The following is a 288,358-nucleotide window of genomic DNA, read 5'->3' on the forward strand; positions in this document are numbered from 1 at the left end:
AGAACTGTGTTTGGAATGTATATAGAGCGATAGGAATTGGGTCTCATAGACTCAGATGAAGGTAGAGCAGGTGACAGACTACGGTTTATTGGCAGCATGTTATAATATGGAATCAGTCTATATAGGGGATAGCTTGCAAATCACTCATGTGGCCCATCCTGGAATAATGCTGAAGTGTTTGGTGCCATATCGAATAGTATTAACAGACGACCTTGAACGTATACAGGAGACTGTAGCAGGAATGGAATACGTTTGTCTGGTCCGTGGGAGAGTGTGACAGGGAGGCAGAAGAAACTGAACTCGTAGACACCCTAAGATAGACACATATCATTCCGAGAAAGTCTGTTTACCGAGTTTCAGGAACCAGGCCCAGATAATGAATCTAGGAAAATAACTATAAACCCCTGCGTATCAGTCTCATTGGGATCGCGAGCACAAACTTAGAGTAACTACAGCGCGCTCTGGGGCGTTTAAACAATCATTCTCCCCGCGGTCCATACGTAAATGGAACGGGAAAAAGGCATAGCAATAATGGGAAGTAGGCTCTGCCATGTACTACACTTTGCAGAGCATGGCTGTAGGTGTAGATATGATTTGTGTAGTACGTCTTTGTGACGACTTACTAAAAGCTTTTCCTATATTGCTAGGATAACATCGTGGGAACAATGGTAATTGCGGCAACAAATAGGATAAATCCTGTAACTCTTCAGGCTTTCCCGGCGATCTAATGACATCTTGGGTTGTCGGGTGTTCTGCCGGATATCAGCGTCGTACTTGCACGATATTTCGGCCACGTAGCTCGAGACCTTCATCAGGCGCGACCTGAGACTGCTCCTCGAGTGGACCTGGTTCAGTATTTATGCCTATGGCCTTCCCCCTCCACCAACGGCTGCAGGCGCTTCCTCTGTGGTCCGCGCCCATTCCCTGTGACCTGCTGGAGCGTTGCTGCTCCGTTTTCCGTCCGCTGCGGTTCTAGGTGTTTCCTCTGCGGTCCGCGCCCACCAAACCCGCTCCTGGGGGTTTCATCTACGGTCTGGGGTACCAGGCGTCCCCCCTGCGGTCCGCGCCCGCTCACCACGACCTGTTGGAGGAGGAGATGTATCACAATATCAAGAAGCTGGACAAGCTACGGCAGAAGAAAGGGAAGATGCTCAGTTCTCTCAGTTTTTTGCTGAGGTGTCGAGATGGAGAAGTGGTACCAGTATTTGCCAGAATTAAACATCACATCAACTCCAGAGCGGTGAGCAAGATAAAACGCAGAGCTAGCATGGCACTGGTGAGAGAGAGGATTCGAGATATGCGCCACAGGTTAGATGTTGTGGCCAGGGAGCTGTTACACATTCATCTGTACATGGCAGCCTTCTCAACAAGAGAAGATTGGGATTGGGTAGACCGTGCCTCCTGGTCTTTAGCTGAGTGTGCTAGAAGGAATGCCTCATCTTGCCAATCTGCAAAGTTTGACCACATGAGCAAGAAAGCACAGCAGATGGAAGAGACACGCACGGTGACGAATCTGAGTGGCATACAGTTTGATGATACAACCTTAAAGGTACTCAGCAGGGGTCTCAACTTTGCTACGACCCCTAGAAACGTACCCATTTCAGGTTTCATCAGTGCAGTAGAGCAAGTTGCAGCCACACTTCCACCTAACGTGGCAGAGGAAGTCCGCCGAGAGACCTGCAGGGCCCTCACCAAGGCCAGGCCGCCGAAATCGAACATCACAACCGAGGAGAGGCTTGCACTCAAGAAACTACGGGAAGACAACAGCATTGTGGTACTGCCAGCAGACAAAGGGAACTCCACTGTCATCTTGCAGCGAGTGGATTATGATGAGAAAGTACGCCAACTTCTGGAGGACCCTGCATACAGAATTCTGGAGTGTGACCCCACGGACAAGGTGGCCAAGAAGACTAGTGCTCTCCTGAAGGAAACAGGGATGCCCGATAAGATCATCAGACAACTACGGGAAAAAGCGCCAGTGCCACCTAGACTGTATGGTCTGCCTAAAATACACAAGGAGGGTGTGCCCCTACATCCTATTGTCAGTAATATTGGGGCACCTACGTACACAACAGCCAAGTACCTGAAAGGTCTCCTGGCTCCATATGTGGGGAAATGTATTCACCACATCCGCAACTCAGAAGATTTCCTGCAACGCCTCAAGCAACTGCACATCACAGATTCGGACATCATGGTTAGTTTTGATGTGGTATCGCTGTTCACCAGGGTCCCACTGAAGGACTCACTAGAACTGATTGCAGAGAAATTTGATGGTGCTCTGTTAGACCTGTTCAGTCATACACTGACATCCACGTATTTCCTGTACAGAAACCAATATTACGAGCAAACTGAAGGTGTAGCTATGGGCAGCCCACTGTCCCCTGTGGTTGCCAACATGTTTATGGAGAGTTTTGAGGAGAGGGCTTTGGAGACAGCCACATTTAAACCCACATGCTTCTTTAGGTATGTGGATGACACCTTCGTGATCTGGCCACATGGGATGGATAGGCTCAATGAGTTTCTTGAACATCTTAACTCATGCCACCCTAATATCAAGTTCACCATGGAACTGGAGAAGAATGGCCAGCTGTCATTTCTGGATGTACTAGTCCAGAGGAAAGCTGATGGATCAATTGGCCACAGTGTGTACCGAAAACCTACACACACTGATTTATATCTGCAGGCCAGCAGTTGTCACCACCCTGCACAGAAGAATGGGGTTCTGAAGACTTTAGTCCACAGAGCACGTGCCCTATCAGACCAAGAGAATCTACCCATAGAGATAGAACGTCTCAAAACAGTTTTCTCCAAGAATGGATAGATGGACAGACAAATTGAGAGGGCACTCCAACCAGCCACTATACCACAGGTTCCTGAAGAAGACCAAGATGAAGCAAGGAAGGTGGCATATCTGCCCTATGCTGGCTCTATTTCTGCCAGAATCAGTAGGATCCTGCATAAACACAATATCAAGTGTGTTTTCTGTCCATCCAACAAGATCGGGGGACTGCTGGGGAGTGTCAAAGACGACCTGGGGTTACGAAAACCAGGGATTTACAATATACCTTGTCAATGTGGCATGTCCTCCATTGGCCAGACGACAAGAACTGTGGAGATCAGGTGCAAAGAACATCAGAGGCACACTAGATTAAGACAGGTGACTAAGTCAGCCATTGCTGAACACTGTCTAGAACTAGATCATGCCATGAAGTATGAGGATACCAAGATTCTAGCACAAACACCCAGATTTTGGGACAGTGTTATAAGAGAATCGATTGAGATTAAAATGGCTGACGATCTTATGAATCGTGACACAGGGTACCAGCTAAGCAGAGCCTGGGATCCGGCTCTGGAATTGTTAAAGGAGCAATGGGGCCAGCTGCAACACTACACAAACAGTAGAACCAGAGACATGGAGATGGTAAACGAGCCCCTGACGGACTGCCAGGAGCACCAGACCGAAGATGGAACACCCAGAAGTGGGACTGGTGGGCGCGGACCGCAGAGGGAACATCCAGAGCCCCAGCAGACGAAAAACGGAGCGGCAACGCTCCAACAGGTCGTGGTGAGCGGGCGCGGACCGCAGGGGGAACGCCTGGTACCCCAGACCGTAGATGAAACCCCCAGGAGCGGGTTTGGTGGGCGCGGACCGCAGAGGGAACACCTAGAACCGCAGCGGACGGAAAACGGAGCAGCAACGCTCCAGCAGGTCACAGGGAATGGGCGCGGACCACAGAGGAAGCGCCTGCAGCCGTTGGTGGAGGGGGAAGGCCATAGGCATAAATACTGGACCAGGTCCACTCGAGGAGCAGTCTCAGGTCGCACCTGATGAAGGTCTCGAGCTACGTGACCGAAATATCGTGCAAGTACGACGCTGATATCCGGCAGAACACCCGACAACCCAAGATGTCAGGATAAATAAGTGTAATACAAAAGGAAATACCTTATCCTGCAAGGTGTCACCGGGTACATCATTGCGTTAGCTACCAGTATACTTCACAAACATTACTGTGCGCATACTTTCGATCCACAGGATCGAAAGTCTTCTGATGAAGGTAACCAATTAATCACAGAAAACCATCATACGCCCAGAACAGTATGCTGTAGTGTGAGACAGGATGTAGGTTTGGGCATAGAATTTCAGTTAGAATTAGGAAATAGTGTTTGTGTCTGCGAAGATCACAAAGTGCAGTTCAGTCATTAAGACGTAGCCAACGTGTATTTGTCGGGGAAATAAGATCAAAGCATGGTCGTAAAGGGTGCTGAATGACGTACATTTTAATATATGAGTGAGCACAGTAGCTGAATAATTTCAGTTTTGGATAGTCTGGACTACGTTTAGGCCGTTGAGGAGCTGTGGTCCTGAAGCGTTAAGGAGCGGCGCCATGTAAGGGCCCTACCGCACTGGGGTGCCACGGCCCCTCTGCTGACAGTGCCGCTGAGAAGCACTTAGGTCTTGTAGTGCAAGACGCCAGCAGAGGCGCCGGAGGAATTCCTTCAGCCTTCTGCCCTCAGGAGAAGAACTAGTCACTACACGTGGTACTTCAGAATAAAAAAGGGAATACTGATCGTGGCATAAAGGGTTTATTTCACACACTCTACAGTGATACAAGGAATTGCAATATTAAATTTTCAGTTTTGTGATGAAGTCAATACGTTCATTTGAGGAATTAGTCAAGATCTTCTAAGATGAAATTAAGAAAAAAGATAGTATTATAAGGAACTTAATCTCGTCATAAGAAAAGATTTTTGTAATCTGTCTGATGATTAGTGAGTTATTTGTTACCTACAAACATATTTACAGTTTCAGTTGTAACTGTAATAGAAAAGTATGCATAGAAGTGATCTTTAAGTTTTCGTTCGAAAAGTACGTTATCGTAAATCAAATTCAACATTTTAGGCAAGAATTAGGTAACCTGAATCATTTGTTTGTCAAAATAATTGTAAAACATCTGAGGTATCGCACCCACTAGCATGTATTGCTGCAGCGTGAGATGCAGCTGTGCTACAATGAACTATCAAAAAGTTTCCAATTGTGAACTTTGCTTAGCATGTAAGCAAGGAAGCGTGACTCTGATAGAGGTATATAAGCACCGACATGTAGGCGTGTGTCATGTGGCATTCGTGTCTTTCAGAAGTGCGTGCGGTAAATGTGGAAACATGAAATGGGTGACGTTGTTACTAAATGCGACAAAATGAACCAATTTGCTGTTAATCGTTTCTTGGCTGTCGAAGGAAAAGCACCTGCAGACATCCGTCGAAGAATGAAGTATGTACGGTATAGCATGTTGCCTAGAAACGGAAGCTTTTTCATCGCCCCCTTATAGGGTGTCCTTGGTCTAGGTTTTGAGGAAAGCTTGCATGTCGCGGATAGTAATGCGCTTTATCTGTGGTATAAAGTTCTTGTGATTGGAATGTAGCATCATTCACAGGCTGTAAGAAAATTGAGAATCAATTATTTCTACGTTCTCCAGCCGGCCTGTGTCCGGAAACTGCGTTATTATAACCAATTTGAATGGTGATTGTAGCTTTATAGGGTTCGTTCTTTGTTCTGGGCTTCAATTGTGATGCTCATGATTTAGATCACGCTTTTCTTCAGTTCACAGTTTGAATATTTCTAAGGTGGAGTGTTCAAAATTTCTGATCTCACTAGAACCTCACAGATAAAACAGTCCATGTCATAGCATCCAGAGCACTTTGATTGGCGAACAAAACTACATGTGAGTGAGCAGCAGATAGTGCTTTTCAGGTCGGTGGCTTGCTGGTGCGGGAGCTGCCATAACACTACGACCACTCGTGCGCTTTCTCCAGCGGCATCTGAGCTGGAAAAAAAGGGGCAGAAAGGGAAATGCATCATCTAAGTAAGGGTGGCTACACAGCGCTGGAATCCACGCGGCCGATGCGCAGGCGTGGAGCGTTTCCAAGGTCGCACGCAGGAAAATACACCGCCGTTCGTCTTCTTTCCCTCCAGGTATTTCAGCCACCTAAGTGGCCACTCCAGTAGTTTTTACGCAGTGGCCCCCGCTCCCGACTAGACCTTCAGACTGATTTCCATTCAGTGTTCAGTTGTTCGTAGTTTCATGACATCTTTGCTGAGCGTATCCCATGTAGCCACGCTCGTATCACAAATAGTTCGTGCATTCGAAGAAGAACCAGATAGAAACTCTAAGTCAACAGAATGAGTTTCCTTATCCTAGATACCTGGAAATAATTTCAAAATTATGGTCCGGAGATTATAATGTTCATAAATTTTATTTTATGTAAGGAAATACAGGGAAGTTCGAAAATCGTGAAGGACAGTTATCTGAGAACGTTGAAACTGCAGGAAGGCAGAAGTAGAGATACAGCGAAGAATAAGAAGCGTTACCTGTATATGAAAGTAACGTCCTTCCTGCGGCCTTCTTTCCAATTAAAAGAGACAGTTACTGAGACATATTAAAGTTTTATATTGACTGTTCCATTAGTATCAATTATCGCAGTACAGAAAAGAATACAGCATGACAACAGGAAGCAGCTGCACTATTGGCAGCGCCTGTTTCAAGGTCTCAGACAAGAAAAAGGATATACGCTCCAGACTCATCAGAACAGTATATTCTCAGTACAATTAAAATTACACCGACGTAAAGAAACGCAATACCAAAAGTAATAACAAAATAAAATTTCGGTAATACATTTGTCTAGGTAACATATTGATATGATTAACATTGCAAGATCACAGGTTAATGTACGTGCAAGATAAGCCACATCAAATGTGAAATGCTGGTACCGATGGAATCGCCAGAATGTTGAATGCAAGCATGCAAACGTGTGTGCATTGTATAGGCGCCAGATGTCAGTTTGTGGAATTGAGTTCCATACTGTCGCACTTGGTCGCTCGATGCAAGGGCGGTTAACGCTGTTTATGGATGACGCTGGAGTTTTCGTCCAATGTTCTCCATTGGAGACATATGTGGTGATCGAGAAGGCAAAGGCAACATGTCGACACTTTGTAGAGCACGTAGGGTCACAACAGCTGTCTGTGGAGCACCGTTATCCAGTTGGAAAACACCCCTCGGTTGCTGTTCATGAATGGCATCACAACAGGTCGAACCACCAGATAGACGTATATATTTGCAGGCAGCTCCTGCTGTCATACGAATTCGCCCTCCAGACCCTAACTCCACCTATAGGTCAGTGTGTCTAGCATGCAGACAGGTTGGTTCCACGCCATCAACTGGCCTCTTTCCAACCAACACACGGCCATCATTGGCACCGAAGTCGAACCAGCTTTCATCAGAAAACACAACGGACACCCACCCTGCCGTCCAATGAGCTCTCGCTTGACACCACTGAAGTCATAAATGGCGGTGGTTTGGGGTCAGTGGAACGGACGGTACAAGGGGTCTGGATCAGAGCTGTCCTTGAGATAATCGATTTGTGATAGTTCGTGGTGTCACTGTGGTTCCAATTGTTCTTCAAATTGCTGCTGCAGATGCAGTACGATGTGTCAGGGCGATTCGCTTAACACGATGGTCGTCCCTCTCAGTAGTGTTACATGGTCGCCTGGAGTCTGGTCTCATTTCTACCGCACATTCTCGTGACAGCTGTTGCCAGTAAACATGTACAGTGGCTCCATTCCTGGCAAGTGTTTCTGCAGTATAGCAGAAGGTTCAAAATGGTTCAAATGGCTCTGAGCACTATGGGACTTAGCTTCTGAGGTCATCAGTCCCGTAGAACTTAGAACTACTTAAACCTAATTAACCTAAGGACATCACACACTCCATGCCCGAGGTAGGATTTGAATCTGCGACCGTAGCGGTCGCGCGAGTCCAGACTGTAGCGCCTAGATCCGCTCGGCCACCCCGGCCAGCTATAGCAGAAAGAACATCCAACTTCTCATAGCTGTATTACGCGACCTCGTTCAAACTCAGTGAAGTGCTGATAATGACTTCTTCGTCGTCTTAAGCCATTCTTGATTAGCATCAACTCATCAAGTTCAGTCTCTAAGGCAATTAACGCTCACGAGCGTTACAGTGTGTATTTAAAGCAAACCTGAGTTGCATCCTTATAGTGGTTCTACTAGCACTACTCCCGAGCGACTGGCGCGAAACTTGAGTAGACATCTTTCGTTTATGTTGCCCAGCTCCTTCTTGGTGCTTCAGTCTTTTCTTCCGTCAGTGTAATTTAGGACGACCTCCCCAGAACACAGATCCTGATGAAATATTTTTACCGTCCGAGATTCCAATGATCAAGAAATTCAGACCAACAGACAGACTTGATTTTCAAGTGAATTTTTTTCCAATTAGTGCCGTCTTATTCAGGAAAGACAATACATCCGCCAGCGCAAGACTCCACGACAGTGTTTTAGAGATGTCATTTACCACGAATGAGATAGTTTCTAGAACCGATTAACTGGCATTCGATAACACTCTAAAAATTCATCTGAATATTCCTCTAATTCCTAAAGTACGGGAACAAACTTTCCCTTTTTTGACATGTCACTTAGAACAGAGTGGATCCACCATTTCCTCTGCTGACTTTCAATTCGACGACTACGACGGCGACGACGACTTCGACGATGTCGACTAATAAAGTGCGACAGAATTGTTATCCAATGATACACTGCCCAGTATAGTTCTCGCGGCGTTGCTTCTCCTGCTCGTGTAATTGAAAGTTGAATGCCACTACTCGGCAGTTTTTTCTGCTCTGTGGTCGCCACAGTTGCTGGAATTCCTACCACGTTTTCTCCAGCTCAAACCCCGCTGAAAAAAATGCACGTGGAGCCGTAGCCTAAGCCGTCATGCATTCCACTACCACCACTGCCAGGCGTGTAGAGCTGCTAGCAGAACCTCTCGGCAGTGGGTCTGCTAGTAGAGCTGCCACGTTCAGATTGGTGCGAGGCGTGGCTGGCTCTATGGTGCCCCATGTTTGTGTCTGGTGTCTCTGGCTGCAGAGCTGTTTTCCTTCTGGGTGGCATCAAGGATGAGACATTTGTTAATTTTCGAGTGGATGTCAGTTTACGACTTTTTAGTAGTTTAACACTTTTTGATGTACGATGTAGCGAGGACTTACAAAACAAGAAAAACATCATTCTGACGCTGAAAATTGCACATGCTTCTCAACGTGTGACTGAAGTGAGAGGGATATGTCACTTCCAGTGTCCTAATTCTGTATAAGTAGTGACCTTCTTGCTATTTATCTACGTTTTGCATGTGTAAACTATGACGTCACATCCATAATGTCTTTGGCTAATTCATTTAATTATTATCAGAGCATGTCGCCACTTCAACTGCTGGCCACCTCACATGCTACTTGAAGAAATCGCCAACGCATGCCACTAAGAATAGCTGTGTAAAAGATGCCTCCCTCCTGATCATAATGGATAACCATCGAAACGCATTGATGATTAAATAACTTTAATCACAATTTTTCATTCTACTTAAGCGCCACAGTTCTCAAAATACAGTCCATAATAGATGTAACTGCTGTCTATTTTGTACTGATAATGTATAGTCACGTAAAACATTTTTACGAACCACAGCTGCATTTGTATCCCACTATCCCAAGCTACCTCATCATTCATCATCAACGCTATTTCACAAACTATCTTATATTCTGGTCATCTGCAGCTGTTGAAAGGCATGATTTTATGAAGAATTCTGCTAACAGCTGGCAAAATTGTTTTCTATTAAAACACAACCGGTTTCGTGGTCTAAAACCGCATCATCAGATTCAGCCTACACGATAGAAGGCAAAATACAGTCTCACCACATTTTGTGGACGCTAAAATTGATAACGGAATGTCTAAAATACACTCACAAATTTACCCATCGCTCCTAGCTAAAATTTAGTACTCTGTGAACATTGTTAATACTGAGTAGTAAATTTTCACTAGGAGCGATGGGTGTGACGAACTTTTTACGCTGGGAGTATACTTTAGATATTCCTTCATTAAATTTAACACCCATAAAATGTAGTGACACTGTACTTTGCTTTTTAACATGTGGGCTGCACCTGATGAAGCGGCTTTAGGCAGCGAGACGGTTGTCTTTTAATAGACAACAATTTCACCAACTGTTAGAGGAATTGTTCTTAACATCAACACTATTTGTCTCAGTTCCCATTAAGTTATAGAATTCTTGACCGAGAGAAAGCCTGCCAACACTCGTTTACTGCATTTTCTTTGCCTTCAGTTTTCAATATTTACTTGCTAAGGGTCGTCGGATTATACTTCAACCAATCTGTGCTTTTTCTTTTCTTCTTTGTACTGATTTTTATTCCTGTAGCGTACTCAGCTTTGTGGAGGGAGGAACTTCATGCACAGCATCGAGCAGCAGGTGTGAATGTCGCTCCCGTATGAGGTCACGACGAAAATAGCTATTCCGCTAGAGCAGGGCGTTGTTGCGCGTCCTGTCTGTATTCCGCACCTGTAACCCTATTCTCCGCGGCTCCATTTCTGATGACATTGGATTCTGGATTTCCTGGAACTGGCTTCAAACGTATTACATTTTACATAGACGCTGTTCACACAACTACACAACCAAATCGTACTGCTAGATTAGGGGTGTATTTTCGAGTACGTTAGACAAACTGTTTAGATGTTTTCCACGCCAGCATTAACGACAAACTGTTTAGATGTTTTCCACGCCAGCATTAACATTCGTAGAACGTAAAAGGAGAGGTGTAGTTCTGACAGTATTCAGCGCGCTCATTCTGACAATGTTTCTACAGCGTAGCTATTTCATTGCATTTACTATTGTAAAAGTTATCTTTGACACAGGTAATGCCGAAAGACATCTACATTTCAGTGAATATACTTCAGCACTCATTGGTCTTCTTTTGTTTAAGCACTGATATATTCTATTCTGAACAGTTATTTATTTTTTTTGTAAGTTCCCATTAAACAGCGCAGAAAGCAAACAAGATCCTGTGGAAGCACTTTCCGTGGTCTGTGGGAACTAGTTCCTAAATACATTGGTTCAAATGGCTCTGAGCACTATGGGACTCAACTTCTGAGGTCATTAGTCCCCTAGAACTTAGAACTAGTTAAACCTAACTAACCGAAGGACATCACACACATCCATACCCGAGGCAGGATTCGAACCTGCGACCGTAGCGGTCTCGCGGTTCCAGGCTGCAGCGCCTAGAACCGCACGGCCACTTCGGCCGGCTGGCCTAAATACATTAAAACGTGACTTTAGTATACAGAGAGTCTTTCAAAAACATTCAAAAGATTCGTTTATACATCACAAGACTATATCTCTTACATAAACGGAAATACAAACTTGGAATGAATTTTAACTTGGGCGTAGGAAAACAAAGTTTGTTTTTTCGAAAGAACCAAGCAATTATAGAAGGATACATCTTTTACATGTATGTATATACAACCCCTGGCTACTTCTTACAATTACGTCTTATATCAAAGTTTTCATTTAACCGTTCAGAAGCGTTCAGTGTTTCCTCAACACGATGCACTACAAGCATCCAGACCACTGGTAAGTAACCGGCTATTCGCTGGCTGGATCCTGTCCGCGACTGATTTCAATCAGACCCGAGGATAAATTTCGTGGGAGAGAAGGCGTAACAGAAAATGTTTGCCAAAGCGAGGATACAATTCGGTTGAAGCTAGTTTTATAATTAACAGAAAGAAGGCCAAATTGATAAAGACTTTTGCTGGAGGTGAGTTCGTGAATGAATGGCTCTTGGGCACTGCAGAAGTACTATATGCCGATAAAGAGTCCGAACAAAGAAGTTTATCGGGAAGAACAGTTGTTAGGCGAATTAATGTGATGGTTGACGAAATTAACAAATATTCTCTTCAATAATGCTATGTGTATATTTTGTATTGGTATGTTGGCTTCTAAAAGTCGAGGGCCGCAAATTGATATTCGTGGCATGGTTGGCTCTGAGCACTATGGGACTCAACTTCTGAGGTCATCAGTCCCCTAGATCTTAGAACTACTTAAACCTAACTAACCTAAGGACAGCACACACATCAATGTCCGAGGCAGGATTCGAACCTGCGACCGTAGCGGTCGCGCGGTTCCAGACTGTAGCGCCTAGAATCACTCGGCCACCCCGGCCGGCATTCGTGGCATGCACTACACATTATTTAAGTAACGACTAATTTATTGTGGGGGCTTAAACCATTTTAACCCTTATCTGTAAAGATGGTCCAAGACTGAAACCGGTTAATATTTGGGTTTAAAAAAAAAGCAGCTGATGGTTCAAATATGCATTTTATACATTGCAAGAAGTTGTGTGATCGTGCTTCCATATTTGAAGCATTTGCGATCGCCTTGAATGAGAGCACTGATTTGTCAGACACAGCAAAATTAATAATTTTTGTTCGTTGTGTGAATATAGCAGATACAACAGAAGAATTATTAGCATTATGGCCGTTAAAAGGAAACACTACTGGTGAAGGTACTGTTGAAGTAAAAATATCACCTGAACCTTCAATCTGGGGTGGTGTTAACGAGCTGGAATTAGTTCTGAAGGAACACTTACTACGGTCGGTTAACGAAAAGATTTTATTGGCGTACTACATAAAAAATCTAATGAAATAAGAATTGAAGAGTCAGTTTACAGTTCTTCACTGCATTATTAACCAAAGAGGTGTATATGCGACCCGTCAACTTAAGTATGCGGAACAGATCCACGGGCCAGGAAAGGTTTCTCACGCCTTATCTACACTTCTGCTTGTGTTTCTGGAGCTACTTCATCTTGTTTTCTACGCAGCGGCGCAGTTTATCCAAAGTTGTTGTAAATGGAGGCACACAGGCAGAGTCTTTCACAAATCTTCACAAGAAAGAAATCACGTACCGCGAAATCAGGCCACCTTGGAGACGACTGGAGCAGTGCGGGGTCCGAATGGCTGGAGGAGGTCCTGTGGGTGTGTCCTCAACGTAAATCACGCAGAACCCTGGTAACTAAGTTGCCTCTAATGAAACGGAGAAGGTGAAACTCCAGCCACATGGATAGTAGGCGTGCGAGCCGCGGACCTGTCTGCTCTAGATAGAACCTGCCAAAAATCACATGAATTCATAACTTCCAACAGGCACCAAGTTTGACAATTCTTGATCAGAAAAGACAGCCTCCAGTGTTTACTGTTTTCCGCACTTTCTAACTCATGAGCTTTTTATTATCATATTTTGTGCCCAGTAATCGACGTCTGAAATGAGGATAGACTTTGGCCAGTCGTGAAGGACAGTCTGGAACACGTTATTTGGCGAGGAGAGTTTCGGTCAGTTAGGACAGCACAGGCTTGAGGCAGTAATGCATGGACAGCTTTCAGACAGGACACAGGTCGACTACAGAGAAACAGGAGAAGAAAGAGAGAGAGAGAGAGAGAGGGGGGGGGGTGAGATATAGACTTTCTGGTGGTTCCTGTTCAGCTCTGGATTCATGACTCTGTGCAGCTCTGTGCTGACATGTTCATCGTGAAGATTAACGTGGAAACTTGGCATGAGATTACTTGAAGCTACTCTAGTTGCGTGATACCAGTTACGGAGAGGTAAAGCCCAACGCTGCGCAGCTTAGCGTTTCAAACCAGTGTAACAGTTGTTGGGATTCAACATGCTTTGTACTGTGACATATTCAGTCTTCATTCACGTTGGCCATAAATGTGTTTCTTAATAACACCTTCAAATCGTAGGCAAAATGAATAAATCACATTCTCATTCATTCAAATATGTTTGATAATTTCGAAGGATTCTTCAACAATTTATGGGTAAATTCTTTATTATGTGCTGGCTTAGAATGCCACGTGGTTCATGTACAAGTTATTGTATTCTTCCTTGTACAGGATGGGCAAAAAAAGGGGCCCGGAGAACAGAGTTACAGGGTATAAAGAAACACAGCAGAGGAAAGGAAATACAGTACGAACCGGATTATAGCAGATGTTGAAGGTGACCACCATTCTCATCTCTTGGCACACTTTTGGACCCTGGTCAGCTAGCTGTTGGAGGCGAATCTAATCTTGAGTACTGGAATGTTCTGCTGCAGTTCTTCAAGACTATTACGGTTATTTTGATACACAAAGTAATCGCAGACTGACAGATCAGGAGACCCACTTGGCCAGCTATGACCGCAACCAGACTAACGGCTGCTAACAATTTCCGCGATGCATGAAAATTGTGTAAATATGCTTCAAGGTTCGGCTATCTCTATGGGCAGTTACTTCATAATGTTGGAAGTAGCTGTAGCTCTTTTCCTCCTCCGGTCTCTTGCGACAGGTGGTGGTGGTGGTTAGTGTTTAACGTCCCGTCGACAACGAGGTCATTAGAGACGGAGCGCAAGCTCGGGTTAGGGAAGGATTGGGAAGGAAATCGGCCGTGCCCTTTCAAAGGAACCATCCCGACGTTTGCCTGAAACGATTTAGGAAATCACGGAAAACCTAAATCAGGATGGCCGGAGACGGGATTGAACCGTCGTCCTCCCGAATGCGAGTCCAGTGTGCTAACCACTGCGCCACCTCGCTCGGTTCTTGCGACAGGAATCGTGTTGATTTGGTAGGACTGAAGCATTTTCTGGTGAACTGCAGCCACATTTTCTGTTGTGCTGGTAAAATTCAGTTTGTTTCTTGACTTGTTCAAAACAGATCCTGTCTGAGCCATTTTAGGACTAAGCGTTGCATGGCACTCTTTTCTGTAACTATGACACCATTAATCTTCTCAGTAAACATTTGACTACACCGTTTCTACGACTTTGTTGTCACGGAACTTCCGACAACGATTACCCACTGCTCCAACATGAGTACCACCCTTCCCTTTGAACTGCTCCGCTCACACTGACACATCCCGTACTATGTTCTGAACGGGTGTGGATCACGTGACGGGCTTTCACGCGGTGTGCGTGTCACGGGGTGTGATTATAGGCATACGTTCACGTCTGAGCGTATTCACTCGTCCGGGATACTTTTATTTGGCCCAACCTGTACTATGAGTTGTGTCCGAAGTTGAAATAATCTTTAATACAATCTCTCCGCACTTATTTAGCTTTCTTTGCCACTTTTAAATTCGTTGTTGAAACGTAATGATTCTACGTAACATGACATACAGTTGTGTACCTTGCAGTTAAGCTGAAGTAGAGATTGTTCTTCGATCATCTGCTTTCAAGTAAAATTGTGTATTCCTATGGTGGTGGTGGTTAGTGTTTAACGTCCCGTCGACAACGAGGTCATTAGAGACGGAGCGCAAGCTCGGGTGAGGGAAGGATTGGGAAGGAAATCGGCCGTGCCCTTTTAAAGGAACCATCCCGGCATTTGCCTGAAACGATTTAGGGAAATCACGGAAAACCTAAATCAGGATGGCCGGAGACGGGATTGAACCGTCGTCCTCCCGAATGCGAGTCCAGTGTGCTAACCTACTGCGTCACCTCGCTCGGTGTATTCCTATGAGACGCTTTCAGAGTCAGCATTATTTCGTTGAGCAGCAAAACTACTTCCAGCTTATCTGCGAGAAACTTCTCTGCGGGATCCTCATCTTCGTAGTAGTCGACGATATCTCAGGCTCTAATAATTGTGTTATTATTGTACTACATTTAAATTCAAGATTTGTGTGGAAAAATGCTAAGACTCCAGTCTGAAATGATGAAAACACTGCCCTAACTAAGACTTCTCTACGAATATCCTCTTGAAATACATTCAGACAGCATTTAATTAAAATTTCGTGGGTCAATAACTATCATGTGATAATAGTGTATTTCAAATAGGGCACTGTTCTGTAGACAATGTTCTATGCAATCATCATTACGAAGACAGGGGAACCTTATAACATTAACTTTTAGTTTCGATGCCTAAGCTGAAATCCACCCAACTTCATAATTTCGTTAAAGTAGATGGTACAATTTTATGAAATCAGGTGAAGATTTTTGAAAAATACCGTTTTAAATTATGGCTTGGCTGCTTGTCAGATGTAGTATCGGAGCGGTGATAAATTTTCATACTGATTTTGATTGTGATACTAGTGCCATCATACGACGTCTTTGCATAATCGAAGAACGTTGATGTTTGAATAGAACCTTCCTCATTCTAAGGCGCATCTGAGTATGGATAAAAGCTACAAGACATTCACTGCTATTCCAGAAAACATTTGCCACACTTTCAGTTTGAAATATTGCTTCGCAGCTCTCAGTGAATGCCATCAGGTCAACTCTCATCATCCGACTTTTTCGATAAGAAAGATTCAAAAAATAAGTTAAACATTGTTTTGGCTTCCAAGATAACTGTTATAGAATGATGCACCACACATCAAAGCGACGCAGATACATTACACACCACTGGCCATTAAAATTGCTACACCACGAAGATGACGTGCTACAGACGCGAACTTTAACCAACAGGATGAAGATGCTGTGATATGCGAATGATAAGATTTTCAGAGGATTCACAAAAGATTGGAGCCGGTGGCGACACCTATAACGTGCTGATATGAGGGAAATTTATAACAGATTTCTCATACACAAACAGCAGTTGACCGGCGTTGCCTGGTTAAACCTTGTTGTCATGACTCGTGTAAGGAGGAGAAATGCGTACCATCACGTTTCCGACTTTGATAAAAATCGGATTGTAGCCTATCGCTATTGCGGTTTATTGTATCGCGACATTGCTGCTCGCGTTAGTCGAGATCCAATGACTGTTAGCAGAATATGGGATCGGTGGGTTCAGGAGGGTAATACGAAACGTCGTGCTGGATCCCAACGGCCTCGTATCACTAGCAGTCGAGATGACAGGCATCTTACCCGCCTGGCTGTAACGGATTGTGCAGCCACGTCTCGAACCCTGAGTCAACAGATGGGGACGTTTGCAAGACAACAACCATCTGCACGAACAGTTCGATGACGTTTGCAGTAGCATGGACTATCAGCTCGGACACCAAGGCTGCGGTTACCCTTGACGCTGCATCACGGACAGCAGCGCCTGCGATGGTGTACTCAACGACGAACTTGGGTGCACGAATGGCAAGACGTCATTTTTTCGGATGAATCCAGGTACTGTTTACAGTATCATGATGGTCGCATCCGTGTTTGGCGACATCGCGGTGAACGCACATTGCAAGCATGTATTCGTCATCGCCATACTGGCGTATCACTCAGCGTGATGGTATGGTGTGCCACTGTTTACACATCTCTGTCTCCTCTTGTTCGCATTGACGACACTTTGAACAGTGGACGTTAGATTTCAGATGTGTTACGACCTGTGGCTCTGCCCTTCATTTGATCCCTGCGAAATCCTACATTTCAGCAGGGTAATGCACGACCTCATGTTGGAGGTCGTGTACGGGCCTTTCTGGATACAGAAAATGTTCGACTGCTGCCCTGGCCAGCACATTATCCAGATCTCTCACCAATTGAAAATTGTGGCCGCGCAATTGGCCCGTCACAATACGCCAGTCACTGTGGTATCGTGTTGAAGGTGCATGGGCAGCTGTACCTGTACACGTCATCCAAGCTCTGTTTGACTAAATGCCCAGGCGTATCAATGCCGTTATTACGGCCAGAGGTGGTTGTTCTGGGTACTGATTTCTCAGGATCTATGCACCCAAATTGCGTGAGAATGTAATCACATGTCAGTTCTATTATAATATATCTGTCCAATGAATACCCGTTTATCATCTGCATTTTTTCTTGGTGTAGCAATTTTAATGGCCAGTTGTGTTGTTTTTTCAACGTAGTCTTTGTAAACAACCATCTGAACGTTCTAGTGATCGTTAAGTTCTTCGAGGATAGAAATCCACTCCTTGGTCACGGAGCCATTTCGGAGCCTCTCTGTGAACATCCGCATTGTCAGAAGTCCTGTGACTGTTGCGAAACAGTTCAGCAGTTGCCTGCTCATTGAAGTCTGTGACAGATGACGGTGGTCTTCCCTCACGATCAGCATGACTAACATCTGAGCGTCTTACGTCAAATCAAGGTCACTATTTTACTACAACTGGACGCGGCATTGCATTTGGTCCATATCCTACCAGAATTCACGTAAATACGTGCGAAATTTAGACATTTATTCCACAAACATTGCACTGTACCGTGCACGGATTTGGGCTACGTTTCTCTCCGACACTGTGACCGATCTGTTATACATACCACAGCAGAACTGAATCCGCAGGAAACCCGGAACCTGTGAGCGAACTGACAATACACCACTCTTGTTGCCTAATGGACTTAGTGTGGCATAACGTGTGTAGCTTACTTCTTGAAGTCATTTCGTGCAGTACAATATCAACAATCTTGAATTATGGACTACGTTCGAAGGCAACAGTATTTTATAAATACGCTCTACGAGAAAATGATTAACAAATCAATTAAAAATATACGACGCTTCACGAAGGAATTACATCGAAGTGACAGGAATTACACGAAAGGGATGGTACTCGCCAGATGTGACGCACATGCTGAGACAAACAAATGATTACAATGCATGTACAGACAAACTAATCATTAAACTGAAATGTAGACTTTCACGGCCGGAAATGTCATGTCCATTATAATTATCCGGCTGTTATGCCGTGGTCGGTTGATGAATTCTATGTCAATTCCCAGCAATTGACATAGAATTCATCAACCGACGACGCCATAACAGCCCGGATAATTATAATGCACAAACTAATCATTATAGTTTGCGAAAAAATGAGTGATTTATTCAAGAGAAAGAGCTTCACATATTGAGCAAGTCAATAAACGTTGGTCCACCTCTGGCCCTTACGCAAGCAGTTATTCGGCTTGGCATTAATTGATCGAGTTGTTGTATGTCCTCCTAACAGGATATCGTGCCAAATTCTGTCCAGTTGGTGCGTTAGACCGCCAAACGCTCGAGTTGGTTGGAGGGCCCTGCCCATAATGCTCCAAATGTTCTTAACTGGGAAGAGATTTGGTGAACCTGTTGCCAAGGTGGGGTTTGACAAGCTCGAAGACAAACAGTAGAAAGCCTCACTGTATGTGACCGGCATTATCTTGCTGAAGTGTAATCTCAGGATAGTTTGTCCTGAGGAGCAACAAAACGGAGTGCAGAATATCGCCGACATACCGTTATGCTGTGAGGGCGCCGCGGATAACAACCAAAGCAGTACTGCTACGAAATGAAATGGCGCCCCATGAGTCTTGGCTGTCGGGCTGTATGACTGTCCTCAGTCATATTGATATTCCACCACTGTTCGGGGCGTCGCGAGACACTTATTCGTTGGTCACATCAGTCAGGAACGTCACTGACTGGAGCGTAATTGTCTTCAGTAGTGAGTCCCGCTTCAAATTGAGTCCCAATGAGAAGACCCCTTTGGTTGTCATTCGTGGCAACCTAAGTGCACAGCGGTACGACGACGACCTTCTACGCTCTTTTTTGCAGCCCTTCAACGTAACCCATTCTGGGCTTACATTTCAGCAACAAAATGGCCAACCGCACGCAGGGAGCGTTTGTACTGCTTGTCTTCGTGTTTGTCAAACATTACCTTGGCCAGCAAGGTCACCGGATTTATCTGCAATTGAGAACATTTCGAGCATTGTGTGCAGAGCGTTCCCACAGGCTCGGGATGTTGAGTATGTAACGCGCTAATTGGACAGAATTTGGCACCATAACCTTCAGGAGGGTACCCAACAATTCTATCAATCAGTGCCAAGCCGACGAACTGCTTTCATAAGTGTCTGAGACGCGCTGTTGACTTGCTTAGTTTGTGAAGTTTTCTCACTTTAATAAACTGTCAGTTTTTTTCCTGAAACTGTAATTATTATTTGGCTAAACATGCACATCATGTCTATCAATTTCCTGCCCATTCTGATAATTCCTTGCAGGGAACGGCCTTGTCGCAGTGGATACACCGGTTCCCGTCAGATCACCGAAGTTAAGCACTGTCGGGCGTGGCCGGCACTTGGTTGGGTGACCATCCGGTCCGTCACGAGCTGTTGCCATTTTCCGGGGTGCTCTCAGTCTCGTAATGCCAATTGAGGAGCTACTCGACCGAATAGTAGCGGCTCCGGTCAAAGAAAACCATCATAACGACCGGGAGAGCGGTGTGCTGACCCCACGCCCCTCCTATCCCCATCCTCAGCTGAAGATGACACGGCCGTCGGATGGTCCCGATGGGTGGCTTGTGGCCTAAAGACGGAGTGCTCTGATAAATCCTTCGTGGTGCGTTCTTCTTTTTCTTACTGTGTATTTAACAACTAAATAGTGAACAGGAAAGCGTGCCCAGATCGGTAAATAGATTAACGACATACTCGAGAAGAGACGAATATGAGACTGAATTCCGAAAGAGTAAGAAACAGACGGCAGCGCGTACCTTGAATACTTCCCAGGCGGCGCTGAAGGGCAGCACGGCGACTCCGACCAGGAGGTCAGCGACGGCGAGCGAGACGATGAAGAGGTTGGTGACGGAACGCAGCTTGTGCGACAGGAACACGGCGGCCACCACCAGGCAGTTTCCCGCCACCACCATGACGTCGATGATGGCGAGCACGCCCAGCGTGGCCACATTGCGGCCCTCGGTCCACGCGATCTCGGGCTCCTCAGGACACCACTGGGTCTCTAGTGAGCCGTTGCCGGACTCGGCGCCACCGCTGACAGAGTCCATCGCAGATGTGGCCCTCCTCCGCTACAGGTGCTCAAGTCAGAAGCGATGTTCTGGCGTGCAGAACCGAAAGGATCTGTCGAATTCCACACGGCGACCACTCTAGATCACTTTGGGAATCTGTTTGTGGCCAATAGGTCGTCAGAAAGGTCTTGTTTTGTACCACAGGTGCTTTTGTTCTAATCCTAAGTCGGCTTCTGTAATCACTCAAGTCACACCTCACCTGAATGAACACCTAGCAGGTTACCTAGCTATCATGTAGCAATTATACACGTAACATGTTCAGCGAAAATATTACTTGAGTGTAGAAATAGTTTTGGATTCTGTCCAAGTGACCTTTGATAAGGAATCAGAGCAGGCTATGTTTCTCAGACATGTTATAATCTTCTTTGGCCTTTATTTAGCACACATAATTAACTAACTACAAAGGTTCAACTGCAGAAACGCATACATCACAAAAGGAGAAACAACACGAGGTAATAAGAAAACACCTACAATATAGCTAAACGAAAACTGTAAACCTTGTCAGTGTACGGTGAAGTAACTATGAGATTTGTACGGTGATAGTTGAATACCATGACATTTCCTTCCTGAAAGTACTCCTAGTTTACTTGATCGCAACGTTCTGGTCAACCAACTGTACCACAACACATTCACGTTGGTGCTACATATTCGCGTCGATCCATCAATGCAAAGAACAAGCATCAGACACAGAAGTACGGTTTCCGTTTGAACTCCAGACTGAAGGGAAGATTCCATTTTTGAGTATCATCTAGTTGCTGTCAGAAGCAGGAACGGTCATCACTGATAAATCTGAAACTAACAGACGATGAAAGTGTTTGCGAGAAAGTTTCAGGTGAGGCGAGTCGTCCAGTGTAATAGAGCAGCACACGATAGCCTCAGCAAGTTTTTTCATTCATCGACTCAGCCGACTCAGCCGATCGTCATGTTTCTTCCTTGGCTGAGCTTCTGACCCAACGATGGGAAATCTGTATTTACCGTAACTTCTGATGCACCAAAAATAAATAGCTCACAGATGCTGCAGTTTGGAAAACAGAAGTAAACGGTTAAAACCAGAATTCGAACGTTCGTAGCAGTGTGACACTTGTTACGGCGTAGAAATCTCACTGGATGGTTGCCAGACTACTTCCTACGATGGATTGGTGGATCAGTGTAGAATGGTCGCTCTTGGCCCGATGATTGTCTGCGCGTGGTCGTCACGTTACCAAGCTGCCCCGGCCGCTCCGGTACCTGGAACAAGGTACCACAGGTATCAGCCTAGTATATACACTCAGGTATATAGACACATAGAAAAGTTTAAAAATGAAATAATGAGCGGGGCTGAAGGATGAATTATAGTACTTCCATGAGAAAAATATGTTAAACTTTCAAGAATTAAAAGATAAACACCACTGGCTCAAGGAAATACCTGAAGAACTGAAAAAAGACTCCAGGACTTATTACATGTAAAACATTTAAAGTGTAAGGTGAAATCTACACGATAACAATTGTTTGTCCTGAAAAATCTCTTCGTATAACTGTTAATTTGTTTGTCCTCCTTATGCGTCAACTAATTGTAGAAATTTTTCTACATACCAAGCATTTCATCGCTTCAAACACAGTGTATTGAGTAATGTATACATTTATTTGCACTTTCAGTAACGTAAAAATTGAAAGTAAAGCAAAAGTTTTGACTTAAGGTCTCGATACCAGGATCCCCACAGTACCGTTCTGGAATGTTTCCATTTTGCTATCCGCTATCTGGAATCTACGTTAAAACTGGTTCATGGCTCGCCCGCTCGCTCCAAAAGTGCCAATTTTTCTAAACGCTTGACCGACTGGGGCTTCCATTTCTGTCACTCTCATTTCTGGTCAAGCCTTGCATGTATCATAAAAAGCCGCTGGGTGGTAGGCTCGTTGTCTTTGTGAGCTGTCTAAGTTGCTAAACACGGGTGCTTCACAGTGCCACTTCCTTAGAACAGAACTCAACAGAACACTGAGAAGCACTCATTTTTGGAAAACGCCTTTTCGGCAGCGGAAGTAGTCAAAAATGGCTCAAATGGCTCTCAGTCCAATGGGACTTAACATCTGAGGCAATCAGTCCCTTAGACTTAGAACTACTTAAACCTAACTAACCTATGGACATCACACACATCCATGCCTGAGGCAGGATTGGAACCTGCGACCGTAGCAGCAGCGCGGTTCCGGACTGAAGCACCTTGAACAACTCGGCCACAGCGGCCGACGGGAAGTAGTCATTAGCCGTTAATGACGTATGTTGCCCACCATCTTCTTCCCTATGTAATAAAGCTTGGTAGCTTGTCAAATGAGAACAAAATTTACAGCTCCAAAATGACGTTGTTTGCCTGTAAGTATTGTCATTTCCTTCGACAACAATGTCATAAACGTCAAGTCAGTCCATTATACACTGAAGAGCCAAAGGAACTGGTACATCTGCCTGATGTCGTGTAGGGCCCCTGCAACCACGCAAAAGTGTCACAACACGACGTGGCATGGACTCGACTAATGTCTGCAGTAGTGCTGAAGGGAATTTACACTATGAATCCTGCAGGGCTGTCCATAACTCCGTAAGAGTACGAGGCGTTGGAGATCTCTTCTGAACAGCATGTTGTAAGGCACTCCAGATAGGCCCAATAAAGTTCATGTCTGGGGAGTTTGGTGGCCAGCGGAGGTGTTTAAACTCTGAAGAATGTTCCTGAAGCCCCTCTGAAGCAATTTTGGAGGCGTGAGCTATCGCATTGTCATGCTGGAATTGCCTAAATCCGTCGGAATGCACAATGAATGTGAATTGATGCAGGGGATCAGACAGGACGCTTACGTATGTGTCACCTATCACAGTCATATCTAGATGTATCAGGGGTCCCAAATCACTCCAATTCCAAACGCCGCACACCATTACAGAGTCTTCACCAGCTTCAACGGTCTCCTGCTCACATGCAGGGTCTATAGATTTATATGGTTGTCTCCATACCAGTACACGTCCATCTGCTCGATACAATTTGAAGTGAGACTCGTCCGACCAGGCAACATGTTTCCAGTCATCAACAGAACAATTTTGACGGGTCCAGGCGAGGCGTAAAGGTTTGTGTCATGCAGTCATCAAGGGTACACGAGTGGGCCTTCAGCTACGAAGGCCCATATCGATGATGTTACGAGTAGTAGCAATTGCAAGATGGATTCTTAAACAGTTAGCCGGCCGCTGTGGCCGAGCAGTTCTAGGCGCTTCAGTCCGGAACCGCGTTGCTGCTACTGTCGCAGGTTCGAATCCTGCCTCGGGCACGGATGTGTGTGATGTCCTTAGGTTAGTTGGGTTTAAGTAGTTCTAAGTCTAGGGGACTGATGACCGCAGATGTTAAGTCCAATATTGTTTCGAGCCATTTTAAACAGTCGCAAGTGATATCAGGACGAACTGAATACGGATATCAGAAAGAGGTCCACATCGGAAAATGCTCTGTAGGAGGAAAGTTTTGCCTGCGCGATTTCGTGCTGTGTCAGACGAGGAATTGTCTCACGGCAGGTATTGTTTCATAGTTGCTATTCCTGAACACTCCGCATATTGTAAACATAAAGATGAAGTTGCTTTTGAAAAACGTTGCGAGGCGTTTCTCTTTGCCTCTGCAGATCTCAGGAGCTTGACGAATGGACTTCGCTAAATTCCGGCGAATGTTCTCCATCTGCTGCTTGGAAAAGCGTTTCCTCTCTACACCGTAACCTTGCAGGACTTTTCCCGAGGATATAAACCACTAGGTCATCCGTAAGTGGTCTGCCTTTAAGCTACCACATTATTCAATGGGACCTCGAAATTTTGAAACGATTTGCACTTTTTGTTAAAGAAAGGAAGGAAGATCAGGTCTAAGCATACCGATGACAGGGACATCATTTGAGGCTTGCACAAACTCGGGTTTGACAAGGATAGGACACATGATTGGTCTTGCTATTTCCAACCAACCGCCCCGACGTTCACCGAAAGTGATTTGCGAAGCCACTAAGAGCCGAAATCTAGATGGCCCCACAAGGATTTTAATTCCGAGGTTTTCTTGTTTCTGTGGTAACAGTGAGGTTACAACAAAAAACATGTAGGTGAGGCCATCACTGAATTGTCTACTGTAATTGGGACCAGTCATGTCGTATGTACATGAGGGAGCAAAATATCTTCGGCATATGAAATGTAGGTTACCTAAATTGAGACGTGAATATATAATTTTTGGATTTATTACTGGGCTCTTTGGAAACTACTTTTTTGAAACCAAAGATATAGTTCACCCACACAGAACTGCCTAAGTGTCTGGAAACAAATCACTTGGAATTCGCAAGCATGAGTACACAATACTTCAAGAAGTTAGTCGTTGGCTAAACATAGATAAATTCTCCATGAAGGTTGAAACATCAGAAGTGGCGACCGCTCCAGAAAAGAGGCCTCGTGAAAATCTACTCACATGATCTCATAATCTGCTTTTATGGGAAACTTTCAAAATATTTTCGCTGCGCTAAGACTTTACGAGTAAATCTCGAGCTTTGATATTAACAAGAAAAAATTATGTTGTTCCTTTGTACTGAAATTTTCAATTTTGTGTAGGTAATAATAGTTCTTATTAAGATTTACTTGAATGATATCTATTTTTAGTGCAAATATCCAGTCCTAGCATGCAAAGAAAAGCTACGGTACCGGCAAGACAAAAGCTAAAAGAGTAACACGGTTTCCTACGGTGAGGAGTGGAATGTCTAGTGATCTAGTTTTGTGATCCATCAACACGAGTCAAATGCAGACGTATCCTGTTGATAAGTTGTTACAAAGCCAGACAGTGAATGTACGAAGAAGGTAAGATAATATTGAAAGAGAAGAGCCCTTATGGAATCACATAACTGCCTCTTGTCTCTCATCATCCTGACGAAAAAGGAAGATAAAGTGCACTCGATTTCCTTTCCGTGTTAAAGTGGCAAAGTTTTAAGCGGCATCCTCCTAAAAGCCCCGAGAACGAGAAAAGTTTTTATTGCGAGATCTTTCATTCCGTGATGACGTCGGAAATGGAGGGCGAAGGTTTCGTCATGTCCGTGTTCTTGGGTAGCAGGTGTTTCAATCTTCAGAAAAAGCAGAAGACCAGTGGAGCGTGTGCGAGGAGTCATCAACTGCCCGTAATTTCCATTTTTGGTAATAGTTATAGTTACTGATTCTACACTATGCGATGAATTTTCAGCTAAATTAAGATTCTATAGTGAAACGCAATGGATTTATATGATAAAAAATTAAGTTTGGTGCAAAGTTTCGTTTAAAGCACACAGGGCCACGTGCTCTGCTGTTAGTGGAAATCACATTCCTCTAAAAGTTAGGGAGTAAGGTAATTCTATTTAAAGTGCTCTATCACGAAAAATGAGAAAATTAGATTTTATTAACACACACCAGATACCGCAAAAAATATTGAAATGACAGAATATTCTGGTGCGCAGTTTTTAAGAAAACTCACAAGCGCACGAAGCAACTGGAAAAAACAGAGCAGTCCGTACGAGAAATTAATGTATAGTTTGTGCAAAACGTACTGAACGAGTGCTCCATAGTTCTGATTCCACAGAAGCCAGTAGCAGTCGGTCGACTTCTGTCACGTGTGTTTTGTTCAAAATGTTCAAATGTGTCTGAATTCCTAAGGGACCAAACTGCTGAGGTCATCGGTCCCTAGACTTACGCACTAGTTGAAGTAACTTAAGTCTGAGGATAACACTCACACCCTTGCCCGAGGGCGGACTCGAACCATCTGCGGGAGAGGCCGCACGGTTAGTGACATGGCGCCTCTAACCGCACGGCCAATCCGCGCGACCACGTGTGTTTTGTATCCAGCCGCTGCCAACATTGGCAATCTAACAATACAGAACCGTAACTACAATCGTAGTTCCGTACTTTACCAAACCATTAAGCAACGTGTAGCGCCCGAAATGGGTGAGGAAAGCGCAGATTGTTCCACCTGCACCCCAAATCTGCCCCCAGCTCTCACTGTGCTGGGCTTCGGCAGACGAAACTTGCATGTTCCAATCCCCACACCTCGTGAAAACTCTGTCAGGTCGCCCTGAACGAACTATACTGTAAGCCGGCCGAAGTGGCCGTGCGGTTAAAGGCACTGCAGTCTGGAACCGCAAGACTGCTACGGTCGCAGGTTCGAATCCTGCCTCGGGCATGGATGTTTGTGATGTCCTTAGGTTAGTTAGGTTTAACTAGTTCTAAGTTCTAGGGGACTAATGACCTCAGCAGTTGAGTCCCATAGTGCTCAGAGCCATTTGAACCATTTTTGAACTATACTGTAAGCACAGTAAATCTGCACAAAATTATCCCAAGCAAATCATCGTCACTGCGTTTCGCTTCTATCATCTTTACTGGACGCTTTAGAACATGTTCGAAAGAACAGTCACTGCGCATTCATATAACTGATTCACTTCAATGGGCAATGAATACATAATCTTCAGGGCGGATGCACATTTACTTTCGACCTTCTATGGGAATCTAATATTAGCGTGCATGAAGGAGATGGACGATTACGAATAGTTGGCACAAGGTGGCTGGGAAAGTGCAGAGATAGTCTAAGCATTTTCCATTAACACCATACCCGGGTGGCCCATTGGTTATAGCAACTTCTAGTAAGCCGGAGATTCTGAGTTCGAGTCCGGGTCTGGCACACATTTTCGCTCCTCACCGCTGATTCCGCACGAAGTCCCGATGCACCTGATATGGGCTGTTCCTTCTCTTTCCTTTCCTTTCCTTCCTCCCCCACCCTCCATCTCCGTCTGAAAACAGAACTGCCACTTCTGCAGTCATCGGAAAGGCTACACCACTCATTACTATGCTCAGTGTGTGATGAGCTATCCCAGCAATCAATCCCATGAATACAACTGACTGCTCGGTACAGGAGAAATATTTGTAGTAAAATGCCAACATGAACGCATTAATAAAAGATCATTTTCGCCACGGGTAAGTCCCAGTTTATCTTGAAAAGTTAGAGCCGCGTGTTTTAACTTTGTAGGAAAGCGGAGTCCGCTATCGTCAGTCGACCGCCCGAGGATAGAGTGCAATCGGAAAGAGCAATCCTGTGCGGTCCGTTTACTGACTTCTCGCGGACGCACAGATCCAAAGGGTGATTCATGTACAAACTCTAGGGACTGATCGATGAGAGGATATGGACCAAAAAAGTGTCTATTTAACTTAAGTCCGGAAATGCATGGTTTTCATGCTAGAGACCATTTATTCAAATGTTAAAATGTATATGAATTCCTAAGGGACCAAACTGCTGAGGTCATCGGGCCTAGACGTACATACTACATAAACTAACTTACGCTAAGAAGAACACACACATCCATGCCCGAGGGGGGACTCGAACCTCTGGCGGGAGCGGCCGCTCAATCCGTGACATGGTGCCTCTAACCGCACAATTACTCCGCGTGGCGACCATTTATTCAATCACACTCTATTAGAGAGACTGCTGTGTAATGCGCGCTGCACCATGCAGTCACAGTATGCGTGGTTTTCTCCTAGAGGGTGGTACGTCATGCTTTAGCGCCCACTCCTGCCATAGTAATTCACTTCTCTTGCCCACTCACCTTGTAGTGGATGAGATACAACGTCGTAAACAATGGTTCCGTATTCTAATGGAGAGCTTGCCGACATGTTGTCTACTTACGGAAAGGAAAAGTTTGGAAATTTGTGGTAAGTTCTATGGGACAAAACTGCTGAGGTCATCTGTCCCTAGGCTTACACACTACTTAATCTAACCTAAACTAACTTACGCTAAGGATAACACACACACACACACACACCGCAAGGGAGGACTCGAACCTCCGACGGGGGCAGCCGCGCGAACCGTGGCAAGGCGGCCTAGACCACACGGCTATCCACGCGGCTTACGGAAAGGTAAGTTGCAACGGGTGGAGGTCAGCAAGGCTGTTTCAGAATCATACCCACCGACAACAACCACAGGATTCAATGTTTGCAACAGTGTTCCTCCGTTTGTCTGAGACAGGTTCGTTTCAGAAAGCAGGAAATCTTGAAATACGTACCCGAAATGTTCGGACTCCATGCTTGTAAGAAAATGTGATTAACACTACGGAAGACGACAGCCGTGTCAGTACTAGGCAGTTGGCTCGCCAGTACGGGGTAAGACAGACTACCCTCATCACTTACAGCCTCTGCCGAGTTTACTAGCGACAGACTTTCCACATTGGCTCAAAAATGATTCAAATGGCTCTGAGCACTATGGGACATAACTTCTGAGGTCATCAGTCCCCTAGAACTTAGAACTACTTAAACCTAACTAACCTAAGGACATCACACACATCCAAGCCCGAGGCAGGATTCGAACCTGCGACCGTAGCAGTCCAGACTGAAGCGCCTAGAACCGCTCGGCCACACCGGCCGGCACTTTCCACATTGGGAGCAGTTTTGTCACTGGTTTCTTTATCAGGCAGTCACGATTCAGAGATTTGTGTCGTCTATCCTATTCACAGATAAGGCCACCTTTACACTCAGTGGTATCTTCAGCTTTCATAGATGTCATCTTTCGGATAATATGCAGAACCAACATGGTATGTGGACAGCGAATCCTCAGCATCGGTGCAACCGGAAAGTGTGGGCCGGGATAATTGTCGACCGTATTTTGGGACCATTCTTCCTTTCAGGTCAGCCAACAGGCTGGAACTCTCGGCGTTTCTTGCGAATGACTTTGCCTCCCCTGCTGGAAGAAGTGCCATTGATGGTTCGAAGAGTAATGCGACTGCTGTATGATGGTGCTCGAGTCCACTTTTCCGTTAATGTACAGACGCATCTCTTGTCAGTTGTTCTTCCCTGGTCGATGGACCGGAGGTCCAGTTATATGGCCTGCTCGTTCACAAGGTCTCAACCCGTGCGATTTCTGGTTGTAGGGCCAACTCAGAAGGATAGTGTACGCAGGTCCCGTTCCAGATGTGAAAACACTGGAGCAGCTTATTCATGCTGCCTTTGACACTGTTCGGATGCAGCCTGGCCGACGTGAACGTCTGAGGCAGAACATGCTATGGCGCGTACACGAAGGGGTTGAGGCGCATGGAAACCATTTTCAGCACATACTGTATCTGTGGCTTCATGGAACATTGCGTATTAGACCGCAGTTTATGTAACAATGTACTATTGAACGAATGAAGTCTCGCATGGAAACCACGCATTTCCAAACATAAATTCATTGGACCTTTTTCTGTTCCGTATCCTCCCATCGATCAATCGCTTGAGTTAAAACACGGTAGAGGAAAACGTACAGTAAAAGAATTTTCATGTGGAGCTGCGATGGCGCAGCGTAATAGACACGAAAGTAATCAGAGAAGCCAGGAAACTTGAATAGGAATCTTGACAGAAAAGCGAGGATACTTACTTGCGAAATAGTTTTGGGTATATTTCGAGATCTTGGATCCGAGAAATAGCACACGATAACTTGACTGGGGTTTCGTGAAAGTAAGATCAGAGGGATTAGAAAGAAGATGGAAGCGTGCGGACAGTGGTCGCTAAGTGAACGGAACAACTAAAAAATTCTGCACACTGAGCCGTGTGTCGGCTCTCAACATATATCGCGCTGTAAAGATTTTTCTGCGTCCTTCCATTCCATCGTTAATTGATTCTTTCATATTTATAGTTATGCTGCGTACGATTCTGTTGAGATTCCCCTCTGGCGGCGTGTCTGGTCTTATCGATCCTCGAGTCGTTGATTCCTGTTATCCTTGTGTAAGGGAATAAGATCTTTGGGGGATGGCCGGCTGATTGCCAAGCGGTGATGAGTCGGTCGGTCGGTTTTTCAAATCGGGAATAACTGAATGTCGGACGATGAGACCGCGGCGTGGCATGGCGGTGGTGAGTTGGCTGTTGTTCCGGGAAGCCGTGTGGTCTATCCTGGCGGTGCGAGACGTGTGGGACGAGTTGATGGCACAAGGCTGTAAGCTCTTGCTGTGAGCACCCGGGGGCCACGGCTGTGGTTCCGAGTCACTACTTGATGGGAGCGGCCACGGATGTCTTTAAATTTTCCGTCTGAAGGTGGGAATGATGGACTAGTAACTCGCCTAACCTGAAGAGTTGTATTTCGCCGCCGTGGGTGCAGAGAAGACGAGGGCTCCAGTGACAGAGCGCGTGGCTGCCTGACTGTGCCCAGTTGGGTACGCTGGCGACGTGTACACGGTCGGGTGTGAGGAACCTCTGCATTGGAGTTCACCTGCTGTTTATCTGATAAACTACAAGTAAAGTTGGCTAAAGGTTTAGATGTTAATTGAAGAATTTTGGTTTGTGCAACCGGCGTCTTTTCTGCCTTGTGGCCTCCTGCGTTCAGGTTTCCTGTCCCTGTCGCCGGTGTATTTATAGGCAGTGATCTTTTCCACTTCTCATTAGTACTGCCCGGTAGGAAGTGTACTTTTGGGCAGTGATTATTGTTTCAGATTGCATTTTTTCTGCCTTGTGGCCTCCTGCGTCCGGATTTCCTGTCCTGTCGACCGTGTAATTATAGACAGTGATCTTTTGGCTTTTTATTAGTACTGCCTGGGACGAAGTGTATTTTTGGGCAGGGATTATGGTTCCTGATTTGATTCCTCCTCCTCCCCTGGCCTCGCATGAGGTCGATGTGATTGCTGAATATGAGGAGTTGTGGGTCTGTTAGTCCGCTTCTAGCCTGAGCATCCCTCGGGAGACAATTGTGGCCGACCTTACACCCGGTCGGTTAGTTATTTCTATCCCAGGACATTTTGGTGGCAGGACATGGTACTAAAGTTGTTAGTTATTGTAAAATGTTAACTGGTTGTATTTTACTCTGTTTTTTGGCACTGTTTGCCTTTCATTGGTGGGTTTTTAAAATTACGCGGCTTAAAAATTGTTATTGTAAAAGGTGAATGACTGTATCTTTACTTTGATTGTTTTAATCTACTTGGCATCCTTTGAAAATGGTAGTTCTGCCTCCCTATTAGAGAGCCCTTGTAATTTAATATCTTGTTGTGCCAAAGTTTACAAGAAGTTGGCTCCCTAGATGTTCGGTAACGAAATTGTATGCAAACCGGTGTTTTTTTTTTGTTTCATTACTTGGAAAGCTTTAATTTTGATATGAAATGCTTTATCAAAGTCTGTTTTAAGTAAAATGGCTTGGCTATTAACGGTAAAGTTCTTAATTTCATTACTTGGAAAATTTTGATTTGTTATCAAATGTTTTATCAAAGTCGGTTTTAAGTAAAACGGCTTGGCCGTTAACTGTAAAGTAAATTGTTTTGAAAAGGCACTCATGCCTACTAGCTTTTTTGGATCTGTTCCTGGTCAAGTTATAAAGAAATGACTTTTAATGGTTGAAGTAAACAATAGAGAAATTGTGAATTGCAACTCGACAGTAACCAACTACTTTTGGCCACGTTTCCCAACTGGGGTTTTTCTTGATTAATCGTAACACCCGTTTCAACACTTTCATATCAACGCTCTAGCATACACTGTATCAGATATTTCAGAGGAAATAAGAAATATTTTAGGAGGTGATTGTATATACTAATTGGAGCAATACGTTTCATGTGCCATGTGCCCAGTTTTTATTACTTACAGAGGGCAGCTCTTACAGTGTAACTCACACAAATACTTACAGAAAGTATTAGGCAAAGACAAATGATTATGCTCAAAGTTTAGTTTCATAAATTCTACCTTCGAGTTCAGTGTACTGTCGAAATCTCTTGAGAATACTAAGAGTAGCTCTTCTGGGTTCGTCTTGGAGTTCTCCTGTGAATGCAGCGCTATTCACAATGCGATTAATTCCTCTCTTGTGTTTACTCTTTGTAAACTTCACCATTCAACCATCCCTACAGGCAGGAGATTCGTGGCCAAGAAACGTGACCATTTGTGTTCTTCCATCTTCTGGGGAATGCTAGGTGTAGTTTGTGATTCACCTGACGATTAGAAACAGCAAGAGCCCCGTCATGCGGGATATATCACACAAAGTTTTAGCCGAAGGAACTCTTCCAATAAAACTGGAAGTGTGTTTTCAAGAAATCTAGACATCTGGGATGTGAAAGTCGACGTAGTGCTGCATACACCAAGAATATTGAAAAGTACTTTGACGTCACTGGTGGTATTAATGAGAATCAACTTTGAACTTAGCCATAGGCCTTTGCTTAACACTTTTCGCCAATATTTGTTTGGGTTACATTCAAACAGCTACGACTCTGTCACCATTCAAAATTGGACGCGAGTTACATGGAAATTCGAAAGTGTATGGAAGCGAGCTCTCGATGCAGAGAAGAGCCATAGATATTCGTCGCAACGTTTACGCCACGGCGGATGTGTTGGCGCCACCAGGGGATATGTTGACACCATCTGCGACAGCATTACGTAACTACCGACCAATCTGAAGCCGTATTTGGACTATATAAGGCCACCATAGCAGCAGGTTTTACAGTCAGTTACTCCTGATGATGACGACTGTGGAAATTGTTGAAAGCTCGAGGTTTCACCTTGAATTGACGTGGCAAGAAGTTCGAGATTGGTTTGTATTTTCGGAAGTTAATGTCAATGACAGAATTAAGTAGCGCAATGTCATTCTTGTGGTTACAAACTAAATTCGAATTTAGTTGTCTAGGATATCTAGAATTACTGATTTCGTTTTGCGTATTAAAAACCTAACGACATTGCTTTGCTTCTTTCGACATGTTTAATCTACAGTTTTTACTACGAAAAACGATTTTATTAAGTTAGGTGCGTGATTTTGGTGCTTACTCTCCTGCTTTGATGGTATGTCCGTCTAGTGCCCCTGAGGGCGAGTGCACACATATGTGGAACAAAGCAACAGTCTGCAATGAATACCCACATGGACGAAACCACTCGCGCAGAACTGATTTTACTTTGGTTTCTCTAAGTCGTGTCTTTTCGAATACCACAATCGGATAGAATTCACAATCCAGCTTCATACCCACAACGTCACATTTGTTTAAACTGTAGGTAAGAATATGTAGCACTAATTGTTACCAACTGCTACGCTCGCATATCAGTTGTTTTGTTACAATTGATGATGGCGAGTAAGCAAGCTAGTAATTTTACGAGATATCTGTGTATATGGTGACGTATGGACATGTATATATAAATATATATGTAGTGCCGGTGTGAAGGTACATAATGAATCTATTATTTCGCTGCACGATGTTCCTGAAAGCATGCATTATATTTTCTAATTATATTTTAAAAACGCCTCAATTCACTACATTCGTGCAGAAGTAGAGGTTTAGAATTTACCCTGGCTCACATAGTACTGGATGTGATGTTTGCCACCAGAGCAACACACACCACCCGTTTCTTCCTTCTATTTTAATTCATTACAGTGCCTATATTTTTTATCCATCCGCATAGTGACCAATGTAAGTCAGTAGATAGATCAATCGAATGCAGCCCCACCAATGTCTCCCACTTTCCGTACGTGGAGGTACGACTCTGTTTGTAGTACAGCCCTTAAATGATGCCGTCGTTTTGGTTCTTCAAGCTTCTTGGAAGCTATAAGAGACGCATGACGCTCAGCGTCTAAAATGAGAAGGGCTTGTGTCTGTTCTAGTGTGTTCGCAGCTCGTAAGGCTGCCCAACGCTATGCATCAAAGTTGCGGCAGACATGAGATTGCTCTGAGGGTTATGCTGGATTAGAGTAACTTCAGCACGTTGAGCTCTCTTAGAACTATGCGCTAAATCAGAATTACGTTTGCGAGACTTATTACAATAGTTTTAAATATGATTCTCGACTCACTGTCCGATTTTATTGTTATATATTCACCAAAATTCTCCAGCCTTGCCAGATGGAGTAACAAATCAGTGTCATAAACCACACTGACAGTAACATTGCATTTCCACTGTCGCTGAGTGATCTAAGAGTATAAACACTGAGTCGCCGACCAGCGCGTCGGGGTCGCCTACATCCCATTCACACATATATTTAAAAACACGTATATCACATTTGAAAATGTTAATAATACTCAAAACCATGAAACTTTCTAAAGTAGCCCGCGCTCTTTCTCAGGGTTCAAGCTATCTCTTTACCAAATTTAACCCGAAACGTAATAGACATTTATTTTCGCAATTAATAATACCGGCATTAGTTCGGAACTGTAGATTAAACATGTTGAACATTGAATAAGCCCTGTGCTGATTGCATTGAATCATGTAGAACATGTCCACCACCAAAAGCATTTTCACAAATATGATGTTCAAAAATAAGAGTAAATAGCTTTTTCAGAGAGTAAAGAGTCTTCAAATCAACAAATATCTTGTAATGCGCATTTTGGAAAGTAGCCTACCTTCTTCCTTAGGATTCAAGCTATCTAATCCCAGATTTCATGGAGATCGTTTCAGCCGTTTGGTCGTGAAAACCTAACAGACAAGAGTTACCATCGAATTTATAATATTAGTATGAAAGTATGTACTGGCATGGATGAAACACGTTGCAGATTGTATAATAATTGTATTGTAGCTGTTACGCACGGCTGCGCTCGCATATCAGTAAAATGAAATGACATGTGCGTATGGCTTTACTGGCCGAGAGACTCCAGTCGTGATGTTCGGGAGCTTGGTGGCAGTCTTTTTATTTGACGCCGCTTCTATGTCTTGCACATCGATGACGATGAAATGATGACGAGGACGGCACATGTATCCAGACCGGAGCAGAAAAGAAAACCGACGCGTATGTGAGTCAAACCCAGCAACTCACCAGCGAGGAACAACTACGCTAACCACATGACTACGACAGAGGCGCTAGACGCTCAGCGGCTAGAATGTGGTAGGCTTCTGACCGATATAGTGAGGAAGTATGGACTAAGCATATAGAGGATTGTACAAGTGTCATACTCATTACGTTGAATCGGGTTATGTAGAACATATCAACCAATAAAAGCATTTTCACATTTAATATGGTACAGTTCAAAAGTCGAAGAGCAAATAACTTTTTTGGAACAATTATTATTGTTCCATAGTTCGCGTCATATTCTTCAAATCAATAAATATGTTACATACACACTTTCTTAAGCAGCCTATGTTCTTCCTGAGAGGTCAAGTTAACTCCATACCTAATTTTATCAAAATGGGTTCAGCAGTTTAGTCGTCAAAGCATAACAAAGTGTCTTTTGCATTTGTAATATTAATATAGATTAGTATGGGTTATTTCCAAATAGTTGGCTGCTGCTATTATGAATGTGCGTAGTAAACTCAGTAAATGTAACAAACAAAAATGGTATTCGATATATCTAAGAGTTCATTCCTACCAGGAGCCAAGCCTTAATAACAAATTTTATAAATTGGTTACTGACACACTTGTATTTAGTAATTCTACATCTACACAAATACTCCTCAAATCGCAGAGAAGTGTGTGACCGAAGGAACACTTTGCATTATGAACAACTGTCTGTTCCACACCACTCTCGTAAAGACTGAGGGAAATATTCCACGTAGACTATACTCTTATATTATTCTTGTGGTCCCTAGGCGATTGCGGTGGAAGCAGTGCACTTCCGGCAGTAGGTCCTACCATCCAGTTACGTTCCAAGCAAAGCGTCCCTGAACCTTGTCGTTGTCTGTTGTCGTGTCAATTTCGTAGGGACTCTCAACACTGGAGCCGTAGCCTGGAATTCGTATTTCTAGCTTCACGTATAAGGGGCAGCCATATGAAAACCGAACACCACCCACAACGGGACCGTGCAATTGTTCCGTTCTAAATTGATCTCCATACGCGTTATGACATTTATCCCATTCGAAGAACACACTAAGTTGAAAATTACAATCCGTATCAACAACTCCATTACGGTGAAACTGTTCAAATTAATGGATTAACATCTGGACCAACAAAACTGAAACTGTCGTAGTAATATCTAAAATAAGTGAATTTTTTTTTCTATTAAGAAGAACGTACAATACGCTTAAGAGAGTCTTTGACCGAAGACACGCGAAGAAATGAGTTGTGAAGAAAACTTCCAAACATCTCAGACACAATGCGCAAAATAAATCCTACGGTCCACGTGAAAAGAAAGTAGAACAAAAGTAACTCAACTAATATTCCAGTTTTACAACATCGGATATTTAAAATCCAAAAAAGTGATGAACGACGAAACCTAAAAATACGAAAGGCATTGACACAACCGGTGAAGCTATCGTAAAAAAGAATGATATTTAGAAGTAGAGGATTGGGGTAGTTACTTAATGCTTTCTTTTTTTTAGAAAGAAGGTAAGAGGCTACATATTTTCAAATGTGTAGTAACTTTTTGCTGTATAGAGGTGTCCCTATCTTCACTTTCTCTTCTTATGGCACAGATTATCTTATATGTGAACAACACAAGAATCCAGGCGATGTAGTTTTCACCCTTGTATTGAATGCAAACGTATGTGTATGATCTTAAAACAAATCCTGCATATTTATTTAAATTCGCACATGTAATTACCTTTTCTTTTCCGAAGAGGAGCTGGGTACCAGTTTATTAGAAAACTGAAGGTGTGAATATTGCGACATCGACATCAAGCAACTGTGTAAGAGTGAAATGTCTTCAGTATAGTAACGAATCTTGGATTAACACCGTCTTCCTCAAGTTACCAAGGTCTGAGAGACCGGGTGTAATTTCAGGCCCCACTGAATACGTAATGAGAGATAAAATCAGTTATGAATAGCACCATTATCGGATTGGCGATCCATTAGATAACCAGGACAAATAAATTTTCCGCTGAAACGTCCTCCACCGGTACGATAAAAAACGGTACCCAGCATTCCCAGTCTATCAACAGTAAACTGTGTGGTGAATTGCGTGTCTCACCAGCACAACGAATTTACCCGTAAGAGACACTTTTTACAGAAGGAAACATTGACATAGTATTGCACACTATAAATGTACTATGGGAATAATGATTACTCTAATAGATCATACCTATGGCTGCATTGTATGCACATCGACTGTATTTCTTTATTTTTAAGTGACAGTACTTATTCAATTAATTAATGAAACCGCTTGAAAGACTGCTTCCATTTACTAACAACAGATTCTAAAACAACGATCATAGGGTGTACTTGTCATACTTTTTACATGTGATGTAGTACAAACCACGAACAGAGAGTACCAACTTAATCCTCCGCATCTCCCTATGCCTTTCACTGCAGTAACACAAAGCCCCTCACTAAATGAAATATTATAGCGTCAAAAACCTGAGTCTATTTGTTAGAGGACTGGGTCCGTTCAGAAAATAAAAGATCGGCGTGTTAACTAGGACAGGAATAGTTCAACAGACACTCTAGGCGTGCGTGATGTTGATACCTTAAATTAATGACAAGGCAGGTAATGCAAATTATAGGTGGTACTCCTTCCTAGGAACGAGGAGTTCCAGAAATTAATTGCTCAAAAATTACTTTAGCAACGTTTCTGTTTGGTGCAGAAGCATGCAAGTGGCAAATGGCGCACTAGATTAAACGTAAAAGTAGACTACATTCAGACAGCCATGTTCCTCCTGGTACATGAGTTTTCGAGATTGAGACAGGACCAGTCTCCAGAGATCGAAACCCCCTTGATGGTGTTTAGCTTTTCCTCAGTACTTAGGAGCCGAGATGAGATATTGTGCCTACGGACTTGTAAAACCACCAATGCTTGGCACTGTCGACTAAGATCCTATACAGTGCTGGCAGACACCACAGTAGTGCTTAAGTCACAGGTTGTCATTATTCTTTCGAATGGGAACTGTCTGAGACACTATACTTTGCCCCTCACCACGTCAGCGAAGGCGTTCACGGTGCATATCAGTAAGTCAGGGGTTCGCGTTTTGTGGAGAATGAGGTCTCACACCATAGGATGCCATCTGTCCACCCCGCAACTCGTCCACATCCGTTGCGGCACCGAAGTGACGATTCTACGCTGTGGAAGAATTTATATAGTCCGTATGGCTAGGCGCGTAATTTGATAGTCATCCCTTGCTTTTTCGACATTACGTAGTCAACGACCTTCTAGTCACTGTATACCAATATATTATATCAATGTTTGCATTCACACTTCTTTATCATAATATCATATCCCTTATAAGCAGGAGTGGCAGCATATGACAGATCTATTCCCCGGGGACCGATCATACTATTATGTTTCCAACTCATAAACTTATTTACACGACGAACATCCACAAAGTTTTAATCACCACCTAGAAAAAAGTTTCGAAATTTATTTATTTTTCATTTGCAGAAACAGGTCTGCAGCCATCGTATACAATGAAATCCCCGCTACGTATTACTGTAGCACTCTGCTCGAGGAGCTAAAGCGAGATGATGCGGTCCATTGACAACGTGGAGTTTCAAAAATTTGTGTGAAATCTTATGGGACTTAACTGCTAAGGCCATCAGTCCCTAAGCTTACACACTACTTAACCTAAATTATCCTAAGGACAGAGACACACACCCATGCCCGAGGGAGGACTTGAACCTTCGCCGGGATCAGAATGTGGAGTTTCGTGCAGTACTTTTTTTTCTGCATTTGAAGGATAACAACGTGACAACTGTCCTCACCACGATGGCGGAGGAGCGGAAACGTACGCCAACGATCACATGACAATGCCGGCCGAAGTGGCCGTGCGGTTAAAGGCGCTGCAGTCTGGAACCGCAAGACCGCTACGGTCGCAGGTTCGAATCCTGCCTCGGGCATGGATGTTTGTGATGTCCTTAGGTTAGTTAGGTTTAAGTAGTTCTAAGTTCTAGGGGACTAATGACCTCAGCAGTTGAGTCCCATAGTGCTCAGAGCCATTTGAACCACATGACAATGATTCGATGGTGCATACGTATCCAGTCCAGTCAAAGAAACAAGCCGTGTGTTACCCCTGTTCACCTAATTTGGACTGCCTTAACAGACATGACATAATACTGGTCTAACAACTTTCAGCCTTGTGTTTGATACTGGCATAAAACCCGAAATCCTGATAGGGCGGAAGATAAATGTAATAATACAGTCAAACACTGGTTTACTTTTTCAAAAAGTATTGTGTAACTGTGACTCCACGTCATAAAAAATAAACGTGAATGATGCAGAACAGGAAATCACAAGAGGAGGCCGGCATACAACAATCGAGGCGATAGTGGCTAAAGCTAAAATCAGTCACGGATCAGTTTCCAATTCGTACGAATTCTGAACGTGACAGAGGCCGACGCCCAATGCACTTCGTGACTGTTCACCCTCATTCAGAAACTGTGTCATGCCAAGCCTAAGGTCTTCTTCAGCAGTCTTATAACGATGGTCGAGACTGAGGTGCAAACGAAGTGTATGTCGACAGAGGTTTCGTCGTCTAAATATAAGATAGTTGGTCCTGTTATATGCAATAAATTAATTAGTCACTTTCCAAAAATCATAGATTAGGAATTCAATGACAACTAAATGAAACAAGGATCACCATTAATTCAGTTTATTACATTAAAGTAACACATAAATCGTCAGACAAGAAGTTTGTTCTCAAGTAAAACTTTAGCACATCTAGTTTAAGAGTCTGGTTCAAGATTGTAACGATCGCACATCAGAAATGAGAGTAAAATTCGCTAAGTTTTACCGTAATTGTCGTTACACTAGTGTACAAGGGTCACAGTGCTAGAGACAGCAATGCATTGTATCTGTGTCTGGAGCTGACAGCGTAACGGTTATACGAATCTGAAAGCAAGTCTTCAGATCGATGATTGAATGTATTGAAATTCTATAAAAATGACCTTACTATCCCTAACGATCAACTCATGTCGCAGTTCCAGCTCTGTATGTGGAAGCCGAAGCGCCTGCAGAATCAGTCATTGGCAGAGAGCCAATGGCACCGGCGAGTACGTTGAAGACAGCTCGAAATCTTTCTATGTCCAGAGATTGACCTGGCGTGTATGAAGACCGGCAGAGGAGAAGTCTAATAGCGAAGACTCCCTATGGTGAATACTCCTAGAGGTGAAATGAATTTGAACCAACGATTACTAAGAGGAAAACTCATTTCTGCATTTTCCGTTATTTATTTTGTTAGGATTGGCCGGGCTTCAGGTAGTCTGAGTGCTGAGCAGTGAAAAAATTCCTTAATAGATGCTGGTCCTCTTCCCTGAGTTTTGCTTCAGCCAGTTAGCCAGTAATACACTTTGTAGCATTTCCGCTGGAAAAGAGTATCTCGCTCTCTTTCTGTCTGTACCAATGATGTGGGGTCTTATCAGCAACATTGAGTTTCTCTCTCTGCCTTCCAAGATATTAACATTAGCCTATCCTGACAGTTCTTGCATTGCATGAACATTTAATTTGTGGGGTCCCTACGTTAAGCGTGTCCCACTCTTGCAAAGATGTCCCAAGCAGTGTGCTCTTATTCCTGTTCTAGATGTTACCTATGGCATGTGTTATGTTGAAAAGAAACACAGTTTTCTATGTTTTGTTCACAGTAGTGCCTTCCCAGACCCAAAAAAGGATATCTCCTCTTTCCATCCTCCAGTGACAAAATCAGTCACTGCTACAGGTATCGCATCACAGGAAATCGTGTCTATTTTGCCTATAGGGCACCTGATGTCCAACTGCGAAACCTGAAAGGAAAGTCTGGTCAGCCGTCTGGCACTGACCTGCGCATCTTTCCGAGAATTCCACTATGGGTGGTCCCCCGTATGGCTACGTGACCTTGCTACTCACCTGAACGCTTTCAGCTCATTCTAATGGGGTTCCAAAGAGCCCTTATACATACACAAAACATGCAGGTCTGAATAAAAAATGTAAATTACGTTAATTAACAATCGCTAGTAATATATGCATTTCATTTTGATTAATTGTTTAGATCTGTTTATATTCAGATTTTATATTAGCTAGAAGGCATTTTAGGAAAAATGGTCAAATAGCACAAGCAGTAAAAGAATACAAATTCACCACCACTGAAAACGTCGGGACGTAGCCATCATAGCTCCACATTACGCAGCGTTTTTTTGACTGCCATGGCGAGGTGCTAACAGATTATGTCCATAAGCTCCAATCGGTCATAGGAGCATACTACCAAAATCTCCTGACAGGGCTACAAGAGGTTGCTGTGGTGTGACAGCTTGTCCAAGGGGTTATTTTTGGTTTACCTCATTTTCTACTGGACAGACACAGGCTGCTTCTATCTTTGGGAAAATGTGTTGAACTCAAAGGTAAATATGTAGAGGACGACTAACACGTGGACTTCCTTGGTGGAAGCTTGGGTTTTACAAAGTGATGGTACCTTTCGTTTTGTCCCTTCGCATCGACAAGCCGTGTAGGAACATACTTTTAGGTTTTGACTTGCTTGATGACTCTACACTGCCAGACTTGGTGTGGCGGGAGATAGGGGACACTGACGTTTAGGAAGACGTAAGAGAGAGCAGTGCTGGATCTGATAGCTGTAGTCAGTCATAGTTGGCGCATGATGATAGAACCCTTAAAGTTCTGAATTCATTTGGAATGTTTTTTCTAGGACTGCAATTTTCACAAACATTTGTGTGTTTACAAACGTGCTGTAGAACTTCAGCGTGTTATTGTAATAAAAACAAATTAAATACATTATAGACACTGTTTTAAGGAACAAATCGAGGATGGACACCCATAGAGAGGTGTACTTTTGAAATTCTGAGAGAGTACGTTCCAGGAAGACTTGGACAACATGTTACACCCTCCCACATCAGCCTGGCGAAACGAACATGACTATAAAATCAGATATATTAGTGCTAATACTCAGCTTTGCCGACGGTCCGACAATCAATCTTCCCACTCTTCATTCCTGAGTGAAACAAGGAAGGGGGACACATATAGTGGTATCGAATGTTTCCTGTGCCATATACCTTAAGTGGGCTGCAGAGTGTAACTGTAGATATAGATATCTAAATTAGTCCCCAAATGCCGACGAAGAACGCCCGAGTTACTGTGTTTGGTGCCTGTCTCTTGGCCTCCCCTTCGACAAAAGTCTGAGTTTAGAATGTTACCCGACATTCTGAGGTCTGTTGGGCTCCTTGTAGAAAGCTATGCATGTGGTCCGTCAGTGTGGATACATCAACCCATGGTACAATTGCCTATTGGTTGGCTCTAGCCTTTATAAGACTGACGCCCCGTCGTCCCGCTAAATGATGCTCCCTCTTTATACGGCATGTTGCAGACAGTTTTACAAAATGAATTTTCAGTTTGCAATGGAGTATCCACTGAGATGAAACTTTGTGGAAGATTAAAACTGTGTGCCAGACCGCGACTCGAACATGGGACTTTTGTCTGTAGCGGACAAGTGCTCTACCAACTGATCTACTTGCGCATGATCCATTACCCGCAACCCACCCTCACAACTTTAGGTGCACCAGTATCTCGTCCCATACTCCCCAAAATTCACAGAATTTCTCTTGTGGAACTTAAGGGGGTAGCACTACCGGAAGAAAGGATATTGCGGTGACATTGTTTGGTCACATCCCGGTGGGTTATTTGCAGCTCTGTAGCGGAGTTTGCGCTGATATGAAACTTACTGGCAGATGAAAACTGTATGCCGGACTATGGTACATTTGCCTTTCGTCGGTTTAACTAACCAAGCACGACTAACAGTCTGCCCAGAAAGCTTTACTTACGCTAGTACATCATTTTCTACTTAAAATTTCACAGAAGCTCTCCAGACAAACTTTCAGGACCAGCGCTCCTGGAAGAAACGATACTGCAGAGATGCGAGGAGTCTTTGCAGTGGAGTTTTGCAGGAGAACGTCTATGAAGTTAGCAAAGTAGGAGATGGAGTACTGGCGGAAGTAGAGCTGTGAGGACAGCTCGACAGTCGCTGTCGGGTAGCTCAGTAAGATACTGTGGGGCAGTATGGTAAGTCCCAGCCACTCCGTGTCGCGTTTCCTGGTCTGTTATTGTTTATCGTGCCACCGTGCTAGTGTTGAGTGTCATCGTTACGTTCTTGACATCCGATGGCTCTTTCATGTCGGAAATCAACGATCAAGCTGCAGTTCGACACAACATACTCTAGACCCAAGGTCCACGAAGTACAAAGATTTTTACAGGGCGTGATAGATGTTGACCAACAAAAAGTGCTTGATATCTACTTGTCTATCATCTGCAGCTTTGTATATCTTAAGTTAACCTACGATGAGGACTGTGCCAAATTTCTCATACGTTCGATGGAAGAATACAGATTCTGCCACTTCGATGGAAACGTGGATGTGGGAACAGCTGAACGTACTGGACTGGGAATACAAAATGTTGGCGTGTTTGAGCTACCATTTGATGTTCCAGTGGGTTTAGTCATCCTTGCTTTTCGACCCTATTGCGCAGTCCTCGTCTATACGGCAGGAAATTCAAAGGCCTCCGAAACTTACCATGTCCTTAACGGCGTGCGACTGGTCCGTATTGAACCACACCACCATGTAGTATCGTATCTCACGATCGTCTTTTGCTAGGCGATAATTATTTACGTCAACCGAGGACCTGCTCAATATGTGGACAAAAAAAAAATGGCTCTGAGCACTGTGGGACTTAACATCTGAGGTCATCAGTCCCCTAGAACTTAGAACTACTTAAACCTAACTAACCTAAGGACATCACACACATGGAAGCCCGAGGCAGGATTCGAATCTGCGACCGTAGCGATCAGATTCGACCGTCGATAGTGACGTCAGTGCCACTGAAATTTGTAGCGATGGCGAGACGGGAGACGCCAGCTGCCTATGATGACTCTTCTATGTTGATACAAGTCTTGGAGGCCCCTGTAACTGAGAGCCCCCCGTCTCTTCTAGCGCCGATGGATCTATTACCCTCTCGTGGAGCCTAAGCAGAACGCATGCATCACTGCAATGACAAGACGATGTTGCGGTGGAAGTTGTAGAACAGGACGCATCCACCTGTTGCCCTGCACCGGACACAGAGGCGAGACAGCGTAAACAGATATCGGCCAGGTGACATAAGAAACGTCGCAGAACGACCAAGGCATTAGATTGGCCCGAGGAAGCAACGATGGATGATGAGGTGCGTCAGCTGATACGCTGATCTGACGCGGCAGACCCTGACGTACCACATGGTTCGATGTGTTCCCTCGTTGCTGGCGGGACCGCGCAGTGTGTGTCACCAAGACCCCGCCGCCGGCCGAAGTGGCCGTGCGGTTAAAGGCGCTACAGTCTGAAACCGCAAGACCGCTACCGTCGCAGGTTCGAATCCTGCCTCGGGCATGGATGTTTGTGATGTCCTTAGGTTAGTTAGGTTTAACTAGTTCTAAGTTCTAGGGGACTAATGACCTCCGCAGTTGAGTCCCATAGTGCTCAGAGACAAGACCCCGCCCACCCCCGCCCATCCCCCCTCCCCGCAGGGATGCACCCACGGCTACGCCCGCCTCTCGAGATCCAGCATCATCGACCGTTCTGGGAGACTGGGTGGAGGGGATGGAGATGCTGAATGTGTTTCATGCCCCTGACGATACACCGATGCCGTTGACTGCGTCAACATTAAAGGCGACAGATGCTTCGGTCAGCACGACCTACCCCCACCACTTCCTATCTCTTCGTCCTGAAGACGCTTCACACTGCGACTACTGCCCAACTGTAATACCGAGACAAACCCCAACGACTCGATGGAACAGGCATAGCACTTCGCCACAATCAATGTCAATGGCACTACTTCTGCTCTCAACACATAGCTGCGAAATACATAATGAGCTGTGGATCTGGATGTTGTTTTCTTTCAAGAAGTCCAACCAGGACTCTGCCTCGATACCTACAGATATGACGCTTACGCCACGCCTTCAGATATGGGTGGAGGAGGTACGGCTATTCTGCTCAGAGAATGGATTATGGCAACTGATGCATTCTATTTACAGTCAGCCGGTGGGGTCGAACTCGCGGTTGGTACTGCTCGTCTGGTGAACCTGTACGCTCCTTCCGATACGACAGAAGGAGAGAATAACACGCATTTTATGCCAAAGACACTCTTCCAGGGCAATGCCGACCACTTGGGAGTAGGCGGAGATTTTGATTGTGTGCTCATACCATCCGACCAGATTAGCATTATACCACCTGCCCAGCACTTCAGGAACTTGCAAAGGTCTTGATTTGGAGGCACGGGTCATACAACACGGCGGTCGACAAGCATATACCTACAATACTAGCCATTTCAGGAGCAGTTTTGATCGAGTTGACGTCACACGCGATCTGCGATAGACAGTTGTCGACGCTGATATGTGGCTGGCAGCGTTTACGGACCACCTAGCATTCGTGTGCACTCTCACCCTCTCCCGTCAACACGTCCGACGAAATAGGTGTCCGTGGAGCCTCAATGTGGCCCTTCTTGGTGAGGTAAACAACGGACGCTGAGTTTACATGGAGCAGATGCTAACGATGATTACCCTCTCAGGGTTCCACACTTCAGCAGTGGTTACGGTGTTTCAAACCCACCTTATACCGGACATTAGCCAGTTATGGATGAGATAGAGCACCATGGTATATCGTGACCACTGATTTCTACTAACTGCACTCCGCGGACTGTCTTCGCAGCCGCCGTCGTCAGAACTACAATCAGCAGAACTTCACGTCACAATTACTACATATCAGCAGCATATTTCTCGCGAGTGTGCTGGTGCGGACGAGGACAACTGATGGTCACTCAAGACAGGAGAAGGCGCTAGAGACAACTCATTAAATAGGTTGAGATGGAGGATGGACGACGAGCCGACACACAAATGGATATCGCTCGAGCGTGCACACAGTCTTATACACTTTTCTATGAGCGAGAGTAGATCATGGACATAGGAGTCAGGGAAGTCCTGTCCGACCTACCCAGCTCTTGGAACCCATAAGATGATGCTACGCTTTTGTCGGAGGTGACTTTGGAAGAGCTACGAGACGCTATGTTGCGCGGCACCCCCAACAAAATGACAAGCCCAGAAGGAATCCCTGTTGAACTTTTGATATTAAGGGTCCATCGTGAGTCAGGATGTAAAGAGAACTCCTGAACCGTGATTTTCAAGTACCATCTTATTTCACTGAGGGCCCCTTGATTCCTCTGCCCGAACCCGGCGGAGGCTGTTGCCCACTCGATTTTCGCCCAGTGACTATGCTAATCCTCCGTTAGAGGCTCAAATCTGCGGCAATTGCGTCCATTCGCTCTGACTCAAACATGCCGTCTCCACGGCGCTCTTCTTGCGTTGGATTTTGCCTGTGCTTTCGATTGCGTCAAACGTGGTTTCCTGTGTAGAGCTATGGAACATATCGGTATGCTGCGCGTGACGACGTTTGTTGTGCTTCGTTTGATCCATGGGGCGGTCACAAGGATTATGGTAAACGGCTATCAGTCCGCCGCCGCCCTTGTCAACAGGTCCGTCAGACAGGGCTATCCTCTTTCTGTCATGTTATGGGGCATTGGCCTCGAACCCACTCTTCAAGGACTGCGGCGACGTTTGGAAGATCTTAGCCTCTGCTCCGTGACCTTTCGATGTTGCGCGTACCCTGATGTGATTTTCTTAGCACGGACTGGTGACGAAATACGCACGGCGCTTTCCTGACTCCAACAGTGTGGGGCCGTGGCAGGCAGTAAGATCAGCTTAGGATATCACGCTACACGGAGGTGGGACGAGGCATGCCTGCAGAACTGGATGTACCCCTGACAAGGGTCTCGATGCAACGTACAGTGGCCTTTATGTATCATAAGGTCTTATAACGACTCCGCAGAAAGGCTCGCCTCAACAAATTTTGACCGTTGGACATTCTGCAGCGAGCTCAGAACGTCAGTATGTACATGGCTTCTAAACTTAACTATTACGCATGCTTATTGCCGAAGACAGATTCGAGGGCTTTCAGGCAGTGTTCAGATATGTGGTGAATGCTTGTGCAGATACATAGATCCGTTTTGTTACTCTCACTTTACCCTTCCATGATGGAGATGTTAGACTTACGTCAAGCATAGAGCACTGGTGCTGTACCTTCAGTCCATGCGGCCACTCTGGCTATCACCAACAGACAATCTTCCTGGCATCCTGGTAGGAAAGGTGGACCTACACACACTGTCCACACCCGTACTGGTTCGACATTTATCGCCATCGTCATCTCATATTAGGTTTTACGTGAAATACAGCTGTATTTTGGGAGTTATAACGGAGACACGGAATCCGACAACAAAGATTTATTATAGTGTTCTCCCATGCTGGCATCCGGCTAGCGACATTATTCGACGACACCCCACAGTCGACAGGATGTGTGTTTGGCTAGCCACCCACGCACCTTTCCTGTCCACTTCAGTGCAGTCGACGTGGTATGTGGTCACTAATGATAAATTTCCGTCCCGACGAAGAGTACGCCGGCCAGTGTGGTCGAACGGATCTAGGCGCTTCAGTCTGGAGCCGCGCGACCACTACGGTCGCAGGTTCGAATCCTGCCTCGGGCATGGATGTATGTGATGTCCTTAGGTTAGTTAGGTTTAAGCAGTTCTAAGTTCTAGGGGACTGATGACCTCAGATGTTAAGTCCCATAGTGCTGAGAGCCATTTGAACCATTTTTTTGACGAAGGGTACATGCCATTGATCTAACTAACTATCCCATGTGTCCGTGTTGCGCGATGGTAGATATGGATGAACACAGACTGAACTGTGGCCCCGCACGCGATTTTTCATTCCAACGCCGTCTATTTCCCGACGACCCGGATGAATGCTGTCGCCTGCGTAAAAGAAATGGCGGTACATTACATGTACCGCGACGGTGGAAAGAAAGTCCTCAGTTTGTGGTAGTACGTGATGGACGAGTTTATGGTCTTAACGAAAAGGACGCAATATCGGAACCGTTTTGCTAACTATTTTGGGTCGTCGTTCATGGACCCACCGCCCAGTCGGGATGTGCCTGGTGTGAGAAGAAGCTGAATTACAGATGTGATGTTTGCACGAACCCCATACAGTACCAGAACAGTCTCTGACTGTGTGCAGCGGCTCCGGACACCTCAAGAGTTGACGGATGGTGATGTCTGTTGAACGACGGCAGCCTCTTACTGGCCGCCCGGTTCGATGTGATCCCAGAGGGCAATAGGGCTCTTTCTCGGTCATATGATCGTTATAATTTTTGGAGTATGGCTCCCTTGTATTTGTTGCTTTAAAAAAATTTCGAAGCTGCACTTCGTTGGTGGGAGGGGTGAGATATCATGGCCAGGTCTCTGAATTTGACCCTTGCCCGCCTTTCCTCCTCTATCCTGCCGCTGACTGTGCTTCTCAGAAAAAAAAGACTTGTTAAACTGTGGCCTCGTGGAGTATCGACGCCGCATGTGGAGAGTTCTAGAAGAGTTCTTTGTACTTCTTGTACCTTCCGTATTCAGTAATGAAAACAAAATTAGCTAACGCACCAAAAAAGAAATAAAATAAAAAGTGGAAGTCTAAAAAGAAGTTGGTGGAGCACTTGTCCGCGAAAGACAAGGGTTCTAATTCAGAGCCTTGGTTCTGTACACTGTTTCTATCTGCCAGAAAGTTTCAAGGTGTTTGCCTCTGTAGCTTGAAAATTTATTTAGGTAGGTACATGTAAGAAGAGGTGCTCCTTCTGGTGAGTTATGACTGTAGAGGTAATGTTGCTGCAACTCTCCACCAATAAATGAACTATGTGCACATCGAGGAAAAGCGTCGCTCCTTGAGACCGGCAAGTTTGTGTACAGAATGTTTTATCCTCCCCTAAGATTTTGAACGTCTGATTTAAACCGATTTATAATTAATTGTATTCAACGCATCAGCGACATGGGCGAAAAAAATATTGTTAAAAAATATAACTCGTTACCGGAACTCTCGAAAATAACTAAACTTAGAAGGGAATGACCCAAACCGACAAGTCTAAATCTATCTAGAAATTTTTCACGCAGGAGGAATACACCGCAAGCAATCCACTGTTAAAATTTTTGCTGCCAAGGCGCACTCCAAGTGCTTTTTCAAAAAAGTGGATGTTACTCGTTTTTGCCGCACGGAGAACCGCTTATAGAAGTCGTTTTTACAGTCCCAGCACGCGAATCGGCGAATAAGCAGACGCAGTCGCGACAAGACACGTAGCGCCGCGTAGCACGAAATCCGAAGTGCACAGACGTAAAAGTTAAGCAGGTAAACCGTACTAGAAATGAGTTTCTTTTATTTCCGCTAATTATCACAAGAACTTTGGTCTTTAGACTACCAGTTTCGGTCATCAGTGACCATCTTCAGCCATAGTGGCATCGTCACAACATATACCCAATATCAGCATAGCATATTTTTGATTTTGTTATGACCAGTAGCGATAGAGACAGTATGACTGCCAGAACTGTGTGAAATATGTGCGACAATGCTATGCTGATTTGGTATTTTTTGACGAGGTACCGTGGCTTTACTACCTCAGGAGATGTTATAAAACGGATCTGAATATGGTGATTGGTGACCAAAACCGGTAGTCTAAGAGCAAAAGGCTTGCGAAAATTGTCAGAAATATAAGAACTTCATTCCATGCTTTTTGGATCACGGCCTTAATCCGCGATCATGTCGCAACTTCTGAAACTCGTACCAGAAATACATGAAATCATAATTTTTTTGAATAACTTACAGTTCATATCGACAGCAAAACTGCTGTATAAGGGTCGTTTTTCTTGGGCAATTTCCTTAAAAACTGCGGTGTTTGTTGTGGGATGCCTTGAAATAATCCCACTTCAGGCCCTATAGTTTTATAGTTTCATGAAGTTCCTACAGGTGGTGTCGCCATACGTAACCTTCAAAGTGGAATCCGTAACGGAAGGGCGTTTCAAGTGAAGACTTGTCATTGAGTTTCTTTTAGTAAAAAACTAGATCATCGCAGATATTCATAGGTTTTTGCAGGATGTCTACGAAGATCAGGCAGTGGTCGAATGCACGGTGAGCCGTTGTTCGAGACGTCTGTCATCGTCTCAGCAAGGTCTCAAACCTCTCCGATCTCTCGCGTGCAGGCCTGTCGCACACCGCTGTGACTTCCGTACTGTTGGAACGTGCAGACACTCTCACTCGAGGTGATCGATGGATGACAATCAAACACCCCATGGCTCAATTGGACGTATTTGTTGGTGGTAGTGCTGACACTCGGCCACCAGTCGGGGAACTCAAAGGTGTGTGCCCATGGATATGGTCGCCGCCTAAAAGAAGACCATAAAGAGCAAAGAAAGATCACCTGTACGGAATTTCTGGCGGCCTAAATGTCCGATCATGAAAATTTTTTATGGAACATCGCCACAGGCGATGAACACGGGTTCATCAGTTGGAACTGGAAACAAAACGGCAATAGATAAAGTGGCACCACAACACATTTTCTCCGAAGGGAAAATTCAGAGCTGTATCCTTAGTAGCTAAAGCCATTTTTTTGTGCGGAGATCATGTGGAATCTGAAGAGGTTAGCCCGTTTGATGTCCTCCCTTTTGGAGCAACGACTGTGGGAGAACAAGAACCTTCTTCTTCACGTCAGCTACAAATTTCTCTATACCGTTACCCATGAATGACATCTCCTCTATACGTTTAACAGAGGAAACTTCGTAACTTTACTATTCCTTTTTTCGTATAATTTTCCCAATCTGTTTAACCAGGTCGCCGAAACCTGGAAATCAATAACGCTCATCTCCCTTGCAAATCAAAACACCCCATTTCGTAGATCTCTCCCAATAACGCTTCACTGACACATGAGTGGATCTAGATCCTGCAAATAGTTTTTCTTTCGCACTTTTGCGTTTTTATTTGGCGCATCTATCGTATTTCGTGTAAACCTTCCCTCTATTTACACAATTCATGTTCAGTTTTTACGAAACGGTAAATGCTTCGCACACTGCTTAGGCTCAAGCGTTTTTTCCTTCCTTCGTTTAGTAAAAAAAAATTGCAGCCTTCTCTTTCTCACAGCACGCTATTGTTGTACATGTTTCCTCAGAGCTTGGAAAGCTTTATTGTTATGGACTGTAGTTAGCACCACAATCATCATTCGAATGATAACTCACGAATCGTCGGAGTTATTTCCTTTTTCTTCTAATGTTTCCATAATTTCTAGTGAAATATCTACATCGATGGAATTAATGTCAAAGAAATTAAGTAGTAAGTAACTCATATGTAGGTCTACAGGAGATGTGGATGATTTCGATGACATACCACGTTCTTGGCATTTCGTCTTCGCAAGTTTTAAAACATTAATTTAATTCCACATTACTGTGAATCTGCACGAAAGCAGTTGCTGTTAGCAATCATTTACGAAGAAATCACAAGTTATTCATTTTTGTCTCCGTTGTTGACAATTAGCGACACTTTAAAAGCAAAAGTTCATTATTATGAATATTAAGAGACTAGGAAATTTGAGCGAATAGTAACTGTGAGTAACTACGAACGGAAGCTGAAATGTAATTTAAAAATTACAATCGCGTTGAGCTGTGTCATCTGTTAACCGATGTGCCGTGAACCAAGGACATATGCCCACCGTGTTACGGACGTGCTGTATGCTACAGCAGGAGTATACATTCTTTCAGCTGCCTGGTGAAATACAAATTTGGCAAATTTTAACATTTTTTAAATACTTGTAGCGTATCTTAGCAGCTAAAATTTAGGCATGGTGTTCCTTCCGATAAATTCTTCCTGTATGCTAAATTTCAGGACGGGTTTCGACATGTCGAAGCGCACAGCTCCGTTGTTAGAGGACCGTTTCTTACGTTTACCTATGTAAATACATATTGTTTTCACTTAATATATATAATTTGCACCTTATATTCAACAATAAACACGATGCCCACACCCGCTGCAGCAGTGTAAGTTTGTATGACAACTAGCACTGCAGATGATGATAAGATTGAGATGAAAGAATTTAGTTAGGGGAGACGAAAATTTAATTGTGATAGGGGACTGGATTTCGGTAGTAGGAAAAGGGAGAGAACAAACATTGTAGATAAATATGGACTGGGGAGAAATGAATGAGAGGAATCCGCCTGGTAGAATTTGCTACAGAACATAATTTAATCGTCTCTAACCATTAAGGAATGTTGTGTATGTGGAAGAGACCTGGAGACACTAGAAAGTTTCAGATTAATTATATAATGGTAAGGCAGAGATTTCGGAACCATATTTTAAATTGTAAGCTATTTCCAGGGGCAGATGTGAACTCTGACCAAAATTTATTGGTTATGAAGTGTAACTTAAGGAACTGCCAAAAGATAGGAAAGTAAGGAGGTGGAACATGATACGCTGAAAGAACCCGAGACTGTTGCGAGTTTCGTAGAGAACATGGGGCATCGATTGGCTAGAAGAGGCGAAAGTATTACAGTTGAAGACGAATGGTTCGCTTTCGGAGATGAAATAGTGAAACCAGTTTAGTATCAAACACGTAAAAAGACAGGCCTGATAGAAATCCTTGGAAAACACAGGAGAAACTGAATTTAATTGATAAAAGGAGTAGATGACATTTCGAAGTAGACGTTATTCCGTCAGACCTCCTGATGGCCTTGGGAGCCCCAGCCATGAGAAAGATCCTTCGTCTCGGTGTGGAGGATATATAAGACAGGCGAAATACTCTCAGACTCTAAGAAGAATTTAGTAATTCCAATTAAAAAGGAAGCAAGTACTGACAGGTATGAATATTATTGAACTATCAATTTAATAAGGCATGGCTGCAAAATACTGGTACGAATTCCTTACAGAAGAATGCGAGAAAACGGTAGAATGCGACTTCGGGAAAGATCAATCTCAATTTCGGAGAAATGTATGAACACGCGAGGCAATACTGACCCTACGACTTATCTTAGAAGACAGGTTAAGGAAAAGAAAAGTTACGTTTGTAGCATTTGTAGACTTAGAAAAAGTTTGAGAATGACATTTTCACTCTGCAGTGGAATGTGCGCTGATATGAAACTTCCTGGCAGATTAAAATTTTAATTTGCCAGAAAGTTTCTAGAAAAAGTTTTTGACAATGTTGACTGGACTGTTGTTGTTGTTGTTGTTGTTGTTGTGGTCTTCAGTCCTGAGACTGGTTTGATGCAGCTCTCCATGCTAATCTATCCTGTGCAGGCTCCTTCATCTCCCAGTACCTACTGCAACCTACATCCTTTTGAATCTGCTTAGTGTATTCATCTCTTGGTCTCCATCTACGATTTTTGCCCTCCACACTGCCATCCAGTGCTAAACTTGTGATCCCTTGATGCCTCAGGACATGTCCTACCAACCGGTCCCTTCTTCTAGTCAAGTTGTGCCACAAACTTCTCTTCTCCCCAATCCTATTCAATACCTCCTCATTAGTTACGTGATCTACCCACCTAATCTTCAACATTCTTCTGTAGCACCACATTTCGAAAGCTTCTATTCTCTTCTTGTCCAAACTGTTTATCGTCCATGTTTCACTTCCATACATGGCTACACTTCATACAAATACTTTCGGAAACGACTTCCTTACCCTTAAATCTATACTCGACGTTAACAAATTTCTCTTCTTCAGAAACGCTTTCCTTGCCATTGCCAGTCTACATTTTATATCCTCTCTACTTCGACAATCATCAGTTATTTTGCTCCCCAAATAGCAAAACTCCTTTACTACTTTAAATGTCTCATTTCCTAATCTAATTCCCTCAGCATCACCCGACTTAATTCGACAACATTCCATTATCCTCGTTTTGCTTTTGTTGATGTTCATCTTATATCCTCCTTTCAAGACACTGTCCATTCCATTCAACTGCCCTTCCACGTCCTTTGCTGTCTCTGACATACACTCCTGGAAATTGAAATAAGAACACCGTGAATTCATTGTCCCAGGAAGGGGAAACTTTATTAACACATTCCTGGGGTCAGATACATCACATGATCACATTGACAGAACCACAGGCACATAGACACAGGCAACAGAGCATGCACAATGTCGGCACTAGTACAGTGTATATCCACCTTTCGCAGCAATGCAGGCTGCTATTCTCCCATGGAGACGATCGTAGAGATGCTGGATGTAGTCCTGTGGAACGGCTTGCCATGCCATTTCCACCTGGCGCCTCAGTTGGACCAGCGTTCGTGCTGGACGTGCAGACCGCGTGAGACGACGCTTCATCCAGTCCCAAACATGCTCAATGGGGGATAGATCCGGAGATCTTGCTGGCCAGGGTAGTTGACTTACACCTTCTAGAGCACGTTGGGTGGCACGGGATACATGCGGACGTGCATTGTCCTGTTGGAACAGCAAGTTCCCTTGCCGGTCTAGGAATGGTAGAACGATGGGTTCGATGACGGTTTGGATGTACCGTGCACTATTCAGTGTCCCCTCGACGATCACCAGTGGTGTACGGCCAGTGTAGGAGATCGTTCCCCACACCATGATGCCGGGTGTTGGCCCTGTGTGCCTCGGTCGTATGCAGTCCTGATTGTGGCGCTCACCTGCACGGCGCCAAACACGCATACGACCATCATTGGCACCAAGGCAGAAGCGACTCTCATCGCTGAAGACGACACGTCTCCATTCGTCCCCCCATTCACGCCTGTCGCGACACCACTGGAGGCGGGCTGCACGATGTTGGGGCGTGAGCGGAAGACGGCCTAACGGTGTGCGGGACCGTAGCCCAGCTTCATGGAGACGGTTGCGAATGGTCCTCGCCGATACCCCAGGAGCAACAGTGTCCCTAATTTGCTGGGAAGTGGCGGTGCGGTCCCCTACGGCACTGCGTAGGATCCTACGGTCTTGGCGTGCATCCGTGCGTCGCTGCGGTCCGGTCCCAGGTCGACGGGCACGTGCACCTTCCGCCGACCACTGGCGACAACATCGATGTACTCTGGAGACCTCACGCCCCACGTGTTGAGCAATTCGGCGGTACGTCCACCCGGCCTCCCGCATTCCCACTATACGCTCTCGCTCAAAGTCCGTCAACTGCACATACGGTTCACGTCCATGCTGTCGCGGCATGCTACCAGTGTTAAAGACTGCGACGGAGCTCCGTATGCCACGGCAAACTGGCTGACACTGACGGCGGCGGTGCACAAATGCTGCGCAGCTAGCGCCATTCGACGGCCAACACCGCGGTTCCTGGTGTGTCTGCTGTGCCGTGCGTGTGATCATTGCTTGTACAGCCCTCTCGCAGTGTCCGGAGCAAGTATGGTGGGTCTGACACACCGGTGTCAATGTGTTCTATTTTCCATTTCCAGGAGTGTAATTACAATGTCATCGGCAAACCTCAAAGTTTTTATTTCTTCTCCCTGGATTTTAATACGTACTCCTAATTTTTCTTTTGTTTCCTTTACCGCTTGCTCAATATACAGATTGAATAACATCGGGGAGAGGCTACAACCCTGTCTCACTCCCTTCCCAACCACTGCTTCCCTTTCATGCCCCTCGACTCTTATAACTGCCATCTGGTTTCTGTACCAACTGTAAATAGCCTTTCGCTCCCTGTATTTTACCCCTGCCACCTATAGAATTTGAAAGAGAGTATTCCAGTCAACATTGTCAAAATCTTTCTCTAAGTCTACAAATGCTAGAAACGTAGGTTTGCCATTCCTTAATCTTGCTTCTAAGATAAGTCGTAAGGTCAGTATTGCCTCACGTGTTCCAACATTTCTACGGAATCCAAACTGATCTTCCCCGAGGTCAGCTTCTACCAGTTTTTCCATTCGTCTGTAAAGAATTCGAGTTAGTATTTAGCAGCTGTGACTTTTTAAACTGATAGTTCGGTAATTTTCTCATCTGTCAACCCCTGCTTTCCTTGGGATTAGAATTATTATATTCTTCTTGAAGTCTGAGGGTATTTCGCCTGTCTCATACATCTTGCTCACCAGATGGTAGAGTTTTGTCAGGACTGGCTCTCCCAAGGCCGCCAGTAATTCTAATGGAATGTTGTCTACTCCCGAGGCCTTGTTTCGACTCAGCTCTTTCAGTGTTTTTCAAACTGTTCACGCAGTATCGTATCTCCCATTTCATCTTCATCTACATCCTCTTCCATTTCCATAATATTGTCCTCAAATACATCGCCCTTGTATAGACCCTCTATATACTCCTTCAACCTTTCTGCTCTCCCTTCTTTGCTTAGAACTGGGTTTCCATCTGAGCTCTTGATATTCATACAAGTGGCTCTCTTATCTCCAAAGGTCTCTTTAATTTTCATGTAGGCAGTATCTGTCTTACCCCTAGTGAAATAAGCCTCTACATCCTCACATTTGTCCTCTATCCATCCCGGCTTAGCCACTTTGCACATCCTGTCGATATCATTTTTGAGACGTTTGTATTCCTTTTTGCCTGCTTCATTTACTGCATTTTTATATTTTCTCCTTTCATCAAATAAATTCAATATTTCTTCTGTTACCCATGGATTTCTACTAGCCCTCGTCTTTTTACCTACTTGATCCTCTGCTGTCTTCACTACTTTATCCCTCAAAGCTACCCATTCGTCTTCTATTGTATTTCTTTCCCATATTCCTGTGAATTGTTCCCTTATGCTCTCCCTGCAACTCTGTACAACCTCTGGTTTAGTCAGTTTATCCAGGTCCCATCTCCTTAAATTTGCACCTTTTTGCAATTTCTTCAGTTTTAATCTACAGTTCAGATTGTGGTCCACATCTGCCCCTGGAAATGTCCTACAATTTAAAACATGGTTCCTAAATCTCTGTCTTACCATTATATAACCTATCTGATACCTTTTAGTATCTCCAGGATTCTTCCATATATACAACCTTTTTTTATGATTCTTGAACCAAGTGTTAGCTATGATTAAGTTATGCTCTGTGCAAAATTCTACCAGACGGCTTCCTCTTTCATTTCTTAGCCCCAATCCATATTCACCTACTAAGTTTCCTTCTCTCCCTTTTCCTACTGTCGAATTCCAGTCACCCATGACTATTAAATTTTCGTCTCCCTTCACTTCCTGAATAATTTCTTTTATCTCATCATACATTTCTTCAATTTCTTCGTCATCTGCAGAGCTAGTTGGCATATAAACCTGTACTACTTTAGTAGGCATGGGCTTCGTGTCTATCTTGACCACTATAATACGTTCACTATGCTGTTTGTAGTAGCTTACCCGCACTCCTATTTTTTTTATTTATTATTAAACCTACTCCTGCATTACCCCTATTTGATTTTGTATTTATAACCCCGTATTAACCTGACCAGAAGTCTTGTTCCTCCTGCCACCGAACTTTGCTAATTCCCACTATATCTAACTTTAACCTATCTATTTCCCTTTTTAAATTTTCTAACCTACCTGCCCGATTAAGGGATCTGACATTTCACGCTCCGATCCGTAGAATGCCAGTTTTCTTTCTCCTGATAACGACGTTCTCCTGTGTAGTCCCCGCCCGGAGATCCGAATGGGGGACTATTTTACCTCCGGAATATTTTATCCAAGAGGACGCCATCATCATTTAACCATACAGTAAAGCTGCATGCCCTCGGGAAAAATTACGGCTGTAGTTTCCCCTTGCTTTCAGCCGTTCGCAGTACCACGACAGCAAGGCCGTTTTGGTTAATGTTACAAGGCCAGGTTAGTCCATCACCCAGACTGTTGCCCCTGCAACTACCGAAAAGGCTGCTGCCCCTCTTCAGGAACCACACGTTTGTCTGGCCTCTCAACAGATACCCCTCCGTTGTGGTTGCACCTGCGGTACGGCTATCTGTATCGTTGAGGCACGCAAGCCTCCCCACCAACGGCAAGGTCCATGGTTCATTGGGGGGGGGGGGGGGGTTGACTGGACTACTCTCTTTGAAATTCTGAAGATAGCAGCGGTAAAATACAGGATGCGGGAGGCTATTTACGACTTATAAACAGACCAGACGGCAGTTATAAGAGTCGAGAGGAATGAAAAGGAAGCAGTGATTGAGAAGGGAGTGAGACAGGGTTGAACACCGTCCCCGATGTTATGCAATCTGCACATTGAGCAAGCAGTAAAGGGAACCAAAGAAAAATTTGGAGTAGGAATTAAATTTCAGACAGAAGAATTAAAAACTTTGAGGTTTGCCGATGGCATTGTAATTCTGTCAATGACAGTAAAATACTTGGAAAAGCATTTAAACGGATTGGGCAGCGTCTTGAAAGGAGGATTTAAGATGAAAATCAATAGAATTGAACCGTGCACGGCTCGCATTCATGGCATTTATTGTTTGTCATCTTCGAATACGGTACTGCCTCCTCGTTCCATTTACTGGCGTCACTAACTTCTTGCTTTACTTGACCGTGAGTGGCAGCAGCAGCGCGTATCGATAGTACACTGTCGTACCATATCTGGAGCGACCGATTGTGTTTCCTGGTCGTCGGGTGTCGGGAAGTGAATGGCGGACGGACCAGCAGTGGAGTCAACTGGAGACGGACCAGCAGCGCAGTCGGGCACGGAACAGCAGACGGGGACGAAGGAGCGTCGGAGACGTAGCGCCAGTGAGGTGCGGACGGCCAGTACTTGCCGACTACTGGCGACGCATGCACTATCCGGCGGAAGGAGACTTCCAACCGTTGGTTGGTCGTTCAGTCGGTCGCCTGATCGGGCGAAGTGTATTTGGTCTTCTGACCGCTTCTGGGCCCCTTCAATTGGTTATCTTGTGGGATATAGGTCGGTTCCTTCCTGGTGCAGGGATGTCGGTTAGCCACAGGGCGTGTTCCCTCTGCATGGTTGGGTCCGAGCCAGTGTCTTCGAGTCGTCGTGTGATTGGAGTTGGTCGGGCACGGAGCAGCAGTCGGGGATGGAGCAGTGGTCGGCGACGAAGGAGCGTCGGGCACGGGGCCCCAGTGAGGTGAGGACAGCAAGTACTTACCGACCGCTGCCGACAGACATGGAATGTCCGACTGAAGGAGACTGGAGCGGGAACTGCCGTTTGGTCGTCCGGTCGGTCGTCTCATCGGCTGACGTGTATTTGATCTTTTGGCCGTTTCCGGGTGTAGGTCTCTGCGGCGTGTAATGAGGCCGGAGCCGCTGGCGGCGTGCATGCGCGGTCGGAGTTGTGCGGCACTAGCTGCGAGAAATGCTAAGTTCGTCGCCCACCGCACCTGCACACTGGAGTTGAGTAATCAGTGAACCTTTGTTGTTCTCCTTTTTTCCTGAGTGTAAATTGTGCCTTGGCTGTTTCATACGCCAATTATTAAGACATAATCCTGCTGTGATCCTCGTCTTCACTGGTGCTTTGGTTGTCGTGCTGCTGGTCGGGTGGAACGGAATTGATTAGGTGGCTGGTTGGTTCGTCAGCCGTCCGTAGGTTATGCTGCAACGCGGTTGTCTATTGTTACGCTTGGCTGTCAGTCTCACCTGAACTGTGGTTAGAGTTATCTCCCCAGGCCTATCCTTGAAACCTTCTGAGCGCCGCTACTTGTGTTTTACATAGTGATTTCCTTTTAAAACTTAAGTACTCTGTGTGGCCTTTAGCCAAGTTTTAGCTTATTAAAACTGCAGCCTTAGCCCTTAAGCCGTAAATTGGTTTCAAGTTGGCATGTGGCCTTCAGCCGAGTTTTCCAACTTAAATAAAAACCGGATATTTCTTTGTCTGGGCCTTAAGCCGTGAGACTGATTGCGTTTTATAGGTGGCCTTCAGCTGAGTTTTAATACCTCTAAAATAAAAATTCAAAATCCTTGTCTTGCCTTAGGACATAAGATTGTTATCCTTTAGTATGAGGTCTTCAGCCGAGTTTTACACGAAATATTTTAAGATAAGGCCTGCAGATTTTTCAAATTGAAAGCTCTTCTTCCTTTTTTTTTCATCTGTCTACTGACTGGTTTGATGCGGCCCGCCACGAGTTCCTTTCCTGTGCTAACCTCTTCATCTCAGAGTAGCACTTGCAACCTACGTCCTCAATTATTTGCTTGACGTATTCCAATCTCTGTCTTCCTATACAGTTTTTGCCCTCTACAGCTCCCTCTAGTACCATGGAAGTCATTCCCTCATGTCTTAGCAGATGTCCTATCATCCTGTCCTTTCTCTGTATCAGTGTTTTCCACATATTCCTTTCCTCTCCAATTCTGCGTAGAACCTCCTCATTCCTTACCTTATCAGTCCACCTAATTTTCAACATTCGTCTATAGCACCACATCTCAAATGCTCCGATTCTCTTCTGTTCCGGTTTTCCCACAGTCCATGTTTCACTACCATACAATGCTGTACTCCAGACGTACATCATCAGAAATTTCTTCCTCAAATTAAGGCCGGTATTTGATATTAGTAGACTTCTCTTGGCCAGAAATGCCTTTTTTGCCATAGCGAGTCTGCTTTTGATGTGCTCCTTGCTCCGTCCGTTATTGGTTATTTTACTGCCTAGGTAGGAGAATTCCTTAACTTCATTGACTTCGTCCAGTCAATCCTGATGTTAAGTTTCTCGCTGTTCTCATTTCTACTACTTCTCATTACCTTCGTCTTTCTCCGAGTTACTCTCAAACCATGCTGTGTACTCATTAGACTGTTCATTCCGTTCAGCAGATCATTTAATTCTTCTTCACTTTCACTCAGGATAGCAATGTCATCAGCGAATCGTATCATTAATATCCTTTCACCTTGTATTTTAATTCCACTCCTGAACCTTTCTTTTACTTCCATCATTGCTTCCTCGATGTACAGATTGAAGAGTAGGGGCGAAAGGCTACAGCCTTGTCTTACACCCTTCTTAATACGAGCACTTCGTTCTTGATCGTCCACTCTTATTATTCCCTCTTGGTTGTTTTACATATTGTATATGACCCGTATCTCCCTATAGCTTACCCCTACTTTTTTCAGAATCTCGAACAGCTTGCACCATTTTATATTGTCGACAAATCCTATGAAAGTGTCTTGATTTTTCTTTAGCCTTGCTTCCATTATTAGCCGCAACGTCAGAATTGCCTCTCTCGTCCCTTTACTTTTCCTAAAGCCAAACTGGTCATCACCCAGCTCATTCTCAATTTTCTTTTCCATTCTTCTGTATATTATTCCTGTAAGCAGCGTCGATGAGTGAGCTGTTAAGCTGATTGTGCGATAATTCTCGCACTTGTCAGCTCTTGCCGTCTTCGGAATTGTGTGGATGATACTTTTCAGAAAGTCAGATGGTATATCGCCAGACTCATATATTCTACACACCAACGTGAATAGTCGTTTTGCTGCCACTTCCCCCAATGATTTTCGAAATTCTGATGGAATGTTGCCTATCCCTTCTGCCTTATTTGACCGTAAGTCCTCCAAAGCTCTTTTAAATTCCGATTCTAATACTGGATCCCCTATCTCTTCTAAATCGACTCCTGTTTCTTCTTCTATCACATCAGACAAATCTACACCCTCATAGAGGCTTTCAATGTATTCCTTCCACCTCTCTGCTCTCTCCTCTGCATTTAACAGTGAAATTCCCGTTGCACTCTTAATGTTACAACCTTTGCTTTTAATGTCACCAAAGGTTGTTTTGACTTTCCTGTATGCTGAGTCTGTCCTTCCGACAATCATATCTTTTTTCGATGTCTTCACATTTTTCCTGCAGCCATTTCGTCTTAGCTTCCTTGCACTTTCTATTTATTTCATTCCCCAGCGACTTGTATTTCTGTATTCCTGATTATCCCGAAACATGTTTGTACCTCCTCCTTTCATCAATCAACTGAAGTATTTCTTCTGTTACCCATGGTTTCTTCGCAGCTACCTTCTTTGTACTTAAGTTTTCCTTCGCAACTTTTGTGATGGCCCTTTATAGAGATATCCATTCCTCTTCAACTGTACTGCCTACTGCTCTATTCCTTAATGCTGTATCTATAGCGTTAGAGAACTTCAAACGTATCTCGTCATTCCTTAGTACTTCCGTATCCCACTTCTTTGCGTATTGATTCTTCCTGACTAATGTCTTGAACTTCAGCCTACTCTTCATCATTACTACATTGTGACCTGAGTCTATATCTGCTCCTGGGTACGCCTTACAATCCAGTATCTGATTTCGGAATCTGTGTCTGACCATGATGTAATCTAATTGAAATCTTCCCGTATCTCCCGGCCTTTCCGAAGTATACCTCCTCCTCTTGTGATTCTTGAACAGGGTATTCGCTATTACTAGCTGAAACTTGTTACAGAACTCAATTAGTCTTACTCCTCTTTCATTCCTAATCCCAAGCCCATATTCTCCTGTAACCTTTTCTTCTAGTCCTTCCCCTACAACTGCATTCCAGTCGCCCATGACTATTAGATTTTCGTCCCTCTTTACATACTGCATTACCCTTTCAATATCCTCATACGCTTTCTCTATCTGTTCATCTTCAGCTTGCGACGTCGGCATGTATACCTGAACTATCGTTGTCGGTGTTGGTTTGCTGTCGATTCTGATTAGAACAACCCGGTCACTGAACTGTTCACAGTAACACACCCTCTGCCCTACCTTCCTATTCATAACGAATCCTACACGTGTTATACTTTTTTCTGCTGCTGTTGATATTACCCGATACTCATCTGACCAGAAATCCTTGTCTTCCTTCCACTTCACTTCACTGACCCCTACTATATCTAGTTTGAGCCTTTGCATTTCCCTTTTCAGATTTTCTAGTTTCCCTACCACGTTCAAGCTTCTGACATTGCACGCCCCGACTCGTAGAACGTTATCCTTTCGTTGATTATTCAATCTTTTTTCTCATGATAACCTCCCTCTTAGCAGTCCCCTCCCGGAGATCCGAATGGGGGACTGTTCCGGAATCTTTTGCCAATGGAGAGATCATCATGACACTTCTTCAATTACAGGCCACATGTCCTGTGGATACACGTTACGTGTCTTTAATGCAGTGGTTTCCATTGCCTTCTGCATGCTCATGTCGTTGATCATTGCTGATTCTTCCGCCTTTTTGGGGCAATTTACCACCCCTAGGACAAGAGAGTGCCCTGAAAAAAAAATTCTAAAGAAGTGAAACGTCTAGAAGAACTCCTGAACCTCAATTCCCTGCTTAGGCCCTGTGCTTTGGATTTTCGATGTGGCCTACAGCCGATCTAAATTAAATCAAAGGAGGTCTTTCATTAAAACCTTGACAGTTTTGATTCTTGCTTGTGTGATTGTGTGTTTTAAGAAATGAACTTTATATGTTGAGTGAAACTGACAGTAACTTATTTTGACCCCGTTCCACAGATTTAACCACTTGCGCTCTGTCCTTCTAGCCCAGGGATTTCAAGAAGAAAAACAAGGTTAATGGAATTTAATCTAATTAAATCAGGTGACGCTCAGGGAACTGCATTAGGAAATGAGACACTTGAAGTAGTAGATGAGTTTCGCGATTTGGACAGTAAAGTAATTGATGATGGCAGAAGTAGAAAGGACATAAAATCTAGACTAACAATGGTAAGAAAAGCATTTCTGAAGAAGGGAAATTTGTTAACATCGAATATAGATTTAAGTGTTACCACGTCTTTTTGCAAAGTGTTTGTGTGGAGTGTAGTCATGTATCGAATCGAAACATGGACGATAAAAGATTTAGACAAGAAGAGAACAGAAGCTTTTGAAATGGGCTGCTTCAGAACATTGCTGAAGGTTAGGTGGGTACATCACGTAACTAATGGAGTGGTATTGAACAGAACTGGTGAGAAAAGAAGTTTGTGGCACAACCTGACAGTCAAGGACACTTTCTGAGAAATCAATGAATCACCACTTTAGTAGTGTTGGCAATGAGGGGTAAAGATCGTAGAGGCAGACCAAGAGATAAATACACTAAGTTGTTTCAGAAGGATGTAAGTTTCTGTAGTTAATCGGAGATGAGTCTTTCACAGGATAGATAGCATGGAAAGCTGCATGAAACCAGTCTTAGGACTGAATGCGACAATAACAACATACAATAACCTATACGTAAAATTCAAAGCTACTTAGACTGAATGTTTTCAAATACTGGTTATTTTTTCATAAGGATTTAATTTGAAAGTCTCGTCACCACAAAATAGAAAAAGTACAATAATGACCTGGTGTATATGAATATAGGGCACATATGATATTAGATATACACTAATATATTAATCAGTTACAGGTACAAGTATGTCGTCATTCGATATGGCGTGAAAGAAACTCCGGACTGGCAGTCATACTAAAATGTTCTTCGACTACCTCTAAAAAGATACTCGCCGAGTTTCAAGATTTCGCCTCCAATGAGGAATTCGGAGTGAGCCGATGTATCTTAGACAAAATGTTAACGTAATTCGCAAAGAAGAGATTATTAGTTGTCCTTGAAGAGAGAACTGCGAATGGTTCTTGTCACAACCATTTGTGAACAAACAGTGAAGAAAAAGTCATCGAGCAATTCCTAATATCCCAGTCGCTGATTTTAAAAGTAAATTCTGTAGCACAGCAGAAGATTTAGTTTTACACAAACAGCGCTGCAAATAGACTGCAAATCCTGCCCCGCAACCGCTGCGCTGAGTGAGAAGACAAAGGCTGCAAAATGAACAGCACGTGTTATTTTTATAAGCCTTGGTTTGCTGCGTCCGAAGATATCTCCTTTGCTACGAAAACGAAGCAGGTAGCCGTCGAACAAGATATAAAAGTTCGTGACCTTTAAACTTTGTAAAGACGTTACGCCGCTCGGTGAAAGGAACGTGCCCTGATACGAAATTGCCGCCTCCGTTCTGAAGGGAACGTTGCACGAAAAAGTCCAAGGGAAGAGTGGTGACGACCGCGGAAGGTAGCAGAGAAGACAAGCCCAGTACTAATCAGCAGGTTATGCGAAAAGTTTCTAACAGAAATAAAAAACCTTTTTTTACAATATATATAATACAACTTTAAAAAATGTGTCCGTGACCACTTACTGTTTTATCCATCCTTTGCAACCACCTCGAAAATGTCTCAGTTTGAGATTCTTGGGGATAATCATTTAGATCACCGTTGTCTGCTGCGATAGACTGTTCATGCGATGAAAAATGCTCCCCACGATATTTTTAATTAGTCTTTAGGAACAGGAAGAAGCCACACGCGGCTCGGTCACGTGATTATGGTGGGTGCCGTAATACACACACTTTTTCCTTTTCCTATAAATTCACCGTTCTACCAGCCGTATGTGCCGAGCTATTGTCATGATGCTGATGACGGTTCCCTCTATTCGATTTCGGATGCTATGACCCACGTGGTGACGACTTTCGGCAGACATTCAGTCACATAACCCACAGCACTGACTGCGTCCTGTGTGTAAGACCAAAGAGAAGAAATGGCCCATCTCGCTGAAGAAGGTGACAACCGTCTTCTTTCCACAGCTTCTACTTCGAAATTTCGTGGATGGTTCCTCACCTGAAAAGGACTTCGTTTCGGGGTCATATTGGTAGATCCGTGTTTCGTGGCCTATATTGGTACTGTCTCTTCGTACCGCAGGAAACGACACCAGTCTATTCCTATGTTTTTTTCCTTGTGTGTTTTGGGTTTCTATCAGGGGATGTGGCTCCCGATTGGTACACCTGTTTGTTAGGCCTAAATGATACTGACCAAAGGTCTGTGCCGTAGTCGATCCATTGTTTTGAGGGCAATCTCTCAAAATTTGAAATGAGGTCCGATTTGGATAATTTTCTCACAGAGTCAACGTATTCTTTGGTTACTGCCGATGCTGAAACGTGAACGGCTGGGACGTGACACATCTTAAAGAGATTTCTGACTCACTTGAAAGTTCACGAAACCAGTTTCCAACGGTTGCCCCCGAAGGGGACTCATTAGAAATGCATAACAGAGGAGAGTGGAATTCTTAAGCATTTAACTTCTTTTTGTAGTATAACATATCATTGCACGAAAATGGCGGCTCGACAGATCCTTCTTGCAATATGTCTGACTCAGCAATGACTGCGCCTGCACTCACACTTCGCAGTGTGGTTTTAAATCTAGCGGTGAGAGATCTGCGACGCCTTTTTAAACTGAAATAATCACATTTCGGTCAGACTTCTCGCTTAAAAGCTGCTAACCTGCCAGGACGTAGCCTATTGCGGCGTACATAGCCCTAGAAAGTGGGAGATACGACGAAAAATCTAATACGTGTGCGTTGTTGGCGTGTTAAACGTGCACGATTATTTTGAGGCCATTTTCTGAAGATATATTTTGTTTTGCTGAGTGTGTTCGCCCCATCGCTGACGCAGCGTCTGTTAACAAGATTGTTCTCGTTATGCGCGTTACGTCGTGCACGAGAGGTGACTTTGCGGCGCAAACTAGCCTGCGTTGCGCAGGGTGCAGATTGGCAAAATCCATCGCTAAAAACCGTCGTCATAGCGCAACTCCAACCGAACATGCGATCCGCTAGAGACTCTGAGATGCTAATTTTCTTGTAACCGCGAAGACCTGTCAGTTTTTAAAATATCCAGCAGTTTACATAACTTTTATAATGGTTTCTCGTCAGTGGGTGTAAACTCTGTTTTACTGCAGCTAAAATTTTCTGTTACTGTTTTTGCATGAAGTCATTTTTCTCATGCTGGACAAATTTAGCACTCTGACTATTACATATTGGAGTCGACGGAGTTTCTGTTTATAATTTCTCAGTAAGTTCAGAAAACGGAATGATTTTCGAACAAAGTGGAACAGACGCTGCCTTACAAAGTTTGACCCAGGACTCCCTCTTACAAAAACTACTCAACAAATGATACATGTTTACTGCCATGTCACCTTATACACAACTCCAATAATTAAAAAATAGATTTACATTATTATAAATAAAATTTTTATAAAGGTACGATGAAAAAATAAAAGACATGTGGAAAATATTCATGACATAAAGTGCTGTAATTTGTAAAGTGTTCTAATCAGTAATAATATAACATACCGTATTAAAAGTTTCGTATGACACTACACTGAAATACTGTCGTTACCAATATATTTGATTTTTACGTAAATTACTTTACAGTTATAACGTGTATTTTTTCATAAAATAAATTGCGTATCTTTGTATAAATCGTGATTATCTGTATAGATGTCTTTGGTGCGGAAAAAACATTAAGTCTCAGTGGCATTGCCATAGATATGACGATGATGCATAATTTTATTAAATGCATTGATTCTAACAACAGTAGTATAACGTTTTGAGAATAACATCAATATGAAGTAAAATTAAAGTTCAAATAATATTCATATTTATATAAATATATCGGTAAAGACGTACAAGGTGTGTACCAGTATGATTACGCTACTCTAGCTAGTATCGAGTACTCTAGTTGGAAGCGAATCAATAAATTCATTAAGTGTTAGCCTATTCAGCACGTTAGAAGTTCTTACAGTGGGGGTAAAAAGTATTCGTCTTGCTGCCTATTTTTTTTAAGAAAGTAAGTCTGTGACACGTCACAAGACACAAATGCAAAATCTGAAGAGCCAATCGTGTGGAACGTAACCCAGGAAACAATTTTTATAGAAATCAAGGAACAAAGTACATTCATAACGATAACAAGGTTAACAAAACAGAAAATTTCATACAAAATTTACTTCATAAACTGTAAGTCCACCATCTGAATATACATAAAATTCGCGCGCAGAGACGAAACATTAATGCTAACCCTCAGCGCACATCAGCGTCAACCGTCCGCAACCAGTCAGGCGGTCCCTCAATGGGACCATTGACTCATAATAGGCTACGTCCTGGCAGGTTAGCAGCTTTTAAGCGAGAAATCTGACAGAAATGTGATTATTTCAGTTTATAAAGGCGTCGCAGATCTCTCACCACTAGAGTTAAAACCAGACTGCGAAGTGTGAGTGCCTCACCTCCGACAACTGCACGTTATCGTGCTTTGCTAGTGCTTACGCAGGGCCTAAGTTTCACAATGTGCACCGCTGAACTAAATCACAACTGTGATACACTCACTGGTAACGCCCCAGAGTAAATCTCAGCTTTGCACGAGTAGTCCTGTGTTGGTTTTGCAGTTACTTATTGACTACTGTCATTTGTAATTTTAATCGAGAGAAAAGTACGCCTCTGTTATCTGGAAAGATGTGGTTTTTTTTATCTTTCGTAAATGATAAATGAGTTTACGTCACCTGTCATTCCCTAAAAGACCTCTCTGGTTGTAATTTGTCGAATATTGGTGTGGTGAATCTGCGCCTGTTTGAAAATGTACCTCAATTCTTACATAACGCGAAAGTTTTGACGGTGACAACAGTTTTACGCTATTTAAAAAACTAATATGTATTTGACTCAGCCAGGACTCAGCATATAAATTTTTGATAGAATATCTTAGAGGATATTACCGGTGACTTGTTAATTTCACTTTACAATAATTACTTGATGACAAATCCGGGCCGGCCGTTTTGGCCGAGCGGTTCTAGGAGCTTCAGTCCGGAACCGCGCTGCTGCTACGGTCGCAGGTTCGAATCCTGCCTCGGGCATGGATGTATGTGATGTCCTTATGTTAGTTAGGGTTAAGTAGTTTCTAAGTCTAGGGGACTGATGACCTCAGATGTTAAGTCCCATAGTGCTTAGAGCCATTTGAACCATTTGAACAAATCTCATTCCCGGGTGAATATTTTGCTAATTTTGTGTTACAAACAGAAATAAAAGAACCAACTCTGCTTATAGTATGATACTGAAAAACTTTCGTTGCCATGTATTCCTAGAGCGCTTTTGAATTCATGCAGTAGACTCTGTGTGACATGATCCAAGACCGTTTCTCTATCCTGGGCGTATCTGTTTCTTTAGGGTAACGCCCTTAGGGTAACGCTTCATTAAAGCACTGTTTTCCCCTAGCAGTTTGCGGTTGGGAGTAGAAAGCTGTCGCGAGCACTGCCAGGCGTCAAGGATTTCCTGAAGTTGACTGAACTGTAGGGTTATCCTATTGCGAAAGAATAAATGTATTAAAACTCCATGCGTGCTGCAGCATTTTTTCAATCGTCTCAGTGTTTGTAACGTATTTCATGAACTACACTATGTGATGAAAGGTATCCGGACACCTGGATGAAAATGACTTACAAGTTCGTGGCGCCCTCCATAGATAATGCTGGAATTCAATATGGTGTTAGCCCACCCTTAGCCTTGATGACACCTTCCATTCTCGCAGGAATACGTTCAGACAGGTGCTGGAAGGTTTCTAGGGGAATGGCAGACCGTTCTTCAAGGAGTGCTTCACTGAGGAGAGGTATCGATGTCGGTCGGTGAGGCCTGGCAAGAAGTCGGATTTCCAAAACATCCCAAAGGTGTTCTATAGGATAGAGGTGAGGACTCTGTTCAGGCCAGTCCATTACAGGGATGTTACTGTCGTATAACCACTCCACCATAGGCCGTGCATTAAGAACAGGCGCTCTTTCGTGTCGAAAGATGCAGACGCCATCCCGGAATTGCTCTTCAACATTGGAGAGCATGAATGTGCTTAAAACATCAATGTAGGCCTGTGCTGTGATAGTGCCACACAAAACAACAAGGGGTGCAAGCCCCCTCCGTGAAAAACACGACCACACCATAACATCACCGCCTCCGAATTTTACTGTTGGAACTACAAACGCTGGCAGATGACGTTCACCGGGTAGTCGCCATACCCACACAGTGCCGTCAGATCGCCACATTGTGTACCGTGATTCGTCATTCCACGCAACGTTTTTCCACTGTTCAATTGTCCAATGTTTACGCTCCTTACAGCAAGCGAGGCGTCGTTTAGCATTTACCGGCAAGGTGTGTGGCTTTTCAGCAGCCGCTCGACCATGAAATCCAAGTTTTCTCACCTCCCGCCTAACTTTCTTAGTACTTTCTGTAGATCCCGATGCTGTTTGGAATTCCTGTGTGAAGGTCTGGATAGATGTCTGCCTATTACCCATTACGACCCTCTTCAACTGTCGCCAGTCTCTGTCAGTCAACACACGAGGTCGGCCTGTAGGCTTTTGTGTTGTACTTGTCCCTTCACGTTTCCACTTCACTATCACATCGGAAACAGTGACACCCGATCACCTGACAACGTTCGAAGTCCGTGAGTTCCGCGGAGCGCCCATTCTGCTCTACCACGATGTCTAATGGCTACTGAGGTCGCTGTTACGGAGTACCTGGCAGTAGGTGGCAGCACAATGCACCTAATTTGAAAAAGTTATGTTTTTGGATGTGTCCGGATACTTTTCATCACATAGCGTATGTGCTGTACACTAATATATTTCTGCAGGTACATTCAGCGACATACGCGGATAATGTCTGCCAAATACGTTGAGAATAAACTTGGTCGCAAAAAAGTAATAAATTTAGACGTCTTGCACGATGCAGCATTTTTCACGCATCGAAGTCCTCATGACGCCTTTCTCATGAACTATGGTAGGTATGTGGTTCTCATCCGCACAGTAATAGTTGCCTGATAGTAAGGTATTTCTGTACCAACTTTGTTGAAATCGGTCCTGTTGTTAAGGAGATGTGGAACATAATAAACACGCTCATACATACATCTGTTTTTATAATGTGTGTAGATTGACGAGGATTTCATTCGTGTTTCAATTAGTTTAAATGATTTGCCAACCACTTGATTTAACTTTTTCGACCATAAATCTTTGGAAAAATGATGACTGTCTGTGTTTAATTATAGTTCAAAGTCTCAAGTACGTCTTCAAACAGAGTGAGCGATCATTTTTACATGGTTCTTGTAGAAAGCACTGTGGACAGTGTTTGTGTAATAGCTCGTACCATTCTCAAGTGCACTTGTACCATCCTCAAGAGCAAAATATTGCTATTTATCTTCACTGGACTTCTTTCCCTGGCCGTCACTGCGCTGAGGTGACAGAAGACACGGGATACCACCTAATACTTCCTTTTGCGCGGCTTAGTGATTGGATTCAACATGTCATTGGAAGTCCGCTGTAGAAATGTTGAGACATGCTATCCCTATAGCCGTCCAAAATTGCGGAAGTGTTGGCGGTTCAGGATTTTGTGCAGAAACTCAGCTCTCAGTTATGTCCACCACATGTTCGATGAGATACATGTCGGGCGATCTGTCAGGCTAAATCATCCGCTCGAGCTGACAAAGCGTTCTCCAAACCAATCGCGAACAACTGTGGCCCTGTGACATGGTGCACTGTCATCCATAAAATTTCCATTGTTGTTTCGGAACATTAGGAACACGAATGACAGCAAATGCTCTCCAGTTAGCCGAACATAACCGTTTCCAGTTATTGATCGGTTCAGTTGGCCTAGAGGACCCAATCAGTTGCATGTAATATTTATGGAGTCACCTCCAGCTTGCACAATACCCTGTCTACAACTTGGGTGCATGGCTCCTTAGTGCCTGTGCCAGATTCGGGCCCCATCATGAGCTCTTACTAACTGAAATCGGGGCACATCTGACAAGGCTACAATTTTCTACTCCTCTACGGTCCAATCGACATGGTCACGGGTCCAAGAAAGGCACTGCAGACAATGTCGAACTCTTAGCAAAGGCACTCGCGTCGGTCGTCTGCTGCCATTGTCCGTTAACGCCAGATTTCGCCACACAGTCCTGAGAGATACGTCCTTCGTACGTCCCACATTGATTTTTGAGGTTATTTCAAGCAGTGTTGTTCGTCTGTCAGCACTGACAACTCTACGCAAATTTCGTTTCTCTTTGTCGTTAGGTAAAGGTCACCGGCTATTGCGCGATACGTGGTGAGAGACAATACTTAAAATGTGGTATTCTCGGCACACTGTTAACACTGCGGTTCTCGGACTATTGGATTCCCTAACGATTTCCAAAATGAAATGTCCCTTGCGTCTAGCTCGAGTTACCATTCTGCGTTCAGAGTCTGTTAATTCACGGGCCCCTGCTCCCGACTCTTCTGTTTGCTCCGTTCCGGAGGCAAACGCCAATCGGAAAAGTGATACTGTTTCCGCCAATATCGTGAAAAGTTACCACGTTTGATAAATTCCCGCCACAGAATGTCTCCACACACGGGCGAATCCAAGCACATCTTCCACGACAGTTTGATCTAGAAATTCCCGTCTGACGTCAGTTGTTTGTACACTTCAGAATTTCTACAAGTCTGACAAACTGTGCGAGGCTTCCCCTCCCACCGCACAGGCGCAGACATTCCAAGACTTATAATTATTACCTCGCAGTCATCACTTGAATCTACGCCCGAAAGCCTTCTGCAAAACCAAACCGTACCAAATACCACGAACCTCGTCTTAGCTTGATTGAGAGTGTAGTTCGGTGAGCCCTCTAAGGTTCCTCCCTGAAGCCGTAAAAAAGCCTCTGAATGCTGTATGGTCTCCCATGTCGTTCTCAAAGTTCTTTACTAACTGAGCGGTACTCGCGCTTTCTTAGAATGGAATTACAAGCCTCGATCTGCAATCAATGCAGTTTAATAAAATGCATTCCATAGCGTTAATAACATCAGAGACTTTTAGCATGGTGAAACTAAAGTGTGCTGCCAATCACCAGTCGTAAGGGGCAGATGAAATTCGCATCTAAATGGAAGGAGGCAAGCCAGATAGCTTGTAAACCTTCAGTGTTGAAATCAAACTTTTGTTGTCCCTGGAAGCCGTTAGGAAGGCAAGCTGCAACGGAGACCGAGTACCACGCACCGCCAACAATAAACAGGGTCAGTCGTTAATTCATATACGAAATTTATACCTGCATGGGGGTTTCTGGTCAGGGTACTAAATAGTAGCGTGCGACATGTCACCGAAGTGATGCAATCACACGACTGTGTATCAGAGATTTAGTTATGTATAAACAAAGACAGGCAGTCTATTAAGTAAATTATGTTATCGGGAGCAGGGATGTGGAAGATGAAAGGTCGATTGTTTACGACGTCGAGACGGTGGATGAGATTTCACGGTGTCTGAGTACTGACTAGCGAGATTACAGTTCTTCACATGCAACTACACACGGCCGACTTGCCACCACAGAAGACGTGTGATAATATGCATCAGCAACGGCGAAAGCTGGGAGTTGATCAAACTCCCTGGCAGTTTAAAACTGTGTGCCGGACCGAAACTCGAACGTGGGACCTTTTCCTTTTGCGGGCAAGTGCTCTACCATCTGAGCTACCCAAGCACGACTCAGGCCCCGTCCTCACAGCTTCACTTCCGCCAGTACCTCGTCTCCTACCTTCCAAACTTTACAGAAGCTCTCCTGCGAACCTTGCAGAACTAGCACTCGTAGAGGAAAGGATATTGCGGGGACATGGCTTAGCCACAGCCTGGGGGTTGTTTCCAGAATGAGATTTTCACTCCGCTGCAATGTGAAAATCTCATTCTGGTGGGAGTTGATGTTTGCAAAAGGGACGTAGCATTGCCAGGCCAAGAGGCAAAATGGAAATGTATGAAATGAGAACGTCAGCCTCGGAGGAAAAATTCAGAGTAGGTTTCCCGGTAAGGAGGTAGCAATGCGACGGGATAGGCAACACGCTAGCACTGTGTTTGCTACAACATTCACAAAGGAACGTGGCCATGTGACTAAACAGTTCGTTCTCCGTGACAGAAAAGTTACACTGTTGCTCGATCAGGCACATTGTTCCGCTTTTAACTAGCAAATATCTAGCCGCCGATTCAGCAGATCTTGCTTACTTTTGTTATACCTCGCTTTAAACGGAACATATTTTGAAGCACAGAAAGTTCTGTAGTACCAATCGTGTCATTCGCAGAAATGCTACCAAAGGGCTGTACAAACTGTAGTTGAATTTCCCCAACTAGCAATGCACCGTTAAACAAAATTAGTTTTGATTAGTAGTTCCAAGCGACATTACAAGATTTAACATAAGGGTAGATTATCATCAGACCGGGACTAGCCTCTTGCGGAGGATGCTCTTACCACTAGATTTTTTTCTTTCTTTTTGCAGCACTTAATATAGAATATGTATTTTCCTAAATAAGAATTTTACCAAATTGAGAATTTTGCAAGAATGTCAACATGCAATATTTCTGTTAATGATGCGAATTATTTGTTAGAATTCCACAAATTTAGATATGAAATAGAAAACACATTAAGTTCAATATATCACTTAACAATACTTCCGTCTGCGTCGCATTGTCAGGTGTAGTATCAAAACAGTCTGAATTCTGAGTCTATTTCAACATGTTTTTACTATGCCGTTTTCTTGTCTGTCTGTCTGTTCGATACAGCTTTTACGATATATTTTAAACTAACTTCTTGATGAGCTGAGGTCTTCAGTCTTTCAACATAGCTGAGAACTGGATAAAAATTTAATATTATCTTGCTTTCTTGTGTAACTTTGCAGTTTCACCCTTCTCCTGTTCCTGTCGCGAATGTTTCGTGGCACGAACGACTGCTGGTAAGCCTCCGAGTTGCCTCGAATCTCAATAATCTCTACCTTCGCGTTCTTATCGCGATATAACGGGCGATGAAAAGTCAGTATAAATTTGAAAACTTAATAAACCACGGAATACTGTAGATAGAGAGGAAAAAATTGACACACATGCTTGGAATGACATGGGGTTTTATTAGAACCTAAAAAAAACACCCCAAATTGCTAGAAGCGTGAAAGATCTCTTGAGCGCGTCGTTTGGTGATGATCGTGTGCTCAGCCGCCACTTTCGTCATGCTTGGCCTCCCAGGTCCCCAGACATCAGTCCGTGCGATTATTGGCTTTGGGGTTACCTGACGTCGCAAGTGTATCATGATCGACCGACATCTCTAGGGATGCTGAAAGACAACATCCGACGCCAATGCCTCACCATAACTCCGGACATGCTTTACGGTGCTGTTCACAACATTATTGCTCGACTACAGCTATTGTTGAGGAATGATGGTGGACATATTGAGCATTTACTGTAAAGAACATCATCTTTGCTTTGTCTTACTTTGTTATGCTAATTATTGCTACTCTGATCAGATGAAGCGCTATCTGTCGGACATTTTTTGAATTTTTGTCTTATTTTGGTTCTAATAAAACCGCATGTCATTCCAAGCATGTGTGTCAATTAGTACCTCTCTATCTACATTATAATGTGATTTATTCAGTTTTCAAATTTATAATGACTTTTTGATCAGCCGGTATCAGTTGGAGGAAGTAATATATTGTCAGCATAGGTCGTATTTATGCAGTCAGCTTTGAAATCTTCAGTGAGTGTCCCCAATTTTTACTCAGAAATCGTATTACCCGTAAAAGATAAACTGCGTTTGTATGGAATAGTTTTACTCATGCGTGAGGTATGACACTGTAATCGACACAAATTCAAATGGGTTAAAAACTGTTGAGGCCGGCCGAAGTGGCCGTGCGGTTAAAGGCACTGCAGTCTGGAACCGCAAGCCCGCTACGGTCGCAGGTTCGAATCCTGCCTCGGGCATGGATGTTTGTGATGTCCTTAGGTTAGTTAGGTTTAAGTAGTTCTAAGTTCTAGGGGACTAATGACCTCAGCAGTTGAGTCCCATAGTGCTCAGAGCCATTTGAACCATTTAAAAACTGTTGAAAAGTGATAGGGGAATGTTCGATACGTTAATCATAGTTGCGATACATTTTGTGCCATTCAAGTACCAGTATGATGTACGGACGGCGAACATGCGTGGAAACCCGTGGGCAGACTCTCGTTGTACGGCCAACACCTGTAGGTGCAATGATGCAGTTCCACCGCGTCGAGCGCGACTGATGCCGTGTCGCAAACGACGAACAATGAAACGGTGGCGGGAAGCGGTCGCGGTTCACTTAACTGCAACCATTCAAACCGAAAACATCTCATCCATTGTGTTCAATGATGACGACGGCTGCATAGAGGGTAGATACTGCTTCGTACTTTACGTCAAATAGGCGTGTAGGAGAAGCTCATCGACGACATGCGAACGTGTTCCCTGAGACTAAAGTTCCTTCAACAACGAGCCTTTGCACTATTATCCAGCTGCTTACTGGAGCTGGAAGTACTCAACCCACACGAGGAATCAGACCACGGCCTGCGATGAACGAAAATGCCGCTATGGATGTTTTACCTGTAACTGCTGCATATCCTCACATTGGTTCGCGGCAAATCTTATGAGGTGCAGAAATTTCGCTACGACGTTTGCTGCGCATAATGGTTCAAATGGCTCTGAGCACTATGGGGCTTAACATCTGAGGTCATCAGTCCCCTAGAACTTAGAACTACTTAAACCTAACTGAGCTAAGGACATCACACACATTCAGGCCCGAGGCAGGATTCGAACCTGCGAGCTTAGCGGTCGCGCGGTGCCAGACTGAAGCGCCTACAACCGCTCAGCCACAGCGGCCGGCTGCGCATAATGCCTGAAGCAAAATATCATCTACACCACTTGTCGGTGCATCAAGCCCTACGTGAGGGCGACTTTCAAAGCCGCTTGCACTTTTGCAATTCGATACAACAACAACTAGCATCCAATCATGATTTTCATTCATGGGTACTTGTCTTTGGGGAAGCAACGTTTATGAATCACTGTCATGTGAATCGACATAATATGCATTACTGGGCAATGAGGAACGTTCACTGATTAAGGTACAGGATGTTTCAAAAATGACCGGTATATTTGAAACGGCAATAAAAACTAAACGAGCAGCGATAGAAATACACCGTTGTTGCAATATGCTTGGGACAACAGTACATTTTCAGGCGGACAAACTTTCGAAATTACAGTAGTTACAATTTTCAACAACAGATGGCGCTGCAAGTGATGTGAAAGATATAGAAGACAATGCAGTCTGTGGGTGCGCCATTCTGTACGTCGTCTTTCTGCTGTAAGCGTGTGCTGTTCACAATGTGCAAGTGTGCTGTAGACAACATGGTTTATTCCTTAGAACAGAGGATTTTTCTGGTGTTGGAATTCCACCGCCTAGAACACAGTGTTGTTGCAACAAGACCAAGTTTTCAACGGAGGTTTAATGTAACCAAAGGACCGAAAAGCGATACAATAAAGGATTTGTTTGAAAAATTTCAACGGACTGGGAACGTGACGGATGAACGTGCTGGAAAGGTAGGGCGACCGCGTACGGCAACCACAGAGGGCAACGCGCAGCTAGTGCAGCAGGTGATTCAACAGCGGCCTCGGGTTTCCGTTCGCCGTGTTGCAGCTGCGGTCCAAATGACGCCAACGTCCACGTATCGTCTCATGCGCCAGAGTTTACACCTCTATCCACACAAAATTCAAACGCGGCAATCCCTCAGCGCCGCTACCATTGCTGCACGAGAGACATTCGCTAACGATATAGTGCACAGGATTGATGACGGCGATTTGCATGTGGGCAGCATTTGGTTTACTGACGAAGCTTATTTTTACCTGGACGGCTTCGTCAATAAACAGAACTGGCGCATATGGGGAACCGAAAAGCCCCATGTTGCAGTCCCATCGTCCCTGCATCCTCAAAAAGTACTGGTCTGGGCCGCCATTTCTTCCAAAGGAATCATTGGCCCGTTTTTCAGATCCGAAACGATTACTGCATCAAGCTATCTGGACATTCTTCGTGAATTTGTGGCGGTACAAACTGCCTTAGACGACACTGCGAACACCTCGTGGTTTATGCAAGATGGTGCCCGGCCACATCGCACGGCCGACGTCTTTAATTTCCTGAATGAATATTTCGATGATCGTGTGATTGCTTTGGGCTATCCGAAACATACAGGAGGCGACGTGGATTGGCCTCCCTATTCGCCAGACATGAACCCCTGTGACTTCTCCCTGTGGGGACACTTAAAAGACCAGGTGTACCGCCAGAATCCAGAAACAATTGAACAGCTGAAGCAGTACATCTCATCTGCATGTGAAGCCATTCCGCCAGACACGTTGTCAAAGGTTTCGGGTAATTTCATTCAGAGACTACGCCATATTATTGCTACGCATGGTGGATATGTGGAAAATATCGTACTATAGAGTTTCCCAGACCGCAGCGCCATCTGTTGTTGAAAATTGTAACTACTGTAATTTCGAAAGTTTGTCTGCCTGAAAATGTACTGTTGTCGCAAGCATATTGCAACAAACGGTGTATTTCTATCGCTGCTCGTTTAGTTTTTATTGCCGTTTCAAATATACCGGTCATTTTTGAAACACCCTGTAAATCGAGCTTCAACGCCCCTGGCATCTCAGTGTTAGGTGCAATGTGGTAGGTACCCAGATAACTGAACCATATTTCATAGACGATAAAATGAATGATCAAATGTGTGGCGACTTTTTAGATTATATTTTGCCAATGCTACAGGAAGATGTTCCACTTGCAACAGGAATGGATATGTTTTTCCAACACGATGGCTGTCCAGTGAATTATTCATTGGATATGTCGAGAACTGAATCGACACTATCCTAGCCGATGGCTTGGACGAGGCGGTCCTCATGTGAGACCTGCGCGTTCACCCGATTTGGTGCCTCTAGATTATTTATTGTGGGTAACACCAAAAGGAAAATTCAATCCCAGCAAAAATGGGGCAGTGAATTATCACTGAGGGTGATAGCGCACAGACACTTAGAGACGTAGAGACGTTTTTCAGAAATAGGATTGCATGTTTACTGTAGGAAACGCACACCGTTTCGAACATTTGTTTCAGTAAAACAAGAAGATTCGTGAGTGGCAAGAACACACACCCAAGACAAGCACGCCGATGGTGAGAGACAAGGGAACTCACCTAAGGAAGCACTCCGCCATTAAGAAAGCATGCCAGAGGGAACAAAACACTACTCTGCCACCATCGTTGTCCCTGGGTATCGCTACATGTAGTTGTTACCGGTACTGCACTGATAAACAAAAACCAACTACCTGTTCCAACCGCTTTCCATTTATGCGAAATCTGTGAAGTTAATCACGCCAATAATCTGGACACGGTAACGTTTTGTGTTGTTGTTTGGTTATTGGTTTGCTATAAGACGTCGGTATCGCGTTATAAAATGTAAGAATACCGCCCTTCTGTCCCACTGGCATCCTAATCCGTTCGGTAATTTCCTGAGATACTATCAAGTTTCAAGAGATTGTAATCCATTTTGATTTGTGTCGATTAAAGCGCCATTTATCCAGCAACGGTAACATTGTTCCATACAAAAGTTACGTGTCCAAGGTACAATGTATGTATGTATGAATTATTCGCAGGCAACTATAAATCGGCACTGTAGTCGAAATAGACGTTTCGCAAACCAGTAAAGCACTAAATACTTAAAAGATAGCAGCTACTTGCATTTCTCCACTTTTAATGTTTCTGCAAGAGATACTTCGCGAAGCGGGCCTTCAAGAATACAAAAATTTTATGATGATACGCTCTCTCTGCAATGCACTTTAAAGCAACGATATTAATTCAAAACAAAAATGTAACTATCAGATATATGATTAGATGTATGTGATTAGATGTTTCTAATGACGAAATTACTCTTGTATCAGACAGCAACTGAAACACGCAGCGTTGCCTTACTCACAAGGGAACCTCCCCATCGCCCCCCCTCAGATTTAGTTATAACTTGGCACAGTGGATAGGCCTTGATAAACCGAACACAGATCAATTGAGAAAACAGGAAGAAGTTGTGTGAAACTGTGAAAAAATAAGCAAAATATACAAACTGAATAGTCCATGGGCCACATAGGCAACATCAAGGAGCTAGTAAGCTCAGGAACGCCGTGGTCTCGTGGTAGCGTGAGCAGCTGCTGCAGGAGAGGTCCTTGGTTCAAGTCTTCGCACAAGTGAAAATTTTACTTTCTTTATTTTTGCATAGTTATATCTGTCCGTTCGTTCATTGACGTCTCTGTTCACTGTAATAAGTTTAGTGTCTGTGTTTTGCGACCGCATCGCAAAACCGTGCGATTAGTAGACGAAAGGACGTGCTTCTCCAATCGGAACCGAAAACATTTGATCGAAAGGTCATAGGTCAACCGATTCCTCCACAGGAAAACACATCTGATATATTCTATACGACACTGGTGACGGCATGTGCGTCACATGTCAGGAATATGTTGTCGACCCACCTAACTTGTACACTTGGCGAATGGGTAAAAAAGATTCTTCTACCTTGCCCGATTTAGGTTTTCTTGTGGATGTGATAATCACTCCCAAAAAAGTGATGAAAACATAAGAGTTTGTCACATAAACTGAAAATAAAAAATTAAAGTTTTCACTCGATGCAAGATTTGAACCCAGGACCTTTCGTCCCGCAGCTGCTCACGTTACCACGAGATCACGCCGCTCCTGCAATCCTAGTGTCCTTGATGTTGTCTATCTTCCCATAAACTACTCAATTTGTATATTTTGCTCATTTTTTCACAGTTCCACACAACTTCTTCCTGTTTTCTCAATTGATCTGTGTTCAGTTTTTCAAGGCCTATCCAATGTGCCAACTTATAACTAAATCTGAGGGGGCTGCGATGGGGAGGTTCCCTTGTCAGTAGCTGGCCCAGGGTACGGCGTGTTTTGACTGTGGCGCTAAGGTAGCGCGGAATGCATCTCGGCCACCTGGCGCGGACTCGGGTAAAGCCGCGGCAGCTCTTCCGGAAGAGGTCACGTGGCGCGTTGCTGATGAGGGAACAGCTCCTCCCCTCCCCCCGCCCCCCTCTCCTCCACCGCTGCCACCGACGAGTAACCACTCTGCGCATTCCTCACGCAACGCTTCTTTAATTACGCGACGTACAGCGGCTGTAGCAGCACTCTGTGGCTCTGGCTGCAGTTCAGATCTGCACGACAGTCTGCGAACCACCTGACCTCCTGACATATCCCTCATTCAGCGACACAATACAATGAATGCATTTTCGTCTGTCTCGTCCTGATAGAAAAGTGAAGGTGTAATGATGTTACTCGTACAGAAAAGAATTCTGATTTGTTACATCAGGTCGTTTTCCCAAACGTTATCTTAAACAATGAAAATAAAACACCTCCCAGCTGTGAAGGGTAACTGCATTCCAAAGGATACAATCGTAGATCTGTTCATTTTCATGTAGCTGATTAACTACTCATCACATTTCGATCATTACCTTGGAAGTGTTGCTGCATAGTCTTGGTAGAAATGGCTCTGAGCATTATGGTACTTAACATCTGAGGTCATCAGTCCCCTAGAACTTAGAACTACTTAAACTTAACTAACCTAAAGACATCACACACACCCATGCCCGAGGGAGGATTCAAACCTGCGACCGTAGCAGTCGCGCGGTTCCGGAATGAAGCGCCTAGAACCGCTAGGCCACCGCGGCCGGCCGTACATCGAAGAGTTGAATCAGAAAGATAATTAGTAAATACTAAAAACAATAAAATTCTGGAGGTAATGCCAATAGTGGGGCATAAAGCCATTCGAGCTGTGGAAAGAGAAAAGGTGCCTGCAATTAGTTGGGTTCCATTACATGTATTTAAAGCTTCGGAAAAATATGTAAGGAAAGGAACTTGCAAGGCAATTTATAAAAGTTTGTGGAGGAAAAATTATTCCGAAAGCTATCACGAAGCTGCAAGAAAATAAAACAGAGTTGACGTAGCATTCTATATATGTGTCACCATCTTTTCCGTAATGTGTAACATATCCACCGTAATTATCACTAGCCACATAAAAAAGGAAGGCAAAGAAACAAGCTAAGTCTTGAAGTAGTTATGATATTAAAGGCCACTTGCAAGTTGAGAAAGAAATTATGCGATGGTCATAAAAGTACGAACTACTAACTTGCCTTGATTTATTTTTATTTTTTATTATTATTTATTTTAGAAAGGACGTGACAGAGTTAAAGAAATGTTTATACTAACAGCCGCGAGAAAAGTCATTCACTTAACCAATATACTGAAGAAACAGATTTCGCTTTGTGAAACAGATTGCGCTTGATCCGTCAGGTTAGCCGAGAGCGCTAATGCTCTGCTTCCTGGACTCGGGTAGGCGTGCCGGCCTCGGATTGAATCCTCCCGGTAGATTAACGACGATGGCCGGTGTGCCAGCCAGCCTGGCAGTGGTTTTTAGGCGGTTGTCCACATCCCAGTAGGTGTGGATTACCCTGCTGGTCCCTAAGTCCCACCTCCGTAACAGGACTCGCAGACATATGAAAACGTTCGCACTATTTCATGGCTTACATTAGACGCAGACACTACTTCCGTTCCAGAAGGTACGGGATGGCGACAGGAAGGACTTCCGGCCACCCTTTGATACGTACATTGCCAAATCCGTAGTAACAGAGTCGACCCCACATTTCAGTGCGACAAAGGCCCCAGAAAATGATGTTGATGAAACAGATTACGCTTGAGGGGTCAGTAACAATCAGCTGTTTTAGAAGGAGCCTTCAGATCTCAAAACCAGGAAAAGGATGGATGACACCAGTATTAGTCATTTCTTCTGATGATATTGCACTGTTCACTCAAAATGTAACTACGGATTGATAAACTAAATGTAGCTAAATTGCTATCATATCAGAAGTAAAATGACGTGCCTCGGAGTAGAATAGCAAAGAAACAGATGAGGTGCAACAGCTTGAATTACTGTTGGTAAACTAAATGGAAGGCTCTAAACCACAGTCATAGTGTTTCCAAAGCGCAAATCTGCACTCAGGCTGTACGACAAGTTATGAATTCTGGCAGTGAGACGTTTAGTTTTAACGCTAAAACCATTCCACAACTAAGCGACTAATGAAGATATGTACGCTATAAAGACCTAGGACAGATAGAAAAACAAGCTAAGGGATGAATGAAGTCGAGGTGGGTAGGACACGTAAACAGGTAAGCGTACTGTGAATGGATACATGAGATTTTGTTATGTTTTGCGCGACATATGAAAAGACAGGGAAGACAACATTGAAGGAATCACCCTACTTCACTCACACTACGTCACGTAATTTCACTTACACACGCATTGTTCCTCTCGGCCAAGAGGGCTTTAAAATGTTTCTAGATGCCCGACTGTCTGAATTAAAACAGAGAAGGAGCAGCAGATATTTCCATTGTATGAAATACATAGTTAAACACATCACGCTTATTCGCGAACAAAGTGTCAGCAATTGTCAGAGTGAGTAATTTATGCTATAGATATATAGTCAAAGCTGTGGCGTACAATCTAAAGAACATTTTTACGGATGAGTATGTCTGAAGACAGCAGGGATCGATATATATATATATATATATATATATATATATATATATATATATATATATATATATATACACGTGTGTGTATGTGGTGATAATGATAATGGTGACTACGATAATGATGAATGACGAGTATTACTGTCGTAAAGTCAGACAAAATATGGAAGAGACAGAACAGCAGATTGGACGTCTCTAGTTGTAATCGATCGTTATTCCTCGTATGTGTTTCCCCGGTATTTCAAGAGGGCAATGCTAATTCACATTATTATCAAAAGAGTTTAAAAAGTCGTCATTACAGTTTGTAGATCAATCGGGAAAATTATAAAAAATAAAAGGTACTACATGTGTGAGGCCACACAGAGAAGAGAAAAAACTGTATGTTGGCCGTATAAATTTAGTTTTGTCCGTGAAGGAATTTTGTTTTTTCATTGGAAAAGTAGCCCAGTAACACGACTCAATTTCGATATGTGAGTTTCTTCAATTATGTTATGGAGAAACCATTATGAGCACTCTATAACACGGAAATTCAGCAATACAGTAGCAGCAAGAGATACAGCCATAAGCAATACCACTTAAATCAAGATTTATCCTGTAAGGGACTGAGATACGAGTCCAAAAAACTGTATTATGAGCTGCCACACCTGCAAATCTTGTATGTCTCTGACGTTCTTAAATACAGTTGCAGCAGGAAAAAATCTATTACTTTGGTGTTTCAAATCAGTGACATTATGGAATTAAATACGCCGCTTTAAAACTTTGTGATGAGCAATTTAAGCAAATGAAATATGTAGCAGACTGCCAAACCAAGATGACAAACGGATTAAAATTGTTTCCCGTTTTGTATTGCATATGAAAATGATGAGTCTAAAGGACGAATCAGAACGTGGGCTACAGAGATATGACACTGCTAATACACAGGGCTGTGTCTTGCATGAAGAGTATCGACCAGGTATCAGCCCGTGCGCTTTCATCCTGATCATTTCAATTCACGATGACGACTATGGACCAACGATTATCTACATACTCATGACGGATTAGACTATGTGCCGCTACGAGAGTCGCATTTTGACCTTTGTGTTTTGCAGGCAATGACCTTAAAAGTTCAGACTGGCAGGTATAGCTCGTCTCCAAAGTTTGTTCCGCTATTATGCGTCTCTCGAGCTCTCCAAAGCCACCAAGGTGATGACAATGGTGTAACTCCCAGTAACGTCTAGACGCAGGAACGGCATCTATCGACCGTAGGGATAATAATACAACTTTTATGTTGTTTTTAGTCAAATCTGGTAACTGAATACAAATAACTGCGATTCATGGTTCTTTCCATCCAAACTTTTAGTGATGGCACATTTAGGAACGTAGTTTTACTCCGTCACAAATTTTCAGTTGAGTTCACACTTAAATGTAGATGAAAGATTTGTCTGACAATGATTATTTTTCCGGTAAGAGGTAAAAAAGAAAGATAGGAACATAAGTCATTCGCAAACCTGACACTTACTGTACTGCATAATATTCAAGAGATAATAGATTTAGACAGTTGTATAAGTACCTTAATGGACAAAATTATTGATCAGTTACTGAGTTAACCTAATTACTCCGCACAGTAGTAGTAGTTCTATTTGCGTTATCTATATTTGCTGTATGTCTGACTATACAGGACTTCATGACTTTTTACAGGGAGGCGATAAATGTCATGGTTCAAGAATGGTTGATATGGTTCTGAGCACTATGGGACTTAACAACTGAGGTCATCAGTCCCATTGAACGTAGAACTACTTAAACCTAACTACATCTACATTTACATTTATACTCCGCAAGCCACCCAACGGTGTGTGGTGGAGGGCACTTAACGTGCCACTGTCATCACCTCCCTTTCCTGTTCCAGTCGCTTATGGTTTGCGGGAAGAACGACTGCCGGAGACCCTCCATGCGTGCTCGAATCTCTCTAATTTTACATTCGTGATCTCCTCGGGAGGTATAAGTAGGGGGAAACAATGTATTCGATACCTCATCCAGAAACGCACCCTATCAAAACCTGGACAGCAAGCTACACCACGATGCAGAGCGGCTCTCTTGCAGGGTGTGCCACTTGAGTTTCCTAAACATATCCGTGACGCTATGACGCTTACCAAATAACCCTGTGACGAAACGCGCCGCTCTTCTTTGGGTCTTCTCTATCTCCTCTGTCAACCCGACCTGGTACGGATCCCACACTGATGAGCGATACTCAAGTATAAGTCGAATGAGTGTTCTGTAAGCCACCTCATTTGTTGATGGACTACATTTTCTAAGGACTCTCCCAATAAATATCAACCTGTCATTCGCCTTACCAACAGTTAATTTTATATGATCATTCCACTTCAAATCGTTCCGTACGCATACTCCCAGATATTTTACAGCAGTAACTGCTACCAGTGTTTGTTCCGCTATCATATAATCATACAGTGGACGCTCCTTCTTTCTATGTATTCGCAATACATTACATTTGTCTCTGTTAAGGGTCAGTTGCCACTCCCTGCACCAAGTGCCTATCCGCTGCAGATCTTCCTGCATTTCGCTGCAATTTTCTAATGCTGCAACTTCTCTGTATACTACAGCATGAACCACGAAAAGCCGCATGGAACTTCCGACACTATCTACTAGGTCACTTATATATATTGTGAAAAGCAATGATCCCATAACACTCCCCTGTGGCACGCCAGAGGTTACTTTAACGTTTCTAAACGTCTGTCCATCGAGAACAACACGCTGTGTTCTGTTTGCTAAAAACTCTTTAATCCAGCCACACAGGTGGTCTGATATTCCGTAGGCTCTTACTTTGTTCATCAGGCGACAGTGCGGAACTGTATCGAACGCCTTCCGGAACTCAAGGAAACCAAAGGACATCACACACATCCATGCGGAGGCAGGATTCGAAACTGCGACCGTAGAGGACGCGCGGTTCCAGACTGAAGCGCCTAGGAACGCTCGGCCACACCGGCTGGCGATATATGTCATGGGATAGCGATATTCACACATACTCATTTCGGTAGTGTCGTGTACATAACGTATAAAAGGGCACTCCATAGACGGAACTGTCGTTTGTACTCAGCTGATTCATGTGGAAAGGTTTCCGAAGTGATTAACACTCTTGGTTTGGATCTGGAAGATGAAAGGTCTCTGGGTTTAGGACTAACTTTAGCCGGTGGATCAGATTCCACGGTGCCGGAGTCCTGGGGAGCGATGTTCTCGTTCTTCACATGCAACCACGCACGGCCGACTTACCGCCACAGCTGATGGGTGAGAACATTCATCAGCTCCGGCGAAGGGTGGGAGCTGATGTTTGCAAAAGGGGCGTAGCTTTGCCACAGTAACCTTAATCTCGGTCCCAATTATAATATCGTTTTCATTTGTTATTCCATTAACCACCGGAGTATTTAAAACATTTGGTGGGTTACATTCGTATTAGTGACTGAATGTGCAGCTAGGATACGGCAGTTCCCCCCGCAACTACTGCATACTTTATTGCAATCATTTTTCCTAATAGTCATTTCACCAAGTCTTACGATATGTCAATCTTTTTAATATAGTGAAGCGTCAATTTACCTCCCTTTATATTTACAATAATTGAAAGTAACTTGTAGTTTCTTTCAGTTCATTATTATTATTATTATTATTTTTATTTTTCGATTGTATAAAAACAGTCATTCAGTAGAATTTATAGTAATTCCCCACCTTATAATTCCTTGTTAGATTTCAGAGGTAGCGATTCCATTGGGCGATTAAAATTTAACATCGAGTCTTAAGGGCTTTGTGAAGGAGTGTGAGCAGTTCCATGATTCGTGTACGAAATCACATCGATACACCAAGAGGTTTTGCAACATTTCATATAATTATTGACCAAATGTTAAAATTTAAATGTTGTGATAGTTTGCTCATTAAAGGTGTACTCTTAAGTTAAAGGTTTGACACAGTAACTGGTATTACAGTTACAAATAGTGCATATGCCTACAGGCAGCGAAACGCACAGAGTGCAAATTACCCAGACTATATTCATCCTTCCAGAGCACTTAGCGACTTTCATCAAACTTTAAACATACTTTCAAACCTTTTCTTAATTTTTCGTCACTTACGTGCTTAACGTCAAATATTTAACATCTGAACTAATTTGTGATATAATCAGAAGACCAGCTCTTTTATACATGGAATCCCGTTTTTTTTAAGGTATTGGGCGTTTGCTCGGAATGGAACGAATAAAATGAGAGTAGCAGCGAAGGTGAATTGCAGCTTTTCACTAAAATCTATAAAATTTATTTGACAAAATATGTTCATCGGCAAAGTAATTACAGGAGCCGAGATAATTAATTGAAAATATTTAAAATTCTCATTTCAGTATGAACTAAACCTGTTGGCGATTTTCTTTTATTATTGGCTTTGTAAGGACGCTTTCTTCAAGGGCGGAAGATACGGTCTTGTACGTGATAATGAGATCAACTAATATTCATGAACCATTCCGAGTTTATCCGCCCGTTTTAATTCCCTCTCTATAATTAAGGCTGCCAGCGTCAGTCGTTATATTTCGGATGAACGGATATTACTGTGATTAAGTGGACAATTCTGTTCACCAATCAGATAATTAAACATTCATTTTGTTCTTTTTGATGTGACTCTTAATCTTGAAATGTTTCTAAAACTATATCGCTAATCTCTTTTCTTGATTACATAAATACGATTCTCTTTGGACGGGCGTTGGATAATCGAGTGAGTTGGCAGAAAAAAAGTGGTCTTAGGAAGCTTGTCCCCTTCATTCAGGTGTCACTTTATCAATGTGAAAATCTCGAAAGTATGATCCGTGCATTAAGAAGCGTATAAAGTTACGAAAAGACCGACTCAGAGTAAAAAGAAATCGATACCATGTATAGCATGGTATTTTGCATTTCTTACCTATTCAGATTTATACGGTTGTTCATAAATATGAAAGGAAAACCCTCTGAACTCACTGAGAGGACAGTGATTGTGAGAAGCAAACAAAATGCTATGCTAAGCAACACTTGTATATGTTATTCTCTACGTTTCCTGTGGGTGCACTTAATTGTATATGAGCATGATCTTTTCCAAATAATTCATTACGCAACTTAATTTTCGTTGTACAGCGTAAGTCCGGTATAGTTCCTCGAATCTTACACATCATTGGATTTCTACTCTTTGCAGCAGTCGTTTTATTTTACTGATCCATGAACAACTGAATGATATTTATCATTCAGTTGTTCATGGATCAGTAAAATAAAACGACTGCTGCAAAGAGTAGAAATCCAATGATGTGTAAGATTCGAGGAACTATACCCGACTTACGCTGTACAACGAAAATTAAGTTGCGTAATGAATTATTTGGAAAAGATCATGCTCATATACAATTAAGTGCACCCACAGGAAACGTAGAGAATAAGACCATCGTAAGAGAATAAGAAAAACAGTTATAAACACTATGTTTTCAATAGAAAGAGACGATAATGACAATGAAAATGTTCAGATTATTCATGTATCATGAGAAATAAGTGAAACGTAGTTCTGCTACAGCCTATAGTCACATAACCGCTATATATGTAGTAGAGTTATCCAGTTAACCAAAGACAAACATAAGCATCCTTAGGCATTTTGGGTGATTCTAGAAACACGCAGGCCGACACGCAGGCCGACACGCAGGCCGACACGCACGGACACAGAGACACTCACAGACACACGAACACGTACACGTACGGGCGCACATACAGAATGTGAAAGAAACGCGCTATTCACCTGAGGATAAAACTTCAAAACGAATCGTAGGCGAATAATGAAATGCAAAAAAGTGAGTAGTTGCAGTATTTATTGTTTATTGAGATAATATTGCCATCATTTTTCACATGTCCCAAATTACAGCAAAATATGATTAGTCATGTACTTTGTGAGTAAAATTTCTTCGCCCGTGCCATCTGAGGTGTTCGTAACACAGGTGAGAAGTCGTACTTGAGAGGACGAATTCTGGGCCTGTTAAAGCGGGTGCCTGAACACCGAAAGGGCGCGGGGTCGAATCCCGGTGGGACCATGGATACAATATCTCATCAATAGTATCCTGACCCCTATTAGCAAATCTAATTCCGGGGTCAGCCGACTCTTGCCTTTCTGATGACCTGAGCTCTGCTGGGGTAAGTTTCAATGAGTGTTTCCTCCGGTGCCGAAACAAGAGACGGTTTTAACTTTGAACGCAGAGATCTGGAGCGAACTTGACGTTATAAGGCATCCGAAAGTTGTTCCATAAGGTTCAGGTGGGGACTCTGGGCAGACTAATCCATTTAAGTAATGTTGTTGTCCACTGAACCGTGGCCACATCGACGCTGCTTTACGAAAAGGTACATGGTCATTCTGATACAGTCAGTCGTCGTCTCTGAAATGTTTCCTGATGTATGCAGTACACAAGGCAATAACATGGGTTCACATGCTAATATGTGAACACGATTCGGTAATTATACGACATGTGTAACCTAATGTTGCTTAATTTTCAGGAAAGCCATGTAATCCGAAGAATTAGGTACCAACAGAATGCGAACAAGTGTGCAACTGAAAGTTATTATGCCAAGAAAACACACTGCGCTACTAACGACCAAAAGTAGAAAAACGTATAATTGTATTAACACATGTTTAGCTGTATAATTATCGAAAATGTTATTGATTTTAACTGAAAATTAGCAAAACTGAAATAATTTGATGATATCGTGTTTGAGCAGAAGTTATGAAACTGTTGATGCTGGGTAAAAATATGAATTTACTGAAAATTACTTAGACAGTATCGAACAATGCACGCGTGAGAGGTCGGATGGAAATGCAATATTACGCTGATCACTTTATAATAATTTGAAACGAAAGTCATTAACTAATGGTGACACGTAAGGCGATAGTGAACGAGAAACGGTACTCTCGGTTGGCAAGTGTCACTAATCATTTCTTTTCAGTAAACCCAACTCATAAAAATCACAATAAATGAACACTGACAATCAGCAGCAATGGAAACAGGCAACGCTGAAAGTACTTTTAAGCCAAGATTCCCACAACATACAGATAAATACATGAAGCAACATACCACTATTGAACTAAATTGTGTGTTATACTCTAGCCAGAAAAAATCATTTAAATGATTATCAAGCCTTTTTCTCAAAAAGTTAATCGACACCGACGTCAAACTGTCGAGTTTCACTTTTCACTGAATGAGTTACAAAAGCTGAGGTGTGGTGTTATCTTTTTCGTAAATCTAAATCGCATGTCTTTTCATTTTTGTGACACTGTATTAATTTAATGATAGGAAATGATACTGCTGTTGGTAATGACAATTATTGACTTTGACTAAATCTGAAGTTAACTAAATATGTATGGTGTTCGGATGCTAATTCTAAAGTTCTAAAATGGCAGTCTTACTTTGAAGTGAAGTCGCTGTAGGCGTGGCGTGATGATTTGATGACGAGAATTATTAGGCAACATCATTTGCGAGATGAATTGCATACATCTGGCCACACAATCCTCTTCTTCCATTATTACTTTTGAAATTGTTCCAAAATAATTATTTTACTGTGGCTCACACTCTTGCTCGTTATCTTCACAAAGCATTGTCCTCAAGTTTATCACCACGAAGTTCACACACTAAGTTTTACGAACACTTTCGCATTTGCTGTCTTCCTGTCTCTCCGACTATCGACTTGCAACTTTGTGTGTGAGCGCTAGCGTACCAACGATGTTACGAGTAGTACCATAACCGCATCATCTTTGGTTAGAGATCGTTGTTATTCACAGCAAAATCACTGACTTTGCCTACGTATCTACAACTTTCAGTACAACATTATTTTTAAATGGTTTGCAATAAATTTACGGTACCGTATTTCAGATAATTACTACTGAATACAAAATGACAAAATGCGTTAACCTATAATCAGAAATTACTGGCAAAATTATCAACAGACAAAACGTGAAAACTGTGGAGTACATTGTTGCATTGTTGTAATATCCTTCCGCATTTAGCGTTTTCTTAAGCGCAATAAGAGACCACACTGATGACACTGCACATGTTTGCAGATAACGTCCTGCGGTCATTTGCGAAATACAAACCCTTCCATAGGATTCCCACTGGGTATAAAAGGTGTGTATGAATGGTTCGGTGAATGGAGTCTGAAAATAAAGGAAACAGGAATTACAAATGTCATACCTTCACTGGCCTTCAAAGTAATCACCTTTAGCTAAAACACATTTCTGATCTCGCTAGTAGAGCTACCGGAAGCTGTCAGAAAACGCTTCATGTGGATTCCCTCGAGGCACGTGGTCACGCGTTTTTGGATATCCGCATGATTTCAGCATTTCAGGAGATGGGACGTGGTGCTGTGAATTCGATCCGGCAACAGAGCGACAGTCAGTGGTATAGTGTGAATATCAGGTTGTGGATAGTACATTTTACTGTTGTTCACTGAATGACAAATGTAAAAAGAACGATGTGGCTCACAAGCTTTTCAGACTAATGTGTAAGTAAACGTTTCATGTCTAGAGAACTGCAGATGAAGTAGAATAATTTCAACGTAGATCCCTAGAGACATTTAATAAACACGGAAATGCTCGTAACCTTATGCGGTACAACGAAAATTAAGTTGCGTAATAATTTATTTGGAAAAGATCGTGCTCATATACAATTAAATGCACCCACAGGAAACGTAGAGAATATCACCATCGTAAGGGAATAAGAAAAACAGTTATAAACGCTATGTTTTCAATAAAAAGGGACAATAATGACAGTGAAAATGTTCCGTTTATTCACATATCATGAGATATAAGTGAAACGTAGTTCTGCTACAGTCTATAGTCACACAACCGCTATATGTGTAGTAAAGTTATCCAGTTAACCAAAGACAAACGTAAGTATCCTTAGGCATTTAGGTGATTCTAGCGTGCGCGCGCGCTCGCACACACACACACACACACACACACACACACACGCACAAACACGTTAGGGTGCACGTACCGAATGTGAAATAAACGCGCTATTCACCTGGCGATAAAACTTGAAAACGAATCGTAGGTGAATAATGAAATGCAAAAAAGTGAATAGTTGCAGTATTGTTTATTGAGATAATAACATTGCCATCATTTTTCATATGTCCCAAATTACAGCAAAACATGCATAGCGATGTAGTTCGTGAGTACAATACCTTCGCCCGTGCCATCTGAGGTGTGCGTAGTGAGAAGTCGTACTTGGGAGTACGAATTCTGTAGCTGGTAAAGCGGGTGCCTGAACACCGAAAGGACGCGGGGTCGAATCCCGGTGGGACCATGGAATACACTATCTCATGAAAAGTATCCTAACCTTTGTTAGTAAATCTTATTACGGCGTCTGCCGACTCTTGCCTTTCTGACGACCTGAACTCTGTTGGGGGAACTTACAATGAATGTTTCCTTAGGAGCCGCAACAAGAGATGGTTGTAACGTTGAACGCAGAGGTCTGGAGCGAACTCGACGTTATAAGTCACCCGAAAGTTGTTGCATAAGGTTCAGGTGGAGACCCTGGGCAGACTAGTCCATTTCTGTAATGTTGTTGTCCACAGACCATGGCCACATCGACTCTGCTTAACGACAGGGTACATGGTCATTCTGATACAGTCTCTCGTCGTCTCTTAACGCAGTACACAGGGCAATATAATGCGTTCACACTGTAACATGTGAACTCTCTTCGGTAATTATACGACACTTGTAACCTAATGTTACTTAACTTTTAGTAAAACCGTGTAATCCGAAGAATTAGGTACAAATAGAATGCGAATAAGTGTGAAACTGAAAGTTATTATGCCAAGAAAACACATTGCGCTACTAACGACCGAAAGTAGAAAAATGTATAATGTTTAGATGTTTAATTATCGAGAATGTTGTTGATTTTAACTGAAATTTAGCAAAACTTAATTTATTTAATGATATTGTGTTTGAGCAAATGTTATAAAACTGTTAATGCTGAGTAAAAATATGAATGTACCTAATATTTACTTAAAATTTACTTAGACAGTAACGAACAATGCATTGCATTCAATAAATGTGACTTCATACAAGATTCTCGGGGCATAATTTTCGCTAGGTACAGTATATGTCCCCGAGAGCGTTCATACATGGAGTGGAATGGACGAACTGTGAATAGTGGAGTAATTTCAACGGTATGTTTTCTGCAGAACACAAAACAGTCGCTTGTGTGCCTAACATTATGGGCAGATGTTACGGAGAATCCATAAAAGTATATAAGCCAATTAGCTTCGCGCAGAAGAGAACCGTGGCAAAGTTGGTTGTGCAGCTCCGTGGGTGGCAGAAAGTATCGAGCAATGTGTCGGCAGTTAATTAGAACTGCCTCTAATTATACCCGCGGGAGAGTCCTGTGGCGACGGCGTCAGCGCGAAATAAGGAAAGCAGGGGTGGGGCGCAGAAACTGTGTGGCAGGTATAACCAGCGTGCCCGCCGGGAAACTGTGTTGCTCTGCATCAGCATTCTGGCAAAGCTGTCAGGGCTTTATTGAGGCACAGTCCGCATCCAGGATTGGAGAAAAAAAGAGGGTGCTTTGTAGTTTCGACGCCGGGGTGGAATGGATGATAAAGTTCGAGAAACTTTTCGTTTGACCTGGGTGGTGCAATCAAGTGGAATGAGCTCGGCTGAAGAACTGTACAAGGAGAATGCGCATGTCGTATTCGGAAAGCCTAGAACATGTGTCCACAATAGGTCACTAAATTTTCTGAGGCAAGGAATGTTGCGGTTAACTGTCAAGAGTTTCGAATCCTGCAAGAAGGAAGTAAAATCAGGGTTTTAATTCAAAGTAGAGGAGTGCACGACTTGATCTTCTGTATGCAAGTCTAGTACGTTATTGTCTCACGTTATTTTCTAAATGTCCCCACAATCCCTTAAAATCCCCCCAGGGGGTCCACAACTCTTTTGTAGATACGTGCGTAGCGAGCACGGGACCTCGAGCTAATGTGGCCTTCCTTCCTTTCCGGGCTGCATACCTTCCCTTTCTGCATCCTTTCCCATCCCCCATCTTCCCCCCCCCCTCACCTCCGCCTCTTTCCATCCCTTTCTCCCCCTCTGGGAGTATGTTTTATGCCTACGTCCGGAGACGGACGCTTGAAACACTAACAAATTCTTTGCTTTCTCCGCTTGCACGTCTTCGTCCTTCCTTTGTCCTTCTCTTTTCCTTACCTCTTCTCTTTGCCCTTTTCTCCGCTGCGGCGTTTGAGACCTCTCTTCTCTCCTTTCCCTTTCTCTTTTTTCCTCCCTGTGCGTGTCTGAAGGCCGACCCACGCATTTCCATGCATAGCCAGTGACGGGGTAACGCGTAATTCCCTGCCCCGTGAAGACAGGTAGGATACGTACGTACCTCCTGCTAATGGCCAGGCCCAAGGAGGGATGATTACCCGAGCTGATACCTTCCAAATGTGCCGATTGGTCCCTCTGTCCGTTTGTCGGGAGGTGTGACCCGAGGTGTAAACAATCACCTAAGGCGGGAGTGCCCTCAGAGAGGGCCCCCACAAGGAAGAAGCGGGCCATCGGAGACGCCGGTAATCATGGGGGATACTTTCGCAATGGTTTCCTCATCTTCTACTATGTCAGCTCACAAACGTAAGTTCAATGAGTCTCAGCCACAGACAGTCCTTCCATTGTTGCCACAGTTCCTTGTTGTTTCTCGGTCTGACGAAGGTCACGACTTCTCCACGGTCAACCCTTTCATTATTCAGAAAGGTGTCGACGCAATTGGAGGTCCTGTAAAGTCTTGTTCCAGATTACGAAATGGCACCTTGTTGTTAGAAACAATCAGTGCCCTCCATGCACAAAAATTGCTGTGTAATTCACTACTACACACCTTCCCTGTCCGGGTGGAACCGCACCATACTTTAAATTCATCACGTGGGGTCGTTTATACACACTCTCTCGATGGATTGTCCGCCGAGGAAATTCAACACTACCTGTCTGACCAGGGCGTAACGGCTGTTCATAGAGTCATGAAAAGGGTTGACACGAACATCATTCCAACCCGTACTGTCTTCGTGATATTTGACAAAGTTCAACTCCCATCGAAAATCAAAGCAGGCTATAATTTCCGTTTGTCCTTACATCCCAAACCCTACGCATTGCTATCGGTGTCAGCGGTTCAATCACACCAGCCAAATGTGTTACGTGTGGCAAGGATGCCCATAAGGGTGCTTGTCCACCTCCATCCCCTCATTACATCAACTGTATGGGTGACCACGCTGCTTCCTCTTGAGATTGCCCCATTTTTAAAGACGAGAAGCTCATTCAGGAAATCAGAGTGAAGGAAAAGGTGTCGACCTTTTCTGCTCGAAAATTATTCGCCAGTCGACAGCCCACCGTTCCTCAGACAGGAAATACAGCACTGTCCTTGCCTCTCCTCGGCCAACAAAGGAGGCGGCCACGCAGACTTGCGACCTCACCTTTAGTGCCACGGTCGTCAGATCGGCCAGCGCAAAGATCGCCCATTCAAACTCCCCACTTTCGCCTGCCCACTCTATGGCTCACCCTTCATTGGGTTCTGCTAAATCTCGAGCCTTAAAGTCAGACACCAAGACTTCGAAAAAAGAGCATACTCGTGAAGATTTTTTACATACCCCAACTTCACAACCACCGGTTCCTCCTTCATCTAAACATCATGTTCCCAAGAAGGCTAGTAAGAAACCCAGTTCATCTCCTTCTCCGCCAAGGCGTGTCTCATCTACAGCATCACCTGGCGGTAATCGCCCTCGGCCGTCTTCTGTGTCGCCGAGGTGCACTGCTGGCGGCCGATCAACTGGCCGATCGCTGGTGGCAGGAGCTGCTCCTGAACAACCTATGGATCAAGATCTTCTGCCTTCGGCTGAATGCCATTCCATGCTGTCGGTCGCAAGCTCTGAGCAGTCGCTGAGTTGATGGCAACCTTGGTCACATTCCTCCATTTTCTGTTCACCCTATGTCCATTATCCACTGGAATATCCGCGGCCTTCGAGCCAATCGGGAAGAATTGTCGATCCTCTTACGATCCTACTCGCTGGTCATCTTCTGTCTTCAGGAAACAAAGCTGTGTCCCCATGACCACTTTGTTCTCCCCCATTTTCAGTCTGTCCGATTTGATCTCCCCTCTGTTGAAGGCACTCCAGCACATGGAGGACTCATGATTCTTCTCCATGATACTCTCCATTATCACCCAATCCCCTTAAACACTTCCTTCCAAGCTGTCGCTGTCCGTCTTTCCCTTTCTGGATATACCTTTTCTCTTTGTACTCTATACATTCCATCATCCACACCAATGGCACGAGCTGATCTCCTTCATTTTCTTGGTCAGCTTCCACCCCCCTATTTGCTGGTTGGGGACTTCAACGCCCACCACCCTCTTATGGGATCTCCACAACCTTGTCTGCGTGGCTCACCATTGCTAGACGTCTTCCACCAAGCGGATCTAGTTTGCCTCAACACTGGGGACCCTACATTTTTGTCTGCCTCCACAACAAATTTCTCTCATTTGGACCTTTCGATTGGTACTGTTCCACTAGCTCGGCGCTTCGAATGGTTCGCCCTTGATGATACACACTCGAGTGACCACTTTCCATGTGTCCTTAGACTGCAGCCTCAACAGCCATATATGCGCCCGCGACGCTGGAAGTTTGACGAAGCTGATTGGACACTTTTTTCGTCTCTAGCGTCATTCGATGACCGTCACTTTCCTAGTGTCGATGATGAGGTCACACATATTACAGACCCCCCCAAGGGGTCCACAACTCTTTTGTGGATATGTGCGTGGCGAGCACGGGGCCCCGAGCCATTGCAGCCTTCTTTCTCTCCCGGGCTGCATTTCCTTTCCCTTCCCCTCCTTTCCCCTCCATGCTCCTTTCCCCTCGCCCTCTCCTCTACCTCTATTGGTGTCCTTGCTTATGTTGGCCCCCGCTATCCTCCTGGTTCTGTTGGTTTTACACTCCGGCTTTGTTGCATAATCATCTCCTCCTTTTGGCATTCCTTGGTCCCCCTCTGGGGTTTGACTTCCATTACAAAATTTCTCCTCCGTAGTGTGAGCCATTTGGGGAAGAGCACCTTACCTAGTGTCTTCGACGTGCGCCCTCCTAGTACATTCCACCTTTTCGTTCATGTCGTTGTCTGATGCTAGGGTGCATAGCAAGCACGGTAGCCAGCCCTTGTGGCGGGGTCGCTATGTACCCTTTTGGTTGAGCCCCCTGAACACACAGGGATCACACTTCTGATACCTGAGCTGTGACCTCCTCATGCATGCCTTGGAGTGGTTGCTCGTCATCCTGGAGCATCGGAACTCCCAGCAATGGCCGCCGTGCCAGACGGCCCTTGCTGTGGCTGGGTGGCGCCCTTGAGGGGAGCTCCTGATCGGAGTGGGTGGTATCAGGGTGGACGCTATGCAGATGAAATGCATGTGGGTTCAAAACTCTGGCCGTTCTTCTGCGGCCGTCTCTCTGCGTGGAACTGTTTCCTCAAGTGCTCTTGCCCCTTTGGCCTTCCCTTCCATGGCTACCCCCTGGGAAGAGGGTCAGGCCCGTCGTCTAGGGGCAAAATCTTTCCCTCGTTATCTAGTTTGCACCAGGACTGATGGAGATACTTTCACCAGTGTCAAACCTTTTTTCTTTGTGGAACACATTGAAGACAAGTTTGGCGAAGTGGACTCCCTGAGCAAGATGCGGTCGGGTTCATTGCTGATAAAAACTGCTTCAGCTGCCCAATCTGTGGCCCTTCGTGCCTGTACCCATCTTGGCACAATTCCTGTGTCCATTACGCCTCACCAGTCTCTAAATATGGTACAAGGTGTGATTTTTCACAGGGACCTCATCCTTCAAACTGATGAGGAACTTCGGGACAATCTCGGACGGCGGGGTGTTCACTTTGTTCGGCGTGTTCAGAAGGGTCCTAAAGATAATCGTATTGATACTGGTGCCGTTATCCTGGCCTTTGAAGGGGATACCGTCCCTGAGAAAGTTAAGATCATGGTCTATCGCTATGATGTGAAGCCGTACATCCCACCTCCTATGAGGTGTTTTAAGTGCTTGCGTTTTGGCCACATGTCTTCTCGCTGTTCCCAGGCCCCTCTCTGTGGTGACTGTGGACGTCCACTCCATGAGGGGAGTCCCTGTGTTCCCCCTCCTGTATGTGTAAATTGTCGTGGTAGTCATTCTGCACGGTCACCAGATTGCCCAGTAAATAAGAAAGAAAAAACGAGACAGGAGTATAAGTCCCTCGATCGTTTAACCTATACAGAGGCCCATAAGAAATATGCACGACTGCACCCTGTGTCCATGACGCCTTGGTTACATCTTCACCCCTTCCTCCCCCTTTCTTACCTTCTTCCCAGACCCCTTTCCTCCCCCCTCCCATTCGGCTCCCACACCTTCTCCTATGGGCGCTGCTCCCCCTCTCCAGCCGGAGAAGTGTCCCACTCCTTCGGCGTCTGCCGGTCAAGGGCGCCTCTCCCGGGATGCCCCTTCCCGGCACCTTCCAGGTCAAAGGTCTGGTGCCGCGCGACGACCGCGAGAGCCGCGGTCTGTCGGCCCCCAGGTCGCCAGGTCTCTATCTGTTCCTGATCTTGCTGCAGCTGGCGCCTTTATGCCACACAGCCCTCCTCGATCTCAGCCTGAAAAGAAGAAGAAACACAAGTCCCGGGACAAAGAGCCTCTGGTGTCACCGGAGGTCCCTTCCCCGACTTCACAACCGGATTCTGAGCTGTCGTTCATGGATGTCGCCCCCTCCTTGTCGGTGATGGGTGGGGACCCAGCAGTATGACTGGATTTAGCGTGTTCAGCCCTCATTTAAACCATCGTTCTGTGGTTCTCCAATGGAATTGTAATGGATACTACCGTCACCTTCTGGAATTGAAATCCCATCTTTAGTCCTATGCTGCAGCTTGTGTGGTTCTCCAGGAATCTCATTTTACTGATGCTCACTCACCGATCCTCCGTGGGTTCCGTGTTTTCTGTCGAAATTGGGTCGGACCCTTGCGGGCTTCTGGTGGCGTTTGTACGTTGGTCCGTACAGACATTGCTAGCACATGGATTCCTCTCCAAACTACATTGGAAGCGGTTGCTGTTAGGGTCCACTTAGACTCTGCAGTCACAGTTTGCAATCTTTATCTCCCTCCTGACAGGACTCTTACACCTGCTGCCCTAACCACCCTTCTTCAGCAACTTCCTCCTCCCTTCCTCCTGCTTGAGGATTTTAATGCTCACCATCCTTTGTGAGGCAGTGCCTTTCCATCTAGACGAGGTCTTCTTATAGACCAATTTATTGCAGACCACGACCTGTGCCTTCTTAATGATGGCTCCCCTACTCATTTCAGTGCTGGTCATGGTACCTTTTCTGCCATTGATCTTTCTCTTTCTTCTCCCTCTCTCCTCCCTTCATTACACTGGTCGCCACACGACGACCTTTGTGATAGTGACCATTTCCCGTTGATTATCACGCTCCCTTCCCGCTTCCTGATGGACAGGTTACCTCGCTGGTCTTTCCACAGCGCCGATTGGCCTCTATACACTGCACAGGTCGAGTTTTCTCCCTCTTTGTCGGGTTGTATTGATGACGTCCTACGTGACGTGTCTGACGCGATTGTTCGAGCTGCTAGCCTTGCTGTCCCACGCTCATCTGGACCATTTCGTCGCCGGCAAGTCCCGTGGTGGAGTACGGCCATTGCCATTGCCATCCGTGATCGCAGTCGAGCTTTGCAACACTTTAAGAGGCACCCATCTGTAGCCAGCCTTACTACCTTTAAACGCCTCCGTGCTAATGCCCGTTATTTAATCAAACAGGGTAAGCGGATATGTTGGGAACGATTCGTTTCTTCCCTTGGTTCTACTGTCCCTCTGACACGGGTATGGGCTACAGTTCGTTCTCTCCAAGGTTGCCATCGGCAGTCCACCCTCCCAGGCCTTCACCTCCCAGATGGCATTTGTACGGACCCATTAGTTCTTGCAGAACATCTTGCGACCCATTTTGCAGTGGTGTCAGCGTCAGCCTCCTATCCAGCTGCTTTCCTTCATCAAAAACAGCTGACTGAAGCTTCCACCTTATGTTTCACCCCTTGTGAGTCAGAATCTTACAACGAACCTTTTACTGAATGGGAATTTCTTTCTGCTCTATCTTCTTCTCATGATATGGCCCCTGGCCCAGATTCCATTCATAACCAACTGCTTCAACATCTCAGTGCTCCACAATGGCAACATCTTCTTCAGGTGTTTAACCGTATCTGGCTCCAGGGTGACTTCCCTTCTCAGTGGAGGGATAGCATTGTGGTTCCTGTCCTTAAGCCTGGTAAGAACCCCCATCTGTTGACAGCTATCGGCCAATTAGTATGACCAATGTTGTTTGTAAGTTACTTGAACGGATGGTAGCCCGTCGGCTCAATTGGGTCCTCGAATCTCGGGATCTATTGTCGCCTTACCAGTGTGGCTTTCGAGAGGGACGGTCTTCAATCGATCATTTACTTCGCTTGGAATCCGCAGTTCGGCAGGCTTTTTCCCAGCGCCGCCATTTGGTTGCAGAGTTTTTTGACCTTCGCAAGGCCTATGACACGGCCTGGCGCCTTCACATCTTACTTACCCTTCATCAGTGGGGTCTTCGGGGCCCACTCCCGATTTTTATCCGCCAGTTCCTGATCCATCGGTCATTCAGAGTTCGAGTTGGTACTGCTTTTAGTTCTCCACGGACCCAGGAGACGGGCATCCCACAGGGTTCTGTCTTGAGTGTCCTTCTTTTCCTCATTGCTATCGATGGACTTGTGGCCTCTGTCGGTCCCTTGGTCGCCGCTGCCCTGTATGTGGATGATTTCTGCATTTGAGTTAGTTCCTCCTCGATGGCATCTGCAGAGCGGCAGCTCCAGGTAGCTATACGGCGTGCCTCTGCATGGACCCTCTCACATGGGTTTCAATTCTCTCCTTTCAAATCGCGAGTGGTCCACTTCTGTCGCCGTACTACGATCCACCCTGATCCAGAGCTCTATCTCGCTACACAACGATTGCCTGTGGTCCAACAGTTTCGTTTCCTGGATCTTCTTTTCGACAACACGCTCACTTGGCTGCCCCATATCAGACTCCTGAAGGTAGGATGTGTCCGTAAACTCAATGTCCTTCGCTTTCTTGCCCACTCCTCTTGGGGTGCGGACCATTCCCTCCTCCTCCGTCTTTATCGTGCTCTAGTTCTGTCTCGCTTGGACTATGGTTGTCAAGTTTATGGTTCAGCTGCTCCTTCCACACTGCACGTGCTGGATCCAGTCCACCATCGTCGTATCCGTTTGGCCACCGGTGCCTTCCCTACTAGCCCTGTTTATAGCCTCCTGGTTGAAGCTGGGATCCCCCCCCCCCCCTTTCTGTTCGGCGGTCCCAGCTTCTGGTGTCTTATGCACTCACTATCCGTTCCTCTCCCACTCATCCTTCCTATTCTATCCTGTTCCCAGACCATGGACGCCGCCCACCCGACTTCCGCCCTCGGGCGGGTTTACCGGTTGGGCTGCGCCTTGCGTCTCTTTCCCGTGATTTTCAGCTTCCTTCTTTGTCCTGTCTTCCTCGCTCTCTCCCCTCCACCCCTCCTTGGTTAGATCCTCGGCCTCGACTTCGGATGGCTCTTCGCCGCGGTCCGAAAGATTCCATCCCCCCGGTGGTGTTCCGTTCCTTTTTCCGCCAAGTTTTATGGGAGTTGCGGGATGCTGTTGTTTTTTACACTGATGGCTCTAAATCTGCTGATCGTGTTGGGTATGCCTTCACGTCCTCTGTTGGAACGGAAAGTCATCTGCTGCCACCTACATGTGGGGTGTTTACTGCGGAATTGATGGCAATTTCCCAGGCCCTTATCTTTATTAAACAGTCCCAACACAACCGCGTTTTGTTATGCACGGACTCGATGAGTGGCCTTCTTGCTATTGACCGGTGTTTTTCGCGCCATCCCTTGGTCTCTGCCATCCATGACCATCTCGCTGATATTCACCGTGCTGCTTGTTCTATTGACTTCCTTTGGGTCCCTGGCCATGTGGGTATCCCGGGTAATGAGCTCGCTGATCGTTTGGCTGGGGGAGCAGTTACTTACCCCCCGTTTTCTGTAGCCCCTCCTGCAGCGGATTTACGGCTTCACATCAAATCACACTTCGCACAGTCATGGGCCAATTCTTGGGAGGCTACTCCCCTGTCTAATAAACTTCGTGCAATTAAGGTGACACCAGACCCGTGGCGTTCTCGACCACACTGTATCGTCTCCGCATTGGCCATACTCGGTTGACCCATGGTTTTCTTTTGCGTGATGAGCCACCCCCACTATGTGGTTGTGGAGCCTTCCAGTCAGTAGCCCACATTTTGGTTGAATGCCCCCTTCGTTTGGCTCTGCGTGCTAAGTACAGGCTCCCCCACACTCTACCTTTGATGTTGGCTGACGATTCCCGGATGGTCTCTCTGGTTCTAGGTTTCCTCCGGGAAAGTGGTTTTTATTCTCAGTTTTAAGGTTTTTAATCTCTCTCTGGTGTTGGGGCAGGGCGGTGAGTGTTTGGGTGTCTCCCACTGTAAGCAGTGTTCGGAGATTCCTGATTCACCTCCCTGACCGAATTCCTCTTTTCTTCCCCTTTTACTCTGTTTTTACCCTTTTTTTTTTTTAAGGCTTGGTTAGTCTTTCTATTCCCATACGTACTTTCTACATTATAGCAGTTGTACCTTTTAAGACACAGGTGGTCTTGCCTATGCTGCTTCAGCATAGTGTTGGGTTCGTTCTCTTGCCGACTTCCCTCATTTTTTTTTTTTACCAATGACAACATGACTGCCTTTTTACGTTTTTTCCCTTTTTCCGTTTTATTGTTCTGACTTTACTGAGTTGTCCCATTAGCGGAATGGCGCATATTTGAAACAAGAGACTGATGACCTTGCTGTTTGGTCCCTTAAACCTCAACCAGCCAACCAACCAACCAATCATATTACAGACGTTATTCTTACAGCTGCGGAACGTTCAATACCACGCACCTCCGCACTGCCCCGGCTCCCCCCAGTTCCTTGGTGGAACGCGGCATGCCGTGACGCAATACGTGAGCAGTGACGTGCTCTTCGCGTTTTCCGCCACCATCCTACTTTGGACAACTGTTTCCGCTATAACCAGTTCCGAGCGCGATGCCGTCGCGTCATTCGCGATAGCGAGAAGGAAAGCTGGAAATTCTTTACTAGCTCATTTAACACCTTCACTCCCTCCTCGGAAGTTTGGAGTCGGATTCGACAGTTCTCAGGCGCGCCTAGTTTCTCCCCGGTCTCTGGGCTCACTGTCGCGCATGATACATTAGTGGACCCCGTCGCAATTTCTAACTCATTGGGTCAACACTTTGCTGAGATTTCGAGCTCTTCAAATTACCCGCCAGCATTTCTTCCGAAGAAACGTGCAGCGGAAGTGCGACCTCTTGCTTTCTCCTCTCAAAATCGCGAAAGCTACAATACTGTTTTCTCCATGCGGGAACTCCAACATGCACTCTCTTCTTCTCGCTCCTCCGCCCCAGGACCAGATGGTATCCACATCCAAATGTTGCTGCATTTATCATACCATAGTCTGCGTTACCTCCATCGGCTTTATAATCGAACTTGGATCAACAGTACTTTTTCCAGACGATGGCGGGAAGCTATCGTCGTTCCTATTCCGAAACCTGGAAAGGACAAACATCTCCCCTCTAGCTATCGCCCCATTTCTCTCACGAGTAGTGTACGTAAGGTTTTGGAACGTATGGTGAATTGCCGTTTAGCTTGGTGGCTGGAGTCCCGCAGTCTTTTAACACCTGCCCAATGGGGTTTCTGAAAGCATCATTCTGCAGTTGACCATCTTGTTGCTCTCTCCACTTATATCATGAACAATTTTCTCCGGAAACGTCAAACAGCAGCAATATTTTTTGATCTGGAGAGAGCATACGATACCTGTTGGAGGACAGGCATCCTCCGCACACTGTTCTCTTGGGGCTTTCGAGGTCGGGTGCCCATTTTTCTTCACGAATTTATGGCAGAGCGCACATTTAGAGCCTCCACTCTCGGAGCATCGAAACCGAACTTCCGTTTTTCTCCCAGTAAGACCGTTTGTGTTAATTTTTGGCGACTTAAGGAGTTTCTTCCACCCTCCTTACATCTAGGACCTGTCAACCTTCCGTTTTCGGACGTCGCTAAATTCTTGGGTCTTATGTTTGACAGAAAACTGTGCTGGTCCTCCCACGTTCCCTATCTTTCGGCTCGCTGTCTGCTATCCCTCAACACCCTCCGTGTCCTGAATGGTACCTCCCGGGGAGCGGACCGAGTGGTCCTTCTCCGCCTCTATCGCGCCTTAGTGCGCTCGAAATTGGACTATGGAAGCATAGTTTACTCCTCTGCTCGGCCTTCTATTCTTCGGCGTCTCGACTCTATCCACCACCGTGGATTACGTTTAGTTCAAATGGTTCAAATGGCTCTGAGCACTATGGGACTTAACACCTGTGGTCATCGGTCCCCTAGAACTTAGAACTACTTAAACCTAACTAACCTAAGGACATCACACACATCCATGCTCGAGGCAGGATTCGAACCTGCGACCGTAGCAGTCGCGCGGCTCCGGACTGAGCGCCTAGAACCGATTTCGTTTAGTGTCTGGAGCTTTTTACACCAGCCCTGTGGAAAGCCTTTATGCTGAGACATCTGAACCTCCGCTGTCCAATCGGCGAGCTGTCCTTCTGAGTCGTTATGCTAGCCATCTGTCTTCCATGCCTGCTAATCTGGCCCATGACATTTTTTTCGACGCCTCCTTGGATGTAGGGTATGCAGGCCGCCTTTCCTCCTTACCACCACCGGGAGTCCGCTTCCGTCAACTGCTCCATTCTCTTTCCTTCCGCTTTCCTAAAACCACCTTGACAACTTGGGGTACAGCACCGCCTTGGCTCCGTCCCCGGATCTGCCTGCTCCGTGACCTTTGTCAATTTCCCAAGGATGGTACCCCTTCACCTTTTAATTGAGTGCCCCTATTTTACTCCGTTACGCGCCCGTCTACAGCTGTCGCCTGATATATCGTCCATTTTAGCAGATGACACGCGCTCGGCCGATCGCGTTCTCGAGTTTATTAGTGCCAGTGAGATGACGTCAGTCATTTGAAGCTCTTTTTGGGGACAACCATCCCCTTTCTATAGTGGATTTTTAAGCTTTCCTTCTGCTTTTAGTTTCTCCAATTTTTTGAGTTTCGTTCCCATTGCTGCTGCTTTCCATTTTCGTTTTTTACCGTTTCTTAAGTCACAGACCGGGCGCTAATGACAGCAGTTTGCGCCCTAAAACCAAAACAAAACAAAAAAATCCTTCAAAATAATGATAGTCGACAATTGTGTGGCTGATGCACCAACTGGTAGGTGACATTATGGTAGGAGGTATCTATCGGGCTCTTAAGAGGGAACTGCAACAGAGTCCTGATAGTGAGGTGCGATATAAATTTTCGTAGAATAGTACAGAACTTCTTCTTTGACTCCTTACGAGAAGGTAACTTCAAGATTCTGACTTGTCCTCTGATTCTGAGCCTTACTTCACGCATGTCATTAGCAAGTAGGAAACTTTGTTTACTGGCCATATCATGGGGAAGTATAGCATATTTTCGTGAAGAATATGTCTTGCCGTTATCAGAGATCAACAGCAGCGTTTGTATTGGTACTTCTGGAACGTAACGACATCACGAGTTATTAAAGTAGGTGAGGCAGAGCCGCCGGTGCATTCAAGTGAAATAACCAAAAGATAATATCAACTGCACGGCTACTCTGACCCCTGTGACAGAGCGCAAGTGTTACAGCGTCCACCCACTCTGCCACATTAGGAGCAACTGGAGACAATGAAATACGTCACTAGCATGCTTCAAACGACTAAAAACATAATGAAATCATTCATCTGCAGTGATTTACTAGCGAAAGAGAATCTAGTTTCTAATTGTGAGACGAACGTCAACAGATGTCCTCTGACACTTTCATTTCTACCTGAAAACGTTCAGCGTGTCACTCACCACATGAAGTTTCAGTTTTACATCGTTTCACCTATAAAAAAGCAATTACTCTTGAAAGCTTATGAAGGATTTTTGCAGACTTACATTCTGTTACGAGATTCTCCCTTATAGATGCAGCTGCAAAATCTGTTGATGATCTGCAGCCACAGGTGTCAAAGATTCGCTATAACAATGCAATACACACAAGCAGACGAAAATTTTCTGGCTATCTCAGTGTAGAGCCACACAGAAGTTAGTGAGTTACTTTGTTCAAAACAGTGGAACTGAACATGTGGAGCGATATTTGATGCAATTTCAACTTGAATAATGTAATGCGGAACGACAAGAACACATTGCACTCTGGTTGCGTATTCCTTAGAGCCCAAAGAAGTAGTTTGCAGCACACTCGTGTGTCTTGCTGATTGCTCGTTTGTCGCAGACTGTTATGAAAGTGATGGCAGTGAAAAACCTGAAACACGTAAGAGGTCGTCCTGAAAAGTAACGGCTACGAATTTTTATGGGAATACTCGCAAAGCTTTTTAAATAAACCAAACGTTACTAATGTTCTACACCTTTATTATTCATGTCTACATATTTACAGACCTCTGCCATTAGAGGGCTCCTAAGTGTCGAGTGTAATATGGCAGAGTGTAATGTAAATACGTCGATGTCAACGCGTGAGAAATAGTGTGCTGTAACCGAGTCTCGATTTCGACAGATTTTTGCACACATGGGGTATCCTCTCCTTTAGCATGACTGTGTCCGACTACGGACGAGCGCTGCCACAATCCTACGCGTTGATTTCCGTGCCATCGATCATCCCCCCTATAGTGCCGACTTGGCCCCACCTCACTGCCAGTTGCTTCCAAAACACAAAAACAACAACACTGTCGTTAGGTTGACTTTGTCAGTGACGAAGAAGTGCAAGCTAGAGATGAGACTATGGCTTCATTAACCAACTCAAACACTCAACAAACTGGTCTCTCGTTGGGATAACTGCGTTCCTCGCCAGCGTGACTAAATTGAGAAATAAATATTGTGAGCTTGTGGGTGCTGTTCTGTCATTCTGCGCAACGGATTAATCTGAGATGTACCCGTTACCATGTGGCTCCTGCAATATGCAGTTTCCACCCCCACACTACTACAGAAGTCAGACGGACGCTCCTAACGTTCTAAAGAGAAATGCCTGAAAAACTTTCAGCAATAAATATCTTCTGGAGTTGTCCGCTGTTAGGAAAGGACACAAAAATTTACAAAATTTCTTACGTAACTATTAGTGGGTTACTTGCGTACTGGAGTAGTGCTAGTTAGTGTAATAAAAACATGAAACTAACGAAAATTATTATTTATTTTCCAAAAATTCTGAGAATTCACAATGGCACTTTTAGTTGTGACCTGAACAAGTTATTTCCAGGTTCTTTTCGGAATGTGAAGTTACCTCTTAAGGATGAGATTCGCTAATGAAATTTCTATAAGAAATTTAAGATTGTTATTGACTTGGTAGAATGGCTGAGAGCCGCGCCTACTCAACTTGAATAATTATCCATTAGAAGGTTGCTAGGTATGGTCGAGGCTGTCGCGTGTGTAATGCAGTGAAGTGTATTGTTGTGGAGGAAATATGGGGCTTGCAAGAGCTGTAGCGCACAATACCTTAAGCTGCAATGACTGCTGTCTGCGCCGCTCGCTGCTGACAAATAAGATAACTCTCGTTCTATCTGGATTGACCTTCGCCAATCAAACTCTCCCTATGCATTGATGAAGTCAAGGACTCCTATTTGCCCCTAGTCTAACTGTTGGTGTGGTACACCGGTCAGATAACCAGTCCACCATGATGCCACTCAAAAATTCGCTCAAAGGCCTTTAACTATAACTCTGTCTGTTCACACCGCACAATAAGTGTGGCGGCCAACATAGTGAACAACGCTTAATCGCAAGGACTCAGTATAGAGTCGCACTCTGTTTCACTCTTGACAGAGGTGCTCTCCCAGTGAAGTACTGAGGAGAGACTTGTTCCTCGCTCTTTGAGTACACGTACAAGCGAACACGCTAGCTTTACGTGTTCTCGCTCCAAGAGCGACAACGGAACCGCCCCTCTCCACGCCAGATGGAAAGTGGAATATCTTTTGCTCTCTTCCATTACTTCTGAGGCTCAAGGCATCAGGATTATCATTTACCAATCACTATTTCTCTTCTAAAATGGGAGAATTACCTTTAATTTAAGACGACCAACCCGGAAATCTGTAGCATCGGCATTTGACGTTTGCTGTCTCCCTGTGAAAACCTCTGAAACTGTGTGCTATGTTTGTAAAGAATGCATAGGCTTTTAAGCCGAACATGGGGTCATTCTTCTTTTCACTCAGGCAAACGCTGTCTGCTCTACAGGCGGTCGCCGGCCGACGTAGATAAGCTGACTTGTCCTCTGAAGGGACCGGCCTCCCGGCATGCGGTTTGCCTCTCCCGAACTAAAATCTCCTGTGTCCGTCGTGTCTGGAATGTTTGTGTATACAACAGCCTCGAGTATTTCAATCTCGGTGCGCACTTGCGATTTACTAGTTATTTGCGTATTGTTTACATGAATTCATACAACATTGACTTTATCTTATCGAGTTTGGGTTCGAATGAAGCGTCTAGATGTGCGGAATGTGATTGAGAGGGCGGAATATGTAAGCAATGAAGCTCAGGAGACCACGACGTCTTACATACCTTCCTCCTTCTGACAAGATTTTTGTCTGGGGTTTGTCAACGCCAAGGAAAACACTGACATTGTCAGACAAAAACTGTTCTTTTAGATTTTCCAATAAACATTTCTCAGCCATTCTTAACAATTTTTTTCTAATGATTTCTTTGTAGCTGTTGTTTCTATTTTTTAAATTGTCCAGTTAATGTTTTGTTGTTAGGCAAATATAGACTTTACAAACGTTGTTATTCTTTGTCGTTGCCAGTACATGTCTCTGTTTTTCTTCTTCATTTCCAAAAATTGTTTTTAAAATATTAATTTTTCTAAACTCGTTAGTGTGCAGTGTATCATGTTTTAGTGTGGTTATATCTTTTCTTTAGTTAAGCTTCATGTGAATGTCCGCAAAAGCTCTGTTGTGTGATTTTGTTTTATTTATTTAGGCATTATTTTTTTGTCTCTGTTTTGAGAGTGAAGAAGTGTTTTTTTCTTTATTCTATCCTCTGTCAACCTATGATTAACCAAAATCTTTTTTATATAAGAAACTAACTTTACTTTACAGGGATTTTTGAGATCTTATAGTAATTTATTTCCTTTACATAATTTTTTAAGGTCTCTATCGCATTATGGGCTTTACATATATGATAGAATAATTACTTTTTCAAAAAAGGAAAAAAATAATTTTACAAGTATATCATTTTCTTAACTCTACATTTGTATTTTATCAGTTTTTCGTTTTGTGCTGCGTCAGTTTCTGTGCTCGACGATCCCCACTGAAATACTGGAAGGCGTCGACTCATTTGTATGGGTGTCACAAATCATGAGAGAAGCTTATGAGAGAACCCTATATTTTCATCGGATATCTCATACTTCATATTCGGACGCTAAACATTTTTCAAACCCAGGTTTACAATAGTCGGTATATTACAGCACAGCCGTGCGGTGTAACCGCTTGGTCTTGGGCTCCCTGCCACGGTTCGGGTAGATCCCCCCGTCGGAGGTTCGAGTCCTCCCTCGGTCGTGGGTGTGTGTGTTGTCCTTAGCGTAAGTTAAAGTTAGATTCAGTAGTGCGTAAGTCTAGAGACCGATGATCTCAGCAATTCAGTCCCATGGGAACTTACCACAAATTTCCAATTACGCCATAGAATTTCGAAGTACGACACTGGTGGTATTGCTGTTGCAATAAGCACCCTAAGAGAAGTGAGTGAAAGAGTTGGGGATAAGGCTAAACTCCCTAGTGGTCTTGTAATAGCCTGTAAGGTAAAGAGAGTAAATTACAGATAACGATGAAGAGTGAAATATGATTTTTTAAGATTAAATGGGCAAAGTATAGTGTCGCTGCATTGCTTGCTGGCGCTCAATTGTGATGTGTCTGAAAAACGGAAAGTTTCAGTGGACTTTTTTCTTTATTTTTAGCGAAGTATCTCAAAACAGGCGTTGACCTAAGAGGAAATTATTTCCTGTTGAAGGTAAATTTTGTGCGTAACTACGCTGAAAGTAATTATTTCATAGACAAAGAACGATAAATTGAGAGTAAATGCATTTACGTGTACCAGTTTCACCACAGAATGGTAGAAAGAGAAACCAACTGCTAAGTCGCAACCGGTGTTCTGTGCAGAGTGCCCGGCCACGGATTGATTCAAATTCGACCCAGCTGCTGTACTAAGCATATCACGCTCACTTTTTAAGAAACGTACTGCAGACTAGACGATGCCGATGGTCAGAGTGTGCTAGGCGTGGCATCGGCCACCTGCCGTTCCTCCATTGCTACCACTTCTGGCGAGGCAGGGTCTCCCAGCGTATTAAAGGTGATTCAATGAATCCTCCGCCAGACACTTGATTGTGAATTAGAGGGTTATCATGTAGATGTAAATGTAAATTCTTCAGAAGATAGTAAGTAAAGTTTTCTGTTCACAAGTCTTGCGGTCAGAGGTTATAGATCTACCACTCCTTCAGCATTACAGTAATTAATCACTTGGCAGACTAGAATTTCTTGTAAAAGACATTATTTGTGTAGAAGAATGTAGTAATTAAGAATCGAGTTTCAGTTTGTGCATTACAGTTTTGTCAAAGGTTTGTCTCCACTTACTTTGCGACTTCCAATTCCGTCACCGACCTCCCACGAAAGAATTGTCACATTTTCTGGTTATGTGTGTCGTCGCATTGCAGCACGCCCTTTGATTGCTCTGCACAAAGCGTTTTGGTTTCCCACTTAGCATGCTTGCTGTTGCGCTCCATATTTTATGTTCATCACATCAAGCAATACTAAGTTTCCGTTGCCACGGTAAGCCATACAAAAATTTGTTAGGGTCAGTTAGAGTACAGCAAAGACAGAACCAAATCACTAATAGTTAGGTGCTGATTTTCAATATTATTGTCAGTTTCAATATAGGTACAATTTAGTTAGGATTGCATTTATTGTCAGGCCGTTATTCTCACAGTGCAGTGTTACATTTGTCTTTGTGTGTGTGTGTGTGTGTGTTTCTCAGTGTTATAAATCAGTTAGCAGTTTCAAGTACGCTAATTTACAGTGAATTTATAAAAAATTTTTGGTGGTTCATTATTTCAAAATTTGATTAGTACTTTCACAGAGAATTTTTCACTGTCTTAGCCTTGTCTGTTGGAACGGCAAGTCACGTGTTGTGACGTCGCACATTGTAGCACCGTTCACTTCTGCACAATATGTAGTTTCGCGGGATAGCTTATTTAGTTTACAGTTTTGATTTTCCAATTACTTTGGCAAAGTTAATTCAGAACCACAATTATACAGTTTCTATTTCATCGACTCAGTTATCGTATAGCGTTTCCGTAATTACACCAGTTGTCTTGTTCAGCATCACTACACCAACATATACGAATGAGAACAGCAGCTCAGTTTACTCGAGGCTCATATCACAAAATTTAAAATTATTGATAGAAAAGTTACAGACTTCAATGTACAGGCATGGTTCAAGACATCATACACTTCATTACCCGAAGGCCGATTCATTTTGAAAAAACGTAGTAGCTACGCTCTGCAGGCACGTATAGGGCCTCACGTACCACAATTGAAAATGTATATTAGTAGTTGACTAGACCACTACGCTAAAAGTGTATTTGGGCAGCTGGTCTGGTGAATAGCGTTATAACGAAGAAGAAATTAAGCCGCAACCTTAACTGGTCGTAAAACCTGCAGTTTGTTTTTCGCTTCGTAATGGGTTGTTGATATTTCGTGAAATTGTAGTAAGTTATTACTACCAGAACTATTTCCGAATTGATATACAGTACTCTTTACCACAAAAACCAAATGCAGAACGATAAATATCGCTTGGATGGAGTGGGCGACAATTAGTGGCATTTCCAATATAGAGTAAAAACTCCGCTACATCAGACTCATAACAATTCAGCGATACTGTCGGAACTAAAATAGAGTGCCGTCATTATTTAAAGCCCTTGCATCAGCTGCGGCAGTCATAAAAAACTCCAGTGTGGAGTCGTAAAACGCTTTCACGTTATGGAAGAGTTAATACAACTCAACTCATAAAAAACTAGCGCCGTTTACAACTTTGGAATGTGGAAACTATGGCCAGTGTCCCACACAGCGATCTTTAATAAGAAAATGAGGGCAACCGAGGATCACGAGCGTAATCATAAGCAAACAAAAGTACGACTACAGAAAATTCAATTACATAGTTCAGTCCTCCACTCTCGTCAGAATATGCCCGCCGTGAGACTACTTTTCCATCATTTCGGTCTTTATGTTACTCCAGGACGTTCATATCCATCACTTACTTTCGAAAATAGCTTTCAGCACTTCAGCGTACGAGGATTACATAACGCGGAACGTGTCTTACGGTTAGCAGCGGACTGCGCGCATTTACGAAGGTTAAAATTGTATGTTGGACCGGCATCGAATGCAGAGAATTAATTCGGGAAGGCAAACTTATCCGGTGACTCAATCAGACATAACCTACCATCATGCTCGAATATATAACGCACTACTTCTTCTCTACTTTAGGACGAGCATCGTAGATGCTATTCTCCATAGCCTGCTGGATTAGTATTACGGACCTACATAGTCCAGTCTGTTAACGAGCTTCAGAATTTCAGAATATCAGTTACGCTGAACGAAAAATATGCTGATAATATTAAGTAAATAACCTCTGGCAGACGAAAAAGTAATCTCATAGATGAAGATCATAGTGAATACGGTTGACGCAGTCATCTTAGAATGTGAGAAATATCACTGTCAGATTTCAACGCGTTCTAATGTTGCAGATTTTTTTATTACGGCCGGGTACTGAGTGAAAGGCACAAGTCAGCCTTAGCAAACTATTAAAGTATTTAATTTTACCCTCATCATTACAGCTATCGGACGCTGAATATTACGTCTTCGTAGAAACAGTCGAATGAACAATATGTAACATAATCATGTCAAAAGCTATTCTGGATAAGTGCTTTTCAGCATTTCGCTTCATAGAGAAACAGCAATACTTTCGTATTTTTTGACCACGTAAATTGCAGAGCCTATGATAGGTATTTCAGATTGTAGAGATTTGAGAAAACTACCTGCTCTCTGTATTTCCGGTGGTACATAATTCAGATATTTACACAGAGTGTTTCCTTATCACCAGGACGTATGAGTCCCACGACAGGTTATCAGGGAATTTGCTTTATGTTATTGCTATGTATCAGTATCAAAAGGAAGTCTACTAATGGTTAACGGAATACTTATATACACAGATTGTACCTATAGGTTGTGCTGTCCTCAAGTTTCATCGTTAACTCTCGTCTTCGGTTGCCACATCGAATTGGTTCACACCTGCAGGTACACAGCTCAGTTACCAGATTCTCAGAGGGGACTGCCTTCGAGCCTTTACGGAAACGCCCTGCACCCCCAAAGTGACGCTTGCCACATTACAAACGAGGTCCGTCTTAAGCACCAGTAATATGAGTTACGAACTTGGGGAGAAGCTCTGTTCACTGATATGGGTCTGTTTTCAGTATATACTATAGATTTTGCGCAGTCGACTTCTGAAGCCTTGGAAGTACTTACGAATTATGCAGTATATCCTTGCCACCCCCCCCCCCCCCTCCCCCGTGCCACAACTCATGTTGTAATTCCTTAATAAGACATTAGTTATAATAACTATGCATTAATGTGTTGAACATATGAAGGTAGTAAAGGGGTTAAGACTGTGTAAAATTTATATTTAAAAAAAAGAAGTATGCAGTGAAACAACTGGTCAGAAAGGGTTGTACTGTATTCCATTGTATGTCAACTGGTGGCCTAGAAGCGACGGAGAGGCTCCGTCCCCGCCGCAGCCACAGTGGTCCACAACCCCACGACGACTACCGCAGTCCACTTCACCCCTCCACCGCCCCACACCGAACCGCTCTTTCAGGTTTATTAAGCGGTTCGAGCCCCGGTGGATTCCCCCCCCCCCCCCCCCCCCCAGGGAACGTCTCAAATCGGACGAGTGTAACCCCTATGTTTGCATGATAGAGTAATTGTGGTGTACGTGGAGAACTTCTTTGCACAGCAATCTCCGACATAGTGTAGTTGAGGCGGAATAAGGGGAACCAGCCCGAAATCGCCGAGGCAAATGGAAAACCGCCTAAAAACTCTCCACAGACTTGCCGGCTCACCGGACCTCGACACAAGTCCGCCTGGCGGATTCGTGCTGGGAACCAGGCGCTCCTTCCCAATCCGGAAAGCCGTGCGTTAGGCCGCACAGGTCAGGAAGTATACTCGTATATTCGTTGTGAGAATATTGAAACAGACATCGATAAGTCAATATAATAACGATCCCTACACACTCAATTTCAGTACCCAGACTGAAAAACAATCGCAACATGAAAAAAATTATTGTTGTATAGTTATGAAATTTCGGGAATACATTTGTCTAGGTAACATATTTAAGCGATTAACATTGCGAGATCACAAGTTAACGCGAGGGCGATATATGCCATTGAAAATGTGAAATGTTGGTACTTTAATAACCGGTGTAACACCTAGAATGATGAATGCAAGCATGCAAACTTGCATGCAATGTGTTGTACAGGTACCGGACGTCAATTTGTGGCATGAAGTTCCTTGACTGTTGCACTAAGCCGGTCAATACAGGGATTGTTAATGCTGTTTGTGGATGACGCTAGAGTTCTCGCACGATGACGTCCCGTATGTGCTCGATCGGAGACAGATCTGATGATCGAGCAGGCCTAGGCAGCATGTCGAACTCTCTGTAGAACGTATTGGGCGAGCTTATTCTTTTGTAAAACAGCCCGTGGAATGCTGTTCATGAATGGCAGCACAATATGTCGAATCACCATACTGACGTACAAATTTGCAGGCAGCGTGCGTGGGATAACCGCGGAAGTGCTCCTGCTGTCATACGAAATCGCACCCCAGACGGTAACTTCAAGTGTAGGACCGGTGTGTCTAGCTGGCAGATAGGTTGGCTGGACGCCCTCAAATGGCCTCCTTCCAAACAACACACGGCCATCACTGTCGGCGAGGCAGAACCGGCTTCCATCAGAAAACACAATTGGTCTCCACCCTGAACTCCGCCGGCCGATGTGGCTGACCGGTTCTAGGTGCTTCCGTCCGGAACCGCGCTGCTGCCACGGTCACAGGTTCGAATCATTCCTCGGGCATGGATGTGTGTGATGTCCTTAGGTTAGTTAGGTTTAAGTAGTTCTAATTTCTAGGAGACTGATGACCTCGGATGTTGAGTACCATAGTGCTTCGAGCTATTTGAACCACCTGCCCTCCAACGAGCTTTCGCATAACATCAATGATGTCGCACTTGGCGTTTGTTTGGTGGCAGTTCATAATGGTTCAAATGGCTCTGAGCACTATGGGCCTTAATATCTGGGGTCATCAGTCCCGTAGAACTTTTTTTTTTATTTTTTTATTTTTTTTATTTTGTCATCAGTCTACTGACTGGTTTGATGCGGCCCGCCACGAATTCCTCCCCTGTGCTAACTTCTTCATCTCAGAGTAGCACTTGCAACATACGTACTCAATTATTTGCTTGACGTATTCCAATCTCTGTCTTCCTCTATAGTTTTTGCCCTCTACAGCTCCCTCTAGTACCATGGAAGTCATTCCCTCATGTCTTAGCTGATGTCCCATCATCCTGTCCCTTCTCCTTATTAGTGTTTTCCACATATTCCTTTCCTCTCCGATTCTGCGTAGAACCTCCTCATTCCTTACCTTATCAGTCCACCTAATTTTCAACATTCGTCTATAACACCACATCTCAAATGCTTCGATTCTCTTCTGTTCCGGTTTTCCCACAGTCCATGTTTCACTACCATACAATGCTGAACTAGAGACGTACATCCTCAGAAATTTCTTCCTCAAATTAAGGCCGGTATTTGATATTAGTAAACTTCTCTTGGCCAGAAATGCCTTTTTTGCCATAGCGAGTCTGCTTTTGATGTGCTCCTTGCTCCGTCCGTCATTGGTTATTTTACTGCCTAGGTAGCAAAATTCCTTAACTTCATTGACTTCGTGACCATCAATCCTGATGTTAAGTTTCTCGCTATTCTCATTTCTACTACTTCTCATTACCTTCGTCTTTCTCCGATTTACTCTCAAACCATACTGTGTACTCATTAGACTGTTCATTCCGTTCAGCAGATCGTTTAATTCTTCTTCACTTTCACTCAGGATAGCAATGTCATCAGCGAATCGTATCATTGATATCCTTTCACCTTGTGTTTTGATTCCACTCCTGAACCTTTCTTTTATTTCCATCCTTGCTTCCTCGATGTACAGATTGAAGAGTAGGGGCGAAAGTTTACAGCCTTGTCTTACACCCTTCTTAATACGAGCACTTCGTTCTTGATCGTCCACTCTTATTACTCCCTCTTGGTTGTTGTACATATTGTATATGATCCGTCTCTCCCTATAGCTTACCCCTACTTTTTTCAGAATCTCGAACAGCTTGCACCATTTTATATTGTCGAACGCTTTTTCCAAGTCGACAAATCCTATGAAAGTGTCTTGATTTTTCTTTAGCCTTGCTTCCATTATTAGCCGTAACGTCAGAATTGCCTCTCTCGTCCCTTTACTTTTCCTAAAGCCAAACTAATCGTCACCTAGCGCATTCTCAATTTTCTTTTCCATTCTTCTGTATATTAATCTTGTAAGCAGCTTCGATGCATGAGCTGTTAAGCTGATTGTGCGATGATTCTCGCACTTGTCAGCTCTTGCCGTCTTCGGATTTTCAGAAAGTCAGATGGTATATCGCCAGACTCATATATTCTACACACTAACGTGAATAGTCGTTTTGTTGCCACTTCCCCCAATGATTTTAGAAATTCTGACCGTAAGTCCTCCAAAGCTCTTTTACATTCCGATTCTAATACTGGATCCCTTATCTCTTCTAAATTGACTCCTGTTTCTTCTTCTATCACATCAGACCAATCTTCACCCTCATAGAGGCTTTCAATGTATTCTTTCCACCTATCTGCTCTCTCCTCTGCATTTAACAGTGGAATTCCCATTGCACTCTTAATGTTACCACCGTTGCTTTTAATGTCACCAAGGGTTGTTTTGACTTTCCTGTATGCTGAGTCCGTCCTTCCGACAATCATATCTTTTTCGATGTCTTCACATTTTTCCTGCAGCCATTTCGTCTTAGCTTCCCTGCACTTCCTATTTATTTCATTCCTCAGCGACTTGTATTTCTGTATTCCTGATTTTCCCGGAACATGTTTGTACTTCCTCCTTTCATCAATCAACTGAAGTATTTCTTCTGTTACTCATGGTTTCTTTGCAGCTACCTTCTTTGTACCTATGTTTTCCTTCCGAACTTCTGTGATGGCCCCTTTTAGAGATGTCCATTCCTCTTCAACTGTACTGCCTACTGCGCTATTCCTTACTGCTGTTTCTAAATCGTTAGAGAACTTCAAACGTATCTCGTCATTCCTTAGTACTTCCGTATCCCATTTCTTTGCGTATTGATTCTTCCTGACTAATGTCTTGAACTTCAGCCTACTCTTCATCACTACTATATTGTGATCTGAGTCTATATCTGCTCCTGGGTACGCCTTACAATCCAGTATCTGATTTCGGAATCTGTGTCTGACCATGATGTAATCTAAATGAAATCTTCCCGTATCTCCCGGCCTTTCCCAAGTATACTTCCTCCTCTAGTGATTCTTGAACAGGGTATTCGCTATTACTAGCTGAAACTTGTTACAGAACTCAATTAGTCTTTCTCCTCTTTCATTTCTTGTCCCAAGCCCATATTCTCCTGTAACCTTTGCTTCTGCTCCTCCCCTTATAACTGCATTCCAGTCGCCCATGACTATTAGATTTTCGTCCCCCTTTACATACTGCATTACCCTTTCAATATCCTCATACACTTTCTCTATCTGTTCATCTTCTGCGGTCGACTCTGATTAGAACAACCCGGTCACGGAACTGTTCACAGTAACACACCCTCTGCCCTACCTTCCTATTCATAACGAATCCTACACCTGTTATACCATTTTCTGCTGCTGTTGATATTACCCGACACTCATCTGACCAGAAATCCTTGTCTTCCTTCCACTTCACTTCACTGTCCCCTACTATATCTAGATTGAGCCTTTGCATTTCCATTTTCAGATTTTCTAGTTTCCCTACCACGTTCAAGCTTCTGACATTGCACGCCCCGACTCGTAGAACGTTATCCTTTCGTTGATTATTGAATCTTTTTCTCATGGTAACCTTCCCTTTGGCAGTTCCCTCCCGGAGATCCGAATGGGGGACTATTCCGGAATCTTTTGCCAATGGAGAGATCATCATGACACTTCTTCAATTACAGGCCACATGTCCTGTGGATACACGTTACGTGTCTTTAATGCAGTGGTTTCCATTGCCTTCTGCATGCTCATTTCGTTGATCATTGCTGATTCTTCCGCCTTTAGGGGCAATTTCCCACCCCTAGGACAAGAGAGTGCCCTGAACCTCTATCCGCTCCTCCGCCCTCTTTGACGAGGCCGTTGGCAGAATGAGGCTGACTTCTTATGCCGGAAGTCTTCGGCCACCAATGCTCCTTAGAACTACTTAAACCTACCTAACCTTAGGGCATCACACACATCCATTACCGAGGCAGCATTCGAACCTGCGACCGTAGCGGTCGCGAGGTTCCAGACTGAAGCGCCTTAACCAGCCCCCTAGAACTTTGAACTACTTAAACCTAACAAACCTAAGGACATCGCACACATCCATTACCGAGGCATGATTCGAATCTGCGACCGTAGTGGTCGCGCGGTTCCAGACTGAAGCGCCTAGAACCACTCGGCCACATCGGCCGGCTAAATGGCAGTAGAATGCTCGCTACAGGCAATCTGTCTCGGAGCTGCCCTTAAAGTAACCGATTTGTACCAGCACGTTGTGTGATTCTGATGCCAACTGCTGCCCGAATTCCTCCGGTAGATGCAGAGCGACGCGCCAGAGCCATACGTTGAACTCGATGGTCATCCGTCTCGGTCGTGTCACATGGCCTTCCAGAGCTCGATCATCTTGCGACCGCACATTTTCGTGACCACCGCTGCCTGTATTCATTGACTGCATTCCTGACAAGTATTTCTGCGATGTCCTAGAAAGGGCATCCAGCTTCTCGTAGCCCTATTAGACAACTCAATGAGGAGTTGATAATGGGGCTTTGTCGCCTGAAAGGCAGCCTTGCCTGACATTAGGTCACCACGACCAGTCTCAGAAGTGCTAACGCTTTCTATCGTAACAACTTGTACTTAAAAGCAAACAAGATATTTATCCTGAAAATTGCGTTCTAGCGCCATTCATAACCGACTGGCCCGAAATTTGAGTAGGCGTCATATTTCAGGTATAAATACACGCCTACTAACTTTCGTTTATGTCAAGAAACTCTGTTGTGTGTGTGTGTGTGTGTGTGTGTGTGTGTGTGTGTGTGTGTGTGTGTGAGAGAGAGAGAGAGAGAGAGAGAGAGAGAGAGAGAGAGAGAAAATACAAGATTCACTTCTGAAGTCAGGGAGAGATGCCCATGAGAATTTAACTACTCGATTAGTATTAAACGTTTCTTTCAGCAGTGGTGATTTATTCGTTATCTGGGTGATCAAACGTAGCGTATGCAATAGTAAGCACCGTAATACGCATCCGCTCGCACCGTTTTACTGTTTACATAGCTATATGGCCTTAAAAAAGAAAGGAACGCAAAGGAAATTGTCGGACTTTAGTGGTATTTTCTGTTGCAGTAGACGGCGCTCGCAGTGTATTAGTGTTGTTCGGGTTTAGTGTTGTTATTTAGTCTTATATATAATATAAAGGCCATGAACGGCGCTACATGTTGAGTGATCGCTGTGAAGGACACGGAGATGCCACATACCCGAGTGAGACAGAGTTATCAGCAGCTGACGGGTTTTGAAAGAGGCCTAATGGTGGGTCTCGTTTTGGCCGAACGGTCTAATCGTGCAATACTCAGATTTGGAGGCATTCGGAAGTGACGTGCTGGACTGCATGGGAACGTGAGGGCTGCCAAACTAGTGGCTTTCCGGTTGTCTAAGCCTGACCATCAGTATGGATGACGCCCGTATTGTGAACCAAACACAACGTAACCCCTACGTGTACTGAAATCTCTGCAACATTCTGTGGAATTCCGCACAGTTGTCGTTCAGTAGTAGCAGCTGGATCGAGGTATTACCGACCCTTGCGTAGGCTTCCATTGACGCCGAAAAATAAATGGCTCAGCGTGGAGTGGTGGCGTGAGCAAGAGGCATGGACTGCTGACAGTTTATGTCGTATATTTCTCAGTGACGAATCGTAGTTCTGTACAACCCAGATGATCGTAGTCGAAGAGAAAGGTGGTGATCGACGACTGTGGCGACGATCTGGAAGAGGTCCCATTCTTCCCCTATTATGAAGATCCAAACCGATCTTACTCCTGGAGTCATTGCGTGGGTAGCCCTCGAGTGTAAATTAGCCCACGACTGGTAGTAACGGAGAGAACGCCCTTTCACCACGAGAGTACGTCACGGACATGCTATATCTTCAGGTGTTACCTCTTAGGCGACTGTATCGTGGTGCCTTTTTCAGCAGGACAATACCCGTCCGCGCTTGGCTTATGTCTCTTTGAATTGTGTGCTTGATGTTGTGGTACTCCCAAGGGGTGGCGGTAGAAAGGGCATCCAGTCACCCTGTACAACTAACGTTGCAGAAGTCAGTAAATAACATTCCGGGATAAGCCTAGAAGAAAAAAAGAACTGGTTAACACAATACCGAGTCTGACACGTTTTCCTTCCGTTGTTTGTGACTGTGGAAAGCATTAAAAAACATTTTCGGCCAGTGTAGCAAATCAACGGGTTCTCAAATTACCAAGAGCTTACAGTTAGTCCAATGCTGAATTACCGTGCGTACCAGTAACGTTATGATACTGGAATAAAATACATATTCTGTGAGGACACTGAGTTACATTAAGATAATTCGACGCATCATCGTTCACTATTAAAGTTCTTTTGGCAGTACACCGTACGCTACAATTTCTCTGCCAAATTCAATGTTGTTAGAAACGAAGAAAGGAAGAAACATGAGGGTGTAACGCCGTGTCAAAATAGAGGTCATCATAGACGGAGCAAAAGCCCGCGTTTTAAAGTAACCATCTGGGAATTTGTTTTGTGCAATTTAGGACAATCGTGGAATGTGAGTCCAGCGGGCTCACCACCTTGCTCGTTTTGCCAGATTTCGTTCTTAGCTGTTAGTACCGAGCGACGTTTGGTTGACTACGTCTCCCATACAGTCAAAGGCGCAGATACACAGCGAATAGGGAGCAAAGGTAGACCGCAACTGATGCTCGCAGAAGCTCGAAATTTATCTAGAACTTCAATGCCAGTTGCTTTCAATACTTTCTACAGCGAAACTCCGTCTCCAAATCTGGCAGAAAATCCAAAGAGACTCTGGTCATATGTGAAGGAATACCAGCTGCAAGAAACAGTCAATATCCACACCGCGCGATACCTATGGTAAAGTTACGATGACAGTGCCACTGAAGTGGAGTTACAAAACGTTCTTTTCTGAAATTCTTTCACCAAAGAATACCAAGTAAACATTCCAGTATTCATATCAGGAACAGGTGCCAATATGAGTAACTTATAGCTTGATGTAGCAAAAGATCTTAAATCACTCAAAAAATGCAAGTTCTCCAGCCCAGATTGTTCCCCAATTTAGATTATGTTGACCTAATATCTCTGTACCTCAGATTAGTACTCAAGAAAGGAAGTAGGAGTAATCATTTGACCTACAGACTCATATCACTGACGTTCATTTCCCGTAGGATTTTCGAAAATTTACTGTCTTGGAACTTTATTTCCACGAGGAAAACGATTTATATAAAACATCATGGATTCAGTGAAACACAACCACCTCCCTATTCTCACAAAGTAATGAGAGCTATCGACTTTGAAATGGAATCTGTATTTCTAGCTTACAAAAGGCTTACGATACCATTCCTCACAAGAAACTTCTAATCAAATTGTGTGCATATGGAATATAGTCTCAGTTGTGGAATTGGATGCAGGATTTTCTGTCAGCACAATTCGTAGTAACTGACGGAAGTCTCCGAATGAAGCAGAAGTAATATCTGCCTTTCCCTCGGTTGTCCCTCATCTGCATAAACTATTTGGGAGACAATCTGAGCAGCCCTATTACATTATTTGCAGATGAAGCTGTCATTTACCGTCTAGGAAAGTCATCGTAATATAAAAACCACCTGCAAAATGATTTAGGAACGATATGTGTATGATGTGACAAGTGACAGTTGACCTTAATTTATGAAAAATGAGGTAATCCATATGAGTATTAAAGGAAATACACTAAATTTCGTTTACACTATGAATCACACAAATCTAAAGTATGCAAACTCAACTAAATACGTAGGATTTGCAGTTGCGAATAACTTACATTGGAACGATCACATAGATAATGTTGTGGAGAAAGCAAACGAAAGGCAACAATTTGTTGGTAGAACACATAGAAAATATAATAGCTCTACTAAACAGGCTACTGACACTACGCTTGTCCGCCCTCTTCTGGAGTATTACTGTGCTATGTCGGATCCGCATCTGAAGGCACTGCCGGAGAATATCGGAAAAGTTCAGAAAAGGTTAACTCGTTTTGTAGTGTCAAGAAATAGAGCAGTGAGTGTCACGTATATGATACGCGAGTTGGGGTGGCAGTCATTAACACAGGAAATTTCAATCTCCAACGCTCTCTTCTGAGTGCGAAAATATTTTGTTGACAACGCCTGCATAGAAAGAAATTATCATTTTTATAAAACAGAAAATATGAGGTATCGCACGGAAAGACTGAAGTGTTCGTTATGCCCACATGCTGTTCGATAGTGTAACAATAAAGAAATAGCTTGAAAGTGGTTCAATGAACTCTTTGCCGGGCCCTTGATTGTGAATTATAGAGCAGTCTTTTAGATGTAATGATAGCATTTTCCGTCCAAGAAGTGTTGAGTCTTATCCTGTCAGAAAATAGAGCCAAGGTCCACGATTGTAGCGTCTTTGCCTACTGGAGGTGCAGCTATTGCACGTACTGACATCTCACAATCGCTACAATATCTTACCATAGCAAATAATGTTGCACACTATCTACAAGTTTTATAAACTGAAGGTTACTATCAAGACCATCGTAGTCTTGAGGATGACATAGATTGCTTTAATTTGAAAATATTTGATTCTTAATACTTATTGATACCATCCATAGCTCAGTATGTTCGATCTGTTAAATGTAACTTTTTACTGAGTATGCTTGTAATGATAGCGTAATGATGACATAAAAGAAATTATTCAGGTAGTGAAGGGAGACGAAAATTTGATAGTCATGCGTGAGTGGAATTCAAGAGTAGGAAAAGGGAGAGAAGGAAACATAGTAGGTGAATATGGATTGGGGCTAAGAAATGAAAGAGGAAGCCGCCTGGTAGAATTTTGCGCAGAGCATAACTTAATCATAGCTAACACTTGGTTTAAGAATCATGAAAGAAGGTTGTATACATGGAAGAACCCTGGAGATACTCTAAGGTTTCAGATAGATTATATAATGGTAAGACAGAGATTTAGGAACCAGGTTTTAAATTGTAAGACATTTCCAGGGGCAGATGTGGACTCTGACCACAATCTACTGGTTATGAACTGCAGATTAAAACTGAAGAAACTGCAAAAAGGTGGGAATTTAAGGAGATGGGACCTGGATAAGCTGACCAAACCAGAGGTTATACAGAGTTTCGGGGAGAGCGTAAGGGAACAAATGGCAGGAATAGGGGAAAGAAATACAGTAGAAGAAGAATGGGTTGCTTTGAGGGATGAAGTAGTGAAGGCAGCAGAGGATCAAGTAGGTAAAAAGACGAGGGCTAGTAGAAATCCTTGGGTGACAGAAGAAATATTGAATTTAATTGATGAAAGGAGAAAATATAAAAACGCAGTAAATGAAGCAGGCGAAAAGGAATACAAGCGTCTCAAAAATTAGATCGACAGGAAGTGCAAAATGGCTAAGCAGGGATGGCTAGAGGATAAATGTAAGGATTTAGAGGCTTATCTCACTAGGGGTAAGATAGATACTGCCTACTGGAAAATTAAAGAGACCTTTGGAGAACCCAGAACCACTTGTATAAATATCAAGAGCTCAGATGGAAACCCAGTTCTAAGCAAAGAAGGGAAAGCAGAAAGGTGGAAGGAGTATATAAAGGGATTATACATAGACGATTTACTTGAGGGCAATATTATAGAAATGGAAGAGGATGTAGATGAAGATGAAATGGTAAATATGATACAGCGTGAAGAGTTTGATAGAGCACTGAAAGACCTAAGTCGAAACAAGGCCCCGGGAGTAGACAACATTCCATTAAAACTACTGACAGCCTTGGGAGAACCAGCTCTGACAAAACTCTACCATTTGGTGAGCAAGATGTATGAGACAGGCGAAATACCCTCAGACTTCAAGAAGAATATAATAATAAGAAAGCAGGCGTTGACAGATGTGAAAATTACAGAATTATCAGTTTAAAAAGTCACGGCTGCAAAATACTAACGCGAATTCTTTACAGACGAATGGAAAAACTGGTAGAAACTGACCTAGGGGAAGATCAGTTTGGATTCCGTAGAAATATGGGAACACGTGAGGCAATACTGCCGGCCGAAGTGGCCGTGCGGTTAAAGGCGCTACAGTCTGGAACCGCAAGACCTCTACGGTCGCAGGTTCAAATCCTGCCTCGGGCATGGATGTTTGTGATGTCCTTAGGTTAGTTAGGTTTAACTAGTTCTAGGGGACTAATGACCTCAGCAGTTGAGTCCCATAGTGCTCAGAGCCATTTTTTTGAGGCAGTACTGACTCTACGACTTATTTTAGAAGCTAGATTAAGAAAAGGCAAACATACGTTTCTAGCATTTGTAGACTTAGAGAAAGCTTTTGACAATGTTGACTGAAATAGTCTCCTTAAAATTCTGAAGGTGGCAGGGATAAAATACAGAGAGCGAAAGGCTATTTACAATTTGTACAGAATGCAGATGGCTGTTATAAGGGGCGAGGGCCATGAAAGGGAAGCAGTGGTTGGGAAGGGAGTGAGACAGGGTTGTAGCCTCTCCCCGATGTTGTTCAATCTGTATATTGAGCAAGCAGTAAAGGAAACAAAAGAAAAATTTGGAGTAGGTATTAAAATCCATGGAGAAAAAATATAAAATTTAAGGTTTGCCGATGACATTGTAATTCTGTCGGAGACAGCAAAGGACTTGGAAGAGCAGTTGAACTGAATGGACAATGTCTTGAAAGGAGGATATAAGATGAACATCAACAAAAGCAAAACAAGGATAATGGAATGTAGTCAGATTAAATCAGGTGATGCTGAGGGAATTCGATTAGGAAATGAGACACTTAAAGTAGTAAAGGAGTTTTCCTCTTTGGGGAGCAAAATAACTGAAGATGGTCGAAGTAGAGAGGGTATAAAATGTAGACTGGCAATGGCAAGGAAAGCGTTTCTGAAGAAGAGAAATTTGTTAACATCGAGCATAGATTTAAGTGTCAGGAAGTCGTTTCTGAAAGTTTTTGTATGGAGTGTGGCCTGGTATGGAAGTGAAACATGGACGATAAATAGTTTGGACAAGAAGAGAGTAGAAGGTTTTGAAATGTGGTGCTACAGAATAATGCTGGAGATTAAATGGGTAGAACACATAACTAATGATGAGGTACTGAATAGGATTGGGGAGAAGAGGAGTTTGTGGCACAACTTGACTAGAAGAAGGGATCCGTTGGTAGGACATTTTCCGAGGCGTCAAGGGATCACCAATTTAGTATTGGAGGGCAGCGTGGAGGGTAAAAATCGTAGAGGGAGACAAAGAGATGAATACACTAAGCAGATTCAGAGGGATGTCGGCTGCGGTAGGTACTGGGAGATGAAGAAGCTTGCACCGGATAGAGTAGCATGGAGAGCTGCATCAAACCAGTCTCAGGACTGAACACCACGACAACAACATGCTTGTAATGCCGACAAATGGTAAAATAAGGTTGTGTTCGCGTTTCTGATGACAGTTTCAGAAATTAGAGCACGAAACTGTAGCCCGGTAATAGCGCACATCTCAGTATTTCAATACTGCAGTGTACTGATTGCTTCAAATAACTCTGAACACTATGGGACTTAACATCTGAGGTCATCAGTCCCTCAGTCCCCCAGAACTTAGAACTACTTAAACCTAACTAACCTAAGGACATCACACACTTCCATGCTTGAGGCAGGATTTGAACCTGCGACCGTAGCAATCGCGCGGTTCCAGACTGAAGCGCCTAGAACCTCTCGGCCACACCGGCCGGCCAGTGTACTGACTTTAACGTTTTATCCTAATGGTATGGGTTACAGGGTGTCAAGCTGCCACTGCGTAAGGCCCTGTACAGAGGTATGGGACATTACTGAAACATCTGCAGTATATCCGGATTTATCTAATCGTGCCGACGTGCAAATAACACTAAATATAGAAGTGACGAACATCATAGGGACAGAAATGACGGCAAGTGGTTATCTGCAATTGAAATAAGAATTAAGACGGTTTTCACAAACACAATTTTCGTCTAATTCTGTTGTCTATAGAATAACTCATATATTTTTGTGTACTGGTGATTTGTTGAAAATTAGTTGCCTCAAGCGTGCTCAACATACAGTAGTTTAGGTCGCGGCATAGGTAATTCCATGTCAGTGTATTGTTTACCTGTACTGCGTACGGCACATACGCTCCGCACAGTAGTACAGAAATGAGTGATAACTGTCCGAAGTGCACTTTACTCTGAAAAAAGTGCCGAGTGCAACGACAACTGCATTACCCGCTGTCGAGAATGGATTCTCTCTCTCTCTCTCTCTCTCTCTCTCTCTCTCTCTCTCTCTCTCCGTCTCTCTCCCTCTCTCTCTCTCTCTCTCTCTCCCTCACACACACACTCACACATACACACATACACACAGGCGCGCGCGCGCGTACGTAATTTTTACATCACTAACACGGTCAATTCCGACTGATGATATTAGTTACCTAGCTGACGTTTCTAGCTACTTCATTGGTAACTTACTGGCACGTTAACTGGCTTTTTCGTAACAAGACAGAGAACAATTTCTATTGCCGGTAACGTTTCATGATGATATTTCCACCAAAATCTGTACAATCAGAGAAGTTATAATTACCAATGACAGCTTTTATTCATGGATAAAATCTACCAGTCCCAGACTTGTACCTATGGTAGAGGCACGAAATAACCTTCCGAAATTACACAGAAATGTATGGAACAGAAAGAAGAGACTGAGAATTTTTTTAAAAATGAATTACGTCCAGACATGAATCACTTCCATAATCTAATGGACCTCTACGTGATCAACCCAAGGCAACTGCGCTAGGCGTTCTTATCAGTGGCGGATATAGAAAATATAAATGCAAGAGAGGCAAATCTAAACACATGACAACCTGATAGGATCGTTTCATATAAATAAAAATTCTCATGTCCATGCATCTACATCCACACATACTTCGTAAGCCACCATACGGTTCATGGCGGAGGGTACCACGTGCCATTGCTGTTCCACTCGCAAATAGAGCAAGGAAAAACGACTGTCTGTAAGCCTCAGTACGAGCCCTAATTTCTCTAATCTTATCTTTGTGGTCCTTATGCTAAGCTTACGTTGGCGGGGTAGAATCATTCTGCAACCGGCCTCACATGACTGTTCTCCGTATTTTCGCCTTAGTGCCTCTCGAAGACAGCGTCGTCGTTTTTTCATGGATTCCCATCTGTGTTCACGAAGCATTTACGTATTGCTTGCATGGTGATCGAGCCTATCAGAATACATCTTGCAGCACGCTTCTGCATTGTTTCGATGGCTTCCTTTAATCCGACCTGATGGGCATCCCAAACACTCGAGCTGTACTCAAGAATGGGTTGCTCTAATGGTCTATACTCGTCCTTAATCTCAAATGTAAACATTTTATGTAGCCTATCAACAGCAGAGCTCCAGTCGTAGACTAGGAACGAGCTCAGTAGGAGCAGCTAACGCTCTGTGTAAGTGTTTTAGTTTAGCAATATTCTCATGTGTTTTTGGCTGGAAGTGAAGACTGACAGTTTACATCTTTATGACAGTGGTACTTATTTCGTTGTGAGAGTTTGGGTATTGTTTATTATTAATGTAGAGTGAATTAATTACCTTTGTAATGTAGTTTTCCGTTGACATAAACGCTAATGTTCATTTTCCTCATTTTGCCTACAAAATTCACTGCTATGAAAGTTGTGGCTGTTATCACCATGTTCATAAGAAACCTCCATTAAGAACATTGTTAGATGGGGATTTCTACGCACAAATGTATGGTGGATAAGTTTTATGTGATTACAGTTTTTCAAATAGGTGGCCTGAAAATGGCCAAGTGTTCGAAATCAGGTAGCACCAAAGCATGAAATAAGGTTTTTGTGTCAAGAAAAAAAAGCTGGCAATGCAGGAAGATGACTTCCCTCAAAAAATACTCAGCAGCTATGAACCTACACTATGTGATCAAAAGTCTCCAGACACCTGGCTGAAAATGACTTACAAGTTCGTGGCGCCCTCCATAGGTGTTGCTGGAATTCAATATGGTGTTGCCCCACCCTTAGCCTTGATGACAGCTTCCACTCTCGCATGCATACGTTCAATCAGGTGCTGGAAGGTTTCTTGGGGAATGGCAGCCTATTCTTCACGGAGTGCTTCATTGAGAAGAGGTGTCGATGTCGGTCGGGGAGGCCTGCCACGAATTCTGCGTTAGAAAACATCCCAAAGGTGTTCTGTAGGATTCAGGTGAGGACTCTGAGCAGGCCAGTCCATTACAGGGAAGTTATTGTCGTGTAACCACTCCGCCACTGGCCGTGCATTATGAACAGGTGCTTGATCGAGTTGAAAGATGAATCACCATCCCCGAATTGCTTTTCAACAGTGGGAAGCAAGAAGGTGCTTAATACATCAATGTAGGCCTATGGTGTGATAGTACCACGCAAAACAACAAGGGGTGCAAGACGCTCCAGGAATAACACAACCCCACCATAGCACCACCGCCTCCGAATTTTACTTTTGGCACTACAGACGCAAGCAGATGACGTTCACTAGGCATTCGCCATACCCAGACCCTGCCGTCGTATCGCCACATTGCGTACAGTGATTCGTCACTCGACACAACGTTTTTCCACTGTTCAATCCCGCGTGGTCTATAGCGTCTTGAGACAGTCCGCCCGGCTCCCCTGTCGGAGGTTCGACTCCTCCGTCGGGCATGGGTGTGCGCGTTGTCCTTAGCGTAAGTTAATTTAAGTTAGATTAATTAGGGCGTAAGTTTAGGGACCGATGACCTCAGCAGCTTGGTCCCATAAGACCTTAACACAAATTCCCGTTGTTCAATCGTCCAATGTTTACTTTTCTTACACCAAGCGAGGCTTCGTTTGGCATTTACTGGCACGATGTGTGCTTATGAGCAGCCGCTCGACCATGAAATCCAAGTTTTCTCACCTCCTGCCTAACTGTCATAGTACTTGTAGTGGATCCTGAGGCAGTTTGGAGTTCCTGTGTGATGGTCTGGATAGATGTCTACCTATTACATACTACGACCCTCTTCAACTGTCGGTGTACGCTTTTGTGCTGTACGTGTCCCTTCACGTTTACACTTCATTATCACATCGGAAACAGTGGACCTAGTGAGTGTGGAAATCTCGCTTACAGACGTATGACACAAGTGGCATCCAATCACCTGACCACAATAGAAAGACCTGAGTTCCGCGGCGCGCCCCATTCTACTCTCTCACGATGCCTAATGACTACTGAGGTACCCGGCAGTAGGTGTCAGCACGATGCACATAATATGAAAAACGTATGTTTTTGTGGGTGTCCGGATACTTTTGATCACATAGTGTATGTAGACAAGACATCCACGGTTCCTTTAGGCAGCTGGCTGGGTTGGTGAAGGATGCTAGCATCTCTCGCAGAGTACACGCATGACTCACTTTTTGCACCATCGTACTCAGAGTCGATCGCGATCATTTCGTTTGGAACCGAGTGGAAGATCTAATTCAGAGGCTCAGACCTGTGGAAATCCCGGTTGCGTACTTTATGACCTCCGCCACCGTATACAAAACCGCAGGGCCTGCCTTAATTGATCAGGAGCCTTCCCTAGCCAGCCAAATCCGCTGATGAAATTTTGTTGCACCACGAGAAATGGAACTGCTGAGTCTGGATCGAGCATCATGTTAATGGCGTAAGGTAGTGACTTAGGTTACTTAGGCAAAGAGAAATTAACATTTACTGTCTGCTTATAAGAGAAAGTAAACACATGAATATTATTCAACTCTTTAAGTTACCTTCCAGTTTTATTTTACAATATATAAATGTATTAAATGAAAAATGTTCTTAATTTCGTATGAAACATGATTTTATAGCACTGTAGAAGGCAACTTAATAACAATGAGATTCGCATCTATAAAGACTGAGTATGAGGTAGTTTATAATTCGCATTTTTAATCTTACATACTCTGACTCTTCCGGTGTAAAATTAAATAATCAAAAAACAGTCTAACATTACATAATAAAATAATAGAAACTACAAAAAATCAATGTCATACACCGTCTCGATAAATGTAAAAACATTTCATTACCCTAAATATAGATTAGTTGGGGCCTCGGGAACCGCAGTTTCGTCTGTAAAAGCTTCCGACAGTTCCACGGCGATGATTATAAACATGCCGGAAAAGCTGGAAATAAAGTAGGACAGCACAGTTGTTCTCTTTTCCATTATCTACGACTTCTCTGTAACGGATTCGCTCACTACCGATGATCTGTGTCGGTTCCGTGTTCTTCCACTCCTGTCAGTGTTGAACTGCAATAAAGCACCCGGCCTGCATGATCATAAGTACTGAGATGATATTTATAATGAAGAGCAGAAACTGGCAATGTTTTTAGTGTTTTTATTTGTGTAAGGGTTTTGAGCTTACAAGGCCATCGCCTATATCACTAAACGACTAGCTAGGTGTACGATCTCCCGGCACCAAATGAAGGATGCCTATCTTCCACCTTCCAGGGCAAGAGACATTCCGTTGTCAATATTTCATATACCAGTACTTATTGTGAGAAACTGAAAATTTAAAAATCTCTTTTAATTCACTAATTAATAGTTACAATTTTATGTTAAAGATTTAAGGTAGTAAGACAAGGCAGTTATAAACTGCGTGTATGGCTTGAAGCAAAGGAACCCACGACGAGCAAATATTATATTCATGCAGTATTTGAGAATAAGAGAACTTAGAAGGAACCTGCAACGAACTTTGCACGTGATTACAAATCCATTCCAAACGTTTTCTCACTTACGAGCTGGACGTCAAACACTTAACACATTAACTCATTTGTAAAGTAATCTGAAGTCTGAAGCTGTTTCATATACAAGAGTTCGATCTTTACGGAATTGTGCGTTTGTTGGTCAGACTCTGTGTGACTATCGTCAAGCACTTAACTAAATAAATTAATAGTGTAGGACATCTTCAGTTCATTTATTTCATTTCGGATATATAGAGGTTCTATGGAAGAGCAGCGGAAGAATAATAAACATTGTATAAGACGATACAAGTGGCATTACGAAACGAAATGGATGAGAACATGTGGAAAATAAAACGGTTAAAGTAAGAATAGCAAAGAGCAACAGAGAAAGGAAGTTAAGAGCTTATCATCTATCAGTAATACAATGCCTAACTCTCATAACTTTCCTGAGTCAGAACGTATACTAAATTCCTAAAGGAATTCAAATTTGAAACACCGGTTTCCCCAAGATATCAAAGTGTTGCACATACTGATCGTCACGAAAATATCCTTTATCCTCACACTGTAAAGCATAGTGGAGGGGTTTGGAACGATCGAACGACCTGGATCTGTACTCTACAATCACACTTCTCTCTTCACCCACCAAATATGCCCAGTAAAATAATTATTTAGTACCCGGGTTCCTGCTCACTACTCGCATGGGCGAGCTGTTTCGTGATCGGTAATAAGTCAATAAGCCGGGTGCAAACAAGATGCATTTAAAATGACAATGCGCGCCTTTTATCACAATTATTCCCCAATAACTATTAAATAATTTCCCATATTGATACTCGGTTGTCAAACAGTACTCCTGTTAGAACTTATGACGTACGGTCGGGGTAGACGCCATGATGTACCCATTGGACTGTAGTACATTGTCTGTTGTTGCTGAGACTTATCGGACGGACCATACTCCGGAAAAACCAAACAAAAACGCAACGTCGTTGCCGTATCTTTTACAGATACACAACGTCGTTATTTAATGGAGGTCAGCGTATGGTTGCAAGACTTGCTTAGAGGATAGCCCTTGTCCCTGTTAATAAGATTATCAGCCAGACTGATTCCAAAGGATTCTTGTGGAAGACAGTCACAGCAACGTGATGTGGCAGCTGTGTGTCACTACATTCCAATTCCACTGCTTATTCCTCGGCTAAGCAACGTTCCTCCCCCGTGAATTTCTCCGGTCCGTGTAGCTTTGTGTGGCGACGATATTCTACACACCTGTCTCCAACAGTACGAATGTTTATCTATTAAATTATACAGCATTTTTCAATGTGTGAAAATTCATTTCCAGTTGACTTATATGTAGAAATGGTAAACTCATTGTGGTGCTCTTCGAACCACGCACTTACACTACGAGCTGTGTGATACGTTGTTTGTGCTGCTGGTAGACGCCATCGGGCCTAGGGCCAACAAAGCACATGTAGAGGTAGAAATGGTCCCGAAGGAAGGATGCACATTTGGGTTGACCCATTCTGCCTTCCAGAATGACGAGAGCACATAGGAAATGCGATGAAAACATTCCCCAGACTGTAAGGCTCCGTCTTCCGGCCTGGACTCTTGAGAAGATCATTGTAGGGTGTTTCCTCCCAGATGCTCACGTGGGTCAGCGTAAAACGTGAGACATTTCAAAAGGCCTCCTTTCACCACTCTGTGGACTTCCAGTTGTGGTATTCGCGTGCAAGTTCCATCCTTCGTAGTGGATGGGTGGATGAACCAGACGCCTGTTGCGGAGCCCAGTACACAGAAACCTTCGCTGAACGGTCTTTGAGAAGACCCATTTACCGTGCACGCTATATATAAACTATGGCACCCGTTTCTCAAATGATTCCACCATTGTCTCGGAAGCAAAGGTCATGCCCATTTGCAGTCAATCAAACTTCTCCGTTTCCGCATTTCGCGTTACGACCACGATTGTAGTGTGTTGCGTGTGTCTACATTCTCCACCCCCGACTCCCAAACATTCCTTGTATACCCATTAAGGCAATTATTCACGTATTATAAAGAAGTAATATGCAAAGGTTGTTTCTAAGGGGAGGTTTCAAGGTGTGCACTAAATGGGGAATTTGACTCCAGTGTTCATCGTTTCCAGTATTCAAATTACGTACTAAGATAACAGATACAACATGTGAGTTGCATAGTGTACTCATATCAACTACGTTGTATTCTGTACTCTTACCGTTAAATTTGATTGTTTTTCAGCAATTGGTAAGGTCACATACAACTTTATTTTTGGATCATCAGTCTTCTGTTTTGATGTGCGCCGCGGAGAATTCATCTCCTGTGCCAACCTTTTCATCTTAGAGTAGCACTTGCAACTTATGTCCTCGATTATTTGCTGGATGTCTTCCAATCTCTGTCTTGCTCTACAGTTTTTGGCTCCTGAAGCTCCCTCTAGTACCGAGGAAGTTAGTCCCTGATGTCTTAACAGACGTCTATCACCCTGTCTCTTCTCCTTGTCAATGTTTTCCATATATTCCTTTCCTCTCCGATTCTGCACAGAAGTTCCTCATTCCGTATCTTATCAGTCTACCTGATTTTCAACATTCGTCTGTAGGGGCACATCTCAAATGCTTCGCTTCACATCTGCTTCGGTTTTCCTACAGTCTACACTACCGCACGATGCTGGGCTCCAAAAGCAAAATCTCAGAAATTTCTTCCTGACATTAGGTCCTGTATTTGTTACTATTAGACTTTTCTTAGCCAGGAATGACCATTTTGCCAGTGCTAGTCGGCTTGTTGATGTCCTCTTCTTTTCGTCCGTCACTGGTATTTTGCTGCTAGGTACTAGAATTCCTTCACTTCATCTATTTCATGACCCTTAACCCTAATGTTGAGTTTCTCGCTGTTCTCATTTCTGCTACTTCCCATTATTTTCGTCTTTCTTCGATTTACTCTCAGTCCATATTCTGTACTCATTAGAATGTTGTTCCATTCAGCAGATCATATAATTCTTGTTCGCTTTCACTCAGGATAGCAATTTCATCAGCGAAACATATCATTGATATCCTGTCACCGTGAATTTTAGTTCCACTCCTGAACCTTTCTTTTATTTCGATCATTGCTTTCTAGATGTACAGAGTGGACAAAAGTCTCACACCCTTCTTAATCCGAGCGCTTCGCACTTGGCCGTCCACTCTTATTATTCCCTCTTGGCTCTTGTACATATTGCGTATTACCCGTCTCTCGCTATCTTACCCAGTTTATCTCAGAATTTCGTATGCATTGCCCCATTTTACATTGTCGAACGATTTTTCCAGACAGACAAATTCTAAGAAATTGTCTTGCTTTTTCTTTAGTCTTGCTTCCATTATCAACCGCAACGTCAGAATTGCCTCTCTGGTACCTTTACCTTTCCTAAAGGCAAACTGACCGTCATCTAGTATATCCTCAATTTTCTTTTCCATATATATATTTTCTATATATTGTTCTTGTGGTTCAAATGGCTCTGAGCTCTACGGGACTTAACATTTGAGGTCATCAGTCCCCTAGAACTTAGAACTACTTAAACCTAACTAACCTAAGGACATCACACACATCCATGCCCAAGGCAGGATTCGAACCTGCTACTGTAGCAGTCGCGCGGTTCCGGACTGAAGCGCCTAGAACTGCTCGGCCACCGCGGCCTGCTATTATTCTTGTCAGCAACATGAATGTATGAGCTGTTAAGCTGGTTGTCCGATAATTCTAGCATTTGTCTGCTGTTGTCGTCTTCGAAATTGTGTAGAGATCCTTTTCCGAAAGTCAGTTGGTATGTCACTAGACTCATACATTCTACACACCAACGTGAATAGTCGTTTTGTTGCCACTTCCACAATAATTTTAGAAATTCAGATAGTGTTATCCGTCCCTTGTGTCTCATTTGATCTTAAGTCCTTCTAAGCTCTTTGAAATTTTCTAATACTGGATCCCCTATCTCTTATAGACTCCTGTTTCTTCTTCTATAACATCAAATAAATCTTTACCTTCATAGAGACCTTCAGTGAACACTATCCACCTTTCTGCCCTCTCCTCTGCATTTAACAGTGGAATTCCCGTTGCACACTTAATGTTACTACCCTCCCTTTTAATTTCACCGACGGTTGTTTTGAGTTTCCTGTATGCTGAGTCAGGCCTTCCGACAATAATATCTCTTTCGATTTCTTCTCATTCTTATGCAGCCATTTCATCTTAGCTTCTTGCAATTACTATTTATTCCATTTCTCAAGGACTTGTATTTCTGGTTCCAGAATTTCGTAGGACATTTTTGTACTTCCTTCTTTCATGGATCAACTGAATTATTTCTTCTGATATCCATGGTTTCTAAGCAGTTACTTTCTTAGTATCTATGTTTTACTACCTAGTTTTCGTGACTGCCCTCTTTAGAGACGTCCATTCCTCTTCAGCTATACTGCCTACTGAGCTACTCCTTATTGCTGTATCTCTAGCCTTAGAGAACTTCAAGCGTATCTCGTTATTTCTTAGCACATCTGTATCCAACTTCTTTGCTTATTGATTTTTCCTGACTGATCTCTTAAACTTCAGCCTACTACATTGTGATTTGAGTCTATATCTGCTCCTGTCTGTGCCTTACAATCCAGTATCTGATTTCGAAATCTCTGTCTGACCTTGATGTAATTTTGCTGAAATCTTCCTGTACCACCCGGCCTTTTCCTCCTTTGTCCTCTCTCACTCCTTGCCGCAAGCCCATATTCTCCTGTAACCTTTTCTTCTACTCCTTCTCCTACAACTGCATTCCAGCCACCCTTGACTATTAAGATTTTCCTATACCTTATGTACCGTATTACGCATTCAGTAACCTCATACAGTTTCTCTATCTCTTCATCCTCAGCTAGCGACGTTGGCGTGTATACCTGACCTATCGTTGTCGGTGTTGGTTTGCTGTCGATTCTGACAGGAACAGCCTTATCACAGAATTGTCCACTGTAGCACACTTTTAGCCGTAGCTTTCTAATCATAACGAATCCTACTCCCATTATACCATTTTCTGCTGCTGTTGATATTACCCTATACTCATCTGACCAGAAATCATTGCTTTCTTTCCACGTAACTTCACTGACACCTACTATATCTAGATTCAGCCTTTGCATTTCCCTTTCCAGATTTTGTAGCTTCCCTTAACATTCAAGCTTCTGATATTTCATGCCCGGACTCATACAACGCTACCCTTTCGTTAACTATTCAATCTTTTTCTCATGGTCACCTCCCTTGGCAGTCCTCTCCCGCAGATCCGAATGGGGGATTGTTCTGGAATGTTTTGCCAGTAGAGAGATCATCATGACACTTTCACAATGACAGGTCACATGTCCTGTTGATACACGTTATGTGTCTTTAAAACAGTGGTTCCATTACCTTCTGCATCCTCATCCCGTTGATTATCGCATATTCTTCTTAGTTTATGAGCAGCTTCCCACCCCAAGGGCAAAAAAGTGCCGTGAACCTCTGTCCGCTGCTCCGCCCTCTTAGACAAGTCCGTTTTTCAGAATTAGGGTGACTTCTTGTACTGGAAGTTTTCGACAGCCAATGCCGATTATTAATCAAAATATAAGTGGTGGGGATTTCAAACCCGGGACCGAGGACGCTTTCATTAACAATCAAAGACGCTACCCCTACACCACGGGTACAACTTAACGTCGTCAATAAGGTTCAACGTTCCACCAACGACGAGGTCATTCGAGATATATCATAGCTCGGACTGGGGAAAATAGTCGACTGTCCTTTCAGATGAACGATCCTGGTATTGGCCACAGGCAACCCAGGGAAACCATGACAAACCTAAATGTGGACGACCAAGAGAAGATCTGAACTACCTTCTTTGTCGAATGAAAGTCCAATCTGAGGAATCTTGGGTTGTGGGACACTTTAACGATGACTCTACCCGCGGCGATGTTGTGGGAATAGTTCTGGTGCAGTGGAACCTATACTGTGCAAATATTGCAAATATTAATTTATTTCTTGATTTTTCATGAATATTTCAGTAGACAAAAAATTCGATTATTTTTACCAGCATCACAGCTGCAGTGACTACCTTCCTTCTGACTAAAACAAAGCTCTTGTTAACGTCTGCCATCAAAGGGCACGCTTTCATTGACTTCAGAACTAGATAATGGAACAATAACTATTATGTACCAACAGGTTTCAGCTTCTATCCCTCTCATGCGATATATTTCGGGAAAGCACCACGGCCTCATTGATAAACTACAGATAACCAATCCAAATTGACGTTTTTGTAGAGTTCCGCAGTCAGGCGGCATTAACGGGTGAGAATAACAATGCACGAAAGGAAACACGATTGCGAATGTTCGTGTTTACACTGAGAGGAGCGAGGCGTCAGAACGCAATAGAAAGAAAGATTTTCCTCCAATGGAAAATTAGCTACCGTATTGTAAGAGAAACAAACTATCTATTCTTTTCCACACGTCAAGGGATTATGAGACTGCCTGCTATAAAGGCAGCTTGTGAATGTAAACTTATCAGAGCACAAGCGATCTAAGCGACGTAATAAATGGTTGACAGCAGAACAGGGGAGTTGCACGAGATCCATGCATTTCAGTTAAGTCTGGAACGTAGTTGCAGTTACTACCAAGGGAGCGTTGATCTTACAAAACAACATGCCGACATGAACCGCGATCCCATTTACAAAGGAAAATACTGACGGTTTCCCGGAGCCACATGGACATACATTACATCATCAGAAATCATTTGATCTGTCAGTAGTTCATAAATAAAATTCCTATCCTGAAGTTAAATACTTAATTGAGAAACAATGCTTGTGACTCAGCTCAGTGGAAGACATGTTACAACTAAAGATGCTTCAGTTTACCAGCGCAATGGCTGTCGAGGCGTCTTTCGAATTGTCCGCTGATTGCACCAGACCACTTATGTTTTATACGTCTATTTAGGTGACTCCACCTCAGAGCCTTTAACTACGAGCTATTTCATCTACGTCACTGCTAACCGTTTTTCCGCTGCTTTTGCCAAAACTTTTAATTTTTGAGTACAAGGGCTGTTTGGTACGTATGAACATTAGCAGCCCCCGGTGTTAGTGGTCCATCTCAATATCGTCAATAGTTTCCTCTTACGAATGAGGCCAGGGCACTCTTTTGTCTTTGGGGCGACAAATCGCCCCTAAATGTGGATGAAACAGCGCATCGTCGTCTACGTTGTAGAACTGAGAAAGTCACGAGAAACCGCTCCATAAAGATCTCAAGGCCATCTGAAGTAGAATTAACGGTACGATGGAAAAATTAACGAGACACTGAAACCCATATAAAATTTCATGACGCGAATATCAAGGGCAACAGTTTTATCATCTCGGTAGCATAACCATGCTTTATGGAAGTGAAGAGAAAGTTTGCATTGGCAAAAGCGGCATTTATGACTAAGGGAACATTTCAGCCAGCGAATATATCAATACAGATATCAGGAAATTCCTCGCAAATTCATTTGCATAGACTTCATTGCACAATGGAAGCGAAAGTTGGACTCCCGGTAAAAATGGAAAGGAGTCGACTTGAAGCTGCTGAAAAGTGCATACGGAGGAAAATGAAGATAAAGTGTTGCATGGAAAGGAAAACAAACCTTCAAGTCTTGAAGTAAACGTTAAGGAAGATTATTAAATGAAATGGTACGGACAAAAATAAAATTTATTGGACATGTCGTCAGACAGAACTTAATCATTAATACTCTTGAAGGAAAAGTGCTCGGGAAGGTATGAAGAGGACAGTTTAGTATTAACTATTTAGATGACATCGAGAAGAGGATAGGATACGAAAACTATATGTAACTGAAGCGAACAGCCTATGGCAAAACAGACAAGTGACATCGACAACGCATCAGAGTTTAGAATGCGTATGTATGAACATAGGTTTTCAGAATCGGAATCTGAGTGAACAAAATTATTTTGGTAGTGTGATCACGCCGTACTGTAAATAAGACCAGCGTGCTGGTTGCAGTCGTGATTTGCCTTCATCACGAAGACCTTAAGGGGGTGTTCTAGCAGCTGTATTTGTACTGCATTTTCTGGTCCTCTCCCACCACACATATAAGAGGGCGTTTTAATATTCAATATATTGACTCGGTAATAAATCGTACCGTTAATTCTACTTCAGATGGCCTTGAGATCTTTATGGAGCGGTTTCTCGTGACTTTCTCAGTTCTACAACGTAGACGACGATGCGCTGTTTCATCCACATTTAGGGGCGATTTGTCGCCCCAAGGACAAAAGAGTGCCCTGGCCTCATTCGTAAGAGGAAACTATTGACGATATTGAGATGGACCACTAACACCGGGGGCTGCTAATGTTCATACGTACCAAACAGCCCTTGTACTCAAAAATTAAAAGTTTTGGCAAAAGCAGCGGAATAACGGTTAGCAGTGACGTAGATGAAATAGCTCGTAGTTAAAGGCTCTGAGGTGGAGTCACCTAAATAGACGTATAAAACATAAGTGGTCTGGTGCAATCAGCGGACAATTCGAAAGACGCCTCGACAGCCATTGCGCTGGTAAACTGAAGCATCTTTAGTTGTAACATGTCTTCCACTGAGTTGTGTCACAAGCATTGTTTCACAATTAAGTATTTAACTTCAGGATAGGAATTTTATTTATGAACAAACGGCAGCCAGTCACTGTTAACCGATTTTTTCTACGTATTATAAGAAACTGGCCGCAACTGTTTGTTCACAACTAAATGCAGCCTATTACGTTAGGTTGAACACCAATTTTAGCATTTCATTGTTTAGTGTTCCAAATTTTAGAACTGAAATTTATTTCTAATCACTTGACTTTTCCGGTATGTGGTATATAACATTATTACCCTTTTATGCTATAAGCAGTATGCGGATTCGGATGAAACCTGAAATTTGACTGTGTGGTGTCCGCTCCCGGTAGCGGAGCGGTCAGCGTAATAGTATGTCAGTCTTAAGGGCCCGGGTTCGATTCCCGGCTGTGTCGGAGATTTTCTCCGCTCACGGACTGGGTGTTGTGTTGTCCTAATCATCATCATTTCATCCCCATCGACGCACAAGTCACCGAGGTGGCTTCAAATCGAAAGGATTGCACCCGGCAAACGGTTTACCCGATGGGAGGCCCTAGTCAGACGACACGACCATGTGGTATTCTCACCAATATCAGAGCTATTACTATTATATGACACGAAAAAAGTCTCATTTCCACAAGTAATGTCAAAAATATCAGCTAAAAGAAACTAAAATCGCTGCTGTGACTGAATGTTCCAAATACAAAGCATCCAAACATATCCACATCCCGGAGTGTCAAATCGAAACATCTTTCACGCGTCTAAATTTAAAATTGTTATATTACGGAACAATCAGTTTCGGCGATATCTGACATGTAGGAAGATTCCCACCTCTGGTCCAGGCAAAACAGGAGTCAGCATACAATGACATGTCCGTAGAGTTTTGACACAGCGATGATTGTCACTTGCCGATAAGTCATAATCGAAGGGATCGCTGTGTCAAAAATCTGCAAGTACCAATCACTGAGTGCTGGCCGTTATTTTGCCTGGACCAAATGTGGGAATCTTCCTATATGTCAGTGAGGTGGTCTGAAGATGGCGTAATATATCACTGAAATTGGTTCCTCAATAAAATAAATATCTAGACTACTGAAAGATGTTTTGATTCGACATTCTGTACTGGCCAGCCAACATCCCGCAACCATCTGTATAAAGATGGACATACGGAGGCTATCCACATACCTGTGAAAGGTAATGTTGATTCATTTCCGAATTTATTCGTGCAATTAAATGATGCGCAACTTTTCTTCATTGTTCCTGACGTCCACTGTACAGAACAGTTGGGACTAAGAAATACTGTATGCACGCACAATAAACGTACAACGTTCGATCTGCGTCCTTAGAAGCCACAGTCCAGTTGAGATTACCTGCCTCTTGCCACCATAATGGAGTAGAGCCGAATATTCAAGATATAATGCGTCTGCAGCGCCGTTGAGTAGTTTAGGTTTTACAAGGTCTAGAGGCAATAAGAACGCGAAATATGTCTGGTTATTTCATTTGCTAACGGGTTCCTTGCTTTAGAGGTTTTATTATGTGAGACAGCTTTTACTCCTGCTACTTGGGGAGCATTTTACTGTTTTTCCGTAGTGTGCATTAGGGAGAACTCCCAAAAACGCTTGTTTTGAGACATGGTTCAAGAAGGGAAAAAAATTCGGTAGAGTTCTCCCTCACTCGAGAATCTGCCCACACTGTTTACAGATTCGCAACCTTCCTCAGTGTGGAAACCACGAGATAGTCCTGGTCATATTATTAGTAGATACTGTGGGGTAACGGGCAAGTTGTGGCGCCCTGGAAATACTATATGTTCGGAGTTGGGGCGGGACACGCCGGGAGTGCCAAAGATGGCGGACATTGTGAAACCTTAACGGCAGACATTTCACAGTTTGTATAGAAATTAATAGTGCCAGATCAATCATGATACCTCAAAAAGAAACATATACATTACCATTATTTGCACGACGATTCTGATGGTGTAATCAGATTTTCAATATATTTACTAGTTTGAAGTTTAGTATCTGACGATAAATTATACAAGTAACACACAGCAATGAATATCCAAAATCTAAACCGTTCATCCGATTTTGTCGATCTACGTGTCTTTAGAAAGCTATTAGTGTAAACATAAATTGGTATAAATTACAGGCATGCAACGTGAATAGTACATGAGTTATTGGAGGTCAAAGTGGCCGGTTACTATCGGTGGCGTCAGGTCGTAAGTACTCCACGGTTACACGAAAAAACGGTAGCAGCATGCTTATAAGTATTTTTATTTCATCTATGTCTTTGTTTATATCCGTTATATACTATTCATGAAGAAATTGGTTAAACATTTACTGTGTTACAGAAAGCACAGAGACATTAAGCTACTGACCTACCTTTTGTTCCATTCCTTTGATATATGTTTATTTAATTGTTTATGTATCTAATAATGTGTGTTAGAGCGTGTTTATGGTCCAGCCGTAGGAAATTTTTTTATATAATTTCAAGTTATTTACATGTAAATCCAGTACTTGGAATGTGTTTCATTATGTTTGTGTGGGTGCGTTGGCATGAAGACATGGCGCGAGCGCTCTAGCCAATCACAGCGCTCGTGAATGGGGAGACTGGATGTAAGCGACTTCGGGTGAAGAGTTCTGGACAGTACGGACAGGACACGGGAAGTGCCGGAACGGTACGGCGCGAGAGACGCACAGTCGCGAGAGAGACTTGGAGGGTAGAGCGGTTTGCGCGTGGTCGCGGCAGATAGAAATACTTCGGAGTGCGGACTTGTGAACTTGTGAGATTTCTGAGGTTCTTGAAGTGAAGACGTAGTGTCCGTTTTGAAGTGAATATCTCGCGAGCTATGTTGTTGTTCATAACTAACTACGTGCAGTAGGAATCTATTGTTTCCCTGTTATTCAGCTTAACCCTTTCGTGGGCAAAATTATTGAGCAGTTTTTTTAATGAATGGAGAGCAGATAGTAGTTAACAGATAGGTATATTTATCATACAGAATATCAAATTTGCTCCAACTGTGAAAGTGAGATCACACAACAAGGTGGGAAGTATTCTTCCCACTGCCCTTCCATGGAGTTAAATGACAAAAACACCTTTATCAATATATGTCATATTTATTTGATAAATTTACTTCTCTTGTTACAATGATTGTTCACAATTACTTGCCATGAAATTTTCTGAAACATGGGTCTATGCATAGTGGTATTTGACAATATGTACAAACACAGAGAGTGCTCTTTTCCGCAGCTTTGCTACTACAATGACGGCACGTCTAGTAGGTTTCTCCTAAAATGTGTTGATGCTCCCCTACAGCCACATGACGAAAATCTTCAGCTACTTTACCCCTTCTTGCCAGAAAGACAGGTTTTTGTCCACTCCGTTTTTTGGATGAGAAGCCAGCGATCAATTGTCTGGCTAGATGGATCCTGTATGTGAGCTGATCATCCTGTCCAGTTTCTCTTTTACTTATTTTCCACAGGATAAAACTGTTCATTGCAGCAACGTCCACCAGGAAATAAAATATTCTGTACCACCATTTTACAGAACGTCTGCCAATAGCATACCTTTCTCGTACTTGATCAAACTTATCGACACCACCCATTATTTTGTTGTATTCTGCCACAACTTCAGGACAAGAAATCTCTTTTTCCTTTTCACTGTGGCTGTTTCTCATGGGTCATGAATTGAGGACAGGAAAGTGACTGGACGGTAATCCATCCATTTTACTGCAGAAATGGCTCCTTTTGTTTCAAACTGGAATTCTCTTCGTTCCAATTTTACGTTTTACTTCATAAATTTGGGTAAATCAGATGCATTTACCTTATACTATAGCTTTGAGGAAATATCACAAAACGTCACGCAAACAGCACTGAAAGGCTCCTCTACAGAGCAACACTCAGGTATACAATGCCTCTGCGCGAAGGTTCAGCAAAAACGGCGGGAACTTCCGATTGGAAGTACTACCCTATACTGTTCACTCGGTGGTAGCACCGTACAGAGGTGGGAACTGTGAATCCCGAGGGACGAGTTCATTGTAGTGGAAGCATGTTTCCCACGGCTCACGAAAGGGTTAAATTTTATGTAATTGCTGGACCATCGAGACCAATAGGTGTTTTGCCGAAATATACCGCATTCTCAAAAGTACTTCTACTATCGTACTCATCATTTAAAGTCGTTTAGTTAGTATCTGCAGATTTTATTTAATTGCAATCTTTCAATTGTAAACGTTTATGTTACGTTCAAAATTCGCAATGACCGAGTGATAGGAACTTCCACCATTCGATTCGTGTGTATACTCATATTGTATACTGCAGACTCAGCAGTATTTGGTCTGTAATGCGGCAACTACGTATCCCAGCACGTAGACAACGAAACCAGCCAAACCTTTTAATATTGCAACGCTGAGATTGAGGGTGCATAGTTCAGGGCCATCACACCTCATCGCTTCAATTTATTATTTGAAAGCCCGCAATACAAAGTCATTGGTGACCAAACTGGTCATAGAGATGACACTTTTGGTCGTTGTTGTGGTCTTCAGTCCTGAGACTGGTTTGATGCAGCTCTCCATGCTACTCTATCCTGTGCAAGCTTCTTCATCTCCCATTACGTACTGCAGCGTACATCTTTCTGAATCTGCTTAGTATATTCATCTCTTAGTCTCCCTCTACGATATTTACCCTCCATGCTGCCATCCATTACTAAATTGGTGGTCACTCGATGTCTCAGAACATGTCCTATCAACCCATCCCTTCTTCTAGTTAAGTTGTGCCACAAGCTCCTCTTCTCCCCAATTCTATTCAACACCTCCTCATCAGTTATGTGATCTACCCATATAATCTTCAGCATTCTTCTGTACCACCACATTTCGAAAGCTTCTATTCCCTAATTGTCTAAACTATTTATCGTCCACGTTTCACTTCCATACATGGCTACACTCCATACAAATACTTTCAGATACAACTTCCTGACATTTAAATCTATACTCGATGTTAACAAATTTTTCTTCTTCAGAAACGATTTCCTCGCCATTGCCAGTCTATATTTTATATCCTCTCTACTTCGACCATCATCAGCTATTTTGCTCCCCAAATAGTAAAACTCCTTTACTGCTTTAAGTGTCTCATTTCCTGATCTAATTCCCTCAGCATCACCCGACTTAATTCGATTACATTCCATTATACTCGTTTTGCTTTTGTTGATGTTCATCTTGTACCCTCCTCTCAAGACACTGCCCATTCCGTTCAACTGCTCTTCCAAGTCCTTTGCTGTCTGTGACAGAATTACAATGTCGTCGGCGAACCTTAAAGTTTTTATTTCTTCTCCATGGATTTTAATACCTACTCCGAAGTTTTCTTTCGTTTCCTTTATTTCCTTTGGTCGTAGGTCTGTCATATATTCAGAAGCCCGCAACGGGCGCGACACAGAACCACGCGCACTTCTACTTTAACGGCAAGTAACTGGAGAGGGGGCGGGTACCAGTGAGGACTGCCGCAGCACAAAGCTCTCCGAAACCCAGTGCTCTAACCAGGCGGTCTTGACTCACCGCGGAAATAACGCGATTCCTCGCGGGGACGCGCCCCTGCAGCGCGGGCAGCCGGCCAAATGCAGAGTGCTGGGCCGATGACACACAGAGGCTCGCGTCAAAGGCGTGGCGCACTTCCGCGTGTATCAGCGAGTCACAAAAGTCGGGCAACAGCTGTGTGTGTGTGCAGCTCGGCTCCCGGAACACGACGTGGGTCGTTCACATTTATTCCACTCGATGGTACTAAGGTTCATGTAACGTGGATCATTGCGCAACAGATAGTAATGACGTGGAACGAGTTGTTTTACAAATTACTTCGTAAATATGAGTACATGCTAAAAATTTGTAAGTATTACTTAATATACGGATCTGAGTTATTAATTCCTAATCTCAACCTCTTACGCATTACAACAATAAAAATTCCTCTATGGAATAGAAAGAGTTGTCAAGGAGAGACTTTTAAAGCTTGTTCCAAATTTTACTTTTTTCATTGTACCCCATTTAATATCACCGTGTAAGTGTTCAAAAATTTTAGTTCTTGCTTTGTGCACTCCTTTTTGTGCTAAATTCAACGATAATCTGTCATTTTCCTTCTGGCATTGTAATTTTTCCCTTGGAACTGTAGCGGATTATTCCAACAAGCATCATGAGGGAATAAATATACCGTAAAGCAGTAGTTAACATGCACAACTCCTTACACAAGGTGATGGTTGAGCACAACATAATATGTTTATAGTATATTCTGATCAACGAAGACATTCTTTCTTAAAGATGGGTTGCTCTCTCTCTCTCTCTCTCTCTCTCTCTCTCTCTCTCTCTCTCTCTCTCTCTCTCTCCCCCTCCCCCCTCCCCCCCAGACCTGTCTCTAAGACCACCAAAGATTCTAAACGCAAATGTGGCGGAACTAAGTTGTTTTATCATCACTTTCTCAGTTTTTCGTCGTTCCTTACTGCCTTGAAAATCCATGGAGACGTGTTCCGTTTGTGTTTTGCCATACGCATTTTGTTTCTTTTATTTGTGAAGCATCTTCCGCGGCCTTTAATACGTTTTTTATATGTATAATAAATGCATTGTGTAATAATAAGTGTGTTACGTTTTTTATGTTTATCTCTTATTTTTCGGGTTGGAAACAACTTTTGCAGCAGAAGTTTCGTGAAGTTCAATTATCGTTTGGTGTTACTAACGATTTCCGATGTTGCTATTCCATGTTTGTGGTCCTGGAGCTGCGTTTACTCGGCCTCATACTCCATATACACCGATTCCGGCGTTTTTTCACAAATATTTATCACAACACTTTATTTGCACTTTTCGTCGTGTGCTCAACGTGTGTGTGTTTACATTGTGTTGTGTTGCCAACTGCCGCTGTATGTTTATCTTTCATCTTTCGTTTGTATCGTATGTGTGATTTGAGGTTTGTTCACTTGTTTTGTGTAGGTGTGCGTGTGTGTGACTCTTTTGTTATGTGTGGATGGGTTACTCTTTTTTAGAGTGGAATTTTTTTTGAGGGGTTGTGCGAATATATAAAATGTGATTGTCAGCCAATTAGTTGCACACATTTATTTAAAAAAATACATTAACCATGTTTCGGTAGTTCTGATGAAGATAGGCTTAAAACTATTGAAACCTGGTTAATGTGATATTTTTAAAAATCGTATGCAACCGGTTGGCTGACCATTGCATTTTGTATAACTGCATACACGGTTGCTCAGCTCACAGCCACAAAATTTTTAAAACTGTGTGAATATGTGGGATGGTTACTATCATTTTGCGTGTTGTGTGTGTGTGTGTGTGTGTGTGTGTGTGTGTGTGTGTGTGTGTGTGTGTAAGAAACAGAGGGGGCGAGAAATATAGAAAGAGAGCGAGAGACTGAGAAAGACAGAGAGAAGAGGGAAGGGTGATAGAGGAGAATTCATTAATTACGTATTCTGATTATGTATTATATTTCTGTTTGTTAGTGTTTTAGTGGCTAACATGCTCAATGAGTTATTGCTTATATTGATCTGGTCATTAATTAATTTCTTTTCCGTTGCAAGGGCTCTTTGTATATGAAAGTTATCCTGTTACTGTCAGGAGAATTTTGTCGTAACTGTTCACTCTAATAATTTTCATGTCCTGTTGGATATTGACGGTCATCATCCACGCTATATCAGGTATTCAGCAAAGATACAATGGCCATTTTCATACTTACAGCCTCATAAGTTCTTTATATCTAAATTCCTGCAAATCAGCCCGAATATACGGTCTTGCGGTTCTGGGCGCTGCAGTCCGGATCCGTGAGACTGCTACGGTCGCAGGTTCGAATCCTGCCCCGGGCATGGATGTGTGTGGTGTCCTTAGGTTAGTTAGGTTTAAGTAGTTCTAAGTTCTAGGGGACTGATGACCACAGATGTTAAGTCCCATAGTGCTCAGAGCCAACCTGCCCGAATATACTGATACACTTTCTTGGTATTGTAACTGGTATATATCATCTGCTTCTTGATATTTGTCTAATTTGTCTATTATTGTTCATAAATGGGACTGGTGTGTGTCCCTTTTTCTGTAAGCAATGTGTCATCCTCATTTCTTTAGTATATTTGCCATTTTGTGGGTTGATTTGTGTTTGTATGGTAAAGTGTACAATTTCTTTCGGTAAGGCATGTCGTAAGTGTTACTGTTTGTTTCTCTGTGTACTGTCGTGTCTGTATCGATTGTGAGTTCTGTGGTGTTTGTGTTCTGTTTGTTTTCATCTTCAGTTAGTTGTGTTATGAATTGTGGTTGAGTTCTTGTACTATAAGGGCGTTATAATCATTGTTTGCGGCTGTGAGTTGTAATGCTTGCAAGTCTTTTGCATAGCTTTCTTTGCTGATGGGGATGTTATTTACTCTGCGTAACATGTGTCGCAGGACGACAATTATTTTATTTTTTGGGTGGTTAAATGTAGCATGCATAATTGTTTCCGTGGCTGATGGCTTTTTGAAGATGTCGAATGTCTATTTTATTGTTATATCCAAGAAATGTATTTGCATTTATGTTTCTTTTTCCTTGGTTAATTGGATGATTTTATACATACTGTTTATATCTGTAATTAGTTTATTTATTTTCTTTTTTGGTTCACCTACTATACAGATTATATCATCCTCATATTTGTGATGACTGTATCAAAGATTGTGTTTTCTTTGTGGTTGATAAATATGTTTGCCAGTGGTTCTGTTATTAGAGGTCCCACTGGAAGGCAATCATTTTGAAGGTGAAATACCTTCTCAAATTGGAGGTAATTTTGGAATGTGACTGGCCTAAGGGTTTTGGTTATTTCTCTTAACACACACATCAAGAAAAGTTTTGCATCACCTCGTTTCCTAGAGTTCCGGAACGTGTACAAAATATTGGAATAGACATCAACATAAACATAATTTCCGCCCTCTTTATTGCCCATGAAAACCACAAATTTCATGTTGTACCCCCATACACCGAGACCTTCAGAGGTGGTGGTCCAGACTGCTGTACACACCGGTGCCTCTAATACCCGGTATCACGACCTGTTGCATTGATGCACGCCTGTATTCGTCATGGCGTACTATCCACACTGGCAAGGCACTGTAGGTCCAGATTGTCGCACTCCTCAACGGCGATACGGCGTAGATCCCTCAGAGTGGTTGCTGGATCACGTCGTCGTTAAACAGTCTTTTTCAATCCATCCGAGGCTTGTCCGATAGGGTTCATGTCTGGATAACATGCTGGCCACTCTAGTCGAGCGATGACATTATCCTGAAGGAAGTAATTCACAACATGTGCAGGATTGGGGCGCGAATTGTCGTCCATGAAGACGAATGCCTCACCAATGTGCTGCCGATATGGTTGCACTATCGGTCGGAGGATAGTATTCACGTATCGTACAGCCGTTACGGCGACTTGCATGACCACCAGCGGCGTACGTCGGCCCCACATAGTGCCCCCCCAAAACAGCAGGGAACCTCCACCTTGCTGCACTAGCTGGACGGTGTGCCTAAGGCGTTCAGCCTGACCTAGTCTCCTCCAAACACGTCTGTGACGGTTGTATGGTTGAAGACATATGCGACACTCATCGGTGAAGAGAACGTGACGCCAATTCTGAGCGGTCCATTCGGCATGATGTTGGGTCCATCTGTACCGCGCTGCATGGTGCAGTGGTTTGCAAAGATGGTCCTCTCCATGGACTTCAGAAGTGGAGCATCATGCACCCTATTGCGCACAGTCTGAGGCATAACGCGACGTCCTCTGGCTACACGAAAAGCCTGATGCACCATTGTGGCGTTGCTGTCAGAGTTCCTCCGAGCCATAATGCGTAGGTAACGGTCATCCACTACAGTAGTAGCCCTTGGGCGGCCTGATGGAGGCATGTCATCGACAGTTCCTGTCTCTTTGCATCTCCTCCATTTCCCAACAACAGTGCCTTGGATACTTCCCTTGTTGAGAGCCCTTCCTGGCACAAAGTATCAACGTGGGCGCGATCTAACCACGGTATTGACCGTCTGCGCATGGCTGAACTATAGACAAGACGATCCGTGTACCTTGTGGAACGATTCGAACTGATAAGCTGTCGGACGCCCTCAGTCTAATAGGCGCTGCTCATTCATGGTTGTTTACATCTTTGGGCGGATATAGTGACATCTCTGAACAGTCAAAGGGACTGTGTTTGTGATACCATATACACAATCAACGTCTATCTTCAGGAGTTCTGAGAACCTGGGTGATGGAAAACTTTTTTGATGTGTGAATTATCTCCAGGTAGTTTATTGTGTGTAAGTAGATTTTCTTCAGTTAGTTGTATACTGTCTGCAGTGGGTATCGGGATGTACACATTCTCTATGCCGAAAGACGATGAGTTATCTGGTTTTGATATATGAAAGTCTATTATTTGTGTTATGAGTTTTTGTTTTTCACTTTTCTATAGTTCTCAATTTCACAGTATTGCACTAAGATATTTTGCCACATTGTATGATGGTGCATTCACGAAATTAAGAACTGGCCGTAGTGGAATATGGCGTTTGTGAACTATAGGTTGGTTCTGAATGTTGGTGCCTTGGCCTTCTTCTGTGAGATGTGTTGTTTTGTTTGCCTGTGAGTATATATTCGATGTCTTAGAGGTTGTTCTTTTATATGTGTCTGGATGCATGCCATTGGATCAGACTCCAGTCCTGTGATATTTTTAGAGGAGATGAAATCGGTTTTTTCTAAATATTATATGTCTTTGGTAAGTACTGTACTGTTCCCTTTATCAGCCCTTACGACTATGATGTTAATAGAGTGTAGTTCTCTTATAATTTCTTAATGGTGTTGCTTTCTGTTTGACGTTTCCTGTTTTGTGTTTTCTTTGATATGGTGACTGTGTTCTTATTTCTTTCTTCAACTGTTCTCATGTTATCCCATTAATTACAGTGCTGTTTTCTTTTTTCTCTTCCTCTTTCAGGATGCTTTCTGTTTGTACACTCAGAATTTCTATGTCATCGTTATCTATTTTTACACTGATCCCGTCTTTGAGCCACTTTATCTTATAGCTGCGTGTTTTATCTGTTAATTTCGTATCTGTGACATTATGAGTTTTGGGTTGAGTTTGTGGTGGTTAGTGTGATGTACTTTGTTGTGTTTATATTTCTGGTTATTTTTGTTGGTGAGCGACCTGATTTTTCGTTCGTGTTTGTTCTGTATACATTGCTGTGTTCATGCTGTGATGTGTTAGCTTTATGTATTAAGCTGACTGCACCGTTGGGTTGTTTTATATGCACTTGAGCTGCACATCATATAACGTTCTATTAAGAATGAATTTCTTGGTGTAAAGCAATCTGATTTCGTTTTTTAGTCAAATATTTTTTTGCAGAAGGTTTCGTTCTTTGTGCTGCAAGAGAATTTGTTTGTGACCTTTACACTGATATAACGTGAAATTACATGATCTATTTGGCAAATCTGATTGAATCTCATGTGATAGGTAGTGTCGTGGAGTCTGAGACAGGTATTCTTGAAACAGAAGGCGTGAATTTCTGTTAGTTAAAAGAGCCTTCCGTAATTTTGCCACTGCTGCAATTATTGCACATAATGCATTAATACTGTGTTCAATGCTACACTTACCTTTGACTTAACGATCCATATTGGTTAATAAAATATACAGAAAAAGACATTTACAGCGTACAGTGGGAAACGTCGACATTAAAACTTACTTGTGGGTGTGCGGAATGCCGCGTTCTGCCACGACGACACCATTAATTACACCGACTCATTATTCCGGTAAATATCAGTCGGGTATCGAGAACTTGTCATGTCTGGAGTGTTCATACAACCTTACTGAAATAAACGTATCCTTTATTACACAAGATTTTGAGCTACGATAAGCTTCAGTCAGCTCTTTTTCTTTTTGTGCCGCAATTCACTTCAGACAATGCAGAGTTCACCCACATCTACTGGTTGTATAACACTTAGCTACAGCCATTACGCATTCCAGGTTGGGAGACCCCCGAGATATCTGCGTCTTGTTCTTCAATTTCAAATGACACATTGAGCTTAACGTCCCATCTAACGGTTTACAATGAAGAGTGCAATTGCCTTCACTCAAAGAGGCACTGAGAACAGGCTTAGAATTCAATCCAGGACGTTGGTACAAATCCTTGTGTTCCGGAACCCTTCTGTCATTCTCTTGCCGGCCGATTAGGAGCGATAAAAATTTCTTATGCCACCAGAATACCAAACGACTAGATCTAAGAGCTGGGCGAGCGCATAAAGATATGTATTTAGCGCAGTGCTACGGAGGTTGGTCGTCTGACACTGATAAACATTTGAAAGCTAGAATAAATGAAACAAACGTTATTCATGTGTGAAATTTAAAATATACCGCTCGAAATATCCACTCTAGCTGACAGTCTTATAATTTAACGTAATTTTCCATTTTCCCGTAGGAATTTACCCCCCTCGTGAGGAATCTTTCAATTCAAATCGCTCTCAGAAGCACACATTTGCCAAAGACGCGCCGCGCTTCCACATTCATATACAGTATTCTCCCCCAGCAGCAGTGTCTGCGCACGCAATGACAATGCTACAGGCGCCGTTGTCGGACATCAGTGACGATTTCCGCTTCACAAAGCGCCGAAACGCAGTGCTTTTCAGGAAGCATTTGCACAATTCCGCAACCGCTCAGTTCCTTGCATGTACGAGCCACTGGAACGCGTTCGAACACAAACGGATGCCCAAATGCGGAACACAGAGGCGGTGCCACAGAGAGAGCCTTACATCAAACACCACCCATTTCCGCGTGTATCGACGTTGTGCGTAGTCGCCTGTGCTACACAAGAGCTGGGCGATGGTACTTGCACCGCATACAGCTCGTCCCCCGGGCCGCAGCAGAGACCGTCCGGATTTATTCCAGTTGATGAACACAACCGTCTACGTATTGGAGCTGATACTTTACGCTTGATGGAATTTGATATTTGAGATTTGGTCCGTGACTGAAAACACGACCTTCCGCCAAACGTTTCGTCTCGTGTGGGAGGAGCTAACGTTAGATCCTACGGAGACAGGTTGTAACATTTTTCCATGTTCGTTGCTTCCTAACGTGAATACATTCAGTGTTTAGCCAGAAGATGAAGCGTAAGCAGCAAAACTGTTCCTTCGTGTCCTGTCGTACTTTCTTATCATCACTGGAATGTTACTGAACATCACTGAGCTGCGATCGACTCTGTCGTTCTCTCGATGGATGAGTTGCCATTGCTTCCACTGTTTTACACTAGCCAAGTCCTTCTTCTTTTACGTTTCAGTTGTCCTAAAATGTTTCCTGTGCCATTGTGAGAACTCGAATTAACTTACTTTCCAAACACTGTATTTGGAGATCGCCTGGTCCTAGTGTTTGATATGATACTCACTATTTATCTACTCTGCCAAGGGAACAAATCCTTTCACTATTTGTTTTAGTGGTTTCAGTGTAGAGTTAGCGTTGGGCATCCGGCCACACCTTACAATTAACCATGCCAAATCCATACTTAACCCAGACGACCCTGCACACAATGCGGGATAAAGGCGGCAGCAAATGAAAGAAAGAAGGCTTTTCACGCCATTCCTCACAAGCGACTTCAAATTGCCTGGCGATCTCCATGCGACTGGATTCGTGATTCCCTGTCAGAAGGATCCACAGCTCGTAGGAATTGATGGGAAATCATCGCTTAAAACAGAGGTAATACATGGCGTTCCCCAAGGACGTGTTATACACTCTCTGTTCTTCCTGATCTACCTAAGCGACTTAGGAGGCAATCTGAACACCGTCCTTAGATGTTTGGCAGATGATGTTCCCATGTATCTGGTTGTAAACTCATCAGATGATTAAAAAAATTGTAAAACGATTCAAACAATATATGTATGGTGCGAAAAGTGGCAACTGACTCTAAATAACGAAAAGTGAAAAGCTATCCACACGAGTACTAAAAGGAATCCAGTAGATTTCGGCTAAAAGCTAAAACACACAAATCTAAAGACTGCTGTAAATTCAACTAAATACTTAAGGAATAAAGTGACGAATAACTTGGATTGGAACGAATACATAGTTAATGTTTTGGGGACAGCAAACCATAGACGGACAGAACACTTAGAAAATGTAACACTTCTACCGAAGAGGCTGTTTACACTACTCTTGTGCACCCTTTTCTAGAGTGTTGCTGTGCTGTGTGGGGACCGCATCAGATAGGACTGACGGAGGACACTGGAAAACCGTAAAGAAGAGCAGCTCGTTTTGTATTATAGCGAAATACGGAGAGTGTGCCACGGATAGGATACGCGAATTAGAGCTGTGGATGTGCAGGACCGGGACCCGAACGCGGATTTGCTGCTTATCGCGAGTGATCGTCTTAAATACTTGTGCTGTCCGGGCACGCCTCCAGGACCGACTCCAAATTCCACGTGTCACAGAGTCCACAACCTTTACGCTTGCAAATTTCGTGATTACGTGATTTCCGCGCAGGCAAAGACAAAGATTTTTTGGTTATTTCAGTTCATCAGGCATGGATACATCAATGATGATTATATTAACTGTGTTTGTATAGAGTCCGAATATTCACATTACAATGTCTTTCAAACTTGTATTCATGTCTGTAGGAATGGACACTATATAAACGATTAAGCCCTTGGCAGAAAGTTCAATGAACTCCCTTAAGACTATTTATCTGCGGTTAAATTCACGAACAGCACGTGGATTAATCTAACACTCACATCATTGCGTGTGAGCTCTGATTCCTCTAATTTTATTCCAATGATCAGTGTCCCTGTATAGGTTAATGTCGATAAAATATTTTCACATTCGGAGGAGAACGTTGCAGACTGAAATTTCGGGAAAAGATCTCGCAGCAACGAACAACGCCTTTGAGTGCCACCCCAACTCGCGTATCAAATCCGTGACAGCCTCTCCCATATTTCACGATAGTAAAAAAGGAAATGTACTTCTTTGGACTTTTTCAGTGTCCTCCATCATCCCTATTTGGTAAGGGTGCCATACTGGACAGCAACACTCTAGCAGAGTACCAGCAACTTTAGTGTAGTCAGTCCCCTTAGCAAACGAATTGCGTCTTCTAAATATTCTGCCAATATAGCGCAGTCTCCGGACTGCCTTCCCCACAATATTATCTATGTGGTCGCTCCAGTTTAAGCTGTTCGTAACTGTAATTCCTAGATATTTAATTTGATCCACAACTTTTAGATTTCTGTGATTTATGGTGCGACCGAACTTTAAGGGATATCTTCTAGCACCTAGGGATGACTTCACACTATTAGATACAGGCTCCCAGGTAGATGCTATTCTTCTTGACTTCCGGAAGGCGTTCGATACAGTTCCGCACTGTCGCCCGATAAACAAAGTAAGAGCCTACGGAATATCAGACCAGCTGTGTGGCTGGATTGAAGAGTTTTTAGCAAACAGAACACAGCATGTTGTTATCAATGGAGAGACGTCTACAGACGTTAAAGTAACCTCTGGCGTGCCACAGGGGAGTGTTATGGGACCATTGCTTTTCACAATATATATAAATGACTTAGTAGATAGTGTCGGAAGTTCCATGCGGCTTTTCGCGGATGATGCTGTAGTATACAGAGAAGTTGCAGCATTAGAAAATTGTAGCGAAATGCAGGAAGATCTGCAGCGGATAGGCACTTGGTGCAGGGAGTGCCAACTGACCTTTAACATAGACAAATGTAATGTATTGCGAATACATAGAAAGAAGGATCCTTTATTGTATGATTATATGATAGCGGAACAAACACTGGTAGCAGTTACTTCTGTAAAATATCTGGGAGTATGCGTGCGGAACGATTTGAAGTGGAATGATCATATAAAATTAATTGTTGGTAAGGCGGGTACCAGGTTGAGATTCATTGGGAGAGTGCTTAGAAAATGTAGTCCATCAACAAAGGAGGTGGCTTACAAAACACTCGTTCGACCTTTACTTGAGTATTGCTCATCAGTGTGGGATCCGTACCAGATCGGTCTGACGGAGGAGATAGAGAAGATCCAAAGAAGAGCGGCGCGTTTCGTCACAGGGTTATTTGGTAACCGTGATAGCGTTACGGAGATGTTTAATAAACTCAAGTGGCAGACTCTGCAAGAGAGGCGCTCTGCATCGCGGTGTAGCTTGCTCGCCAGCTTTCGAGAGGGTGCGTTTCTGGATGAGGTATCGAATATATTGCTTCCCCCTACTTATACGTCCCGAGGAGATCACGAATGTAAAATTAGAGAGATTAGAGCGCGCACGGAGGCTTTCAGACAGTCGTTCTTCCCGCGAACCATACGCGACTGGAACAGGAAAGGGAGGTAATGACAGTGGCACGTAAAGTGCCCTCCGCCACACACCGTTGGGTGGCTTGCGGAGTATCAATATAGATGTAGATGTAGATTCATTACTTACTATCAACTTCCACTTTTCGCAGGATATAGATATCTTTTTAAATTATTTTCTAGTTGTTTATGGGCTTATGGTAACTTTACTACGTAGTAACTGATAGCATAATCTGCAAATGATCTAAGTGGGTTGGTCAGATCGTCCCCCAACTCGTTTTTGTAGATGTGGAGTAGCCGAGGGCCTATAACCCCAGATATCACTCATTTTTTACTTGAGGATTTTCTGTCAGTTACTACCAACTGTGTCGTTTGCGATAGAAAATCATGAATTCGGTCACCCAATTGAGACTATACTCCATAGTCAAGCAACCTGATTTGAAGACGCTTGCGAGGAACGGTGTGGTTCAAATGGCTCTGAGCACTATGGGACATAACATCGGAGGTCATGCCCGAGGCAGGATTGGAACCTGCGACCGTAGTGGTCGCGCGGTTCCAGACTGAAACGCTTAGAACCGCTCGGCCACAGCGGCCGGCACGAGGTACGGTATCAAGAGACTTTTGGAAATCCCAAGATATGGAATTAATTTGGTATCCCCTTTCGATTGCACTCATTACTTCTTGAAAATAAAGGGCTTGTAGTCCTCCACAAGAACAATATGCTCATGATCCGCACTGTGTCAACACTTCATTTTTCTCGAGGTAATGTGTAATTTTCGAACACAGTTTGTTCCAAAATCCTACTGGACATCGACTTGTGTAATATCGGTGTGTAATGCAGTTGATTTCTCCTATTTCCTTTCTTGAATATTGCTGGTCTTTAGATATGGATCTTTCGTAGAGCGTATATGATTATTAAGTACGGAGCTATTATATCAGCATATTCTGAAAGGTATCTAACTGTTATACAGTCCGGGCAGAAGGCCTCGCCTTTTTTTATTTAAGCTACTTTGCTACGTAGAGGATATCTAGTTCAAAGTTACTCATGTTGGAGGCGGTTCATGATTCGAATTCTGGAATATTTACTTCATCTTTTCTGGTGAAGAAAGTGCAGAAAACCGTATTTAGTAATTCCGCTGTAGTGGCACTGTAATTGGTACATTATCATCGCTTTCGCGCAGTGAAGGTTTTTGATTGCGTCTTATCGCTGCTGTACTTATTCGACCAGAATCTCATTTGATTTTTTTGTCAGACTTCGAGATAAAGTTTCGTAGAACAGTTCTAGTTGCTCAGTTCGGAGCTCGTGAAATGTTGAGTTGACAAACTTCCGGATGTAGGAAGACAGTCGTGTTTTCTGTGGCGTGTACATGATACTTTAAACAAAATTCGTTTATTAAGTCAAGCGTGGTCGATCCTTCGTATCCGAGAAAGTTATTCTGGTGACTGGAAACCTGAGGCCCATTTCATACCCGTCCAGCAGTCGTCTATATGTCATCCTGTACACGGCCGTAGAATGGCGAGCTATACAGCTCCTTTGAAATCTACGCGGAACGTGCCGTTAGAGTCCAAATAGTCGCACGGCGGCCGTGGAGCTGCATGACAGTCCTACTGCAGTGGACAGCTGCCGTGCCGTCACAACATAGCACGGTGACGAGTGGGCTAGTACGCACTTAATGGCGACTTCACATCTTTCAGACGCGGCACGGCACGGTAGTCACAAAGGCTACAACATCGTGTACGTCAATTAATTCGTTCTAAGGTCGTTTGCGTTTCTTTTTGTATTTGTAGCTTCTCGCAGGCAATGAACGATTTTGTGGGTGAAAACTCTGGAGAATTACTATAGGATTCATACGAAAATGTGTGGATCTGTGCATTCAAGGAACTGAATGGATCATTTAAGAACATGAACGAGAAGGAAAAAAAATGAATACGGTAATTAAGCTGTTCGCTCATTTAAAGAAGTTTTATTGTACCATTTCCTAATACGTGTCTTACATTTAATTGAGGAATAATAATCGTTTCAACAATTATACTTCAGAAAACTGCCAGTTTACAGAACCAATTGAAGTCAAAAGGAATCCATGTTTATGTTCGACACATTATTTGCTGAATTTCCATCAAAAATCTGTGTAGCTGCCTGCACTCATTAAAGTCAATGTATTGTCCGTTACAAGGCCTCTTCTGTTACGCACAAAGCTGCGCTCAGTGACACAGGTCTTGAGAATGTCTTAAGAAAAATCAGTGTCCAAGTTCAGAGATTCCATGAAGTTTTGGGATTGCAGCCCGATTACGACTACTTCTTGCCACGATATTTCGACTGATAAGCATTCATCCATCTTCAGATGAGTATTTTGCACAATTTCAAGTACCAAATTTGATTGAAGAATTCTTCTTTTGTTGCTGAATATTAAATATAAATAAATACATTTATTCCGCTGTTTTTGCAATAGTTAACTAATCCGATTAATTATAAAGTGCCGAGTGAAAATAATTAAGACCTTACGAAATTCTAAAGTTATTTCATTTACCTGATGCCGACAGCCAACATTATACAAGCTGAACAGGTTTCCTGATGGACATTTCCTAGCGCTGGTTGTGGCCGAGCGGTTCTAGGCGCTTCAAAAAATGGTTCAAATGGCTCTGAGCACTATGGGACTTAACTTCTGAGGACATCAGTCCCCTAGAACTTAGAACTACTTAAACCTAACTAACCTAAGGACATCACACACATCCATACCCAAGGCAGGATTCGAACCTGCGACAGTAGCGGTCGCGCGGTTCCAGACTGAAGCGCCTAGAGCTGCTCGGCCACTCCGGCCGGCCTAGGCGCTTCAGTCCGGAACCACACGGCTGCTACGGTGGAAGATTTGAATCCTGCCTCGGGCATAGATGTGTGTGATCTCCTTAGATTAGTTAGGTTTAAGTGACTCTAACACTAGTGGACTGATGACCTCAGATGTTAAGTCCCATAGTGCTTAGAGCCATTTGAACAATTTTGAACCTAGCGCTGGTAACGAATCTTTCAGCTCCTCATGTAGTTCGTCGAATGTTGATATAATCATTCGAACGTAATGGCATAACCTGTCAGGATCGCTAATTAAAATTGTTTGCATGATTCCACAATATTTTTGTTTTCCTGTTTAAATGACGATGAAGTGATACCCATTCTAGCGTTTGTTCGCTTGCCACTTATCTGGGAATGTGCCTGGCAAGGAAAAAAAAAGAAAGGAGCTACCTTGCCCAACAACAACGGACTAAGTGCGAAAGCACCGCCACGGCATACCGTGGGGAGCTGATGCCATGTAGACGGCTGCCGCATTATTGTGAACTGGGCCAAAGGGAATTTACAAGTACATTTACGTGAACGGGCGTGGAATTTGGCTTACTCATTTAGCTGCATGCTCGTCGAGCATTGTGATTTAGTCAGCGAGCAAACACACACTAGCGGTACATAAGTTTAATATGCGAACGTTGAGCCATTGGCCAGCTGGAGATGGTGTTTGATAGAAGTGACGGACTTACCAAGATGTAACTTAACAGTAAATCACAAACATTACTGGGAAGCAGCCACCTGAGAGTTAAGTACAATTAGTAAACAACAGCCACTGTGCGATCGAAACTGTTTCCTTCTAATTTTACTGTAACTTAGATTAATTCCCGTGGAGATTCGTGTAAGGTTACGGAGTGTCCTTTACCCTGCTTGCCTGTTTTGTTTACAGAGATTTCCTACAGCAGTTGATGGAAACCAGGTGGAATCGCAGTGGTGACTTTTTGTGGTGTACGTTTTCCAGTCTGTTGGTAGGATCTGGGAGCCTTTTAAAGAGTAGGGGGAACAGCTACACGATATTAATTCGTGGTGTAGAAGCCGTGACAGGTGTTGACTTGTCTCATGGGACAATGCACGCAAGGCGGCCCTTCATTACGCTGGTTTGGTAGTGTATCAGTGCAGAGGATTAAGTCAGGCTAATCAGTGAACATTTCCGATTAATTCTGCGGAGCAAAACATCGGTACCTTGTGGCCATGTGCGACTTCTAATGACGTCACTGAAGATCCGTTGACTCTCGATCACGTACGTTTCAAATATGTCGAATGTGTACCAGAAACACACCGGAAGTGAAACATTTTCGTAGCCGACTTTCATGACAAACGTAGCTAAACTGAGGGCTTCAAATTTTTAAGACCAGTGAAACATAATTTTTCCCCAGTCATATCATGTTCTCAATACTATAATCTGCTTTGCTGCATGAGTGCGCTATTTGAGAAGACTTATAGTGCTAACGCGGTCTTAACCTAGCTATCTCAGGGCAACATCCACCGTTCACGTTATGTATGTTCCTCGTTGCAAGTCTCGTAACGATAAGTACTCTGCTACGTAAGTCTACACTTCGGCCCATGTCTTATTGCTAATGTGTATTATTTTCTCTGTGACGGGCGACGGCTCTACTATGTTGGACGACGTCCTATTCCTCTTCTTAACGATCCTTTATGACCCTCATGTATCAGCGACTAGCACTGGCGCTAACTGTTTTCAGCGTGGCCCGGAGCTTCTGCGGCCGTTCATCTTGATGTTCAGAATTGCCGTTACGCGACGAACTAGGTCACGGTGAATATGCATAAAGCTATGCGCAGACAAATTAGTGACTGTGATACAGAGAGAAATAAACTTTAATTACTGTTTGTCCTACTTTGATCTGGCATACAGTTAACATATTAACGTCGGTGGAAATATGCAGTAGTAGGTAATACTTGTCATCCGGAGTGGGCGTATTTCAGATCCCATTGCAAAGATCGTAAATTCTCATATATGCAGTTTTCTTAAGTTATTTCAGTTGAACATTTATAGCACACCAAAGCAGCGTTACAGTGGGATTTAGTTTTTCAAAATTATCTCCGGATCGTGCTGCTGCACTAAAGAACTTGCGGTACAACATAACATTCAAGTCACACGGATTACGCCAGTTAGTTGTATTGTGCTATTTTACCCTGCTAGACCGAAAGAAGGGAAGTAATTTCACATAACATATGGCGAAACAGTGTGTGTGGGTTTCTTAGCAGAGCGTGAAAGTCGACCATTACTACTAGCAGAAATACGGGTACATACTTTCGAGACACGTGTAGAATGCAAATACACGACTTGATATTTGAAAAAGTACCACACATCATCCGTGAAACAAATTCAAACACGCTCAAAATTTACTTATTCAAATCAAAGTAACTCAATAAAAATTTACTGGCAAACACCTACATCTACACCTACATAATTATTCTGTAGCGCCTAGCAGAGGGCTCCTCGAACAATCTTCACGCTATTTCTCTGGCGTTCCGCTCTCTAACAGTGCGCGGGAAAAACATATCTTTCCGCGCGAGCTCAGTTTTCTCTTACTTCAGAGAAAATGATTGATATTTCATGAGAAGACCCTGCTTCAACGAAAATCAAATTCGTTTTAATGATTGCTACTCCAACTCGCGTGTAATGTCCGTGTTACTCTCTTCCCTGTTTCACAGTAATACAAAATGAGCAGCCCATTTTTGAACTTTTTCAATGTCCTCCATCAGTCCTATTTTAGGCGGATCCCACCCTAAATAGCAATATTCCAGAAGATGGCGTACAGGTACTTTTACATTTTCTAATGTTCCGCTAATAAATCGCAGTCTTTGGCTTGCATTCCTCACAATATTATCTGTGTGATCGTTCGAATGTATGTCAAGTCATTCATAAGTGTAATCCTTAAGTATTTAGCTCAATTTACAGCTTTTAGATTGGTGTAGGGCTGTAAAACTACCTTCTGTTACAGCAGACTATCACAAGCAAGGATAGATTACGGTAGTTACCGCAGCAGCTTTGGTCAGTTTTTTATGTTTTTACATCTAAACTGTACTTTTATCAAAATTAATTAGTTTGATTAAAGAAAAGAGCAGAAGTTACACTTTCAACTACGTTATATTACCTTTATTAAGTGATTTAAGCTGTTCCGCTACACCGAGAATATCTATTTCTATGTCGCTTGTGTTGGAAGTTGTTTTTGGTTCGAATTCTGGAGTGTTTACTTCGTCTTCATCGGTGAGGAAATATCGGAAAATTGTGATTAGCAACTCTGCTTTAATGGCAATGTCAGCAGTAACACCACATCTACATCTGCATCTACATCCATACTCCGCAAGCCACCTGACGGTGTGTGGCGGAGGGTACCTTGAGTACCTCTATCGGTTCTACCTTCTATTCCAGTCTCGTATTGTTCGTGGAAAGAAGGATTGTCGGTATGCCTCTGTGTGGGCTCTAATCTCTCTGATTTTATCCTCGTGGTCTCTTCGCGAGATATACGTAGGAGGGAGCAATATACTGCTTGACTCCTCGTTGAAGGTATGCTCTCGAAACTTCAACAAAAGCCCGTACCGAGCTACTGAGCGTCTCTCCTGGAGTTTATCTATCAACTCCGTAACGCTTTCGCGATTACTAAATGATCCTGTAACGAAGCGCGTTACTCTCCGTTGGATCTTCTCTATCTCTTCTATCAACCCTATCTGGTACGGACCCCACACTGCTGAGCAGTATTCAAGCAGCGGGAGAACAAGCGTACTGTAACCTACTTCCTTTGTTTTCGGATTGCATTTCCTTAGGATTCTTCCAATGAATCTCAGTCTGGCATCTGCTTTACCGACGATCAGCTTCATATGATCATTCCATTTTAAATCACTCCTAATGCGTACTCCCAGATAATTTATGGAATTAACTGCTTCCAGTTGCTGACCTGCTATATTGTAGCTAAATGATAAGGGATCTTTCTTTCTATGCATTCGCAGCACATTACACTTGTCTACATTGAGACTCAATTGCCATTCCCTGCACCATGCGTCAATTCGCTGCAGATTCTCCTGCATTTCAGTACAATTTTCCATAGTTACAATCTCTCGATATACCACAGCGTCATCCGCAAAAAGCCTCAGTGAACTTCCGAGGTCATCCACAAGGTCATTTATGTGTATTGTGAATAGCAACGGTCCTACGACAATCCCCTGCGGCACACCTGAAATCACTCTTACTTCGGAAGACTTCTCTTCATTGAGAATGACATGCTGCGTTCTGTTATCTAGGAACTCTTCAATCCAATCACACAATTGGTCTGATAGTCCATATGCTCTTCCTTTGTTCACTAAACGACTATGGGGAACTGTATCGAACGCCTTGCGGAAGTCAAGAAACACGGCATCTACCTGTGAACCCGTGTCTATGGCCCTCTGAGTCTCGTGGACGAATAGCGCTAGCTGGGTTTCACACGACCGTCTTTTTCGAAACCCATGCTGATTCCTACAGAGTAGATTTCTAGTCTCCAGAAAAGTCATTATACTCGAACGTAATACGTGTTCGTGTTATCGTGTAGTAAAAGTATTGATTTTTAATTTACCGCTGCTGTGCTTTATGCCCAGAATTTCGTCGGGTTTCACGCCATATTAAGAGACAGAGTTTCGTTGTGGAAACTATTAAAAGCATCGCACAATTAAGGACGCGTTAAGTTTCGAGCTTACGTAAAACTTCACCAGTCTTGGAGGTATTGCGTTCTTTTAAACTGGGCAAGTTTTTTTCGATGCTTTTACAACAGTGTTTTTACCTGTTTTGTGTCCCATGGTGGATCCGTACCAGCTGTTACTAATTTATCTGGTATGTATGTCTCAACAGCCTTTGATGCTCTTTCTTTCAATCTAAACCACAAACGCTCAGATGACAAAAGTCATGGGATAGTGATATTCACAAATACAGATAGTGTTGATATTACTTACCCAAGATAAAAAATTATCCGCGCCAATTTCAGCATGTGAAATGCAACGCGAAAAAGGACACGATGTTGCCGAATTTCAACATTTTCGCGATTTCCAATCATATGAATGCAAGCCAAAGCCCCGCAGCATGCTGTAATGTCCCCATTCAGCTGAAGTTGCTGGTCGAATGCGCTCATAACAGATAAAACGGACAAGAGTCTGAGACATTTCCGCTTGGTGTACTGTCCTTGGCGGAAGCCGCGACGAAATTGCTTTCTTGCTTCCAACAAGGATTCGGAATGAACCTCACTGTGGATTTCTACACTGAGGTGACAAAAGTCAAGGGATGAAGATATGGACATGTACATATGGTGATAGTATCGCGTACTCAAGGTATAACAGGGCAGTGCTTTGGCGGTTCTGTCGTTTGTACTCAGACGATTCACGTGAAAAGATTTCAAACGTGATTATGGCCGCTCCACAGGGATTAACACACTCTGCACGTGGAATATCTGTTGGCGCTAAAAGTATGGAACATTTCGTTTCGTAAATCGTTAGAGAATTCAATACTGCAAGATTCATAGTGCCAAGAGTGTGATGGGAATACGAAAATCCCGGTATTGCCTCTCACCGTGGACAATACAGTGCCCAAGGGCCTACACTTAACGACCGGGAGCGGCAGCGTTTGTGTAGAGTTGTCTGTGTTAACAGACAAACAGCTCTGCGTGAAATAACCGCAGAAATCGATGTGGGAAGTTCGGGAACATATCCGTTACGACAATGCAGTTCGGCGAAATCTGGCGTAATGGGCTTCTAAGTAGGCTGTTTAGGTTTTTATGTTGGTAACGCCACGTAGCGCTCTGTATGAAAATCACTGACTGTGCTGCATGCAGTCTGTGGCTGATTTGCATTGTTGGAATATTTGCTATTGTAGTGTTGGGCAGTTGGATGTGAACAGCGCGTAGCGTGGCGCGGTTGGAGGTGAGCCGCCAGCAGTGGTGGATGTGGGGAGAGAGATGGCAGAATTTTGAAAGCGGACGTTCTGGACGTGTGTCCGCCAAAAAAAAGAAATTTGTAAGACTGGATGTCATGAATTGATATATATTATGACTTTTGAACACTATTAAGGTAAATACATTGTTTGTTCTCTATCAAAATCTCTCATTAGCTAACTATGCCTATCAGTAGTTAGTGCCTTCCGTAGTTAGAATCTTTTATTTAGCTGGCAGTATTGGCGCTCGTTGTATTGTAGTAGTTCGAGTAACGAAGATTTTTGTGAGGTAAGTGAGTCATGAAAGGAATAGTTTATTGTTAGTGTCAGTGTCAGTTTGGTGTTGATCAGAATAAGTAAAGAGAGAAATGTCTGAGTACGTTCAGTTTTGCTCAGCTGTTTGAAAATCAAATAACGTCGTAGAGGTTTATCAGCACAGTCATTCATAAATTTCACAGAGGGGACGTTTCAGACTATGGCAGCAGATGACCAATGCGAGTGCCTTTGCGAACAATGCCTCTCCTGGGATCGCGACCATGTCTGTTGGACCGTAGATGACTGGAAAAAGTAGCCTCATCAGAGAAGTCCCCAATTCAGTATGAGATGATGGTAGGGTTCGAATGTTGCACAGACCCGACGAAGCCATGAACCCAAGTAGTCAACAAGGTGATGTGCAAGCTGGTGGTAGCCTCATTAAGGTGTGGAGTGTGTTTACATTGAATGGACTGGTTCTTCTTGATGTTTGCCGCCATTCGTGGATGTCATGTTCACAAACAATGATGGAATTTTTATGGATGACGATGCTCCACATCACAGACCGCAACTGTTCGGCATTGGTTTGAATATTCTTGACAGTTCGAGCGAATAATGCTGCACCCAGATCGCCCGACATGAATCCTGTTGTTATTGTGGTCTTCAGTGCTGATACTGGTTTAATGCAGCTCACCATGCTACTCTATCCTGTGCAAGCCCCTTCATATCCCAGTACCTACTGCAGCCTACATCCTTCTGAATCTGCTTAATGTATTCATCTCTTGGTCTCCCTCTACGATTTTTACCATCCACGCTACCCTCCAATACCCAATTGGTGATCCCTTGATGCCTCAGGACATGTTCTACCAACTGATACCTTCTTCTAGTCAAGTTATGCCACAAACTTCTCTTCTCCCCAATCCTATTCAATACCTCCTCATTAGTTACATGAACTACCCATCTAATCTTCAGCATTCTTCTGTGGCACCATATTTCCAAAGCTTCTATTCTCTTCTTGTCCAAACTAGTCAGCGTCCATGTTTCACTTCCATACACGGCTACACTCCATACAAATACTAAACGACTTCGTGACATTTAAATCTATACTCGATGTTAACAAATTTTTCTTCTTGAGAAACGCTTTCCTTGCCGTTGCCGGTCTACATTTTATATCCTCCTTACTTCTACCATCATCAGTTATTTTGCTCCCCAAATAGCAAAATTCCTTTACTACTTTAAGTGTCTCATTTCATAATCTAATTCCCTCAGCATCACCTGACTTAATTCGACTACATTCCATTATCCTCGAATTGCTTTTGTTGATGTTCGTCTCATACCCTCCTTTCAAGACACTGTCCACTCCGTTCAACTGCTTTTCAAGTCCTTTGCTGTTTCTGACAGAATTACAATGTCATCGGCGAACCTCAAAGTTTATATTTCTTCTCCGTGGATTTTAATACCTACTCCGAATTTTTATTTTTTCGCATGAATCCTATTGAACATTTATGGATCATAATCGAGAGGTCAGGTCATGCACAAAATCCAGCACCAGGATATACTTTCGCCGTTACGGACGGCTATAGAAGCAGCAAGGCACATTATGACTGCAAGATATTTCCAACAACTTTTTTTGTCCATGCCACGTCGGGTTCCTACACTATGTCCGACGAAGGGAGTTCCGCCACAATACTCCGAGGTGTACCATACCTTATTCTACGTCAGCGTATTTACCCGGCTGGCGAATAGTTCAATGCCTACATTTATGGGGAATTCGGATGTCGATGCATAAGATGATCGACTGCATATGAACGCAAGGGCATGCTGTTTTTTCTTTTTTTCTTTTGAGTTTTCAGTCTTCTGACTGCTCTGATGCGGCCCGCCGCGAGTTCCTCTTCTCTGCAAACCTTTTCATCTCAGCGTAACACTTGCAACCTACGTCCTCAATTATTTGCGTGATTTCTTCCAATCTCTGTCTTCCTTTATACTTTTTGCCCTGTACAGCTTCCTCTAACACCATGGAGGTCATTCACTGATGTCTTAACAGGTGTCGTATCATCCTATCCCTTCCAATTGTCAATGTTTTCCACATATTCCTTTCCTCTCAGATTCTGCCCAAAACCACCTCATTATTTACCTTATCAGTCGAACTAATTTTTAACATTCGTCGGTAGCACCACATCTCAAATGCTTCGATCCTCTTCTGCTCCCGTTTCCCGACAGTCCATGTTTCACTACCGTACAATGCTGTGCGCCAAAATTAAATTCTAGGACATTTTTTCCTCAAATTAAGGAATATACTAGTAGAATTCTCTTGGCCAGAAATGCCCTTTTTCCGGTGCTAGTCTGCAGTTGATGTCCTCCTTGCTCCTTCCGTCATTGGTTCTTTTGCTGCCTTGGAAGTAGAATTGCTTAGCTTCATCTACTTTGTGACCACCAGTCGTGATCTTAAGATTATCGTAGTTATCATTTCCACTACTTCTCGTTACTTTCGTTTTTCTCTGATCTACTCTCAATCCATATTCCGTACTATATAGACTGTCCATTGCATTCCGCAGATCATGTAATTCTTCTTCATTTTCACTCATGATAGCAATGTCATCGGCGAATTGTATCATTGATATTCTTTCACCTTGAATTTTAATTTCATTCTTGAACCTTTCTTTTATTTCCGTCATTGCTTCTTCGATGTCCAGGTTGAACGGTACGGGAGAAAGACTACATCCCTTTTTCCAGGTCAGCATATGCCATTAGCGTATATTGATTTGTTTCACACTTGTATTGTACTGCACGTTAACTGGGGCCCAGAAGCGACGGAGAGGCTCTGTCCCCACCGCAGCCGCAGTGGTCCACAATCCCACGACGACTACCGCATTCCACTTCACCCCCCCCCCCCCACCGCCCCACACCGAACCGCTCTTCCAGGGTTATTGTGCGGCTCACCCCCCCCCCCCCCATCCCCCGCCGACCCCCCTCCCCCCCGCTCCCCTAGGGAACGTCTCACACCAGACGAGTGTAACCCCTATGTGTGCATGGTAGAGTACTGGTGGTGTTCGCGTAAGTGGAGAACTTGTTTGCGCAGCTATCACCGACATAGTGTAGCTGTGGCGGAGTAAGGGGCACCAGTCAACTTTCGTTGAGGCAGATGGAAAACCGCCTGAAAACCATCCCCAAACTGGTCAGCTCACCGGACCTCGACACAAATCCGCCGGTCGGATTCGTGCCGTGGACCAGGCGCTCCGTGCCAGTCCGGAATGCCGCGCGTTAGATCGCATGGCTAACCGGGCAGGCTGTTTTAGTCTTGCTTACATTATCAACCGCAACGTCAGAACTGCCTCTTTATTTTCGATTCTTCTGTGTATTGTTCCTGTCAGCAGTTTGGAAGCATGAGCTGTTAAGCTGATTGTGCGATGATGCTCGCACTTGTCAGCCCTTGCAGTCTTCAGAACTGCATGTATAAGGGCACGCGTAATTGTTGTTAAGGTGCCGGTCGAGAACATCTGACTGCCATGTCTGTGTTGTGCATTAACCACATTGTAAATCCCTCACGTCTACGCCTGGCATCAGAGAACAAGCAGTGGACTCCCTGGAACATTCTGTGTCATCTCGCACTATTTGTAGGTGACTAGCAGTAGCCAGTCTAGGAAATTACAGTCCCATGCGGATGATGACGTTAACATCGTGACACAAACAGCTCCGTTTGGAGCGGTGCCGTGACCGGGAAGCACGGACTACTGATGAATGGCGTACCATTTTGTTCATCAATGAATCCCCATTCTGCACTACCGTTGGTGACCTTCGTCGAATAGTATGTTTATCAATTGGGGACAGAGCCCTGCTTCCAGTGTTTCGGAGACGCACAGCGGTCCTACCTCTGGCGACAACATGTTGTACCTCATCAGGTATGACTTCAGGACACGGCTGGTATCTATTGAAGGAACTCTGAGGCCAAAAAGGTACATCACGGATGTTATGTGTCCTCAAATGTTACCTTTCATTCGGCAGTATACTGAAGCCATTTTTCAACAGGACAACGCTCCTCCACACACAGTGGTGGACGCAAACAGTTTTGATGGACGGAAGCGTAGTATAATAAGAAATGAAAATTCTTACAAATTATTAAACAGCTGCTGTTTCTAAAAAACCGAACTAGGAGAAATTCGGAAGAGCAGGAAGTACAACAAATTAACACAGTTATTTAAGAACAACCTATGCCGTTGTTTACATCATCACCTCTCCGTCACATTAATGTGACAACCTGTCAAAAGCCTTAATAACCACGTCTTGCAGCCCATACAGATGCAAGACTTCCTGAAAGAGAGTCAATGGGGTTCCAGAAAGCACCGAAAGCTACGTGGGTGGAGCCATGCTGACTTCAGTGCCGTGACCAACTGCGTTAAGTTTCTCTGTTGGGGATCCGTGGGGAGAAGAGCCCGATCGAGCTGCTTTCACAGATTCTAGATTAAGTTTAAATCCGGCGATCTAGGTGACTATGGGAGTACGGTAAAGTCATACTGATGCTCTTCGAACCACACACCTAGATTATACTGCGAGCTTTGTGGCATGCTAGATTGCCCTGCTGCCAGATGCCATCGTTCCGAGGAAAAATTTGGTGCGTTAAGTGATGGACATGGTCCCCAAGGATAGATGGATACTTGTGTTTTGATCCACTGTGCCTCCCAGAGTGACATCACTCAGGGAATACCTTCCGGCCCGGACCGTTCCGACGACTTTCCGACGACTGTGCCTGGGTGTTTCTTCTCAGACGTTTCATACCCTACACGCCAACGGCCATCTGACCTATGAAGCATAAAACACGACTATTCATCTGAAAAGGTAGACGTTCAGTTGCTATTTTTTTCTTCTTTTTTTCATTCATCCGTCTTCCAAATGGTTTGATGCGGTCTATCACGAATTCCTCGCCTGTGCCAGCCTCTTCATTTCAGAACAGCACTTGGAAGCTATGCTCTTAATTATTTGATACACGTATTCCAGTCTCTGTCTTCCTCTACAGTTTTGCTCTCTGACGTGTGACGAAATGTCACGGTTGGTTCTCTGCGTTTCCTCCTTGTCTGTAGCGCTTTCCTTTTGAAATTCCCGCTTCGCGCTCTGCTGTTTTCTTCCCCTAGCCAGAGGGCGTTGTGGCGTTGCTGCGGCCGGCTGCCTGCCGTGTTTTCTGGAGAGCGTCGGTCGGGAGGAGGAACTCTGATTTCGGACGTCTGGGAGCGTTCAGGAGGCCACGCCGTTTTGTTGATGGTTTGGCGTGACTCGTGTCAGGTGTGACGCATCGTTAAAGCCCGGATAGCAGCCAGTGTTACTGTCTTGGTCGCAGGTGGATCTAAGGGGGTGAGGCCTGGTTGTCCATGGAAACTCCTATCCTACCGATGTCATCGGACTTAAAGTAAGACGTTATGACCGTTATTTGCGTCATCTGCAAGCAACTGGGGATTCGACGAAGATGATTTTTTTCATCGCTGTGTAAATGACTGAAGAAGGACCAGTTTACTTAAATTTCACCTCATGCTCGTGTTCTGCGTGTGCTGCTTGCAAGTGTAAACTTGACTCTCACATTTCTCTGTTGATTTTAAGCGCATCGTCAAATGCTGAATCCAGGAAGTGACTTTCAGTTAATTAGTTGGATTATTTCCTTCCTCGTCACGACGCTTGTTAAATGGCAAAGTAGTTATAGACCTCAACTTGCTGTCTCATTTCCGTGGCATCAGTAATAGAGCATAACTTGTTAACTAATTAAGGCTTGTCGTAAACAAAGGTATTTAAATATGTTGTTTTAAAACATTATCTGAAGTGTGTCAGTGATGTATGTTGCGCTAGTAGATTCTGGGCCATGAGCAGAAGTTATAGCACGTCTGCCGGGTAAGGGAATCCTGCTAGTTTTGATTGTTTTGGAAACGTTAATTGAGTGAGAAACTAGTGTGCTTTAGTGATGCGCTATTTCATTTGTTCCCGTGATTTCCTATCTCCGCATATTATATTTAATTGTTTTATGTAAGACTGATTAAGCCTTTGTTGACATATTGGAGGGAGGTGCGCGTGTCTCACTCTCCTCAGTACCGTGAAAGTTACTCTCTGATGTCCTAACAGATTTCTATCATCCTGTCCCTTTTTCTTGTCAGTTTATCCACATACTCATTTCCTCGCCGATTCTCCGAAGTATCTCCACATTCTTTATCAGTCCATGAGCGTTTCAACATCCTTATGTAGCACCACATCTCAAGTGCTTCGATTCTGTTCTTGACCTGTTTACGCACAGTCCACGTTTCACTGCCATACAATGCAGTGGCTCCAAACTTTAAAGGCACATTTTTAGCCATAGCATGTAAATCTATTTTTTTTTAAATCAGAGAACCCTGTTTAATAAAGCATGAAAGCCAATGCAAGTTATCTTGTACGCGGTCTCATGTGATCGCTGGTGAGACACAGAAAGGATGTCTAGTCTTTTGTTAATTACTTCGTCTGTGATCTGTTCTGGAATGGAGTCGAGGGAGAGCCTCGCGCATTAGACTGGCCGCTCTAATTTAAACTCTTTAATTCTTTAAAAAGTCACTGCGTACTGCAGGGTGCATACTCGCGCAAACTATAATTATTTACAAAACGTACATTCTCAGAAATTTCTTCCTCAAAACAAGATCTATGTTTGATGCTTGAAGAGTACTCTTGGTCAGGAATGACCTTTTATCCAGAGCCAGTCTGCTTTTTATGTCCTCCTTGCTCCATTCATCATGGGTTTACTGCCTAGGTAGCAGAATGGCACAACATCATCTACTTCGTGATCAAACAATCCTGCTCGAAGAACATCCGCAACTGAGCATTATACCAGAGGTTGAAAATACCACGTCAGTTGTAAATTTCTTTTATTATCACCCGACCAGTTTCGGGCTCTTATAAGCCCATCTTCAGGTGCTGTAACCTGGTGCTGTGGCCCCCGAGCGCCTCGGTGGACGTGTACTAGGAGCGGTGTGCTATCTATGAGCGCAGAATAGGGAGTTCTGCTCTCATAGGTAGCACACCGAGCCAAGCACACGTCCACCGCGGGGCTCGGGTGCCACAGCACACTTGCGACACCTGAGAATGGGATTATGAAAGTCCGAAACGGGTCGTGTGATAATAAAAGAAATTTACAACTGAAGCGATATTTTCAAACTCTTGGTACTTCGTGATCACCAACCCTGATATTAAGTCCCCTGCTGTTCTCATTTCTGCTGCTCCTCGTTACTTTCGTTTGCCTTCTGTTTAAATACATCTTCTGTACTCATTAGACTGTTCGTTCCTTTCAACAAAAAATGGTTCAAATGGCTCTGAGCACTATGGGACTTAACTTCTGAGGTCATCAGTCCCCTAGAACTTAGAACTACTTAAACCTAACTAACCTAAGGACATCACACACATCCATGCCCGAGGCAGGATTCGAACCTGTGACCGTAGCGGTCGCGCGGTTCCAGACTGTAGCGCCTAGAACCGCTCGGCCACTCCGGTCGGCTTCCTTTCAACACATCCTGTAATTATTCTTAACCTTAACTCAGGTTAGCAGTGTCATCAGGGGATCTTATCATTGATATCCTTTTACCATGAATTTTATTCAACTCTTGAATCTTCCTTTATTTCCGTCATTACTTCTTCGATGTACAGATTGACCAATAGGGGCGAAAGACTACATCGCTTTCAGGCACCAGCCATCCGCCGATATACAGCAGCAACAATGAAGTAACCGATTTTGTAATATTTTACGAGTTCCACACCAGGAGCGACTTGTAGTTTCATCTGTGTGCTTTGATAGCTTAGTTTCTGAATTTCTGCTTGTTAACTTAATATTTAATAGACACAGTTCTCGAATTTGATTTGTATCGGGAATTAAACTGATTCCGTGACATATTACAAGTTCCTAATGAGGAGAGAATTATTTAATCTCATCTGTGTGCAATGGTAGTTTTCGTTTTCCGTCTCTGCATGTTAATCTAATTTATTAGAGACACTTCTTGCGTTTTCGCCAGTGCCTATAGTTCAGTTCCACAGCGTGTGTCGATAGTACTTTGTTTGTCCGTGTATTGCAGTTTCCCACGGTCTTTAGTATGGATAGGTACTGTGACTGCTGTGTGTGGATGGGAACCGAGATGATGACACTTCGCTCTTGGTTCTATGCTGTGTTGTCTTCGGTGACACAGCTTGAGGCTGCAGTGGATGGACATCACTGTTGTGGAGCGCCTGTGGAGATCCAGCGGCCGTCCAGCACGACCACGAGTCCGCCAACCTGACTGCGCCAGTAGCCAGCCCAGATACTGCTCGCATTGAAGTTAACGCCTCACCTGTGGTCGAGTGGGAGGTGGCAGGCTGCTGAAGAATTCCAAGTGGGCCGCACGTGACGCCTCTCTCGTTAGTCTGACAAAGAGGTTGCTGGTGCTGTTTGTGGCTAACACTGTTCATCAGCCAGATGCAGTCGCGCGTCCTGCTTCAGAAGACCTCTCAGTTCTCAAGATGCGAGCAGTCACAGAGGGTGAGATTATTTGTAGTTGGGAGCTCCAATGTTAGTCGCGTTCTTGTGTATCTTAAGGACATGACTGTTAAGGAGAGAAGGAAAGCCAGTGTGCACTCCGTGTTGAAGTCATTCCAGAAGCGGAACAGGTCCTTCCGAATGCCATGAAGAGTACTGGTTGCAACCAACTGCAGATGGTGGCTAAGGTCGGTACCAATGAAGTGTGTCACTCGGATTGGGAAGAGATTCTCTCTGGATTCGAGCAGTTAACAGAAGAGGTAAAGGCTGCCAGTATTTCTGGCGAGATGGAAGCACAGCTCACCAGTTGCAGCATAGTCGAGACAACCGATTGCGGACGTCTGTTACAGAGCCGAGTGGTCGGTCTGAATCAGGGGCTCAGATGGTCCTGCGACCGGGTAAGCTGCCGGTTCGTCGACTTATGTCATAATACGGTGGGGTTTCGGGTACTCCTAAACAGATCAGTAGTCCATTATACACAGGAGGCGGCTAAATTGGTAGCGGGGGGAGGTTTTTTTATGTTAGAAGGTTTCGGGGAAACACAGAAAGGGCTTCAGTCTCAAAGGGTGCAGGGCGAAGCCAGTAGGAACGCAGATCTAGGAACTTTCAGTATAGCAGTTGTAAATTTTTGTAGCTTTGTTCGGAAGCTACTGATGCTCAAATCGTTATAGGCAGCGAAGGCTGCCCAGAGCCGTTGATTAGTTCAGCCGAAATTTTTGCGAAGAACCTAAAGGTGTTCAGAAAGCATAGGCTAAATACAGTTGGCTGCGGCGTGTTTTTTGCTGTTAGAAGTAGTTTATCTAGTGGCAAAATTGAAGTAGATAGTTCATGTGAGTTAGTATGTGTAGAGGTCATTCTTGGCAACCGGAAAAAAAATTATTATTGAATCTCTTTAAAGATCTCGCATCTCAGAGGATACAATTGCTGAAAACTTCAAAGAAAACTTGAGTCTAATTTCAAACACGTACCCAGTTCATACAATTATAGTTGTGCTGACTTCAATTTACGCTAGATATGTTGGTGAAAATACATGTTTAATTCCGGAGGCATGCGTAAAACGTCTACCGAGATTGTGCTAAACGAATTCCCTGAAAATTATTTCCAGAAGTTACTTCATGATCCCAGGTGAATAGTAAACGGTTGTGGAACCACACTTGACCTCTTGGCAACAAATAATCCTGAGCTAACATTGAGCTAAAAGCGGTTGCAGGGATTAGTGAACGTTGACGTAGCAAGACTGAATACCGTAACTCCCAAATCCTCTAAAAGTGCCGGCCGAAGTGGCCGAGCGGTTCTAGGCGCTTCAGTCTGGAACCGCGCGACCGCTACGGTCACAGGTTCGAATCCTGCCTCGGGCATGGATGTGTGTGATGTTCTTAGGTTAGTTAGGTTTAAGTAGTTCTGAGTTCTTGGGGACTGATGACCTAAGATGTTAAGTCCCATAGCGCTCAGAGCCATTTGAACCATTTTCCTCCATAAGTAAAGCGAAAAATATATCTTTTAAACAAAGGGGATAGACATTCGCTTGACGTATTCCTGAAAAAGAGAGCTCCACTCCATCTAAAGGCGTTTGAAAATTCCGTGCAAAGTCCGAGATATGGAACTACGGGCGCATATCGAGGTCATGTTTAGTTAGTAGTATCTTTGGAAAGAACGCACACCAAGTTTCAGCCGCATTGGTCTATTTCTTTGTGTTTGGCATTCGTGTGAATCAAGGAATTCGAGTGATTGTCAAAAAATGGACGAAGAAGAATTTGGTGTGATGATTAAACGTTACTTCGTGAAAGGCAAAACGCCTCAGGAGACTAAACAGAAGCTTGATAAACATTACGGTGGCTCTGAACCTTCGATTAGAACAGTTTATAAGTGGATTAAAAATTTTCGGAGTGGCCATATGAACACAAGTGGTGCTGAACGTTCTGGACGCCCAGTGGAGGTTACGACTCTAGAAATAATTGATGAAATCCATGCTATGGTGATGGATGACAGAAGAATTAAGGTGCGTGAGATTTCTTGTGCTGTGGGCATCTGGAATGAACGAGTAAATAATATTTTGAATAAACATTTGGACATGAGAAAGCTATCCGCAAGATGCATTCCGAGATTGCTCACGCTTGACCTAAAACGGAATCGTGTGAAGTGTTGCAAGGACGGTTTGCAGCTCTTCAGGAAGACTCCGTGGGGCTATAAGCGTCGTTCCGTCACTTTGGATGAAACATGGATACATTACTATACTCCTGAGACCAAACAACAATCTAAACAATTGGTTACCAAGGGAGAATCTGCACCAAAAAAGGCGAAAACCAGTCCTTCGCCCGGAAAGATTATGACGACTGTCTTATGGAATTCTCAAACCGCCACAGTCTGTGTCGCCTGGCCACCAATAGCTGTTGCATAGCGATTTGATTCACGGATCCAGTTACATGGCTCCTTCCGTGTATAGTGATTTTACGACTATGACTTGTGGGGCCTGAAGATGGCATCAATGTAATGCCGAAACTGGTAGCACATAAGAAGTTCATAAAATAAGTTTTTACAATACATACGGCTGTTGGTAAACTACTGCATCAAGAAATACATGCCAGCCGTTGTCCCACAGTCCATAATGGATCAACAAAGATTTCACGGAACTGTTCACAGTAGCTCACTCTCTGTCCTGCCTTCCTATTCATAACGAATCCTACTCCCATTATTCTGTTTTTTGCTGCTATCGCTGTTACCCTATATTCATCTGACCAGAAATCCCTGTCTTCTTTTTTGCATTTCACTTCGCTGACTCCCGCTGTACGTAGATCGAGCCTTAGCATTTCCCTTTTCAGATTTTATAGCTTCCCTATCGCGTTCAAACTTCTAACATTCCACGCCCCGGTTCGTACAACGTTATCCTTCCTGTGGTTATTCAATATTTTTCTCATGGTCACTTGCCCTTCGCAATCCCCTCACTGGCATACAAATGGGGGACTAGCCCGGAATTTTTTTGAATGGAGACACCATCGTGACACTTTTTCAATTACAGCCCACATTATGTTTCCTTAATGCAGTGGTTTCCATTGCCTTCTGCTTCCTCAAGGCGTTGATCAATGCTGATTCATCCATCTTCAGGGGTAATTAAATTGCCGTCTATCACCGTTGTTGGTATTTTCATTCAAACTTAAAGCTGTGGGTGGGTTAGAATTCGGGACCGAAAATCTTTTGGATACCAAACAAAGGCGCTATCCCTAGACTAAAGGTACAACATCCCAGCTATGATTATGACGTGAAAATTCCGGCCTTCGTCCCCGATGGCACCAGTCGCCAAGGTGGAAACAGGCGCCTGCTGCGGAGACATATACAAAGCAATGTTAGCTGAATTGTCGTTGAGAAGACACTGTTGGTAGCCCCTTGGTTCATCACAGCGGTCAGTTGCTCCAGTTGCATGTCTGCTTACTCCAGTTACACTTCTATTCGCCCATACTCATCTTGACTGCCGTTGTTCGTCGTGTCATCTATGGTCCGTGGTGCACGGCAGTTGACTCGGCGCCGGTTTTGGATAGATCCATTTTGCCGCGCATGTATACTATAGCCACGGTGGCGTGTGAACAGTCTACATACCTGTCCGTTTCGGATGTACTACCACTCTTGTCCCGAAATCCAATAACTGTGGGCTTTCGGATATCAGCTAAATAGCTCCATTTCCGCATTACGAGAATGACTGCACTGTCTTCCACCTGCCCACGACCCGCTTTATATGCCTTCCATGCCGGCCGGAATGGCCGTGCGGTTCTGGGCGCTACAGTCTGGAGCAGGTTCCAATCCTGCCTCGGGTATGGATGTGTGTGATGTCCTTTGGTTAGTTAGGTTAGGTTTGAGTAGTTCTAAGTTCTAGGGGACTGATGACCTCAGATGTTAAGTCCCATAGCGCTCAGAGCCATTTGAACCTTGATGTCTTGACTCCTGACACCAAAGGGATCTATGTATTACAGTCTTACCCATGTATTTTTCATGTTACAGGTGTTTAGTTACTACCTGATACTTCCTGGTAACAATGAGCAGGATAACAGACACTGCGTGAGTCAACATTGTCGCTGTGTATTAGCAGAATAGCTTGAATATGTTAACTTCACTTGTTTAGTAGGATCTTCTGTGTTGGTACTCATTAGCAGCCGTGGTACCGGCGTGGCCCTTCTCACTGAGTCAAAGACGTTTGTATTGTAAAGTTGATTAGTATATTGTGTTTAGTACAGCTACGTTTATACTTATTTAGTAATGGGGAAGAGAAGGCGAGCAACTTTGTTCGTTTTCTATTTTTTTCGTCTGTTAATAAAGAGAGAAAGCGTTTAAATCCAACAAATATTACAGATGTAACATCACTTATCAACCCGACGGAGACTGACCACAGTATACAGGAACAACAGCACCAGATGGAAGTCGGCTTTTAGAACTTACTGAACGGCATCTATATTCCAACAACTTATCCAAACCCTAGACAAAACTGCAACCAATACGATATAGGCACGTTTCCTTCATAGAACTACCGACGCGGCAGTCAGGAAACATAACTGTAGTACACAAAACTTGCGGTTCGCCTATAAATCATAAATTTCCTAGTGACAAAAGAAATTTGAAATTTCCACATCAACATTTCTCATAATTTCTATGTTTAGCTTATTCAGAAGAAATGAGGGCAACTTCTGCTAATTTTGCGGTGTATTTGCAGCTGAATTCAGTCGGGGAAAGATGCACACGCTCAGTTCAGTTGAGCTCGTTTCAGAGATAATGAATAGAGAGGGTATGAGGGTATCACGCGGTAGCCTGCATTTATCTCAAAATTTTATATTACTGTTTGAAAAGTAGACAGATAATGTTAGCATTCAACTCAACACACATTTCAAAAAAATTATAAGTGAAAGTTGACCAAAGCTTTTCCCTGTTATTAACACTGTTTTGTTTTACGCACGATAGCAATTAGCAGTGATAGGACAAAGGGTTTATGAACATCTGTCAGTAGATGAAGGTGAAAGTGGAAATGATGATAAATTTAGGCAAGTATTTAGTTTAATACTTGAGGCGCGAAATGTGACTCTAGGAAATATAGATAGCGGAGGTGTTAATGTTACGTATCAGAGCAACGTCACTCAAAATTATATTCTTGACATCGCCGGTGGTTTACATGCTAACAACTCGTTGAGAAAATTAACAAATCCAAATATTTCAGTGCGCTGGCACATGAAACTTATTATATTTGTAGGACAGAACTGTTTGTGCTTTGTGCTCGGCATGTTGAGAAAGACAGAAACGTTTTCATATATCATGAAAATTTGCTCATATTTCTTCCTGTTTATTATCTTCATGGATTAGCCTAGGCTGACGTTTTAAAAGAAAACATTCATCATGTGAGATTAAATATGAACTGTGTTCGTGGATTGGCTTTCCATGGGTCAGTAAGTAGAGTGGTGTGTTCAGTGGATGTGCTGCAAAACTCGAAGGCAATTACGTTCACTTCGGTAATCATTCACGAAATTTAGAACGTACTGTTCTGGGAATCAAGGACTCCTCAGGCAGCATAAAAATATCATCGCATTCTTCAGAACTCACCTAAGATGGAAAAAAAAAATGCCAAAGCAAGGAGAATTACTATCCGAAATACAGGAATTACCATACACAGAAACTTCAAGCGAAGGATTTTCATTTTTGGCAGCAATACAGAAATCTAAATTCTTGGTTCCAATGGTTGCAGTTTCTCAGGTTTTTAGCCTGTCACACGCATTATCCAGTTCATTGCAATCAAAATAGATGGACATTAATGTATTTGTTGATGTGAGTGAGAATCCAGAAAAAGGAATTAAAGATTCCTGATCACATTTCTATCCAATGTACAAGGAGGCAGAATGTGTGGATGAACTTACTGGAGTTAAGCTGTAAAATCCAAGACGCACGGAGAGACAAACTCAGCGCCCGGATTTCGAAACAGAGCGTACTGAAGTGTAGCATTTCAATTTTTCTTCCTTTCATAGACTATTTCATTAGCCAGCTCGAACAGAGGATCTAATTCGTAAGAGGATCCTAGAAAAGTACAAACTTTGCTATCGAAAAACATATTGTGAGCTTCAGAAGGAAACTAACAAACTACTGTTGATGCCACAGCAAATCAGTAATGAGATAATATTGATGAATCTCCAGAGGCTTTGTTCAATGAACTAAAGATGTGGGGAAGAAATGCCATTAATTAGAAAGATCTTCACTTATTGTCAACTGACATTTATGACATCCTGAAATGTGCGTGGTGAGATCATTTTCCCTTTCACTCATAAGACGCTGAAATTTCTTTGCACATTTCCGGTAACTATAACACCAGAATGTTCGTTCTCAACGTTGGAGTACTTGAGGACTTACTTGAGAAGCACAATAGGAGCAGACAGATTAAATGGATAGGCCTTGATGTATTTTTACAAAAATGTAGCAATAAAACTGATGAAGTGCTGGATGAAATCTCTAAGAAGCCCCACCACCTTCTCCTGTAAGTTCAATTTTGCAGTGTTTATCTGTTAAAGTCATTGTAAGTCATTGTGAATATATTTCTTTACTTCTGATCTTTACTTTTTACCGATTATTCAGATCGCCCGCCCCCTCCCTCCCAACTTCATAGAAAAAAATCCGCCGACCGCCTGTGACACTTATCTCTGTCAACTATGCTGGCCGGAGTGGCCAAGCGGCTATAGGCGCTATAGTCTGGAACCGCGCGATCGCTACGGTCGCAAGTTCGAATCCTGCCTCGGGCATGGACGTGTGTGTCGTCCTTAGGTTAGTTAGGTTTAAGTAGTTCTAAGTTCTACGGGACTGATGACCGCAGCAGTTGAGTCCCATAGCGCTCAGAGCCATTTGAACCATCTGTCAACTACCCGTGTGATTTTGAGGTACATTCGTGGTCAGTGAAATCCGTCGATCTGTCCACAATAGAATATTGTGGGACCACATCAAATGCCAAGTCCGTCTATTTGCCAGTATCTCGGATATCAAAGACCAGTTATAATAATTGTCGCACAGCTTGCATCAGGGGAGGCTGATGTAACGTCATACTGATACGTGAGCATGTATTGGCTAATTGTTAATAAATTTACCTAGACTCTGTAATCATTAAAATAACATCCCACACCCTATCAATCCATGAACATCGGTTTTTTTGTTCCTTTATAAAGATGGTTCAAATGGCTCTGAGCACTTTGGGACTTAACATTTGAAGTCATCAGTCCCCTAGAACTTATAACTACTTAACCCTAACTAACCTAAGGACATCACGCACATCCATGCCCTAGGCAGGATTAGAACCTGCGACCGTAGCGGCTGCGCGGTTCCAGACTGAAGCGCCTAGAACCGCTCGGCCACATCGACCGGCGTGTTTCTCTTCCTCTCCTTCTTGATGCTTCACTTTTTTTCCAGTGTGTATTTATTTGTGTCTCGGTTTTTAGACAATTTGAAGGGATTTGTAAGAGGCTATCGCGAAACAGTTAACACGTAATATAGTATTTGTGGATACTACTTTTTTACCTCCAGACTGCATGAAATCCGTCTTTCAATTTAACGCCATGGAAATACTCGCAATGGAAATTTGCAGTAGAGGCACGTATTTTTATATACTTTTGTAGTACAGCTTTTCGCTCAGATGATGCCGGCGATGTGTAGCAGCACTGACTCTACGAAGCACCGGAAGCGCTGGAGATTACTTGTTTTCCTCTGACATACTTCTGTCCTCTACAATTCTGTGTGCTAATCTGTTCATCTTTGAGGAGCACTTACACCACACTTCCTCAGTTGTTTGCTGAACATACTCCTATCTCTGCCTTAATTTAACCGTTTTGCTCTCTATGTCGCCTTCTGGTACCATGGAACTTAGTCTGACGTATTTAACAGTTACCAGTTAGTGTTTTCCGCAGACTGGTTTCCTCCCCGATTCTATTGTTTCATTCCTTCTCAAACCATCCTTGTCGAAGACCGCTCAGCCGCCGCCCACATCTCACGGTGGTCATTGTAAGCTGGATACAAGGGCACAGATTTCGCTCGATGCGGCAAATGATTTTATGAACACCGTCGTGTCACATTCACATTAGGAAATGCTGTTGTTGCTGTACGCATTTCCTTAGGCAGGCCTATAACATTCAACAGTACGAACACTATTTAGTTTTATGGTCCATTTGTACAGCGGGCGCTCTTACGCTCGCCTTTTCTCCAGAGGATACTTTCCGAGAAATAATTACTCTGTGTTTAACTTGTCACCTGTATTACAATAATTATTAGTAAACTGTTGTACCGGAGGTTTCAGTCTAATAGAAGTTGCTGCCCAAAAAAACTGCGTTAAATATGAGAAGGACAAGACTGCAAACAACCAAGAGGATCCGTAAAGAGCAGAAGAGGGGAGGTGGGAATATGTTCAGCGAAGAAAATATTTTCGCATTCGGAGTAGAAAGGTGGTGATTGGAATTTCGTGAGAAGATTCCGTTCCAACGAAAAACGCCTGTCTCTTAATGTTGTCCAACCCAAAGCCTGTATTATTGCTGTGACACACTCTCCCATATATCGCAAAAAAACAAAACGTGCTGCCCTTCTTTGAACTTTTTCGATGTACTCCGCCAGTCCTATCTGGTAAGGATCCCACACCACGTAGCACTATTCTAAAAGAGGACGGACAAGCGTAGTGTAAGCAGTCTCCTTAGTGGATCTGTTACATTTTCTAAGTGTCCTGCAAATAAAACGCAGCCTTTGGTTAGCCTTTCCTACAACATTTTCTATGTGTTCTTTCCAATTTAAGTTGTTCGTAATTGTAATACTTAGGTATTTAGTTGAATTTACGGCTTTTAGATTAGACTGATTTATCGTGTAACCGAAGTTGAACGAGTTATTTTTAGCTCTCATGTGGATGACCTCGCACTTTTCATTATTTAGGGTCAATTGCCACTCTTCGCACCATTCAGATATTTTTTCTAAATCATTTTTCAGTTTGTTTTGATCGTCTGATGACTTTATTAGTCGATAAACGACAGCGTCATCGCCAAACAACCGAAGACGACTGCTCAGATTGTCCCCCAATTCGCTTATATAGGTAAGGAACAGCAAAGGGCCTATAACACTACCTTGGGGAACGCCTGAAATCACTTCTGTTTTGCCGGCCGCGATGGTCGTGCGGTTCTAGGCGCGGCAGTCCGGAACCGCGTGACTGCTACGGTCGCAGATTCGAATCCTGCCTTGGGCATGGATGTGTGTGATGTCATTAGGTTATTTAGGTTTAAGTAGTTCTAAGTCTAGGGGACTTATGACTTCAGATGTTAAGTCCCATAGTGTTCAGAGCCATTTGAACTTCTGTTTTGCTCGATAACTTTCCGTCAGTTACTACGAACTGTGACCTCTCTGATAGGAAATCGCAAATCCAGTCACATAACTGGGACGATATTCCATAAGCACGCAATTTCAATACGAGCCGCTTATGTTGAACAGTGTCAAAAGCCTTCCGGAAATACAAGGAATACGGAATCGACCTGAAATCCCTTTTCAATAGCACTCAGCACTTCATGTGAATAAAGAGCTAGTTGTGTTTCACAGGAACGATTTTTTCTAAACCCATGTTGGCTGTGTGTCAATAGACCGTTTTTCTCGATGTAATTCATAATGTTCGAACACAATATATGTTCTAAACTACTGCTGCATATCGACGTTAGTGGATTACTCCTACTACCTTTCTTGAATGTTGGTGTGACCTGTGCCACTTTCCAGTCTTTGTTTGGGTACGGATCTTTCGTCGAGCGAACGGTTGTGTATGATTGTTAAGTATGGAGCTAATGCATCAGCATACTCCGAAAGGAACCAATTGGTATACATTCTGGACCAGAAGACTTGCTTTTATTAAGTGATTTGAGTTGCTTCACTACTTCGAGGATATTTACTTCTACGTTACTCATGTTGGCTGCTGTTCTCGATTAGAATTCTGGAATATTCACTTCGTCTTCTTTTGTGAAGGCATTTCGGAAGGCTGTGTTCAGTAACTCTGCTTTGGCAGCATTGTCTTCGATAGTATCCCCACTGTTATCGCGCAGAGAAGCCATTGATTGTTTCTTGCCGCTAACATACTTCACATACGACCAGAATCTCTTAGGATTTTCTGCCAGGTTTCGAGGCAAAGTTTCGTTGTGGAAACTGTTAAAAGCATCTCGCATTGACGTCCGCGTCAAATTTCGAGCTTCTGTAAAGGATTGCCAATGTTGGGGATTTTGCGTCTGTTTCGTTTTGGCATGTTTGTTTCGTTGTTTCTGCAAAAGTGTTCTAACCCGTTTTGTGCACCAAGGAGGATCAACTCCGTCGTTTGTTAATTTGTTTGGTATAAATCTCTCGATTGCTGCCAATACTATTTCTTTGAATTTAAGCCATATCTGGTCTACACTTATATTATTAATTTGGAATGAGTGGAGATTCTCTCTCAGGAAGGCGTCAAGTGAATTTTTACCTGCTTTTTTGAATAGGTATATTTTTCGCTTATTTTTCGAGGATTTTGTGATTACAATATTCACTCTCGCTACGACAATCCTGTGTTTACTAACCCCTATATCGGTTTTGATGCTCGTTATTAACACAGGATTATTTGGTGCTAAGAGGTCAAGTGTGTTTTCACAACCGTCGACTATTCGCGTGGGCTCGTGAAGTAACTGCTAGACACTTTTTTTTCTTGTTTTGATCCATACTATGTCGCCCCACCCCTAAATGTGGAAAGCAAAGTTCCTGCTTCAGAAAAGACGAACAAGTGATCATAGATCTTAAGGTAATCATTTTAGAGTCCCTGCGTTTGTTCCCACTGATCGTTCCTATCATACCCCGAAATACCGACCATTTGTCCTACGAGACGCGTATCAAATGAGTTGTGAAACAGCCTGTACACAGCCCTGTTCCACGTGGTTACAGTACGTCGTGGGAATTGTTACAGATCATGTAACAAACTGAGGAACAACTTATTCTGTAGTTTCTAATTTAGTAATCACTTAAATGGAAAAGGAGGCATACCTTTACTGAAATAATCATGGTCACTAGCAGTGTTTAATAACTTTAACCTCCGTGGACGCAATGAATACGAGTATGAGCGCTCTGTCATGTACTGCGTGGGTCGCTTGTCGGAAGTTCATTGTTACGTTGCTGCTTTCTGCGATATGTCGCACAGCAAGTTATAGTGTGATTGGCAGCAGAACAAAAAGGAAAGTGAAAGCTCTGTGTATAGCACGAATAAAACAGTACACATTACCGAAATGTGGTGTTGAACGATGAGTGATTGGTCATACATTCACAAAGGCGTATGCTTTCATCTAATGGGAACATCCTATCAACCGGAAGAGAAGTCTACTATCGTACAATTCGTTGTGCTCTTTTACTCTTCGATTGCTCTCACATAACTTTACGTACAGCTGTCCACTCTTGTGCAGGTATGCACGACTTCCTTTCTTTCCTCGTCACCTGCTGTGTCACAGATAAAACGCGTCAAATGAACAAATAACCTTGAATAAAAAAAATACATTTGGAGATGAAATGTCTTACATCCGTGTATGATACTTGGGATTAAACAACTCTAAATTCCAAAGATATCGAGAGAATGATCAGATACATATTGTCGTGTTTATTCGAAACGTATTCTGCCGAAACTCGGGGAAATTGAGTGTCAAAAATCGTACTGAATACCATTCAACGTTGGTAATAGACCAAGAAATTATTCCAAGTCGAAGGACAAAATGGCACGTCAAAACTGAACCAGATACACTTGTCACATTTACGTTTATAAAATAACTTCCTGGAGAATTGAAACTGTGTGCCGAAGCGGAGATTAAACTTCGGGCTTTTGGCTTTCACAGACAAGGCCCTATACACTGAGCTATGCAAGCACAACTCACGATCTGCCCACGTAACTTTACAGCTTTCTTGCAACAGTGCTAGTCCCGCAAGGTATGCACTCGTGTGAAAGGAGAGAGATGAGGTACTGGTATAAGTGAAGCACTGAGGACGGGTCGTGAATCGCGCTTGGATGCTCAGTCGGTCGAGCAATTACCGCAAAAGGCAGAAGTGCCAAGTTCCTGACCATTACACAGTTTTAATCTTCAAGAAAGTTGGAAAGCAGCGTACACTTTGTTCCCAAGTGAAAATTAATTAATTTTGAAAATATTTTAATATTAGATCATCGTGCCTATAATTTTAATCTATTAATCGTTGTTGGTGAAGGCATCTCCGAGGCACAGCGCCCAGTTATTTTGTCACGCAGTGACAGATTTCATCACTCGGGACATTGTTGACATTGATTTTTCGTAGAACGTACATTATGGATTACTACGGAATATCTTTTCCACCATCAGATATTTCTTGGAAACCAGTCATATTCTGGACGAGTGGGGTGTCACATTGTCCAGCTGGAATTGCCCAAGTTCGTCGGAATGTATAGTGTACATTAATGGATGCAGGTGATCAGACAGGATGCTTAAGTACGTGTCGCAGTATATCTAGACGTATCAGAGGTCCCATATCACTCCAACTGCTCACGCCCCCACACCATTACAGAGCCTCCACCAGCATGAACAGTCCCCTGCTTACTTGCAGGGCCCATGAATTTATTTGGTTGTCTCCATACCTGAACACGTCCATCCGCTCGATACAATTCGAGACTCTTCCCTCCAGGCAAGATGTTTCCAGTCATCAACAGTCCACTGTCGGTGTTGACGGGCCCAGGCGAGGCGCAGAGCTTTGTGTCGGGCAGTCATCATGGGTACATGAGAGGGCATTCGGCTCGGAAAGCCGATACAGAAGATGTTACGTAGAATAGTTCCCACGCTGACACTTGTTGATGGCCCAGCATTGAGATTCTTAGCAATTTGAGGAAGGACTGCACTTATGTCACGTTGAACGATTCTCTTCGGTCATCATTGGTCCCGTTCTTGCAGGATCTTTCTCCGGCCGCAGCCATCACCGAGGTTTGATGTTTTAACAGATTCCTAATATTCACGGTACATTTGTGAAACGGTCGTACGGGAAGAACCCCACTTCATCGCTACCTCGGAGATGCTTTGTCCCATCGCTAGTGCGCCGATTATAACACCACGTTCAAACCCACTTAAACCTTGATAAACTGCCACTGTAATATCTATCTGCGCCAGATACTTGCTGTCTAGTATAGGAATTGCCGACCGCTGCGCCGTAATCTATTTGTTTACATATCAATGTATTTGAATACGCTTGGCGTTTCATTGTTGGTTGGTTCAAATGGCTCTGAGCACTATGGGACTCAACTGCTGTGGTCATCAGTCCCCTAGAACTTAGAACTACTTAAACCTAACTACCCTAAGGACATCACACACATCCATGCCCGAGGCAGGATTCGAACCTGCGACCGTAGCAGTCGCACGGTTCCTGACTGCGCGCTTCATTGTTGTTCCGCAATGAATGACAAAATTGTTTTGAGATTTCACAATTAGTTCTGGGTATAATCATTACTAGTATGTATCCATTTCATGTTCTGATTAACTTACAACCTACTTTCAGTTGGTAAGGATGTCTTTTTAGAGAAATAATATTAGAGTTCGGTTTACGGAGATTCTTCTCTGGGCTGAGGGGGAGGGGGCAGGGATCCTCCCCTGCCTTTCGCTGGTTACACACTAGCTGAAACCGATATCAGAGTGGGATCATTTTGAATTATGTGAATTGTTGTCGAATAACTAATTTTATACACACTGAGGTGCCAGAGTCACTGAATATCTCATAAAGTCATGTCGGACCTCTTCAAACCATTCACGAGCAGTTGTGGCCCAGTGTCAGTGTTCACTGTTATCTATAAGAATTCCATCATTGTTTGGAAACATGAGGTCTGTGAACGACTGCAGAAGGTCCCAAAGGAGCCGAACATACCCATTTCCTGTAAGTGATCGGTTCAGTTGCGCGCAGTAGTATCGAGCCACCACAAGCTTTGTTGACAAGTTGGGTTCATGGTCTCGTGGGGCCTGCGCCACACTCGAATCCTACCATCAGCTGTTACCAGCTGAAATCGAGACTCGTTTGACCAGGCCACGGTTTTCCAAAGCACAAGGTCACGATCCCAGGAGAGACGCTGCCGGCGATATCATGCTGTCAGCAAAGTCAGTCGCGTCGACCGTCTGCTGTCAAAGCCCCTTAACGTCAGATTTCGCCGCAATGTCCTAACATGCGTTCTCCGTACATCCCACACTGATTACTGCGGTATTTCGCGTAGTGTTGTTTGTCTGTTACCACTGACAACTCTACGAAACCGCTGCTGCTCTTGGTCATTAAGCGGCTGTGTTGTCCGTGCTTAGAAGTAATGCCTGAAATTTGGTACTCTTGGCACACGCTTGACACAATGAATCTCGGAATATTCAGTTCCGTAATGATTTCAAAAATTTGATTTCCCATGTGTCTAGCTCGAAACACCATTCTACGTTCAGAGTCTGTTAATTCCATTCTTGCAACCATAATAACGTGGGAAACCTTTCCACAGGGATCACCAGAGTGCAGACGACAGCTCTGTCGATGCATTGCACTTTTACACCTTGTGTACGCGATACTACCGTAGTCTGTATATGTGCCATTCGTTATCCGATGACTTTTGTCTCCTAAGTGTATATAGCACTATCGCTGGTCACCGGAGCAGAAATTCTCGCCTCGCGCCGTGTTCGTATACTGGATCAGACTGGCCTTGCGTGCTGCTACGTGTTCCTCGAGTGGCACGGTGTTCGCAGCTTGACAAGCCAGCAGACGCCGACATTGTGTACGCGTTGTGGCTGTACAACGACTGGGCGAGAGACCCGTCGCTGTATATCACCGACTGCGTTTGTCACCGGCCTGTCCCCACCACGCTCCTGTTCGTCAACACGTCTCGCGTCTCGCGGTCGCCGGCAAACCGACTGTGAGCTCCACTCCACTCCACCGTGTGTGACACAGACGCTGCTGATGAAATCCTGGAGACCAGTGAGTTCAGACTTTGTGCTAGTACTCCTAGAATAGCTGCGCCCAGAGTCGTTACCAGTGCGTCTGTGCGGGAGTTCTATAGCGTGAATGTATCTGCAGAATAGTTTCTGAACTCTCCCGGCAACTTAAATAACGACACTGCATGCTAGACAGACGTTCCTATTTATTACCTTCGACTAACTAAATGTTTATAGAGAGTCCTAGAAACTTGTGGTAGGTGAACATGCAAGACTCGCGGAAAAAAATTTACTGCCCATAAGATATCGTCCAATATTCTGAGATCTGGTGCTCGACAGAGTCTTAGAAAAACTATAGGACAATGAAACGGTTGTTGGATTAGTAGCATACATTCGTGTGAAATTTAATTGTAGAACTAATCTGTAAGAAGGCTTCAGACCAACCCTTCATAAATCAGTAGCATTAATGAGTTAAATAGTCCTTTGGACAAGAAAAAATCATCCGCATGCTTTACATTACGAAATGAGATAATAGCAAATTAAGTAATGATGGCTTAAGTAATGAGCATATTAAAAGCAGAACCAATAAAAAATTTCTGATAACGGAAAAGGTTAATATCTGGAAGATATTTGGCTTTAGAGCAGCTCTGTACGGAACTAAAACGCGGAACATAAAAGCAGTTCACTGAAGAAGAAAATTGAAGATTTTGAAATCTACATCTACATACATACTGCGCAATCCACCATACGGTGCGTGGCGGAGGGTACCTCATACCACACCTAGCATCTTCTCTCCCTGTTCCACTCGCAAACAGAACGAAGAAAAACTGACTACCTATATGCCTCTGAACGAGCCCTAATCTCTCTCTTATCTTACCATTGTGGTCTTTCTGCGAAATGTAAGTTGGCGACTGTAAAATTGTACTACTGAAGAATGCTGAAGATTAGATGGGCAGATCGCGTAATTAATGAGAGGATACTGAATTTAAATGGGGAAATACATGACAAAACTTGACTAATGGTAGAATTTGGTTGATGAGACACATCGTGAGGCATGAAGGCTTCGTCCATTTGGTAATGAAGGAAAACGTCGGAGTAAAAATTGTGAACGAAACCTACAAGGTTTGAGTACAGTAATTAGTTTCAAATGGATGTGGGTTATGGTAGTTACGTAGACAACGAGGTCGCTGATGAGAGACTAGCGTCGAGAAATGCCTCAAACCAGCCTTAGGACTGAAGATCACAATAACAACCCGTTGTCTGTGAAGTGATCTGATTATGAATCTAAGCTACAGGTCCATACAACGAAAGTTAGTCAACAGATACCTAGCAGTTTGGCTGGACTAGAGACCTAATTAGTTTGTCCTATTGTGATTACAAGGTACTTCTGCAAATAACACGTTAACATTATGACTCTACCTTAACTGAGATTATGGGGTGTAATGTAAGTACTTGGGCGCAAAAACTACGATTAATAAAACCAAAATTGAAAGCTAAAAGAGTACAAGTCTGAAAACTTCTTTGGTTGACAGAGATTTTGATATTATATCGATTGGGGAGTTTCTGATAAAACTTGGAATGAATATACAAATACCAAAAGAAGGTGTGATATATCGGGTGAAGGAGAAGATGATGCCAGTAATCCCAGAAGATGATAAGTATGCGGTTAAACAAATAAATGTCAGGTTCATGATTAGATCATCCTCCTGTAGTTGAACGATCGAGAAAGTGAGAACTGTACAAAGGCATTCTTTACTAACATAAAATGAAGCTGGAAATCCTATATTCAGACCGAACAAGAAGAACACAAACGCAAGTTTTGATGGGCCAAACTCCTCCTTTCATCAAGTTAGGAGAGGGCAAACTTCAGCACGTGACGGCAGTGACGAATATCAGAAGATTTCGGATGCTAAAGAGATACTGTGGTAGACAATGTGGCACAATGAGGAAAACAGCACTAAGGCATTCCGCAAAAGGACTCGGGTATCAAGCCAGCATTCCGAGCAGACCACGAGAGCATCCGACCGAAGGCTGAGATGCGACGTAGCGAAAACCGATAAGTTGAGGAGCAGACGAGCACCTGACAGCGCATGTGAGGCGCAGGGGACTCCACCGTCTGAGCGGAAGCGAGTCCGTAAGTCTCGTCTTTCGCCACCAAAGGAAACCTAAGGACTGGCGTGACAAGTGTGTGCGTGGACGGTGCTCAGTAGCGGTAGATTGTACTAAAATGCCCTTCTCAGTGCCCATGGAAGTGGCAGAGTGAGCCTGAGGACCAGAGGGGAGACTATTAGCCTACGCAGAATCAAGAATGCGAAAATCTGTTCTTATTGCCACACATGGCAGAAATGTTTGACACACTGACAGTAGTGACAAAGAGCAGCGAAACTCATTGCAGCGCTGCGTTAACGATAGTCGTAGTTAATTGTGGGAACAGAAGGCAGAATTTTTTTATGCTGCTTTCCGAGATCCCCTGCAGTCATAGATTTTGACGAAGTGGGCTACCTTTCGTGCCTCAGCGTTACAAACAGCACTACCGAAACAAAAATTACAAACGGAGGGATATCTGTGAAGAAGTGAGACTAACTTGTGATTCCTGAAGAGGGGCAGCAGTCTTTGCAGCACCTAAAGGGCCAACAGTCTGGATAATTCACTGACCTGGTCTTGTAAAATTAGCGAACATACTCCGTTGGTACTGCGAAGAACTGAAAACAAGGGGAAATTACAGCCTTTTTTTCCTGGAGGCATGCAGCTTTAGTGTACTGTTACATGAAGATGGAATCCACTTTAGTAAAATATTCCAGAGGTTAAACTAAAGTGATATTCTAAGGGTCGGAGCACAGAGACTTAGATCCCTTAAACCAGCAGGTAGGTTAGAAAATCTACAAAGGGAAGTGGATAGGTTGACGTTATATATAGTGGGAACTGTGAAGTTCGGTGATAGATGGAGCTGGACTTCAGGTTAGGTGAGTACAAGGCTATAGGGGCAGTGGAGAAGGCTGCTCTAGACAGTAGGATAAACTACCATGAACAGAATAGTGAACCCATTAATGTAGCCAGGACAGACTCGAGGCAAGCACCCACCACCACAGGACATGTGTCAAGTAACTCCGCAAATTACGACGAGACTGAAGAAGGTGACAAAATAAATTATTCAGATCGTTAACGGAGACGAAAACATAATTGTGATTGATGACTTGTTATCGACGTAGAGAAAGAAAGACAAGAATAAATTAGTAGGTTAATATGGACTGGGGGGAAAATAATGATGCCGGCCGGTGTGGCCGTCCGGTTCTAGGCGCTTCAGTCTGGAACCGCGTGACCGCTACGGTCGCAGGTTCGAATCCTGCCTCGGGCATGGATGTGTGTGATGTCCTTCGGTTAGTTAGGTTTAATTAGTTCTAAGTTCTAGGCGACTGATGACCTCAGCAGTTAAGTCGCATAGTGCTCAGAGCCATTTGAACCATTTTTGAAAAGAATGATAGGTGTGGCTGCATGGTAGAATTTTCCACAGAGCATAATTTCATCACTGATAAAACTTTATTTAACAGTCATGTAAGAAGGCTACGTATGTGGAAGAGATTGGAGACACAGGATGACTTCAAATGCATTGTCTATGGGAAGAGAGATATTTCGAAATCATGTTTTGAAGTATAAGATTTTTCTAGCGGTGTATGCGGACTCTGACGATAATTTATTGTCTATGAACTGCAGATCAAAACTGAAGAAATTACGAAAAAGTAGGAAACTAATGTGAAGGGACCTGCTTGAAATGAATGAAACACCCGATGCTGAGAGTTTCAGAGGGAGCATTAGTCAGTGATTGACAAATAGAGGAAACACGTACAATAGAAGACGAATGGTCAGCTTTGATTTGTGAAAAAGTGAAGGCTCCAGAGGATCAAATAGTTAAAAAGGGAAAGCATACTGGAAATCCTTCGATAACACAAGAGATACTAAATTTAACTGACAAATGCTGAGAATATAAAAATGCAACACATGATACAGGCGAAAAAAGTCAACTTCATGGTTGTTCTAACTACTTTTATGGCATTACTTAATAACTATTAATTTATATGAAATCTGTACTTCCGGCAGAATCTTGTACCATTGTTTTAATTATATTTCAATGTCTTAGCGATTGCCACATACTGGGTGCAACTAAACCCAACGCGCTATGTCGGCGATTGCTGCGCAAACACTGTCTCCGTACGCGTGCACCATAATTACTCTACCACGCAAACATTTAGGGTTACACTCGTCTATTGTGAGACGTTCCCGGGGGCGTCCACTGGGGACCGAACCGCACATTAAAACAGGGTTCCGTGTGGCGCGGCGGTGGGGTGAGTGGACTGCTGCAGCCTGTTTTGGGGTTGTGTAACATTTCGGGCTACGGCGGGGACGAAGCCTCTACATCGTTTCTAGGTCCCTAGTTCCATACAGTACAATACAATGCAAACCCATCGCTTGAAATCAGCCGTTCATTCACATCAGATCATTTCGCGGCTCACTGCCACAGTCAAAAGTTGCATATCGCAGTTACTCTTCACTATTGTGTGACATGTTTGTTCACCACAGGAGAGTCCACACACTGGGCGTTTTTATGATGCCGTGAGTGTGACCGTCTTATAACTCCCAGTTAAGGTCTTCGTGCCCATAGAGTCGGGAATTCCGTTCTAGGTAGTTATCTGCTGTAGAAGAAGGTTTTATAGAAATTCATTTACTTTTCCAAGTTTCCAGTTCTATGTCTTAAGTCAGTGGTTATGCTCCATTCAGTGTTTGACTTTTGATAAGTACACTTTTCGCTTAATGACGCCTGTTCTTTGGTTACATAAGGCAACAGTCACTTTACAGGTTTCGTATAAACTCATCGTCACAAATTTATATAATACGTACATTATCTTTAATTTCACAAATTCTGAAAACGTGCCACTAGCGCGAAATGCATGAACTTTAAAATAAATAGCTGCAACAGAGACAGCTTTTGTATTTGAACTCTCTCCATTGAAGAATTAATGAGGGGATGGTGACAGAAATTCATGGTGAAAGGATTTCGATGATAAGATTCGCTGATAACTTTCCTGTCCCAAAAGAAAACTAGGAAAAATTACCGTACATGGCTGAATGGAATTAACAGTCTACTGAACACAGAATTTGGACAGAGCAAAACTAGAGGAAGATGAAGGTAGCAAGTTGTAGCAGAAATGAGATTAGAGAGAAACATTCGACCACAATTGGGGATAACGAACTGAGGGAAGCAAAATAACACAAGGCAGACGAAGCAAATACGACATAATGAGTAGACTAGTGCACCCAATAAGGTACTGCTGGCCAACAGAAATATGATTATATTAAACATTGGCCTTGATTTCGGGATGAAATTTCTGAGGATGTACGTCTGGATTACAGCACTGAATGGAAGCAAACCGTGAACTGGGGCAAATGGAAGAAGATGATAATCGAAGCGTTTCAGATGTGGTGCTACAGAATGAGGTCTAAATTTAAGTAGTCTGTTATGGAAGTGAAACGTGGACAGTAAATAGCCAAGACAAGGTGAGAATAGAAGCGTTTGAAATATGGCGTTACAGAAGAATGCAGGAGCTTTGGTAAGTAGCTGGAATATCTAATGAGGAGGTACTGGATCGTACTGGGGAGCGGCTGGTCCCGGCAGAGGTCCTCCCTCGGGCATGGGTGTGTGTGTTTGTCCTTAGGGTAATTTAGGTTAAGTAGTGTTAAGCTTAGGGACTGATGACCTTAGCAGTTAAGTCCCATAAGTTTTCACACAAAATTGAACATTTCTTTTTTAACTTGGGAGAAAATATATTTGTGGCATAACTTGATTAAAAGAAGGGAGGCTCAGAGGAGTCGTCAAATTCGTAATGGGCGGAATATGAGGAGAGAGGATAACTGCAGATAGAGGCCAAGGCATTATTACAGTAAGGAAGTTTAAATGGAGGTATGTTCCAGCAGTTACACAAAGACGAAGAGGACTCCACAGGATAGACAAGCTTGGAGACTTCATCAGACCAGGACTGAACACCACAACAGGTACACTGTACCAAGGACAATGAAATCATTGGATACACATCTAAAATACATGTAGTGCAGAAGGAGGAAAGGATTTTCAAAGACGGGAGGACAAGCATTAACATCCCGCCAAAGGCGAGTACGTTAGATATGGAGTTAAGGACCGGATTAGACATTGTTCTGATGGACATCGACTGTGCTTCTTCAATGATAACCATCCCAGAAAGTAACTCAAGTAATTTAGAGAAATCGTGGTAAACCTCCGTAGCCGACTGGTTAGCGTCGCTGCACGCGATGCTCCAGTACCGCCTTGGTTTGAGGCGAAAATTTCAGAAACAGGGTCCGCTCAGGCCAAATTAGTAACAGCTTGAATAAAGAAGCAACAGCGGCACCATCACGATTTATGCAGTGTCAATAACGGCAATACGGATTGGCGACGTTCCGATCACATGTCCCACAGCCATAGATCGCCCCTCGTACTGCCTTGAGAAGTTGAAAGAGGCCTCTGACTTAATATGTGAATAGTAGTTTTTGTTTAACAAGTTAAATAACACGAATTTGAAGATATAACCTCCAGAACGCTAGTCCAATGTATCACCACCACGCCCACTCGCTCCTTTCTCTACCGAAGATCGAGTTAGGAAGAAACTGAATCTGGATGACTAGGTAGGCAATTAAACTCCTCCCGTGTGACAGCGTGCTGGCAACTGTCGCGCCTCAGACGCTCTGGCCATGGTTGAACGCTAGTTGAAGTAGCCCTACTTAATAAAAGAAACTGCTATAGCAATGGCAAGAAGAAAGCTGTAGCAATACAGGTAATCTCATTACTTCCCAATGACTACAAAAGAGTAATTCAGTGCCAATAGTAGTGATTCATGTAGAGGTGAATACGGCTAAACTATGTGGGCTTCCGCGGGCGGTGTCATGATGATTTAAATTGATCTGGGTGTTGTACTACGTCATTGTACGAAATTCTTGGGTTATAAACTTAAAGCCAACGTTAAAGCTACACTCCTGCCATTAAAATTGGTACACCAAGAAGAAATGCAGATGATAAACGGGTATACATTGGACAAATATATTATACCAGAACTGACATGTGATTACATTTTCACGCAATTGGGGTGCATAGATCCTGAGAAATAAGTACCCAGAACAACCGCCTCTGGCCGCAATAACGGCCTTGATACGCCTGGGCGTTGAGTCAAACAGAGCTTGGATGGCGTGTACAGGTACAGCTGCCCACGCAGCTTCAACACGATACCACAGTTCATCAAGAGTAGTGACTGGCATATTGTGACCAGCCAGTTCCTCGGCCACCATTGACGAGACGTTTTCAATTAGTGAGAGATCTGGAGAATTTGCTGCCAGGACAGCAGTCGAACATTATCTGTATCCAGAAAGGCCCGTACAGGACCTGCATCATGCGGTCGTGCATTATCCTCTTGAAATGTAGGGTTTCACCGGGATGGAATGAAGGGTACAGCCATGGGTCGTAACACATCTGAAATGTAACGTCCACTGTTCAAAGTGCCGTCAATGCGAACAAGAGGTGACCGAGACGTGTAACCAATGGCACCTCATACTATCACGCCGGGTGATACGCCGGTATGACGATGACAAATACACGCTTCCAATGTGCGTTCATTGCGATGGTGCCAAACGCGGATGCGACCATCATGATGCTGTAAACAGAATCTGTATTCATCCTAAAAATGACGTTCTGCCATTCGTGCACCCAGGTTCGTCGTTGAGTACACCATCGCAGGCGCTCCTATCTGTGATGCAGCGTCAAGGGTAACCGCAGCCATGGTCTCCGAGCTGATAGTCCATGCTGCTGCAAACGTCGTCGAACTGTTCGTGCAGATGGTTGTTGTCTTGCAAACGTCCCCATTTGTTGACTCAGGGATCGAGACGTGGCTGCACGAGCCATGAGGATAAGATGCCCGTCATCTCGACTGCTAGTGATACGAAACCTTTGGGATCCAGCACGGCGTTAAGTATTACCCTCCTGAACTCACCGATTCCATATTCTGCTAACAGTCATTGGATCTCGACTAACGCGAGCAGCAATGTCGCGATACGATAAACCACAATCGCGATAGGCTACAATCCAACATTTATCAAAGTCGGAAACGTGATGGTATGCATTTCTCCTCCTTACACGAGGCATCACAACAACGTTTCACCAGGCATCGCCGGTCAATTGCTGTTTGTGTATGAGAAATCGGTTGGAAACTTTCCTTATGTCAGCACGTTGTAGGTGTCGCCACCGGCGATAACCTTGTGTGAATGCTCTGAAAAGCTAATCATTTGCATATCATAGCATCTTCTTCCTGTCGGTTAAATTTTGCGTCTGTAGCACGTCATCTTCGTGGTGTAGTCATTTTAATGGCCAGTAGAGTATATAAACGGTTTTCCTCAGGACAAGACTGATTTTGGCGCAGGAAAAGTGACTGTATTTATAGCATAAGTACGGTGACAATACATCATGTTTTTGAAACTTTATTGGCCCTATAACATAGCAGGCTAGTCATGACGGAAAGCGGAGTGGTAATGAGGACGCTATTGTTGGGCTAACCGGCTTAACACTAATTGGCGACAGTCTGCAGATCAGCGCTTGGCTTCTGGTGGGCACGTTTTTCTCTTGGAGTGCACGGAAATGCAGTGACAGTTTCCCTTTATCTGTATATTTAGACTCTTGCATTCGTGCCCGGCCGGTCGCGGCCCGTTGGGCTCAGACAGCTGGCAACCGGGACATCGAAAGTTTGTAGCGGTTCTGTCCAAAGATGTTGTTCGGCTGCTGAATAATTTCAATCAAATCTCGATGAAGCGTCCACGACTCTTTCACCAGCACATCGGCTTCCTCTAACAAAACACGCTGTCCACAGTCATGGTGGTTATCCGCTATCGCAGATTTACTATGGTGTGCTAATTGCAAATACCGTTCGTGTTCTGCTACTCGTGTGTTAAGTGGTCTCCCTGCCTCCTCTACTTATCCAGCTACAGACTCACCACATAGATCATACGCTCCTGCAATATTTAGTTCGTTGAGCCGGTAGAGACACAACTAGCGACAGGGAAGTAACCGATTTTGCGACGCCTTAGGAGTTCCAAACCAGGAGCAAATTGTATCGTTTCATCAATGTGTTTTGATAATTTAGTTTCTTGAATTTCTGCGTGTTAATTTAATATTTAATATTTAATATTCGTAGTTCTCACGTTTTCTTTTGTATCGTATGGCGTGCGTACTGTAAGACCTTCGGTACACACACCATCAGATTATTTGACTTGTCACTCTAGCGAAGTAGGCGAGTGTCAGCAATATGTCTCGTGGTCTTATCGTGGCGTGTTTATCTTCTGCCGTTAGGTTCGACGATAGAAATGCCACTTGCACGCTTAGAGCAGCAGATTGACGGTGACCAACTTTAAACAGCACTTGATTAATTTTCACACACATTTATTAAAATAATAACAAGCATAAAAATAACTTAACTTGGTTCTGGATGCTATTTACAATTGACAATCTGAAGTTCCTTTGGTCTTGGTACGTTAATCTTATTCTCACATATATCTATACATTTATCTTCATGGCTATGTACAGGAATATGATACTCCTATTAGGCGCAGACGGAAACTTGACTATAGACTGGTACAGACTAATGCAGACTGATGCAGACTGACTAATCGGAGGCCTGTACACTCGTTATAATACCTCATGCATTCAGGTATCACTGCGCGAGTGTGATCTGCGAGGAGAAAAGGTTCTACGTTAGCAGCAATCTCATTGGCTGCGTTACATATTAATACGCGGATCGGCGGAAGTAGAATTTGGTCCGTCTCTAAGACAGCGCCATCTCGTGGTGCGGAGATGGACGAGCGCTGCGCCTGCGCTGTTGTGCTTAGCGGGGTGCGCTCTAGTGGGAAAGTTGTGTATGCGCTGACTACGCGGAACTATGTACACAACATATCGGAAAGTAAACCGGTTTTGTGACTTACTACAAGGTCCTGATTAGGAGCGAATTATTTAGTCTCAGCTGAGTGCTTTAGCAGTTCAGTTTTTGAATCTCTGCGTATTAACCTAATTTATGAGACATTTCTTGGGTTTTCCTCCTTGTCTACAGTAAAATTCCGTAGTGCATGTCTATTGTTTTTTGTTTGGCTGAGTAGAGTAGATTTCAACTGTATTTAGAATGGACAGGGACTGTAATTGCTGTGTGTGGATGTGATCCGAGTTGATGACACTTCTGTCTCAGCTCTAGGCTGTGATGGCTTCGGTTACACGGCTTGAAACTGCAGTGGACGGCCATAACTGTTGTGGGCCTGCCCTGGGGTCCAGCGGAAGTCCAGCACATCGGAGTCAGGCGGCCGGTACCTACCGGTGATGAGCCCATTCACAGTTCCCACTGAGGTTGACCCCTCACCCGTGGTCTAATGGGAGATCGCCTCGGCATGGGCAGGCGGCGTAAGGCTTTCCAGGGGCCAACACGTAAGGCCTGCCCGGTTAGTCTGACAAACAAGTTGCAGGTGCTGTCTGTGGCCGACACTGTCCCTCAGTCAGATGCAGTCCCTTGTCCCGTTTCAGAGGAAACCTCTCAGACTGCAAGATCCGGGTCTGTATGCATGTTTCAGAGTGACAGGTAACAGAAATCAGATACCATCCGATGATTTAAACTGTAGTTCATTCCAAGAATGGCGATACTGTCATTCTTGCGTTCTTTAAATAGAGAGAGATGTTACTGCAACGCTGTTGCCCATCAAGCGAGATAATGATGACTCAGTATAGTGCCAAATTGAGTAAAAACACGATATTTGCTTTTCCCGCTGCTACTAAGAACACTAAGGAGGTATTATCGACAAAATTAAATTGTACTTGATAGTTTTTGCTCCGTTTGTGTGACCTGATATCATTGGGTGAAGGAGTACAGTAATGCTTGTTGAAAATGTTTCTTGATCGCGATAAAAATTAAATTACTTTGCTGATTACCAGGATACGATTGGCTAACAAGCGTCTTCAGATTATGCTTACTAAAGAATCAGTATCTTTGTACAATGCTGGTAACAACACCGTAGATACTATGTGTAACTCCGATGATGTTTACTGAAGAACTAGTATCAAAGTACACAGTTGACAGCAAGGGCATCAGTACTACGTGTAAATCAGAATCATGATGTTTCCGACATTTTAGTAAGCATTTAGTAAGCATGATTCTGAGTTACACATAATAAAGTTGGTTTTGTGACCAACATCGTACTTAGAGACCAATTGCTTACCACCCATAATCTGAAGATGCATGTTAATAGATCGGAACTCATAATCTACGAGTACATATAATAATTTTATTTGTTATTGTAATCAAGACCCAGAAATGGAACTCTCTCAAATCGGCCACGAACAGCTATGATGGCTCATCGTCTGCGTACATGGCGTATGATACCTGATGCACAAAACTTAAGGATAAAGCAAACTTCCGTAGGGTGTGTGACTACCAAGTGACACGCTTGGATCATACATAGATAGAAGTGCTACACTATAGCACATACATTAACTGAAGGAAAAACGTAATGAGACCAACAGAGATGATGATTTTTTTCAAAGACAATAATTATCCTGAAGTTACTGCGGTTCGTGATGCAAAAGACCATGGACAGTACTGCATGCTCTGCAAAGTGCTCCGCTATCTGTATGAAAGAAAACTGGCTGCGATTACTAACCAGAGATCTTATCGACCAGAATACTGAGGATTATATTATGTCGGAAGGAACTGTTAGGGAACTCTTTAATTGATTAGTGTCACATTATATTAAAAAAAATCACGAATGTTAGTTGTTTACATTGGAAAAGCTGGAAATAATCATGCGACAGTTTCTGAAATAAATGAAACTGAGTTTTCAGGTCACTACATTTCCCAGGATGACGGAATAATAGTTTGTAGCGTAGGCACCCAATACACTGTCAATAACCCATAGCTGGAAGAAAATTACACAAACTAAAATGGTGGATGAAATGAGGTTACAGGTTAATCGGTGAAATGGTGTAATGTACTGAATTCACTTTCGACAGAGTCGGTGAAAGATTTCTTCGCAAATCGAACTGAAAGCTAGCCAGAAAATGACGGAAAAATGTATAATCAATAAAAAAGCACGATAACTAACCCTTTTTAGAGAACGTGTTGAACATACTTTACAGAATTAAAAGTTTTAGTCTTTCTTTCTCGCTCCCCCGTCGTAGCTTCGAGTCCTCCCTCGGGCATGGGTGTGTGTGTCGTCCTTAGCGTAAGTTAGTTTAAGTTAGATTAAATAGTGTGTAAGCTTAGGGACCGATGACCTCAGCAGTTTGGTCCTGTAAGACCTTACCACGACTTTCCAATTTTCCTTTCTTTCTCTCTCTACTTCGGGCAGCAATGAGTAGTGCTAAGTGACTGAGTTTGACATGTAAGGTGCGTATCAGTGAGGAACACTTTGTAAATTTAAGTTTCCTGTTGTGAATCTTCTACACGGGAAGGTTCTTAATCTTTGAGATATTCGTACTGCACGAATAACTTGAATATGTGACAAACATTCGATATAAGGAACATTATGCAGAACTTGCTTGCTCTGTATTTGCAAACTTGAACTGCTGATGCGTTTGTTTGTGTGTGTGTGTGTGTGTGTGTGTGTGTGTGTGTGTGTGTGTGTGTGTGTGTGTGAGAGAGAGAGAGAGAGAGAGAGAGAGAGAGAGAGAGAGAGGAGGGTGGGAGAGGAAAATGAAAGAGAGAGAGAGAGTATATTATTTATCAAGTTATTGTGAGAATCTTTATGCACTGCTTTGTGGAAAGTCTGTTCATAGATTCCATTTTTTGCTAAGAGCTTATGGCAAATCAAGCTACGTTTTAGTACATACTGTTTAATACAAAACTAGCAAACACTTCACGTATCTGTCTAATCTGATTTACCAATATTAGGGATAGTATGAAGAATCTCGAGAAGATAAAGCACGTGTGTTAAAAGGTTCAGTAACAGAGAAATTGTACAGAAATTGTACAGACCCACCGATAACTCTGTCACCTAAACGGTGTATGTTACAATATCTAATTACAATATTCACTATAATAATATCAGTGTTTAATGATATCAGACGGTTTTTTTATTTTTTTTTCGTGGCATGTACATCAAGGTGATTTGTCGAGCGCTCAAAGTTATAGATGGCGCGACTCAAGTTTTTCACGTCGCCTATAGCAATACCTACCTGGTGGACGGCCTTTCTTTGCAACAATGAGCCTGAAGCTACACCATGTCTCTTGTGGCGATTATCATTCTATAATGATTTAACTGAATGAATAATGGATGTAACTAATGTGTTTATAATTTAATTCAGTGCCTTCTTGGTCAGGCTAGAATCAAGCTATATTTTTAAGAAATTAGTTAAGAGACTTCTGTTAGGTGGCACACCACTGTATACATCTAAATAAACTCCGTGTGTTTGTAGAAATAGCTATTACTCATTGAATTATGCATACTACCTGTTGTGTCTTATAAAAAGTGTTTCTAATTTAAACCTACCATGGGAATTTTGAAACAACTGGTTACGTATATTCAAAAAAAATTATTTTTATTGTGTGAAATGCTAAAAGTTTGGATGCCACCTTTAGTTTTCTAATACTTATTTAAGGTTCCCTTACTGAACAATATTTTTATTGTTCAAAGAATGGCATAGATTATTAACTGTATGTGTATGAAAGAGACGTATTCTGATTACCTGAAAGTAAACACGAAAGCTGGAAACTTAATCTTAAATACGAGGGTTGTCCAGAAAGTAAGTTCCATTCGGTCGCGAAATGGACATCACAGTGAAAACCCGATGAAACTTTGAACAGATGTGTTGGGCAGTGTCTCTAGTATGACCGCCGATCACATCAAGATGCTCTTTTCAGTTGTGAGCGCACTGTGAGCGTGTAAAGGTGCTTAGAACAACGATGTCTCCCGCCAAGTAGGAGGGCCCGCTGAGAGGCTTTGCCTTAATGAATGCAGCCCACCTAGCACAACTGCCACGCACTTCCTTCTTCATGGCAATTTTCAGCCGCATTCTGCAGGGGCAGTGAAGACGCTCCTGCAGCCTTTTCGATAGGAAGGATTCGGTCACCCACAACACAGCCCTACTTGGTTTGTCCTGAGTATCATCTCTGTTCACATGAAACGATAGATACGGAGACAACACTTGGGGGCAGGCTACGTGCTATAGACCAGCGTAGAGAATTATCGGAAACCACAGGCGGTTGCCTTCTACGACGATGGAAATTTGGGATAACACACTGAAAAATGTCTACGTCGGAGCGGCGACTATGTAGAGAAGTATCTGGAAAGTGTAGCTAACTTTTGCAAATAAAATGTTTTTGATTTTTCACTGTGGTTTCCATTTAGCGTCCGGTCGGAACTTACTTGCTGGACAACCCTCGTATAAACGCTAGCGAGAAACAAGCGTTTCATCGTATTTGGTTGAGCACATAATTGAATATTATTTTTAGTTATCTGGTTCAAATGGTTCTGAGCACTATGGGACTTAACATCTATGGTCATCAGTCCCCTAGAGCTTAGAACTACTTAAAACTAACTAACCTAAGGACAGCACACAACACCCAGCCATCACGAGGCAGAGAAAATCCCTGACCCCGCCGGGAATCGATCCCGGGAACCCGGGCGTCGGAAGCGAGAACGCTACCGCACGACCACGAGATGCGGGCTAGTTATCTGGGTAACGAATATAATAAGAAAACTGAACGCTAAGGTAACTTCTGGTGCAAATTATAGAAAAGACTTTTTCTTCGTTACCTTATACAACCTCAAATCAAGTGAAGCCACAAATACTCATGTAATTAACGATGTATTGTCCTAAAGCGTTAAAAAACAGCGGACTTTGTGGTGGGGACAGGACAGCACACGGTCGATATATGAGCTATTTTCACCATCAACGTTTGTTGCATCTGATAGGACAATGTTTCACCATAAAGGATATGTACGCGGCAGTTGATTTCCTGTCCGACAGTTTCAATATTCACCTGCAGTCAAAACACTTACGGCAGACAGGAGAAACGAACAAACAAATAGCCAAACGTGTTGTGGCTACACTTTACCTGTTCTGATAACAAAAAATGCTCACGCGGAAATATACGGCAACGAATTTGAACACACAGTCATCCATCATGAGAACACACCAAATTATGGACCACACGGTGCCTTGAGACTCACCAGAGAACCGAAATCGACAGGACACAGTTAAGTGATATTCACCTGTTGCACGGCACGGTACGAACCAACAGAGGGTTGTTGAGAGCTCCAACGTCAGGAGCGTAATGGGCCCCCTTAGGAACATCGCTGCCAAGGAGGGGAAGGAAGGCAGGAAGCCTGGGGGAGTCATTCCGGATGTGAAAAGGGTGCTTCCAGATGCCATGAAGAAAGAGTACAGGGTGCAGCCGAATGCAGGTGGTGGCCCATGTCGGTACCAGTGACGTGTGTCCCTTTGGATCGAAGGAGATTCTGTCTGGTTTCGAGCGGTTAGCGCAAATGGTTTGCGAGATTAAGGCGGAGCTTACCATCTGCACCATCGTCGAAAGAACCGACTGTGGTCCTTTGGTGCAGAGCCGAGTGGAGCGTCTGAATCAAGGGCTCAGGCGGTTCTTTGATCGTGTATACTGCAGGTTCCTTGACTTGTGCCATCGGGTGGTGGGTTTCCGGGTTCCTCTTAATAGGTCAGTAGTCCACTACACACAAGAGGTGGCTACACGGGTAGCGGAGGCTGTATGGAAGGGACTGGGCAGTTTTTATAGTTTTAGAGTGTGTCTGGAAAACACAGAAAGGGCGTCCGTCTAAAAAGGGGACAGGTAAAATACAGTAAGGTAGTTCTGGAAACGATCGGTATTGTAGATGTAAATCGTCTTAGCTGTGTTTGGAAAGAACCAGAGCTCAATCCTAATAGAAAGGACTGAAGCTCAAATAGTTATAGGTACGGAAAGCTGCCTAAAGCCGGAAATAAGTTCGGCCGAAATTTTCTCAGACGACCTAACAGAGTTCAGAAAGGATAGATTAAATACAGTTGGTGGTGCAGTATTTATTACTGTCAAAGTAGTTTTCCTTGTAGTGAATTTGATGTAGATAGTTTCCGCGAAATAGTATGGGTGGAGGTTATACTTGACAATCGGATTAAACTATTAATTGGATCGTTTTACCGACCCCCCGACTCAGAAGATATAGTTGCTGAATAATTCAAAGAAAACTTGAGCCTCCTTTCAAATAGGTACCCCACTCATACAATTATAGTCAGTGGCGACTTCAATCTACCCTCTATATGCTGGAAAAATTATACGGTTAAAGCCGGTGGCAGGCGTAAAACGTCATCCGAGATTGTACTGAATGCTTATTCAGAAAATTATTTTGAACAATTACTCATAAGCCCACTCGAAGCGCAAATGGTTGCGAAATCATACTTGTCCTCTTAGCAACAAATAATCATGGACAAATAGTGAGTATCAAGACGAATAGAGGGATCTGCGACCACAAGACAGTTACTGTTAGGCTGAATACTTACAACCATCAAACAGAAGCGCAAAGTACATCTATTTAAAAAAAAAGCTGATAAAAATGCTCTTAACTTCTTTTTAAGAAACAGTATCCACTCCTTCCGATCTGATCACGTAAGGGTAGAAAAGATATGGAATGATTTCAAAGAGATAGTATCGACGGCAATTGAGAGATATATACTGTATAAATCAATAAGTGATGGTACTGATCACCCATGGTACACAAAACAGGTCAGATCGCAGTTGCATACCAAGGAAAAAAGCATGCCAAATATAGAAGAACGTCGGCATGGGTCGCCGAGCGGTTCTAGGCGCTACAGTCTGGAACCACACGACCGCTGCTGTCGCAGGTTCGAATGCTGCCTCTTGCATGGATGTGTGTGATGTCCTTAGATTAGTTAGGTTTAAGTAGTTCTAAGTTCTAGGGGACTGATGACCTCACAAGTTAAGTCCCATAGCGCTCAGAGCCATTTTAAAAGAACGCAAAATCCCAAGATTGGAAAAGTTTTGCAGAATTTCGAAATATAGCGCGTACTTCAATGACGGATGCTTTTAATAATTTCCACAACGAAACTATGTCTCGGAATCTGGGAGAAAACCCAAAGATATTCTGGACATACATAAAAAAACACCAGTGGCAAGACGTAATCAATACCTTCGCTGAGAGATAACAACGGTGAGGTAACTGATGACAATGCCACTAAAGCAGAATTATTGGGCACGATATTCCGATACTCCTTCACAAAAAAAAGAAGACCCGAAGTAAATATTCCTGAATCCAACCAAGAACAACTGCCAAGATGAGAAACATAGAGGTAGATATTCTCGGTGTACCAAAGCAGCTTAAATCACTTGATAACGGCAAGGCTTCCGGTCCAGATTGTACACCAGTCAGGTTCCTTTCAGAGTATGCTGATACAATAGCTCCATAATTAGCAAATATACATAACAGTTCGCTCACAGAAAGTTCCGTACGTAAAGACTGAAAATTGCTCAAGTGACACCAACAACCAAAAACGGAAATAGGAGTAATCCACTGAATTAAGGGCCCATATCACTAACGTCGATTTGTTGTTTTGTTTTGGAACATATACCGTACTCGAACATTATGAATTACCTATAAGAAAACGATTTATTGACACATACTCAGAACGGATTCAGGAAACGTTATTCTTGTGAAACACAACTGGCTCTTTATACTCATGAAGTAATGAGTGCTATCGACAGGGGATGTCAAATTGATTACATATTTTTTGCTTTCGAGAAGACTTTCGACACCGCTCCTCACAATCGTCTTCTAACCAAACTGCGTCCCTGGAGAATATCACCTCAGTTGTACGACTGGATTCGTGATTTCCTGTCAGAAAGGTCACAGTTCGTAGTAATATACGGGAAGTCTTCAAGTAAAATGAAAATAATATCCGGCGTTCCCCAAGGAAGTGTTATAGGTCCTCCATTGTTCCTGATCTGTATTATCACAGGAGACCATCTGAGTAGCCGCCTTAGATTGTTTGCAAATGATGCTGTCATTTACAATCTTGTAAAGTCATCAGATGACCAAAACGAATTGTAAAACGAGTTAGATAAGATATCTGTATAGTGCGAGAAGGGGCAATTGACCCTGAATAAAGAAAAGTGTGAAGTTATTCATATGAGCACTAAAAGAAATCAGCTAATTTTCGATTACGCGGTAAGTCGCACAAATCTGATGGCTGTAAATTCAACTAAATACGTAGGGGTTACAGTTAGAAATAACCTAAACTTGAACGATCACATAGATATTGTTGTGGGTAGAGAAAACCAATGACTGCGATTCATCGGCAGAAAAGTTAGAAGGTGCAACAGATCTACTGAAGAGACTGCTTACACCAGGCTTGTCTGCCCTATTCTGGAGTATTGCTGTGCGGTGAGGGATCCGCATCATGTGGGACTGACGGATGACATCGAAAAAGTACAAAGAAGGGCGGCTCGGTTTGTACTAACGCGAAATAGGGGAGAGGCAAACATTAAAACAAAGTCGTTTTTCGTTGCTACGGGATCTTCTCATGAAAGTTTACTCACCAGTTTTCTCCTCCTACTGCGAAAATATTCTGTTGCCACCCACCTACATAGGCAGAAATGATCATCACGATAGAATAAGTGAAATCAGGGCCCACACAGAAAAATTTAACTGCTCCTTTTTCCTGTGCTCCTTTCGAGAGTGGAACGGTAGAGAGATAGCTTGAAGGTGGTTCACTGAACCCTCTGCTAAACCCTTTATTGTGAACAGCAGAGTAATCACGTAGCTGTAGATGTAGATGAAGGCAAAGTAGCACCAACAGGGGTCCCATGTACGTCACTGAAGCTGACATCCTGGAGCAAAACTGCTGAATGCGTGCGGAAAGATGACATGCAGATACTTCAAATGCAAAATTAAAAACCGAAATATTCTAAATAAATATCAGAGAGAGAGAGAGAGAAGAGCACTTTTCTATTGTGAGGGAGAGTTCGACTGCAACCCGTTTTATGGAGAAACCAATAAACTTGCATCTGGCTGCCTACTTCGGAGGCTGCCTGTAATATTTAAGACATATTAAATATCAACGCTATACTGAGTACAGCCGACTGTTTGTACTAATTAGAATATTTTCCACAAAAGATTCACGTTGAATCGTAAAGATTAATATTTACCTCGGCTATATCACAATTTTTCCCTCGTGTATTTGTACCTAAGCTACTCTATGGTGTACCACACACACAGACAGTTCTAAGATATATATTGTAATGTAAACGATCTTTATGAAATATCTTATGGGAAACTTTCTGCACAGTATTTGACTGTCGATTGTGGAATGTTGTCATGTTTTTATAAAATGTGGGGCCTTGTTTTACGTTTAATGGTACGTTTTCTCTACCACATAAGGCTAGGATTGCGGAAACTTTCTTCGAAAAAAACGGCTAGTATCACTGATTTCCTGGTCTGCAAGTTCGTTCGACAAGTCGCCCGCGAACTATTTTGAGGAATAGCTGTTTTGCAAATTTTTCTTATGGTTCTTCGGCCACCAATATTGATACTTTGTGTACTAGCGTTCAAGAGTGTGTTATTCTACATATACAGGCCCCTCTTTCATTCCTCGCTGAATAATCTAAATCTTTAAGCCTAATAAAACGAAAAAAGTATAATTTCTAAATTTTTCAAAAAATTAACCTTTATTGTCATAGTCAGCAACGAATAAAAGATGGAAGTTTCAAAAAGTAAAGACAAATTGTTTAAGTAGGTGGTTTCACTTTGGAAGCACATGGACACACTGTTTTCTGCCACCCATATTTGAAAGCTAATTCACCTTTTTTTAGACTCAATCGCACGTCTGAACACTATCACGGACTCATAATGCCTACAACAAATTACAGTTCTAAATAATAAGGAAAAATGGGCCTAAAATTTAATAAATTTTTTATCAAAACTACATCTGCCTCAGTAGTTTCATTTTGAAACTACTCATAACAGCAGTAATACAAAACTCAAATTTAAGTTACATTAACTTTAGGTACACTACTGTGACTGTCAGTTATCTTCTCAATATGGCCACTATAAAAAAGGGATTCCAAAATCTACTACAATCACGCAGTGCAATCTCCGCGCCGACACTTCCTTTGAATACTGTAAGTGACTGCTACAACGCACTAAATTCGTAAAAATACCTCAGCGAACCAATAGATATCTGTGTCTTGCAACAGTATTGGTGGTTTAATGCTAAGGGCTCTGGTACTTAGAAAAAACAATGAAACGGTAATTTCAGTCAGAAAGCACTGATTTTCAGAACCCTGTGATTCAAGTACATATGGGTTTCACAGCGTACTGAAATTAGAAACTTAAGAAATTATTTGCAGCTAAGTAAATCTGATAATTTTTGCCTTATCGCATACCTTATTTTTTATATAACATTCATCACTGTCACATTTATCCTTCTAATCCTTATAGTTCTCCCAAAAGTTGCTATATCTTAAAAGAATCAAACGTTGTACATCCAGTAAAGTACAAATCTCAAATTAGATCAAAGAAGACGTATGCATAACTCTCAATAACAAAAACAGAAAGAAATTGCTAACGTAATCTTATACCACAATGCCGTTGGCCCCTGAAATATCGCTACCAGACATGAAGAAAATGAATGCCTAATCCTAAACGCAAAGGTGACCTTTTTGTTTGGGGGCGGGTGAAGGGAGGACGGAGTGATGTGGCAGAGTGGCTAGATGACTGTGCTCTCCCGTTCCCCTACGTAAAATAGAGCGAATGCTTGGATGTTTCCTTCGAAAAGGACATTATTTCTTTCTTCTTGCCTTATCATAACCCAGATTATACTTTCCTAACGGCACTGACGTCAGTGGAACATATTCCAACCTTCCTTCATTTCTTAACTGTCGTGCAGTCGTTACAGAACATATCACAAGGAAAGGAGACTGGAGAAGACCAGGCATTCTTTCAAAGAAACCATGAGCAGATAAACGAATATATAAAATTAAACAAACAACGTCGAAAGTACGTATAGATGTAGCCATGATTGTCACGCCGTCCGTGAAATGCTCACATAAAAAAGTATAAGAAAGAAGACGAGATAAAATTAGACCTAATGAAATATCCAACAGCTGTGTGTTTGTGTTTAAGTGTTTGTGTGTGTGCCCGTGCTCAACAGACAAAAACTTCAGGTGAAAAACAAATGAGAATCCGATATTTTGCATAGGAATGTTTCCCGTCAAACAAAAGGCACCACTGCATGCCCTATGCACTATATTTGTTTATCTATATTATCTTCACGTCTCTGGTTCATGTTCTATTCGAATTGATAGCATACATTAATCCATTACTAAGGGCGCAGTTAGAATTTCTGTACGAAATATTCCTCGGGGAAAAAACAAAACAATATTATAAAATAGCCTCTACAGTTTTCCTATAATGGATTTGATCAAATAACTATAATTTATTTGTAACACAGTAAGACAGAAGAGCACTACAATTCACCACCCGTGCTCCGTACACAGAAAGGATATTTGTAAGTAATTCAGCAACTCTACCCTACTGCCATCTAACTAATTCTGCTTCAGTCGTTTTCGCACGTCATTCTTTAATAGAACGTTTTATTTCCACGAGATTACGTTTGCACTTATCACTCATAGTTCGAATGTCACAATTAGAAATCATTGCTATAGGAAACGACACATGTAAACTCCATATGCATATTTTTGATGAGACTGAAACGCACAACGTCCAGTGGCAGCGAAACTAAGCCGAGCCGATGGAAGAAAGACGAAGAAGTTGATTTTTTTAAATTAATTGCTCAGTGTTTGTAGACTATTGCTAGCCTTCCATAGCACTAGTGCCATCGGAATATTTGAGAGGGTAAGAAAGAAACTTTGTCTTATTGGAAACACTACAATAATTAATATTTCGAACGCGAAAATAATTTAGAAGTGGCTGCAATGGCATTAGTATAATTCTCTCTCTCTCTCTCTCTCTCTGTCTTTCAGCTCCACATTCGCTCAGCCTTATTTTCGCCCTTGCTTGTGTTGTAACCGTGAACAGTCTACCAGATCAACGCAGTTAGCTATGGCCATGAAACAAGTTACGACGACAGTTCGGGAAGTAAGAGACGTTTCGTGGCAGGATGTTCGGTACGATGCAGAGATCTGCTTAGAGCAGCTCGTACTGCAGTCCTGTTCAATAGAAACAAGTTGTGGCAATAAACTAAAGATTTGCAAATACTGCTCACCGATATAAATTGGTCCTTGTAAGAGAAAATTATTACACCTTGTAATGCCAACCGTCGGGTGTTTTCGCTATTTGACTAAATTATAAAGAATGGAGCCATTCTCAGTATTAATGTACCAAACTAGGGAAAGAGATGTTAGATTTGTTGTGTGAACCGCTGAGAATCCAGACTGTCTGTTCATAGTCATGAACCAAATTTGGAAGAATTTGGAGCAGGAATAAAAGATCAAGGAGAAGAAATGAAAACTTTGAGGTTTTCTGATAACATTGTCAGTAAAGGAATTAGAAGAGCAGTTGAACGGAATGGGCCAAATATTGATAGGAGGATGTAAGACGAACATTAACGAAAATAAAACATCGTTAACGGTATGTAGTAGAATTAAATTAAATAACCCGGAGAGGATTATATTAAGAAACGGGGCACTAAAACTAGTAGATCAGTTTTGCTATATGGGGAGTAAGATAACTGATGGTGGCCAAAGCAGAGAGGATATAAAATGTAGACCGCCAATACCAAAAAAGTTTGTGAAGAAGGATAATTTGTTCACTTGGAATACAGATTTAAGTGTTAGGAGCTCAGTTGACGTATCTCACGGTAAAGGTATTACTATACAGGGCATTTCACGTAAAATGAAGCATCCCTTTTCATTTCATAAACAATTCCAGACACCCAAACGAGGTTTTCGGCAAATGGGCGTATGCTAAGGGATATATGTTTTGATATTTAATAATTTTTTTTTAAATTTACTCCTGTCCCGATCGAGATATTGAAGAGTATGATTCTTTGAAATAGCGTGGTGTACTTTTTTAACGGTATCCGAAAGCGCTTGAAAAGATCAGTACAATGGTATTATGATTGTTAATGTTGAGTTTGAAACTTTTCGTAAAATAATCCGAGAAATATTCTTAAAACGAAGGGCAAGCCTTACGGAATCGTCCGTTGCGTTGAAAAACGGTCATGGCAGGCTACGTCGTTGCCTGAAGCCTTTCCACTCTTCAGTCCTCTGCACTTCAGAGCTGACGGGAACTGTGTCGGTTATAGACAGGCCATATCTGCTTCAACATTCCTTGCATGCTGGCATGTACACCAACGAGCGGAATTTAGGCGAATAGTTGCACGGGACGCATTACCAAATAACTTACGTAAATAGAAGACGCCAATGACATTCCTCTGGCTGCAGAGGTGTGTCACTCGCATCCTGCATCGACATAAGATTCACCTGTTTTTTAAATAGAAATAGAGGTGGAGCCCCTCCACGCCCACACCGGCATGATGGCCAACACAAAAGGTCTACTGTCATCTCTGCATAAGGGTTAGTATTCACTAAAGTGAGGTGTCGCAGGATGTGGGTACTGCGATGTTTGCGTACGTCTGGTTAGGATTAACCATTAATACGCGCTCATCTGGAGATAGATTGGTCGAAATCTGACGAAGGGTAGCGGTTTGAAGGGCAGAGGAAAGAAAGTGCCAAAGCAAGAGCCAAGGGAAAAAACCTAAGATTCACCTGTGATTACATTAGGCTCTATAAAGTTTGTTGGTTTGCTCTGCATCGATTGAGAGACGACGCTCCGTTTTCCCAACATATACTCTTTACCGACGAAGCAACGTTTATGAAACACGGTTACGTAGTGCACCACTGGGCAGCTGAAAATACGGGTTGGCTTCGTCAGTTACAACAACAACAACGACAGTGAAGCGCAAACACAATGCTGCGGCATCACAGGGAATTCCGTTTTGGGAGCTTGTTTCATCACAGGGATGTTAAACAGAAATACTCGCACGTATACACACTTTTCTCCGAAAATTGCATCTGTTCTTTTGAAAGACGTATCATTGTGTAAGTGACAGTGTATGTGATGCCAACACGACTGCTCACTCTCCCCGTGTTGCAACGCAAATACTAAATGAAAAGTTTCCTGATCGTTGTATAGGACGGAGTGCTGCTGTACGATGATTGTGCAGATCTCTTGATTTGACTCCTGCTGATTTCTCTCTATGGTGTGCACTGCAAGATGCAGTCAATCATGAAGTCGCAACTACACCAGACAATACGCGCCGTCGAATCGCCATAGCATGCAACGGTGTATCATCGAATTTACTTTCACCTGTCCATGTGTCTCTCGAACGCCGACTGCAAATGTGTCTTGCAGTCGATGATAAGCAATTTGAGTACATACTCAAGTAAAGTATTTGCTTTGTGGGTGACATGTCATCAGTCATTCTGTATAAACTGTTTAATTTATGTGAGGCATCTTGCGTCCAATTACAATAGCGAGTTGTATTTACAGTAACATTTGTCTGACAGCAGATGATTTACTCTAGGAGCATTCAGGCGTCTCCAGGCAAAGGCTGGTCACGTATTAGTATTTTTCTTCAAATCTGAAAACGTTAAAACAGTAGCTTCCGTTTACTTTGAATACTGTTGTATACCATTATAAAGTATGAATGACCGACGTTTCTGTTTAGGCTTTGGTCAGTAAGCAGCATCGGACAGGGCTTAAATTAAAATCTGCCTGACGAAACTATAGCTGCTTCCATAAAAACTCGGAAACATATAAACGTCTCAAATGATGTTCCTAAGCCCCGTCTCACGCACCAGAAGCTAGTAGATAACGTAGTTTTATTTACAGAAATCGTAGCCGATCCGTCGTATAGGAAGTGAGGTTCTATGTTAGCGGCGTAGGCCTGTCTTACAGCGTATAACGCCGGAGCCTCACATGAGAACGCCGCTTGGCTGTGTTTACACCGCAGTGTCTGGCCTCATTGCTTTCCAGTTTCAGTGCATTTCAAGAATTCTTTTGTGAAGAGTTTCAGTCTCAACTTTAATAAGCATTGTATCATTGTACTCGTCTTCTAAAGTTCTTTCGGATGTCGTTTAAAGAAAAGTACATCGTTGTATTTAAAAAATCGTACGTGCGTCAATAACTCGATAGATACTGGAGTTATGACGCTTTATGACACACCAAAGTACATGCCCTTTAGCATACTATCGTATGCCAGAAACCTCGTTTTGATACCTGGAACCTTTCACGAAATGAGGTGTTATGTCTTACGTGACTCACTGTGTATAACACTGTCGTGGAACGTTGTATAGTGTAAGCTATACTGTCGAGTATGTCAGTTATGAACACACCTTGTATTATTTTATTCCTCTGCATATTTACCTGTTTTTATCTTACAGTAACATTATTGTCGAGTAAGACGAAATGTGTACCTATAATGGTCATTGTTGACGCCAATACTTATACTAATGTGGTATGTAATACTTTTACTTTTCCCTTTGTTAACTCATATTACATATTAAAGTCTAATATCCGATTGTAGCTTACACCTGACGCAGCTTGAAAATACCAATTGGTTTTGACTCAGAAGAAAGCCTGTGTAACACAGTCCGAAACGTGGGTCGCTTTAGTGACACTTATTTACGATATGACGTGGTACTATAGACGGGAACGGTCATTTTCAATGAACCAGGATGTTTATTTTAGGGCTGTCATAGACTTTGAACTGTCCTTCATCGACATCGTCATCATGAGTGACCTTTAAACACTTTAAACGCCGAGCGAGGTGGCGCAGTGGTTAGGACACTGGACTCGCATTCGGGAGGACGACGGTTCGGTCCCGCGTCCGACCATCCTGATTTAGGTTTTCTGTGATTACCCCAAACCTCTTCAGGCAAATTATGGGATGGTTCCCCTGAAAGGGCATGGCCGACTCCCTTCCCCATACTTCCCTAATCTGATGAGACCGATAACCTCGCAATTTGGTCTGTTCCCCCAATATCAACCCAACCCCAACTCTCGTCTTGCAAATGACACCAGCTGTGTTCACCGGGTTCACATATGTTCCTGATCTAAACACTCAGGCACTATTTGAGCCTCAACAAAGTAAAAAAGCAGTAATACAAAGTCAAAAACTTAAGATGTACTTACTTTTTCTGTCAGTGATTTCCACATTAGGAGCAAATTTGAGAAAGAACCGCCAAAACATTTTACAATCACGTGGCACACCCTCTGTGCTGACTGTTGGTCTGAACGGTGTTATTGACTGCAGTAACGCGCAACGTTCGAAGAAGTTTCTCAGTGAACCACTAGACGTCTCTGTCTTGTAACAGCCAGAAACCACTATACTCAAACGGTTTCTCCCACAGAAGCGTCTGTGAGTAGTTGGAACATAACATTAATCGTAGTAATCAACATGCCCGCAATTTAGTAGCAAAATCTCCGCTGTCTAGTAGTCAACCAGTGGCTTCTAGTGGATACGGAATACGTAAAGAAACTTATGGACTCTGTTCCGCACCGAATTGAGGCCATTATCAAAGCTGGAGGAGTTCACGGTATTAGGGCGATGTGTACTTGGATGAGTTTTATTGGGTAGGATGTGCTTATTTCACCTTTAAATTGCAGCACAAACCTTCTCTTTTTCCGCCTAGAAAAACTGGAACTACATCCAGAGCTCCCACCACTTGGTCGCGTTCTGCCGACTTCCCTCTTTGTCCAGCTGCGGAAGGTTGACGCGAGCGGGCGGCGCGACAGAGGAACAGGACTCTCCGCTGCTCGCTTGGCTTCGTAGCACGTCAGGTGTCAGGGGTGGGGAGGCCGGGGGGGGGGGGGTTCTGCTGACTAGGCGGCCACCTCAGCGAGAGTTGCACAGCGGCTGAGATCAGCGCCCTCTTGCTCTCCTGACCTCACTGATTGTCAGCAATTGGCCGAGCGCGAGCACCGGCCCGTCGGCCCGTCCGCCGTGAGCAGTCGAACCTGTCATTCATTACGTATGCGACGACCTCCTCTACGGACATTATCTGCTCACAGACTAGAGCAGTTGTGCCCAACCTTTCTGAAACCACTGCCTCTGAGTGCTATCCGGTATTAGCTGGTGCCACCCCCTCTCCCTTCCAACCCGCACACCTTTCCCCCACGATCATCATTAGCGCCCAACATCCCTTCAGATGGAAAAAAATTTCTTTCGTACACACTTACTTCTAAAATGTCGAAAGGTAGATTATATTTAATTTTTGTACCTATTTTATTAAACCATAACGTAATAATGAGATGACTGGTGCTGCTTACTTCTAACAACACTTTTTTATTGAATCGGAAGCAAATCTTAGTGCATGGCAACACTCCACACTGAGAGCAGACACGTGTCACAAATGTTTAAAATGGCTCTAAGTACTATGGGACTTAACATCTGAGGTCATCAGTCCCCTAGCCTTAGAACTACTTAAACTTAACTAACCTTAGGACATCACACACATCTGTGCCCGAGGCAGGATTCGAACCTGTGACCGTAGCAGCAGCGCGTTTCTGGACTGAAGCGCCTAGAACCACTCGGCCACAGCAGCCGGCTATACGTGTGACAGAACATGATACGTCCTCACCTCTCCTCGCTGTAGCGACTCTATCTTCACCCACACCCTGCACTCCCCATTTAAAATCAATTAAATTAAACTGCGTATTCTATCTTTTTACTGGACTCCTTGGTACTGAACTGGCTGCAATTGGAAGACTTGAGGGAGCTAATACTGTGTGTCCAACCACTGTCACTACTAATACTACTACTACTAACAAAATAACAACAATACTGTGTAGGCACTACAGTGGGGTGGTGGTCATTACATATTTACTGATATTTTGCGCTGTCAGTTAGTTCATTTATAGAATTGAATAAGGAAGCAAGTTTTACTCCATTGCGGGAACTAGCATTAACTCAGATATTTGAGCATGTGTGTCATACATGTTTCAGTTTTACTGCCACAGATGCTTGGTACAAAGTACAAAGTATATGGGAAGTGGTTGGAATGTATGGAGCAGATGGTGTTCAATCATTTGATTCACTAGCTGTCGCCACCACTACGTTGTGTCACGTGTTATCTTCGAAAAGAATGTAATTATTCTGAACTTATGTAAGCAGTATTACAGTATTTGATGTAATGATAATAGAAAAAGTCTTTTTAAAAAAATGTTTAGTTCCGCGACTGAATCGTAACTGAAACATTTTGTTTTTACCACTCAGAAAATTTTATCTTACCCCTCAGGGAGTATTACTCTCACGATCGGAACCATTGGACTAGAAGCTCAGTGAAGGCTTCTGCAGCAACAGTCACACGGCAGACGTAAGTCGAGCCTTTCTCGTGACATCGTGAGAAGAGAATGAGCGTTAATAAGACCTTTCCTCGCTGAAAATGCGTCTAATGTTCTGATTTAACAAGCATGTTGATGTGGGCGTTTCCCACAACAATCTAAAGCAAAACAAAATTACACACATTAGGCATACTGTTTCGTCCTCCTTTCTGCTTTTTCCTGTCAGGTAGTATTTGTCTGATAACATCTTCATTTAAAAGTGATTCCATTGTGACTTGTTAGCATAGACTTTCAACTACAAGCTATTATTGCAAGTCGCGGCCCGCTTCTGCACACGGACAACATTTGTCCAGTTCCTATTGCACTTCTAATTTATCTTCACCACTAGTTAAAAAATGTTGTTCTACTTTTTACTTTGAGGAGACTGTCTCTTACAACTTGACATCTACACGTTGTACTGACTAACAACCTGCCCCGGCTTCGCAAGGCACTAAGTATTAAGTAATTGTGGCACGACTACTTGTCTGGCGTAGACATAATAAATTATCTATACAATAGTGAAGGCCATATCAAAATCTTTACAGCAGATCCTGAGATCAGTTTTCACAGACACAGAATGACACGGCGACAGACTAATTTAGCAATATGTATGCAAGTAAATCTATAAGAGGGAGCCTGCTCAAAGTGAAAACTAGTAAAACGTTTTCCAACCAGTGATTCAAATAAGCTAGGCGTAGAACTAAACTGTTACGTAGTTAACTGTAGCATTCACATCCAGCAGTCATATCGTAAAAATGTGTATAAACCGGTTTGTGAAATAGGTAATAAATAGTGCAGAATATTACACCACAGTCGTGTGTGTTTTCATTCATGACGAAATATTTGTATTTTTGAAAAAAAAATTAAAAGAATTTAATTTCATAAATATCCAGTTGTAAATCAGCTGCATTTTTTGCTGAAAATATTTACAATTAATTTTCCAGAGTCGTCTGATGTTTTATATGAAATGCATTTTAAATGTATTTTTAGTTAATTTTATCTTGTCTTTTCATTTTCCAAGCTTCCCCTCTTCTAGTATTACGTTAAAGACAAACTTTCACCTCACTAAAGAAACTACGACACACATTTGCGACCTTATTTTCGGTGCTATAGTTTCTCTAGGCCTTGTACTGCGTGTACTATATCATCTCAAACATTCACTGATGATCTGGAATTTATTTCAGATGTTACCAAGAGGGCTTTGATAATATTCTCGTGTTTGTTTACGTAGTGCCTTTTCTCCTCACTCTCGGATACCAGTGGTGTTTTCGAGGGTAGAAATTCTTCTTTTAACCGATGACATCAACAGAGGAAAGGCGGAAATTATCTGGTCAGGCAGATATTAACAAAAAATTCACATATGGCAAGTTAAATGGTGATATAGCATCAAGAAAAGATGTGTAATTTATGAATGAAGTGATTCAAGTGTGCCTCACTGGAGGTGAATGACAGTGAGCTGATGACCGTTCAGATTTCCCAGATTGCTGATCAATGGAATTGTTCTTGCAGCTGAACAGCCGGAAATGTGTGACCGATGTTTCGTCGTCACATATACTACGTAACAATGAAGCTCACGTTGGACACAGGATAATATGCTTTCCTGTGCGTAATTTAAAGTGTCTGCAAGAAACATAATTGAAAAAGGAATGAGGAGACAAAATATAAACATTGTTCTGAACTACTGGTTAATTTGCGAGTAGTGTGGTTTACCACAAGTATACCTACCAACACTGAGTTTTGTAAGGAAAATATGTTAGTGTTTTCGTTATCGAGTGCTGCTCAACAATTTACCTTTGAAATGTCCTTGTTCGCTGAAATTTCATTCTAAAACGAAGACTGTTATAGGTAACCATGTTGGTCACGAATCAGGATTCACGTGCGATTACCAAGCGAAGAGCCGGCCGGTGTGGCCGTGCGGTTCTAGGCGCTTCAGTCTGGAACCGTATGACCGCTACGGTCGCAGGTTCGAATCCAGCCTCGGGCATGGATGTGTGTGATGTCCTTAGGTTTAAGTAGTTCTAAGTTGTAGGGGACTGATGACCACAGATGTTAGTTCCCATAGTGCTCCGAGCCATTTGAACCATTTGAACCAAGCGAAGCGGGATCAATAGTTAAAACACTGTGTTTATCTTCCAAGTGCTAATCTCTCTCCAATCATCGCTCCGCGGTTTGCTAAATCTGTGATAGCAAATGCCGGGATGATCCCTTAAATGAGACCATTTTCCCCAGTCATAGATAATACGTCGTCCCTAACGGTCTCAAAGGTTTTTCTTGTACGCGTCGTTGGACCTAGTCTACCTGCTCCCCTAGATTTCAGTGACCTAATCTGAAATTTCGCATCTCAAATTGCATAAGGTAGTATAAGAGGTGAGCGTGTTTAAGTGCACCAACAACAAATCAACTCTACAGCTTTCACAATACTTGCGTATGTCTTTCACAAGTGGAGCCGATGTCCCACATTCTGGGCCGTATATTCGTCGTACTCGTGAGAACAAACCCACAAAGGTCACGTATGATGAGAAGTACGTAGTAAGCGGTGACAAACTGTCTGACTGAAGTATCGTTGACGCACCTGTATTTGCTTAAAGAGTTCGAGTCATCGAAACAAGGTACTCGGGAAGGGCTGTTATGTTCATGAGCGACACTATCACTCACTGTTAATATTCTTAATTTTTTTAATCTATTGCAATATTAGAGAAAGTGGGGTTGGTTTTAAATAGAATTGTGGGCTCATTATGTCAACATTCGATCATCCATGGCTGGCTCTGAGCACTACGGGACTCAACTGCTGTGGTCATCAGTCCCCTAGAACTTAGAACTACTTAAACCTAACTAACCTAAGGACATCACACATATCCATGCCCGAGGTAGGATTCGAACCTGCGACCGTAGCAGTCGCACGGTTCCTGACTGCGCGCCAAGAACCACGAGACCATCGCGGCCGGCGATCATCCATGGAAATAGCAATTTTTACACATCGCAATAACAGCTCGACGGTGTGTGCAGATCTCGTTGGACAATGTGTGCTCAACTTTGGAGATGAAATTCCCCTAAGCTCATCTGTGCCACGTGCCTAAGCCTCATATTTACCGCATTTACTGTTGTTTTTTCCCGAACTGCTTAACTGCGAATATTGATAACATTTACGTTAACACAATCGATTAATTTTAACTAATAGATCGCTGTTAACAATCACTTAATTCTGTTTCCATAAAAACGAAATTGTCTTACTGCAACAGTCGATAAAGACGTAACTAGTGTTAGACTTCCGTTGAAAGATATACTTTTTTATGTACCAGCGGCTGAAGCAAACTTAGTTTCACTGTGTTGATTGACTTACAAATATTAAGGACGTGATTCTTTAGGAGGAGCAGGTTGCTCAATACAGCCCATCTCATTCATCCGAAAAGGTTAAAGTAGAGATTTCGTCTGAATACTGGAATAGATATCGAACCAAAATACATTTTAATGTGCATACAAAGTAATTGCAAAATTATGTAAGGAGTTAATCTCCTTCATAAATAATCGCTGCTGTTCTAAAATGCCTTTTGGCAAACACTTAAAACCAAGTGGAATTTTTAAATTATTGCTATGCATATTTACAGTGAAACGGCAAGTTCCTAAAAAATATAGCTTAAATCCCTGAGACCCACAATGCACCGTTTACTATTGTCTCGGAAGCTTTGAATCACAAAAGTACTGTACAACAACAAAGTGAGCTGATGAAACATTCCGGTGATTGCAGAACTAAGTGTTTTAAGAAGTTCATCATATATTTAGTGGAGTAGAGCAAGAATATTACTCTCCTTCTCTTTGATAGCTGCTGGAAATAGATCCTCATTATTGTCAATAAAAGTCGGTTGTAAAAGGGAAGAATTCAGCAAGCAAGCTATTGGTCCCCCTATTGAGGTTTATTGCCGTAGTAGTCAATAGCTTAACGAAACTGCAGCTTCGCACGAATCCTGACAAGGTGTCTGCCATACTATAAACCATGATAGTCCTCACAGCATATCTAAATTTACTACGAAAAAGACAAAGAAATTTTAGAGTACAGTAAAAAAGAACTAAACCCCCGCAAACTTCAATAACAATGAAAATACAGCAGATAGTTTAATCTTCTTTAGTCCCCTAGGTGTAACGTTAGTCTTTACCGCAGTTTCACCGCAAGATTTCGTTAACATTAACATTGGCACTGAGAACAGTCATCAGACATGAGGTACGTTTTTATATGCAATCACTGAAAGGGAAACAGCAATAGAATGATTGAACAGTAGCGGTGTCCTATAAGAGAGCGTTCTTTCGAAACTAGATCGATGCAAATTCGTCTATGTTCGTGACCGTAAGACCACTGTTTCGGCTCTTTTATTGTGATTTGATGTTCTGCATCGCCCGACAGGATGTATTGGAATCATGCTACACCACACTCGAATCTGTGTCAGTACAGAAACATCTACGGCTCCGGAGATGAAGTGCGTACTGAATGTACCACCCATAGGTTACGCAGACAAAATGAGAAAGCTATTTGGACTTTGTAGAATTTCGGTAACTGGGAAGAAAAAGTAAAAAAAGAATTGCAAACTGCCTGCTTACCTCACATGTGGATTTCCAAAGATGTGTGTTCTAAGCTGGCCGCACCCGAAAAGTAATCGTTAAATTTTGCACACTACGAATTTGAGCTTGCTTCCGAACGCAGATCTGAGTGGAGCGACGAATTGGAATGACTTTATTTACACACACCAGTTACAGCACTGGCGTTCCATATGGGTCACAACAAAACAAATACTGGGGTGGATGCCGAGGATTAGTGGGGATGGACCGTAACCGTCAGAAAACGCCACCTGCTTGTTGGGCTTCCAGTCACCAATAGAAAGATGCTAGCGACCCTTTACACGTCACGAAGCTCTCTGCCAACTGCCAACCGACAGAGTGGCAGCAAGCACGCTCGCTGTCCTACTTGCTAGTGATTGGCGGGCAGCGGGCCGGAAGTGCTTGCTTGATTGCCTCTGAGAGACGTTATAAGCATCTCGTCAGGATAAGTACTTATGTATGCTGGAAACCACCTGCAAGTGCCTAAGCATTGCACCGTAACTGTAGCAATTCCTCCCTAATTTTCTATTGATATCCTAGCAAATAAAAACGAAAGACATACGTTTCCAATCCTCCAACACCAATATATCTTCAGTCTACACAAAGAATTTTTCGTAGCTCTATTCTAACAATAACTAAAATGGTAGGGCACGGTTATGCACATTATATCCCGGGTAGTGTGCACTGACGACCACACTATGCATGACCTGTTCCTAGCATATTTTTTACAACTTACGAGGAACATGTATACGCATCTAAAGTAATCACAATGCTTTTCAGAAAATGCTGCATTCACTGCTGTTGCAGAACCTTTTATATTTGGACTTACATTCAATTCCGACAATGAGCAAGTTTTGAAACTGCCTAGTAAAATATTATTTCAAAAGAATAAAAAATAAGAAAGATGCCGTTTTATCACGTTAATAAAGAAAATTAGAAAGTAAACGTGAAAACTAAAATATTGTAAGTCAGCATATCAAGGAGAAAATAGTACAAAGTGACAACAAAATCACAGAACAAGCTATTATGTCTCTATTTCAATTTATGACGCTTAAAGACGACAAGAAATAAACTGCGATATAAGAAGATGTTTGAGCGCATTAGGTAACGTGAGTGGGATTCACATATGAAGGTCTCTAACGTATACTAAGTGGAACGTTTCCCGTGGATGTTGTATCTCTTTTTACTCGTAGCGGTGATACACTGTCATTTAAAAGAATAAAAAACAAAAAAACAAAAAAAACAGTAAAATACTTAGCGAGCAACGAAGAGATACATATTGAGAATTATGTGTGTTGATAGGAACAGCAAACTAATGGATAAGGTGGACTATGTATTTACAACTGTAAAGGAAATGCGTTAGTTGTGTTCGAAGCACATATAGCTGTACGAATAGATGGTAGAAGGAGTTAGTAATTTGTCATTAGGGATTCTAAGAGATAAGAAAAGGCTGAAACGGTCTAATGAAAGGTGGGTAGATAACGTTAGACGATATGCAGGAGCAACATGGGTAACATGTACCTGAAATACGTACATCATAGAAGAGTTTATGGGATGCGTCTACACAGCAGTGAATGTCAAATGAGGTGGATCACAATTTGTTACCTAATGAAAGCAGTAGTCGAAACGTTGCTTCCTGTTGTGTTCCACGAGACTTTCACACACATAGAGAAATTTAACTCCATATAGATATCACACTGCTATACCGTACTACCCTTTAAGAAGCAGATTCTTGCATATAAAGTACTGGAAATGAGGAAAGAATTTTATCATCTCAACACTCTTATTGTACTTAGTTCAAAATATTTACACGACTACTGAATTTGATGTTTCTGAGAGACATTTATACATCTTAAAGTCTGGAATATTTGATGGTAAGTAAGAATTAACTAACGAAAAGCACACCATTGTTAACAAAAGCATCAAATCTTGTTTCATTCAATTTGGATTAAAAAATAATGGACTTATTTATCAACATACGGTCACACAATTTGAGATTACTGTACTGAGGATAAAGGGGGACACAACAGTTACTTTTTAATTACGCGCTCTATTAACAGTTGAACCACAAACACGAGTGTATGAAATTATGCATCTTGGTAAAGAGTGTTGTAGTACATTAATAAAATACATGACAAAAGGCTGACAGATTTACAGTAAAAGTTACGAAATGATTTTCATCAAAATGATTTAAGAAGCGTGTAGGTTACCGAAAACTTTATTTTTCCCTGTTATCCTTTGGATTAACGTGCGAGATACTAACCCAGCATTTAGCGCTCGCGATCTTTTCACGTGCACGGTATTTTTCTTATTTATTTATTTGTTCAAGCGTCAGTCACAAAAGTTATTTGAATATACATAGAAACATAATAGGTAGAGTGCAGACTGAAAGAGCTAACCTGGTTACAGTGAGCCGTGATGGAGAAAAACAAGTCCCTACGAAAAGTTAATCTTAACGCTTAGCTTGCTAAATAACTTTCTGAAATTCAGCTTCGTTCTATTTATGAATAAGCACACAATATATAGAGTCATTTATCGTTTACAAAAGAATAGTACAAATATATCAGTACAGTAGCGTAAAATATATGAAATAGATTTGAATAGAGAACGACGTGTACCATAGTTTGTGCCTTGTGATGTTGACTTAAATACTAATCTGAATGATTTGTAGCGGACAAAGGGGTATTTAATATTAAGGAAGTCATCCAAATAGTAATTTCTTCTAAAATCTAGCAGATACTTAACAGTTGATATTCAGCCACACTTGAAAGGCCTTGTGTATTGGAACGCAATCTTAATAACTCTTACTACGTTGTAAGTAAGTGCAGCCACCTGTTGCGATTAAGAGCCGTATATTAATAGCACATGAACGACGTACGCACAATAACTCGTCAAGTTTCCTGCTTCACAGTGATATCTTAACTTCGCAGTTGTAATGTACTTTTATTCGCAAACACTGAACTACTACCTGTTACTGTTATACTGTGACAATGTGGAAATTAACCTCCAAATAGGTTAAATAGCATACGGTTTGAAAGTTCAGTTTCTTCCCGTGTAGCCGAGTGATATATTCGACAATCGCCGATATTTCGACAGGTGCACAGTCTTCATTTGTGTCGTAAATGACGGAGTCTACACCTGTCAGAATATCGTCATTTACCAAAGAGCTTAGCCAGTTGCGTTCCCGGAAGTTGTTAGGACATCATACGTTTGCTCCAAAACGCATAATTTATTCTGTAGTATACCACAGGCCGTTAGGCTGTAACACAAGTGCAACAGTACCTGAACCGCTGGACACTAAATGTAAATTTCCATAAATCTGTGTGCTCGATTTCAGGGCGGCGTCTCCAACTATGAAAGTAATAACAGCTCGAATATGAGTGTAAAAGTAATGTTTCTAGTCACGCTCCTTCCGTGAAAGGAACGGAAGGAATCATTGTGTGGCCTGTAATAAGACGTACTATCTGCATAGCTATTAGAGAGAGTTCTAGGCTATGTTCTATGTTCAACGCTCCAGTTTGCTCTTGTACGAATCGCTTGTATTAAAGGGGGGAACATTATTCGAGAACTGTACCAAATTATTGTTGTTATCTTCGGAGTAGCCAAAATTTCTTTATATAAAGTATGTCTCCAGAACATATGTCGTTAACGCCAAATACCCGGACCCAACTGCCAATACAGACATTTGCAGTCTAGTCACAGAAAACTAATGGATAAAATTTTTTTGCAATTTTGCAAAAAAAAAAAAGTGTGGCTGTGGTAGTAACATTGTTAGTATTGAGGTCTAACTTCTATGTCCATAGCAAATGATTGATTCAGGGAGATCTCGGGTTTATATAAGACCATTTTAATAAAACGTCTTAGGTCCATAAACCATACAAAATGACACGTAAAAACTAACATTCCGAGAATCATGCCTGCTTTCCTTATCGTTAAGAGATGAAAGCGTGACGCTGACAATGATCGGAGGTCTGTTCTAATTGTAATATTATGAGTCTAACGTACGGATAATGTTTTCTTGACTGCTACCAAAGCGAAAAATATAGAAATTGCAACAATGTCACTGATGTTATTACTGCACCCTTGAGTTGTTTTACGGAGATAACTTCACTCGGGAATTTGTGAAAAAAGTTTTTTCATGATCGAACGATGCCGCTAATCTCTTGGTAATGAGTAACGACGATGCTTGCTGTAATTAGGACTTTTTTAGTATGCCGTACGGAAAACTGGTTCCGCAAACGCCACGTTTCCCGCTGTCGGTTTGTTGTGGCTGCTAGCAAGTGGCGCGGGCAGCTGATGGCCACAGCGCGGTCGCGCGTCCCGTTTACCTGTCGGGCGGCGCGACGCTGCGGGGTTGCGGCGGCAGCGGCGCATGCCCGGCCGGCGACCGGCGTCCGGCGTCGGGTCGGGGCGGCAACTGGCGAGCGTCGCCGTGTGGAGGCACAGCCAGCGGTGGCGGCGGCGGCGGCGGGGGTGGCGGGGGCGGAGGGCGCCTGCGCGGGCCGGAGCGCCGACCGATGCGCTGCGCACAGACGCGGCGGCGGCGGCGTCTCGGCGCTCCTCCGTTCTGCCGCTGCTCTTGACCTCGACAACAGTTCTCAATGGGCGCCAGCCCAGCAAGCTCAAAGAATTAATCTTGGCTACGTATGTCTGCAAACACACCGAACTGTTCGGCAACAGTCTGGCCGTGAAATGTGAACAACGGCCACGAAGGTCGTACACTCGATCCCTTCTAACAGCCGTGTACCGCAAGTCTCTAGAGGAACGGAAGGTTCCAAATGATTGGAAAAGAGCACAGGAAGTCCCACTTTTCAAGAAGGGTCGTCGAGGAGATGCACAAAACTATAGGCCTATATCTCTGACATTAGAACATATTTTTAACATTTTTATGCAGCGACAGCAACTGATATTGTTTATATAAGAATATACAGCCTACAGTTGCAGGTTAACTTCATCGTTTACCTACGTTTCAACGTTATTAATAACATCATCTTCAGAATCTGCAAAAAGTTAATATTATAATGTGCTAGTTTTTTATATTAGATATGGTCATCCTACAGGATGCAACGTGTAGTACTTACATAAAATATTATTAAAATGTTTGCTTAAAACAGGCCGTGTCCTAAGTCAACTTCATAAAACTTGATGCATAACCATAAGGTTTTGCCACTTCTATTAAACAATCTGTAGCAAAATCACTTTAAGCTCGTTGTATGGGCCTCGTCGTGTCACTAGACTGCGGACCGATTCTCGAGAGTATTGCACAGAATAATGGCTATGATCCAAAGACAGTGAGGCAATTACATCATAGGAAAACACGAAAAAGGACAACGACTTTAGTAAATACAAATACTCAAACCCAAGATCAGACCAAGAAATGGTTGTCGGTTCCTTATATTAGCTAATGTCTCCTACAAGTTGTCGCCTGTCAAAAAATTCAGGTTTTAAAATATCCTTCTCGACGAGTAATAGTTTAAAGCAAAATTTTGTTCATACCCTTGAGAAAGCCTGTGATAAGTCAGCGAAATCAGGCGTATATAAGATTATGTGTGATGATTGCCCATGTTATTACATAGGTCATAACAGGCAGAGCTATAGCAGTAAGGTTTAAAGAACATCTTCCAGTAAAGGGCGTAGGAACACGGGGGTCAGCCTTTGCGGAATATCTGGTGCAAATGGCTCATACACCTAAATCGTTACGTGACATAGAGCTACAACATCATGCAGTTAAGGGATATAGACTCGACATGCTTGAGGAACTACAAATTTATGCACACCTAATTGCAGATAGAGGAAGTTTACTGAACGATCAACTGTATCTTAAAAATAGGGCATACTTCGAAGGCTTCCAGCCTGTATTAGGTTTACAATAATTCATAATGCGTGTGACCATTACAGTTTCTGTAATACTAGACCCCTTCCTCCCTTCCCCCTATCTCCCCTGCCCATGGCATCTACTCTCCCCTCTCCCTCTCCCACGCCCCCCTCCACCTCTCTTGGCAGGTCCCCAGACTCGTACACGGTTAGAGACCATTCGCGCGCCGGAGATCAACGCCTCGTGTTCTGTGTGTGCCGCCGTTTTGTGCTTAAGTGATTCACTGGTATTCGTTCTGTGCACCTACATTCACGTGTGACAATTTTCGTCTCTGTCTCTGTCTCTTGACTTCCGGAAGGCGTTCGATACCGTTCCGCACGGTCGCCTGATAAACAAAGTAAGAGCCTACAGAATATCAGACCAGCTGTGTGGCTGGATTGAAGAGTTTTTCGCGGATGATGCTGTAGTATACAGAGGGGTTGCAGCGTTAGAGAATTGCAGCGAAATGCAAGAAGATCTGCAGCAGATAGGCACTTGGTGCAGGGCGTGGCAACTGACCCATAACATAGACAAATGTAATGTATTGTGAATACATAGAAAGAAGGATCCTTTATTGTATGATTATATGATAGCGGAACAAACACTGGTAGCAGTTACTTCTGTAAAATATCTGGGAGAATGCGTACGGAACGGTTTGAAGTGGAATGATCATATAAAATTAATTGTTGGTAAGGCGGGTGACAGGTTGACATTCATTGGGAGAGTCCTTAGAAAATGTAGTCCATCAACAAAGGAGGTGGCTTCCATAACACTCGTTCGGCCTATACTTGAGTATTTATTGCTCATCTGTGTGGGATTCGTACCAGGTCGGATTGACAAAGGAGATACAGAAGATCCAAAGAAGAGCGGCGCGTTTCATTACAGGGTTATTTGGTAAGCATGATAGCATTACGGAGATGTTTAGCAATCTCGAGTGGCAGACTCTTCAACAGAGGCGTTCTGAATCGCTGTGTAGCTTGCTTTCCAGGTTTCGAGAGGGTGCGTTTCTGGATGAGGTATCGAATATATTGCTTCCCCCAACTTATACCTCCCGAGGAGATAACGAATGTAAAATTAGAGAGATTCGAGCACTCACGGAGGATTTCTGGCAGTCATTCTTCCCGAGAACCATACGCGAGTGGAACAGGAAAGGGTGTTAATGAGAGTGGCACGTAAAGTGCCCTCCGCCACACACCGTTGGGTGGCTTGCGGAGTATAAATGTAGATGTAGATGTAGATGTAGATATTGAAATTTTCGCCTCCTGATTACCGATGACAATAAATTTTCCACGTGCAGTCGCAGAAACTCCATTCCTTCAGCTGATAATTTGACTGTATATCTTTCGACTATCGTGCGAGTGATATGGCAGACTGAAACTACAGCAGTCGTATTCATTATTTTAATCACGACGGCAGTTACCATTGTGCTAGCGCTCAAAAAATTTGGGAGGGCCAGAGATATGATTTGGCTGCCGAGGGCATTGTATGATCTGAATTTGTTGTCAGACGCTCGAGCCATGCTGGCTGCATCAATAGTAGCTGCACCTTAGCGACGCCCTTGCGAAATGATCTCTGTAAACTCCGGATTACATCTTTTGAACAAGCAGAAAAACTGTCTCTACAAATTACCTCCTCCTCTGAAGTAGTGATTCCTTGACAACCGAATCCCAGAATGCTGAACTCGACGTCATAATTATCAAATTCTGATACAGAGACTTGTGCTCTGCCCTAGCCGATTTATTGCGCTGTAAGATTTGCTAATAAAATTTCTGTCTTTAGTGAAAGAATTGCAGGACTGATTGAATGGAATAAACAGTGTATCGAGTACAGAATAAGGAGAGATGGAACATAAGAAGGACAAAATTAATGAGTAGCAAAAATCAGATTTGCGACAAACTTATTATCAAATTACTGACCATGAGTTAGAGGAAGTTAAGGAATTCTGCAACACTGTAAGCATATTTTGACAAAGAAGCAAGAAGGACATAAAAAATAGGAGAGAGGCCATTCAAACCGTTAATGTGGAGCAATAGAAAGCAGTAGAAAATTATGTGGACTGATCAAATAAAATAAAATAAAAAATCAAGACCAGCAGAAAATGGTATAACAGGAGTAGGATTCGTTATGAATAGGAAGGTAAAGCAGAAAATGAGTTACTGTGAACAATTTAGTGATAGGTTAGTTCTCATCAGAATCGACAGTAAACCAACATCGACAACGATATTTCAGGTATACACGGTGACGTCGCAAGCTCAAGATGGAGAGACAGAAAAGGCGTATGAGGATATTCAAAGGGTAATACAGTATTTAAAGGGATATGAAAATGTAATAGTCATGCAGGACTGGAATGCAAGTGTAGGGGAAGGAGTAGAAGAAAAGGTTACAGGAGAATATGGGCTTGGAAAAGGAAATGAGAGAGGAAAAAGATTAATTGAGTTATGTGACAAGCTTCAGCAAATAATAGGGTATACCATGTTCAATAATCACAAGAGGAGGAGGTATACTTGGAAAAGGCAGCGTGATACGGGAAGACTTCAGATTACATCTTGGTCAGACGGAGATTCCGAAATCAGATACTGGAATGTAAGACGTACCCAGGAGCGGGCATAGACTCAGATCACAATATGGTAGTGATGAAGAGTAGGGTGATGTTGAAGAGATTAGTGAGGAAAGATCAATACGCAAAGAAGTGGGATACAGGAGTACTAAGGAATAACGAGATATGGTTGAAGTTCTCTAAGGCTATAGATGCAGCAAGTTGAATAGGAATGGACATCTATGAAAAGGGCCATCACAGAAGTTGGGAAGAAAACATAGGTACAAAGAAGGTAACTGCGAAGAAACCATGGGTAACAGAAGATATATACCAATTTATCGATGAAAATGTTCTGGGAAACTTAGGAATAAAAAAATACAAGTCACTGATGAATGAAATAAAGTGCAGGGAAGCAAAGACGAAATGGCTGCAGGAAAAATAAATGATTGTCGGAAGGACAGATTCAGCATCCAGGAAAGTCAAAAGCAAGGGTGACAACATTAAGAGAGCAACGGGAATTTCACTGTTAAATGCAGAGGACAGAACGGATAGGTGGAAAGAATACATTGATAGCCTATACGTGGGGAAGATTTGTCTGACATGATAAAAGGCGAAACGGGAGTCGATTTGGAAGAGATAGCGGATCCACTATTAGAATTATAATTTAAAAGAGCTTAGGAGGACTTAAGATCAAATAAGGCAGAAGGGATAGATAACGTTGCAATCAGAATTTCTAAAATCATGGGTGGAAGTGGCAACAAAACGACTATTCACGTTGGTCTGTAGAATGTTAAAGTCTGGCGACATACAAACTGACTTTCGGAAAAGCATCATCCACACAATTCCGAAGAAGGCAAGAGCTTATAATTGCAAGAACTACAGCACAATCAACTTAACAGCTGATGCAGCCAAGTTTCTTAGAAGAATAATATACAGAAGAATGGAAAAGAAAGTTGAGGATGCGCTAAATGACAATCAGTTTGGTTTTAAGAAATGTAAAGACACGAGGGAGGCAAATATGACGTTGCAGTCGATAATGGAAGCAAGACTAAAGAGAAATCAAGACATGTTCATAGTATACGCCGACCTGGAAAAAGCGTTCGACAATGTAAAATAGTGCAAGACATTCGAAATTCTAAGATAAGTAGGGGTAGGCCACAGGGAATAATAAAAATGGACGACCAAGATGGAAGTGCTCGTATGAAAAAGGATGAAAGACAAGGATGTAACCTTTCACCCCTACTGTTCAATCTGTACATCGACGAAGCAATGACGGAAATAAAAGAAAGGTTCAGGAGCGCAATATCAATGATACGATTTTCTGATGACATTGCTATCCTGAGTGAAAGTGAAGAAGAAATACATGATTTGCTGAACGGAATGAACAGTTAATGAGTACAGATAATGGAGTGAGAGGAAATCGAAGAAAGACGAAGGTAATGAGAAGTAATAGAAATGAGATCAGCGAGAAACTTAACATCAAGATTGATGGTCACGAAGTAGATGAAGTTAGAGAATTCTGCTACTCAGGCAGAAAAATAACCAGTGACGGTCAGAGCAGAGAGGACAGCAAAAGAAGACTGCCAATGGCAAAAAGGGCATTCATGGCCAAGAGAAGTCTACTAATATCAAATATTGGCTTTAATTTGAGGAAGAAATTTCTTAGAATGTTTGTCTGGAGTACAGACATTGTATGTTAGGGAAACATGGACTATGAGGAAACCGGAACAGAAGAGAATCGAAGCATTTGAGATGTGGTGCTACAGACGAATGTTGAAAATTAGGTGCACTGATAAGGTAAGGCATGAGGAGGTTCTGCGCAGAATCGAAGAGGAAAGGAATATGTGGAAAACACTGATAAGGAGAAGTGACAGGATGATACGACATCTGTTAAGACATGACGGAATGACTTCCATGGTACTAGAGGGAGCTGTAGAGGGTAAAAACTGTAGAGGAAGGCAGAATTGGAGTACATCCAGCAAATACCTGAGGACGTAGGTTGCAAGTGATACTCTGAGATAAAGAGGTTAGCACAGGAGAGGAATTCGTGGCGGACCTCATCAAACCAGTCAGAAGACTGATGAATCGTTTGTACCTCCGGTGTGCCGTGCGTCTCTCACGGACTGTATGCGTCTTCTACCTGACGTATGGATTATCACACTCGAAGGAGATCTAAGCCCCAACCTTCCATTCGCACCATCAACAGGAAGGGCTTTGCTAACGGTATACTACGCCTTCCACGTCGCTGGCAACGGGTTCTACACAACGTTCGTGACTACTTTGAAAGACAGTACAGATGCAAACATGTAACTCTTTTTTATCGGTTGTGAATAAATAGTTGCCACTATTTAAGTTCAAACCCTCGTATATTTACAAACAACTTAGTTTACATTGTACATTTATAATCGTTACATAAATTTACTCTTTCAGTTGAGTTTACAAGAAGGACGACAAGGAAAATAAACATTTCTGCCACTGTTACCACCTTACTGTGTAAGCAAACTAACAGTAATGAGTATACAATTGTACAAGCCACATACACTAGGAAAAGCCTGACTTATATGTGTCAAACTGATACAGATCGTTATAAAGGCAATGAAACGTTAAAGGAAGAGGATATTTGTATGACAGAAACAGTCCCATGAACAAATTCAATGGATCTGGCGGTATGACAAGTGCCTTTTACACAAGATATTGCAAATGATAAAGGAGATAACAGCTGATGTAATACACCCCCTCCATTTTTCCCACATTAATTTAGCTGATCTTGCCTTCATGAAAGAAAAACTCAATAATTTAATAAAACTGAGACCATATTCCTCAACACTTCATTATCTCATCGGATGAACTTGCTAGTAAGTGTATTAGCTCCCAATCAATCAGATTTCTACAAGCACCTGGAAAATTACGAATAATGATTTTCTGCAGACAATTGTAGTATTCACATTGGTAAGTGGTCGTAGGATAACATCGTGATTAATCTGTTCGGACTGATGCAAAGAGTATGATAGCATAAGTCACAGTCGTGGAACACCAAGGTGACATAAGGCATGGGATACCTCCTAATATCCTGTTGGACTTCCTCTTACCTAGCGCAGTGCAGCAGTTCGACGTGGCATAGACTCTGTTAGTCGTTGGAAGTCACTTAGAGATGTATTGGGATGGTTGGTTGGTTGTTTTGGGGAAGGAGACCAGACAGCGAGGTCATCGGTCTCATCGGATTAGGGAAGGACGGGGAAGGAAGTCGGCCGTGCCCTTTGAAAGGAACCATCCCGGCATTTGCCTGGAGCGATTTAGGGAAATCACGGAAAACCTAAATCAGGATGGCCGGACGCGGGATTGAACCGTCGTCCTCCCGAATGCGAGTCCTGTGTCTAAACACTGCGCCACCTCGCTCGGTATGTATTGGGACATGCTGTCTCCATAGCCGTACATAACTGGGAAAGTGTTGCCGGTGCAGGATTTTGTGCATTAACTGACCCCTCGACTATGTACCGTAAATGTTCGGTGGGATTCAATTCCCTCGATTTGTCCAGAATCTTCTTCAAACGAATCGTGAACAATTGTGGTTCAGTGACATGGTGCATTGTCACCCACATAAATTTCGTCGTTGAGGGTGGTTACAAATGGTCTTCAAATAGCCGAACATAGCCATTTTCATTCCATGGGCGGTTCATTTGCACCAGAGGACCCAGTCTATTCCATGTAAACCCGGCTTACACCATAATGGAGCCACCATCAGGTTGCACAGAGACTTTGTTAACAGCTTCGGTCCATGGCTTCATGGGGTCTACGTCAGATTCGAACCATACCATTAGCTCTTATCAGCTGAAATCGGGACTCATATGACCGGGCTACGGTTTCCAGTCGTGTAAACTTGGAAAGAAAGACATAGGGACAAAGAAGATAACTTTAAAGAAACAGTGAGTAACAGAAGAAATACTTCAGGTGATCGATTAAAGAAGGAAGTACAGAGATTTTCAGGCAAATTCAGTAACGCAGAAACACAAGTCGCTTAGGAATAAATTAAGTAGGAAGTGCAGGGAAGCTAAGACGAAATGGCTGCATGAAAAATGTGAAGAAATCGAAAAAGAGGTGAGTGTCGAAAGGACTGACTCAGGGCACAGGAAAGTCAAAACAACCTTCGGTGAAATTAAAGGGAATGGTGGTAACATTAAGATTGCAACGGGAATTCTGTTGTTAAACACAGTGGAGAGCGCGAATAGGTGGAAAGAGTACAATGGAGGTCTCTCTGAGTGGAAGATGTATCTGATGTAATAGAAACAGAAACAGGAGTCGATTTAGAAGACATTAGAGAACCAGTATTAGAATCTGAATTTAGCTTTGAAGGACTTAAGATTAAATAAGGCAAAAGGGGTAGATAACATTCCATTAGAATTCTTAAAAGAATTGGGGAAAGTGGCAACAAAACTACGCTTCAAATTCGCATGTACAATGTGTGACTCTGGCGACATAACATCTGACATTCGGGAAAATGTCATCCATATACTTCCGAAGACTGCAAGACTCGACAAGCGCGAAAGTTATCGCACAGTCAACTTAACAGATCATGCATCCAAGTTGCTCGCAAGAATAATATATCGAAGAATGGAAAATAAAATTGAAGATGTGTTGAATGAAGGTCAGTTCGCCCTTAAGAAAGGTAAAGGCACCAGAGAGGCGACTCTGAAGTTGCGGTTAGTAATGGAAGCAAGGTTAAAGAAATATCAAGACACGTTCAAAGAATTTGTCGTCGTGGAGAAATTATTTTACAATGTAAAATGGTGCAATAGGGGTAACCTATAGGAGGATACGGGTAATATGCAATACGTGCAAGAAACAGGAGGGAATAATAAGAGTGGACGACCAAGAACGAAGTTCTCGGATTAACAAGGAGTAATACAGGGATGTAGTTTTTCGCCCCTACTGTTCAATCCGTACATCGAAGAAGCAATGATGAAAATAAGAGAGAGGTTCAGGAGTGGAATTAAAATTCAAGTTGAAAGGATATCATGACACTGTTATCCTGAGGGAAAGTGAAGAAGAATTACAAGATCTTCTGAATGGAATGAACAGTCTAATGAGTACAGAATATGGGCTGAGAGTTTATCGACGAGAGACGAAAGTATTGAGAAGTAGCGGAAACGAGAACAGCAAGGAACTTAACGTCAGGATTGATGGTCACGAAGCAGATGGAGTTAAGGAATTATACTATCTAGGCATCAAAATAACAAATGGTGGAAGGAAGAAGGTGGACATCAAAAGCAGAGTAGCACTTACAAAAAGGGTATTCTTGCCCAAGAGAAGTCTACTGGTATGAAACACAGACCTTAATTTGAGAAAGAAATTTCTGAGAATGCACGTCTGGAGTACAGCACTGTATAGTAGTGAACATGTAGTATAGGAAAACGGGAACAGAAGACAATCGAAGCGTTTGAGATGTGCTTCTACAGCCGAATGTAGAAAATTGAGTGGGCTGATAAGGTAAGGAAAAAGAGGTTCTACGAAGAATCGGAGAGGAAATGAATATGCGGAAAACACTGGACAGGAGAAGGGAAAGGACGACAAAACAATTGTCAAGACATCAGGGAGTGACTTCCATGGTAATCGAGGAAGCCATGTAGGGTAAAAACTGTAGAGCAAGACATCATACATCCTACAAATAATTGAGGACGTAGGTTGCAGGTGCTATTCTGAGATAAAGAGGTTGCCACACGAGAGGAATTTGTGGCAGGCCGTATCAAACCAGTCAGAAGACTGATGACTCATAAAAAAGAGAAAAAAACTGTCCAATCGTTATGGTTACGAGACTACGAGAGGCATTGTAGGCGATGTCGTGCTATTAGAGAAGGCACTCACGTCTGTCGTCTGTTGCCGTAGTCCATTAACGCCAAATTTCGCGGTACTGTCACATGTCACACTTTGACTCCTGTGGTTATTTCATGCAGTGGTCCTTGTCTGTTAGCACTGTCTACTTTATGCAAACGCTGCTGCTCTCGCTCGTTAAGTGATGGCAGTCGGCCACTGCGTTCTCCGTGGTGAGAGGTAATGCCCGAAATTTCGTATTCTCGGCACACTCTTGAGATTGTGGAAGTCGGAATATTGAATTCCGAAAGATTTCTGAAATTTAATTTTACATGTGTTATGTTCCAGCTACAGTTTGGCGTTCAGAGTCTATTAATTCCTGACGTGCGGCCATAAGTATGTCGGAAACCTTTCCACCTGAATTAATTGAGTACAAATGACAGCTCACTTAATGTACGGTCCTTTTATACCTTGTGTGAGCAATACTTCTGTTTCTGTATATGTATATAAAGCTATCGCATGACATTTGTCACCTCAACATAATGGAAACAACCGAATGAAAATAATCGAATTTGTGAACAAAGTTAAAAAAAACACGCAAATCAGGCTAGTGCTAAACTGGATTCTTATGATGTCAGTAACTTATTCACTAATATACCTTTCATGAGTGCCTAAACATTCTCACAGATTTACCAAATAGATCGGGAGTCAACCCAGTTGTCACAGATGTCATACGGGTAGCGTCAGAAACTTGTCTAACTCAATATTATTTCCGTTTCAAAGGCAGGATATACAAACAGTAGGATGGTCTAGCTATGAGATCCCCTCTCATTCCAGCATTTTCTGAAATCTTCGTGGACAATTTTGAAACACTGTTTTTGAAAAATAATCCACTCTCTTCCGAAGCTGGATACTGGTTTAGGTATTTTGATGATATGTTGTGTTTCTTGGACAACTAGAAATACTCCCGAAGCAACTAAATTCTAAACATAACAGTGTAAAATTTGCAATAGTTTTTAGGTGTAACCGCATTAATTATTTAGATCTAAGCATAGACACCAGTGACTGTACTCATACTTTCAGAATATGTGGGATACCTACCACCATAGGTATGGTAATACCGGCCAGTTCTCAACAACCAGTAATCCACAAACATGCTGTCTTTCATTCAAAGATACATCGCCTAATATCGATCCCTATCAGTGAAGACAACTTCCAAATGTAATTAAATGCACTCAGACAAATAGCATTAGACAATGGCTACCGTCCTACCTTAGTTGACTCCATAATGCGCCGAAAGCAGAAACGACAGGTGTACTTTTTCCTTTACCGTATCCTTGATCCACCAACTCAAGACCGCAATAAATGGCGCACAATTCCATACTCTGGAAAAGTTTCACTGGATGTAGCCGGAAAGTCTAAATCCAGGAACGCAAAACCATGATTTTATGTGAACAACGTTGTTGAACACTTTTTGGCCAACAGCAAAGACGGATCTCCAGCTTTGGAAAAAAGTGGAACATATAAGATTGCTTGTAAATGACCAGACACGGTTCCCTTACTCGCTGCTTCTATTCCCTTACTCGCCACATGTAACTGCAGGTACTACTCATAATCCCATCCAGGTTATGTTGTAAATTATCCCTCTTATTCACATGCCCCGTTTCTTTTATTTCTGTTACCATAACTTATCTCGTTGTGTAAAAAGAAATACTTGATGTAGTCACAATTGTTTTACTCAGATGCTTAATATCAGTACTAAATCTTCTCTGTTTGTAATTTAGGAAGGAAGTCAAGATTATTTTGTTCAGGAATGTATTTGGAGCATGTCACCTAAGTTTATTGTTCAATTATTTTCTTCTATATACAATTGTTGCAATCTACCTGTAGTTCATTTCACTGGACCACATACTTAACATTGTACCTGATTATGGCGTAACAACCGGAAACCGGTTTGTATAATAAATATTATAGAATATTACACCAGCGTTGTGTGTGTTTTATTCGGAAGGTGTTGTTTAGCTAACTTGCGTCGTGCGAAAGAACCAAAGTAATACATTTTGTAGCAAAATTTTCGTTTCTGTTGTGTGTTTTTGCTATAATTTTTTATCATGTTGTGCTTTTGATCTATTACACAGGTTGCATTTGTTTGTAAACCACTAGAACACCTTTTTTGTTGTAAGGCTCATGCTATCCGATATATTAACATCTCGAAATGAGAGTCTTAATATTTTTTTCACCATTTATACAAAAATAAAGATTCACATAACGATTTTATTCTATTATACCTCATTTTAAAACAACAAGAAAGCTTTGATAGTAATTCTGGCTAAGGTAGCCCAGACCAGCCTCCGTTGCCCCTGCCGCACTAGCGGCCCTCCAGTGCATGCGTTAACACTCAGTCAGTGCCATGCACCTTGTCTAATTTAAAGCATCTATGTACATTTCTTAGTCGTGCCGATAGAGTGATTTCCCTCGAGTGGATTCTTCGTTGGACCAAACAAATGGATGTCGCAAGGTAAGAAATTCGGGTTGTAGATCGGATGAGAGAGAGGCGTGCAGTGATGTTGTGTGAGCTCCTCTTGGGTGCGAAGAGTGGTGTGAGGCCTTCGTTTGTGTTTTTATGGCGATGAACACTTTCGAGAAGTTTCTTCAATCTCCTGAGGATAGCTCAATACGCTTCAGAATTGATCGTTGCCACATGAGGAGGACGTCAAACAGAAATCCGCTTCATTGTCCCAGAAGACCTTCGCCATGGTCACCTCGAATGAGAGTGTCCGTACGTTCTAGCACTACATTTATCACAGCTGTGTGCAGTCGGCCGGCACTCGGAATATCGGACAGGTTTGCGCGACCTTGCTGGCTCATGACAGATGCCTCGTCCAACGACTCAGCCAGCTTTCGTTCTCTGTCAGGCCTCGGTACACATCCTGCTAGCGCCTGTGATATCTAAAACGCTATGGTTTTCCGCCAAAAGAAACTCAGTGACAGTTCTCTGCATGAAACACACCTCCGTTGCACACGGCATTTTCAAAGGTACGCGTAGCGCCGCTTATCGAATTGTTTCACCCAAAACAGGCCGAGAAAAACATGTCCTGCATTACTTACTGAGCGCTCCTCTTATATAGTAATTAACAGATACATCGTATCACAGGTCCAGGCACAGCAGCGTGATCACAGCACTGAAGTGCGTGTGTTTGAACTTCAGTCCCCTGTAGACATTTAATATTATACAAATAACGGCAAATTAAGTCCTCCCGAACTCATCATTCAATATTTATGGTCTCGGAGTTGAATAATATGTGAGGCCACTAGCTACCACGACTGAAAGTCACATGTCTCTACATAGCTTAGTTATTGAATTCTTCAATGTTTTAGGTATTTTAATTATGGAAATATGTCAGGGCATCGTACTACCTATACTTACATAGAGAATGAGAGCCGCATCGTTTCACTTACTCCTTTCCCTATGTAACTATAGATCATATGTGTAGTTTGGTTGGTTGGTTGGTTTGTTCTGGTTTATCAGTCCTGTAGTTTAATAAGTCATTTGTATTCAATTAATGATATATAAATTTGGCCTATAATAAAGAAATCTTTCGTTTGAAAGTGGTAATATGAAGCACTAAATCAAAATCCACCGTTAAACAGAGCGCAAAAGGATCCTTTTACTCAGCAGGCCATCTTCACTATTTACCGTGTATTAACAGAAATTTCTTTGCCATTGATACATAACCAATATGAACAATTTCACGTTTTATTTAATCTACATGTACATCATACTCCGCAAGACACCTAACTGTGTGTGGTGGACGGTGTATTTCATACTATTATCTCATCCTCCTATCCTGTTCCACAAGCAAATGACGCGGGGGACGAATGATTGTCGGTAAACCTATGTGTTAGCTCTAATTTCTCGAACTGTCTCGTCGTGGTCATTTAAAGAGATGTATGTGCGAGGAAATATGTTGTCCTACTCTTCGCGAAAAATGCTCTCTCGAAATTTTATTAAGATACCACCTGATGATGCACAGTGTCTCACTTATAACGTCTGACACAGGAGTTTTCTGTAACGCTCTCGAGCCAGTAAACGGTCCTGTGGCAGAATGTACCGCTCTTCGTTGGACCTCCTCTCTGTTCTATCAGTCCCACATGGTACAGATCCCATACTGACCAATAGTACTCAACAATCGGTCGAAAAAGCACCTTATACGCCATTTCCTTCATGGATGAATTACATTTTCTTAGGATTCTTGTTATGAATCTCAGTCTTGCATCAGCTTTTCCTACTGTTTGTTTTATGTGGTCATTCCCCTTAAAGCCATTCTGGTTACTTACTCCTAGATATTTTACGGTAGATACTGTTTCCAGCAGTTTGTTATCAATGGTGCAGTTGTGCAGTAGTGTATTTCTTTTGCGAATGAACTATTACACAGAGGAGACTGTGTGTTGCCTGACAGAGACCAGCAGAGAAAGACGATCCTTTTAATACATATGTTGCAACTGTGAACTGCATATAATTTAAATGACAGCCTGTTTTGCCTATTTTTGTGCTGGTTATAGAATTTGTCTGAAAAACGAGTGTTTTTAAAGGGACACAAATTGACATTCATGTTCATTTTGCGTCGAGCAGTCGTTCTGATACTGGTCAGTGTAGAAGTAAATTGTGTCTTTATGAGCTATAAGAGTGGTTAGAACTTAAAAAAAGTGTTATAGATTTTTGGTAGTACTTAGAAGAATTTGGAAACAATGGGGCTTAAAATCTGAGAGCTAGGTGAGAACCTTAACATTCGACGAATGTTAGGCGATGGGCAGCATTGAACTATGAATTATTTCCACTGACATTTTCGAATTATTACTGGTTATCCTGCTGGAATCTACTCATGAGTACGCGAAATTAAATATGCTAATAGCTGTATCGAAATTTATTTATTTTTGCGGTGGCAAATATGTACAATTTACTCATGAGTACGCGAAATTAAATATGCTAATAGCTGTATCGAAATTTATTTGTTTTTGCGGTGGCAAATATGTACAGTTTAGCGCACTGGACCGTCGTATTTCACAAATCACTCTTAGTTAGTTCTTGGGGAATCTTCCACCTCTTGATCACGCAAATACGCATTGTCAACTGCTATCCGGTATTATAGCTATTCGATTTGAAACTTATTTTAATTATATTTATAGGTTTTTAATGATTAAATAACTCACCTGTTCATTCAACCTGAACCATTTTCTCCAGTTGATTAACACTTCATTTATTTAAAATTGTATTTCATATAATTTTGTCAAAAGTTAGCCAATTTACACTACAGGATCATGAGATTAAACATTTTTGCTGGAAAGTGTGGGGGTAAAAGCTGAAGAGTAACCCCAAGAGGCGAGTACTGTGAGCAGGTTCCAATGGTTTTTTGGATGCCGCAGTTTTTCCGAGATGAGGAGGCTTGCATATGATAGAGTAGCTTGGACACTTGCATCAAACCGGTCTTCAGACTGAAGGCCGTAACAACGACAACGCGTGTGTAAACTAAATCGTCACACATGAGTGTTGTATTTCGTTTTCTCATCCGGACAATCATTTGTATCCAAGTTCATAGCACACACCAATAGGGTCACAAGACAACTAGTATAAGGGAGACGCCATTTACATTAAAAGTTCTTTGCTGTATATTTTATAATTCGTTTCTGGGTTAAGCAATCATTCATACAATTAATCATGTCAGGTTATACATAATAGACAGTGTTCTATTGTACATTATATTGAGAGGGTCAATTGATGCCGAAATATTACGTCGTTAGCCAACAATTAAATGGGTCTCCTGGGAAAACAGCTTTAAACAAACACTAGATATTGCCACCTTAAACTGAAATATTACACGACAATTAACTTTCAAAAGATAATGAATTTTTTGGGGTAATAGTATATGCAACAGTAGTCAAATTTGGGACTAACGTTATATAATTCAGAACAATGTAAGAAATTTTCTACGAACTATTTCGACATCGTAAACTGCATGAAAATAAACCTAAATTTAGTATAGTAAGCGGTAATTTTCCATTAGAAAGCAATAGAAGCAGTTTTTCAGAAAGCTAACTCTGTAAAAGCAGTTAACAGACTTGACTGAATGTGAGGAAACTAACTTCATACTTGGTAGGCCTACATGCTCACCTGTTTTCTGCAAAAGATATGTAGCTCAGGGGGGAGGGCACAATGTGTCCTAGTTATCCAAAATGATAAATCTGAGTTCCAGAACTGTGATAGGGGGAGACAACAGATTCGGAACGGAGTGTGTAGGCGCCTGGACGATGTTTTATCGATGTCATTATGAAGACGGAGTCCTAAGGAAAGCGGCAAACACAATAACAGCTCTATTAGGACTAAATCAGTACAGAATGTATCTTCCGAGGTCAAAACCGTAGTGCACGGACTGTTTGTGAGACACTCTTGTTATATACTGCAGAGGGTTTCCGTCACAGTGCGGCGATAACCTGAATTACGTGTGGATCCACCAAAGCAGGCAAGACAATTGTTTTACAATCGTGTCGCTATCCAGAACACATACGTATGGAACTGTTTCGGCATGTAGTAATAGTTTTGAACAATGGCGTATTGGAAAAAATAAGGAACGACAGTATGTACTTGGACCTATTCTGTAGTACTTTCATGACGATTCTGGAATTACTGCCTTGTCCTCCTGCAAGCATCCACATTCAACCCCTCAAATGCCTTAGGAATGAAGCGGAGGGTCGATTTCGCTCTCTAATGATCTCGGTGTCGACGGGACGTTAAACCCAACCGATATCGTCTCTGATTAATGTGCCCAAAACACTGCGACAAGTAATAACCATGTTTCACGAAGAACATAGATGATTCTAGTATTTCATAAGGGGTACGTTATGTTGAAAAAGGATTTGCTAAAACTGAGTGGACCCTTAGGGTTAAATGTTTTACTGTATGCGTAACGGTAACATCGTTTGTCCGTGTCTGTACTTAGAGAGGTCGTCCGAGAGATCATGAAAGCAAACGGACCAAGAAGAGACTTCTTACGTCTTGTAGTGAAACCAGATGCAAACATATCGGGAAGAGTCTTTAGATTAGGGAGTGAAGGCATGTTAAGTGGCATTTAACCTTGACTACAAATATTTACGAGACAACATACCTCTGGTAGTTAGGAGAACAATCGAATTCTGTGAAAAGAAGTGGAGTATTCCACTCAAATAGAGTAAAAAGTAAATAAAAAATAATGCCTCCGCATTTTTATGTAGATACTCTTAAAGCCTTTTGAATAAAACAAACGTTATTAATATTCTAAATATTTATTCTTCATGTCTATACAGGGAGTTACAAAAAGGTACGGCCAAACTTTCAGGAAGCATTCCTCACATACAAAGAAAGAAACTATCTTATGTGGACATGTGTCCGGAAACGCTTACTTTCCATGTTAGAGCTCATTTTATTACTTCTCTTCAAATCACATTAATCATGGAATGGAAACACGCAGCAACAGAACGTGCCAGCGTGACTTCAAACACTTTCTTACAGGAAATGTTCAAAATATCCTCCGTTAGCGAGGATACATGCATCCACCCTCCGTCGCATGGAATCCCTGATGCGCTGATGCAGCCCTGGAGAATGGCGTATTGTATCACAGCCGTCCACAATAGGAGCACGAAGAGTCTCTACATTTGGTACCGGGGTTGCGTAGACAAGAGCTTTCAAATGCCCCTATAAATGAAAGTCAAGAGGGTTGAGGTCAGGAGAGCGTGGAGGCCATGAAAGTGGTCCGCCTCTACCACTCGATCTGTTACCGAATCTGTTGTTGAGAAGCGTACGAACACTTCGACTGAAATGTGCAGGAGCTCAATCGTGCATGAACCACATGTTGTGTCGTACTTGGAAAGGCACATGTTCTAGCATCACAGGTAGAGTATCCCGTATGAAATCATGATAACGTGCTCCATTGAGCGTAGGTGGAAGAACATGGGGCCCAATCGAGACATCACCAACAATGCCTGTCCAAACGTTCACAGAAAATCTGTATTGATGACGTGATTGCACATTTGCGTGCGGATTCCCGTCAGCCCACACATGTTGATTGTGAAAATTTACAATTTGATCAATGTGGAATGAAGCCTCGTCCGTAAAGAGAACATTTGCACTGAAATGAGGATTGACACATTGTTGGATGAACCATTCGCAGAAGTGTACCCGTGGAGGCCAATCAGCTGCTGATAGTGCCTGCACACGCTGTACATGGTACGGAAACAACTGGTTCTCCCGTAGCACTCTCCATACAGTGACGTGGTCAACGTTACCTTGTACAGCAGCAACTTCTCTGATGCTGACATTAGGGTTATCGTCAACTGCACGAAGAATTGCCTCGTCCATTGCAGGTGTTCTCGTCGTTGTAGGTCTTCCCCAGTCGCGAGTCATAGGCTGGAATGTTCCGTGCTCCCAAAGACGCCGATCAATTGCTTCGAATGTCTTCCTGTCGGGACACCTTCGTTCTGGAAATCTGTCTCGATACAAACGTACCGCGCCACGGCTATTGCCCCGTGCTAATCCATACATCAAATGGGAATCTGCCAACTCCGCATTTGTAAACATTGCACTGACTGCAAAACCACGTTTGTGATGAACACTAACCTGTTGATGCTACGTACTGATGTGCTCGGTGCTAGTACTGTAGAGCAATGAGTCGCATGTCAACACAAGCACCGAGGTCAACATTACCTTCCTTCAATTGGGCCATCTGGCGGTGAATCGAGGAAGTACAGTACATACTGACGAAACTAAAACGAGCTCTAACATGGAAATTAAGCGTTTCCGGACGCATGTCCACATAACATCTTTTCTTTCTTTGTGTGTGAGGAATGTTTCCTGAAAGTTTGGCCGTACCTTTTTGTAACACCCTGTATATCTGCAGCTCTCTAGTGCTACAGGGAGTAACATAGCAGTGTGTAACGTAACTTTGTCGGTGCGTGAGAAACAGGATGCTGTAACAGAGTTTCGAATTCTAAGAGTTTGTCCACACAAGGAGCAGCTTCTCCTTCAGCATGGCGATGCCAGGCCACGCACGAGCGCTGCGACATCTACAAAACTCCGACGCCTTGAGTTCACTGTCATCGATCATACTCTGTGGAGTTCCGATTTGGCCTAATCCGATTATCATCTCTTTCCACAAGTCAAAGAACACTTTCGAGGAATTCAGTTTGGTGGTGATGAATCGTGCAGACATATGTGGGGTGTTGGCTCTGGTCAACAAACATTCTGCAGCGACCGACGGTATCAACAAACTGGTATCTTGGGAGAAATGTCTTCGTCGCCAGGATGACTGTGATGAAAAATAAGTATGGGGGAACGAAGAATAAAGATATAATATTAATAACGTTGTCTTGTCTAAAGAGCTTTAATAGTTTTCATAGAAAGAGATCGAAGGATTTAGTTTTCAGCATACTCAAATATTGCTGCACTCAAGTTTTAGTGTTACACAGCATAACACTCTCTTGACAGTGTTGCATTACGTGCCTACAAGGTTTTGTGTCTTGTAGTACTTCCGCGGAATAACGACCATATTTCATTGATGCATATGTGTAGTTATTTCTGTCTTTGTTAATTATGCCCAGTCTTGCATAGCGACCAACGCTCTGTCGATCCAGAAAGCCTCGTCCCAGTTTCGAATCTTGTAGGTATTATAGTATAATGTCCCGTATCGTCATCATTTACGGTTACCTCCTACCACATTTCTCCCATATTTTATGTTGGCTCTCTTTACACCGCTCTCTCTATAAACTCTTCGTGACCTATACTCCCATCTACCCCTAGTACAATTCTTCCCGGGCAATTTGTAAAACAAATACTTCGTTTAACAGACCGTCTGTAACCATCTGTGCCAAATAGATGCCACACAGAAGCACAAACTTTACGGGCTATTTTCTGCTCTCCATTTGGAGCGCCTGAGCTTGTAATTAAGTTACAATGGCATTCAGCATAAATTAGACGGCACACGGCCGCCGCAAGCGACGTACCTTAACTTTCTCGCTGTTTTGCGTTTACGGTTTTGTTTTGAGGAACTTTTGTCTGTTCTTACGGCTTCCGAATCTACCATAATTGCAGTATAATACTGTTCCCATTTCACCCAATCATTGTTGAAAACTAGCAGTTGCATAAGATCATAAGAGAAACATATTAAAAATAATTTATCTCATGTGTTTATACGCCCACTGTGAGACTAAATGATATGAGCGACTTCACCGATGTCCAACATTCTTTTCCTTGCATTTACTATCAGTTTTCTTCTCCCTCCAATTCTCTCGCAAGGTAACGTATGTAACTCTTCCATTTCACTTTTAAAATACTGATAGCTTACTTACATACAGAGATGTGCTACAAATATGTTTTGCTAAAGCAGATTGCAAGCTGTATCTATGGAATTATCTATCACTATGTGTTAAGTTCAGTGATATGACAGTAGTGGAGAGTTGCAGTGATGTGTAAACAGTTACATAAGAGTTACAGCGCTTCCCATGCTAGCTCAAACGACCGTACGAGTTCAGATTTTATTTCTTTATTTTATTTTCTGCAGGATTGGGTCTCTTTAACTACTTCCATCCGACCTGCAACGATTGTGAACAATCCACGCAACTTATTGGTCCTGTCCAGTTAGTCCTGTCGAAAGCCTGAATAACGTGGTTTTGCCTGTCGGCTCAGTAAAGTTCTGTGAGGTACCAACAGTGATGTGAAGCCATGCCGACTCCAGTACCATGGCCAGCTGCGCTACGATTCTCGGTTGAGAATCCATGGCGCAATACAGCCCGTTTTAGGTTGTCACACGGATTTTCTATTGGCATTATCTACTGGGTTCAAATACGGCGACGTTGGTAGCCAGGGAAGTACGGTAGACTAATCCTGGTGCTCTTCGTGCCACGCAAGTACAGCGCAATGACACGTTGCAGTGTCCTGCTGTGAGATGCCACCGTGCCAAGGAAAAACAACTCCGTGTGAGCAGTCGTGGCTTCTGTGAGGAAGCACGCGCGATCCCACAGGCACCACTTATGCACGCGTTCCGTCGCTTCCGGTCCTCATCGTATCATCTTTGCTTGGTTTTGTGTTCCCTCTGGAGCTGTTTGGTGGTCGGTAGTGTGTGGGACACGGTGGACGGAGCCGCGTGGTGGAGGGTGGGGAGGGGGAGAGGTGCCTGAGTACTCGGTTTCCTGGCAACTGCTACTGAAACCGTTGACCGTTGGGTCATGGGGACCCGTGTCTTCCTCCAGTGTGGACCGTTGCCACAGGCGACTTAGCGAGCAAGGAGTGGCCATCGTCGCGTGCAGCCTGGTTACGAAGTGCATCAGTTACTTGTGGTGTGCTAAATTCGCCGAAATGTGTTGAACAACTTGTTACCAGCTACGGGCAGGAGGGCAGTAATATCTGGTGCCCACCTGGAGTCCTGAAGCCATTGGCCTCCTTGGCATTATTTGAAGTTGTGTCTGAAGACTCTTCAGTAAGTACTGTAGTTTTAAATCTGGACCGGTGTGAAGTAGACAGGAATCCGATACCCTTATGCCTTACACCTACTGATTTTTGGGGCTACCTATGTATATCTGGAGGTTTCTGTAGGCATGAAGGTAGTATTTTGAAATTTTATCTGGTACGAGAAAACATTGTTTGTTATCATAGAGTATTTGACACTTCTAATTTTAATTTCTGTTTTTTGTAGACCTTATGACCCTTCCTGAAGCGAGTTATTGGTTTCGGCCTGTAACTAGTGTGCGCTTAGCCTAAAGGTACGCACGTGTCGATCGTCTGTGTGTGTGTGTGTGTGTGTGTGTGTGTGTGTGTGTGTGTGTGTGGATGTGTGTGTGTGTGTGTGTATGCTGGTACTTGCACACTCTCCTACTCCACGTTGAGAAGCCCGTCGGGCTATAAGTGTACATTTTAACCGACCATCTGCCATTTGGTGCGTATCCAAATTAGTATCTATTGTCCCTAAGAGGCCCCAGTAAAGGTATACCTTGGGTTCTTTAATTTCATTTGAATTTTAACGAAATTATTCTATTGAATGACTTGTTACGTTCTTTAAATAAAAAGAATGAGAATGATGACGATTACGTTGAATCACTGTCTGAACTGTGGAATGGATAAAGAGCTCGAATGGTCGTGTTGCGTGTTGGAACTGCAAGTGATGTGCTTACTCTTTGTTATTGTTAGTAAAACTTTACACGAATAGATTGGGCAATTCAACTCCTAATACCAATAACGAAATGTCGTCGTGTGACTAAGGCCTCCCGCCGTTCGCCGGGTGCAAGTCTTCCGACTTGACGTCACTGCGGCGACTTGCGCGTCGATGGGGATGAAATGATGATGATTGGGACAACACAACACCCAGTCCATGAGCGGAGAAAAATCTCTGACCCAGCCGGGAATCGAACCCGGGCGCGTAGGATTGACATTCTGTCGCGCTGACCACTCAGCTACAATAACGAAGTACAGTCACTGCAAAATACCTTCAGCCCCTTAGGCACTGGATAATCTAGCCCTGTTAACATAACAAATAAATTAAATTGTCTTACCTGTAAAGCAGCAACGGAGTAACGAGATATTCTGGTCTCTCACAATTAATATGAGTGTTAGCTACAGGCTCAGCAGTGTGCAATGCTGGCCACATTACTTGAAATCCACATGAAATTCCTTTGGCTGTTAAACGAGAAAATTTAAGAAAATCCAACTTCTTTAAAAAACATGTGGACTGGACTGGGAGGCGGTACTGATCATGGTGAATTACTAACACTCAGATTTTTTTAGCAAAATTATATTACAAGTTACTTTTGTCTTTTCAAAAACACCTGACAATTGAATCTACATTACTCACAATTGATTCACAAACAACGAAATTTAAACAGCAAGTATTATCTAACTTCATTAATCCAACATAAATGCAACAATTACACATAGTTCTGTTAACAAATCTTAAATCATTACAAAAATGAAATCTTTAACTAGCCTTTTTATCATATACGTTCATTGTGGGGTTACTCAACAATCATACATTATCAGCCAACTCATTTATACTAACGCACTGGCAAAAACAGAAATCATAATCATTTAACACTTTTACCTTATTTCCATGTAGACTTCTGCTTCCATGTTCAACAGTATTGACATGCCTACATTAATCTAACTCTTGGTGGCAGCACACCACAGAAACTACCTACTCCATCGTCTTTCCCTCACACACAGCAATCTGCAACCGAGCTCCCAGTGCTCTCTTACTCCAACAAGGCCGTACAGTATCTACATCTACATCCATACTCAGCAAGCCACCTGACGCTGTGTGCCGGATTGGCCACGTGGTTAGAGCGCCATGTCACTGACTGGGCGGGCCCTCCCGCCGGAGGTTCGAGTCCTCCCTCGGTCATGGGTGTGTGTGTTGCTCTTAGCATAGATTAGTTTAAGTTAATTTAAGTGGTGTGCAAGTCTAGGGACCGATGACCTCTTCAGTTTGGTGACTTATGAACACACACACACAGTACAGTATCTTTGGCTCTGTGGTGGCACACAGTCAGCGATCCACATTATCGAGCCTATCAAAGACATCCATCGTTTATAGTATCCTAGTTTAATATTAATTTATAAATATTCTTATCTTATTTTGTTGCCACATACAAGTGTGCCCCAGTATACTCCTTTCACAACCCTCCAGCGGGGTTTAACAAATTTGGCACGTATTTGGAAGTATCTTCTACAACAATTGTGTGGTAAATTTATCAAACTCTATATCACCATTAAACTCAAAAAAATCGATAGTACTCAGATGCACTAGTATAAATCATAGTCTTCTTATAATCTGAGTAAATTGTCTCGTAAACAAGGTTGCTGGCAAATAAATCATGTAAAGCATTATCAGTAACGGTCCTAATCGACAAGATAATGGTACAGGACTGGGCAAGGGAAAGAAAGAATCAAGGCTGAAGCCTAGGAGCATGTTGAAGCGACTGCGTCACAAAGTCCATTTCTATTTGTTTTGTGCAGGTTCAACAACTAATAATGACCCACGTGGATTACATTCACTGTACCAAGACATCTGAACTCCTCACTATACTCCTCAGTCATGTGCAGAGACACAAGAGGTACTCAGCGACAGATTCCTGACAACCGTAGGTGGCAATTACCATAATATAAATTACGTGATGACCATCATAATCACTGCTCTTCATAGTAAAATCTCTTCTGAGATCGAAACAACATATATAGTCGCTTATGTTGAAGTATGAATACCAGTTGTAAACTGCTCCAATACCATGAGCAGAGGCAGAGGCAGGAGAATGGATACTGGAAGATACAAAAAAATAGCAAAAATGATGTAGTGGAGCATGACCATGTCTACCTATGTCAACATATCAGAATAAGTACAGCATCCTAATGAAATTACGGACTAGATGATGCTTCAATGTTTTACATGAGTGTGAATAGGCAAAACGAAAAGCAAACGCTGAATAAGAGAACATCAGGCTGCCAATTAAACATAGAATAACCTAACATTACACAGAACATCACTGGTTCATAATATTATACTGCTGCTCTCAGTGGCCTTATATAAGCAATGTTATTCTATAGTTATATAAGACATAAGGACAATCAAGAATTGAATGGATCCAGGTCGCCTTGCACTTAAAATACGTGCAGATCTTAATAAATAAAACAATTGAATAGAAAAAAGTTAAAGAGTTGCCAAGAGGCCTTTCTACATACATAAATGCTGATCTTACTAACTATAAAATGTTAGTAGACATCATATTTCTAGCTCAAAATGGCCACGTTTTACAGAGAAATAATTGCTGACCTTAATAGCTAAAAGGTGACAAAATCTTCTTTGAGTCTCACAGCGGCCCAGTTTATATGCTGATCTTAATAGCAAATGTGACAGAAAACATCTTTCTGGCTCAAGGTGGCCTGAGTACATATTACACAAATACCGCCATAAAATCAAATTATGGCACTGTATGGGTAAGACACAATATTTGTAGGTTGAGTAGCACCTTCGGGACTTCATAAAACTATCTACTAAATGACCTATATATTTAACAATGCGCATATCAACAAAGAAGGATATTGGAATGACTGATAAGGGCTGTGCACTTTATCTGTAAGGAAAATGTTTAAAAGTCAATCGTCATTCGTCATAAGTCAAGAACTGCTATGGCCAAAGCAAAAAAAAAGTGGTTATAGTATATGCAAGCATAAAAACGGAAGTACTATGTGCAATATAGCTTAGTGACAGGGTAAATGTGACATATTCCAAGAAATCAAGAGATAAAAATGCAAGGATGAGAGTAAACAGCAGAAACAGTGGAAACTGTAAACGTGTTTATTAACCTGGAAACAAAAAAGGCAGTAATGCAAACTAACATAAGGAGGCAGTATCATAAGCAATCTCAAAGGAATCGTAAAACACATGTTTTTTGGTGCAAAGTTTCTGTGGCAGTCTCCCACAAACACCTCCAACCATATGGCACAAGGTAAGACCGATTTTTCTAAAAGAAATATTAACATCATAGAATATTATTAAGAAAAATCATAAATATTTCAATAGAATGCTCATTATTGGAGTGCAGCTCATGGCGTGAACAGTCATTTAACAATACTCTTATACCTAATATAAAATGCAGAGGAAAAAATATCCTGAATCCTAAATCTTTATAGGCAATCTGCCTTATTTACCTAGTACACTAAGAGGAAAATGTTTATAAGAGGCCTGTCGTGAAACAGTGAGAGAAGTGTCAATGATGTTTCAAATTTCGTATAAATTCCTTATGTCGCGATTTCTATGTACTTCATTTCCTGCACATTCATGTGCTTCTCTATATGAGCATAATGTCTCGTTTGAATGCAATGGGACTTTGGTACCTTGATTCTGCAAAATATACAAAATGTATGAGCCCATGTTATGGACATGTGTTACAGAGTACATTGATTTCTTAAATTTACATAGATGAAAGCAAATACAAGAGACATAGCAAATTAGAGAACAAGACTAGGCATAAAAGATACATGGTAGCATTATAAAGTGCGAAGAGTGATTAACCTAACAAAGAATGTAATGATGATTCATGAGACAATAGCACAAATTTTAGCATAGTATCATAAAAAATAGCACATAACATGATATTAGTAAAGACAAAATTGCATTGGAAATAAACGAACATAAGACGGAAAATAGAGGCAATAGACAAAAAGGACACAAATTCTTATTATATAAAAAATGTTACAGTTTGCAGCGGTCAGACCACCCAAGGGGTGTGGCTGCTGGACACATGTCAAAATAAATGTTGCCTCTTTGAGTTTTTGTTTTCATATACATGCATATGAAAACAGAAAAATGTACTAGGCCTTAGCTTACGGTAAGACAACCGACCTGCAAGATTCTCCCTACCAGGCACGTGGCCACCCAATGAAATGTTGAATAATCAAGAAAACCTGAAAACCCAGTACTTATAGAATTTGTATAAGCATGGGAAATGCGTCACGTAAAAAGATCTGTGTTGTTTCATATTATTATGTACACTCATATGGCAATCAGAATAAGCATATGTAAAAGCTGGCAGTAGAAATAAGCACATCTGTAAAAAATTTGGCGGTTAGTAGAGGTCCTGGAAAATAGGAAAAAATAATTAAACAAAGCTAAAAGGCCAAAAAATAAATAGTGGTGGTATTTGATCATAAAAATTCTATCTAGCTACGTGAAATAAACTAAAGTTATTCTATAAAGTGCTTGACCTTGCTGATGTGATGATTGCCTCGCGATTTTCTCGTTCGTAAAGTTTCAGTGTGAATCACATTGGCGTGGGGAAGATTACATATCCTAAAAGGTCCAGAATATAAAAGTTCAAATTTACTGTATCGCCTTTTTTCTCTCTTGAATAGGTAGTGAGTGCGTACCAACACTTTCTGTCCTATGCGAAATTCCTGGTGGTTACTCACCTGCTTTTGTTGACGTTTGCGGCGCTGTGCTGCTCGCTTTATATCGTTAAGTGCGATGTCTATAATTTCATGGTGACGTATTCTACTTGTAGTAGAAAAAGAAACAGTTTCACGAATTTTATTAGGTGGATCTATATTTTTCAACACAAGATGCGGTGAAAGAATGGTGGAGTCGTTTGGTATTGAATTGATGACGTCCTGAAAATCTTAAATGTGCTTGTCCCAACCAATATGTTTTTTGTGACAGCAGAAAGGACAAAGTTTTCCAATCTCTTTCATGATGCGCCCTGTTAGGTTGGAAGAAGCATGGTATCTGTAAATAAAAATGGGTGTAATATTTCTAGTTTGCAGTATGCGTTTTCATATTACTGATCGAAATTGCTGTCAATTGTCGGAGATTTCCTTCTGAACATGTCCAACATGAGACAAAAATGTTTAGTAAAAGCGTTAGAAACAGTTGTAGCAGTGGCTTTTCCTAACGGAGTGAGAGAAAGAAATTTCGAAGTTAGGTAGTACGGCAATGAAAATATAATTTTCGTGGAATGGGTCCAAATAGATAAACAGCTGGTATATGTCTTAATTTCATGGGTACAATGGGGTACAAAGGGGCAATGTGACATATTGTAAAAGATTTACCTTTTTGACAAATTTTGCAAGTCGCCAAGGCTCGTCGAATACCCTTTCTTATGTTCGTGAAATAACAGTTCTGTCGTAGTACCAAAAAGCATTTACGAGAACCATAATGGTCTTCACTCAGGTGTATATACAGGATTAATTTATTGACAAGTTCTTCAGGTATGCAGAAATTCCAATTTCGCTGTCAGGGCGAGCGTGGTGAAACAGAACTTTATTGTGCACGGTGTAGTAATTTCTGATTGTTGTATGGCTCGTGTCACGCCAGATAAGTTTGATCTCTTTCCAGTCGTCGTCCTTGCTCTGCTCTCTCGCGAATTTCAAAAGCTACTTGTTTAATATAGAGGAGACTGAAATTAGTTTGACAAAATTTAGCTACGATTTCTTGCTGCTTACTGCACGGTAAGCGAGGAAGCGTATCTGCTACATTATTCTGGGTTCCTGCGATGTGGACAATCGTAAAATCAAATTCTTGTAAATAAAGTTTCCAAAGACTATGTCTGTCTTGTGTGAATTTATCTGATACAAGAAATTGTATGCTGTTGTGTGTCTGCTATATAGAAAATGACGAAATTTAGTGAAAGCCCAAACGACACATAATGTTTCCAGCTTGGTGATAGAATAAGTTCTCTCAGCCGATGTGAGGATGCGACTAGCAAACGCGATGTTCTTCTTAACGGTTGTACCATTTTCTTCTATTTCCTGAAATACATGGATACCAAGAGCAGTCTCGGAACTGCCTGTAGCAATCGAAAAATTCTTTGTCGGATCAGGATGTGATAAAAGTGATAGAGAAACTCGGACTGTGCTTAGTCGTCCCATGACCAGATAGTATTTTTACCAGTAAGATGACATAATGTGGGGGTATCTAGTGCAGAGTAGTGTACGAAGCGGCGAAAAAAATTGATCAAATCGCGAGGAAACCGTGATTTTTTTTTTTTTTTTTTTTTTTTTTTTTTTTTTTTTTTTTTTTTTTTTGTCGGGACCGGTTGTAATACCGTCAGCCTAAATAACGTGACCAAGAAATTTAATGGAAGTCTTGCAAAAATGAGATTTAATGACGTTCACGGCAACACCTTCTGTAAGAAAATTTTGCAGTAGCTTGCGAAGAACAGAACTATGTTCCGAACAAGAAGGTTCGGTTCTACAGTTAGAATGTCGTCAATGTGTGTGATGAGTTTGTCTTTTAATTCATTTAGAAGAATAGTATTCATCGCACGGATGAAAGCAGCGGAGCTAATTGTTAAACCAAAAGGCAATTTACAAAATTTGTAGCAGTTACCGAAGCAAAGGAAAGCAGGGTATTTTCTGCAATTGTGATGCATTTCAATTTGCCAGAATCCATATTTTAGGTCCAGTGTAGAATAGATTGATGTTCCATGAAATTTTTATAAGAGCTCTTCCAGCGTTTGCGGACGATCGGTTTCAATATTGATGATTTCGTTGATCTGACGTGAATCCAACACAAGACGAAGTGAGCCGTCTTTCTTGTTAACAACGTGAAGAGGGTTAATGTATTGACTGGCAGCTGGTTCAGTGATACCTTGGTCTAACATAGCCTAGTTCTTGCTTGAATTGGTCTCTATAGATGAACGGAATGGAATAATGTTTTGCCTTGAATGTATCATGCGGCTTTACTTGAAACTGGACATGGTTCCTGGGATACTGTTAAACACTGCATAGTGGTGTAAAAGAATATGCTGCAACTGTTGGCGCTCTTCGTCGGTTGACGCTTTACATTCATTCACCTTACTGTTGAACGTCTGTACATTGTCATAATCTACTTCCTCAGGGATATTGTTACTATGGAAATACGTGTCTCCATGGAGTGTTCTGTGCACCACGACCAGATAATGGATATAAATGGAAGAAGAAACAGCATTGGTCGTATTTTTTTGTTTTATTATCCACATAATCGATTTTCGGTCACTTAGTGACCATCCTCAGTGCTGTAAGATACAATTAAAATTGTTAGGCATTGGTATTAACAAGCAAAAAAATACGACCAATGCTGTTTCTCCTTCCATTTATCTCATTAAAATGTTCATGAAAATCTTTACCGGAACCAAATCTTTTATTTCTGTTGTTATGGAATGGGTGGGATTGCTCGTTGCAACCGTATGAGTTGTTACCTTGATTACCGTTAGTAAAGTTCCTTTGACAAATGAGTAGTCCGAGTGCTGAGTTTCTAATAATTGTAATAAGACCCTGAAAGCTGAATTTCTTTTTTATGAGCGCGGACGTTTTGAGATGCATAACTGTATGAGCGCAGATTGGCTACACGGTTCGGTCAGGTACTGCTTTTGTTGAACCATATATTTAAAAAACTGGGTGATAGTGGGAAAGCTGAAGTGTTCAAAATTGGGTAAACTGATTTAAAAGAAAAACCACTCCGTCTTCAGGCCACAAGTGGCCCATCCAGACCATCCGATCGCCGTATCATCCACAGCCGAGGACGCGGATAGGAGGGGCGTGTGGTCAGCACACCTCTCTCCCGGTCGTTGTGATGGTTTTCTTTGTCCGGAGCCGCTACTATTCGGTCGAGTAGCTCCTCAGTTGGCATTACAAGGCTGACTGCACCCCGAAGGGTAAACTTATTTGCTGGTCTTTAATATCTCGTTGAGTCGTTTCCGACCACTACGCAGATAGAAAAGCATTCTGGAACTCTTCGACGGAGTGTCTTGCTACGGGTCTGATACCCATAGAAGGTTCTCCCTCTAAAACGCTGCAGACAAATTCGAGATTGTGTGTCACTGGCCAGTTTGGTGGCAGTGAAAATTAAAATTGCTGCATTCAATCAAGGGGATGCAGATCTGTGCGGTTATTACTAAATACATTGAATATTTTTACAGTCGAATCCTTCGTGTTGTAGATTTTGAGTGGGTTCGGCGGCGTAAAAGAAATAATGGTGAGATGACAGGCTTGTATCAGAGTCACGCACTCTTTGTAGTCTGTCCATATTATTCTGAGGCTGAAAAGCAGGTGACTGTTGCCGTTGCGCGTTAGTTTGAAACTGATTATGTGGAGAAAAAGTTTTCAACTGTAGCGTCGCGTGTCGCTCTTGTTGTTTTCTGTTATGTGGAGACATCATCTACAACCATGGACGTTTCTTTTCTGTGTATCATTTAAGATCGTCACGCATGCTGGAAAATTGTTCATTGAACTGAGTGGCGTTGTCATCTTGTTTTTCTCGTATGCCGAAAAATTGTTCATTCCTGATGTAAACTGTTAACTTTCCTATGTAGCGAACCCTTCTGTGCACCGAGCTGGTTTAACGTTTGCTGCATGTACTGATACTCTTGAGATTAAGTGAACGGAATAGGAGCTGTGTCGTCTGATTTATTTTTGGTTTGATTTTCAAGTGTTTCTAATTGTGCCGATAGCTCATCACGTCTTTCCGTGAGCGTAAGATCTCTAAAAGGTTTGGCACTATCTGCGCATTGTTTGGCTGTGGATTCAATTTTATCGCAAAGATGTTTTTCACTGGCCTCAATGTCCGTATCTACCTGTTTGAAACTGTTATCAGTCTTTTCTGTGTATCATTTAAGCTCGTCACGCATGCTGCAAAATTGTTCATTGCACTGAGTGGCTTGTCATCTTGTTTTTCTCGTATGCCGAAAAATTGTTCATAGAACTGAGCATTCAGACTAACCATCATGTGCACGAGATTTTGAAGGGTCGCTTCCGTATTCTTTTCAACTGTAGCGTCGCGTGTCACTTTTGTTGTTTTCTGTTATGTGGAGACATCATCTACAACCATGGATGTTTCGTTTGCTGCATTATCTGCACAATTACCGCTAATAAAATCCGACGGATTTCCAAGAAGAGACTGAGCACTTTGCACTATTTTTTCCTCTGACATACTATTGGCGATCACACAAATTGTGGGAAAAGTAGGCAAATCAACGATCTCATTCGTTAAACAACAAGAATTGAATTGTGCACATCAGCGATGTGCAGATTAGCGGCGTCCACAATACCGGAATCTACCGTCTGATTACTGGTCAAGGTAGTGGGTGAAACTGTGTCAGGAATTTGTTCATTATTTTTGGAAACGGAACTCACGATTTCAGTGGTGCTTTGGAACCGTTGCACCGCAGAGTGGTCGCTATCATTCTTAACATTGTTGTCACTAATCGGAAAGTCGTCCATTTCGATATTTTTAATTGTAAGATTACGAGCCGGTACCTTAACAGTTTTGCGCGGCATCTTAAATCGCATACAGGGTGCAATTCCAAAGACAAAATTTCAACACTTAACTCAATGAAAAGAACAAGGCGGAGCATAAGAATGCCGATGAACTGTGGAACAATTTTGTACAAGTTAGTAAACTGCGTTGTGCCAGGAAATTTAACTACTATTATCGCTTCAGAGTGGTTGAGAGAACAGTGTATATTTATCTGACTATGTTAATATGAAAGTTTCCACAAAGCGAACGACTGGCAGAGCTGTCGCCAAGTGCAATTGCCCAAGAGTGACGTTCTTGAATAAAAAGAAAGATAAGAAATATTACAATTAAGTTGAATGATGTCTTAACTGTGGAATGGATACAGAACTCGAATTGCGTGTTGGAAGTGCAAGTGGTGTGCTTACTCTGTCTTATTGTTAGCAAAACTTTACGAAGCGATTGGGCAATGCATCTCCCAATACCAATAAAGAAATACAGTCACTGCAAAATACATTCAGCCCCTTAAGCATTGAACCGTAAGGCCCTGTTCACATAACAAATAAATTAAATTGACTTACCTCCAAAGCAGCAACGGAGTAACGCCATACATTCTGGTCTCTCACAATTAATATGAATGTTAGCTACAGGCTCAGCAGTGAGCAATGCTGGCCACAAAGCTTGAAATGCCCTTGAAATTCTTTTGGCTGATACACAAGAACACTTAAGAAAATCCAACTTCTTTAATTAAAAATGTGACCTGGACAGGAAGGCGGTACTGATTATGATGGCCGACCGAAGTGGCCGTGCGGTTAAAGGCGCTGCAGTCTGGAACCGCAAGACCGCTACGGTCGCAGGTTCGAATCCTGCCTCGGGCATGGATGTTTGTGATGTCCTTAGGTTAGTTAGGTTTAACTAGTTCTAAGTTCTAGGGGACTAATGACCTCAGCAGTTGAGTCCCATAGTGCTCAGAGCCATTTGAACCACTCACTTTTTTAGCATAATTATTTTGCTAGTTAAGTTTGTCTTTTCAAAAACATCTGACAATTGATGTTACATTACTCACAATTGATTCACAAACAATGAGATTTAAACAGCAAGTATTATCCAACTTCATAAAAATGAAATATTTAACTAGAATTTTTATCAAAACTGCTTACGTACATTCTGGGGTGACTCAAAAGTTATAAGTTATTAGCCAGCTTATCTATACTAACGCGCTGTCAAAATCAAAAATCATACTTATTTAAATCTTTACCTTATTTGCCAGAAGACTTCTGCTTGCAGGTTCAACAATATTGACGTACCTACATCAATCTAACTGTTGGTGGCTTCACACAGCACACCAGAGAAACTGCCTACTCCATCGTCTTTCCTTCACAGACAGCTACAGACAACTGAGCGCCCAGCGCTCTCTTACTCCCAACAAGGGAGTACAGAATCTTTGGCCCACAGTCATCGATCCACATTATCGAGCCTTCACATTAATTTATTAATATTCTTATCTTATTCTGGTGCCACATACAAGTGTGCCCCGGTATACTCCTTTCAGACTTTGTATATTCATATACTGATTTCCTTGACAATAATCTTTAATTACCCGTTTAAGTATTGCTGTGTATGTCAAGTTCTATCAGACTTGTTTTCTGTTCGGTGTATGTAAATAGCCTTGTATTGGCAGCGGCTGACGCGTTGCTGTTCTGCTGGTCCGGGTCGGGCACTCGTTTTCCTCCTGCTTTGGCGGCCTTCCCGTCAGCGCACGAGGCCTAGGTGTTGGCACTCACAGGCCACAGGCGCTACTACGGATCTCCCGTTCCAGCCTCAAATGGAGTAATTTATTGTCATTCTTTTTTCTAAAAAAAGTAGTTTTGTTGTCATTATCGTTGTAATAGTGTTTTAGGGGCCCGGTAGTTTATTGAAGTACTTAACTTGATTTGTGTGCCCAGTTGGGAAGTACTACTGTTAGCTTCGGTTTAACACATGGGCAGTGTGCAGGCCGCGGTGGTCTACCGGTTCAGGCACTTCAGTCCGGAACCGCGTGACTACTACGGTCGCAGGTTCGAATCCTGCCTCGGGCATGGATGTGTGTGATGTCCTTAGGTTAGTTAGGTTTAAGTAGTTCTAAGTTCTAGGGGACTGATGACCACAGATGTTAAGTCCCATAGTGCTCAGAGCCATTTGAACCATTTTGAACATGGGTAGTGTTTTGCCGGCTTGGCCGTGTCTTGTCTATATGGGAGCAGATCAACGTTGTTTATGACACCACAGTGTCCTCATTTGCCTTGCGCTCCCTAGTATTGTTGGTAAAGGAAAAATTAACATAATTGTGTACTTCCTAGTGGTGAAGTGGCTAATGCACTTTGAATGCCAACATTGTACATACTTGTGCCTAATTTCTTGCCCCGGAGTAGGCCTGGAACATACTGTTGCAATGGAGACGTATGCATTTTAATGTCTTTTCTTTAAAGTTTGTTAAACTTATATTCAAGTCCCATTGTGAAATTAGACGAAGTTGTGATGCTAGCGGGGCTGACAACGCAGCAGGTTTATTTAATCAATTAACTATTTGCAACCGGGCCACCATTTTATTGTACAGTTGATATGTTCTTCGAGTACCAACTGTAATTTTATGTACCATAGGCGCCACGCAAGCCTCCTCTGCAGTTTCATGTTCCTCACATACGTTAGCGCATGAAGGTTTGCCTCGTCACTGGTATTCAAAGGGAAGCGCACATACAGTCGAACCTCCACCGAGCTGTGCCGCCATCTGCGTGCGTTTTCCTCCTGGTTCTGCTCTGATAAGGTCGCGTTGCCATCTGTTCGTAGTCAGGTCTTATGTCAAAGAGGTAACAACTACGATGCACCCCAACGAAAACTACACCGTTATGATACTGATCTATGGGGAGACGTTCCGCAGTTCATCTGAGGCCAGAAGGTTGTATTCACAACATTTTTCAACGCTACGTCTACCTTCTGCGCATGTTTTAGACGTATGGAGATGATTTTAAGAACAGAGGGAACTTTCCACGTACAACGTGTCGTGGTATTATTCAGTATTTTCGAGCACATCCCACGCACTGTAAGTATAGCTTAAATTAAAATAAATCGTATGTCCAATGTAGCATAAACGAAAGTATCATCGTGCAGCTGCATTTAGGTTGCAGTATTATATAAATATTAACAGGTATCGATGCTAACTCCGAGAGGCGCTTACATCAGTGCATCCAGCAACGTGGACATGCTTTTGAACATTTGTATTATGACCAATTCAAATATAAAGATCTGTCAGTTTATAACATAATTTTAAACGAACATAATTTATGGATTTTATTATATTCATTGATTTTTACTACAGTCAAAGATATGATAGCATTTTTATAGTAGCATGTATGTATGAATTTATGTATTGTCAAGCACGAGTTGGTGCATCATGTGCTGCCGCATGTTGATACGCCCTGAAACAGATAATTATTATGTTTTGCCCTTGTGCGTACTTTTTTGGTCGGAGATTGTCATTCGTCTACAAAGACACCTTTCTTGAGCACAGGGATCGACCTCTATACCCCTCCCGAAGCAAACACTTTTTCTAGTGACGAGCTATGAGACCAGTTATAGCTGTAATGTGTTTGCTTTCAAGCACTAGCTGTATGTTGAGCAAGATCTCCTCTTTCTTACTGTAGAGTCCACATTACTGTTCTGCTTAGGCAAATCTTTCAGCGTCTGTGGCACTCGCGATTAACTAACGTCAACGTAGGACGGCGTGTGTGGCCCACCTGTTATAATGCAAATGTCCTTATGCTCTCTGTATTAATTTAAAAACCTTAACTATTTGTATGAATTTGGCAAGAATTTTTGTTACTGTGAATTGGCTTATGATTGAATTGTTATTAAATAAAAATATTTGTTTGGGATTGATAAATAATGCATCAAGCTGGGCCACCCTTCCCTGTGTTTTCCTTAACTTACATCCTTTGCCATGCTGAATTACGTCACAATACTGGAGGTTGGGTAGAATGAGTAATCCAATATATGTTCCGAATGAGGGCATAGAGGAAAGCGGAAATCTTCCGGCACATGTCGACAGTGGTTACTGCCCACTTTAGATGCTCATCCGACGTTACACCCAAATTCTTCACCGCTTTCTGTCAAGGTATTGGGATTCCGCTAAGATGGATGGCAGGCAACTGATAGCGGGATCCCGAACTATCCAATGCATCCCCACACCATGAAGCCACAGGGGGAGAGGTATGGGTCTCTAGGATCGCTACTTCTTGTGATCACTCGGTCGTCTACTGATACGATGGCTTAGACCTGACCTCGACAAACAGTCAGCATCGCAAAATGTCACTCAGTACCACATTTGACATGGATTCAAGTCTCTGTCGTTCGTGGTATGGTGCCGGAATAAAGCGACACATGGCAACTCGAAATCTCAACAGAGCTTTTTGTAACCTCCGTCCATACCTCGCATTTCAGCAGTTGTCATCCGTTCATTAGCCAGAGCTAGTCATACACTCCTAAGGTCTTCTCATGCTGTAGTACTTCTGGAACGACCTGTGCCCACTCTTCTGGCCACACTATTATCGAGAGTCTATGGCATTACCACTCGCTCTGCTGTCATCGCACTACAGCCATCTGTCTGTAAAATCTGGCCGTGTATTGCTCCTATTTCCCTCATGCCACTGATTCGACCTTTCCCAAACTACGAAAGATGACGATAAATGTACGCTCGCTTACTTTGGACACACTGTTTTCTGATCAATGACTGATAAGTTCCAATAACGTCCGTAACCTCGTATAGTCGTCATATTCTCAAACTGTACATCATCTGTATGAATGACTTTTTCTGTAGTGAAAATAAGCTCACTAGAGGAAGGTGTTGTTATTATAATACCTCACAGGATCGAAAATGATGGAACGTTAGTTCAGCAGCGTTCAACCCAAGTGTTCAGGGGCTAACATTCCCAATTTGCATCACTGTGTTGTAGTACCCTACGCATTTACATAGCATAGTCTTATTGCGCGGATGCTAGAGGACGTTGGTGTATGAAGAGGTCCTCCATATGTATGATCGCTTGAAAAATTGTGGTATACGTCTTGTGGAATCATCACACCTCACGAACATTATTGCCCTAGACCTGAAAATTGTCATGCATTATTTATAATTTGATTCTGTCGATAATTTTTTTCAACACAGTTCCGCTTTCTCGTATCTTGTACTTTCGTCAAAACCGTTTCGGATTTATCTTGAATCATCTATGAGCGGCATCCAGTCGTTCATCATTTTACATAAATCTGTTGTCATGTACGGAGCCTGAGGTTTTCTTATACGGACTGTGCGTAGAGGGGCACGTTTGTCGTATAGAAGGGTGAGTATATTAGGAAATTCACAGAGTTTACCATCATTGTCCATTGTTGGCTCTCTGATCAGGTGTTGCAATGAGGTTACTGTACAATCAGCTGTTCGAGTACCACGAACTAGTTGATAAATGGATACGGTGGACAGACTTCGGGAAATTTGATAAATTTGCTTCGTGCGATGTAGAATAGACAAAGAAAAAGCATCAGGGTAAGTAAGAAAGACTCCACAAGGTAAAACAGGATTTTATAAAAATAAACAACTAGTACAATAGAAAAATATAAACCATTACCAGAAATTCCTTACTGAAAAGTTTTGTGTAGAGCTACGAAACGTGAAAAATAAAGAAGACAGAAACGAAACTATTAGAAACCTTTACAATGTGTTATTACAGGCGACTGCATGGATTAATCGAATAAAGAATGAAGACATCCTGCAATGGATCAGCAAGAAAAAAGTGACTGATAACGAACCTAATGAATCGAAGAGATAGAACCTTATAACACTTCTTGGGATATGATTTGTTGAAAACTTTAATTGATAGTATGACGAAGGGAAAGAATCGCAGAGTCAGGTCCAGGCGCAGATACGCACTGATGAGTCAGAACATGATGGGCATTTGCTTAATAGCGTGCTGGTTCACGTACTGAACACAATAAAGCAGCGATACAGCGAGGCATGGCATTTCAAGACTCGATTCCCGTAAGCGTATGGAACAAGATGTTAGCGCACAGGTCACGCAAATTCCGTAAACCACAAGCCGGTGCTTTGCGGTTACGGAACAGGGGCCCGATAGGTGCCAGATGCAAGACATCGGGCTCAGATTAAAAGAATTTCTTCGCCAGGATATGGAGTTCTCTGTCATGGTCCTCAAACGACACTGTCTAACGATTCTGGCCTCGTAACGTGGATAGTTATTTTACAGGAAGATGCCAACACCGTCAGTGTCACATCAAGCGTGAAGGGCTGTAGGTGTTCCAGAGTCTAGTTCACGTGGTCCATAGCAGTGATAATGTCTTCGATTACTACATTGAACGGTAAATTGAGGAATTGCTTTTCAGGCCTCAGCCGACGAACTGAAGGAACTTTTCTCTACACCTGTCAGCGCCCAATCGCAAGGAATTATCCCCTTCAAGTATCCACTAACTATTTAACTAGAACAAAATTTTCCACTTAAAATGTAGCAATTAATACAGAGATTGGCAACGACGGTATTAGAATAACCATGATCAATAATGTTGCCGATAGTTTAATACGTGCCTTAAACAGCTATTTAATATTTCTCTCCTGAATGGAATACATACAAATTCATGGAAAAGAAACATCATCCGACCTATCCGTAGGCTAGAAAACCTTCAATAACTTTTTAATTAACGACCAATCAGCGTAATACCTATTATTTTCAAACATATTGTCCATGACAAAATTACTGAACACTTTTGCCGACTTGACTTACTTGACAAATATCAATATTGCTTTCGTAAACGCAACAGCACAAACGCTGCACTAATTAAGGTCACTGATGACCTGGAATATGCCTTGGACAACCTGACACTACTACATTTTATCAAAGCTCCTGATATTGTTAACTTCGGCATAGTGGTCAGAAAAATGTGACACTTAAGGTTCTCAGATAGTGATCTGGTTTGAAAGTTACTTGAAAATAGACTGTAGGGCGTAGCCTGTGGGAATGATAAACCGTTCTGGAAATAAGTTACCTCAGGAATGCCACAGGGGCTACTCTTGAGCCCACTTTTCTTTTCCTCGTCTGTCAATTACTTGTCGTCAGTTTCGTCCTCCAGTAAACATCAGTTCAATGCCATCGACCTCCAGCTCTAACTGCATGCAAGAACCGAAGATGTAAACATTATGAATGTCAAGATAAATGATAATCATTCAGTGCGAACTCAGGCGACTAAATTCAAAAAAGTCGGACGTACCTTTAGAAGCCCATCACAAGGCTGGTTGCTGAAGAGAGACTCAATGCTCACCAGCGTTTGGTAATATTGGTAAACCCTGTTGACGTACTCTTAATGACCATGTGGCCAAATGGCATTTTCCATCAGGATAATGCAGAACCATGACTACATACCACAATCGCCCTGCGGAATATGTGGATCTCTGACTAGTGAGTCAGCGTCCTTGACTTGTCTTCCATAGAGCATGTCCGAGATGCGTCGACAAGACGTTCAATTTCATAGGAGCCTCCAGCCATATTCGTGAACTGATAAAAGTCCGCAGCTCGTGGTCGTGCGGTAGCGTTCTCGCTTCCCTCTCCGGGTTCCCGGGTTCGATTCCCGGCGGGGTCGGGGATTTTCTCTGCCTCGTGATGACTGGGTGTTGTGTGATGTCCTTAGGTTAGTTAGGTTTAAGTAGTTCTAAGTTCTAGGGGACTGATGACCATAGATGTTAAGTCCCATAGTGCTCAGAGCCATTTGAACTTTTATTTGAACTGATAAAAGATGTATTCGAGGCATTGAACTGTGTGCTTGCATTCGTCGATGAATATAAAAGTGTATTTGTGTTCTTTGCTGTCACTTCTCATAGTGATGGTGGTGATGACGATGATGATGATGATAATGATGATGATAACATCATTTACGGATGAAATAAATGTTTGAGGGACACTCAACAAGTAATGCCACACTTTTTTTTGAAAGAAAGTCGGTATTCAGAAAGTTCCTTCTCAGGCGACGCCTATATTATAAGATCAACACCCTCTGCATATTTAATGTTTCTGTCCTTAGTGGTTTGGGTTGGGCAATGATGAGTCAGTGAGTAATTAAGTCTGGACATTGCCTTTTATGTATAGAGATCAAAACAAGTAAATGCAAACGACCAATGTAAATTGGCCAAATACACGAAAAATAACACATTACACGTCAGAAATTATGTTTGGCTAACGTTACTTTCTGTTTCAGGAATATGTCCTACACAAACACACACTTTGAGCAGGATGAAATCCAGACTCTAACATATCGTAGTCGTCGTCGTCGTCGTTAATTCCCCTCTGTGTGATGGTTCTGTGAGGGTGAGACGCGTCCCCACCAGCAGCTGAGGCAGACAAACCTCTACAGGGACAGCTGCCGCTGAGGACCCCCTGGCGGCGCGAGACACCGACAACGACGTCACGCCTCTCACGGTGGCCGCGGCTTTGCCCGGTGTGTCACAGACACTGGTCTGTTTTGTATAATTCACAACGAATCTGAGGAAAGATTTGCTAACATTTCAGTACTGGCATTCACTTAGCCCTTCCCAAACTGGTCTGCTATTAATATTTCGATGAGGAGCTTTCTTTTACGAGCGTCGTTGCTGAATTTTGAAAATTCCTTCAGGAATAAGATCAGCTACTATGCTAGTTTCTGTCAAGTAGGCTGTTTGTTACGCATTTGTCCACGCCATGGGCAATACATATCATAAACCTAGAAACATTTTTATTTTATTTTCTTTTTATTTATTTATTTTTTATTTATATTTTTGAAATTTTTTAGAATTAATGTGTCACAGATCGAGATCAATGAGAACACTGGTCGTTTGGGAACAAGCAGATATTCACACTCTGCACGTTGGTTCCGTAAATCATCAACGTAAATTTACTGCAGATGGACTAGCACGAGATGTGTCCCAGTTACACAGACAGGTTTCGAAGCAACTTGTAGCAAGACTTCAGCAGAGCACACAGTCGACTATGGAATTGTTCAGCTGCAGCTTAATATTGCTATTACGATGAATAATCGTCTTCGCGATTTCAAAGCATGATAACTGTCGTTGTTATCGTCAGAAGGCGGCTGGTACATTAGATGTCAGTTGAAATAACCGTCCTCGAGAGTGCAGTGGGAGTGCCGGAATGAGCGAACCCTGAACTGAGAGCTGCGATTATCAGCGAAAGAACAGCTTGGGTACGTCACACTAGTCTACAGCGACATCTATATGTGTTGTTCGCAAGCAACACTGTAGTGTATGAAGGACGGTAATGGAGGGAATGTAGAATCAATATTAGCAATTAGCTGACCTGTTCAATTCGTGTCCCAAAGAGTCAAAAATGGCTGTCTATATTCTTTCGTACTTGCCCTTATCCCACTCATAGTCACTAGTGAAATATACGATGGACGCAATAGAGCTTATATTACCATTTCTCTGCTGATAGAGTTTGACTAAAATTTTTCCTTGGTGGTATTGCTAAGGGTTTTCCCTAGCAATCAAACTGTTATTTACCTATCTCCAATACTCACCATGACCAGCGTAGAGGAAACTGCAGATTTTGAAACGTTGTTGTTATGCCAAACAGTGGATTTGTTACTAGTTGCTGCTATGTGACTGGGCAGTCGTCAGTCCAAATCGGCATATCTTTTAGTAAATAAGGTAGTTTAAATCTTTAAACTCAAAACATCTACAAACAAATTTAATTTCTTCTTCCACGAGAGAACTATTTTGTGGTCTCAGCTCTTCGCTGCAGTACAAGTTTTGCTCCCTGCAGCGCGAAACTAAGAAGTAAACTACTTCCACACATTTACGATTAAGAAAGTAATCTGGATGATTCCAAACTAATCCCCATGTAACGGTATCACGGACGTTTACCTACAAATGTACTTCTTTCCGTAGATATAAAAAAAAAATTTTCAAATGTGTGTGAAATCTTATGGGACTTAACTGCTAAGGTCATCAGTCCCTAAGCTTACACACTACTTAACCTAAATTATCCTAAGGACAAACACACACACACACACACCCATGCCGGAGGGAGGACTCGAATCTCCGCTGGGACCAGCCGCACAGTCCATGACTGCAGCGCCCGAGACCGCTCGGCCAATCCCGCGCGGCGGCCGTAGATATTCCATTAGCAGAAATGTACATAGAACAACAGACCCTTGTCACACGCAGAACAGTGGAACACTACACCAAATTTAAATATTTATCTTAAATTTATGGAACAAAATTGTCACCCTCGAGATACTCTCAAATAAATGTGTGTTTTTAATTAACTTTAAATTTTAGTCCAACCTCTTGCAGTAACTCACTTGAAATCTGTGTGGCTTTGCTCAATCTTTAAATTACTTCTCAATCAGTTATCAGTTCAACTAATTAAACTAACCTCTGATACTCTTTGTTAAAACAAATTTACCTGCCTTTCATTATAGTTAAAACATTAATGCAGATTTTAGGATTCGGTCTACAATCTTATTACAGGTAACATGACTTGGATCAATGACAGTCTGGATACAAACGTAAGTTAATTTCTTTCAATATATTCATAGAACACTATAAATAAATACGGGTCCAATACCATTTTACATTTCTAATGAAAAGAGTACTTTCCTCGAGTCGACATCGGCGACTATTACGTAGACAGAACCTCAGCTCCTCTTCCAGTACCGTGGAGCGTAATACAGTGCTCAAAAGAATTTGGGAAACAAGACTTTGGCCATCTGCTATACTCCATTGATCAATAACTGAGGGCTCGATGTGTTGCTAAATTACACCTTCATCTTTCAAAAATTAAGTACACACCGAAACATCATTACATCCTCGATCGTTTATATAAAATGAACTGAAATGTCGTGGGTACTTTCCATTGGATTTTGAGAGCTTCATTAACTTCTATGCCCTACGTGAGCGTTTATCACTGCCTGACACCTAAGTGGTGAGCTCCGTATACGTCTACGGAGGTCACCCTGTCGCATCCGTTCCCATTCTTCAATAAGAGGCCATGAGAGTTCCTGTAGGTGCTGTCGGGGATGTCCCACATAAGCACGATGGGGTTTAGGTCGGGACTCACCACTGGCCATTCCATTACTTTGATGTGCAGGCTTCCCAAGACATTCCTGCTGACGTCCCCCTCATAGACCCTGGCATTAGAAGGAATTCAGGGCTACCACAGTATGCAGGAGCCACCACATGGTCCAACAGGGATTGTTCGATGTACTGTCTGACGGCAAGGTGACAATGAAAAGCGACAAGTACCGTATGGCTGTCAACACTGAAACCTCCCCGCAACATCACAGAACTTTGGAAATCTGTGTATTTCCTGGACAACATTTGGCAGGTACCGCTCACCACGAGTGGCCGCACGCGAACACGCTCATCACCTTGCTTCAGAAGGTATCTGGACTCGCTTGTGAATAAGTTGCCTGTTGATATGAGAACACCACAACTGAAGGCGAGCTGCAAGAAATCGCTTCAAGTGGGGTACTCGAAAAGGACTCCTGAATCGTAAGATCCTTTCTCGTAACTTTTTCATTACAGTCTGATGTGACACAGAGTCTCCAGTGGCTCTTCAGAGAGCGTTTTTCTGTGCTGTGGCAGTGTCCGTACGAGTCGCAACGCAGAGAAGGCTAGATGTCGGTCTTGTTATGCATGGTCTACCTTGTCCAAGTCGCCTTGTGTAGTGACCTGCCTCCCTTACTGTGTCCACAACCTATGGATGACACAAGGAGAAACATTGTAATCTGCAGCAACACGACCGGAAGTCCTTCCGATCAGTATCAAACAGACCGCCCTTGCACCTTGCACTGCATTAAGGTGTCGCATTCCCTGTACCTGGTTGAATACAACTTCCACAAATTACAACTGCTATCTGTGTAGCTCACTAGGAAATGCTGGGACACCGGTAATCACCTCCTTCTGAGGGGTCATCTGACTCTGTAATGCTCAAAACCGCCAAAAGATGGCGAATTATTTTAATTGTTACCTATACTGAAAGCGAAGATCGCAATCCATGAAAAAAGACCTCGGGTACCACTTGTACCAAAGTAGATTTAACGTAATGTAAACTCATACACTGTTCCCCTGAGTCCTTTGAAAAGTGAACTAGTATTCCACATATTCAAATGCAAAAACAACATTTATTTGGGGCTCTGATTCCCCAGACTTGGAGGTACAAGTACTTTGGCCTTGCGCCCGAAGTGGGAAGTGTACGGTCAGATGGCCAACGACGGACTGGTGCTCTGCGCTCTGTCAATGCGCTCTCATCGCGGTCACAATTTTTTTCTGTCACGGGCTTGTGCGATCCTACCACTTCTTCCCCCACAAGTTTTCGTAGTCTGTCGCTACAATTCTACACACGCACCATTCAACTACATAATGTTCAACAGTTCAGAAAACACGAGTAGAAAATCTCTACGTGCAGTACAAAATTACAAGTTAGCAAAAATATTATCAAAACACGTACAAAGTATAGGCAAAAGAATTATTTATAAGCAAATGAAAATTGCGAGTGAGATGAAGTACTGCACAGCCTTATTAAAACATCATCTCCCTATAAGCCGAAAAACTTGAAGTTGACATGAATTTGTTAAAACTATAGCGGTTAATAATGGTTATTAATTTTCTTCCTCGATAATATTGTCAAAGCAAAAACTAATAGCAGACTTACTATTTTTCGCAATATTACTAATAATTACACAGACGAAAACAAAATTTTTTTCTCAGTACCGTACTTAGAGACAATTTACTACAGAACGTGTCGTCTGCTAGAAAGAAGGTATTGATGCAAAATTTCCTTCTCTACTAACAAGAGTTAGCAAACAAACCTATTTGACAATTTTAAATCCTAGATTACTCCTTTGGTTAATTCAGGGGTTTATAAAATAACCTGAGACAAAGAAGATGACTGCGAAGGATCCATGTTCAGGAAAATTCAGGAATACAGAAATACAAGTCGCTGAGGAATGAAATAAGCAGGAAGTACAGAGAGGCTAAGACGAAATGACTGCATGAAAAATGTGAAGAAATCGAAAAGCAAATGGTTGTAGCAAGGAATGACTCAGGATATAGGTAAGCCAGAACAATCTTCTATGAAATTAAAAACAAGGGTGGTAGCATTAACAGTGCCACGGGAATTCCACTGTTAAATGAAGAGGAGAGAGCAGATAGGTGGAAAAAGTACAGTGAAGGTCTCAATGAGGGAGAAGATTTGTCTGACGCGATAGAAGAATAAACAGGACTCGGTATAGAAGAGATAGGGGATCCAGTCTTAGAATCAGAATTAAAAAGAGCTATGGAAGACTTAAGGCAGAAGGGACAGTTAACAGTCTATCAGAATTCCTAAAATTGGGGGAAATTGCAGGAAAACCACTGTTCATGTTGGTCTGTAGAATCTATGAGACTGGCGATATACCATCTGGCTTTCGGAAAAAAATCATCCACAAAATTCCGAAAACTGCAAAAGCTATTGCGAGAACTATAGCTCAATCAGCGTGACAGTTCATCCACCCAAGTTGCTAGAAAGAATAATACACAAAAGAATGCAAAAGAAAACAGAAGATGTTTACATGAACAACTTGGCTTTTCAAATGCCAAAGCCACCAGAGAGACAATCCTGACGTTGCAGCTGATAATGGGAGCAAGAATAAGGAAAACTAAAGACACATTCATAGTATTTGTAGACCTGTAAAAAGCGATGGACAAAAGTAAAATGGTAGAAAATGTTAGAATTTCTGAGGAAAATAGGGGGAAGAAATAGGGAGAGATGGGTCATATACAGCATATACAAAGTAGAGAGGGAATATGAGAGTGGTACACCAACAACAAAGTGCTTGGTTTTAAAAGGTGTGAGACAGTGATATAGTCTTTCGCCCCTAAGTTCAACCTACACATCGAAGAAGCAGTGATGGGAGTAAAGGAGAGGCTCAGGAGCAGAACTAAACTTCAAGGCGAAAGGATATCGACGATACGAATTGCAGTATGTGCTGTACGGAATCTTTAGTCTCATTACTTTAGAACATAGACTGAGAGTGAATCAAAGAACGGGCATTCGGGAGGACGATGGTTCAAACCTGCGTCCGGCCATTCTGTTTTAGGTTTTCCGTGGCTTCCCTCAATCGCTTTAGGCAAATGCCGGGACTGTACATTTGAAAGGGTATGACCGACTTCATTCCCTATCCTTCCCCAATCCGGTGGGACCAATAACCTCTCTGCTTGGCCCCCTCCCTCAAATCAGTCAGCCAACCAACCAGCCAATCTAAGAAAGATGAAAGTAATAGAAGCAGCAGAAATGAGAACAGCGAAAACTTACTACAGAAGTGATGGTCAGGAAGTAAATGAAGTTAAGGAATTATACTACCTAGGCAGCAGAATAACAAATGACGGATGGAGAAAGGAGAACGCCTAAAGCAGACTAGCACTAGCAGAAGGGGCATTCCTGGCCAAGAGAAGTCTAATAGTATCAAACAAAGGCCTTAAGAACTTTCTGAGACTCCACTCTTGGAACACAGCATTGTTTTATAGCGAAACATGGACTGTGAGAAAACCTGAAAGAATAGAATCGAAGCATTTGAGATCTGGTGCTACAGATGAACGTTGAAAATTAGGTGGACTGATGAGGTGAGGAATGAGAAGGTTCTGCGCAAAATCGGAGAGGAAAGTAATATGTGGAAAACACTAACAAGAAGAAGTGACATGAAGATAGGACATCTGTTAAGACGTCAGGCAGTAACTTTCATGGTACTAAAGGGAGCTACGGAGGGTAAAAACTGTAGAAGAAGACAGAAGCAGAAATACATCCAGCAAATAATTGAGGCCGTAGGTTGAAATGGTGCTCTGAGATGAAGAGGGTAATTCGTAGCGGGCCCCATAACTGGCGCTGTTTCCAAAAAAATGGTTCAAATGGCTCTGAGCACTATGGGACTTAACATTTATGGTTATCAGTCCCCTAGAACTTTGAACTATTTAAACCTAACTAACCTAAGGACATCACACAACACCCAGTCATCACGAGGCAGAGAAAATCCCTGACCCCGCCGGCAATCGAACCCGGGAACCCGGGCGCGGGAAGCGAGAACGCAATCGTACGACCACGAGCTGCGGACGCGCTTTTTCCACCTAGAGGCGATATCACTAGACAAACCTTTCAGCCTGAAGATAGTCCTAGCGGCTTGCTATACTCGACGTTTCAATGTTTGCTTTGTAACATAACTTTTGCTTATGTGCCCATATGTTTTTATTATTTCTCTATTCGAAGTTAATTGAATCGTAAGTAATACTTTTTCTATTCTTAATACTTCTTGTGCTCCTTAAGGTTTCTGATATCTGTCTATAAACTCCGCAAGACACCGTATGGTAAGTGACAGCTGGTACCGTATACCGCCACGAGTCACTTCCTTCCCACTCATAAATAGAGCGAGGGAAGAATAACTGTCCATGTGCTTCCATATGAGCCCTAATTTCACTTATCTATCTTCATGATACGTGAGCGAAATTTACGGCAACGGCTGCAGAACCTTTCTTCAGAAAGCCTCAAATGCCATTTGTTTTTTTTTTTTTTTTTCAATTTTGCTCTTCGAAAAGAACGTTGCCTTCTCTTCAGCCGTTCCCATTTGAGTTCCCGAAGATTCTCCGTAATATCTCCGTGTTGTTCGATCCTGCAGGTAACAAATCTAGCGACGCGCTTCTGAGTTACTTCGTTACCTTCCTTTAATCCGATCTGGTGCCGATCTGAACCACTCGAACAGTACTCAACAACCGGGCGCACTAGCGTCCTATACGCAGTCTCCTTTACAGATGAACCACACTTCCCTAAGATTCTCCCAATGAACTGAAGTCGACCTTTCACCTTCCCTACCACAACCGTTACATGCTCACTCCATTTCATATTGATTTGTAACCTTACGCCCTGATATTTAATCAACATGACGATATAAAGCAGCACGTTAATAATGTTGTACTCGAACATTATAAGTTTGTCTTTCCTACTTACCTGCATTAACTTCCATTTTTCTACATTTAGAGGGAGCTGCCATTAATCACACTAACTAGAAATTATGTCTAAGTTGTCTTTCATTCTCCTACAGTCACTCAACGGTGACACCTTCCCACTCACCACAGCATCAATTGCAAAAAACCAGCAGACTGCTGCTTACCCTGTCCGCCAGATGGTTTATGTACGAGGGTAAGTCAATTATTATCCGCGAAGTAGTTGTAAAATGTTATTGTAATCAAATCGAAAACTTACAAGAACATCATTTTCGACATAGTCTCCTTGCTTTCAACGCTCTTGGTCCATCGGTGTACAGGCTTCCTGATGTCATCATATAAGAAAGTCCTCGGTTGAGCTGCGAGCCAGGAATGCACCGTTTCTTTCACTGCTTCTTTCGGGGCAAATCGACGACCCTTTAATGCCTGTTTTAGTGGACCAAACAAGTGACAGTAAGAAGGGGCAAGATCGGGACTATATGGGGGATGATCCAGAACTTCAAATTTGAGTTTCTGGAGCGCTTCAGCAGTGTGGGTAGCAGAATGCGGACGGGCATTGTTCAACAATGCAACACCTTTTGACAGCAATCCTCGGCGTTTGCTTCGAACTGCAGGCTTTAGCCTGGCAGTAAGCATATCACTGTAACGTACACTGTCTATTGTTGTGCCTCTTTCCCCATAATATTCTAATACTGGACCTTGTGCGTCCCAAAAAAGCGTAAGCATCAGTTTTCCGACGGACAGTTGGGTCTTGTACTTTTTCTTGCACTGCGAATTAGGATGTTCCCATCCCATACTCTGCCGTTTACTCTCCGGCTCGTAATGATGGATCCATGTTCCGTCATCAGTAATGCTCCTGTCTAAGAAGTTGTTCCCTTCGTTACCATAGCGATCCAAATGTTTTTTTGCAGGCGCGTTTGTTTATGCAACTGTGTGAATTGTTTTGGAACCCATCTTGCACAAACTTTGAAACCCAAGTCTGTTGTGGATGATTTAGTAGAGAGATCCGTGACTAATTTGCAGACGATATGCCATTCGTCTGTCCAAGAGAATCATTTCATGTGAACGCTGAATGGTTTCTTCATTTGTGGCGGTAAAGTGTCGTCCGACACCTTTATCGTGCGTGACACTTGTGCGACCATTTCGAAATTTTTCAATCCATTCGTAGACACTCCGTTGTGGCAAAGCACTGTTCAAGTACTGTATCGAAAGTCTTCGATATGTAGAAAATAATCGTGGTATTATCCCACTTCTCGGGGGCACTCATGACGGTACCTTTCTTTGTCTCTGAGTAATACTCGCCATCGAGGTCAACATACTGGGTTAGGTCACTTAAGAACTGTTAGAACCACTGACATACGTGGGAACCTCTACCGTATGCTTGTACCTTCGTTAACAGTTGTCAGCGTGACACTTTTCAAATGCTTTACGGAAATCAACGAAAATGTAATCCGCCTGTTACTTTTCATCCACGGTAGGCAGGATCTCCTGTGAGAAAAGGACAAGCTGAGTCTCGCGAGAGTGATGCTTTCTAAAACCGGGCTGATTTGTGGACAGAAGCTTTTGCCTCTCAAGGAAATTTATTGTCTACGTCTACACGACTACTCTGCTATTCACAATTAAGTGCCTGGCAGAGGGTTCAATGAACCACTTTCAGCTGTCTCTCTAACGTTCCACTCTCGAAAGGCGCGCGGGAAGAACTAGCACATAAAACTTTTAGTGCAAGACCTGATTTCACTAATTTTTCTTGATGATTATTTTTTACTACGCACGTGGGTGCCAACAGAATGTTTTCGCAATCGAAGGAGAAAACTAGTGACAGAAATTTCGTGAGACGATCCCCTCGCAACGAAAAACGCCTTTGTTTTAATTATGCCACTCCAAATCACGTATGATGTCTGTGACACTATCTCCTCTAATTCGCGATAATACAAAACGAGCCGCTCTTCTCTGAACTTTTTCGGTGTCATCCGTCAGTCCAACCTGATGCGGATCACACACCGCACAGCAGTACTCCAGAACAGCCGGACGAGTGTAGTGTAAGCAGTCTCTTTAGTGGTTCAAATGGCTCTGAACACTATGAGACTTAACATCTGAGGTCTTCAGTCCCCTAGAACTTAGAACTACTTAAACCTAACTAACCTAAGGACATCACACACATCTATGCCCGAGGCTGGATTCGAACCTGTGACCGTAGCAGTCGCGCAGCTACGGAATGAAGCGCCTAGAACTGCTCGGTCACAATGGCCGGCATTCTCTTTAGCACTCGTAGATCTGTTGCACCCTCTAAGTGTTCGGAAAATGAATCCCAGTCTTTGGTTTGCTCTACCCACAACATTATCTATGTGATCGTTTCAATTTAAGTTATTTGTAATTGTAATCCCTAAGTATTTAGTTGAATTTACATCCTTAAGATTTGTGTGGCTTTTCGCGAAATCGAAATTTAGCGAACTTCTTTTTGTACTCATATGAATAACTTCGTAATTTTCTTTATTCAGGGTCAATTGCCACTTTTCGCACCATACAGATATCTTATCTACATCATTTTGCAATTCGTTTTGGTTATCTGGTGATTTTAGAAGACGATAAATGACAGCATCATTTGCAAATAATCTAAGAGGGCTACTCAGATTGTCTCCTATGTTAACATATACCAGGAACGATAGAAGGCCTATAACGCTTCCTTGGGGACCGCCGGATATTGCCTCTGTTTTACCCGATGACTTTCCGTCTATTACTACGAACTGTGACCTTTGTGACAGGAAATCACGAATCCGCTCGCACGACTACTGAGGTGATATTCCATAGGCACGCAGTTTGGTTAGAAGACGCTTGTGAGGAACGGTGTCTAAAGGCTTCTGGAAATCCAAAAACATGGAATCAATTTGACATCCCCTGTCGATGGCTCTCATTACTTCATGAGAATAAAGAACTAGTTGCGTTTCGCAAGAACGATACTTTCTGAATCCGTGCTGACTATGTGTCAATAAATCGTTTCCTTCGAGGTACTTCATAACGTTCGAATACAGCATATGTTCCAAAACCCTGCTGAATATCGACGTTAGTGATATGGGCCTGTAATTCAGCGGATTACTCCTACTTCCCTTTTTGGGTATTTGTGTGATTTGAGCAATCCTCCAGGTTTTAGGTATGTATCTGTCTGTGAGCGAGCCGTTGTATATAACTGCTAAATATGAAGCTATTGTATAGCATACCCTGAGAGGAACCTGACTGTTATACATTGTGGACCTGAGGCCTTGTCTTTATTAAGTGATTAAAGCTGTTTTTCTACACCGGGGATATCTACTTCGATGTTTCTCATCTTGGCAGTTGTTCTTGTTTGGAATTCAGGAGGATTTACTTCGTCTTCTTTGGTGAAGGAGTTTCGAAAACCTGTGTCTATTATCTCTGCTTTAGTGGCACTGTCATTGCGCAATGAAGCTATTGACTGCGTCTTGCTGCTGGTGTGCTTTAAGTATGACCAGAATCTCTTTGGGATTCTGCCAGATTCGGAGACAGAGTTTCATTGCGTAAGCTATTAAAAGCATCTCGCCTTGAAGCACGCGCTATATTTCGAACTTCTGCAGAACTTTGGCAGTCTTGGGAATTTTGTGTTCTTTTAAATTTGGCATGGTTTTTTCGTTGCTTCTGCAATAGCTATCTGAACCGTTATGTGTACCATGGAGGATCAGCACTATCACTTATTAATTTATTTGTTAATTTATTTCTCTCAATTGCCGCCGTTACTATCTCTTTGAAATCATTCCACATCTTTCTACTCTTATGTGATCGGATCGGAATGAGTGGAGACAGTTTCTTAAAAAGGCATTAAGAGCATTTTTATAGGCTTTTTTAAATAGATACACTTTGGCTTTCTTTTTGATTGCTGTGGGTGTTACGGTATTCAGCCTAGCAGCAACTACCTTGTGGTCGCTAATCCCTGTATTCGTCACAACACTCACTATTTGTCCAGGATTATTTGTTGCTAAGAGGTCAAGTATGCTTTCGCAACCGTTTACGCTTCGAGTGGGCTCATTGTTCAAAATAATTTTCTGAGAAAGCATTCAGTACAATTTCGGATGACGTTTCATGCCTGTCGCCTGTTTTAAACGTATATTTCTTCCAGGATGTCGAGTGTAGATTGAAGTCACCACCGACTATAATTGTATGAGTGGGGTACCTATTTGAAATGAGACTCAAGTTTTCCTTGAACTGTTCAGCAATTATATCTTCTCAGTCTGGGGGCCGGTAAAAGATCCAATTAATAGTTTAGTCCGATTGTCAAGTATAATCTCCACTCAGACTATTGCGCAGGAACTATCTACTCCAGTTTCACTACAAGGTAAACTACGTCTGACAGCAGTAAGTACCCCACCACCAACTATACTTCCTATATTCTTTCTGAACACTTTGAAAAATTTTCTGCTGAACGTATTTCCTGCTTTAGTCAACTTTACGTACTTATAACTAGTTGGGCTTCAGTGCTTTATATTGTGCCTTGGAGCTCTGGTTCTTTCCCAACACAGCTACGACAACTTACGACTACAGCAAGATTTGTTGCTACAGCTACCTTACTGTGTTTTACCTGCCCCCTTTTAGACGGATGCTCTTTCTGTGGTTCCCTGATACCCTCTAACCTAAAAAACCGCCTAGTCCCTTCCACACAGCCGCCGCTACGCGTGCAGCCTCTTCCTGTGTGTAGTGGACTCCTGACGTATTATGCGGAACCCGGAAACCCACCACCCGAAGGCACAAGTCAAGGAATCTGCCTACGCGGTCACAGATCCGCCTGAGCCTCTGATTCAGATGCTCCACTCGGCTCTGCAACAAAGTGCCATAGTCGGTTCTGTCGACGATGCTGCAGATGGTGAGCTCCGCCTTAATCTCGCAAGCAAGACGAGCAGTCTTTACCATTTCCGCTAGCTGCCCGAAACCAGAGAGATCTCCCGCGATCCAAAGCGACACACGTCATTGGTGCCGACATGGGCCACCACCTGCAGTTGGCTGCACCCTGTACTCTTCATGGCATCCGGAAGCACCTTCTCCACATCCGAAACGACACACGAATTGCACACTGGAATCCTTCCTCATACTTGGCAGCCAAGTGCCTAATGGGCCCCATTACGCTCCCAGCGTTGGAGCTCCCAACCACTAGTAAACCAACTCTCTGCGAATGCCCTGACCTTGCGGAACGAGAAGCATTCTCTGGAACTGGGTGGACGACTGCATCCGGCTCGAAGACCTCCTCAGTCACAGATAACGCGCGAAACCTGTTCGTCAAACGAACTGAGAGTATGTTCAAGGATTCTGCAGAAAAACCGTTTTTAAAACTATTGGAACTTAATTCTGCGGGTCTTTTATTTTCTTGCGCTTTTTTCCAGTCGCTTAACTCTTTACGCTGGACAAGAGATTCTTTGTCGATGCAAGCTAAGTAATGGGCCCGTATTACAGGGTACTCTTGGTAAAAATGAAGTGGAATTCCATCAGTAGCTGGCGACGTACCTGTTTTCGACTCTTTCAATTGATTCTCGACGCCTTCCATTCCGAGTCTTTGTACTGGTCAAAAGACGGTATGTTTATACAATTCTTCTGTGTTTACGATTTCTTATATGTGGAATTTAAAACGTGGCTTTACTTTTTGTATGTTCTACTGCAACACCAAACTGGTCTCCGAGTGACTGAATTGAAAGCTTAGCCTCACTTCGCGATTATACGTAGGCCTAAAATTTTCTCTGGTTCTCGGCAAGATCTGTGGCTAAAAAATGACAGTCGTGGTTTTTGTAAGCTTCAGGCATCGATCTTCTTATACACGCAAGGATTTCTATTAATTTGTAAGAATCTTTTGTAGGTAAGTGTAGCTTATTCTGATGAAGATACGCTTACTTGGTATGTAAACCAAGTCAGTGCAATATTATTTGCTCAACCGGTTGTCTTTTCTTTTTCATTGCTTTGTCTCCATAGACTTCCACTGGCCACTGACGTTTCCTTGTATATCTATTCGACCTTCACATTGCTTCAGCGACGTTACTAGTCTAGCACTGCCCCTCTGAATTAGTTCGATATCTGTTGTCATGTTACTTGATAAGAACGTCAAGCGCTGCAGCACGGAAACGAAACTGATCGGATTACAGACTTGTGTACGGTTTCCTAACCCGCGCTTTCCTAGAATCTTCCGACAAATTTTCTATTCACATTCCGTACCAATAACTTCACGCGCTCGTCCGATTCCATACCACCAAGTAATAGTACACCTAACCACCGATTTCGTAATGTACCAGGATATTTCTCCTTGTTGTTTGCGTTTCACCACAACGAGAGAGATTTACTACGCAATAGACCAAGTGGCAATATTTTATTACTTGTATATTCTTGGAATTCTTTGAATTTGGATGCGATCTAGAATAATATGAAAACAAAAGTAAAAATTTTCAAACCGTCACAATCATTTTTGTAGAGCATTTACTTACATTACCAGTTTTTTAGAATCGAAGATGACAAGATCGTTTGCGAAACCGTTAATGTAAATAAATGCTCTACCAAAAGTGTTGTGGCCGTTTGAAGCTTTTCACTTCTGTTATCGCTTCATTGTTTGTTCAGGATGTGCTTTCGATCATACTGCTGCGATACCTTCCTGTACGCAACAGAATCATCAGCGAGCAAACTGAGATTTCTTGTGACCTTATAAGATGTGTTATCTATGTACGCTGTAAGACAAAACATGGCACACCATGAAGGAATTATCGGAATCGGACAGAAATCTGTAGATGTGATGTACGTGTACAGACAAACAAAAGATTACTATGTCAGAGAGCTTGGATGACTTTTTTAAGAGAAAGAGCTTCACAGATTGAGCAAGTCAGTAACGCTTTCGTCCACCTCTAGCCCTTATGCACGAAGTTATTTGGTGCGGCACTGATTGGTGGAATTGTTGGACGTCTCCGTGATGGATGTCGTGCCAAAATTTGTCGAATAGTAGTGTTAGATCGTCAAAATCCCAAGTTGATTGGAGGATCCAACCGATTATGCTGTTAAAGTTCTCATTTTACAAGAGATACGACGACCTTGCTGAAGAAGATAAGGTTTGTCAAACACGAAGACAAAGAAACTCTCTCTGTGTGGCGGGCGGTCATTATCTTGCCAAAATATAATCCTACGGCGGCTTGCCGCGTAGGGCAACAAAACGAGGTGTGGAATATTGTCGTCGTAACGCTGTTCTGTTTGAGTGTTGCGGATGACAACCAAACGGATCCTGCTATGGAAAGAAATAGCACCTCAGAACGTCACTGCTGGTTGTCGGGCCGTATGGTGGGGGACTGTTAGGCTGGTATCCCATCGCTTTCCGGGGCGTCTTCTCATACGTATTCGACCTGGAATCCCATTGAATTGAGTACAGTTGTCTTCTGTGATGGGTCCGTTTACGAACTGAGCCCCGATGAATAGTGAAGACCTGTTTGGAGACGGACCGGACAGCGATGGGATCTCGAGCTGACGCCGCCCCCCCCCCCCCCCCCCCCGTACGACTGGTGCCATTTCTTTTCATAGCAGGACCTCGTTGGCTGTGATCCGCGACACCCTGACAGCGCAGCGATACGTCGACGATACCCTACGCACCGTTTTGTTGCCCTACGTGGCAAGCCACCGTAGGCTTATGTTTCAGCAAGATAACACCCGCCAGCACACGGCGAGAGTTTCTACAGCTTGTATTCGTGCTTGGCAAGGCCTACCTTGATAAGCGGTTTCTTTCACTTGAATAAATTGTCCAGTTTTCCTGAAATTGTAACCATTATGTGTACATATAAATCACATTTACCGATTTCCGTCCTATTCAGGTAATTGCTTTGTGATTCGTCATTTCTTTTTTAATTTTAATTTTTTTGTTTTTTTAGTGTATAATCGCATCCTTGATGGCAGTTTGAGCTCGTGCAGCATACGGAGCAAGCAGAGAAAGTGGGCACATATGCTTGTTGAGGTAAAGTAACAGACAATGTTCGATACTGTATCATATTAGCACGGATGCTCCCGCAGCTGCAGTTGTTCAGTAGCTTTGACTTCATTTGGACAATGGCGACAGTCATCACAGAATAGCAGTGGAGCGACATGACATGATTCCAATAGAATATGCTTGGGTTTCTCAAGAAAGATGTTGCCAGAGGTACCCACTAAGCGAAATGAAGAAGTAAGAAAGGAAGATAGGTAGATCACAGACGGAGTAAAAGCTAGGGTTGGGGAATAATGGAGAAGGAAATCGACCGTGTCCACTTCAAAGGACAGAAATTTGGGAGGCAACGAACACGTATGTCTCGAATGCGAGTTCTGTGTACCATCACTGCACACAAAATGAACTTATGATTGAAGACAACAGGTGTCAGTCTTCCGGGAACATGCTGTGAGCAAAATAACTCTTGAAAACAAACAACTGGTGTCACCAACGATGTCATTACTAAAGTGATCAATGAAGTTTCTAAATGTTTTTACATATCTGTGTAAGCTAGAGAGGAATTTTCAATTCTCAAATTAGTTCTGTTGAACTAAATGTCAATTATATTCTTACTGTTATCAAAACTTGCAAAAAACCTAAGGGAATAAATTAGTAAAAAAGGAAAATTAATATTTATACTAACAATACTGGAAGTAAAAAATACGATCAGCAGCGTATCGCATTAGAGTTAATCATAGACGACTAATACAAGTACATACCTTAAATTTGTTCGGAAGCAAAATATTGTCAAGTGGGAAAAGTTCAGTTGAGTTAAAGAGCAGAACCCCACGGGCAAAGGCAGCTTACCACCAGAGAAGGGTGCTGTTCACGTCAAGGACTCTATATGGGAAGACCAAGTAGAGATTTACTAAGATCTTTATTTGGAGCATAACCTTGTACAGTTCAGATGCATGTACTATTGGCAGCAACAACAAGAGACCTGTAGAGGTTTCCATGGAATATGCATAATTAATTCAATCAGTGTAAAAGAACTAATAGCCTGGTAGAGGAACCAGTAGTGACATATATCGACTTTATTAAAATTGTGGAATTGTATGCCTAGTAGTCGATATGACAATGTCTTTCCTTTACGCCAAACGAGATTTTACCGAGATTAACATTCCAATATCTAGAAACCACAATAATATAATAGCAATCAAATGACCTTAAACGCATAGTTGGTGATACGTGTTTCATAACCACTCCTATTATTCTGATGAAATATGCAGGAACGTATCAAACATTGCCATGTAACTGAACTGGATAAATTATAACAGTATGTAGACCACATTACCAAATGTGAACTATTACGAAAATACTGGTGTGACATAGACCGTTGACATAAATTAATGGTCTGAAGGTATAGCGTAAAATATGACGATTTGTAAATGCTCTGCGTACATTTGGTATGGTAGCACACAGTCATCCTTTTCAGTAATATACTATAGAACTATAAGGAAGTTATGTGTTAAACAGACAAGGTACTAGAATAATCGTCATATCTAAGATGGTAAAGGTTAATAAATTATGTATCATATCTGCATCTGTACCCATGAGATGAACAATTATAATAATTTAAATTTGCATTTATATTTTATGTCACGATGACATTATCTGTAAGACTGGGTCCTACATTACTTTCAGACTTGGTTAGACTGAAGTGTGTGAGCAGTAACCGCAAAATGCTGATGCTTTGTAATTGGGTTATTAATGTTTCAACAAATGCATTTTGAGCTTGTTATTATGTATAATATTAACTTCAGTTAAGTACAGATAATCGATCTGTTCGGTAATTGGTACGTCTTTGCATTGCCTTAAATGCTTCCATGAATAACCTTTTACTTACTTTTTTCAGTGCAGAAGTGTACGGCACAGATAAGACTATCAGGTTAAATGAACATAATGTTGCGTATTTACATCCAATATTAATGATAGAACAACGTACATCTGATAACTGTTATTCTAATTAAGCAAATGTGTAGCTGAGTGGTTTTGTAAGTACCCTGTAACAGTGATGTATTTAATGTTGTTTCACATGACAGTTGCATACTATAATGTTACACATTGTGTGAACCCTATGATCATCACTAATTAAATATACCGTTACTACTGTGTATTGCATAACGCAGTTCCTAACCTCTAGAGCTATTAGAAATGTGGTGCTGGAGGAGGATGTAAGATACATTGTGGGCAACAAAGCTCGTAATGGAAAAATTTCTTAAAATGAAAGTTGAAACAAAATCCCTGCTACTATCATCACAGATGGGAATTGTCCATCCCTGTCGGAACAATTGTTTTGCTGTTAATGTAATGAAGAAATGATTCATCCCAAGAAAGGTAAGATTTCAATATTCTAGAAAGATCAGAGGTAATGTGAGACTAAACTCAGAAGAGGAAATGAAGAGGCTAAGAGGGACCAGAGGGGAGTGGAGAAGGAGAACAGACTAATATTAGAATCTTACTTCCTGCATTACTTGATGATGTTCTACATAAGAAAAAGCTTACACATGCCTAATAATGGCATCCCATAAAGAGGCAGTTATAGGAAGAGTCAGGAGATTAGACCTTGCTTTCAAATTAACACAGAATAGGGACAATAAACGTCTGATATCCTACATGACTAAAATTAGGCATTGTAATTCAGTTATAAAACCAGAAGGACTCTATGGTTTGGAGTGGCTTATTCTAAATTAAAAGGGGCAGCTGGGGGATCGTGGAAAAAAGGAAAGGAAGATTCTCAGAAAAATTCAGGTATCCCATAAGACTATTGGCTGATCTTGGAAGTACAGAGAAACGAGAAGCTCTACACCGAAAAATTAACGGACACAGTTTGGAAACGACTTCTTATATTTTATCTCTGTCTAGTTAGAATGGCCGAACAACGACTAAACATAAAGATCTTCAATTACATAACATCGTTACAGCCCACCTCTAAGTGGGAACAAAAGGTCGAAAGAGATGCACAAAAAACTGGTATTACACTAAAGATAATAACAGAGAAAGTTCATAAGCAAAATCAACAGCGCAAAATCAATTGAAGAGAAAACACTAACAAAAAACGAGAAGGAGGGATAGAAAAAAGTTGAAAGAATTAAGAGGTTCCGGGAAGGGCGGAAAAGAATGGCCAAAAAGTTATAAGTTCTACAAGGCCATAGTTGGTCGACTAAGGATGTAGGATGGCACTACTTGAAACCACTGGCCAATCTATGTGTCGCATGTGATTTACCGATCAGCAGGAAATCCATGTTCCGTCCATACTAAAATACAATGTATCTTCACATTTATGGGGTACAGCGAGTCTTCTCTTTGAAAATATTTGCATGATTCTCTTCGCAGTGATACATGGACCCAAACATGCAGACTCACACCTACCACGCAGCTCATAAGAGCATAACTTGTCCTACATCGCTGCCTTGGAGTATATGAAACGTTATTTTTGTTTTCCTTGAACATTAGTAGTTCAGAATAACGCGGTGCATCCGTTACGACATGCTAAGTCTTTCAACTAGACCCATCTTTGGCGACTTGCCTGTCCCTAATCTATCCCAGTTACCCAAATGGGGAAAGGGAATTTATAGATTATTGTGAAATCTGAAACACGTCACGTTCCTGGCGAATGCTAACATCGTCGAAAGGCGGAAGTTAGATTAAATACAGAATGAAAATTTCGGTTTTCCGACAGGGATTCGATCCCGTGAACCTCTAGAGAAACAGGCGCACAGCAGTGGCCACGTCAGGAAAGCGGTAAGCAGTTAGACTGCTGGCAGCAAGAACTTGCGGCAGAGTCTCTGAGCAGTGTATCCTTTACGACGTGCTGATAGGAAGCCACTCTGATCCGCGTCCGTCTTTCAGTGGTCCACAACTTCATTGCACCTATAAAATGTTATTTGCTGAAGCTTCAGAGAAGGACGTTGTAAAACAGCAAGCTCTGCGGCTCTCCAAGAGAGGCCGAGACTAGATAGTCGGGTACTGGAGAAGGGTAGAGCAGCAACGATCAGAGGACAATAGCAGCCACCACGCTGAGGCAGCGGCGTTCGGCAAATTGCAGAAAAGATTAGACGTAGAACCGCCAATAGCCGAGGCCTCGCCACGAAGACCTAAAAAAAAACGATGATGTGTTTTGTGCAAGAGAAACAATAACTTTGAAGACAACGATTATATGAAATCGATACAGATACAAAGATGTACGACTTGATTTCAACAATTCGTAACAGCATTGAACTTAGCTGTGTGACCTCTAGTTCATGAGTAACAGAGCTTTTCACAAACTAGCATGCAAAAAACATTTTAAGTTAATCTACTGGCGACTTTAATTACAGGATGCAGTCAAAGGAACCGGAGCTCAAAGTAATTCACAGAAACCTGTAACATGACGTCAGCATATTTTCCCTTATATCTTTAACCATCCGCAAAATATGGTTAATGTTAGTACTAAATAATTATATGTAATATTATGAATGACGTAGGTGGAGTGAACCAGGACATTGTGCAATTCGGCCATAATTAACACCCCGTGTGTGTTATCTATGAACTAAGTTTATTACAAGAAAGAATCGCAGTTTGTGTTTCTTTTTGACATGGCACAGTCATTTAAATGTCTGTATTTCTTTACATTTCATTCATCTTAAAGTAGTGAGTGACTGTACCACTCTGTTTTTACCTAAAGCTCCTACAGTATTGGTGTCAGAATGATTTGGAAGGAATGAGAGTAATCAGCGAGAGAAGACGCTTACTTTGATATACCTTATGCGAATGAAATCTTTGTAATTGTTGACGATTGTTATATCATAACAATTCTGTAAAAATTCGTAAATCTGAACAGCGTAGTCTGGTATGAGATTTTCACTCTGCAGCGGAGTGTGCGCTGATATGAAACTTCCTGGCAGATTAAAACTGTGTGCCCGACCGAGACTCCAACTCGGGACCTTTGCCTTTCGCTGGCAAGTGCTCTACCATGTGAGCTACCGAAGCACGACTGACGCCCGGTACTCACAGCTTTACTTCGGCCAGTATCTCGTCTCTGTAAAGTTTGGAAGGTAGGAGACAAGATACTGGCAGAAGTAAAGCTGTGAGTACCGGGCGTCAGTCGTGGTTCGGTAGCTCAGATGATAGAGCACTTGCCCGCGAAAGGCAAAGGTCCCGAGTTCGAGTCTCGGTCGGGCACACACTTTTAATCTGCTAGGAAGTTTCAGCGTAGTCCTGTGTCCGACGTTCGAAACAGGCTCTGGAGTGCCTCGGGGTGTTTGATTGGTCGGCGGTCGGAATAGAGGGAGAACCTCCCTCGCACTCTGGATACCATTTGGCCAGGAGTGGGACTTGGTTCCTTCTGAGCGGCAGTGCAGCCACATCGCTCGAATAATGCCTTGAATCGTTGTCACACCATTTTCGAATATTGTGTTTTTATTGCGACTGAGGAACATCGTCTTGGCGTGGGTGACTGCATATTGTAATGAACTCTTACAGACGGTACTGCACAGTAGTGCAGATAACTGACGGAAGTTTCACTGTGCTATTTCGTCGGAATTTGGACTTTGAAATATCAACTGGATTAGATGAACGTGTTGCTGACTCCGCCAAATGCGAGTTGACCCAACTCACTAAAATTTTCACCATTCAAAATGTCATTTGTAGCTTCATCATAGTATTTGAGTGACTGCCTGATAGTGCAGTATTCCAATTGTAATCAATTTCGTCATTGGGTTGACTTGGTGATTCGGTCATTCGTTCCTTTTATTTACTCAACTTTATTTGAAGCTTTTCATCAGTTTTTTGTTTATTTGAAGCTTTTCATCAGTTTTTTGTTTATTCACATTATTGCCTGACTTTATTTACGTGTGAGCGATGTTCACCTGTAAACCCTTTCGATTAAACAGCGGATGTTTTTACTATGGTAAAGAGTACAGTGGCTTTCGTCAGAAGCTGTGGTAACCAAGTTTACTGTCCACTGCACCGTCAGCAGACCACAGAGGACAATTAATTTGGTGTGATACCTCTTAAATCACTCGTATTTGGTCGATTGAAGTCCAAAGCCAGTGAAGTGCAGTTGTGTAAGACAAATGTTAGCTGAATTTATTAATTGCAAGCCTCTTTTGCGCAGCTTTGCCTCTGTACACAGACACATGTAATGCACACATCTCCTTAACCCTCATCTTGTTCTATTTCCTCCTCCTCCCTCTCTCACTGCCCATTTCCTCCTCCCCCTATCTCTATCCATTTCCTCCTCGCCACCCTCTCTGCGCATCCCCTTCTCCCCTCTATCTCCTCACGCGCACCTCTTTCACCATCTCCCCCTACACCCACTCTCTCCTGCCAAACTATATCCACCTCCCCTCTACCTCTGCCCAACTCCTACTCCCTCTCCTCTCTTTCTACTCCTCCTTCCCTCTCTCTGT

At 42.8% G+C, this 288,358-nt stretch overlaps 1 protein-coding gene across 1 annotated transcript; it reads right to left on the reverse strand.

The window, feature by feature from the left end:
• Positions 1-10,364: 10,364 nt before the first annotated feature.
• On the reverse strand, positions 10,365-226,361 carry LOC124606379 (octopamine receptor Oamb-like). Its single transcript, XM_047138361.1, has 3 exons — positions 226,298-226,361; positions 20,250-21,788; positions 10,365-10,466 (listed from the first exon to the last, which is right to left on the reverse strand). Exons 2-3 carry the CDS (start codon positions 20,538-20,540, stop codon positions 10,365-10,367), a joined length of 393 nt encoding a protein of 130 aa, XP_046994317.1. The 5' UTR covers positions 20,541-21,788; positions 226,298-226,361.
• Positions 226,362-288,358: the final 61,997 nt, after the last annotated feature.

The sequence above is a fragment of the Schistocerca americana genome, chromosome 3, assembly GCF_021461395.2.
Source record: "Schistocerca americana isolate TAMUIC-IGC-003095 chromosome 3, iqSchAmer2.1, whole genome shotgun sequence".
Classification (NCBI taxonomy): domain Eukaryota; kingdom Metazoa; phylum Arthropoda; class Insecta; order Orthoptera; family Acrididae; genus Schistocerca; species Schistocerca americana.

Coding starts and splice junctions, on each gene's coding strand:
- LOC124606379 (XM_047138361.1), bottom strand. CDS start 20,540: ATGGACTCTGTCAGCGGTGGCGCCGAGTCCGGCAACGGCTCACTAGAG. Junction 10,467..20,249: donor CCGCCTGGGAAGTATTCAAG/GTACGCGCTGCC, acceptor GTTTGAAGCCAG/TTCCAGGAAATCCAGAATCC.